This window comes from Heterodontus francisci, chromosome 18 (assembly GCF_036365525.1).
Source record: "Heterodontus francisci isolate sHetFra1 chromosome 18, sHetFra1.hap1, whole genome shotgun sequence".
In the NCBI taxonomy this organism is placed as follows: Eukaryota; Metazoa; Chordata; class Chondrichthyes; order Heterodontiformes; family Heterodontidae; genus Heterodontus; species Heterodontus francisci.
The window spans coordinates 29959821-30203495 of NC_090388.1; the positions used below are offsets into that span (position 1 = coordinate 29959821).

The 243675-nt window shown below is 42.0% G+C and overlaps 4 protein-coding genes across 6 annotated transcripts; 1 reads left to right on the forward strand and 3 right to left on the reverse strand.

Moving 5' to 3' along the window:
• Positions 1–3776: 3776 nt before the first annotated feature.
• On the reverse strand, positions 3777–10988 carry rps16 (ribosomal protein S16). Its single transcript, XM_068050473.1, has 6 exons — positions 10934–10988; positions 10782–10833; positions 7990–8091; positions 5500–5596; positions 4163–4210; positions 3777–4026 (listed from the first exon to the last, which is right to left on the reverse strand). Exons 2-6 carry the CDS (start codon positions 10827–10829, stop codon positions 3881–3883), a joined length of 441 nt encoding a protein of 146 aa, XP_067906574.1. The 5' UTR covers positions 10830–10833; positions 10934–10988; the 3' UTR covers positions 3777–3880.
• A 60-nt stretch (positions 10989–11048) lies between these two features.
• On the forward strand, positions 11049–166247 carry tbc1d30 (TBC1 domain family, member 30). Of its 2 annotated transcripts, XM_068050469.1 has the most exons (15): positions 11054–11139; positions 57660–58504; positions 60819–60983; positions 89910–89971; positions 94114–94179; positions 97985–98110; positions 108738–108923; positions 114525–114693; positions 120177–120345; positions 122766–122871; positions 150866–150978; positions 151583–151719; positions 156416–156625; positions 162130–162201; positions 165148–166247. In XM_068050469.1, the coding sequence occupies exons 2-15, from the start codon at positions 57946–57948 to the stop codon at positions 165909–165911; spliced, it is 2904 nt and encodes a 967-aa protein (XP_067906570.1). In that variant the 5' UTR covers positions 11054–11139; positions 57660–57945; the 3' UTR covers positions 165912–166247. The 2 variants fall into 2 exon arrangements, with proteins under 2 accessions (XP_067906571.1, XP_067906570.1); XM_068050470.1 differs by lacking the exon at positions 57660–58504 and having other exon boundaries at positions 11049–11139.
• On the reverse strand, positions 23363–44585 carry gnsa (glucosamine (N-acetyl)-6-sulfatase a). Its single transcript, XM_068050468.1, has 14 exons — positions 44355–44585; positions 43649–43708; positions 43036–43242; positions 40945–41010; positions 39155–39253; positions 34226–34393; positions 33416–33498; positions 33193–33311; positions 32331–32434; positions 31312–31413; positions 30896–31006; positions 29742–29852; positions 26881–27041; positions 23363–25754 (listed from the first exon to the last, which is right to left on the reverse strand). The coding sequence occupies exons 1-14, from the start codon at positions 44487–44489 to the stop codon at positions 25682–25684; spliced, it is 1599 nt and encodes a 532-aa protein (XP_067906569.1). The 5' UTR covers positions 44490–44585; the 3' UTR covers positions 23363–25681.
• On the reverse strand, positions 165343–179997 carry vhll (von Hippel-Lindau tumor suppressor like). Of its 2 annotated transcripts, XM_068050471.1 has the most exons (4): positions 179682–179997; positions 179199–179234; positions 171079–171213; positions 165343–169570 (listed from the first exon to the last, which is right to left on the reverse strand). In XM_068050471.1, exons 1-4 carry the CDS (start codon positions 179866–179868, stop codon positions 169407–169409), a joined length of 522 nt encoding a protein of 173 aa, XP_067906572.1. In that variant the 5' UTR covers positions 179869–179997; the 3' UTR covers positions 165343–169406. The 2 variants fall into 2 exon arrangements, with proteins under 2 accessions (XP_067906572.1, XP_067906573.1); XM_068050472.1 differs by lacking the exon at positions 179199–179234.
• Positions 179998–243675: the final 63678 nt, after the last annotated feature.

Sequence of the window (243675 nt, forward strand, 5' to 3'; positions counted from 1 at the left end):
CTTCTCATCATAGAACAACGCTCTCATCCCAGCAACCAATCTAGTGAACCTTCACTGTACAACCTCCAATACAAGTATACCCTTCCTTAGGTATGGAGACCAAAACTGCACACAGTACTCCAGGTGTGGTCTCACCAAAGCCCTATACAATTGTAGCAATACTTCCTTATTCCTGTACTCCAATTCCCTTGCAATAAAGACCAACATGCCATTTGCCTTTCTAATTGCTTGTTATGCTAATTTTCTATGTCTTTTGTACAAGTATACCCAAGTCTTTCTGAACATCAACAGTTAGAAGTTTATAGTCGTTTAGTAGTACCGAGCTTGAGTATAGCTGAAAATAGAGACATGTTGTCAAAGCGTTTCGTCTTGCACTCATCAGGACATTCTGCAAGAATAACCAATGTAAGGGAAAAACAGTTTTCCCTTACATTGGTTATTCTTGCAGATTGTCATGATGAGTCAAGATGAAAAGCTTCGACAACATGCCTCTATTTTCAGCTATACTCAAGTTATAAGTTTCATGCCTTTTTAAAAATATTCTGCTTCGCAAACAAAGTGAATAACCTCACACTTCCTCACATTATACTCCATCTGCCATCTTGTTGCCCATTCACTTAACCTGTCTATAGCTCTTTGCAGCCTAGCTGTGTTCTCTTCACAGCTTACATTCCCACCTAACTTTGTATCATCAGTAAATTTAGATACATTACTGTTTCTTTGACCACATCATTAATATAAATTGTAAATAGCTGAGGCCCCAGAACTGATCCTTGCAGCACTACACTAGTCACACCGTCAACTTGAAAATGTCCTGTTTATCACCACAGTCTGCTTCCTGCCTGTTAACCAATCCTCTATCCATGTTAATGTATTATCCCCAACTCCATGCACCCTTATCTTGTGCATTAGCCTTTTTTGTGGCACCTTATCGGATGCCTTTTGGAAATCCAAGTATATTGTATCTACTGGTTCCCCCTTATCTACCCTAATAGTTACATCATCAAAAAACTCTTCATAAATTTGTTCAACGGCATTTCCCTTTTGAAAACCCACGTTGCCTTTGTCTGATCATATTATGATTTTCTTGTTGTATTGTTAATACTTCCTTAATAAGATTCCAGCATTTTTCTGACAACAGATGTCAGGCTAATTGGCATGTGGCTTCCTGTTTTTTCTCTCCCTCCTTTCTTGAATAGCGGTGTTACATTTAATAACTTCCAATCTGCTGGCACCATTCTAGAATTCAGGTAATTTTGGAAAATCATAACCAGTGCATCCACTATCTCTGTAGCTACCTCTTTTAGAACCCTAGGATGTAGGCCATCAGGTCCTGGGGATTTGTTGGCTTTTAATTTCCTTAAGTTTCTTCGATACTTTTTCTCTGCTGATATTATTGCCCCCTTGATTACCCTCTATTCCTGGTATGTAATTTGTGTCTTCGCCTGCCTATGCGAAGACAGATGTAAAATATTTGTTCAACAGCTCTGCCATTTCCTCACTCCCCAAGATAATTTCTCCTGTCTTTGCCTCTAAAGGACATTTATTTTAGCTACTCTCCTTTTTATATACTTCTTACAATGTTTTTTGATTCCTGACTAGTTTGCTGTCATTCTATTTTTCCCTTTTTATCAACTTGTCGATTACCATTTGCTGGTTTCTAAGACAGTCCCAATCCTCAGGCTAATATTCTTTGTAACTGTCACTGAAGTTGGTAGACTGTGAGGTTTGTAGTCACTGTTGTTGTTTGACTGTCACTGTGAGGTTGGTAGATTGTCAGAGGTTGATAAACTACCACTAGTTGGTTTGTAGACCATCACTGTAAGGTTAGTTAACTGGCACTAAGTGGTTGGTAGACTATCACAGGGTTTGGTTGAGGGTAAACAGTCACTGTGAGATTGGTAGGCTCAATGAGTTTGGTAAACTGACACTGAGATTGATAAGACTGTCACCGAGGTCAGTAGATGGTCACTGAGGCTGATGCGACCTATGTCGATGGCCGCATCAGCTCGCACATCTCACCTAATACTAATGAGCCGAACAGGATGTGCCTACTAAGACTCGACCCCATCTCCTTGGCAACATGGTGTCAGACTAACATCCATACTCAAACCCCCAAATGGCAGTTTCTGATTCCTCATGTTTAAGTGTTACTGTCAATTGGTGACAACTTATAGGTAAATTCTGTGCCTTGAATATTGTAATCGTCAGGAATCGGCATTAAATTTAAATTGTCTATGGAGGGGAGGCATGGAGCTACAGGCGCACCCATTGACATCTTCACACAAAGCCCTCGGGAACCAATGCCCAGTTGAGAACCGCTGTAATACATAGCAATATCAGTTACGTTTCTTTTTCTATCTGAAGTCTAGATCACAAACTGGTATGTGCTATATCTAGCAATTTAAAGTAACATGGGTTTCTGTCCAATCCCCAAGGTGTGTGCGTAAATGTTCCATGTTAGTTCAGAGGGCTTGCCTACAGGATTAGCTTTTGATGAACACAAGAGAAATATCTGAGCAAAGCCTAAAGATGCAATAAGAGATAAGGAACAAAACTGGGACAAGACTATCACCTACAAACCAAAAACCCAGCTATGAGACCTCCTGCAGTTGAATGGACTGACAGCACTCATTATGAAGGCACAAGCATAAATAATGGCAATTTGGGAAAGGTACCAGAAAAGGGGAAAAGTTTGCAGAGAATATTGATGACAGAGAGAAACTAAAAAATGTGGGACTCCTCTTATCAATGCAAGTTAAGAGAGGTCAGATGTGGCTATTGAAATAATGGCAAGAGCTGTTGGCTTTACTGTTATGAGTGTAAATTGGACAGATACTTACAGATCTGTACATGCACAAATGTGGAAATCATTGAGCTGCGAGTCAAGTTGCCCTACTCCTTCAAAAGCTGCGTTAAACTGGTATCTCGCTGAATCTCGGCATTGAAATACATGAAATACCTTTAAATTGCTGTACTTGCGTAAGATGCATACTAAACTCGACTGCCCATTTGGGTGGAAATTATTAACGGTGTGGTAAATCTTAATTATTGCCAAACAACCTGGCACTGAAAATTAACTTGTACATGTGTGCAGTCTCATGTCTTCAGATTTTAGGTTCCTTCTATCAATAAGTTTTTTTTCCTTTTAATCACATTTAATCCGATCTTGCTTTCCTCTTTCGTTTTCTGTACTTATTTGATATCACTCTAATGTGCATTTCCTGGTTGAGAAGCATTGCTCATTAACAATTCTTATATTTGATTGGGTAAGGAGATAGTGTTGCTTGTCTTATTCACACAGGTCTCAGCTCCTTATACAGGGCACCAAGCTGTTTCAGCTCTCCAATTTAACAGGTTCCAGTGCAAAATCCCACAGACTTTGAGCAAATGCAAGTGTAATGGCTAGCGGCAGTCATTCACCGCCAAGAGCAAAATCTGGCTTATGGTGTTTACAGTAAAAATCAGGGCAAAGTCTTTTTCATTGGTCAGTGAATCAGTAATTAGAGGACATAAATTCAGGATACCTAAACAACAAAGAGTATAAGAGAATTGTTATGCACATAGAGGACTGTTAGAGGACATGTAAAGCCCTACTAGAAACAGTGGCGGAAGCAGAATCCATAATACCTTTTAGCAAAAGTGAATAAATAATTAGAAAGAAAAGTTAAACAGATTAAGGGAGGAAGTGGAGAGCTAGTCCAGAGACCAGCAGTCAAACAGTATTCTTCTGTGCAGTAAAACTCTAATTCGACAATCACTGGTATATCAATCAATATAGTGAGATGCATCATTTACTAGCTTATCGCAACATTTTTGAAATACAAAACAACCAGTCTGTGACAGTTTCACATTTATTTGCCAAAATCAAATAAAAGATTTAACGGTAAGATTTCTGGTAACGTGCACGGGCACCAGGTCCACCAAATTTCTTGGCCTCACAACGGCGTGGATCAGCAACCAGCAAGGTCCTGTCATACTGTATGAGGATATCCTTGATCTCCTTCTTGGAGGCTTCATCCACATCTGAAAAGAAACATTTGTAATTTTTTTTTTTTAAAGAGATACAGCACTGAAACAGGCCCTTCGGCCCACCGAGTCTGTTTAAGATTGCCCAAGAGAGAACAGCAGAAAATGGACTAAAAAGTCAACATGAACCTACATTTCTGGTAGTATGCCACTAACGCTTTAGAAATGGATTGACGGATAGCTGCAACAGAGAAAAAAAACACATTAAGCACCAACAAAAAAGTTACAAAAGGATTTAGGATCACTTACTCCTCTATGCTGCTGTTCAACATGTAGCTCAGTTTTTGGGGCTGAAAGTTGGGATCGTTATGGAGGAGAGAACTTTAACTCATTCAAACAACATATGAACATGCAATTGACCTGGTCATGTTCATTGCCACCCCGCCCCTCCCCACCAGGTCTCTCAGAAAACAACAATCAGGTCTCGCCGAAAGCAGAAACAGAATCTACGAAACAGGAGGCTGTTCAGCCTATCATGTCTGTGCCAGCCAAAAAAAAAAGCTATCCAGCTTAATCCCCACCTTCCAGCTCTTGGTCCACAACACTGTAGGTTGCAGCATTTCAAATGCATATCCATTGTTTTTTAAAAAATGATGGTTTCCGCATCTACCACCCATTCAGGCAGTGAGTTCCACCAAGTGAGAAAAAATTCTCAACTCCCCTAGAATCCTTCAACCAATTATTTTAAATCAGTTTTTGACCTTTCTGCTGCTGAAATTAGGTTCTTCATATCCACTCTATCTAGGCCTCTCTAAGTTTATACTTAATTAAATCTCCCCTTAGTGTCCTCTGTTCCAAAGAGCCCCAGCTTATCCAATCATTTAGTCGAACTTCTCCATTCCTGGAAAGGGTCTCATAAATCTCCTCTGCACCCTGTCTAGTTGATCACATCCATCCTGTAATGCAGTGAGCAGAACTCTATGCAGTACTCCAGCTGTGGCCTAACTAGTGTTTTATACAGTTCTAGAATAACCACCCTGCTCTATATTCTATGCCTCGGCTAATAAAGGAAAACACCCATATGCATTTTTAACCCCCTTATCTACATGTCCTGCTACCTTCAGGATCTGCGGACATGAACTCCTTCAACTAAACTTCTCAGTATTCGACTGCTTATTGTGTATGCCCTTGCCTTGTTTGCCCTCGCCAAATGGATTACCTCAGACTTCTCTGGATTGAATTCCATTTGCCACTTCTCTGTCAAACTACTCAGTCTGTTTTATAGCTTCCTGAAGGCTACAGCTTTCTTCCTCACGATCAACCACATGACCAACCAAATCATGACACTATATCTAAATCTATAACTCTAGAATGTAATTAGTTAGCATACATTCAAATTTTCCCGTCTTTGGGAGCCAGTAATTGATTGGAGGGAGAAGCAAAGATTTTATATTTGGGTCATATCTTTTTGACTGGAGAGTAAACATAAGAGTCTCAATACACAATTACACACAACACCATGTTACTTACCATAGATTTGAGCTACATGACCACCGCCCTTCACACGCACTCTAATGTCGACTCCAGCAAATCTTTCCTTGCCCAACAGCAGAACTGGTTCCAACAGCTTTAAATAAAGAAAATTACATTTCTTTTAAATGTATTTAGAATTTTTCAGTGTCAGGTACACCAGAAATCACTCCAAAAGAGTGATAAGATATTTTGCTGCCCAGAGAGATCAGATATAATATTTGAGAAACAAATTACCCACCTCACCGCTGACAACTTTTTTACGTAATCAAGGCTAGTAGAGTGAATACATATCCAAAAGCGAAAGTGGGTGGGTGGGGAAAAACATTATTTGTAGTTTATAAATAAAGCCAAACTTTCCCCAATTATGCAACATCCACCTGTCTCAAATCAAATAAATTAGCAAAATTATTCCATAGCTGCCCATTGTAATAGGCAGTTCCTACACTATTGAGAAAAATTTTGTTCAGCAGGAAGAATACAGCAAAGACTAAGAAATCCAGAACATTGTATAATCTAACAGCCTAGGGACCCCCATCAATGCAACTTTTTGTTTTACTAGCTAGAACATACAAGCAGCAGTGGTAAGTTTCTGTTTTGTTCAAAGAAAGTTTAAACACCCACATATTTTTACATTCATAGCAATGACAGCCACACAAATTCAGTGTTAAATAAAGCCAACTACCTCGGTTCCAATGCAGATAATATTCAAAAAAGGAACTGCAATTGCAAATAATGAGAACATAAAAAGGTTCAGGAGACACAAAAGCATGATAAAGGATAATCCTAAAAAAAATCACCTTTTTACTGACAAGAAACAAAGCCACAAAATAAAATTTGATGAACAGACTCAAAAATAACTAATGTAAAATTGCATTCTTTATTGCAGCACCATGTTATGATGAACAGCAAAAGCGAAGGGACCTCTATTAGTGAAAGTAAACTATACAGAATCAAGTTTTTAATGAAATGGCAATTCCAGCAACCTTGGAGCTGGACTGGGTATGTGGCTGCGCACACCCAGTTTTCAAAGTTAAGCATTGTTGCAAAAGCCTTAAAATTTTAAATCACTGTGCTAGATTTCAGATTAGTCCAGAGGCCCATTAGCTGTCCTCACCAAAGGATATAGGGGCAGTGTACCAATGATATATTTCTCAAATGAGAAAGGCAAGTTTTAAAAGTACAAAAAGAATGCACATAGTGTTTCAGTTAAACCCAAATTACATAGAAGGCCAACATATCAAAATATCAGGCAAAATTATATTTCTAGATTTTGCTTGTGCAATTCATCATTCCACCCATAACCAAGATGCAGAAAACAGTATGTGTATCTTTTTCACACATTACGTCGCATAAAGGTTTAACAGAAGAAAGGTTTGCAGTTTATTATTCTGGTTACATAGTAGTATCCCCTTCCCACATTGCAAGGCAAGTCACAGATGTTGCACAGGAAAGGTCACTGGATTTCAGTTCACAGATAACTGGGACAAAAATGTAGACTTCACCCGCCAAAATAGTTCAAAGAGAAAACAGACTCTCATACAAAAAAATGGAATGTGGCACTGCTCTCACCTCCGAGGCAGCTCATGATGCCAAGTCCCACTACAAGACTGGACCATAATAATCTAGACTGAGGAAGTACCATATTGCTTGAGATTATGTTTTTTGGATGAGACATTAAACTGAAGTCTCACCTATTGGTCTCATGGACATAAAAGGTCCTATCTGAAGAGGAAGAGCGTTCTCCCTGTGTCTGACCGACATCTATCCCTAAAGCAACACCATTACTGTTGCTTTTGGGATCTCACAGTACACAAATTGACTGTCATGTTTAGCTACACACAGTGACCACACTTCAAATGTAATTTAACTATAAAACACTTTGAGCCATCCTGAAGATGTGGAAAAAACATGATATAAATGTAAGATCTTTCTTTCAGTGGCTTCCCCATGGGATCAAAGTATTGTTCTCCCACTCTAGTTCAGCAAGTGTCAATTAACTGTCTGGAAGTATGTCAAAGACAGAAATACTACATACTTTGCAACACTAATCCCCGACTTAAAACATGGAATGCTAGCAACTCTTAAGGTGCCACTCTTGTCAATCTTGCACAAAGCAGGAACGTGGGACATTATCAACAATACAGTTCTGAATCTAAAGTCAACAGGAAAAGCCGGGGGTTGACTCTCCAGAAGCTGAGATTTCATTTCAAGGCTCAGGCCCTCAGTTCAAATCAGTAAGGGCAGAACCCAGGATCTTCCTGATTTGTATGACTCATTATTACACCGGAGAAAATGAGATTGCCCTAAATCTCAAACTTCGTCCATTGTACCTAACCCATAAAAAGAAAAGCCTACTTACTGTTGATACATCATCTTGGAAGATCCAAACACATTTCAATAATCTAGTCATATTATGCACGAGCAATATGAAACACAATCCCTGTACAATAAGTGCTCACAGATCATTTCATATGAAACTTTACTTACTTTGTACTGTAAAGTTCTTGGCTCAATCTGTTCCAGAGGCCTTCCATTTACTTTGATAAGGCCATTTCCTCTTTTGCAGTGGGCTACTGCAGTTGCTGTTTTCTGTGAAACAATTAAAACATTTACAGACCAGCTTTTCCATAGGATACTTCTACAAGTGCAACAGTATCATGATGGATGAAAAGAAAATTTTAAACGTTAGTTAAACTAAAGGAAGACAAAGCACATTGGGTTACATCCCAGCATCCCAAGGGAGAAAAATTGCAACGCCCCTAGGAATATTTTACGATTCTATTGCGTATGCCAAAGAACTGGAGAGTGGCCAATGGAATACCCATTTTTTAAAGGGAAAAGAGTTGATCTGGTTAATACAGACTAGTTAGCTTCACATCAGTGGTCAGCAATGTTATTGAGTCTTTAAAGATGGAATTACCAGACATTTAGATAAGGAGAAACTAGAAGTAGTTAGCAAGAATTTCAAAAGGGACAATAATGCTGAACAAACGCAAAGGCGGCGCAGTGGTTAGCACCGCAGCCTCACAGCTCCAGCGACCCGGGTACAAATCTGGGTACTGCCTGTGTGGAGTTTGCAAATTCTCCCTGTGTCTGCGTGGGTTTTCGCCAGTTTCCTCCCACAGTCAAAAGACTTGCAGGTTGATAGGTAAATTGGCCATTATAAATTGCCCCTAGTATAGGTAGGTGGTAGGAGAATTTAGGGACAGGTGGGGATGTGGTAGGAATATGGCATTAGTGTAGGATTAGTATAAATGGGTGGTTGATGGTCGGCACAGACTCGGTGGGCCGAAGGGCCTGTTTCAGTGCTGTATCTCTAAAAAAAAACTTCAGAATTCTTTGAGGTACCACACACGGTAAATGAGGGAAATGCAATGGATATAATGGACTTTAGGAAAGGCTTCGACAAGGTACCACACATATTGCTAGAGAAGCTTAAGGGAGCAGATAGCAAACTAGATAAAAAGTTTGGTTTGAAGAGTGCAAACAGAGAGGAGGAGCTAACAGTAGTTTTTCCAGAGTGGTAGCAAGTGTCTTGCAGTGTCCCTCAGGATTCAGGTCTGGAGCCACTTCTGTTCACTACCTATATTCAGATCATCAATATACAAAGACGGAGTGAGGTCAAGGTTTTATATTGGCTCAAGGAGAAACATTCAGAGTTATGAAGCTGTGAAATTCACTTCCAGGATTAATGGTTGAAGTGAAAACTACATTAACAGTCAAGATTGATAGGTGGATGAAGAAAGGGGATTGAATGGATATAGAAACAGGACCAGTAAATGTGATTAAAACTATTTGCCCGCATGGAGGGAAAACACCATGCATAACAAAGTCAGAAAATAATAAATAGAACAGCAGTGGTCACCACTTCAATATGCTACAATTATATATGAAATAGGTTATAATGGGTATACCTTTACCATAACATTTCTGAGAGTCAAATATAATTCAGTGGATTCATGCTTCAGGAAAAGGGAACTGTACCAAATGGGGGGTTTTAGGTACATGGTTAGGTTGGAGATTGAGGCGAGATTTAATAGAAATGTACAAGATTATGACAGGCTTAGATAAGTCAGACAAAGAAAAACTGTTCCCATTAACTAATGATGCAAGGACTAGGAGACACAGATTGAAGGCTTCGGGCCAGGGATGCATGAGGAATAGGAGGAAGGAACATTTTTTATGCAGCGGGTGGTAATGACCCAGAACCCGCTGTCACAAGAGTGGTGGAAACGAAGACAATCAATGACTTTAAAAAGAAACTGGATAATCACTTGAAGGAAACAGACTTGGTGGACTATGGGGACAAAGCAGGGGTGTGGGACTGACTGAATAGCTCCATGGAGAGCTGGCATGGACTCACTGGGCTGAATGGCCTCCTTCTCTACATAAATGACTCTAAATGGGGCATACTATAAATAAGGTTATAGAGGTTTACAGCCATAGGATAGATATGGGAGCATACAATTAATGCATTTTCAGATACATCTACTGGCGTTAGAAATAGGAAAAACAGTTTAAAATTCACCTGTAAGGTACATCACTTTAGCAGTCCAAGTTTTAATACGATTAGTGAAAAATGTCTAGAATCCTGCCAACTAACCTCAGGAAAAACTAAGTTCTACCATGTCAACATGGTAGAATAAAGATGTGTAGCTTCTTCTAACCAACCAACGTACCCACACTTACAGCAATACAAAGCTAAAAGATTTCGACAAATATCCCCTCATACACGTCCAAACACGAGTCACTCGTTAGCAAGAAATGGTTGAATACAAAATATAAGCATGGTTTAAAAAATGATCCACATGTTGTCGCAGTACACGGTCTGATGTAAATTCGGGTCTCTGTTGGTTGTGGAGATTCCACTAACCAGAGGCGGTCAGTTTGCACAGGAAATGATCAGAAACAGAGGCCGCTGTCTTCATCAGGTCTACTCCGATTGCCCAGACCAGAAGCCCGATGCAGCTTGATGGATCATTATTCCCGGCTCGCCTCCGAACGGTTCATTTAAAGCACAAGGGTTAGAACGGAATCAGCTTTAATGATCTTGGAGGGTAGGCCAGGTCGGGCCGGGGCGCGTGCAGCCCAGGAGAATGGAACGCGGCGATCCGGCTTCAGATTCGAATTTAGAACCCAACCCCGGGATAAAATAAAGCCACGCGGCGTTCTAGAACTGCCCGGAATAGATTCCACAAACCGCTGAGAACCACGAGGCCTAGGCGCGAGAGATGCCGCGGTCACTGCGCTCAGCCCACGCGGAGCGCTTCGTGCCTCACCTTTCGCCCAAAAACCTGGACCGATTGCAAAGGACCTTTAGCGGGCATGTTGCTAAAGAAACACAAAAAGATACAAACACACAATCAGGTCAATAGCAGAATTTTTTCACCAAATCACAACAGTTGCAAGTCCTCCAATGCACCCATTTCACCTGTTTCTGCCAAGCGGAGCAGCAGTAAAAAAGAGCGAACGGGGTTTCCAACCCACCGAATCAAGAGCTGTTTTGCGACACTCCTCCACTTTACGGAGCTATTTTGCGACAGCCGAAGTCGTCAGTGTGAGAACAAGTAATGGCTGTAGAGTTGCTGGCTTTTGGTTTGGATGTTGTAGTGTATTCGCTGGGAGCTGGAGCTAGTGGTCAGTGAGCACCGGCGAGAAAGTCTGGAATATAGGAAATAAGCTTACTTTTGATTTATTTTAAAATTCTTGTCTTTGTTTGCAAATCGCTCCATGGCCTCGCCCCTTCCTGACTCTGTAATCTCCTCCAGCCCCACAACCTTCCAAGATACCTGTGTTCCTCTAATTCTAACTTCTTGTGTATACCTGATTTTAATCAATCCACCATTGCTGGCTGTGCGTTCAGTTGCCTCAGCCCCAAACTCTGGAATACCCTCCCTACACCCTTTCCACCTTGCTTTCTTCCTTTAAGTCACTGCTTAAAACCTATTGCTTTGACCAGGCTTTTGGTTATCTGATCTAATATCTCCTTTTGTGACTTGGTGTCATAATTTGTTTTATAATGCACCTTTAAAGTACCTTGGGATATTTTCTTATGTTAAATCTGCAATATAAATATAAGTTAAGTAAAAGCAAAATACTGCAGATGCTGGAAATCTGAAATAAAAACAAGAAATGCTGGAAATACTTAGCAGGTCTGACAGCATCTGTGGAGAGAGAAGCAGAGTTAACCTTTCAGGTCAGTGACCCATCATCAGAACCCTGCTGAGTATTTCCAGCATTTCTTATATAAATATAAGTTGTTGGCTGTGACTCTGTTATTTATAATTTGGGTTTAAAGTTTCTGCCCCTTAAAAAAATTTGAGTGGCAATTTTTGTTATTTTGATTGCAGACAAATGACAACAGTCATTCTCATTGACAGTGAAAGAGGATAAAGTGTACAAGAGCAGAACTTCCTACATTAGAATAGTGCTTACACTTCAGAAGTACTTCACTGACTATCGAGTATTTATGGTTGTGAAAGCTGCTACATAAATGCAAGCCAATAAACCCACTTCTTTGACAAAGCCTGTTAGTCACTCCTCCTACTACCTGCTCCTTTGGCTTGGTATCTATTTTTGTTTTTATTATGCTTCTGTGAAGTGCCTTGGACATTTTTCTACCTCAAAGGTGCTTTTTAAATGTAAGTTATTGAAACTAAGTTATCTCTGCTCTCCACAGATACTGACTGGCCTGCTGTGTGTTTCCAGCAGTTTCTATTTTGTTTCAGACTTGTAGCATTTGTAGTTTTTTTGCTTTTTATTTACATATGAAGAGAGATTTGGTTGAAACTTATGATTGTGAAAGGACCTGCAACATTTGTTGCAGATTCCTCCAATGTATCGCAGAACTGTTCCACTGCAAACAGTGGAGGGAGGAGTACAGACTCAGAGATCCCAGTGTGATGGCAAATTTAGCAAGGCTGCATTCTGGGAGTGACACCTCACTACACAAGAGAACGAGAGAGAATTGGGATTATAGTATTAAAGACCTAACTGTGACTTGTGCTCCTAAATAAAAGGCCGTTGTGTGAACACAGCCTCCTGAATGTGCTGTCATGGTTTCCCCAGATAGCTTTCAGGCCTGTTTGAAGAAGAGTCTCCTGCTTTTTGCCATGCAGCTGCTCAAGGAGGCTCCCTGTAAATTAATGCGAAAGCAAAATACTGCAGGTGCTGGAAATCTGAAATAAAAACAGAATGTTCTGAAAATACTCAGCAGGTGTGGCAGCACCTGCGAGAGAAAAATAGATTTAAAGTTTCAAGTCAATGACCTTTAAAATGTAATCGACCTGAAACATTGCTGGAATTTAACGGTAGGTAGATGTGAGCCGGCCACCAACTGAAAAGTCCGTGGCGAACCCGCGTCCACCTCACCTGCGGATCCTACCTGTATTTTGCGGGTCCCCAGGCTTCAATTGATGTGAGGCGGGACTTCCACCCGCTTGACGTAGGAAGTCCCACCTAATAGAGCTGCCGGCAGCTCTTAATCCCAGCAGCGCCACTGCAGCCCAACGTGAAGGGAAGATGCCTAGGAGCCAGGAAGACAGGTAGGTTTTGGTTGCCTCCTTGGGGGCAATCGGTCAGGCCCCGGCGAGGCAAGGGTGGTCGATTGAGAGGAAGGGGAGGTGTGTGTTGGGTCTTGGGGGTGGTTGGGTTGGTGGTTGGATTATGAGGCCCACCCCGGGACCCTCTGAAGCCACCTGGTTTTCGGCCGCCCGTCCAGCCACATGTAAAATCGGCATGCAGGCGGGCGAAGGCCACTTAAGGGCCTTGATTGGCCTGGGATGGACAGGCCTTTTCTCACTCCCGCCGCCCTATGTAATGTGGCAACGGAGGCGGGAGCGGGTCAGGAAGGCCTCCCACTCCATTTTACGCCACCCCCCCGCCACCATCCCACTCGTCGGGGTAGTGTAAAATTCAGCCCATTAACACTCTTTTTCTCTCCACAGATGCTGCCAGACATGCTGAGTATTTTGAGTTATAGTCATTACAGTACAGAAGGAGGCCATTTGGCCCAAGTCTGTGTCGGCTCTCTATAGAACAATGAGTCCCATTCTCCCACTCTATCCCCATAGTTCTGCAAGTTTATTTCCCTCAAGTGCCCATCCAACTTCTATTTGAAATCATTCATCATTTCCGTTTCCCTCATATGCAGCAAGCTCCAGGTCATTACCACTCACTGCGTAATAACGTCTTCTTCACATCCCCCTGCATTTCTTGCCCAAAACCTTAAATCTGTGTCCCCTAGTCTTGTACCATCAGCTAATGGGAAAAGCTTTTCTTTGTCTACCTTATCTCAATCTGTCATAATTTTGTACACTGTGGTCAAATCCCCCCTCAATCTCCTTTGCTCCAAGCAGAACAATCCCAGCTTCTCCAACCTAGCCTTGTAGCTAAAATCCCTCATTCCTGGAACCATTCTGGTAAATCTCCTCTGCTGTCTCTCAATGACCCTCACAAAGGTGTGATGACCAGAGACCAATTAAACAAATGTCTTCAACGATTTTATTGCCAACTTGGAGATCCTGTTCAGTTACTCTGTATTGCTCAGACTGGATAAGTCACCTGGTCCGGATGACTTCCATCCCAGGTTGCTAAAGGAAATGGGAGTGGAGATAGCAGAAGGGCTTGCCATAACCTTCCAATCTTCCCTCAATATGGGGGAGGTACCAGAGAATTGGAGAGTGACACAGGATCTCCAAATTGGCAATAAAATCATCAGACATTTGTTTAATTGGTCCCCAGTTTCAACTGTATTTGCATCCTTAAGAATTTTCAATTCATCTTTGATAAGTCTGTTGTACAAGTACTGAAGGCCTACAACTGTTATGTTTGGCTTCTATTTAAACCTTTCACAAATAAAAGCTGTAAATTAGCTCTTTGATGCATAAAATGAATTGCTGTGTTTCTGCTTGTGTTAACATTTTTTATATCTCGGAGAGTTCTGAAGAATATGTACTTTAAAACCGTTTTCTATTGTGAAGTATGTGCTGTCACGCTGACCTCTCTGTCCTCGGCCTCCTACGGTGTTCCAATGAAGCTCAGTGCAAAGCTTGAGGAACAGCACCTCATCTTTCAATTAAACACTTTACAGCCTTCCAGACTCAACACTGACACCAACAATTTCAGACCATAATCTCTGCCCTCATTTTGTTTCCTTTTTCCTTGCAGGTTTTGGTTTTACTCTTGTTTGCTTTCGAATGGCAGCTGTTCATCATTCTGCCATCCATACCTCCTCTAGACACAACTTTTATTCCTTTACTTGTCTCATTCCCACTTTCTTTGGCTCTCCACCACCAACTATTTTGTCATTTAATGTCTCCCGTCTTCCCCCCCATCACAAACCTTCCCTTTTTTTCTTTTCCCAACGTCCCGCATTTCAGCTGCTTAAAACCTAATACATTTCTAACTTTTCCTGGTTTTAATGAAAGGTATTGACCTTAAATGTTAACTCTCTTTCTCTCTCCATAGATGCTACCTGACCTGATGAGTACTTCCAGTGTTTTCTGTATTTATTTCAGATTTCCAGCATCTGCAGTATTTTGCTTTTCTATTTTAAAGCTATTTATTTTCACTTTTCTCATCTGCATTCACTTTGGAATGCAACAATTTGATTAGCTTAAACAACTCAGCAGGAGTTGCTAAGGCAATAGTAGCAGTCTTTTTGCCCTTTAGTTTCTCAATTGACCATGTTGAAAATAATGATTTCGTGTTAATACAGTGGTTTTAGTAAACAATACTGTAAGGATTACAACGAGAGGTAACATTGAAATCTGGTTTGAATCTGGATTCCATCCAACAACTGATTTTTATTTCTTTTATTTTTTTCTTGGAATGAGTAAAATTTAAACACTTCCTGCAACATGGAAACATCGATAGTAATTAAGCTATCACTTTGCAGGGCGAGTCAAGGATCGTGATTCAAAATATCTAATGGACACCAATGCAAATGAGGTTTGGACAGTATATAATTCCAGACAAGTTTTGGTGGGCCACAGGTGCTGACAGCTCCCCATACTTGCACTCACTCTAGGGTCTCAACAACCATGAGCTTTTTTTAAGATTTTGGATTTGAAGCCAAAAATTATCATTTTAAATAAAAACAGAAAATGCTGGAAATACTCAGCTGCTGTGGCAGCATCTGTGGAGAGAGAAACAGAGTTAACAATTCAGGTCGATGACCTTTCATCAGATCTGGAATAAAGTTAGAGATGTAACAGGTTTTAAGCAAATACAGTGGCAGGGAAAGGGAGGAGGGGAGGAATGAACAAAAAGGAAGGTCTGTGATAGGGTGGAAGGCAGGAGAGATTAAATGATAAAAGAGATGATGCTGCAAGGCAACAGGGGGTGTGATAATGGGACAAGTAAAGAAACAAAAGATGTGTCCAGAGGAGGTGTAAATAGGAAATTGCAGAATCATTACCAACAGCTGCCATCTGAAAACAAACCAAAGAAAGGAGCAGAGGTTATGATCTGAAATTATAATTTTAATTCTGTTGAGAACTCTTCTCAGTCCCATGTGTTCAAAGTTTAGTTTACTTACTGGCATAAATTGGACCCTTGGGGCTACGAAACTTGTGCTGGTGTGCACAGTTAATGCATATGTGGTCAGATTATAGTGCTAAACACACTGGGAACTCAATTTCTTCTGAAACTCAAAGTGGCACTGTGCACTCTGGACTATAATATGTAAGTACCTAAATGTCCATTGGTGCTCTGGGTGCTAGAAGAAGCCTGAGCACTGAGTATGTACAGTGAGGGCGATCTAGCCAGCAAGAGTGTGATGCTTTTAGTTGATACACCTCACTTGAGCCAACCGGTTAAGTATAACAGCATAAAATAGACCTTCATGCCTCATAGCTTGTTTAAAAAAAAAATTGCTCCTCTCAATCTAGTTAAATAAAGCTCTTTAATAATTGCTGACGAGGTCCACTCTTTTCCATTGTAAGTAACATAAGGCCATCTAGGAGCATTCTATACAGAGTCAGCTCATAGTCATTAACTCTCTGCACAGAAACTGAAATGCCCTTCAGCTCTGGTTCCCCCTGGAGTTGCAGTAGGGATGATTGCTGTATACTGATCAGCACAGGTTCCTAATAGAGCTAATGAAAAATCAGAAAATGCTGCAAATACTCAGCCGGTCTGGCAGCATCTGTGAAGAGAGAAGCAGAGTTAACATTTCAAGTCAATGACCTTTCATCAGAGAACCGGTTCTGATGTTGTCTCAGGGGAAGTATGCCCTTATCTACTACAACCTTCTCTTCATTAGAAATGGGCAGGTTCCCGTTCTATGTATATCTGATGCTGAATCAGGTACATTCTACTATAACCAAAGACATTTGAATGCAACTTCACTTGGATCTGATTAAGCTCTATCCTTCCAGCAGGAGATCCAAAGATAACTGCTTTATATAGACCTGACAGTCCATTCAGTTTTAAGTGTGTTGTGTCCTCCATCTTCCTGTAAGCAAATGTAAAGTATAATAACTTGAGATAAGCACCACGAGGTAGCTGGAAATATGATTAACTGTAAAACTTGCAAAACACCTGGAAAAGGAGGTTTGGGGATCATATTAGTTTGGCAGCATCAGGATAAATAGTTATGAAGTGGAGAAGTAATGAGCTGCATAGACAAGTCCAGGTGTGATGAAAAAGTCCTGAGACAAGATAAGCTGAGAAGAACAATGCAGAAAACAGAATGTAGCAACCTTGAAGACTGGAACTGTCTGGTGTAGGGTTGAAGGTTTATATAACATTTTCACAGCAAAAACAGGTCATGTGATATACTGCAAAACTGGGCAGAATTGATTTGTCAGATTTAGGCAACAACTTATATTTATTATTATTTTTTTTATTGCTAGAGATACAGCACTGAAAAAGGCCCTTCGGCCCACCGAGTCTGTGCCGACCATCAACCACCCATTTATACTAATCCTACACTAATCCCATATTCCTACCACATCCCCACCTGTCCCTATATTTCCCTACCACCTACCTATACTAGGGGCAATTTATAATGGTCAATTTACCTATCAACCTGCAAGTCTTTGGCATGTGGGAGGAAACCGGAGCACCCGGAGGAAACCCACGCAGACACAGGGAGAACTTGCAAACTCCACACAGGCAGTACCCAGAATTGAACCCGGGTCGCTGGAGCTGTGAGGCTGCGGTGCTAACCACTGCGCCACCCACCTTTAATGTAATAAAACGTCTCAAGATGCTTCACACGAGCATTATAAAGCAAAAGACACTGAGCCACATAAGGCAATATTAGGGCAGATGACCAGCTGGAAGAATTCATCAACTTTGCTTCCAAATTCCACCTTTCCCACACATTCATATGGTTCATCTCCAACTCTTCGCCAACTTCTCTGTCTCCATTTCTGGGGATAGCTATTGACCAACATTTACTATAAGCCCACTGACTCCTACAGCTCCCTTGACTATACTACTTCTCATGCCACTTTTGTAAGGACACTGTTCCATTCTCCCAGTTTCTCCATCTCAGTCGCATCTGTTTCCACGATGCCAGCTTCCATTCCAGTGCTTCTGATATGTTTCCTTTTTCTCCAGCTGTGGTTGACAGAGCCCTCTACTGTGTCTGTTCCAATTCCCATACTTACACTCTCATCCCTTTCCTCCCAAAACCACAATAGGGTTCCCCTTGTCCTTACTTTCCACCCCACCAGCCTCCACAGTTAACAAACCATCCTGCCCTTTGCACCACCTCCAGCATGTTTCCACCACCAAACACATCTTCCCCTCTCCGCCCCCCACCTGACCCCTTTCAGCATTCTGAAGAGACCATTTTCTTTGTGACATCCTGGTCCACTCTTCAGTCACCCCGCTTCCCATGGCACCTTCCCATGCAAGCACAGGAAATGTAACACCTGCCCTTTTACCTCCCACTTTTCAGGGCCCTAAACATTCCATCCAGGTGAAACAGCAATTTACCTGTACTACTTTCAGTTTAGTATTCTGTATTTGCTGCTCATGATATGGTCTCCTCTTCACTGGGAGACCAAATGCAAATTGGGTGACTGCTTTGCAGAACACCTGCATTCAATCCACAAGCATGACCCCAAGCTCCAGTAGCCTGTCATTATAATTCGCTGCCTCACTTTCACTCTGACCTCTCTGTCATAGGCCTTCTACACCGTTCCAGTGAAGCTCAATGCAAGCTTGAGGAACAGCACTGCATTTTTCTGTTCGGCACTTTGTAGCCTTCTGCACTCAACAGAGTTCAACAATTTCAGATCAGAACCATTGCCCCCATTTTTTCAGACAGCAGCTTTTGGTAATGATTTTGCTATTGCCATTTACACCTCCTCTAGATCCATCTTTTGTTTCTTTACTTTTCTCATTACCATCTCCTTTTTCCTTGCACCATCATTCCTTTTATCATTTAATCTCTTCTGCCTTCCACCTTATCACAGACCTTCCCTTTTGTTACCCCCAACAACACCCCCCCCCCCACACAAATACTTGCTTAAAATCTGTTACAACTCTAATTTTTTCCAGTTCTGACAAAAGGTCATCAACCCAAAATGCTAATTGTTTTTCTCTGCACAGATGGTGACACCTGCTGATTATTTCCACAATTTTCTGTTTTTATTACTGTCCATTTCCTCATTTGTTCACCGTGGTTGCTTAACTACACAAGTGGAATCTTTGCCCTTTAAGGGTATGTGCTGGTTCGAGTATCGTCAGAGGGCCCAAAAATTATGGTTGTATTTGGTTTGAGTGCCCTTTTTCAGGAATTCCTGCTCCACTAACTGGTTTACCACAACCATAGCACCAAATTAGATTAGCTCTACTGCTAGGGAACGTGCCATGCAACGTTAGTTCAGAAGAAAAGTACAATCAGAACACTTAATTGCAATGGAAATCCAGATGTAGTTGTTGAAATTGTTTCAAATCAGAGATATGTTGTAAGAGATATCTTGTACAACAAGGAATTGGAAATATTGATGTCACAGGTAGCAATTTTTGTACCTAGTTCAGAGCACACAATTTCAACAATCAGATCACCACCACTTTCCATGGCTCCACTCCCATACTAAAGAGGGAAGGTTTGCAGTTAAAAGGAAATGGCTGCTGATTTCAGAGATAATATGGTCCTGGGGAAAAAAGTGATGACTGGGTTGGAGAGGGAGTCATAGAAACTGAACTGGAAAGGGGAAACAAGACAGAAGTTTCGATAGCCTGACCCAAATAGCATATGCTGGTTTTACAGATTTATTCACTTTATACAGAATATCTCAGTTAAACTTGAAACCTGATTACAGTAGGATTCTGCACAAGGGCAGCTAAGAGACACAGCATGTTGCACCAGACAAAACAGACACAAAATTAATCTATTTGTACATTCTTTAGCACATATAATCTTTCAGTTTAAACAATATGAAAAAGTTCTGAGAGAAGGTTTGAGCGTGTGTGTAAAATTTCATCTCTGGACTCGGGCACGTGCAGGTTATGTGGGCTCCATGTCTGCCAAGTCTAGGCTGAGCCCTTCCTGCACAGCACATCACCACAACTTTTACAACTTTATTGGGGATGTATTGTAAGACACTAGCCATCTCCCGTTTCCCCACAAACCTATCATCAGCCACAGTTTCGGAGGCAAGCCTTGTCCTCCCGGATCCATCTGCCTCCTGGTCCATTCCTGCAGGGGGATAGAATGATGAAGGACAAGTGTGTCATTGGAACTTCCCAGCTGTTCAGAGTTTACATGTAGGATCCTTTGTTTGGCATTGCAGTTAGAAAGTGAAACTCTTCATGTTAAGTGCGTTAGAGTCCTTAAACAGCGCCTTCAATCTCCCAACGTACAATCAGCAGCCCCCTACACACTGGGGAAGAGAGAGTGTATAGTATAAAAACAGGCATTCAGCCCAAATGATCCATGCCATGTTTATGCTCTACACGAGCTTCCTCCCAACATTCTTTCAACGCTCTCACCATAACCTTTTCCTTTCTCACTCATGTGTTTCCCTCAGTTGATGGCCCTGTCTCTTTGCCCAGCAAGGATCAGGTTGCATTTGATGAAGTGTGATACATTGCAGAAGACGACATCCATCACGGCAATTGTAGTCCCTCAGCTCCCTGGCTGATTTTGCAGTGGATGACAGAAAAGAACTGCGGTGTAGTGAGTGAGGGCTGGGGTCACCACTGTTTTGGTTGATAAGGCCCTGTGGGAAGTACACTGGAGCTTCAAAACTTACTGCAGCGTTTCAGAGCTAGCTATTTACTACATGCACACAGCTGCTGGTATCACTTAGAGGCATAGCAATAGATTTGCTTCAGGCTCAGAATATTGGAATGCCCAGTAGAAAGGGCATTGCAATCTTATCATTGTCTAAAGATTTCTCTATTTATAATTGCCTATGTGCATGGTCTGACTAGCATATAGTGTTGCATCATTTCCCCAAAAAATGCCTTCTGAAAATAGTCGAGTAGTCTTTTCTCACCCACTCAGTAACTGAAAACTCTAATAGCCAAAATTTTAACATTTCATAATGAATTATCTATTGACCTTTTTAATGACTTCATTGAAGTTTTAAATTGCTGTAGCTAGTTATAAAATGTACTTTCCACACTACCATTGTTGCTACAATAATATTGTGTCAGCCAGGGAAGCACCAGATGTGTATTTAACTTATTTATTCTTGACTTTAATCCAACCAAAAAAACCCACCTTCCATTCTATTTGTGTGCGTATGATCCTTGTGTGAATGTGTAGCTTTAAAAAAAATTTTCTTCAGATTGGGTTTAGCTTGTTGCGCATAATAAACTTACCTCTCATTTAAACTCAAGAAAACCTGTCTGATTGTGAAAGAACCAATCACATTAAAGGTAAAAGACTCACTGAGGTGGTAAATACAACCACTGTTTAAAAAGGAATAAACTGTGTTGTGGTCAAGTAAGAGGAAAGACAAAAGGGACGACTGTGACCCTCTCCTCACTTGGCCATAATAGCTATTTGAAGATATTACTGATTTTTGTTGAATCTGCAATACAATTTCTTCAAACTTCCCCCAGTACCCAAACAAACTTAAAATATGCAGTAAGATTGGAGGAATCAGGAGTGTGGATTAATCTCTTAAATTGCTGAAGCTTTGGTTCCCTTTACTCAAAACAGAAAGTTTGTATTCTAACTGACAGTAATGCATGTCCATAAGGTCAGGCAATCACCTTTCAATTTCCTCAAAATATTCTCTTTTACAAGTAATTTCAGAATAATTGTGTGTTTGAGCTCCACTCCAGAAGTTGAGCACATAATCTAGGCTGATTCTTTACAGCACTCGTGGTACTGTGGCTTTCTTGCAGGAGCAGGCTTTGAAGACGACAAAGTAAATACCCTTTCTCATTATGCTGGATGTGAAGGATCTCCCAGCAACATTTGAGTATATTTCTTCTGACCAACAGGTATCTTGATCATCACCAAAAGAGATTTCATTTGCTGTCACATTTCACTACAAAAACAGCAATAACTCAACCGTAATACTCTGTAAAACACTTTGGGAAATCTTGGGCACAGGAAAAAAAATGTATCAGTTCTACTGTTGGAATGTATTGCAAGGCCATCAAAACTTTTGCAGAGTAATTTTCATTCCAAAGATTAATAAGCTGGTATGCAGAGTTATTTTCATCTGCTTTTTATAATCATTCCAAAATCCAGAAAATAAAGTATTCAAAGTTTGAGTCCTCTATACTTCTGAATATACTGCAACTACTGTACACAGATTTGAAAGTTTCCCTTAATTTAAAACTCAATGTTCAGACAAGGCTTTTGCCAAACTAAGTTCACACTACATTGAAGATACATTCTAAAAGGAAAGCATAACTATTTTTACAAGGTATAACGTTAGTGTATGTATAATATCCACTTGGAATAGTTAATTGGGCAACCACTTTCTGAAGTGGTTCAGTACTGGCTTTCAGCCTTGGAGTGGTTTTACAGCAGGCAGGTGGGAAAAAAAAAATGGCAACTATATGGCCAATACCTAAAGTGCTTACTTTTTATTTAGAGATACAGCACTGAAACAGGCCCTTTGGCCCACCGAGTCTGTGCCGACCATCAACCACCCATTTATACTAATCCTACACTAATCCCATATTCCTACCACATCCCCACCTTCCCTATATTCCCCTACCACCTACCTATATTCAGGGCAATTTATAATGGCCAATTTACCTACCAACCTGCAAGTCTTTGGCTGTGGGAGGAAACCAGAGCACCCGGCAAAAACCCACGTGGTCACAGGGAGAACTTGCAAACTCCACACAGGCAGTACCCAGAATTGAACCTGGGTCGCTGGAGCTGTGAGGCTGTGGTGCTAACCACTGTGCACCTCCCCCCCCCCCCACTTCCATACAAACGGAGAGAAAAACAGTCTTGCCACTGCTTGCCAGTACACCTATTAGAGAAGGTACATACCAAAATAACCTCCAAATTAATTAAGTTCCATGCATGATTACTTTGTCTGGTGTCAATATTATTTAGTATTGTGGCAGCATCTGTGGAAAGAGAAGCAGAGTTAACGTTTCGGGTCAGTGACCCTTCATCGGAACTGACGATGAAGGGTCACTGACCCGAAACGTTAACTCTGCTTCTCTTTCCACAGATGCTGCCAGACCTGCTGAGTGATTCCAGCATTTCTTGTTTTTATTTCAGATTTCCAGCATCTGCAGTATTTTGCTTTTATTTAGTATTGTGTTGGGAACTAAATGATATACCAGTTTTGTAATGGAGGTGCCCTGAACAAATAGCATTCCCTAACATGATTAGAGTGATAAACATGTCTATTCCCGATAGAAAGATTAAGATCCTGTGATCTATAGGGGGAAGGAAAGAAATCCCAACTTCAAATTGAAAAAGTAGTTTATTAAATAATTGCAAGATTGAATTGAGCCATCATATTCACATATCACAAAAGTACAATCAAGGGCACTTAAATCTTTGGGAAAAAATAAATCTCAATTCAAAAATCAGCAATACAAGTGCCTAGAATCTGAAGCTCTTTAGTAACATCAAGTTTACACAAATTGTTATCCAAGCTACATAATTTGTTGTTTTAAAAAAAAAAATTTTAGTTTAGCACTGAAAATACAAAGATTTATAATTAACACTGCAATTTTGATGTACATGTCTTAAAATCCTTATATTCAGGCTAAACTGAATGCTTGCTCTTAAGTGCATGCTTATTTGTTGTAGGTTTAAAGAGATACACCAGGCAACAAGCAGACCTTAGTCCTCAAGTGTTGCTAGTTAAACCTCTTTACTAATGCTCATTAATAAGACTATAGCCCCGTGCTACCCTAGAGGCATTGTCAACTACACACTCTAAATACACTTATGCCAGTGAAATACAGTTTGTGGTTTTGTTTGCCCTTCAGACAATTTCATTGTTGTTTCAGCATTCCACCCATAATTTTTATTTTACACAACATAAACAAATCCTTACACAATACTGTAAGAAAAATGGTTGACAAGTGTAAACCATTGAATAATTCCATCTTTGAATAAAAGACAAGACATTCTGGTGGATGATTCAACATTGCAGGATACAATATGAAGTGGTTAAGACAGGACAATTGATCAATAAGCCAACAGCTGATAGACAAAAATAGCCTTGGTCATTACAATATATGGTAGATAGCATGGATGTTAGATAATAGCTGCTATATTAGCCATATTTTGCTACCAACCATTAGCCACTTTGACTTCACATCTATCACATACTCAGCTGGGAAGATAAGAGCACAGCTCCAGCAACATAATTTCTCAAAACATCAATTATACAGCTAGGATCTCAAATCCTTCAGTGCAATATCTAAACCCAATACCACTGAAAAAGCGAGCTTCATTTCATAACCAACAAAACATTTAAATTGAAGAAAGCTTTCATCTGGTGAAAATTTTACAATGGTATAACTCAATTATAGAAATGATTTCTAGATCAAACAGAATTATATAAATGTTGATGTGCACCATTCATTGCTGAAGAATGTCAACAAGCTTTAGTAGAAGGTGTTTACTGGCAAGCTATTTCCTCAATTTTACGCTATTGAAGGATGCACATTGGAATTAAACATGATAGCAGGGCAACCCTGTATATTCAAAATCCCTCACCAAGATAGACAAATCAAGCCAATAGATACCAATGTGAATTGGGGCACAGTATGCCCTCAGTTAAAAAAAAAAATCAGGGGGGTGGGGGGAGCGAGAGCGTGACACACACAGCGCGACCTGGCCTTGTAAATAGTGGTATAGCAGCCAAGTTAACAACCTATGGTTGGGGGTGAAAACAAATTAGTTGGAGGCAACAAAAAAAAAATTGATACCCTTGTGTCTACAAGTCATTCCAGGGTCTTAGAGTATTTCAATTTAAAAATAAAGCAGGTAGCATGCACTTATACATTCAGAATCAGATGAGTTTTGCATTGTTCACAAGCCTAATCCAAGAGACTGCATCTAGAAAATTGAAAACCAACCTTCCCTGATGCAATATTTTGCTCTATTTTGAGGCAGAGAATGAAGATTAGTCATAAATCTCAGTTTGAGCCAATAGTTTCATCCCAGTTACCTGCTTCACAAGCCCACATTTGAGCAAAGTCCCCATCACACTGGGCTGGATGGTCACTGAACAAGAAGGGCTCCATTTGTCTTAAATATCCACTTTTTTATGCTGTGCACAAGATTCCTGTAGTATCTTTATAGTGAAGTCTGGTTAGAATTCATAGTTACAGAAATGCGAGACACTACTAGATCATGCTACAACAGCAAGTAGCAAAAGGACTCCACTTGGAAAAGGTCATTCAGTACCCACCAAGTATAGCTTTGATTGCTGGTTGACAGGTAATTCATGCAAGGAAAACAAAAACCTAAATCATTTATTTGTTCAGTGCCATACCTCAGTCAAACAATTATATGCATAGGTTCTTTTGAAATAAAGACAATAGTTCTTGCAAAATAAATACTGCAATTTAGAACTACAATACATAAAACTATATTAAAATGTTTAGAATTACTTTTCAAAAGGCAAGTTTTTTTTAAACAAGAAAACATGTTTTTGCATTGGGTTGAGGGGTGTGGCAGGAAGATAGATATAATTCCTAGTGATTCATGTCAGTCCACACAAAGAACAAAGTTATATCACAGATGACAGTTGATATAAAGGCCTCATAAGGTTCTATGGAATAACTTGGGTGCACCAGGTCCATGATGGAACATTAGTTGAGGGTCAAATCTGTACCTGAAAAAAAAAGTAACCTGTTAATCTGAATAAAGAACAGACAGGTGATACAAATACTAAACCTACACACTCTGGGTGAGCAAATACCAAGGTTCTGCACCTCAGGGCTTAGCCAGGAGGTGGTAGCCAATGAGTCAAGGTGTAGGACATTGCAGGTGTTTGCAGGATAGCTTCACTGCCATTTAGCTCTGCACCTATTTTGGCTCAGGTAGATTTCAATGTTAGATAAGCAGTTGGGAACTGCCAACTGCACTGGCAAATGAAGGAGGCAGAAAAGGAGGTGGAGTGGAGTGTTAAGAAAGCGACCTTCCAGATGTTGCTGTTAAGGCAAGTGGACCAAGGATGGAAATCTCAGGCATGCTTGGGAGCAGAGGGGCCATAATGTCTACAAGTCAGAGCACACAGTACCACAGAGGAGTACTGTGAAGGAGAATGGTTTGGTTCACATTGAAATCAACAAAAAGGGAAAAAAGGTTTGAAAGTAAAGGCAGTCATACAAAACATAGTCAGTGTCTTGGGCAGGCAGAAATCCATTTACTGACAAAGAATTTGTAGCCACTTAGTGAAACTGCATAAGTTAATATCTTTAAGCAGTCTACTGATCCATGATGAAAGCAATTATAGTCTGCAGTATGCTTATTGATAGGGTCAAAAATACAAATATGGTGGGAAAGAATACAATTTATTAGTACGACCTTGCCACTTCAATGACCATAGCTTCACACACACAAAAATTATATCAAGGCCCATTGATCTTCTACAGCATTACTCAAGACAAAAATAAAGTGCCGCTTTCTAGAAAGAGTCTCTACTCATGTTGCACTTAAAAAAAACAAATGTTCTTGCCAAAGCTGTGATGGAAGTGCAAAGAGGAGTCTCTCAACTTCTACTCCTCCTCTGTATCCTCACACTTGTCTGGCTCTCCCAGATACCTGGAGGCAGACTGATGCGTGCATGAGGCAAAACTCATGACTGGCTACATCCCTGCTAACGTACTAGGACTGTTCCTTGCTCTAAGGGAAGCTACTACCAACTCACATTTGTCACAGTATAAGCACCAAGATAGTAATGGACATATGGCATTTACATTGGTGTGCATTAGGGAATGTCCAAAATTTCTTCTTACCTTGGATCATATATCCCCGGCGTATGACATGTTGATCCAGAACAAGACTGCAACATCATGAGACGATGGTTCATCTTCTCAAGAACTTCTTGATCTATAGTCTTGGCTATATTTATGATTTGGTGTGGGTCAGAGGTTAGATTATAGACTTCTACAAACACCTAAATAGGAAAAACCTCAAGATTATGGAAGGGATTAAGTTGGTATACCTCATACCTTTCACTTTCAAAAGGGACCAATAGCAACTGTTACATCACTGCAATGAGATAATAACTGATGTGCATTTATGGCCAAGTAATAATGCATTGCAAATTTATCAATGGCTTTTAGAAGAAAAATCATTTAGGCAACCTCATGATCAACTGAACAATTGGAAGCTTCTCTTTCTAACAAGTAGAATTTGTTTTGCCTGCCAAGATTTCTAACCTGGAGAATGAAGGCACATTAAACCTGATATGCCATTAACAGTAAATTGCAATTTAAGGGTAGATTTATAACTAGAATATTCTAGGGATTCTTTTAGAAATAGGGCCACAAACATTTGGACAATTGTGTACATTTCATATTCATTCAATCTCTTTCTGTACCCTGTCCCATCACCTTGCAATGGTCATGAATAATAGGACTGTTACAAGTAACATGAAACCAACTAATGTTTAGAAGTACATTTCCTCCCTAAGTGTTTGTAATATTGTAGATTTTTTTCAAAAGGTAGTTTTGCCTGAAAGGAGGCCCAATTTAGTATAGAAAACTGGTTCTAACATATTCAGCTTATACTTTGAAGCCAATCACAACTCAAAAAAATAGCATGAACAAGGATGCAGCATTCTTGTTACACAATTGAGTTTAGGCCAAGTATACCATCCACGTTAAAAACATTTATTTTGCATCCCACAGCACCTCCTTTTTCACCTCTACCAGTCTTTCAGCTATGAAGAATTTAACATATAATGTCCCAAGGTGTTTGACAGGATTATAAAGCAAAATGTGCTACCGAGCCACATAAGGAGATATTAGGGCAGATACCAAAAGTTTGGTCAGGCTTTAAAAAGGAGGCAAAAAGGTAGAGTTGGAGAGGTTTAGAGAATTCCAGGGTTTAGGGCCTTAGCAGCTGCTGGCATGACCACCGACAATGAAGCAATTAAAATCAGGCTGCTCAAGGAGCCCAAATTGGAGAAGCGCAGATATTGGAGGGTTGTGGGGCTGGAAGAGATTAAAGAGATGGCAGTGGGGGCAAGAGGGAGGGATTTGAAAACAAGGATGAGAATTTGTTTAAAAAATACCAAGCTGTTACTTAACTGGGAGCCAATGTAGGTCAGTGAACAGATGGGTGATGGGTGAACAGGGCTTTGTGAGTAAGGACACAGAGCAGCTTTCGGTTTACAGAGGGTAGAATGTGGGACTAGAGTGCATTCAAACAATGAGAGTCAAGTTTAGAGGTAACAAAAGCTTGGATGAAGGTTCCAGCAGTAGATAAGCAGAGGCAGAGTTGGACAATGTTACAGAAGGTGGAAATTCTCATGGCATCACTAAGACCGCCTATGTGGTCAAACATGACCCCAGGATTGAGACAGTGTGGTTCAGCCTCAACAGTTGCCAAGGAAGGGGATGGAGTCAGTTTGTCAGTCAGAGGAAGGAAGGGAGGGCAGAGGCAGCTGATTGTCTCTCAGATTAAAACCATCCAAAGGCATCTATGAGCTCTTTGCACTTGTCAGAGGGGAGAATGGAGTCTATGAAGACTGATTTCATTGGAGTCAAGTACAGCAAGTAGATCGCAGAACAAATAGTTGAGACATAATAACTGAACCATGAAGCAAGCTACAACAATGGCTCCTCCATGTTGCAGAATCAAGTCTAATCATACAGACCCAGTGATGCAAAAACTGCATGCTAGCCTTCAGTCAGAAATAAATAGAACATGCAAAACGACAACAGAACCTTAGCCGGAGAAGTAGCTGATCACAACCTCTAGCGGCACATATTGCCTTAGTTACATGCCAGTTCAATGACCAAAGTTCGGGCAGCTATTAGGAGCACTGCTGCAATACAAAAGGTGATGTAATTTTGTTCCAAATTAGTATTTAACTGTCCAGCTGACAACTCGGCTGGAAGACAAAGGGCTGAATTTTAATCAGCCCTCTAGAGACGGGCAGTGAAGCAGAAAGCAGAGGTGGGGGATGGCCATCAAATTGTGTCAGGTCCAGAGAATGGAGAGGACTGCCTTCCCACCCAGAGGGCAACTGAGGCCCTTAAGTAGAATTTTACTCATGGCTGAGGACCAGGGGAAGGGGGTGCAAACCGGCCTCGACCACCCAGTAACACCAGACAGCCTCAATGCCAGCTGGGGTCGGGGGCCCCTCCTCCTGCTTGGGCAATTTGTGGCCCACAGGAGGGCCCCCCGGCAGTAAAGGCTGCCCTGAAGGCAACATTTTCCCCCCCAACCCAGGGCCTGCCTGACTGGCCCCAGTGAACCAGCCCCACTTACCCGTCCTCTGGCTCTCCATGGCTGCTCCTGATCCCAGGCCTACTGCAGTACCAGCAGTGGCCACTGTGCCCAGTTGCTCTGCTGGGCTGCTGGATGCTCTTTGGGGAGGCAGGATCCCTGTCCTTACAGGGAAAGGAACCCCGGTGCTAAGCAGTTAACTGCCCAAGTGCCATAAAATACAGCTGGGGGGTCCCCAAAACGGGCGAGGTGGGGTTCTCGTCTTTCTCGCTTGGTGCTGGGACCCCCCTGCTGCCTGCATAAAATCCAGCCCAAATAGAAAATGGGAGAAAGCTGAGCATCACTTTCAAAACAGGCACAATCCAAGACTTTGGGGTAAGGGAGGGAGTTTAAAAAGACAAAATTTAACTTCACCCACCTCACTATCATCAAATTCACAATACTGCAAGTCAGCTGGAGTTGCAATGGTTCTTACACATGCATAGGTGTTGTTATATGCATCTTCACAAACACAGTCAGGGAAACAATTCTGTAGGAAAAGTTTGGCATAGAGTAAAATCAGGGATTAAACCATAAAAGCCTACATGAATTTCAAATAGTCTTTTCTCACGAGTACCAAGAGATTAGTTATAACTAATTTGGAACTATATAGTCATTAGTTCACTGTCGCTGGGTCAAAATCCTGGAACTCCCTTCCTAACAGCACTGTTGGGGTACTTACACCCAGAAGGACTGCAGCAGTTTAGGAAGGCTGCTCACCACCATCTTCTCAAGGGCAATTAGGGATGGGCAATAAATGCTGGCATAGCCAGCGACGCCCACATCCACCAAACAAATAAAAAAAACTAAGACATTAATCTAAATGGTGTAATGATATACTTTCATGTCATTGACTCAATACCACCTAACCTGTACCTTGCAGATTAAAAGCATGAAATAATCCAAAATGCTGTGTGGAAGTGTTTATAGAATTTCTCTAGATTTAAAATTGGCTATAAAAAAAAAAGCACCTCAATAATGCAACTTCAGGATGGCAGTCCAGCACTAAAGTCTGGGACAATAAAGCTATAACCAAATAGATTGATAAATTTCAGCTACAGGTATCAATGAAACATGAGCTACAGTTAGTAAACGGGTGTTTTGTGACCAACTACACACTGCAAGCATATCTATGATTAAAAAAAAGCCCTGCACACGTGGACAGGCTCACGGACAGCACCAATACCGCAAATTTACAATGCTATGGGAGCATGGGAAATCAGAGCACGGAGTGCCATTTTCTACAGGGCTGTGGTTATACTCCACTAAATACAAACTCAAACCCTTTGGAAGAGTCTCACTTTTAAACTTTAATCATGCAATGGTTTCAATGCACATCCAAAATCACTGCAAAAAAAAAAAAAAAGTAGCAACATATAAAGTTGGAAATCAACTATCCAGATATATGCAGCTGCACCCAAACTTAAAATCAGTTTTATATAATGTTTCTGAATGTGCATTGTATTTAATTTGTATTGCAGTTTTCTGGTAGAAATTTTGTAGCATCCAAAATTGAAAAAATGTAATACTTACTGTGACTCCAGGCCCCAATGAAGGGCAGGTAGGATCACTTCTATTATGTCCCTCTCCTTGATACTCTATAAGGAAGTCAGTCCTCCAAGTCATATTTTGTGGCATACCATTCTGAGGACAGAAGTGAAATTGATTATACAGTAAGAGTTTCAGATATAATGCAAAAATGAGATTAACACAAGACTTAAATTTTTAGTGATTACAAGAGTAGCGTTTTGTCAAGTCTATTAGCACCTTGCATCTTATTTTCACATTGTTGAAAATAATTTGGAGCTAGAATTAAACTTGAGATCTGAAATAAATGAAATCTGATGAAATTACAACAGCCACTTTGAGAATTACTTTTATATGTTCTTACCTATAACACATTATCCATGAACATATAGTTACACATGGTCACAGTCACAAAAACCTACCAGCAGAGGGAAGAGAGACATGCCATCCATTCTAGTCTTGTTAACGTCATAACCAGCAATATCCAGGAATGTGGGAGCCAAGTCAATATTTGCTACAAGCATCTGCAGAAGGAAATTAAATTCATTAGAAAGACTGCCACAAAAGTCTTAATCATTTTATACAAACATTAAAAAACTCTCTCATTTTCCACTAAAGGTTCAGAGATCAATAGCTAGCATAAATCGATCTGAAGCAATGAGTTCAGCTTTTCATTTCAATCCCCACCACCATGCATTGAATATTAATTAAACATGAGTTGCTGCATTTGCTCCATTGAGTGATAGTGTTGTCGGGAGAAGACTGGTGCTGTGTATCTTCGGAGTTAAGAGTGCTGGATAAAACAATTTGCATGAGGATGCAATTATCATCTCATCAGGCTATAGTAACGAAAGAAACCTCAAACAACTACATCACAATGGAATTGGAGTGGCATTAGAAGAACGGGTGGATTTTGAAAGCTGTGAAAAATGTTCAGTATTTAAAAGGATCCTGGGGTTAAAAATAGACAGTGGTGTAGCATTATTATTCAGACAAAACTTAGCTCTTAAGGTGTTTAAAATAGGCTTGCTTGTTTCGCTGAACACAAGTCTTCTTCACAGCATTTCTTCAATGTTAAGAGCTCTGTGCATTACTGAAGGACAAGCTGCTAACAGAAGTGAAACTTTCTACTGAAATCATAATTGATGCACTATAATAAATCACATTAGGAAACAACTCCCAAGACTAGATACTTGATCAGACTATGTACACAGCTCCAGAATATGTTGATAAAGTACATTTCAGGTGGTTATACAGAATTGCTTTTAAATGGAGTTGAATTGCCAAAGAATCTAAATCAACCTTGCTTTCTAGAGCATCTTAGACAGGAATCAGAGTCTCAAATCTTCTGTCTAGACTCAATCTGATCAAAACTGACTATTCCTATAATAGTTATTCCACCCACCATTCAGACAAGAATCAATCAGTCTGGTACAATTACCTTATTACTCATGTTAGATTTGATTCCAGGTCCTCGCACAAGCAATGGCACTTTAATATCAAATTCGTATAGTTGTCGTTTATCAATTGGCAAAGAAAATTGACCTAAAATACATTAAAAAGATGTTACTATAGCAGAAATGCATCTCATTGTGTTTGTGCCATGCATTCTTCACTTCAGATACAACACAATTGTTCTATCAGAAAAAGAAAAAGTTGGTCTCACAATCCTGTATTATTACAGGAAGCAATTTCAGGACATCATGTATTTAGCATATCAATAAAGTAACAAGCATTAGAGTAGAGAATTATGACTGATTCTAAACATCGAAGTTCTTATAACGGCTAGGAGGTTGTACAAACAGATGGCTACTGCAAAAGTTTGCTTGATTGCCTTGGTTTTTGAAAGATGAAGGAATAATGTTGAACCCTACCTGTACTTTGATGAACAGAGAAAGTACATGGCAATTATAAAATTGTATATACTGTACCAATTGTTGCAGAATCAACTACAATCTGGTAATTACATGCACTCAACTTCTATTCAATAATACCTTACTAAAAATCCTGATAAATGCAAACTTTTACTACAATTTAAAAAAAATCAGATAGTAAATGCTGAACAGCATCACATTCTGCCATGCAAGAGGTCTTTATTTAGCCTGTTGTACAACAATTCAACACAAATTAGGTTATTTCTAGAAATTGGTAGCAGAATACTGGTCATTTTAATAGGCTGGGTTTGTAATCCATTCTGACAGCACTAACAAAATGGGTGTCATACACAAAATGTAGAAAAATAATTTAATCAGCTTCAAATAAAACTAATCTGAACAGGAGATAAAGAAAGTATTATTGCTTACCTGTATGATAGCCATTATCAGATGTAAAGAAAATATAGGTGTTTTCTAGCTCTTTGACTGCATCAAGTTTCTTTACAACTTTTTCTACAAGATCATCCACTGATAGCAGTGTTTGCCATCTAAGAAAAATAATCTAGGATTATGAACTAAACATCCACATATTGGTTTTTAAAGAGAGTAAAATGAATGAAAAAGAAATGAAGTCAATGAGAAACAGCCATACCTTTTTCTGAAAGCATTATCCAGAAAATGAATTGAAGAGTTGGTCATGGGAGTCTTTGCTTGTCTGATTAGCCAATGTTTATCCTTTGAAGATTTAAAAAAAAAGTGTAAATTGACAAGCAAATATTAAAAAAAAAAAATCAGCTCATTGATGGAAATTGGAGTCATCTGCATATTCTGCATTTACAGGTGGCTTCAAATATTTTTTAAATTGGAATATTTACATCTTCATTACACTGCTATTTTATGCAGCTGACTAACACAAGCTAACAATGATACATATCCATGGAGTTGGCTAAAGTGTATGCAGTGAAGCTGACAAGGTCTTGTCTTTTGTCCCTCTCCCATGCCATAATGTTGAAAGCATGCTGCATCAGCTCAAGAAAAAAAAATACAGCCCAAGCTTGCAAATCACAACAGACATTACTGTGATTTAACAAGTTGCCTTCAGCTGAGACTACTTGAATTCCATAAGCAAGTAAGGCTTGTAAATACATTGGTCTGAACTGATCAGAGTTTTAAAACATATATTTTACTCAAGATGTGTAATTGCACAGTATGCCAACTAAAAGTAACCAGGAGTAGTTTAATTTAACTTTTTCTATTTTTCAGCAATTGATGAAATTTTACTAGATATTCCTAATGTCACTTTGCTTCACATTCATTAACCCCAAGTGGTTTTGGCCTGTATATATAGTTAATATCATACAAAATATACAGCAAAAATAAGTTAGTCACACCTGGGATTAAACAGGAAGATAACTATTTTAATACATTCAAGCACTACTATCCAAAATTCAGTATATAGTACCTTTCCATGTATATTAAAGTTAGTGTTTCTTGGTGCTTTAACATCCAAAAAGCTCTTTTCATATTGTGGGGCAGGAGTCCAAGGGGAGTGTGGCGCTGGAGTAGAGATCATCATGAAGAACGGAACATATTTGGTTCTGTATTCCAAAAACTCCAATGAAACATTTGACTATCAAGTGAAAGCATAAAGGTTAGAATATGCTGACTGAAGTTACTGGAATTGTAAACTGTCAAACAAAAAGGTCAAGGTGTACAAATACTGGAGAAGACAAATCAAACAGCACCCCAAAAAAAAAAATCAAAAAGGCGACAGCTGCCATACATTTTGCAGACCCAAAACAATGGAAAAGGAAGGGGTAGCTGTCAATGACTCCTCCCCTGAACTAAGAGTAGCAGTGTCAGGCCTAGGCCCCCGACCTGCCAAGAATGAGGCACAATGATTTTAAACTGTTGCTGGAGTTAAGAAAGGACTTGTTAAACAGATCAGCCGTGGTTGGAAAAGACATTTGCAAATTAACGGACAGTGTTTGGAAGGACAAAGCAGCCATTCCCTGACACATACAATCTACAATGGACTTTTGATCACTAGACATTGAAGGTGGGGGGAGCTCGCATTCCAGGTTGACTGCTAAGATGGTCAAATACACAAACTGACATGGCCAAACCAGCTAGTCACACGACTAACCTGCTGGGCAACCTGAATTTTTTGAACTTGTACAGTTTGGGCAGAAAGCGGTTTGCTCCTGCACTAAGATCTCTTTGTCTGCTCCCATCTCTTCCTCACAAGCCTCTGAATCCACTGAAGACACATGAACCCAGAGAGAAAAGTCTCCTACAGCGAACAAAGTTTAAGAAGAATACTGGGCCCCAACGAAAAGCAAGATCTATCTACAATTAAGGACTCTACAGTGAGCTCGAAGAACCGTAACAACTCTTCAGATATTGCCTCAAACCTTTCCAATTTATTTTTCTTCTGCTCTTTTCTGTCTCTATTTGCAGGTGTGTATCCAGGATATATGCTAGCGTGGGCATTAACCAAATTAGAGTTTAAGTTTAATAAATTACAACCTTTCTTCTTTAAACTTAAGAAAGCCTGTTTGTTTTGATTTCTTTGCCTTATAATTGGAACAAGGGATTCACCAAGGGGAAGCTTAAAAACACAGTATGTTTAAAATTAAACCCTGTTACAGTAAGACCAGGTGAAGGCTGAAAGGGAACCCTAGACCTTTTTCTCACCTGGTCGTAAAAAGCAGCATTCGAATAGCTGCAATGTCAGGGCAAGTGCCTCTAATTACTTAAATTTAAATGCTGCATAGATTCTGGTAATTTACTAGTCACGAGAACTCCAGTTGATTACAGCAACTATATCAAATTAGACCTGCACATATCCAGCTGTACTGATTTCTTGAACTGCACTGCTACCAAACTCTTGCCAAGCTGACAGCATATTGCTCCACTTCAGATTTTTCATTTGTTCACATTATGGAAAGACACAAGATGGAAAAGGGGAGGGGAGAGAGTCGGGAGGAAAAGAAAAAGAAAACCAGGATGACGACAAAAGGCCTGGGATACATTTGGACGGATCTGTGACAATCCAAACCCGCGACCTCTACCACCTAGAAGGACAAGGGCAGCAAATGCATGGGAACACCACCACCTGCAAGTTCCCCTCCAAGTCACACACCATACTGACTTGGAACTATATTGCCATTCCTGCCACTGGGTAAAAATCCTGGAACTCCCTTCCTAACAGCACTGTGGACTACCCCACATGGACTGCAGTGGTTCAAGAATTAGGGATGGGCAATAAATGCTGGCCTGGCCAGCGAAGCCCACATCCCATGAATGAATAAAAAAAAAAAGTGATGATTTAAAAAGTATAAAGAATGCATGCTTGAATGGTTAATAACAAGTACTGAGCAAACTGATGAAGCTACAGGCTGACAAGTCCTTGGTTACTGATGGACTTCATCCCAGGATCTTAAAAGAGGTGGCTAATGAGGTAGATGTGTTGGTGTTAATTTTTCAAAATTCACGAGATTCTGGAAAGGTTCCATCAGACCGGAAAGTAGCAAATATAACCCCTCTATTCAAGAAGTTGGGTGGGGGGACGCGGCGGCAGATAACAGGTAACTATGGGGGAAGGTGTTAGAATTGATTAAGGTGGTTATAGCTGGGCACTTAGAAAAAAACTTGTGGTAAATCGGGAATAGTCAGTATGGTTTTATGAAAGGGAAATCATGTTTAACCAATTTATTGGAGTTCTTTGAAGGAGTGACATGTGCTGTGAATAAAGGGGAGCCAGTTGACATACTGTACTTGGATTTCCAGAAGGCATTTAACAAGGTGCCATATAAAAGGTTATTGTGCAAAGTAGGAGCTCATGGTGTAGGGGGTAACATTAGCATGGAAAGATGATTGGCTGGCTGGGAGAAAACAGAGTATGCATAATTGGGTCCTTTTCCGATTGGCAGGATGTGACGAGTGGAGTCCTGCAGGGGTCTGTGACGGGGCCTCAACATTTTACAATTTATATCAATGACTTAGATGGAGAGAAGCAATGTCATGGTGGTTAAATTTGTAGATGACACAAAGATAGGAAAGTATGTTGTGAAGAGGACATAAGGAGGTTGCAGACCGACAGATAGGTTGGGTGAGTGGGCAAAAATCTGGCAGATGGAGTAGAACGTGGGAAAATGTGAAGTTGTTCACTTTGGCAGGAAGAATAAAAAAAGCAGAGTATAACAAACGGAGATGGCAGAATTCAGAGGTGCAGAGGGATCTAGGTGTTCTAGTGCACAAGTCACAGTTAGTAGGCAGGTACAGCAAGTAATAAAGGCGGCAAATGGAACACTACCCTTTATTACGAGGAATTGAAAATAAAAGTAAGGATGTTATGCAGGACATTGGTGAGACATCTCGACTACCGTGTACAGTTTTGGTCTCCTTATTTCAGGAAGATTGTAAATGCGTTGGAGGCAGCTCAGAGGACTTTTACTAGATCGATACCTGGAATGAACAAGTTGTCATACGAGGGAAGGTTGGACAGACTGGGCTTGTTTTCACTGAAGTTTAAAATATCCTGAACAGTCTTGACAAGGTGGATGTGGACAGGGTGTTTTCTCTTGAGGGAGAGTCCAGAACTAGGGGGCACTGTTTTAAAATTAGGGATCACCCTTTTAGGACAGATGAGGAGAAATTTTTTCTGAGGGTTGTGTGACTTGGGAACACTGCCTCAGAAGGTGGTGGAGGCGGGTCATTAAATATATTTAGAGACAGAGGTAGATAGATTCTTGTTCAGCAAGGGAATCAAGATGAGAGTGTGGAATTCGAAATGCAAACAGATCAGTCATGATCTTATTGAATGGTGGAGCCGGCTCAAAAAGGGTCAAGGGGCCTACTTTTGCTCCCAATTCGTATGTTCTTATGGAATTTAAAGTGTGACTTTTAATTTACAGTAGTTGGTCTTAAGTGGTAGATCTGCAAAATAGAAGGTTGTGTATTTAAGTTCTACTCTAGGATTTGGGCACAATCTAGGATGGCACTTCAGTGCAGTACTGAGGAAGTGCTGGCCAATCAAAAGGTTTAATGTCTCGTTTGAAATCTGACACTTACAACCCAGTGAGGAAGGTATCTAGGGTTCCCTTTCAGCCTTTACCTGGTCTTACCATAACAGGGTTTAATTTTAAACACTGTTTTTAGCTCCCCCTTGGTGAATCCTTGTTCACCACTTTCCTATTATAAAAGACAAAGAAACCAGCATAAACAGTCTTTCTTAGGTTTAAAGGTGGTGAAATTTATTAATCTTAAACTCTAACTCAGTTGATACCTATGGATACACGATACACACATGCAAATAGAGACAGAAAAAAGAAAAACAAAGTGGAAAAGTGTGAGGCAATATCTGAAGAGTTTTTGTTATGGTTCTTTGAGCTCACTGTAGAGTCCTTGATTGTAAGTAGATCTCACTTTTTGTTAAACCTTGTTCACTGTATGAGACTTTTCTCTCTTGGGGTTCATGTGTCTTCAGTGGATTCAGAGGCTTGAGAGAAATGGGAGCAGACAGGAGAGATCGTCAGTTCAAAAGCAAACAGACTGAGTTCAAATTGTTCGTACAAATTCAGAAAAACCCAGGTTGCCAAGGTTAGTCATGTGACTAACTGGTCTGACCATGTCTTGGATTGTATCACCTTAGCAGTCTCTGGAATGCTCCTCTTACTCTCAATACTTGGTGATCAAGATCCATGTGGGTTGAGTATCAGGGAATGGCTGCTTTGTCCTTCCAAGCACTTAATATGCAAGTGTCTTTTCCAGCCACAGATGATCTGTTTAACAAGTCCTTTCTTCACTCCAGTAACAGTTTAAAAATCAATGTTTGTGACAAAATTAATGTGCCTCATTCTTGGCAGGTGGGGGCCTAGCATAACACACAAGAAACCCTGCTTATCCTCTTTGGTATATGTCACATAATCAAAGCAGGGGTGTTCACTTGCAGATCCCACCAACATTTATCTCTCAACCCAATTGCTACAACATATTTATTTTGTTGCTATTGCTGAAAGCCCATAGTGTGCAAACTGGCTGCCATGTTTCCTACATTACTATTGTACTTCATTGGCTGTAAAGCATTTTAGCACACCCAGAAAGTTGTGAAAGGCACCGTACAAATGTCTATTTGTTTCTTTCCAAGTATGCTAGACACAGGGAAATAATTATCCAAAACATTTTACAGATAACTTAGGACTGAACTAGAAAGCTAGATCTGGGGAGGTCGGAATTATAATATCCATCACCCAATGGAAGTGCTCCCATAAAAATGTCTGTATGCGCTAGCATGGCAAGAAACTAGAACAGTCTGCTTAAATTTCTGTTCAAATTTATCCATGAGATATCTCTCACTATGAACAAATGAAACGCAGAAATTACTTACTAGAAGATCAGTTAGATAATCTCGGCTATAGTTCTGACCGTGATGCTGTGGTTTTCCATTAACAGAAAGTGTGTAATTGTAGTACTTTGAATTCTTTGCCTAACAAAAAGATAAAAATAGTCAGCAATGCATTATACTGAGTTCCTGCAAGATCCCCCCAACCGCCCTAAACAAATACAATGGATACAAAAGAAACATTTATAATACACAGCAATGCCAGCTACAAGGGGTTTCTTTCTCTTCAGACTACTAGAAAAGATTGGATGCCCACCAAAGCTACTAAGTATCATCACCTCATTCCATGACAATATGAAAGGCACAATTCAGCATGGTGACTCCTCATCAGAGCCCTTTCCTATCCTGAGTGGCGTGAAACAGGGCTGTGTTCTCGCACCCACACTTTTTTGGGATTTTCTTCTCCCTGCTGCTTTCACATGCGTTCAAGTCCTCTGACCAGGGGGCAGGTTGTTCAACCTTGCCCGTCTAAGAGAAAAGTCCAAAGTACAGAAAGTCCTCATCAGGGAACTCCTCTTTGCTGACTATGCTGCTTTAACATCTCACACTGAAGAGTGCCTGCAGAGTCACATTGACAGGTTTGTGGCTGCCTGCAATGAATTTGGCCTAACCATCAGCCTCAAGAAAACAAACATCATGGGACAGGACATCAGAAATGCTCCATCAATATTGGCAACCACGCTCTGGAAATGGTTCAAGAGTTCACCTACCTAGGCTCAATTATCACCAGTAGGCTGTCTCTAGATGCAGAAATCAACAAGCACATGGGAAAGGCTTCCACTGCTATGACCAGACTAGGCAAGAGTGTGGGAAAATGGCGCACTGACACGGAACACAAAAGTCCGAGTGTATCAAGCCTGTGTCCTCAGTACCTTGCTCTATGGCAGCGAGGCCTGAACAATGTATGCCAGCCAAGAGCGACGTCTCAATTCATTCCATCTTCGCTGCCTCCGGAGAATACTTGGCATCAGGTGGCAGGACCGTACCTCCAACGCAGAAGTCCTCGAGGCGGCCAACATCCCCAGCTTATACACACTACTGAGTCAGCAGCGCTTGAGATGGCTTGGCCATGTGAGCCGCATGGAAGATGGCAGGATCCCCAAAGACACATTGTACAGCGAGCTCGCCACTGGTATCAGACCCACCGGCCGTCCATGTCTCCACTTTAAAGACGTCTGCAAACGCGACATGAAATCCTGTGACATTGATCACAAGTCGTGGGAGTCAGTTGCCAACGTCCGCCAAAGCTGGCGGGCAGCCATAAAGGTGGGGCTAAAGTGTGGCGAGTCGAAGAGACTTAGTAGTTGGCAGGAAAAAAGGCAGAGGCGCAAGGGGAGAGCCAACTGTGTAACAGCCCCGACAAACAAATTTCCCTGCAGCACCTGTGGAAGAGCCTGTCACTCTAGAATTGGCCTTTATAGCCACTCCAGGCACTGCTTCACAAACCACTGACCACCTCCAGGCGCTTATCCATTGTCTCTCGAGATAAGGAGGCCAAAGAAGAAGAAGGGCAATTTATTTTAAATTGTACTTTGCATTCATGGTTTTAGGTAGAAAATACATCTGACCCTACATTTAAACAAATGCAAAAAATATTTCATATGGTAATTGCACACTGAAAGCATCAACTCATCAGTACATGGCCGAACATTATTTGAAATGGAAATTCTGCATAATTCCTACTGCATCTATCCAATTTAATCTTCAGAATTATGGTAATTACACATTTTAGCAGCTGTTTGCAGGTCAACTGAGAAATCCTTGTAAACACTTACCAAAGCATACCAGTAATCCCATCCTGGTGGGACATGTTCAATGCCACCTGCAGCCTCAGATCCATACTGTGGAATAAGCAATACACAAAGAGTAACCATGAGATCTTAAACTGTTTACCAGGCAGCAAAATTTTAATTTCCAGTTCAATGAATAGTTTTGCCTGATACTACCTACCACTCTTCGGCTACAAGGGGAGGACTCTGAAAATATTTTGAAATTACATAATAGGAGCATTCATTCATTCATTGGCCTTCATAGCGAGAGGATTCAAGCACAGGAGCAAGGATGTCTTGCTGCAATTATACAAGGCCTTGGTGAGATCACATCTGGAGTAGTCTGCGCAGTTTTGGTCTCCTTATCTGAGGAAGGATGTTCTTGCTATGGAGGGAGTGCAGTGAAGGTTCACCAGACTGATTCCTGGGATAGCAGGACTGACGTATGAGGAGAGTTTGGGTCAATTATGCTTGTATTCGCTAGAGTTTAGATGAATGAGAGGGGATCTCAGAGAAATCTACAAAATTCTATCATGACTGGACAGACTAGATGCAGGAAGGATGTTCCTGATGGCTGGGGAGTCCAGTACTAGGGGTCACAGTCTAAGGATAAAGGGTAAGCCATTTAGGAATGAGATGAGGAGAGATTTCTTCACCCAGAGAATGGTGAACCTGTGGAATTCTCTACCACTGAAAGCAGTTGAGGCCAAATCATTAAATATATTCAAGAAAGAAAGAGTTAGATATAGTTCTTAGGGCTAATGGGATCAAGGGATATGGGGAGAAAGCAGGAACAGGTTACTGAGTTTTGGATGATCAGCCATGATCGCATTGAATGGCAGAGCAGGCTCGAAGGGCTGAATGGCCTACTCCTGCTCCTATTTTTCTATTCTCCATTACCACTCCTCCCCCTCTTATGTGGAGGTATCTAGTCCCATTTGGCAGAAGGGAGAAAGGGAAGGAGGGAGAGCAAGTTTTACATATCACTGTATATATTTTGTTACAATCCCTTTGTAAAAAGGCGATAGTGCCTTACATGATATATATTTTTTAAAATCCAAATACTATCTAGAAAGTTTCAAATAAACCTGGTGTTGTTCAGCAAATCAGTTTCATGAATGTCTTATTTGCTTTAAGAAAGGGCAGCCCCTTTGAAAGTAGGGAGCTACTTTTTAAAAGAATACTCTGTACACTAGTTGTTCACTAACAAGCAGATCACATCAGACTAACTTTGGTGCATCTTCCAGACAGACACTTGATAAAAGCTACATTCATTTTTGACTGCAGTTGCTCTATTTTTGGAGATCCTATCTCATCAAAACAAATGGAGACATGGCAAGGACAGCAAAAAAGCAAGGTCAGCAAAATGGGGGGGGGGGGGGGGGGGGGGGGGAAAAGAGAGAGAAGAGAAAGAGAAATCACATGATTAGGTGTACTTAATAAAATGCAACCAGTTGAACTATCACAGGTAGCTGGGAATCATGACTTCTTTCATTTGAAAGTTAAAATAATTGACTTTTTGCTGTTTCTTGTACTAATCCCAAAGTTTTGTACCTAGTTGCCAATTCAGCAAGTGGAAATAATCTCATTTACATAATTTTGCACCCTCATTAGATCTTGCCTTAAAATACCAGTTTCACCAAATTCAATCTTCTCCCAATATGCAAAAGTCCAACATAACGATACCCTCTCATCCCAGATTATCTTTATTCATACATAAAGAAAGAGAAATACGGCTGCAAATTTGAAATGAAACTATAAATAGATGCTGAATAGCTAGTTGAGTCTTACTTTTACAGATGTTGACTAACTCGACATATATTTCCAGCATTTTGTTCTTACTTCACCTTCCAATTTGTGCCAGTACCAAAGGCCGTGGCATAATAGGCATCGTTAGATTACAGCCAGTTTTTAAAAAAAGCAGTCTTTAAAACCTGACAATGCCACTCAAAATAAAATCGATTAAAAAGCCTCCAACAGAACATTGCATTTCAGATGACAATCATACCTAGAATTTTCCTAAACAGCAGTACAAAGGAGGAATAAGTTTGACTTATCATTAAGTCTAAAGTTCAACACCAATAAAAACAATGTTACCTCATTCAAATATTTCCCTGCAAAAAAAGTCCGATATCCACAATGACGCTGCAGGATAGCTGGGAATGTGTTAGGTTCCTGTGTTTTTTGCCATGCTTTGCTACTGCAGTTTCCTTCTAGTGTATTATTAAATACACGGTGATTGTGTGGATACTTTCCAGTCATGATACTGGCTCTGCTGGGACAGCACAACGGGCTGGCCACATACTGAAAGAAAATATAACATATGTAAAAACACAAAAAACATATTAGAATCATGCATACTGCATTATTTTCAAATGAGTTTTATTAAAGTATAAAACTTATTGCTATAATGAGCATCTAACATGAGTTTTGCTTAATTTAGTTCCGTAACAACCATTTAAAAACTCATAATCTGAGCTTGACAAGTTTTAATTTGGTAAATCAGACAGATCAAGCTGAAACAGGCAAAATTCCAATCAAGAAAGCACTTCGGTATCAACGCAGAAGGAAAGCAAGCTAAATCTGCACCAACAAAACCATATTTGTATAACATCCCAAAAATAAAAACTGAATTCCTCCCAGACAGCAGGTTCCCAGACTACCACGTTCAAATTAAAATTTTATTTCAAGAAAAAAACAGACAGCTCACCACATTATTAAAGGTTATTCCAAGGTCTCCAATAAGTTTTCTGGTTTTCTTCAAGGGTGTCTGCAGAAAACAAAAGGTTCAAGCTTGAATGCATTATAATTCTGATTAGACCACAGTCTACAGCCCTCCCTCCATAGTATACAAGGGGGTTGGAACCCATGCAAATCACCTTAGGCTGTATCAGAAAATGTTTGACATGAAATATATATTGTAACAATAACCTGCAACTGTAAGTTTAGTGAGGCACCTCAAGAGTGCCACACACTGTACTGAACGAAATTGAACTGTGCTGTCAAATTTGAACTGTTAGCTAATGTACTTTTGCAGAATTATGAAAAGTATTTTTCAGAAATAAATAATTGATCTGTTTGGTTTGAGGATTAAGAAAAAGGATCATTATGCCCTTTATTTTCTACACTTAATTGGAGAAAATATACTTTAAGCTGACTGACAAATTTGCATATTAAGTCACAAAAATGCTATCCTCACCCAGCTTTTTTTTTAAACTGTATCCCTAAGCCAGGCCTAGCACTGCCATCAGGCCTGATTTTGCTGATAACTGAACCAGGCCTAATGATATTGACGGCAAGTATCACAAAAAGCAAAAAAGATCTCTGTTACTTTAAAACAAGCCACAGCCACTCCTCTCTTTCGCTCCCCCAGCAAGGCGTCGCATTGCCCCCACCCAACTACCGACTCCTCTCACCATTCCGCCCAGCAGAACATCCTGATCGTCCGTGAGGATCAAAACGATGTTTGGCTTCTTCGAGCTAATCTCTTCAACAGTAGCAAATAAAAACATGAATGTGACTGCACAATACAGCGTAGAAAATAAAGCCATGGCGCTCCGCTTGAGCACTGCACACGGATTTCCGCCCTCTATAAACTCAACTGCGCTCTCTCTCTCTGCTTCTTCTCTATGATTCACCAGTCACATGCGCCTCCAAAACAAGCAAGTAACATCAGCTGATCACAGCACCTGGTGAGACCTTTCAATGGGCAATAGCAATTTTCAAGTCAGAGGAGATTGCTTATTTTTCGTGAATATATTAATTTAAAATACACAATTCTCTGTAATCATTTAACATTATATGTATTTGCTTGTGAATTTTATTTACTTTTTTCAGTGGGCCCCACATAATTGCAAATGATTTCACTCGTGGCAACTTAAAAACCCAGGAGTTTTTCTTGGAAGGAAGAAACGATGTAGACTACAAACTATTTTAACAGTTTTGTACGTATTTTTCTACAGTGAGATACAAAGAAAGGTTACATAGTAGCCCAAATACAACATTGCCATGCACCATAAACACCAATAGTTTATCCCTCGATTGTTTCTGTTAGTGTACAAAGTAACCTTTTTATTGTTGCTGTATGTCTGGTTGAATGGATTATGTAAATGAGGAGGCAGAAGGGAATAAGTATAATGGCCATCACGGAGATATGTACACCTGAGGGAGCCATTAGACCCTGAATGTCCCACTGTGAATCCAGGAATAACTTACCGGAAAAAGATAGGTCCCATTGAGTCCAGAATTTCCAGTTGGCCTTGAAAGGAGCAGTAACCCTGTGCACCCCTTACAAGCCCAGTAATGATAAAGATTTGGAGCTGGGGACCTCACGATGCTGGGTGTCCCTACTTCCATGGCTCAGATGGGACCCAGCATAACATTGGAGGTTGGTATAAAAACAGAAAATGATGGAAACATTCAGCAGGTGAAGCAGAATCTGTGGAGGGAGCACCGGAGTTAACATTGAAGGTCAATGACCTTTCATCAGAACTGCAGGTTGGTATGTTTCTCAGGTACATTAGTATGAGATGCACAGGTGTACGGAACCCACCAGATGGCTTCAGCAAGAGAAGCAACCTAGATCCCTGAAGAATCTTCCCTGGACCACTCTAGACTATCAACTATCTGTCAGTTTCAGAGTTGCATCAATTAGCAGCCCTTAGTGATGCAGGTGAAATGCATTTTGGCAGTTTATTCCAAAAAAATGGGAGACAAGAAAAATACCTTAAAAAAGAGTTTCTATCCTTAGAAAAAATTACTAGAGCTGAATTTGTGTTTTGAATAATGTGTCTGCACACTGTACTGCAATGTATTAAGGAAGGGGTGACTATGTTAGAACCATATTTACAGCACAGAATGAGGCCTGTCACACTCATGAGAAAAGCAGTGTTAAAAAATATAAAAAATAAGCTGATGAGTTATTAAAAAATTAGGACATCTATTTTTAAAATGACCAGTACATTTTTGCCTTCAGCAAGATGGAGGACACAGTCACAGGAGAAATACCATCTCCTGCACTAAAATACACGCTAAGAACCAAAACTCATGAACCCAATCTGCATTGAAATAAGGCAGCTCATCACACATGGATGTGAGCTATCTACAAAATGTCCTCAGTACCTTGCTCTGTGGCAGCGAGGCCTGGACAACGTGTGCCAGCCAAGAGCAACGTCTCAATTCATTCCATCTTCGCTGCCTCCGGAGAATACTTGGCATCAGGTGGCAGGACTGTATCTCCAACACAGAAGTCCTTGAAGCGGCCAACACCCCCAGCTTATACACACTACTGAGTCAGCGGCGCTTGAGATGGCTTGGCCATGTGAGCCGCATGGAAGATGGCAGGATCGCCAAAGACACATTGTACAGCGAGCTCGCCACTGGTATCAGACCCACGGGCCGTCCATGTCTCCGCTATAAAGACGTCTGCAAACGCGACATGAAATCCTGTGACATTGATCACAAGTCGTGGGAGTCAGTTGCCAGCATTCGCCAGAGCTGGCGGGCAGCCATAAAGACAGGGCTAAATTGTGGCGAGTCGAAGAGACTTAGTAGTTGGCAGGAAAAAAGACAGAGGCGCAAGGGGAGAGCCAACTGTGCAACAGCCCCGACAAACAAATTTCTCTGCAGCACCTGTGGAAGAGCCTGTCACTCCAGAATTGGCCTTTATAGCCACTCCAGGCGCTGCTTCACAAACCACTGACCACCTCCAGGCGCGTATCCATTGTCTCTCGAGATAAGGAGGCCCAAAAAGAAAAAAAAAGAAAGACAAAATGAGCTGAAACAAAGACATTCACAGACTCTCCATCTCCAGCTACACTTACTACATTAAAGTGTGAACATCCCTCAGCTTATCAAAATAGGCTGAAATCAGAAGCTATTGTATAGCTCCTCAGGAACCAAAAGCCTAAAGTCACATGGGAAAAACTAACACTTTATGAATTTACCTTTAAAGGTAATCTTTTTGGAGAACAAAGGGAGTCATCAAGTCATCAGAACATCAGGATCATCAGTCTGGGATCTCCAGCCACAGAGAGAACATCGATAGCCATTTTTAATTCCAGCAAAAGGCTGAGGGAGAGAGTGAGAGAGATCAATTCCAGCTAAGACATTTGAACCCTGCTGAGACGAGTTGGCAACCAACTGCCACAGAGAAGTAAGAGAGTGCCTTTTAAACAACTCTTGCACCTGTGAAAATTGAACTAAGATACCAGCACCATCTTTAAACTGAAGTGTTATCTGCCAGGAGACTTCAGCAACCCAGCAAGGGCAAGCTGACCAGCAAACAGGCTTACAACTTTAAAGCTTACTTTCTAAGAGGATCCCACAGATTTTTCCTGAAAATTGCAGACTTTACATCACAAACTCTTAATGCCTCTTACCCATTACCTCTGTCTAGCTTTTCTTGAGTGTGCATGAGAGTGTGAATGCGTGCGTGAGTAGTGTTGCGAACATTTTGGGTGATTATTGTTCAATAAATATTTAATCTTCTGTTTTAATCTCATGAGAAAACCTGTCACTGTCTGTTTATTTGACCAGCAAAACATTACCTGTTGTCAGTTAGGAGGTGATCAGTTTAAACCAGCCATGCCAATTCCCACCTGTCCATAACAGGCCAATTGGCCCATATGTCTGAGCAGGTTCTTTCCTGCAACAATTGAAAACTAATCACACTGCCTTGATGTCTCCCGATGGCCATGGATATTCATCTGCTTTAAATATTTATCCACTTTACCCCTTAAAAGATGCAATAGTGTCTGCTTCAACTTCCCCCTGTGGCAAAGTACTCCTTGGTCCAACAATGCTGTGCATAAATAAAATTATTCTAAACTATCTCCTCACTCTCTTAGTAACAATTTTAAATTAATGATCCCTCATCAGTGACTTCCCAACAAGAGGAAATAATCATTCTGTACTTGCCCTATGAAGCCTGCTAAAAATTAAAAACTGCTAATAGATCTCTTCTTAACCTTCTCTGCTTCAGTGCAAATTATCTCAAGTCTCTCTATATGACTATAGCTTTCCATCTCTGACATTATCCCAGTGAATCTATATTGTAAGTTCTCTATGATTTTAATGCATGTTCCAAAACTTGTACTGAAACTGGTATAATCATTATTTTCTACAAATTTATCATTTCCTCTTTACTATTGTATTCTGTGCCCCTTATTTTAAAACCCAAAATGTTTATGGCCCTTTATATGCCTTTTCCTACCCACACTCATACTTCAGGGAACTATATACTTAAACTACTAAGTCTCTCTGTTCATCCAAACCCTTCAAGGATTTTGCATTGAATGCATATGCATTTCCTTTGTATTTCCTCCTAAAATGTATTACCTCACACTTCTCTGCATTAAACTGCATTGGTCTGCCCGTTCTGCTAATGTGTCTATGTCTTTTGAGGTATTTTTCTGTCCAACTTGCTGTTTGCCAAATCTCATACTTTTGTGTCATTGTTGATTTTGATATATTTCAAAAGCAAAAGTGGACACAAAACTGACCCTTGACCATTTCCAACTCAAACAACACTCATTGGGCTGGATTTTAAGGAGCCCTCAATGTTGTGATCAGTGATGGGAGGGGGAGGTGTCTGAAGATGGCCCCGGATGAGGCCCGCCACGGAGCTCAATGCCGACAGGGCCCAGCCCAATTCTCCCAGTGGCGGCGAGGCATCATGTCTGCCTTCCCGCTGCTGGGTGATGTGATGATAATTTGAATATTTAAATCAATTAAAATAATTAACTAAACTTACGTCGTCTCCTGATGTCCCGCTATGATCTTCAGCCTGGTGGCCGGAATTCCTGCACCTTCAGATCCCTATCCGGGAAAACTAGACGCAACACTTGTGGTGAGCAGGAGGTAAGTTTCTCAGTGCAGGGGAAGGTATGGGGTCAAATTAATATCATGGTTGTAGGGGATGGTAGGAAGGGTTGTAGTTTAAGATTTGTGCAGTTTGTTGTGGGGGGGAAAGTCAGATGGTAAAGGTAAGTGGGGGGGGGGGAAGGGCAAATAATTAATTTAATTGTTATTGGGGTGGGAGAGGGGCAAAAGAGATGTATTTATTTAATTTCATTAAATATTTCTTTAAATATGCCGATAGGGCTAACAGCCTTTTAAAAATCGCATCAGCGCCTGCGCATAAGCAGCTGCCGCCATTGCCAGGGACGGACAGCCCGGCGCTTCTGCGTGATCAATGGGAGGGCGGCCCACCCCGACTATTTAAATGAGCTGCCGCACTTGGTATCGTGGTGGCTCTTTGGCATGCGACCCATTTTTTCGCCTGCCACCGAAATCAGCTGCGGGCTTATAAAATTCAGCCCGTTAAATCTAACCCTTTATTACCTGTCTGTCAATCAACCTTCTATCCACTTTGCTACATTCTTCTCATGCTGTATGTCAGAATTTTTGCAACAAGCTTCCTGTGAAATACCTTAATGAATGCTTTATACAGCCATGGTTGCATGCTAGTCAACTTAAGTCTTGCTAAATTATTTAGAAGCAGTTTGTTTTGCACAATTAAAATAAAAAGCAAATACAGCATATGCTGGAAATCTGAAATTAATGCAGAAAATTCTCGACATATACAGCAAGTCAGTTAAAGGAAAAATACAGATTATGATATTTTTGGTGTGTACCCTTCATCAGTTTGATTTTGTGGAGCAAATAAGTGATATCAGAGAGTCTCAGTACACTAGAGTAAATTTTTTAGCAAGAGTTGCATTTATGGATGACCTCAGTACATCCCAAAGCACTTTGCAGCCTGGGAGGGCAGATGGGGCCACAGTTTAATCTCTCTTTCAAAAAATGGCACTTCCCACAGTGCAGCATTCTCTCAGTACTGTACAGAAATGTCAGCCTTGATTTTCTGCGAGTGGAACTTGAACCCACAACCTTCTAACTAAGGTGAGATTGCAATATGGCTGGCACCAAAATCTATGTTCCCATTGATTTCCATGTATCTCAAAATTGTGACACTAACATATTTAAATATTCTGACTTGGGATCTATCCACTAATGAGGCACTAACTCTAAGGCCAATTCTTCTAAAACCTTTAGGCCCACAAAATTGAATCATGGAAAATAAACACATAAGAAATAATCACCTGGATTTTGAGGATTTGCACATGTGCTATAGTTTGACAGTCCTACCTTAAGATACTGTTTTATTGAAGATAGCAAATCAGTTTCATGTCATCAGTGCATATTCATGAAAATCAATTGAAGTGCATGACATGCCAATTTTGCAAAGTAAGCTATACCATCTGTTAAAAACTGTATCAGACAAACTAACCTGGTCCTACACTAATGTCACTAGGATCATACACAATCCCATTTCTGAACCTTAGGTAAGCTTTAGGTAAAAGATATAGTGTCAGATCAATTTGTGCACAAATAATGTCACCTTTACAAGTCTTTTAGAGAGTGAGCCTCGTCTTTGTCATAGGAACATAGGACTTAGGAGCAGGAATAGGCCATTTGGCCCCTGCTCCACCATTCAGTAAGATCATGACTGATCTGGTCGTGGTCTCAACTCTATCTTCCTGTCTTACCCCATTGTCTACTCCCTTGTCTATCAAAAAATCTATCTAACTCAGCCTTGAATAAATTCAATGACCCAGCCTCCACTGGTTTCTGGGGAAGAGAATGCCACAGACTAATGACCCTCTGAGAGAAAAAAAAATCTCCTCATCACTGTCTTAAAAGCGAGACCTCTTATTTTTAAACAGTGTTCCCTAGTTCTAGTCTCCCCACAAGAAGAAGCATCCTCCCAGTATCCACTCTATCAAGTCCCCTCAGGGTCTTATATGTTTCAGTAAGATTCGCTCTCATTCTTCTAAACTCCAATGGCTATAGGCATTGTCATGAGAGATCATCAACAACTAATATTTAAAGCACCTTTAAGGGACTAAAACCTTCAAAGTATAGTGATAGTGGTAATAATGGAAGTTAGCCTCCATGCCTATTGATGACAAGGAGCATCATGTAAACAGTAATAGGACAAGGTCAATGATGGAAATCAAGAGAACATCTGAAGGGTTCATCAGGGATGGGAGGAAAAATATTGAAAGATGGGGCTAACTGTAGTAAGAAAGATAGGACTGAAACCTAGCAAGGGCAATGCCATGCAAGTGGACCACAAGATGAGCAAAGTGGAGGAGAATGAAAAAGTTGACCATATCAAATACAACGGTCATGGTCACAAAGAATATAGTTCATGAATTAGACCAAGGTAGTTTTGGAGCTGTGGGTAAGGTGAAACAAGAGTAAAAATATTCAAACAGGAAAATAGGAACAGGAGTAGGCCATTCAGCCCATCGAGCCAACTCCACCATTCAATTAGATCATGGCTGATCATCTACCTCAACGCCACTTTCCCGTGCTATCGGCATTTCCCTTGATGTCATTAGTATCCAGCTATCTATTGATTTCAGTCTTGAACATGCTCAATGATTGAGCTTCTCTGGGATAGAGAATTCCAAAGATTCACCACCCTCTGAGTGAAGAAATTCCTCCTCATCTCAGTCTTAAATTGCTTACCCTTTATTTTGAGACTATGTTCCCTGGTTCTCACCAGCTAGGGGAAACATCCTAGCTACCTTGTCACATCCTGTAAGAATTATTTAAGTTTCAATGAGATCACCTCTCATCCTTTGAAACTCCAGAGAATACAGGTACAGTTTCCTCAATCTCTCCTCATAAGACAATCCCGCCATCCCAGGGACTAGTCTGGTGATCCTCTGTTGCACTCCCTCTATGGCAAGTATATACTTCCTTAGATGAGGTAACCAAAACTGTACACAATATTCCAGGTGCGATGAAGGCTCACCAAGGCTCTATACGATTGCAGCACAACTTCTTTCCTCCTGTACTCAAATCCCTGTGCAATGAAGACCAACATATCATTTGTCTTCCTAATTGCTTGCTGCACCTGCATAGTAGCTTTTTTTAAAGTTTTTTTTAGTTTAGTTTAGAGATACAGCACTGAAACAGGCCCTTCGGCCCACCAAGTCTGTGCCGACCATCAACCACCCATTTATACTAATCCTACACTAATTCCATATTCCTACCACATCCCCACCTGTCCCTATATTTCCCTACCACCCACCTATACTAGGGGCAATTGCTAATGGCCAATTTACCTATCAACCAGCAAGTCTTTGGCATGTGGGAGGAAACCGGAGCACCCGGAGGAAACCCACGCAGACACAGGGAGAACTTGCAAACTCCACACAGGCAGTACCCAGAATTGAATCCGGGTCACTGGAGCTGTGAGGCTGCGGTGCTCGCCACTGTGCCACCCTACTGCACCACTGTGCCACCCTACTGCGCCACTGTGCCACCCTACTGCGCCACTGTGCCACCCTACTGCACCAGTGACTCATGAACGAGGACACCCAGGTCTCTTCCCAGCCTCTCACCATTTAAGAAATCGTCCGAATTTCTGTTTTTCTATCAAAGTGGATAACTTCACACTTATTCACATTACATTCCATCTGCCATGTTCTTGCCCATTCACTTAGCCTGTCCAAATCCCCTTGAAGCCGCTTTGCATCCTCCTCTCAACTTACATTCCCACCTTGTTTTGGGTCATCAGCAAATTTGGAAATATGACATTTGATCTCCACATCCAAATCATTCATATAAATTGTGAACAGCTGTGGCCCCAGCAATGATCCTTGTAGTACCCCACTAGTAACAATAGCCTGCTATTCTAAGAATGACCCATTTATTCCTACTCTCTGTTTTCTGTCTGTTAATCAATTCTCAATCCAGACCAGTATATTACGCCCTATTCCATGTGCTCTAATTGTGTTCACTAATCTCCTGCGTGGGACCTTATCAAAAGCCTTGTGAGAATGAATAAGGGGATAGATGAGTGCAGAGCTGAATGGTATCAATATGTTCAAGACCTTAGATTGGAAAGAGAGATTAGAGATGTGGCAATAATTAGAGAGGGCAAATTAAACAAAAATTAGCTTTTTTGAGTAAGGAGATATGATAGACTGACTTGAGGGGTGAGAAAACAATATCTGAAGAGAGGAAGCAATTCATGATCTCAACAGACAATGGGTTAAGGAATGATAATTGCGTAGTCAGTAGTTGTGAGTTTTCAATTAAATCACTAGGTGGCAACAGAGACCAAGTACCCAATCTGTAATAATAAACACTGAGGCAATAGTCTGGTGGTTTTACTTTTTTTAAAAAATAAACAGTGCTACAGTCTTTCATTTGTATACTAATACCAGGAATTGGTCCTTGATTGGTGCTTGATCCCTGACCAGTCACTGGCTGGGTATTCATTTAATGGTTGCAGTCTTGCCTGTTGAATCAGAAGGTTGTGGGTTCAAGTGTCACACCAGAGACTTGAGCACATAATCTTGGCTGACACTTCATTGTGGCACTAAGGAAGAGATGCCATTTTTCAGATGAGATGTTAAACCAAGACCCCATTTGTCTTCTCAGGTGAATGTAAAAGATCCTAAGTCATTATTTGAACCTGAGCAGGGGAGTTCTCCTGGAGTCCGGGCCAATATTTATCTTTCAAATAAAGTTGAGAATGTAACAGATGTATCTCATTGCTGTTTGTGGGACCTTGCTGTGCACAAATTCACTGCCATGTGTCCCTATATTATACCAGTGACTATACTTCAAAAGTACTGCATTGCCCATAAAGTGCTTTGGAACTGAGATCTTGAAAGGTGCTGTAAAAATGTGTTCTTTCTTCCAATGAAATTACCTGCCATGAAGCATCTTTTCAGTATTATGAACTGTTTTCCCATATTTGTTATTGGTTTTCAACAATAACTTGTATTTATATTGCACTTTTAATGTAATAAAGTGTACACAAGGCATTTCAGAGGAGGATTATAATGCAAAATTTGACACCAAGCCACATAAGACAATATTAGGGCAGATGGCCAAAAGCTTGCTCAAAGAGTTAGGTTTTGAGAAGTGTTTTAAAGGAGGAAAGAGAGATAGAGAGGTGGAGAGGTTTACGGAGGGAATTCCAGAGCTTAGGGCCTTGGCAGCAGAAGGCATGGCCACCAATGGCGGAGTGATTAAAATTGAGCATACTGAAGAGGACAGAATTGGATGAACTCAGATATCTCGGTGGGCTGTGCTGTGGGGCTGGAGGAAATTATAGAGATGAGGAATGAGGCCATGCAGGGATTTGATAACAAGGATGAGAATTTTAAAATCAAGTCATTGCTTAACCAGAAGCCAGTGTAGATCAGCGAGCACAGGTGTGATGGGTTAACAGGACTTGGCGTGAGTAAGGACAAGACAGTAAAGTTTCAGATGACATCACGCTTATGCAAGGTAGAATGTGGGAATCATCCAAGAGTATTGGAATAGTTCTACATCAGTATGTTTCTTTCTACATCAGTATGTTTCTAGTCCAATGTGGAAGGAGGTATTGCTGGATCTGGTTCTGGGGAATGAGGTGGGTCAAGTGAAACAAGTGTCAGTAGCTGAACATTTAGGGGACAGTGACCGTAGTATCATAAGGTTTAGGTTAGCTATGGAAAAGGACAGGGAGCAATCCAGAGTAAAGATAATTAATTGGGGGAGGGCCAATTTCAATGGAGTGAGAGTGGATCTGGCCCAAGTAAATTAAAATCCAAGATTGGAAGGCAAAACTGTAACTAAACAATGGGCTGCTTTTAAAGAGGGGATAGTTCGGGTACAGTAAAGGTACATTCCCATGAGGGAGATAGGTGGGGCAAACAGATCCAGAGCTCCCTGAATGTTGAAAGAGATAGAGAATAGGATGAAGCAGAAAAAGGGTGCATTTGACAGATGTGAGGTGGATAATACAATTAAGAAACAGGCTGAATATACAAGGTTGAGAGGAAGTGAAAAAAACAAGTAAGAGAAGCAAAGAGAGAATATGAGAAGAGACTCGTGACTAACATAAAAAGGAATCTAAACATTTTCTATCGGCACATAAATAGTAAAAGGGTGGTAAAAGGAGAAGTGGGGCCGATTAGGGACCTAAAAGGGGATTTATGCATGGAGGCAGAAGGCATGGCTGAGGTATGAAATGAATACTTTGCATTTGTCTTTACCAAATAAGAAGATGCTGCCCAAGTTATGTTGAAAGAGGAAGTAGTTGAGACACTGGATGGGCTAAAAATTGAAAAATGGCCATAATCTTCTGATCCTCCTTAGATACAGGTGTGGTGCCAGAGGCCTGGAGAATTGCAAATGTTACATCCTTGTTCAAAAAAGGCCATAAGGGCAAGCCCAGCAACTACAAGTCAGTTTAACCTCGGTGGTGGGAAAGCTTTTAGAAATGATGATTAGGGACAAATTTAATAGTCACTTGGACAAATGTAAATTAGTTAAGGGAAGCCAGCATGGATTTGTTAAGCAAAAATTGTATTTAACTAACTTGCTTGAGTTTTTTGATGAGGTAACTAAGAGTGTTGATGAGAGTAATGTAGTTGACATGGTGGACATGGACTTCCAAAAGGCAGTTGATACAGTGCCACTAACAGGCTTGTCAGCAAAGTTGAAGCCCATGGGATTAAAGGGACAGTAGCAGCATGGATACAAAATTGGCTGCGTGACCAGAAATACAGAGTAGTTATGAACTGTTATATTTTGGGCTGGAGGAAGGTTTATAGTGGGAGTCCCCAGTAGTCGGTGTTAGGACACTGCTTTTCTTGATATATATATATTAATGACCTAGACTTGGGTGTATAGGGCACAAATTCAAAACTTGCGGATGACACAAAACTTGGAAGTATTGTGAACTGTGAGGAGCATAGTGATAAACTTCAAGAGGACATAGACAGGCTGGTGGAATGGGCTGACAAGTGGCAGATGAAATTCAATGCCAAAAACTGTGAAGTGATTCATTTTGGTAGGAAGAACAAGGAGAGGCAATATAAATTAAAGGGTACAATTCTAAAGGGGTGGGGAGTGGGGGTGCAGGAGCAGAGGGACCTGGGAATATGTGAACAATCATTGAAGGTTGCACAGCAGGTTGAGAAAGTGGTTAATGAAGCATATGGGACCCTGGGCTTTATAAATAGGGGCATAGAGTACAAAAACATGGAAGTTATTATAAACCTGTATAAAACACTGGTTCGGTCCATTTGTGGACATCACACTTTAGGAAGAATGTTAAGACATTGCAGGGAGTGCAGAAAAGATTCACAGGAATGAGGGACTTCAGATACGCGGGTACATTGGAGAAGCTGAGGCTGTTTTCCTTAGAGAAGAGAAAATTAAGAGGAGATTTAATAGAGATGTTCAAAATCATGAGGGGTCTGGATAGAGTAGATAGGGAGAAATTGTTTTCATTGGTGGAAGGATCCAGAACCAGAGGACACTGATTTAAGGTGATTGGCAAAAGAAGCAACAGCGATATGAGGAAAAACATTTTTACACAGTGAGTGGTTAGGATCTGGAATGCACTGCCTGAGAGTGTGGTGGAGGCAGATTCAAACGAGACCTGGATAAGAATCTGAATAAGAGAACTGGATAAGAATCTGAAGAGAAAAACTTTGCAGATATCGGGAAAAGGCAGAGAAGTCGGACTAGGTGATATGCTCTTGCAGATAGCTGGCACAGAAACTTTGGGCTGAATGGCCTCCTTCTGTGCTGCAACCGTTCTATGATAGTCAAGTCTAGAGGTAAGAAAGGCATGAATGAGGGTTTTAACAGCAGAGGAGCTGAGGTAGGGGCAAAGTTGGGTGATGTTATGGAGGTGGAAATAGGCGTTCTAAGCGATGGTGCGGATGTGTGGTCAAAAGCTCATCTCAGCATCAAACATGATACCAAGAATAAGTGGATTTGCTGATCCTTAACATGCAAATAGATAGCTTTTTATGTGTTAGGAAAGAAGCTAACCACTCAGACTTTCTCCTGACAATTATATGTGAGAATTTCAGCCAGGAAGGAACTATCTCCAATCTTAAAACGTCATGTCGACCGATTTCCTGAATAATATCTGAACAAACTTCTAATGTGCAAAAGCAAGGAAGAGATAACATCTTATTGCGTACTTAAGTGCAACACACCCAAACAACAGACCATTTCCCATAAATCATAGGCGGAAAGCTAGTGCAAGGAACTCACAATAGTCGCTCAGCATCAATAAACAGACTGAGTGCTGATTTCATGCACCAGCACAACATCACGTACGATATATTGAGTGGTTTCATTAATATTCTGAAAGCCACTTACTTGGACCAAAGTCAGCTTCTCCCGCTTACAAATTAACACATCGTTTATTTGCCAATTTTAAGTGTAACTAGATAAGATTGGAATCAAACAGCTTGTCTCTTGAAGAGCCTTTGTTTGTAATTGTAATCTTAACTGGGCTGTTCAGAAAACTTCTTTTAAATTATGGATTTCATTTTTAAAAATAACCATACAAATGTCAGCGCGAGATAGTAATGTCGATGCCTTCTGATTTATCTAATATGAATATATAGATATGTATCTACCATTTGAATGGTTTTAATTATGTATTGATCATATATTAATGAATAAAATTACGTTTAATTTTTAGGATTGTTATTCAAATTTACACTTAGAACAAGCTTTCTGAAAAATCGCTCTTGATCGAACACAAAGTATTTTGCTCTTGAATTTATTTAATTACCGCCATGTATTTTTTTATATTATATTCTGGTCTTGGTAAGTTTTATCTGCAGTTGACTGCAAACCATAACACGAAATTTACCTGGAGCAAATTGTAACAGACAGAATGTGCCATGGGTGTCGTGGGGAAGCTGGACGTCCATGATTTCAACAAAGATACCATCAACACAATGTACTTTAAGATATGTTTAAAAAGGCCATATTAAACAAAGTATTCTTGCTGAAATCACAAAAAATATAATGTGAGCCAGGAACAAAAGGCTAAATCGAGGGCGCGCTGAGACTACCTCCCCAGACTGTGCAATGGTGAGGACCCGGAACTAGCTCCCGATCTACCTGGTCAGGAGTTGGGAAGTTTGTAGCAGATCAGCAGCGAGTGGCGTAGGAATGGCTGCTTCTATTCGTATCTCGCAAAATGAACTCTCTGAAGTCGATATCTCTAATGGAAATTGTTCAGAAGAAGAGAATGGCACCTTCGTGAACTCTGTCTGCAGTAGCTCGGACGGGCGGTCCGGCTTGCAGCAGTGGATGCACATTGTCGATTCCCAGAGAATAACCCAAGGCCCCTTTCTGTCGAAGGACAGCGGAAACATTCCACCATCGCCTGTGTCATCCTCAACTTTAATGCCAACGCAGCACTGGTCGAAAGTGGCGATCGGCACGGAAAAAGCGACGGGATCCCACATTGACAATCGGGGCAGAGAACGCCAGTCTGGAATGGAAAGTATCGCTTGTAGGCGAACTTCTTCCATAGTGGACTGTCTGTTGACCGAACTCTATGACTCTTGCACGTACAGCAGTCGAGGCATTGACAGTGTGGATAGTTCAACGGAGACCTCCAGTTCCGATGCTTTTCTGGGAAGGAGTAATTCTGGATCTATGTTCCTGCAGGAATTTCAGGAACAATACACTATAAAACATCAGATGCAGTACCTGGCACAAAAAGGTATTTTTTTAACGAAATTCTTTTTGATCTCTGTAGACATCGTTCCCCGAACAAAACGTGTCCTTAGTTCCGACTGCATTATGCTACCAGTTTGAGTTCGGCAAAGTGCCAATGCAAAGTGGCAATATCAATCTGAAGACGACTGAAACAAATAGCTTTCAGTGGCTTTGAATTTCCAAAGAGTGGAGTGTAGATCCAGCTCATGTTAGGGACCCATTTTCACTGTTAATTCATTAATCCAAAAATAGTACCTGGGGACAAGTTGTTCTAAGTTAAGCAAGTAAGCTGCAAAATATTGTCAGGAAAATTATAGGCGTCAAAGAAAAATGTACATGACAATTGATAGCCAACCTAGCCTTCCAAACCAGTGTGACTGAAATAAAGTGGTCCGGAAGAGGCCATGGGTGCTTTGAGGCGTATGTTAGATTTTGGCCGACTAATATGTTAATGATGTAGACCAGCTCCTGGATCACCGGAGCTCATTGCAGTGGAAAAAATGCAAGTGCAAGCGTTTATATTTAACTTTGTTGCCATAGATAGTAAAGGGGGAAGACTAAACATAAAGGTCATCTTGTCTAGTTTGATGTGTTCTTAAACAGCGGTGTGCATATATGCGAATGATCGAATCCTTCTATGCCATTAATGTCAGGAACTGAACCAAATTGATACAGCACTTGACTAAGCAGCAGTGAGCTCACGGGTAATTTGTGGACCTTGAGGGTAAACTTAATGTCTATTCAGACATATGGGACTTCGGTGGACACGATTGAGAGATAACGTATGACACAGCCGTAAAATGTTACTCTAATGGGTCCACATTAAAACTCAAGATATTGCGCCTTACATCTGATTGTCAAATCTCTGTGTTAAATGACACCACGCGAGTTGAAAAGACAATGGAAATGGGAGCATGACAGATTGAGATTCTGGTCTTGATAGTGAGATAGTCAATTGAGATCAGAACATTTGTCACTAACATTTGAAAGTGTGCTACAGGATTTAGTCCCATCTCGTAAACGTTATGTATCTGTAATAACAATTTCCCTCAATCAAAAGGTCAGAAGTGGGAATGTTTGCTGATGATAGCACAATGTTCAGTACCATTCGCAACTCCTCAGGTACTGAAGCAGTCCATGTCCATTTGCAATGAGACCTGGACAACATTCAGGTTTGGGCTGATATGTGGCAAATAATATTTGTGCCACACAAGTGCCAGGCAATGACCAACTCCAACAAAAGAGAATCTAACCATCTCCCCTTGACATTCAATGGTATTACTATCACTGAATCCCACATTATCAACATCCTGGGGGTTATCATTGACCAGAAACTGAACTGGTCTGCGGCGACAAGAGCAGGTCAGAGATGAAGAATGTTGAAGTGAGTAGCTCACCTCCTGACTCCCCAAAGCCTGTCCAACATCTACAAGGCACAAGTCAGGAGTGTGATGTAATACTCCCAACTTGCCTGAATGAGTGTAGCTCCAACAGCACTCAAGAAGCTTGACACCATCCAGGACATAGCAGTCTGCTTGCTTGGCACCCCATCCACAAACTTAAACATGTACTCCCTCTGCCACCAATGCACAGTGGCAGTAACGTGCACTAGATACAAGATGCAATGCAGCAACTCACCAAGGCTCTTTCAACAGGACCTTCCAAATCCGCAACCTCTACCAGCTCGAAGGACAAGGGCAGCAGTTGCATGGGAACACCACCACCTGCAAATTCCCCTCCAAGCCACACACCATTGCCTTTCCTTCACTGTCACTGGGTCAAAATCCTGGAACTCCCTTCCTAACAGCACTGTGGGAGTACCAGCACCAGATGGACTGCAGCGGTCCAAGAAGGCAGCTCACCATAACCTTCTCAAGGGCAATTAGGGATAGGCAACAAATGCAGCCTTGCCAGCTTTGCCCACATCCCATATAAGAATTAGAATTGAGTACGGTTCTTAGCAATAATTTAAGTTCGTGATTTGACTTGATTCATGTCACGAGATGTCTCTGATTTCACAGTGCACATGTCAAGAAATACATCACCTGGTGTCATCTCTTTATCAAGTACTTCAGTGACAAATACATGAAGGAGGGTCTTCCACACTGAAGAGCGTAACATTTGGCAATTTCAAATAAAATCTGAAACATGAGCTATTTTACTAGATGTAACTAGATAATATTGAAATAAAGAATTCTCAGCAAAATTAGTGGAACACAAAATTCAAGGGATATGGAAACAACTTATTACCAGTAATTATTGCAGTAATTAAAATTATCTTGACATCATCCTTACAAATTTAATTTTCTTGTTAACAGATATAGATGAGCTAAAGCGAATTGAAGAAGAGCTAAAATATAGAATTGCTGTGCAGTCTGCAAAGCTGGTTCGTCAGTTAAGGAGAAAAGACAATCTTTCACATAAACTACAGAAGAACAGCGATATTGTGACAGCATGTTTGCAAGCAGTTTCACAGAAAAGGCGTAAGTATATTTTTAAAATATGGATCACACCATTTCCTCTTGCTGAATGTTATATAATATTTACATTTATATAGCACCTTATCACTCAATATTTTAGAATTGTCACACAATAGATAACTTTTGGAGTGCATTAATTTGCTAGGTAGGCAAATATACGCATGGTTTGATATTTGCATGTCTTTTCATATTACTGTCGGACTTAATGGGATTGGTTTATAACCTCAGTAGTACATGACCTGCCTTTATATAATTTATATACCATCGAGCTACTGGTTGAACAAATCAGTTAGACTACTTACTTTAAATTTACAAAATATACTTAATCATGTTTGCCTTTTGATAATTTAGAATTCTGGGGAAATCTTTACATCAGGTTTCTTTATTTTAAGTATAACCTTTATCAAATGGACCAGTAAATTAAGTAGTGGTGTTTGTATAGGAGTGCTAGACTGATGGTAACAGCTATTAACTGGAAGAGGGGAAAAAATGGCTGAATGAAACTGGATCATGCTCTGGCAGGCAATTTTACTGCAACAAATGGAAATGTCACAAAATGAGAACAGTGGTTTGATAGTTGTACTTTTGAAGAGCAATTTTTATGCTTTGATTTCAGTCAGTTTTAGAGAAATATTGAGATTTATGCTTTCTATGCTTACTTTAATTATATGTCTTTTAATATGCTACTTTCAAAAGGTTTTATTTTGGGTCTTTCCTTATTATGGTTACATTAACACCATAAGAATTTTCCATAACAATTTGTAAACATGTAAACATTATAATTTGTAGCATCTAATAAATGGAAAGCATTACATCTTGCTGTTGAACAAATGTTGAGAATTCTGATAATTCCCTTCAGCAGCAGAATTACTGAAAGGCTTTATTTAAAAAAAATACAATTTTCCAGGTATAAATTGCTGTTCAAGCAGACTGAAGTCATGATTCTAATTACGTTTGTCATGTTAATTGTGGAATTAAGTCAATGCAAAGTGAACATGTTTCTGGTAATTATATGCAATGCACAAATTTGCAAAACTGAAAATGTTTTAGGCTGCCGCATATTGAATATGAGTAACTGTATCTATAGAAACATTAAAATATGGTAATTTTTTTCTTTTTTGAAAGCACTTTCTTTTGTTGCTCTCCTCTCCTCCCCATATTCTCCATTTTCTTACTTCTCTGAAGGTAGTTGCTCAGGTAGAATTCCATTGGTGTCTGAAGCCCTCTGGTTTCTTTCCCATTCAGCCATTTTCATGTATGGGTTGAGTGATTGCTGGTATGCTTCACCTGTGGGCCGCCACAGCCAAGACCAATCTAATCTTCATTTACTCACTTTCCAGCAGAAATTACTGGATACCATTTGCAAGTGGATTCTGGCTGTTCTTTCTGTCCTTGAGCCAAATGATGCTCAGGTCAATTGATGTGCCCTAATTGCCATACAAGCTGAGATTGGTTAACACAGACCAACAATTGAAACTGATAGATTTCTTGTCTGGTAGGATTCAGTAGCACACCAAATTGTATTATTATTATGTCATTGTGATATTTTCCATTACTGATTAAATAAGGAGGAAAATATTGATCGCCCGTTGTGTCAAAAGTTGTTAAAATCAATGTATATGGTCTTTTACATTCAGTATTCTATGGAGAATTGGTTAGGAGCATCCTAACTTCAATACAATACTTGGCTGGATTTTAAGGAGCCCTTGACGTTGGGATCTGTGGTGGGGGTGGGGGTGTGCCTGAAGATGGCCCCGGATGAGAACCGCCACGGACCTCGACACCGGCAGGGCCCGATATTATCGGTGGCGGCAAGACCACTGGACAATGGGACCGCAATATAAATATTTAAATAAATTAAATACCTGAATTAATTACTCTCCTGTCTCCTCTGGATGTCCCTCTGCGATCTTCGGCCAGGTGGCCAGCACTCCCGCGCCTTCAGATCCCCGTCTGGGGAAACGAGACGCAACACTGGAGGGGAGAGGGGAGGAGGTAAGTTTCTCAGTGCGGGGGTTTGGGGGTGGGTGGGGAACAGGGTCAAATTAACATCATGGGTGTAGGGGATGGTGGGAAGGGTTATAGTTTAAAGTTTGTGCATTTTGGGGGGGGGGGGTGGTGGTAAGGTCAGATGGTAAAGGTAAGTGTTTTGGGGGTGAAGGGCAAATAATTAATTTAATTGTTATGGGGGGACTGGGAGAGGAGCAAAAGATATGTATATTTCAATAAATCGTTCTTTAAATATTTAAATATGCTGGTAGGGCTAACAGCCCTTTAAAATGGCGTCAGTGCCTGTGCACAGGCGGCTGGCGCCATTGTCGGGGGTGGACAGCCCACTCCCTCCTAGTGATAGGTGGGGTGGCGGGTGCGGTGGCCCACCCCGGCTATTTAAGTGACCACGCTTGGACTCGCAATGGCTCTTTGGCGTGTGGCTGGCGTGGGTAGGCTGCCATTTTTTTCGTATTTTACTTTATATACTTATAAAATTCAGCCCACTATGTTTATACTGTGACTGATTTGGAAGTCAAATCTCTAGCTTAAATGCTGTGGAATGAAGAAACTTACAATTGATTTTTGAATCAATGTACACAGCTCTCCTTGTTTTACAACTTCTCATTTACAGTTCAATTAGCTATCATCCTGTAGCTAAAACGCTGCATCAAATTTATAAGCATTATAAGCTGATGGTCTGGTCCATAGGAAAGTACATGACACGAAAGCAACAGCCTCATCTTTTACAAACTGGAGCCAGTTGATATAATGTTGAGTTACAGGTTAAACAGATCAGTGATTGGGGTAGCAGGTTCAGTTCTGATATACCTTATTCAGAGGGGATCCAAATGAGGCTTTGAAAATGCAGTTTAAAAAATGGTAGTTCTTTTTTGTTGTTCATTCGTGGGATGTGGGCATCGCTGACAAGGCCAGTATTTATTGCCCATTCCTAATTGCCCTTGAGAAGGTGGTGGTGAGCTGCCTTTTTGAACTGCTGCAGTCCATGTTGAGTAGGTATACCACAGTGCTGTAGGTAGGAAGTTCCAGGATTCAAAATACTTAACAGTTGTATAATGCTGAAGTATAAAGTTTAATATTTATTTGTTATGATCAAAGAACGATCAACCACTTTATTCTGTTCCCAAGATTACATTTAATAGTAATAGTGAGTCAGAATAATGAAAATGCACATCTCATGCTTTTAGTTTGGGGCATATTTCCTCAGTTAATATTTTAATTATCTGTTTTGTTAACATGCAGCCTGGCTATGCTCTGTGCTAAGGTAAATATGATAAACTTTGTATTTTATTCACACTGATAGCATGTAAGTTTGAATTTTAATTTTTTGAGATCAACAATTAATTGATCTTTTTCCGTCTTGGCAACGAACAGGTTTTTAACCAATTTATTTGCGCATGCATTAATGTGATTGTTCATATTTATAAATTTTATGCATCATTGCAGATACACTAAAAGTGTAAGCAAATCAGTATTTAATGGCTGAATTGTGCATACAATATTGTACATTACTACTGAGAAACTCTGATTTAATTACTCTCTTGTAAAACTTGCTTTCTTTCATTTTTCAATACCATTTCCTTCTCATATCTTATATAATGGATTTGAGGCGTTTCATTATTATATCTATCTTCCTTCTGTAACATTGCAATACAAAATCTGCTGTTTGTTCATTCTATAATTGACATTTGTAGGCCTTTTTGAAGATTTTTTCCAAGCTTTGTACGATATTGCACAGCCTATTGCTCTGGCTGATTATAACACAAACTGTAAATGGGTCCTTTCATTCAAAATATTAAGGCTCCTTACAAAGTACATTGTGTAAATAATCATGTTTTGGAGACATAAGGTTGTTTATTAAAAACATTTCTTGTGTTCGGACAAATGCATAGCTTGTGTAATGTAGCATTGGAAGGCTTTGTAATAGGACTTTTTTTCACTGATTCCAGTACCTACTTCAGCACTAAGAGTGTTCAATTTTGTATATATTTAAGATATAGGAAGCCAGCTGGCATTAGAGAGCGCCTGTTTTACTACTGTTTTTGCCAGTAGTCACCAGACTGGAATAGGTGCAGCAACATTTAGGATTATGCAGTGTCACTATCAGTTTAACTGAATGTATACTAAACTTTGTGATACTTACAAACCTCTGACTGGGCAGCAAGAGTATCTAATTCACATTTTCTAATACTAAAAATATTTTCTAACCATCCATCTGATAACTTCGATTACATAGATCCTTTGATCTTTGAGTTAATTTGAGCAGGTTAAATATTTGTAATCTGCAAAGAAACACTCGAAATTGCAGTGGCAGAAACTAACTTGTTTATTGCCAAACCCTCTAGAATATTCCCATCAAGGAATAACAAAAGCAGTACAAGAGAGACCTTGGAATGGAATTGCTACAATGTGCTTACTTTTATCAGGGGACCATCTAGTGTTCAATTAACAATGTGCAAGTCCCATACATGTCAGTATTAGCCAAATATTCAAATTCTCTGCAGAGCAAACAATCATATAAACATTTTGAAAATAAGTTTATGAAAGATTGTTGAAAGGATGGTGCTCAATGAATTCTTCAGTTTGAAACTAGATATTCCAGAATGACTACCAGTCCATGATTCTATAATAATCTTTGGCAGTTCTAGTTCCTGCTCAGTATAATGTTCAATCTAACTGCCCATGCACAGTTACAGATATCATTGGTGATGGTGATAGTAATGTAGTTGATAGTACACATTTAGACTTGAGGATATACTTTTTAAAATCCCTCACAGGAGTTCATGGGATAAAAATGGGAAGGTGAAATGGCCAGACGGTAGGAGGAAAATTGTAAATATTTGACTAATTGTAGTAGTTCCAATTGGGGAATTGCAACAAGTGGAATAAACCCAAAGATTGGCCATGGAACCTTTGCCATTTACAACAATTGTCAATGTATTGTAAATCAAATGTTTACATTTTCAGCTGTGGAGAAAGGAGAGACATAAAGGTTAACTATTTTTCAGTTATTCCCAGCCAGGTCAGTAACAGATGGCAATTGCTATTTAGAAATGTAGTGAATTTTGTTGCTAAAACAGGAAATGATTATTATATAAAATAATGAGTATATAATTAATTAAAGTAGAAAATATTAATCAGATGAAAAATATTCCAATGTAAGCATGAAGCCAAACATTGCATTTATTTGGATCCTGTTACTGTCCTTGAAATATCTCAATGCACTTCACACAGAAGAGGCCATTTTGACTTTTTGCAATAGTGTAAAACAGGTGATCGCAAATTGACAGCCTGATTACATTTCCCAATTTTTATTTCCTTTGACTTTAATGGAAACAAAAATCAAGCGAGGTGTTTAACCAGTGGTCAAGCTGATCATTGTGCAAGGAAAACTATCATTCAAAGTTAAAATTACCCCCAATGATGTTTAGAGTGCATTGACTTCATTGTTCCAGTCAAGTGAGGAGGGGTCGAAGGACTTCCCTCTGTTCCCTCTCCTTGTTTGACCACAACAGGTTTAATTCTTTCTTAAAGTGGATGTACTGGCTAATTCAGTAGGTGTTTGATTACTTACTTGCTATGATCATAACAAAAAACCAATTAGACAGGTTTTCTTGAGTTTAACAAAGAAAGAGGTTAACTTTATTGTACCTAAAACGAACTAATGAAAATAATAAACTATGCGCAACTTTCACTCTCACACACACACAAATAGGTTACAGGGTGGGGAAAAGTAGATTGGTTGAGTTAGAGTCCATAGGAAAAAAAGGGGTATACAGTCTGTGGGGGTTAGTGATTCAGCTGGCTTCTAGCTGAATTTCGTGGTCCTGAGGCTTTTAGTTTGAAGAGGTAGATGATTGGTTTGATGGGTCTCTTGGAGACAGGGATATGGATGATTTCCTCCAACGGTGTTTCTGATTGTAGCCCGAGTATGCAAAGGTGGTCAGTCAACAAGCAGGATTTGAAGCTTGTAAGCTAAAATGGAGAGCAAGAGAGAGGGACCCCCACTTAGGTCTGCATGTGTCAGAGTTCAGAAGTTTCTTCTTTTTGGTTGTAGAGAAACACAAGCTTAAAACCACAGATGGGAAGGGGCTTGTCACATGACAGACACTCAGTGATTCAAACATAGCAGTTAGCAGTATTTCTTCATGCTAAACAAAAAAGAACAAGCAGTTCCCTTACACAAACAAAAAGTTCTGGAAATACTCAGCAGGTCTGGCAGCATCTATGGAGAGAGAAGCAAAGTTGACATTTCAGGGCTGTGAAAGCATTGAAGGTGAACGAGGTAAAAGAGACAAACGAAAATCATGTCGGAGTGAAGAGTAGTACTTCTTCAAGAAGGGAAGTGGCAGTGAATTAAACACTAAAATAAAAGCAGAATACTGCAGATGCTGGAAATGTCTCTTTTACCTTGATCATCTTCATTGCTTTCTATTTCCCTCCTGGTGTTTGATAAAATGTCTACCAAAACTCATTTTCACAGCCACATCTCCGTCCTCAGTGACTGTCTCCAGCTCTGACTTATTCCACGTGGGTTCCAACTGAAGTTTCATCCTTCGTGTTTTAAATTCACCTAGGATTACAGGTATCTCCAAGAAATACAACGTTCCTCGGACTTCTGCTCTCACCGCATCCTGAGATCCACACTCAGTGCTATGCACCGCCACATGTACACACTGGATCTCTCTCTCCAGAAGCACCTTATCTCAAAGCTGTTCTACTCCGCAGTTTTATTTCATCCTTCGTCTTATCTGACGCATTAACAAAAAACTTTTTTTCTTCCTTTCAGGCGTTAAGGAACGCAAGCCCTAGCAGCTGATGAGGACTAGCCCCTCCAGATCCTTCTTCCTCTTCACTTCGTTCTGACCCCATCCCTTCTGATCTACCCCTTGCTGTGTATTCATGATACCCTCTGACCTTCCCCTTTCTGATGCTGAACAATCTGTACTCAGCAAAGGACTCAGTTTTATCCTCTTATGCCCCCACCTGAATGAATTTCGCGCTCGGCATGACGTTGAGCTCTTCTTCTGTCCCCTTCGTCTCCGTGCTCACTTCTTTGACCAGGAGTCCTCCCCCCGACCAGCAGACCCATTGACCCGTCTCCAGCATTCTCCCTCCACCTGGGCTCCTCCCTTTGGCCTCTGACCCACTCTAAATCTTTTCATTGCGAACTGTCGGCGAGTCGTCGGCCATTTCAATTTCTCTGCTCCCCTCACTCACTCTAACCTGTCTCCCTCTGAACTTGCTGCAGTCCGTTCTCTCAGGTCTAACCCCCGACATTGTGATCAAACCTGCAGTCAAGGGTGGTGCTGTTGTTTTCTGGCGTACCGACCTTTACCTTGCAGAGGCTGAGCACCAACTCACAGACACTTCTTCCTACCTCCCTCTGGACCATGACACTACCACCAAATATCAAGCGACTGTCCACAGGACTGTCACTGACCTCATCTCCTCTGGAGATCTTCCCTCTACAGCTTCCAACCTCATAGTCCCGCAACTCCGGACAGCCCGCTTCTACCTCCTTCCTAAAATCCACAAACAGGACTATCCTGGCAGACCCATTGTTTCAGCCTGTTCCTGCCCCACTGAACATATTTCTTCCTATCTTGACTCTGTCTTTTCTCTGCTGTTCCAGTCTCTTCCCACCTACATCTATGACTCTTCTGACACCCTATGTCATTTTGACAATTTCCAGTTTCCTGGCCCTAACAGCCTCCTTTTCACTCTGGACGTCCAATCTCTCTACATCTCCCTCCCTCACCAGGACAGTTTGAGGGCTCTCCGCTTCTTCCTTGAACAGAGGTCCAACCAGTCCCCATCCACCACCACCCTCCTCTGCCTGGCTGAACTTGTTCTCACATTGAACAACTTCTTCAACTCCACGCACTTCCTTCAAGTAAAATGTGTTGCTATGGGTACCCGTATGGGTCCTAGTTATGCCTGTCTTTTTGTGGCATATGTCAAACATTCCTTGTTCCAGTCCTACTCAGGCACTGTCCAACAACTCTTTATCTGGTACATTGATGACTGTACCGGTGCCGTTTCCTGCTCCCACCCCGAACTGGAAAACTTTATCAACTTTGCTTCCAATTTCCACCCTTCTCTTGCCTTTACATGGATCATCTCCGACATTTCCCTTTCCTTCCTCGACTACTCTGACTCCCTGTCCACTAATATTCATTATAAGCACACCAACTCCCACAGCTACCTTGACTACACTTCTTCACACCCTGCCTCCTGTCAGGACTCCATTCCATTCTCCCAGTTTCTCCGTCTCCGACGCATATGCTCTGATGATGCAACCTTCCACAACAGCACCTCTGATATGTCTTCCTTTTTCCTTAACCAAGGATTCCCCCCCACTATGGTTGACAGGGCCTTCAACTGTGTCCGTCCCATTTCCCACACTTCTGCCTTCACGCCTTTTCCTCCCTCCCTGAAACGCGGCAGGGATCCCCCCCTTGTCCTACTTTCCACCGCACCAGCCTCCCCATCCAGAGGATCATCCTCTGCCATTTCCGCCACCTCCAGTGTGATGCCACCACCAAATGCATCTTCCCCTTCAGCATTCCAAAGGGATCGTTCCCTCTGCAACACCCTGGTCCACTCCTCCATTACCCCCGACACCTCGTCCCCTTCCCACAGCACCTTCCCATGCAATTGCAGAAGGTGTAATACCTGCCCTTTTACCTCCTCTCTCCTCACTATCCAAGGCCCCAAGCACTCCTTTCAGGTGAAGCAGCAATTTACTTGTACTTTCAATTCAGTTTACTATATTCGCAGCTCACAATGTGGTCTCCTTTACATTGGGGAGACCAAATGCAGTTTGGGTGACCACTTTGCTGAACGCCTCCATTCAGTCTGAAAGCATGACCCCGAGCTTCTGGTTGCTTGCCATTTCGACACTCCCCCCTGCTCTCATGCCAACATTTCTGTCTTTGGTCCGCTCCAGTGTTCCAATTAACGTCAATGCAAGCTCGAGGAGCAGCACCTGATCTTTCGATTAGGCACTCTACAGCCTTGTGGACTGAACATTGAGTTCAATAACTTCAGAGCATGACTGGCCCTTTTTTAATATTTTATTTTTTAGCCATGTGTCTGCTTTTCATGTAGTCAGAGCTGCTCATTATTCCGCTATTTACGGTCTCTCTGGACAAATGTTTTGTCTTTCACCAAAAGCATTAACACACGCTTTGCCTTTGTCCCAGGACAGCTTTGCTATTTAACCTTGCCCCAGGACAGCTTTGTTATCCTGCCGTATCAAACACCTTCCCCTTTGTTTTCTCCCCCACCCCCCTCCTCTTCACTTGCCTAAAACCTAATTCTTTTCTAACCTTTGCCGGTTCTGATGAAAGGTCACAGACCTGAAACATGAACTTTGCTTCTCTCTCCACAGATGCTGCCAGACCTGCTGAGTATTTCCAGAACTTATTTTTTTCAGATTTCCAGCATCTGCAGTATTTGGCTTTTATTATATAAGCAGTTCCCTTAAACTTCCTGGGTCTTGGTTCTTGCTGGGGAATGAGCAGACATTTCATCTCCCTCCTCACAGGCCTTGCAATGTAGGATACAGTGTTGCAGATTAGATGGCCATCCTAAGCTGTTAGCAAAGTCATCTTCTATCTGTTCTTTTTTTAAATGTCTTTTAAAAAAATATAAATTCAGATCTCCAGTCTGTGGATTAAAGAAAATTATCATTCAACAATTCAAGTTGGTGAGATAACATGGAAGCCATTCTCTCCTAGCAACTTTGAACAAACAGTAATGAGTTGGGTGAATAGTTAATCTGGTGGCATTGATTGTGGGGAAATATTGCTGAGGGCACAGGAAAAACTCCTTGTCCTTTAATTGGAATGCTATGGGATCTTTAACCTCCGCCTCTAAAATACATGTTCGAAGTCATCGGAAGATTGCAGTAACAGAGTATTCTAGAGTCGTGCCAAATGAGGAAAGGTTGGAAGGTACACAGTAATAGTTCACATAAGGGTAGAAACATTAGCAGAAATACACATGAGTTTTAAATGTCACATATGAGGATTTCCTCAAAAAGGATAAGGAGTGCAAAGTAATGTTCTCCTCTGATATACTTAGAATGTTTTGGAAAGGAGGAAAATTCACCAGAATGTAAATGTGACTGGCAACATGCTATTTAAAAAACAGTGCAATCTTAATAACTAATTGGGAATCATTTCAAAATTAACAGGGACTGTTACAGGAGACACCTAAATTAAGTAGAAGTAAAGAGACTTGTGAGGAATATTGAGAAAGCAATCAAGAATAATTTAAATTAGATAGGCGGGGCAGTGACAGTGAGTCTTAAGAAAAAAAACCAAAGTGAACACAAGAGGAAGAAGAAAATGGAAATAAATGAAGGTGATCTGTGAGAGCGAGAAAGCTACAAAATTAACTATTCTAGTTAAACATCTGAAATATGAAAAGATCCAAGCTAACACTAGGGATATGCTACTGACAATCAGATCAGCATAAGAGATAGGAAAGGTATATGAGAACAGGAACATTATTTTTATAGGAAACTTCAATCAACCAAATATAAACTGGGAAAACACAAGTCCTTTGTAGGCAGAGTCGGAAAAGGTAATGCATGATTTCTTCCTGATCCCAGTGCGCCAAGAAAACCATTAGAGGCTCATTTTGATCTGGAGTTTGTTAATAACCTTGATAATATACTGGAAATGGAAAACACAGCACACCTAGAACACAAGTCTAACATGATCAAAAATTCAGATATATCTAAGATCAGGAGGCAAGTATATAACTTTAAATTTGCTAAATTCAAAGAAATAAGGAAACAAATAAAACAAGTATATTTGAGCAGGTTGTTCAACAGCATTTCAACAGAACACAAGTTTGAACGCTTTTAAAGGTGTAAAGCTGAGCATGCAGGATAAATACATCCCTAAAATGAAGAAGCTCAAAGTTAACACATGTGACCTTAAATGGATTAACAAATAAATTTAAAGTGAAATAACAAGGGAAAACAATTTGCGCAAATTCTGCTGAGAGATAGGGAAAGCAGCTCATTAGGATGAATAAAGGAATGTGTAGAGACACATTAAAAGGGTTATTGGAGGGGCAAACAAAAACCTAAAAAAATGAATAAAGCAGGGTCTAAATGTTGCAGTAAAAATTCTTTCAAGACTACAGTAAGATGACAGTTTATAGCACCTTTCTGTGCGTAAATTGGCTGCCACATTTCTCTACATTACAACAGTAACTACACTTCAAAAGTATTTTATTGGCTGTAAAGTACTTTGGGATGTCCTGAAGTTGTGAAAAAAATCATATAAATGCAATTTCTTTTCTTTAGTGCCCTTTTGTTTACTTCAGTGTTGATGGTGGAACAGCATTTGGCATGAAAAACAGTGAAGTAAATGAAGTAAAATTCTATTCAAAAATGCCCAAAGATATACATCAACAACTCTTCTTCATTTTACAGTATAAACCTCAAAGGTTAACACTTCACTGTAATGGGCACCATTTTGTATCACAACTTCTCAAACCTCTGGAGTCCCACTCCCGGACTGGAGCCAAAAGTCAAGGTTGACACTCCACTGGAGTACTAAGGGAGTACTGCCCTGTCCTTTTGATGAGATGTTAATGTGAGATGGTGGCGTAGTGGTAATGTCACTGAACTGGTAATCCAGAGGTCCAGGCTAATGCCCTGGGGACACGGGTTCAGATCCCATGACAGCAGCTGGTGGAATTTAAATTCAATTAATTAATAAAAATCTGGAATTGAAAGTTTCATAGCACCATTACTGAAACTAGCTATTATTGATTGTTATAAAAACCCATCTGGTTCACTAATGTCCTTTAGGGAAGGAAATCTGCTGTCCTTACCTGGTCTGGGCCTACAGGTGACTCCAGACCCACAGCAGTAACTACACTTAACTGCCGTCTGAAATGACCTGGGAAGCCACTCAGTTGTCAAGGTCATTATGGATGGGCAACAAATGCTGGCCTTGTCAGCAATGCCCACATCCCTTGAAAGAATAAAAAAAAATGCCTCTTTGATCCCATGGTACTATTTTGAAGAAGAGCAGGGGAGTTATCGCTGGTGTCCTGGCCAATATTGATCCCTCAACCAATATTACAAAAACAGATTATCTGGTCATTGTCACATTGTTGTTTGTGGGAGTTTGTTGTGCACACATTTTTTGCTGCATTTTCAACATGACAACAGTGACAACACTTCAAAAAGCAATTCATTGGTTGTAAAATGCTTTAAGACGTCTGGTGGTCATTAAAAGTACTATATGGGGAGGTGGTGGCGTCGTGGTATTGTCACTGGACTAGTAACCCAGAGACCCAGGGTATTGCTCTGGGGACATGGGTTTGAATGCCACCACATCAGAAGTGGCATCAGGTCAAATATGGGCAAGGAAACCACCTGCTGATTTCCACCTACCGCCTTCCCTCAGCTGACGAGTCAGTACTCCTCCATGTTGAACACCACTTGGAGGAAGCACTGAGGGTGGCGAGGGAACAGAATGTACTCTGGGTGGGGGACTTCAATGTCCATCACCAAGAATGGCTCGGTAGTACCACTACTGATCGAGCTGACCGAGTCCTAAAGGACATAGCTGCTAGACTGGGTCTGCGGCAGGTGGTGAGGGAACCAAGAGGAGGGAAAAACATACTTGACCTCATCCTCACCAATCTGTCTGCCACAGATGCATCTGTCCATGACAGTATTGGTAGAAGTGATCACTGCACAGTCTTTGTGGAGACTTAAGAACTGCCTCATGTAGAGGATACCCTCGATCATATTGTGTGGTCATATCACCACCGTGCTAAATCAGATAGATTTCGAACAGATCTAGCAATGCAAAACTGGGCATCCATGAGGCGCTGTGGGCCATCAGCAGCAGAAGAATTGTACTCAACCACAATCTGTAACCTCATGACCTGGCATATCCCCCACTCTACCATTACCATCAAACTAGGAGATCAACCCTGGTTCAATGAAGAGTGCAGAAGAGCATGCCAGGAGCAGCACCAGGCATATCTCAAAATGAAGTGTCAACCTGGTGAAGCTACAACACAGGACTACTTGCATGCCAAACTGCGTAAGCAGCATGCGATCGACAGAGCTAACCGATCCCATAACCAACGGATCAGATCAAAGCTCTGCAGTCCTACCACATCCAGCCGTGAATGGTAGTGGACAATTAAACAACTAACCGGAGGAGGTGGCTACACAAATATCCCCTTCTCAATGATGAGGGAGCCCAGCACATCAGTGGGAAAGATAAGGTTGAAGCATTTGCAACAATCTTCATCCAGAAGTGCTGAGTTGATAATCCATCTCGGCCTCCTCCTGAAGTGCCCAGCATTACAGATGCCAGACTTCATTCTTGATATCACGGAGTGAATTGGATTGAAACGACTGAAGGCACTGGATACTGCAAAGGCTATGGGCCCTGACAATATTCCAGCAATAGTACTGAAGACCTGTGCTGCAGAACTTGCTGCGCCCCTACCCAAGCTTTTGCAGTACAGCTACAACACTGGCATCTATCCGGCAATGTGGAAAATTGCCCAGGTATGTCCTGTACACAAAAAGTAGGACAAGTTCAACCCAGCCAATTACCGCCCCATCAGTTTACTCTCAATCATCTGTAAAGTAATGGAAGGTGTCATCAACAGTGCCATCAAACGGCTCTTGCTTAGCAATAACCTGCTCAGTCACGCTCGGTTTGGGTTCTGCCAGGGCCACTCCGCTCCTGACCTCATTACAGCCTTGGTTCAAACATGGACAAAAGAGCTGAACTCAAGAGGTGAGGTGAGAAATATAAGAACTCAACCTAAAGAGTTATAAAAATGAACGTTCTATTAAAAAGTGGACATTGTGCTTCAAAATGGCTGCCAAAGGTCAAAAGATCTGGTCTTTTATATTCAAACTGTCTACTGTCTGGCAAGGACAGAAGGATACATTCCTAAGCTATAGGTTTTAATTACACCCATCCTAAACCCATCAAGAGACATTTTTGAATTGAATGGGTTCTTCTGAAACAAAGAAGGTGTGAAGTAGCCACATCCTGGGCCATTGTCAGTCACCACATGGAGGAAAATCTGTGTCTCCCAACAGAAGCAAAATGTGAGAGACTTTTAGATAGGTAGCTCGCTGGAGAGAGAGGGAGAGAGACCCAGGACAAATCATCACCAAAACCTGCCCACCTGAGAGCTGGGAGAAAATCCAGCAAGCCAAAAGAAAGGCGCCCTGCTATGAGCTCTAGATTTCAACTTGTGGAACAGAGAACTGGAAGTAATCCCCTGCCTTCAAACTGAAATTTCAACCAACAGAAAATCTACAAATACCCCAGGCCTGCGACTAAAGAGGAATTGACCTCTGAGAAGATTCAACAGGTTTACTGTGAGTCCCAAAACCCTACCTCACTTCAAACCACTTGCCCCTTTTCCTCTCAATCTGTCTCTTATATGTGTGTGTATGTGCACGAGTGAATGCTTGATTGGATGCTGTTGCGCCAATTTCAGGATAAGACATATTGCTCAATAAATAATTAATCTTCTGTTTTAAACCTCCAAGAATTCCTGTCGCTATCTGTTTATTTGACAAAAATAAAACACAAAGGGGTTAAAACCCAAACAACAAAAGCACTTGCTGCGGTCAGGTTGGAGTTGAACAGAGGGAACCACCCACACCCCTTACCACGTGGCCGTATCAGTGCTAAGGACAGTTGCTTCAGAGGCTTTGGATAGAATCTTTGTGAGAGCTTTAATGAAAGAAGCAGATATATTCAGATCAGCAATTGAACATGTGCAGTGTAATCCTAGATTTGATATTGGTAACGGTTATCTTTTATTTAATGCTTTAACCTAGTCAGATTTTAATTGAGAGAGAAGGTGATTTTTAAAATATTTATGATGAGATCAGACAACATCCACTCTGCCCAGCTGACCTAACAGCAATTAATATTCATTATATCTTTAGACCAGTTTTTGTGTTTTCAGAGATGTTTCCTCTGTAATTTGCAATTCTAGAAGGAAAAACTTTCCATCAAAAATGCACACTCACTGATTTTAAGTGTAGGTTTTCCAAGAAAGGTGTATGCCAACTAATTTTAGTATATCATTGTTTTTCATTCCAGTTATTAAAACATGTAACATGCTTTGCTCTCCTTATAGCAATGCTCAGATTTATGGCAATTTTGGAATTTGCATGAAATTGTGAATTGAATTGTGGTATTAACATTCAAGTGTGCAAAGTTATAAATATTAAATTTTTTTTAAAGTTCACCTTCTGAAGAGTATTGGTTTAGAGATTTTTTTGTGTTGCATGAACCATTTAAAGATTTAATGCTTGTTCAGAGATAGCCATGCCAATTTTAAAAGCAAACATTGGAACGAGGTGAACAGTAGCTTTATGTATTTGCACTGAAATAGGAGGTTGACTTGTTTGCACAGTGAGCTATTAAGCTTGGGCACATGCTTTTGGGCAGTGAAGGGGAAGGAGGAGGAGTGGGATTGGACAGACACTGTGCTTCTTTACAGAGGCAGAGAGGAAAAATTAGGTGACTCTATTTACCAACAGCTATTGAAGGCACAGAAAACGTAAAATGGGAGTAGATTACCTGCCTTTACAGCCAGGAAAATGTGTTTAAGCTGGGGTTAAACCCAAAAAATTTATATTTGCCACTTTTGTGATTAAAGAGACTCCTGATTCAAATCTTTGCGTTTATAGCCTGGTTACCACAGCAACTGGTTGCTATGGTTTATAGTCAGATTGCCATTCGGGAAGCAGCTGGTTTGAAAAAATATTGTTTTTTTTGTTGTTTTTTTTTTGGCTTCTTGGATAAAATGTTCTCCCAGATGAAGAAGCCACCCAGCAAAAGGAAGAAAGGATTGTTGGTTCTTGTTCCTGATAAGAAAAGTAAGTATTGCTGAAAATAGAGACATGGGACTGGATTTTAAAGCCCCTCCGCCACCGGGAATGTTGGCGGGGCGGCAATGAAGATTGGTGTGGCGGAGGCCTGCTACCGACCCCAATGGCGACAGGCCCCGTGCCAATCTCGCCGGCGGCGGTGAGGCCACGTGGCGGCGACAAGACCCCCATTTAAATATGGAGAGTATATGGACAGTACTTTACATACCTAAATTAATGACGGGCCCGTCGCCTCTTAAATCACCGCACTGATCTTCATTCGGGTGCCTTCAAATGCAGGACAGACCCACCAGAGATGGCGGCACAGTGGTATACAATTGGGAAGGGAGTTGCCCTGGGAGTCCTTAGCATTGACTCCAGACCCAATATAGTCTCTGGCATCATGTCAAACATGGACAAGAATTCCTCCTGCTGATTACGACCTACTGCCCACCCCCACCCCCAGCTGATGAATCAGTGCTTCTCTATGTTGAACACCAATTGGAAGAAGCACCGAGGACAGCAATGGCACAAAATGTACTCTGGGTGGGGGACTTCAATGTCTGTCACCAAGAGTGGCTTGGTAGCACCACTACTGATCGAACTGGCCGAGTCCTAAAGGACATAACTGCTAGATTGGGTCTGCGGCAGGTGCTGAGGGAACCAACAAGAGGGAAAAACCTACTTGACCTCATCCTCACCAATCTACCTGTCGCAGATGCATCTGTCCATGACAGTATTGGTAAGAGTGACCACTGCACAGTCCCTGTGGAGCAAAGTCCCGCCTTCACATTGACGGTGCCCACGATCGGGTTGTGTGGCACTACCACCATGCTAAATGGGATAGATTTCAAACAGATCTAGTAACTCATAACTGGGCATCCATGAGGCGCTGTGGGCCATCAGCAGCAGCAGAATTGTATTTAACCACAATCTGTAACCTCATGGTCCGGCATATCCCCCACTGCATCATTGCCAACAAGCCAGGGGACCAATCCTGGTTCAAAGAAGAGTGCATGAGGGCATGCCAGGAGCAGTACCATACATACCTAAAAATGAGGTGCGAACCTGGTGAAGCTACAACACAGGACTATATGCATGCCAAACAGCAGAAGAAGAATGCAATAGGCAGAGCTAAGTGATCCTACAACCAAAGGATAAGATCTAAGCTCTGCAGTCCTGTCACATCCAGTCGTGATTGGTGATGGACAATTAAACAACTGACAGGAGGAGGAGGCTCCACAAATATCCCCATCCTCAACGATGGGGGAGCCCAGCACATTAGTGCAAAAAACAAGGCTGAAGCATTTGCAACCTTTTTCAGCCAGAAGTGCCGAGTGGATGATCCATCTCGGCCTCCTCCTGAGGTCCCCAGCATTACAGATGCCAGTCTTCAGTCAATCAAATTCACTCCACGTGATATCAAGAAATGGCTGGAAGGGACTGGATACAGAAAAGGCTATGAGCCTTGAAAACATTCTGGCAATAGCACTGAAGATGTGTACTCCAGAACGAGCCACGCCCCTAGTCAAGCTGTTCCAGTTCAGCTACAACACTGGCATCTACCTGGCAATGCGGAAGATTCCCAGGTATGTCCTGTACGCAAAAAGCAGGACAAGCCCCACCCGGCCAATTACCGCTCTATCAGTCTACTGTCAATCATCAGTAAAGTGATGGAAGCTGGTGCCGTCGACTGTGCTATCAAGTGGCGCTAGCTCAGCAATAACCTGCTCACTGATGCTCAGTTTGGGTTCCGCCAGGGCCACTCAGCTCCTGACCTTATTACAGCTTTAGTCCAAACATGAACAAAAGAACTGAGCTCCAGAGGTGAGGTGAGAGTGACTGCCCTTGACATCAAGGCAACATTTGACAGCGTATGGCATCAAGGAGTCCTAGCAAAACTCGAGTCAATGGGAATCAGGGGAAAACTCTCCACTGGTTGGAGTCATACCTAGCAAAACGGTAGATGGTTGTGGTTGTTGGAGGTCAATCACCTCAGTCCCTGGACATCACTGCAGGGGTTCCTCAGCGTAGTGTCCTAGGCCCAACCATTTTCAGCTGCTTCATCAATGACCTTCCCTCTATCATAAAGTCAGAAGTGAGGATATTCACTGATGATTGCACAATGTTCAGCGCCATTCATGACTCCTCAGATATTGAAGGAGCCCATGTCCATATGCAGCAAGACCTGGACAATAGCCAGGCTTGGGCTGATAAGTAGCAAATAACATTGGTGCCACACAAGTGCCAGGCAATGACCATCTCAAACAAAAGGGAATCTAACCATTTCTCCTTGATGTTCAATGGCATTACCATCCCTGAATCCCCTACTATCAGCATCCTAGGGCTACCGTTGACCAGAAACTGAACTGCACCAGTGGTGTACCGCAGGGATTGGTGCTGGGACCCTTACTGTTTGTAGTGTACATTAATGATTTAGACGTGAATATAGGAGGTATGATCAGTACGTTCGCAGACGACAAGAAAATTGGTGGTGTCGTAAATAGTGAGGAGGAAAGCCTTAGACTACAGGACAATATAGAGTGGCTGGTAAGATGGGTGGAGCAGTGGCAAATGGAGTTTAATCCTGAGAAGTGTGAGGTGATGCATTTTGGGTGGTCTAACAACGCAATGGAATATACTATGGACCCTAGGGAGTACAGAGGGTCAGAGGGACCTTGGGGTGCTTGTCCATAGATCACTGAAGGCAGCAGCACAGGTAGATAAGGTGGTTAGGAAGGCATATGGGATACCTGCCTTTATTAGCCGAGGCATAGAATACAAAAGCAGGGAGGTTATGATGGAGCTGTATAAAACGTTGGTTAGGTCACAGCTGTGTACAGTTCTGGTCGCCACACTATAGGAAGGATGTAATTGCAGTGGAGCGGGTGCAGAGGAGATTCACCAGGATGTCGCCTGGGCTGGAGCATTTCAGATATGAAGACAGACTGGATAGGCTGGGGTTGTTTTCCTTGGAGCGGAGAAGGCTGAGGGGGGGGGGGGGGGAACATATTGAGGTATACAAAATTATGAGGGGCATTGATAGGATAGATAGGAGAAACTTTTTCCCTTAGCGGAGAGGTCAATAACTAGGGGGCATAGATTTAAGGTAATGGGCAGGAGGTTTAGAGGAGAGTTGAGGAAGAATTTTTTCACCCAGAGGGTGGTTGGAATCTGGAACACACTGCCTGAAGGGGTGGTAGAGGCAGGAACACTCATGGCATTCAAGAAGTAGTTGGATGAGCACTTGAAACGCCATAACATACAGGCTACGGGCCAAGTGCGGGGAAATGGGATTAGTTAGGATGGGTGCTTGATGGTCGGCGCAGGCGTGTTGGGCCGAAGGGCCTGTTTCTGTGCTGTAAAACAATATGGCCAGCCACATAAATGCTGCGGCTACAAGAGCAGGTCAGAGCTGGGAATTCTGTAGCAAATACAAAGAACAGTACAGAACAGGAACAGGCCATTCGGCCCTCCAAGCCTGCGCCAATCTTGAGGCCTGTCTAAACTAAAACCTTCTGCATTTCCGGGGTCCGTATCCCTCTATTCCCATCCTATTCATGTATTTGTCAAGATGCTTCTTAAACGTCGCTATCATACCTGCTTCCACCACCTCCCCCGGCAGCAAGTTCCAGGCACTCACCACCCTCTGTGTAAAGAACTTGCCTCGCACATCCCCTCTAAACTTTGCCCCTCTCACCTTAAACCTATGTCCCCTAGTAACTGACTCTTCCACCCTGGGAAAAAGCTTCTGACTATCCACTCTGTCCATGCCACTCATAACTTTGTAAACCTCTATCATGTCGCCCCTCCACCTCCGTCGTTCCAGTGAAAACAATCCAAGTTTATCCAGCTCTCCTCATAGCTAATGCCCTCCAGACCAGGCAACATCCTGGTAAACCTCTTCTGTACCCTCTCCAAAGCCTCCACGTCCTTCTGGTAGTGCGGCGACCAGAATTGCACGCAATTTTCCAAGTGTGGCCTAACTAAGGTTCTGTACAGTTGCAGCATGACTTGACAATTTTTATACTCTATGCGCCGACCGATGAAGGCAAGCATGCCGTATGCCTTCTTGACTACCTTATCCACATGTGTTCCCACTTTCAGTGACCTGTGGACGTTTATGCCCAAATCTCTCTGCCTGTCAATACTCCTAAGGGTTTTGCCATTTACTGTATACTTCCCACCTGTATTAGATCTTCCAAAATACATTACCTCACATTTGTCCGGATTAAACTCCATCTGCCATTTCTCCGCCCAAGTTTCCAACCGATCTATATCCTGTTGTATCCTCTGACAATCCTCATCACTATCCGCAACTCCACCAACCTTTGTATCGTCCGCAAACTTACAAATCAGACCAGCTACATTTTCCTCCAAATCATTTATATATACTACAAACAGCAAAGGTCCCAGCACTGATCCCTGCAGAACACCACTAGTCACATTCCTCCATTCAGAAAAACACCCTTCCACTGCTACCCTCTGTCTTCTATGACCGAGCCAGTTCTGTATCCATCTTGCCAGCTCACCTCTGATCCCGTGTGACTTCACCTTTTGTACCAGTCTGCGATGAGGGACCTTGTCAAAGGCTTTACTGAAGTATATATTGACAACATCCACTGCATCAATTATCGTCGTCACTTCCTCAAAAAACTCAATCAAGTTAGTGAGACACGACCTCCCCTTCACAAAACTATGCTGCCTCTCACTAATAAGTTCGTTTGTTTTCAAATGGGAGTAAATCCTGTCCCGAAGAATCCTCACTAATAATTTCCCTACCACTGACGTAACGCTCACCGGCCTATAATTTCCTGGATTATCCTTGCTACCCTTCTTAAACAAAGGAACAACATTGTCTATTCTCCAGTTCTCTAGGACTTCACCTGTAGCCAATGAGGATACAAAGATTTCTGTCAAGGCCCCAGCAATTTCTTTCCTTGCCTCCCTCAGTATTCTGGGGTAGATCCCATCAGGCCCTGGGGACTTATCTGCCTTAATGCTTTGCAAGACGCCCAACACCTCCTCCGTTTTGATAATGACATGACCCAGACTATCTACCCTCCCTTCCCTTGACTCATCATCCACCAAGTCCTTCTCTTTGCTGAATACTGATGCAAAGTACTCATTTAGTACCTCTCCCATTTCCTCTGGCTCCACACATAGATTCCCTCCTCTGTCCTTGAGTGGGCCAACCCTTTCCCTGGTTACCCTCTTGCTCTTTCTATACATATAAAAAGCCTTGGGATTCTCCTTAATCCTGTTTGCCAATGACTTTTCATGACCCCTTTTAGCCCTCCTGACTCCTTCCTTCCTACTTTCTTTATATTCCTCAAGGGCTTCATCCGTTCCCAGCCTTCTAGCCCTTACGAATGCTTCCATTTTCTTTTTGACTAGGCTCACAATATCACTCGTTATCCAAGGTTCCCGAAACTTGCCAAACTTATCCTTCTTCCTCACAGGAACCTGCCGGTCCTGGATTCTAATCAACTGATGTTTGAAAGACTCCCACATGTCAGATGTTGATTTACTCAAACAGCCGCCCCCAATCTAAATTCTTCAGTTCCTGCCTAATATTGTTATCATTAGCCTTCACCCGAGGACTACTCTTATACCTTAAAACTTACGGAATTATGGTCACTGTTCCCGAAATGCTCCCCTACTGAGACTTCGACCACTTGGCCGGGCTCATTCCCCAATACCAGGTCCAGTACGGCCCCTTCCCTAGTTGGACTATCTACATATTGTTTCAAGAAGCCCTCCTGGATGCTCCTTACAAATTCTGCCCCATCCAAGCCCCTAGCACTAAGTGAGTCCCAGTCAATATAGGGGAAGTTAAAATCACCCACCACTACAACCCTGTTACTTTTATATCTTTCCAAAATCTGTCGACATATCTGCTCCTCTACCTCCCACTGGCTGTTGGGAGGCCTGTAGAAACCCCCAACATCGTGACCGCACCCTTCCTATTCCTGAGCTCCACCCATATTGCCTCGCTGCATGACCCCTCCGAGGTGTCCTCCTGCAGTACAGCTGTGATATTCTCCTTAACCAGTAATGTAACACCCCCACCCCTTTTACATCCCCCTCTATCCCGCATGCAGCTTCTAAATCCCGGAACATTTAGCTGCCAATCCTGTCCTTCCCTCAACCAAGTCTCTGTAATAGCAAGAACATTATAGTTCCAAGTACTAATCCAAGCTCTAGGTTCATCTGCCTTACCTGTTATACTTCTCGCATTGAAAGAAATGCACTTCAGACCACCAGTCCCGCTGTGCTCAGCAACATCTCCCTGCCTGCTCTTCCTCTTAGTCTTACTGGCCTTATTTACTAGTTCACCCTCAGTTATTTTACCTGCTGTCCTACTGCTCTGGTTCCCAACCCCCTGCCACACTAGTTTAAACCCTCCAAAGTGACGCTAGCAAACCTTGCAGCCAGGATATTTGTGCCCCTCCAGTTTAGATGCAACCTGTCCTTCTTGTACAGGTCCCACCTGTCCCGGAAGAGATCCCAATGATCCAGATATCTGAAACCCTCCCTCCTACACCAGCTGTTCAGCCACATGTTTAGCTGCACTATTTTCCTATTTCTAGCCTCACTGGCACATGGCACAGGGAGTAATCCCGCGATTACAACCCTAGAGGTCCTGTCTTTTAACTTTCTACCTAACTCCCTGAACTCCCCCTGCAGGTCCTCGTCACTCTTCTTGCCTATGTCGTTAGTACCAATGTGTACCACAACCTCTGGCTGTTCACCCTTCCCCTTCAGAATGCCCCCTGTCCATTCAGAGACATCCTTGAACCTGGCACCAGGGAGGCAACATACCATCCTGGAGTCTCTTTCACGTCCACAGAAGCACCTATTTGTGCCCCTGACTATAGAGTCCCCTATAACTATTGCTCTTCTGCGCTTTGCCCCTCCCTGCTGAACAACAGAACCAGCCCTGGTGCCACTGCTCTGGCTGCTGCTGCTGTTGTTTTCCCCTGATAGGCCATCCCCCCCCAACAGTATCCAAAACAGTATACGTGTTAGAGAGGGGGATAGCCACAGGAGATTCCTCCACTGACTGCCTGCCCCTTCTAGCGGTCACCCATCTATCTGCCTGCACCTTGGGTGTAACCACTTCTCTAAAACTCCTGTCTATGACGTTTTCTGCCACCTGCATGCTCCTAAGTGCATCCAAACAACAAACAAAGAACAAAGAACAGTACAGCACAGGAACAGGCCATTCGGCCCTCCAAGCCTGTGCCGATCTTGATACCTGCCTAAACTAACACCTTCTGCACTTCCGGGGCCCATATCCCTCTATTCCCTTCCTATTCATGTATTTGTCAAGATGTCTCTTAAATGTCGCTATCGTATCTGCTTCCACCACCTCCCCTAGCAGCAAGTTCCAGGCACTCACCACTCTCTGTGTAAAAAACTTGCCTCGCACATCCCCTCTAAATTTTGCCCCTCGCACCTCAAACCTGTGTCCCCTAGTAACTGACTCTTCCACCCTGGGAAAAAGCTTCTGACTATCCACTTTGTCCATGCCGCTCATAACTTTGTAAACCTCTATATTGTCGCCCCTCCACCTCCATCGTTCCAGTGAAAACAATCCGAGTTTTTCCAACCTCTCCTCATAGCTAATGCCCTCCAGACCAGGCAACATCCTGGTAAACCTCCTCTGTACTCTGTCCAAAGCCTCCACGTCCTTCTGGTAGTGTGCCGACCAGATCCAATTGCTGCTCCAACTGATCCATGTGGTCTGTGAGAAGCTGCAACTACACTTCCTGCAGATGTAGTCGTCCGGAACGCTGGAAGCATCACAGACCTCCCACATCTCACAGGTGACGCACTTTACCCCTCTAACTGACATTTCTAGCACTAATTAATATATTAATTTAAAATAAATACTTAAATACTTATTAAATCCTTACTAAATTAAATTACAATTAACTATATGGTCCCTAGTGCTAGATTTCTACTATAAATATTAAATGCTAAATACAGTAATCTCCTCCCTCCAGTTTAGTTGCTCCTCTACTTATTAATTAATTAGTTAATTAGGGTTTTAATCAATTTTAATCAATGTTTTATTTTCAAATTCAGTACAGATTCCCTACCAGCCAATCAGGTCACAGCTTTCCTGTGACATCACTTTTTCATTTTTATTTCACCTGAGGTAACTTACTGGTCCGGAACTCCGCCCTTCGAGTCTTCTCCCTGGATGTAGGCTGCGAATTCCCAAGGTAAGGTTTTTTATACTTACCGGTCTGGAACTCCGCCCTCTGGGCCTTCTCCCTGAATGTAGGCCGCAAATCCCCGAGGTAAGTTTTTTATACTTACCAGTCCGAACTCCGCCCTCCGTGTCTTCTCCCTGGATGTCACCTGGAAGTAACTCACCTCCTGTCTTCCCAAAGCCTGTCCACCATCTACAAAGCACAAGTCAGGAGTGTGATGGAATACACGCCACTTGCCTGGATGGGTGCAGCTCCAGCAACACTCAAGAAGCTTGACAAAACAACCCACTTGCTTGACACCCCATCCATCACCTTCAACATTCACTCCCTCCACCACTGATGCACAGTGTGAGGAAGTGTGTACCATATACAAGATGCACTGCAACAACTCACCAATGCTCCTTCGACAGCATCTTCCAAACCCGTGACCTCTACCAGCTAGAAGGACAAAGGCAGCAGATGCATGGGAATACCACCACCTGCAAGTTCCCCTCCAAGCCACACACCATCCTGACTTGGAACTATATCGCCTTTCCTTCACTGTCACTGGGTGAAAATCCTGGAACTCCCTTCCTAACAGTAATGTTGGCATACCGACATTCCAAGGACTGCAGCAGTTCAAGACGGTAGCTCACTATCACCTTCTCAAGGGCAATTAGGAATGGGCAATAAATGCTGTCCTAACCAGCAATCCCCACATTGGAGGATAACTAAGGAAAGGGTAGGGCCTATCAGAGATGTACAAGGAAACTTATGCGTGGATGCAGAAGATGTGGGCAGGGTTCTTAATGAGTTTTTTGTCTCTGTCTTCACAAAGGAGAGGATTGATGTAGACATTGTAGTTAAAGAGGAGGAGTGTGAAATATTAGATACGATAAGCATAATGAGAGAGGAAGTACTAGAGGGTCTGACATCCTTGAAAGTGGATAAATCGCCAGGGCCAGATGGATTGCATCCCAGGTTGTTAAAGGAAGGCAGGGAGGAAATAGCAGACGCATTGAGGATCATCTTCAAATCCTCACTAGATACAGGAGAGATATCAGACAATTGGAGGTCTGCAAACGTTGTACCATTGTTAAAAGGGTGCGAGGGATAGGCCAAATAATTATAGGCCGATCAGTCTGACCTCAGTGGTGGGTAAGTTGTTAGAATCTATTCTGAAGGACAGGACAAACTGCCACTTAGAAAGGCACAGATTAATCAGGGATAGTCAGCATGGATTTTAAAGGGAAGGTCATGTCTTACTAACTTAATTGAGTTTTTTAAGGAAGTAACAAGGAGGATTGATGAGGGAAGTGCAGTGGCTGTGGTCTACATGGATTTTAGTAAGGCATTTGACAAGATCCCACATGGCAGACTGGTTAGTAAAATGAAAGCCTATGGGATATATGGGATACAGGGGAATGTGGCAGGTTGGATCCAGAATTGGCTCAGGGCCTGGAAACAAAGGGTAGTAGTCGAAGAATGTCTTTGTGAATGGAAAGCTGTTTCCAGTGGCATTCCACAGGGCTCAGTGTTGGGTCCCTTGCTGTTTGTGGTATATATTAATGATTTGGACTTAAATTTGGGAGGCATGATTGGGAAATTTGCTGATGACACAAAAATTGGCCATGTAGCTGATAGTGAAGAGGATAGCCATAGACTCGGAAAGATTTCAAAGGTTTGGTTGAGTGGGTGGAAAAGTGGCAAATGAAATTCAATCCAGATAAGTGTGAGGTAATGCATTTGGAGAGGGCAAATAAAGTGAGGGAATACACAATAAACGGGAGGATATTGAGAGGGGTAGAAGAAGTGAGAGACCTTGGAGTGCATGTCCACAGGTCCCTGAAGATGGCAGGACAGGTAGATAGAGTGGTGAAGAAGGCATATGGAAGGCATATTTCCTTTATTGGCCGAGGTATAGAATTCAAAAGGAGGTATGTAATGCTGGAACTGTATAAAACGCTGGTTAGGCCACAGTTGGAGTATTGCGTACAGTTCTGGTCACCACATTACAGAAAGGACATAATTGCTCTGGAGAGAGTAAAGAGGAGATTTACAAGAATTTTGCCAGGGCTCGAAGGTTGAAGCTATGAGGAAAGATTGGATAGGCTGGGGTTGTTTTCCTTAGAACAGAAGAGGCTGAGGGGTGACTTAATTGAGGTGTACAAAATTATGAGGGGCCTAGGTAGAGTAGACGGGAAGGACCTGTTTCCCCTAGTGGAGAGGTCAATTACCAGGGGGCAACAGATTTAAAGTGATTGGTAGAAGGATTAGAGGGGACATGAGGAAAACCTTTTTCACCCAGAGGGTGGTGGGTGTCTTTTTTTTATTTTTTTTTTTATAAGGTGGCCTTTATACCCCAGGCCCCTTTTAAATTTTTCATGTCGAGGGGGCCTTTATTGGTGGTGGGTGTCTTGAATTCACTGCCAGGAATGGTGGTGGAGGCAGAAACCCTCAGTTCTTTTAAAAGGTACCTGGACATGCACCTGAAGTGCTGTAATGGGCAAGGCTATGGACCAGGTGCTGGAAGGTGGGCAGCTAGTTTTTTCGGCCGGCACGGACAGGCTGAATGACCTCCTGTGCGCCGTAATTTTTTTTATGGTTCACCGTCTGGAGAGACCGGGTGCTTTGATCGGACTTGAGCTTCTGCAGGAACCTTTTGTTCAGGAAACTCAGTTCGGACTATCCCAAAATTATCGAAGGGAGAAAATGTACTGTGATAATTCGCTGCTTGAACTGATGCTGCAGTTGCCTTTTTAATTCCTGGAGCGGTACTTAACTTTTAAAATATGAGACGTTCCCGGTGGACCTTCTATGTGTGCTAATAACAAATATATCCCGACGAGCTGACTTGGTGGCGATTTTTTAATGCTGTATGTCTTACATAAGACACTGATGATATTGATGAAAAGGGTAGCCCTAAAACTACTGAAGATGTTTCTGCCATGTTGGTGGTCTCTGTTTTTGGAGAGGAGACTATTCTAATTTTCCGGGCATATTTTGTTCTTTTCCCGCACTGACAGCAGACAGGAAGGTGCGGCACGTTTGTAAGCATTGATGCCCATGTACTGATGCTGTGTGAAGGTGGGCGGTTCCAGTGACTGCAGTGAGAGGACCGTTCTTACTGCTGCTGCACTGCAGATATCTCTGGACAAGGGCGAACCTTACAGGGGTTAATTCAGAACAACCTTCGTCTAAATATATGTCCGATCGCTGTCTGTGCGAGTTTTAATATGCGTGTAGATGCACAGCCGATTTAATATGTACGTACTCAACAAAAAATACCCCTAAATTACAATTTAATGGGATTCGGCGTCTACCTGTGCAATGCACACAATTCGAAGTTCCGTTTCTAGGGAATAAGATTACGAGGTTGTCGGTTTGAACCAGGATCCGGAATGAAAAAGGGTAAACAGTCCCCGTCCTCAGGAAAACGCGTTGGCAAGTGTCTGAAAAGGCAAAACACGGCGGGCATGAGCAACATCATCAGCAATGTCCTTAAGAAGAGGAGCTGCATTGCCAGGACAGCCCCGCGACTGCTCTGCACACTCGAACCAGGTGAAGCCTGTAAAAGAAAAAAGACAAATAAAGCCGCGACATTCAAGGGGAACATTGGTAATCATGTACATAGACCGTACAACACACTGTTAGGTGTGCCGTGGTTCTGATGTCGAAACTGTACCTAGCCTGCGAGCAATAGCAAAATCTATTGTTCATATAAAAAATCACCCTTAATTAAATTTGGTAAGGGGAATGAATACATTCGAGAAGGGGGTTTGTAGATGCATATGCTGTATTTTATGCACCCCGGGTTGAGATCAAACGATTTACATGAGTTCGTTGGCGAGACGAGGTAATGGGTTTGTGTTCATGTATGAACAATGCAAGGCCGGGGTTTTCAGCGTTTTTTAAAGCCGATTAGGTTTCAGTAGTGAGGTATATGCGGAAACACAGTCGCCCAAAGGAAGCATCACGGACATGTTAGGGAATCGAACAGGAAGAACAGAAGCAGGTATGGCGGGGGTTGTACATGCAATGAGTCGGGAGGGCGGTGTGAGCCGCACTGACGCTGCGGTTCTTACGTTGGGAAGACATGGCCCTGGGGGCAGATGGCTGGTCGGAAAGGGCAGGTTCTAGCTTAAACACACACACGGTCAACAACACTCAACATAACACTTCGATTACAATAGCACCATGAAACCCACAGCTTCCAATAACAGCCGTGAACCGAGGGGGTGCTGGAGAATGTCGTTGTAGAAACACAATTCGTCCTCCTGTGGCCTGCTGTAACGGCGAGTAGCGCATTTAATGCACAAACATCATCCATGCTGAAACAGCGCCGATTCAGCGGTGGTCCCAGAATATTCAGCACCTGTGTTTTTGTGGACAGCACAAATGGGGGACACGGTTTGGGTAATGGCATCAAATCCTAGGAACGATTTTAAAAAAAATCCTCCACCTTCCAGATCCCAGACACAATGTAAAGGTGCAGAGGAGCTGGAGACAATATTGCCTGTATCAAATCAGCCTATCAGTTCTGTGTTGGTGTACACGCTGTGGAAAGAAAGATATTTTGTTACTGTGCCCGGTGCTGTGCTGCATTGCGAGAATATCGAGCCGGTGTTATAATGTGGCAAAAAATGAAGTATTTTGATGTCTTTTAATAATGCATTACTGCAGGGCAAACGGTCCTAATAATTTAAGTAACAAGCTATTGTGGGACAAATTTGCTAATTTTCTTTGCTTTGGGTGTTTGTAAATCTAATCCCCTTTTCATTATTAATATTGTCTTTTGTTCTCATTTAGGGGTTGATACAAAGCTGAAATTTACAATCGAACCATCTGTGAGCAAACACGGGTTTCAGCAGGTAGGTCACCGATTAATTTTGAAATTTCTGGGACAGTTGCAACAAACTATAACAATGGCTGCAATACCTAGCGCAAAGGAAGGTAGTTTTTGGTTGTTGGGGAGTAATAATCTCAATCCCAGGATTTCGCTGCAGGAGGCCTTCAGCGCATCATCCTAGAGCCAATATCTTCAGTTCCTCCATGATAGGGTCAGAAGTGGAGATTTTTGCTGATGATTGAATAGTGTTCAGCTCCATTGGCTATTCTTCAGATGATGAAGCACTTCATGCTGTCATGCAGCAAGACCTGGACGACATCAGGTTGGGTGGATAAGTGACAAGTAACATTTATGGCAAACATATGCTAGGCAGTGACCATCTCCAACAAAGGAGAGACTCCCTTTACAGTCCATTGCATTCACCAGAGACTCAGCTGGAGCAGCCACATAAATGGCACGACCACCATTGTAGGGCATAGGTTGGGTATTCTGTAGCAAATCCTTCACCCCCAACTCCCTAAAGGATGTGCTGCAACAAGTCACAATGGCTTATTTGGGCAGCACCTTCCAAACCTGCAACCTTCATCATCTTAAATGGGCAAGGGCATCAGGTACCTGGGAACAACATCACCTCCAAGTTACTCTTCAAGTCACAAACCACTGTCATCATTGCTGAGTTAAAATCCTGAATCTCCCTAACCAACAGTATTGTGAGAGCACCTTCTCCACACAGACGTCAGTGGTTCTAGAAGGCAGCCCACTGCCACCTGCTCAAAGGGAATTAAGGATGGGCAATAAATGCCAGTAATAGTCAGAACCAGATAATGGTTTGATTTTAAATACATGTATTATCAATTGCATGAAGTCCTATTGTCTGAACTACTTAACTCTTTCAGTCTACACTCATGTTACAGCTACTGACTGACTCCAGTATTTGCCAGTTATATCACAGACTGGCTTTAATTCGGAACTAGATGACTATGTAATCTGTCTTTAGCTTTACTGTTTTAATATAATTCATATTTTAGCTTCTGATGGTAGCACTCTCACCTCTGAGTTGCAAGATTGTGGGTTCAAGCTCAACTCCAGAAATCCAAGGCTGGCAGTCCAATAAAGTACTGAGGGACTGCTGTACTGTTGAAGTGCCATTTTTTGGATGAGACATTAAACTGAGGCTACATCTGCCCTCTCAGGTGGATGTAAAAGATCCTATAGCATTTTCTCAAAGAAGTGCAGTGGGGTTATCCCTGGTATCCTGGCCAATATTTATTCCTCATCACTATCACACAGATTATCTGATGATTATCACATTCTTCTTCTTTCTTCTTTGGCCTCCTTGTCTCGAGAGACAATGGGTAAGCGCCTAGAGGTGGTCAGTGGTGTCAGTCGCTGTGAGGCAACTATGGAGTGACCTCTCCATAGCGCATGCCTGGGCGAATGTATGGAGGTTGAGAGTTGCCCAAGCGTCAAAACCCCCCTCTCGGCCTTTCTGGTGGGGTCCAAAGGAGTGCAGAGCACGACGTTTGGCACCGGTATGGCTGCAGGAACTGCCGGAAACATGCCAAAGGTGACACATGACCGCCTACGGGGTTCCACTCCGGATTTTCTGTTAGGGTTTACTCCCTTAGCCGTGGTCTCTCCCGAGATGCCCACAAGGCAGCTGTTCATTTGACAAATAAAACAAGTTAGGGTTATACCCTCATAACCAAAAAATACTTGCTGCAGTCAGGTGGGAGTTGAACAGTGCAAACCACCCTCACCAGGTGGCCGTAACCAATTGGGGGCTTGTCTGGGATCTGAACTGCCAGACAAACGGGAAATTTGGAAAACGGGAGGGAAAATTGACCTCTAAATTGTGGAAGGGTAAACAAACAGGTTTTCTTGTACTCTTCTGTTTTCCTCTACAGTGCTAGGAACAAAAGAAATGGCCACATTTAATGCTAAGGAGTTTGTGCAGCAGGGAGAGATATCCCATGATACAAACATACGAACACGAATTATGAGAAGTAGGCCATTCGACCCCTCTAGCCTGCTCCGCCTTTCAAGAAGATCATGGCTGATGTGTGTGTGTCTGGAATTCCACACTCCCATCTACCCACGATAACCTTTGATTCCCTTGCCTAACAAGAATCTATCTACCCCCACCTTAAAATTATTCAATGACCCTGCCTCCACCACCTTCTGAGGTAGAGTGCTCCAAAGTCGCACACATTGCTGTTTGTGGAAGCTTATTGTGCGCAAATTGGCTGCTTGTGTTTCCAAAATTACAACAGTGACTACACTTTGAAACTACTTCACTTGTTGTAAAGCACTTTGAGGTGTGTGGTGGCCATGAAATGCGCTATATAAATGCAAATCTTTTTTCTTTTCTTCTGAAGTATCTGAAATAATCCTTACAGTTGAGCAATGAACAAATAAGACTGAGCCAGAATATTTTAATGTTTAGTTCCTTGCACCAGTAGCAAATTCCTAACCATAGTTTGATTTTAATATGGAAAGTCAAACACCTTTTCTGCATTCATAAAATATTATGGGGAGAAATGGCTTGAAATAAGCTTTAGTTCTATTTTTCCATTGTCAACAAAGTCATTTGAAAAATAATTTCAAGGTTTAATAGGAAAGAGATAGGAAGACATTGTTATGACCAGGTGAGAAATGTGTCTAGGGGTCTTTTACTGTCTTCACCTGGTCTTATTGTAACAGGGTTTGATTTTTAAACACAGTGTGTTTTGAGCTTCCCCTTTGGTAAATCCTTGTTCACCACTTTCCAATTATAAGGCAAAGAAATAAGTACACCAGGTTTTCTTAGGTTTAAAGAAGAAAAGTGAAATTTATTAAACTTACTTAAACTCTAATTCAGTTAACGCCTACGGATATACGACGTGCCCACGCTAGCATGCACACGCGATACAAACATGCAAATAGGGACAAAAAAGTGCAGAAGAAAAATAAAGTAGAGAGGTTTGAGGCAGCCTCTGAAGGGGGTTTCTTGTTACTGTTTCTGTGTTTCCAGCTCATCTTAGAGTCTTTGATTGCAGACAGCTCTTACTTTTAGTTGGGGCCCAGTAGTCGTCTTAAACCTTGTTCATGTAGGAGACTTTTCTCCCTTTGAGTTCACATGTCTTCATTGGGTCTTCTGTGACAAAGAGATGGGAGCAGACAGGAGAGAGGTGTTCTCAGTCCAGGAGCAAACAGCTTTCTGAGTTTCTTTCTCTCAGCAAGTTCAAAATTCAAATAGCCAATTAGTCATGTGACTAAACTGGCCTGACCAGGTCTTCTGTGTATTGGAGAAGCAGGGACTGGGTCTTTTGTTCCAACACTGTCTGCTAGCATGTAAATGTCTTTCCAGTCAGAGGCTAGGCAATTCCTTGTGATTGGCCCCCTTTTCTTCCCAGCCACAATTTTAAGTTTTAATGTTTATGTGGCAAAATAATGTGTACCTCAGTCTTGGCAGGTGGGGGCCTGCATGACAACATATATTGCAATTGGTTAAATTCACAGAGTTAATGTTGATGTCTCCAATAGTGCAAAATGGAGTAGAAAACCAAAAGATAAATTACAAAGGCAACCTGTGTAAATTGAGGTATTATATATTCCACAACCTTTAAATTCTACATAGTTATCAAAATAGCAGAACACAATTTCTCCTCCCTACTTTTTCTGAGAAAGCCACCAAACAAATATGAATTATATGGAAATGCTGCTTTTTTGAACTTTACTTCAGTTTTATGGTTGAAAGTTAACTTTCTTAAATAAAATATTGCCAATAGCTTATTGGATACAGTTGCCATCAGTGTCCATGGACTAGGAAAGTAAAAACTAGCCAGAGTCTGAGGACTGTCCATTGATCTCCTGATAGAAAAGTGCACAGGTGAATATTCACTAGGACCAGATTGTTTTTAGCTATGATGCTCACATGGTCAAATAGCCCAATGGCTAGATTCACACATGAAAAATGACTAGCATGCACAGTATTATTTATCAGCATAAATAGCTTCTTTCAGAGACACGGGGTGGGGTGGATGGTGGGGAGATTAGAAAAACAATTTGATTGTACTTCACAAGGAAATTGGTGCCTAATTGTTGTCCAATAGTTACTGTCACTTATAAAACTTTTCTGAAATAGTTTTGCAGAATTAACTCATAGGGTTTCTCTGTTTCTAGTGGTATGATGCTCTGAAAGCCGTTGCTAGGTTACCAACGGGAATTCCAAAAGATTGGAGAAAAAGGGTAAGTGGTTGTCAATTGTAGAGGTTTTAATGTGCCTTTTGCGTCTGCCTTTGTTAATACCAATCTATTTGTACAGGGTCATATTCACCTTCAAAGCTGCCATATTACAAAGTAACTTACATAAACTGTTTAAAGGACTATTAAAACTGTGGTTAGATTACATATATCAGTTACTGTAGATAGAATTATAATGAGCTTTGGGGCTGGAGTTTACGCCAGGCAGACGGGAGCTGGCCACCGATGTAAAAGGCAGTGGTGAACCCGCATCTGCCCAGCCCAGGGATCCGACCTGCATTTTATGGGTCTCTGGGCTTTAACTGTTCAGAGGCAGGACTTCCACCTGCTTGAGGGAGGACGTCCCGCCTCATTGAGCTGCCGGCCAATCATCGGGCTAGCAGCTCTTAGTCCCAGCAGTGCCACTTGGAGCAGTGGCCACTGCTGGGATAGCAGCCCAGCCGAGGACATGGAGTCAGGACTGAAGGGTTGCCTTGCCGTGGGAATCGGTTGCGACCCGGCGAGGCAAGGGTGGTTGTTTGGTGGGGGGGGTGGGGGGGCGGTGGCATCTTGGATCCTGGGGATGGTTGGGAAGCGGGGGTGGCCCTCAACAGGGTACCCTGTGCCCGATTGTCAGGGCTGCCCCCCCCGGTGCGCCGAGAGGCCGCCAGGTATCACTGGGAGACATTTCATGTCTACTGGAACCCCACTTTCCATGGGTAAAAAACCCATAGAGGCAGGCAAAGGCCCTTAAGTGGCTGTTAAGTGGCCACTTAAGGCTTGATTGGCTTGGGGTGGTTGGCCCGTTTACCGCACCCTGCAGCCATGTAAAGTGGGGCAGAGACGGGAGAGGGCCAGGAAGGCCTCCCAGAGCCTCCCGCTCAATTTTAGGCCCCCCCTACCCCCACCACCATCTGGCTCGCTGGGGTAGTGTAAAATTCTGTCCTTCGTCTCTTGCATATAATCTTGAAATTTGGTAGAAAATTCTTTTGTATTTTGTGACTTGCAAAGTTGAATGTACAGCGATGGTATTTAATGAGAAATAAAAACAGAAAATGCTGGAAATACTCAGCAGGTCTGGCAGCATCTATGGAGAGAGAAACAGACAGAGACCTGAAACGTTAACTCTGCTTCTCTCTCACAGGTGTTGCCAGACCTGCTGAGTATTTCCAGCATTTTCTGTTTTTATTTCAGATTTCCAGCATCCGCAATGTTTTGCTTTTATTTTGGTATTTAATGAGGTTCTGTGAGATTTTATTCCAGACTTTATAAATGATAAGTAATGCAATTACAAATGAGTTCTCAGTGCTGAGTGGAATATAAATGATGTCCTGTCGGTTTTCATCTATTCTATTCACACCATGTGCTAGCTAAACAATTAAAATGATAAAAATTTGGCATGTTAATTTTAAATGTGGATGATTTTAATTAAGTCTAACTTATTTTTCTATTGCCAAATACAATGTCATCACCATTAAATATGGTTTATATTTTAAGAAGATTATTTCATCAAAAGTGTGAATATGGCCGGAATTTTACGCCCCCCTCCCCACACCCCCAAAAGAGGGCTGGTGGCGGGGCAGGGGAAGGCGTAAGATGGAGTGGGAGGCTCGGCGGCCCATTCCCGACCCGCTCCCGCCTCTGCTGCCAACTTATGCGGGGGTGGCGGCGGTGGCGGGAAACGGCCCGCCTGCTGCAGGCCAATCAAGGCCCTTAAGTGGCCAATTAACCGCCTTATTTTAAACTGTGTCCCCTAGTTCTAATCTCGCCCACAAGTGGAAACATCCTTCTAGCATCCACCCTGTCAAGATGTCTCAGGATCTTGTATGTTTCAATAAGATCACCTCTCATTCTTCTGAACTCCAATGGGTATAGGCCCAACCTGTTCAACCTTCCCTCATAAGATAACCTCTTCATCCCAGGAATCAGTCGCGTGAACCTTCTCTGAACTGCTTCTAATGCAATTTTATCCTTTCTTAAGGAGCGCAAAATTGTACACAGTATTCCAGATGTGGTCTCACTAAGCCCTGTACAGCTGTAGCAAAACCTCTCTATTTTTATATTCTGTTTGCCTTGCAATAAACGACAAGGTTCCTAATCACTTGCTGTACCTGCATACTAACTTTTTGTGATTCATGTACAAGGGCACCCAGATCCCTCTGTACTGCAAGTTCTGCAGTTTTTCTCCATTCCTATGACAGATGTAAGGCTAACTGGCCTATAGTTTCCTGCTTTTTGTCTCCTTCTTTTCTTGAATAGAGGTATTGCATTAACTATTTTCCAATTCACTGGGACCTTTCCAGAATCTAGGGAGTTTTGGAAGATTATAACTATTGCATCTACTTTCTCTACAGCCACTTTTAAGACCCTAGGATGTAGGCCATCAGGTCCTGGAGACTTGTCAGCCTTTAGCTCTAATAGTTTTCCCAGTACTTTTTCTCTGTTGATTGTGATTGTTTTACATTCTTCCCTCCCTTTTCCCTCTAGTTTTTCAAGTATCTTTGGGATTTTTCTGTGTTTTTTACTGTGAAGACCAACACACAATACCTGTTCAGTGCTTCTGCCAGTTCCTTGTTCCCATTTAGATCTGATGATAACTTTCTCTCCAGCTACTTATATACAAGCACCTCAACGTGATTATTTGACATAACATCCAACATTGTAAATTATTCATTGTTTCACTCATTGTTATTCTTAGCCCGTGATGTGCAAAGAGAATTTAGTGCTCATGTGTAAATTGCATTTTCATTTTCAGCATTTGAAACACTCCGGTATCTGTTGAATCAGCCTAAAACTTGCTGTGTTTATAATAATTTTGCAGAAACATTTATTGTTCAGAACTTACTTGTTAAATACTACCAGGAATAAAAACTTGAGCTGTGTTGCACTGCAGAATGATTAATGCAGTATGCAACTAGTTCTGGTGAGGAACAAGAATTTAAAATCATTGCAATGCACTTTATAAATGTGGAATGTGCTAAAAACCTTGAAATAAGGCAGTTGTATGAAAAGAAACAGTAGTCAGTGAAACGATGTTTGAAATTTATGTGAACTGATTCGAAAGCAGACAATTTACCAAATACAAAGGCTGTCAGTATTTGGGCCATTTCATTTAGCAATGCGGTAGGCAGTCACAAAAGAGGATTTGATGTTAACAATTAAAGATTTAGCAAATGCTGTTTGTGCATACTAGTTAAGTCTTTTGCAAATGTAAGGTGTTTTAATGATAATATGTGGCCCTTTTCTCGTCCAGTCTCTTCTTTTTAGTCAGCCCCTCTGAATATTCTTCGGCTTGGTGTTAATTCCTGATTATGCTTCTTGGAATTGTTTTCTATATTAAATGCATTGTATAAATAAAAGTTTTTGTCACTTATATAAAGGTTAACATCCTTTCATTGTACTGCCAATGGGTAGTACTACATTGATTTAATTAGTACTTACACCTATGAAGCAAAGTATGAAAGGAACATCACATTTACACTTAAATCAATTGTGGCCTATTTACAGGCCATATCAAATTTTATATAACTTACCATTTTTTTAAATGGCGAGGACTATAGTCAACTTCCACAACTGAGAGTGATTATAGAAGAAACAAATTTAAATAACAAATTTACTTAGACTTTGCTGAATATTGCATTTTCATTTTTGTGGAAACTCAAGAAAGCTGAACGTTAGAGTAAGCCAACTCTTTGGCTGAACTTTTTTGTCAATATGAAACAGTTAGATTCTGATATTTCTAGTGCATCTGTTAAAACTTCTTCAGTCTCAACAGACTGTGTAAATTATTGTACTATCTGTTCTCCTTCAGGTCTGGCTGACTCTAGCAGATCAGTACTTGCACAGTATCTCAATCGACTGGGAGAAGACTATGCGTTTTGCTTTTAATGATAGGAGCAACCCTGATGATGATTCCATGGGCATTCAAATAGTGAAGGTAATGCACAGTCTAACTGTTTCTGTTATGGAAACTCATTTGCTTTCCCAACCCCAGTGCTGCAGAACTGTGTGTGCACACATGCATTTGCAGTCGTAATTTGCAAGTGAATATACATCTAGGGGGTCTTTGAAAAGTTTCATTTTTGACAGTTGGTACATTTTCTAGCAGTTAAAGTAGAGCTTATTATTGTTAAATTCCAGAAAGCCTGTTGTGGAAGGATGATGCTGGAGCCTGTCTTTACTCAGTTTCACATTTTTGTGCAGAGGTAAAAGAATTACAAACAAGTAGCTCCACACTCAAAACCTTCACCAGTCTCAGTAAGTGTCTCCTTATAAGTGCTCAAGTAAGACCCCAATTAACATCCTCCACCTGCATATAGTTAAATAATTGATACACAATTAACAATTATATCCTTCATGCAAGATAATAGAATCTGAGTTGAAAAGAGAGCAATTATAAGGGTGGCTTGTGTTACATTATGGTGATTATTTGTATTGTGTCTATTAATTTCTTAACCTTTGTTCAGTAAGGAGCTGGAAACATTGAACTTTTTGGAATGTTTTTGGACGGTTTTGGAATGATTCACTGAACAATTCTTCCTTCCATGCCCCATACATTATATGAAAGAAATTTGATGTACATTGTTCTCTTTTATGAATTAATATTGCTCACTGCCTTCAAAACGGTTTTACTTCAGTCATGAGTGGTCTGCTTCTGGGGCTGGAGGATGAGGGAGAGCAGCAAAGAATACTGGAGAGAGCAGGCGCTTGGAGAAAGGAGGAGGTGGGCACTGCGCAGGAGGTCAAAGCCACAGCGGGTCCTCAGGGAGTATCTCTCTAAGGAGCAACATCTGAGGTACCTACATTTCATAAAGGAGGATGTCATTGAGCTATGTCACCTGCTGCAGCCACACTTTGAATCTTGAATTAGGATATGGAAAGCACTTAACTTTAATGCCACGGGCACCATCCAGGATGTAGCAGATAACATCAGCAACATCTCACTGTTTGCAATCCATTGCTGTATTAGGGAGGTCACTGATGCTCTCTCCACTAGAAGGACCGATGCATCTCTTTGCCATGGATAGAACAAAGCAGAATGAGAGACCACTGGTCTTTGCCAGCATTGCAGGCTTCCCCAGGGTGCAAGATGTCCAAGACTGCACATATATTGCCTTGTTCATGCCAATCACTATCCTGGCATCTTAGTCAATAGAAAGGGATTCGACACCCTCAGTGCCTAGCTTGTTTGCGACCACATGCAGCATGTCATACTGGTCTGTGCCCACCATCCTGGCAGGATTCATTTATTCTGCCCAGCCATCTGTGCTGCCTTTTATTACAACCGGGCCATCTGGTTATTGGGTGGCAAAGGCTATCCCCTTTAGATTTGGCTCATGACTCCTTTCAGGAATCTGGGTACAAATGTAGAGTTGGCCTCCAACAAGAGCAATGTTGTCAGCAAAAATGTAATTGAGCAGACAGTTGATCTGCACTTCAGCTGCCTAGACCATTTGGAAGGAACTTTGCAGTGCACCTCTGGATGAGTACCAAAATTTGTATTCATATGCTGCATGCATCCTTCCCATCTTGAGGGATGGGCCCTTACCACAACCTGGGCAGCAAAATGTGCAGGAGCAGGAGGGTGAGCAGCATGAAGAACAGGAGCAGCATCAACCACCATCTTCAATGAGAGTAGTTCATTGAAGAGCACTTCACCTGAACTATCCCTCACATGCCCAGCATCAGCCATGGCTCAGTTGATCGCACTCTAGCCTCTGAATTACAAGGTTCCAGGTTCAAGACCCACTCCAGAGCTTGAGCACCCAAATCAAGGCTGATAATCCAGTGCAGTACTGAGGGAGTGAAACATTAAACTGAAGCCCCATGTGCCTACTCAGATGGATGTAAAAGATCCCGTGGCACTATTTCGAAGAAGAGGAGGTGAGTTATCTCTGGTGTCCTGGCCAATATTCATCCCTCAATCAACATCACAAGAACAGATTGGGCTGGATTTTGCATCAGGCAGATGGGAGCTGGCCACCTAAGTAAAAGTCAGTGGCGAACCCGCTTCCGCCTAGCCCGGGGATCTATCCCGCATTTTACGGGTCCCCAGGCTTTAATTGTTCCGAGGTGGGACTTCCACCCACTTCAGGGAGGAGGTCCTGCCTCATTGAGCTGCCGGCCAATCATTGGGCCGGCAGCTCTTAGTCCCAGCAGTGCCACCGGGAGTGGTGGCCACTGCTGGGACTGCAGCACAGCTGAGGGCCTGGAGCCAGGAGTGCAGGTAAGTTTGGAAGCAAGGGTGGTTGTTTGGGGGGAAGTGGGGCGCCTTGGGTCCTGTGCCCGATTGTCAGGGCCCCTTCCACCCAGCCCCCGGGGCACTGAGAGGCCGCCAACTTTCATTGGGTGGCTTTTCCCGGCTCCAGGATGCCATGGGTAAAATCCCCGTGGAGGCAGGCAAAGGCCCTTAAGTGGCCATTAATTGGCAACGTAAGAGCCTTGATTGGCCTGGGGCGGGTGGCCCGCTTTTCGACCCCCCCCCCGCCCTAGATAAAGTGGGAAAGTGGGGCGGATGCGAGAGCGGATCAGGAAAGCCTCCTGGAGCCTCCCACTCCATTTTACGCCATCCCCCTGTCCCCCCAAGTTCCAGACTTTCCAGCAGGGGTAACAATCTCTCAGCATCTACCCTATCAAGCCCACTAAGAGTTTATACTTTTCAATGAGATCACCTCTCATCCATCGCTGGTGTGGCGTAAAATTCTGGTCATTATCTATCTGATCATTATCACATTTCTGTGTGTGGGAGTTTGCTGTGTGCAAATTAGCTGCCACATTTCGTACATTACAACAGTGACTACACTTCAAAAGTACTTCATTGACTGTAAAGTGCTTTGAGACATCTGGTGGTTGTGGAAAGTGCTGTACAAATGCTAGTCTTTCTTTTTAATACATCAACAGTCCTGCAATCCTAATCACCATTGTCTTTACTATCAGCAGCCAATTGTCTTGCTTTAGTCTAGCTTTATGGGTTTTGCTCTGCTTTAACTGCAAATATAAGCAGCACCAAATCCAAAATTTAAAAAAAAACAAGTTTATCAAACAGCTCCATTCCATCTGTATTTAATAGTTAATGGAGAATTATCCTTATAAAAGCCCTTAGTGTCTGCAACCTATGTTTGCTTACCTATCCTCGAGCAGCTGTAGGCCTTGAGGGCCTGCATCTCAGCATGGCCCAGTCAGTCTGGCCCAACAGACTGTGTGGCACTAATAAAGAAAGTGATGGAATGGGTAGTGGGGAGCAGGCATGCTGCCATCCTGAGACTGGTGAAGTGAAGTGTGGTGCATTGATATTAGGAAAATAAGAACATAAGAAATAGGAGCAGGAGTAGGCCACATGGTCCCTTGAGCCTGCACCACCTTTCAGTAATAATAATCATGGCTAATCTACCTCAACTCCATCGGTCTGTGCTATCCCCATATCTCTTGATCCCAAAAATTCATTAATCTCAGCCTTAAATTTACTTACCAACTGCATTCATAGCCCTCTGGAGTAGAGAATTACAAACATTCACAACCCTCCGAATGAATAAATTTCTTCTCTTCTCAGTCCTAAATGGCTGATCCCTTATCCTGAAAGTGTGACCCCCCAAATTCCAGACTTTCCAGCAGGGGTAACAATCTCTCTGCATCTACCCTATCAAGCCCTCTAAGAGATTATACTTTTCAATGAGATCCCTCTCATCCATCTAAACTCCAGAGAATATAGACCCATGCAGTCTCTCCTCATAGGTCAACCCTGTCATCCCAGGAATCAATATAGTGAACCTTTGTTACATCCCGTCTAAGGCAAGTATATCCTTCCTTAAGTAAGGAAACGAAAACTGTACACTGTACTCCAGGTGTGGTCTCACCAAAGCCCTTCATAACTTGCTGCAAGACTTCCTTACTCTTATACTCTAACCTACTGGCAATAATGCTTAACATACCATTTATTGTTCTGATGAAAGGTCACAGAGACCTGAAATGTTAACTCTGTTTTTCACTTCACAGATGCTGCCTGACCTGCTAAGTGTTTCCAGCATTTTCTGTTTTTGTTTCAGATTTCGACCATCCGCAGTATTTTGCTTTTATACCATTTACAGTTCCTGCATGTTAACTTTCTGTGATGCATGCAAAAATATCTCTGAATACCAACATTTACCACTCTCTCACTTTCTAAAAAGTATCTGTTTTTTCATTCTTCTTACAAAAGTGCATAATTTCATACCTCCCCACATTATACTCCCTCTGCCACCTTCTTGCCCAATCACTTAACCAGTCTATATCCCTTTGCAGCCTCTTTCCATTCTCCTCACAACTTACTTTGTCATTTAGTTTTGTATCACCAGCAAAATTGGATATATTACATTCGGTCACCTCATCTAAGTCATTGATATGGATTGTAAATAGCTGAGGCCCAAGCAGTGATCTTTGTGGCTGTCCACTAGTTGCACTCCCTCATCCTGAAAATGACCTGTTTATTACTACTTTCTGTTCATTTAAAAAATTCTCAATCCATGCTGATATATTATCCCTGTCCCATGAGCCCTAATTCTATGTAACAACCCCTTGTTTGGTACTTGCACTGGTTCTCCCTTATTTACCCTCCTAGCTATACCCTCAAAAATGCAAATAGATTTGGCAAACATGATTTCCCCTTCATAAATCCATGTCGACTCTGCCTAGTCATGTTGTGATTTTTCAAGTGCCTTATTACCACGTCCTTAATAATAGATTATAGCATTTTCCCTACTACTGATGTTAGGCTTATTGACCTAACGTTCCCTGTTTTCTCTCTTCCCTCTTTCTTGAACAGCAGGGTTACATTTGCTGCCTTCAGATCCATGGGGCCCATTCTAAATTCTGGAAGATCAAATAAATGCGTTCGCTATTTCTGCAACCACCTCTTTTTAAAACCCTAGGATATAAGCTCTCGGGATCAGGGGATTTCATGGCTTTTGGGACCATTACTTTTTCATTGATAATATTAATTACTTTAAGTTCCTAATTTTTATTGGACCCTTGGTTCCCCCCATATTACAGCATGTTCTTTGTCTCTTCTACTGTGAAGACAATTACCAAATATTTGTTTAACGTCCATGCCATTTCCTTATTCCTCATTATAATTTCTCCTGTCTCTAACTCTTAACAGACCCATGTTTCCTTTCACTAATCTCTTCCTCTTACATACTTGTAAAAGCTTTTAAAATCTATTTTTATATTTCTATTTTTCTCCCTCTTTATCAAGTTCTTGATCATCCTTTGCTGATTTTTAAAAGCCCTCCTAATCCTCACGCTTACTACTCTTTTAGACAACATTATAAGCCTCTTTTAATCTAACACAGTCCTTAACTTCTTTAGCTAGCCATCATTGTACCACTTTTTCAATTGAGTTTTTCTTCCTAAAGAAATGTATAATGTTGAGAATTATGAATTATTTATTTAAATGTTTACCATTGCTAGCCTAACATCATATGTTTTAATCTAATTTCCTAATCTACCTCAGCCAACTCTCCCTCATATTTCTGTAATTGGCTTAACCACATCAATCTCAAACTTAATGTGAAATTCATCATATTATGATCACTCTTCCCAAGAAAAGGGTTTACTCTAATATTACTAATTAACCCTCTGTCATTACACAAGAGAGTGAAGAAAAGCAGGAGATGGGAATATTGTGAATTGTGAGGCTGGAGCTGGTGGAGGTATGAGCAAAGAGTAAGAGAACAGTATTTTTACCTTGATAACTCTGTTGTGGTCGTTGAACTGCTTTCAGCATTGTAGCCATGTCCTAGGAGTTAAACTCCTTTAAGTGGTGTCAGAACTGCCTGATTTCTTCCCCATTCCCACTTCCCCCCACCCTGAACAGGCTTGCAGCCAATTAATAGCACAGATAATTCTAGCTGTATGCCTAAATCATTTTAATAAGGTCCCAGCATAAATTTAATTTGCTGTCTGGGAGCACATGAACAGGCATGCTCTGCACGCTCGTTTCCAGACGCAATCAAATCTCTGGGCCATTATCTCGAGCAAAAAAACCTACAGTTAACATGTAATATTTCCAACAGCTGTACATTCTTATGAAGACAAAAGTATTTCATGGCCAATTGTTTATCATGGTATTCAAATTTAACCTTGTTTGCTTATCTTTCAGTGTTGTTATTCAACTGTCAAAATACAATAACTGAAGATTTGTGTTCACTGTAAGCTGTTAACACCTGCTGTAACTCCAGGTTGCATATTTGGAAAGAAAAGCATTTAAAATGTCAGAGTAACCTAACAACAGTGTCCTGTTGTGACGTATGTTGTGATGGCTACTGCTGCAAAATACATACCAGTAACTGCACAATTAATAGCACTGATGGGATCTCTCAGTTGTATTGTTTTGATAATTAGAATTTTTTTTGAATTACATGAAAGCTGAAATGCAGAGCACCTGTGAACATACGTCAGCAGAAAAATGCAAATACAAAACCTTTTTCTTTTTAAATTTGATTCAGGGATGTCAATATAACCATAGGTACTAAATTTACTGTTTTTAAAAATTTGTTCTTGGGATGTGTGATATCAGCAAGGCAGCATTAATTTCCCAACCCTAATTGTTCTGAGGGCATTAAAGGTCAACCACATAGGGGGTAATTTTAACCTCACTTTCCTGGCAAGAAACTGATGAGATTGGATTGTCCGCCTTCTTACACTGGGCCTGATTGTGCTGTCTGTAGGGCTGATTGAATGAAATCTGGAACTATCTATTCAATTGCCAATCAAATTTCCAATAGATTAACAGTGAAGTTATCAAAAGTAGTCAGTATCAAAGAGGGCTTGAGTGATCAAATCACTCAATTTAATTGAAAGGGATTACCTCCAAACAAGCATTCACAGAAAGAAATCTATGCAGCAGCTTTTACAACAGCAGGATGCCCCAAAAACAGCCAATGAATTCCTTTTAGAGTGAAATCACTGTAAAGCCAAATTGCACACAGCAAGGCCCCACAAATAGCAGAAACACTGGCCTGGACTTCAGGGGCACTCAATGTCAGGATCTGTGGTGGGGGGTGCTTGAAGATGGCCCCAAATGAAGCCACCATGGACCTCGACACCAGCAGGACCTGGCCCGATATTAGCAGCGGCAGCAGGGCCTCGTGGTGGCCTCCCTGCCGCTGGGCAACGAGACCAGGATTTAAATATTTAAATAAATTAAAATACCTGTATTAATTACTCTCCTATCGCCTCCTGATGTCCCGCCATGATCTTCACCCCAGTGGCTGGCACTACTGTGCCTTCGGATCTCTGTCCGGGGAAACGAGATGCATTACTGGTGGGGAGGGGGGAGGAGATAAGTTTATCAGTGCGGGGGGTGGGGGTTGGGAGAAATGGGGCCAAATTACAGTCATGGATGTAAGGGATGGTGGGAAGGGTTGTAGGTGACAGTTTGGCGGGAAGGTTAGTTGATAAAGTTAAGTGTTTTGGGGGGAAGGGCAAATAATTTAATTGTTATTGGGGGGTGGGAAAGGGGCAAAAGAGATGTTTTTATCTATTTTAATTCAATTCCCCTTTAAATATTTAAATTTCCCGGTAGATCTGACAGCCCTTTAAAAATAGCGACAGCGCCTGCGCACAGGCAGCTGATGCCATTGCTGGGGACGGACAGCCTGTCCCCTCCACATGATCGGGGGGGGGGAGGGTTGGCGGCCCACCCCAGCTATTTAAATGAGCTGCCGCGCTTGGAATTGCTGTGGCTCTTTGATGCAGGCCGCCATTTTTTCCGCCCACTGCCAATTTCAGCAGCGGGCTCATGAAATTCAGCCCACTGTTTGGTGGTATTCATTTTGCGATATATATTGACCTGGATACTGGGAGGACTCCCTTACTCTTCTTCAAAAGGCAGATGTGACCTTGGGTTCATACTCATACAAAAGACAACAGCTTCAATAACGCTGCAATCCCTCATTACAAACTGAACTATCAGCGTATATTGTGTGCTCAAGTCTTTGACCCCCAACCTTCTAACTTGGAAGCAACAGTGCTGCCATGAGACATCGCCAGTAGCTTCCACACTATACATTAAAGCATGGATAGGGGCAACAGTTCTGTCACAGCTATCCTGACATCTGCTCTCCCACAGATCAGCGCAAGTGCCGAGGCGCAGGCCCATGTGTGTAACAATTGGTACAATGTGAGAGGCTACTGCGGACCTCTCTCAGGATGACAGCTATTTTTTTGTTTATTTGTGGGATGTGTATGTTAATGGTAAGGCCAGCAAGTATTGCCCATCCCTAACTGCCCTTGAGAAGTTGGTGGTTGACCCGCTGCAGTCCATGTGGTGTACACCCACATTGCTGTTCGGGAAGGAGTTCCAGGATTTGGTCCAGCGACAGTAAAGGAATGCAGATATATTTCCAAGTCAGGATGGTGTGTGACTTGGAGGAAACTCGCAGGTGGTGGTATTCCCACACGTCTGCTGCCATTGTTCCTCTTGGTGGTAGAAGCCAAGGGTTTGTAAGATGCTGTCCAAGGAACCTTGGTGAGTGGCTGCAGTACATCTTGTAGATGGTACACACTGCTGCTGCTGCGCGCCGATGGTGGAAGGAGTGAATGTTTATGGTGGTGGATGGGGGGCACTCATCCAGGCAGGTGCAGAGTATTCCATCACACTCTTGACTTGTGCCTTGTAGATGGTGGACGGGCATGAGTGCAGCTCCAACAACACTGAAGAAGCTCGACACAATCCAGGTACAAAGCAGCCTGCTTGATCGGCACCCCATTCACCCCTCTAAACATTCACTTCCTCTACCATCGGTGCACAGTGTGTACCATCTACAAGATGCACTGCAGCAACTCACCAATGCTCCTTCAACAGCACCTTTCAAACCTGCGGCTCTACTACCTAGAAGGACAGGGAAGCAATTTGCATGGAAACACCACCACCTGCAAGTTCCCCTCCAAACAATGGTGCAATGTGTGCTGTAGCACATGACGTAGCTCTGATGTAAATAATAGGGAAAATGTTAGAATCTATTATAAAGGATGTGATAGCTGGACACTTAGGAAATAATATGATTGGGCAGAGTCAACATGGATTTATGAAAGGGAAATCATTTTTATCAAACCTGTTGAAGGTTTTTGAGGATGTTACTTGTAGCATAGATAAAGGAGAACCAGTGGATGTGGTATATTTGGATTTTCAGAAGGCTTTTGATAAGGTCCCACACAGGAGGTTAGTAAACAAAATTTGAGCACATGGTATTTGGGGATAATATACTGGTATGGATTGAGAATTAGTTAACAGACAGAAAACAGAGACAAGGAATCAACGGGTCATTCTCAGGATGGCAGGCTGCTACTAGTGAGGTACTGCAAGGATCAGTGCTTGGACCACAGCTGTTCACAATCTATATAAATAATTTGGATGTGGGGACCGCATGTAATATTTTCAAATTTGCTGATGACACAAAACTAGGTAGGAATGTAAGTTGTGAGGAGGATGCAGGGAGGCTTCGAGGAGACCTGGAAAGGCTAAGTGAATGGGCAAGAACATGATAGATGGAATATAATGGGAATAAATGTGAAATTCTCCACTTTGGTAGAAAGACAAGAGTATTTCTTAAATGGTGAGAGGTTGGGAAGTGTTGATCTCCAAAGGGACCTGGGTATCCTTGGTTCATGAGTCACTAAAAGCTAGCATAGAGGTGCAACAAGCAATTAGGAAGGAAAATGGTATGATGGCCTTCATTGCAAGGGGTTTTGAGTACAGGAGTAAAGAAATCTTGCTGCAATTGTATACAGCCTTGGTGAGACCGCACCTGGAGTATTGTGTACAGTTTTGGTTTCCTCAACTAAGGAAGGATAAATTTGCCATGGAGGGAGTGCAAAGGAGGTACACCAGATTAATCCCTGGGATGGCGGGATTGTCTTATGAGGAGAGGTTGAGGAAACTGGGCCTGTATTCTACAGAGTTTTGAAGAATGAGAGGTGATCTCATTGAAGCTTACAAAATTCTTACAGGGCTTGACAGGGTGGATGTGGATAGGATGTTTCCTCTGGCTGGTGAGTCTCAGAATAAAGGGTAGGCCATTTAAGACTGAGATGAGGAGGAATTTCTTCTTTCAGAGGGTGGATAATCTTTGGAATTCTCTATCCCAGAGGGCTGTGGAAGCTTAATAATTGAGCATGCTTCAGACAGAAATCAATAGATATCTGGATACTAATGATATCAAGGGATATGGGGATAGCACGGGAAAGTGGCGTTGAGGTAGATGATCAACCATGATCTAATTGAATGGTGAATCATCTACTTCTGCTCCTGTGTTCCTATGTTAATGTTAACACATCTGCCCAATCTCATACATGTGTATAATGGTAGAAATTGAAAATTTATAAATGTCAACTCAATATTTTTCACTGTGCATTATTAAAAAAAAATCTACAAACGAGTTTACTAACAAAGCCTTTACAGATTTATTAACACTATTGTACAGAGTCAAATCAACGCTCATAAAATGACCATCGTTTTAAACCCCTGAAGATGAAGGTCTAGAATGTAGATAAAAGATTCACTTCTACTTATAATTGTTTATTTCAAGGATCTTCACAGAACCGGTTGCAGTTCTTACTGTGGGCAGGAGGCTGAGCAGGATCGTGTGGTGCTGAAGCGGGTCCTTCTTGCTTATGCTCGCTGGAACAAATTTGTAGGCTATTGCCAAGGTTTCAATGTACTTGCTGCACTCATATTGGAAGTGATGGAAGGGAATGAAGGAGATGCACTGAAGGTAAGGAGAACATGCTTGCTGGTGCCCAATTTGGGAATGAGGCCAATTAATGTAGTTAACGAGCTCATTGTGAGCTAGTTAAGTGGCAGTTTGGGATTTTGGTGGGGGCACACGGGTTGCATGCTGGATCAGGGACAGGCCAGGAGGAGGCAACACGGCGGGGAGTCAGTCATGGCTGCACCATTGAATCAGGTGGGCCCATAAAAAGGAAGGGCACTCAGCATTGGAACACAGGTGCCGTTGGATATATAGAGGTTGCAAGGAGAGTGATATGTACATGCTTGGGCACTGCAGGGGGTCATCACCCTCCTGGCATTGCGGGGGCATAAGAGGAGGGGGTTAGTCTTCCAGATATTATTGGGAGCGCAGCTGAGTGCAACAAAGGCAGCAGCTGGTAATGGGAGCACCAGTCTCAGATCTTGGGGCTAGTGGCGATGAGGATCAACATCCTCAGCAGCAGAGGCACAGCCCCCAGCATGAGGAGGACAGAGGAGAGGGACAAGGGGCAGGAAGGCAGTGGAGGCCATATCCTTAGCATAGGACCTACTGTTGAAGATGGAACTACTTGGACATGTTGGAGAGCCAGTGCTGCAGCAGACTGCACCTATCCAGGCAGATGGTCACAGAGATTTGTGCCTCGTTGCGGAAGACCTCACACCTCGCAGCACTGCTCGCCATGCCCTGCCAGTAGCTGTCAAAATCACCATGGCCTATAAAGTCTTTGCCTTTGGCTCCTTCTGGAGATCAGTTGTGGACCTTGGGGGCGGCTGCACACCACTGCATCTCACAGGTCACTGATGCCCTATTTGTGAGATATGGGCAGTAAATCCAATTTCAGACAGATAGGGCCTCACAGGCACACTGGACAGTGGCGTGCAACTGGCATCCACTCTAAACATCTCTGTAGCATCAGCACCACTGTGGTCCATGCTACAGAGTGTGGCATGCATTCTGTGCATGTCAACGCACTGATCCTGCATCCACTCCTAGTGCTGCCGCATTTGGCTCTCCATGAGGTTGGCCCTTCTCTCAATGGAGAATCTCATGCATTCAGAGTCCTGAGTCATGGTGGCGCACGAGCTGGATGGATACCTCCACTCTCAACCCATGACCCTGCACAGACTCAGGGAACCTCCTTTCCTGTGACTCCTGAGGCCCTGCATCTGTACCCAGCTGAGCATGGCTATGTCTGTCCTCCATCCTCTGAGGGAGATTGCCTACAGCGGCCTCTGCCTCGCTTACCTCCTCCTGCTCACTCATGACGTGCTCTTCTCCCAGTGCCACTCCATCAGCAGTCAGCAGTGTGTCCGTACACGGACACCAGTATCTGTGGTAAAAATTTTGAGGTCCGTGACTGGTAATTTCAGGGATGAGAAATTTCCCATTGGCTTCTTTTCCCAGACCAGTCTGACTTTAAATAAATTGCAGCCATCAGTTTCACAGCTGACAACTGGGAGCGGGGACAGCAGTTTCTGAACTTCGGAAATGTTTGCAGTTTCCTGGCAGGTTCTAATTTTTTTTTAAAAGCCCGCTGGGAAACCACCAACTTGTCTGATGTTCGGAAGCGCTGTTCCCACTCCCAGCACCTGTCAGTTGTGAAACGGACGGCTGCGATTTTTAAAAACACTGGCCAACCACAAAGCTGAGAGTTCCCACTCTCTGCAACTTTTTTTTATTCTTTCAAGGGATGTGGATGTCACTGGCAAGGCCAGCATTTCTTGCCCATGCCTAATTGCCCTTGAGCAGGTGGTGGTGAGCCACCTACAACTGAGTGGCTTGCTATGCCGTTTCAGAGGGCAGTTAGGAGTCAACCACATTGCTGTGGGTCTGGAGTCACTTGTAGGCCAGACCAGGTAAGAGCGGCAGATTTCCTTCTCTAAAGGACATTGGTAAACCAGCTGGGTTTTTTCAACAATCGATGATGGCTTCGTGGCACCATTACTGACACGAGCTTGCAATTCCAGATTTTTATTAATTAATTGAATTTAAATTCCACCAGCTGCCATGGTGGGACTTGAACCCATGCCCCCAGGGCATTAGCCTGAGTCTCTGGATTACTAGTTCAGTGACATTACCAATACGTCACCGTCTCGCCGCGAAGGGGGGGGAAGCAGAGAGAGCGAGAGAGGGGGGAAAGAGCGAGGGGGGGCGAGAGGGAGAGAAAGGGGGAGAGAGAGCGGGTGACAGAGAGGGGGGGGAGGGGAGAGAGAGAAGGGAGAGAGAGAGGAAGACAGAGGGGGAGCAGGGTGAGAGAGGGAGGATAGAGGGAGAGAGCGGGGGATAGAGAGAGGAGAGAGAAGGACAGAGAAAGAGAGGGGGGAGGAGAGAGAAGAGGGGGAGATGGGAGTGAGAGAGGGGGGAGAGACATGAACACAGGGAGGGGAGAGAAAGAGGGTTGAGAGATGGAGGGAGAAAAGAGGGGGAGATGGAGGGAGAGAGAGGGAGAGATTAAGAGAGGGAGAGAGAGAGGGGCATAGAGATTGACACAAAGATGGGGGGAGAGAAAGAGATCAAGATCACTCCTGGCAGATGGATTCTCCGCATCGCTACATCAAGTTTGTGGGCAGACATTGACTACTTGTGCAAGCAAAAACAATGCCAGGTATCTCACTAAATATGGAGAAATGCATATTAAATCAGACTGTGTTTTGATGGTATTAGGATGGCTATACACTTTATATACAGATTAATTGCCCCCATGTTCGTGGCTGAGTCAATAATTTTGTCAACTGTCCCTGGTGCAACATGTTGGTGCCTATTCCTGCATCCCATGTAATCGCACATGAAGAGACACCGAGGTGAGTGCATCTGCACTGGTGGAAGTTGTGCTTGTAAGATGTGCCGGTTCTTGCTGTGATGTCTCTGTTTCTTGCGAGTGGCCTGGTGCCATTGCAGAACTTTGACTTTCCCCCTTCACCTCAGAATCTGTGGGAGACCCAAGAAGAGAACATGAGAACTAGCCTTTGAGAGCAGAAGCCACTGTAATGTTGAAGCTTTGCAATGCAGCTGAGCCTTTGGCATGCAGTCAGAGTGCACTCCATCCACTTCATCTGCTGATTGCAATATCTTTTCACCCTATCCACCAAGAATTCGCATCTCTCCTTCTGCCTATGACCCACCCTTGTGACCTCCATGGTTTCCTCCTCCATGGCAGTCACAATGTGGACATGGGCCACTCCTCCTCTTGTCAGAGCCCTTAGGCATTGTGAGCCCTTTTCTCCAGCAAGGACAAAAAAGAGAGAGTGAGATGAGGCACTGCTGCTCTCTGTGGCAAATGCCACTGGCTCATTGACATAGGAGGCTGCACGTGTCAGTGCTGGCAGGTCCTCAACTGTGCTATGGCTCTGAGTCTTGTTGAGGGGTCAGCAAGTACCCTGGGCACTCACCCCTCCCATGTTCAGGAGCAGCCTTGTGCCCTCAGCCTCCTCAGCTGGAGTGTCTGCTGGAGGTTGAACACCCAGAGGCCTGTTATCAGGGTCTGGCGTTGCACTCACCTTGCCAGAGTGAATAAGGTCATTGAATCTCTTACAGCATTGGACATAGTTCCTCCATACCACACTTCAGCTGCTGATGGTCTGAGCCACCTGGTATGGGGTGGTGACCTTCTGCCACCTTCCGAAAGAGGATCTCTCTCCTCTCCGTCATTGCCTCCATAAGGACCTCGAGGTCGGCATCGGAGAATTGAGGGGCAGCCTTGCCCTGGATGCCAGCCCTCTGGTGCATCCATTCTTTCTGTGAAACAGCAGCCATTGGTGTGTTTAAATGGGGCCTGTCTTCTTCAGTCCTGCCTCCATTCTCACTCCTGCAGCCGCTAATTGGCTGGAAAGTCGCCCTCCATCCAATTAGTAGACCACCTCTGCCAAAATTGTGGGCTGTGACTATTTCGCAACACCCCCCCCCCCCCACCCCAGAGTGGGATCGGGACCCAAAAACAGTCCCGAGGTCAGTTTCTCGACCCTCGTAGGAAGATTCTGCTGTTAATTTCAAAAAGGAAGCATACATGTCTGTAGTTCAAAAGCAGGTTCAAGAAAGTTCAGCTTTTGAAGTTAAACCGGCCTCAGTAATCTTTGTACCACCATTCCCACTTTAGTCATTGAAAGCTAGGAATAAAATGTGGCAACTCCTCAGCTCTTCTTCAGATTATGTCATCGGATAATTTATACTTACTTGAGAGTGCAGTCAGGGCCTCAGTTTAACATCTCACTTGAAAGATGGCACCTCTGATAGTGCAGCACTCGGTACCACATGAAAGTGTCAGCTTACACTAGTTGCTCAAGACTCTGAATGGGGCTTGAACCTTGACCTTCTGACTTGGAAGCAACAGTGCTACCACTGAGACAAGGCTGATACCTCAGTATCTATTCATTAGAAAAACACCACTGTTGACCAGAGAACAGTGTATCATGAATGTACTTGAGTACATGCACAGAACTGTGCCTTCCTGAACTTCATACAGGGCAAACGGTAAAAACATGAATGTTGTTTGGATTGCTGTGAAAATAGAGCCAACATTGTATCCTTCAGTGTAGCATAAACATGGCACCAACAGATGTTTATCCTTTTCCTGTCTCTCTTTTATCTTATCCTTTTCTTCTCTTCCTTATCTCTTTTCTTTCCTTTTTCTATGACCTTTCTCAGTAAATATTTATCGATATTTCATTAACAATACAGTAAGATAAACTGAATCATGGGCTGAGTTTTACCAGCCCCCCAATGTCGGGGGTCGTGACGGGGTAGCCCGGAAAATACCTCCGGAGATCCGAGGCAGAACACTGCTGGGGAGGGGGAAGGAGTGAAGTTTACAGGGTGGGAGGGGTTAGCAGAGAAAACTCTTCCTATTGGTTGCGGGAATGATGGGAAGGGGTTGAGGTTCAAAGGTAATGAAGTTCAGGGGGAAAAGTTTGAGAACTGAAAAAAGTATTTTTTTGGGGAGAGGGCAATTTACATATTTATTACTCATTGGGGATGTGGGAGAGGGAACTGAGAATGTGAATAAATGTCTATCTTTATTTTTTGGCATTCTGTCACTTTAAAAATTTTAAAGAGTCTGAAGAGCTTGAAGCCCTTTAAAAATGGTGCTACCACCTGCGCAGTGGCGCCAGATGCCATTGCCAATGATGGAGCGTCCGCCCCCTCTACGTCCTCGGGGGCGGACGTTCTGCCCCCTCCATGTAAATAAGCCGCCGAACTAAATATCGCGGCGGCTCAGTGGCGCAGATCTCTTGCGTGCGCCATGCCGTTTTTGAAGATCGGTGGCAAGCGTCAAAAATTCAACACCATGTATATATCTTCTAGGAATTTCAGTTTTTATTGATAATTGTGAGTGTTAATTTTCTCCTTTAATTCATAATGGTGTTATAAGATTCATACTTGGAATTTTACGTATACAACCATATAACATACTAAACTTTACCGCAGCTTTGCAGAAGCATGATGATGTGCTCTTTTATTTAAATTCCAGTCCATTTATTCTCTAATCATGCATTGTGCTGACAATATGTGACAAATTTTATATAAGATGGCAACATTTATATGTGTTATATTGTCTTCATAGATTAATGCATGTCATCCTGCTCTCTTTTGTCTTTCTTTAATATATAGGTAATGATTTACTTGATTGACAAAGTACTCCCTGAGAGTTATTTTGCCAATAATCTACGTGCATTATCAGTGGATATGGCTGTCTTTCGAGATCTTCTGCGGATAAAACTACCTGAGCTCTCTCAGTACCTTGATAATCTCCAAAAAGGTGCCAACAAGGAAAGTGCAGGTAAGTTGCTTTGAGTTTTAATATAAGCAATTTCTCTTTATGGGTGAGTTTTCTCTCTCCACTGTGCTCAAGTCTTGTTTATCGTATCCATATTTTGATGAAATATTTTATGCTGAGAAAGGGATTTATTTTGGGTACTAGCAAATCAGGTTCAGGATATACTGATATATGGAGAATTACATAGAATGTGCAGCACAGAAATAGGCCATTCGGACCAAATTGGCCCATTTTGGTGTTCATGTTCCACCCTTCTATGGGCCACCCACCAAGGCTATGGGCCAAGTGCAGGAATATGGGATTAGAATAGTTGGGTGCTGGATGGCTGGCACAGACACGATGGGCCGAAGGGTGTGTTTCTGTGCTGTATAACTCTATGACTCTCTATGACTCTATCTTGCTTCAGCTAACCCAGTCAAAACATCCTTATATTCCTTTTGTGTTTATCTAGCTTTCCCTTGAATGCATCTATACTATTCACCTCAACTCCCCCTTGTGGTAGCGAGTTCCACATTCTAACCACTTCTGAATTCCCTATTAGATTTATTTTTTTTTAAATTTATGATCCCTATATTTGGTGTCCCCCGCAAGTGGAAAAATCTTCTCTACATCTACCCTATCAAACCCTGTCATAATCTTAAAGACAACTATCAGGTCAGCCCCTCAGCTGTCTCTTCTAGAGAAAAGATAAGAGTAAGACTTCCTCTACTCAGCCCCAATAGCATATCTTGAATCACAACATCGGAAGAACATTATATACGGTGCACCTGTATTCATTTTTCCATTTTCCAGGCTGGCATCCTTATGAAAGATTTGAGCTTACCAATTTTTGCCAAATGTAGGCAGTGCTGTACTTTGGATCTGCATTTATTGGTAACTAGGTCAACATTTCTCAAACTCACTTCACCAAAGATCTTCTAGATTAAAGAAGGAGACTTTCATCCAGCTGCTAGGGATTCAAACTGAAGTTGCAGAGGTGAAAAAAGCAGTGTCCTAATCTACTTTATTACCCCCACTCTGCACTCTTATACTGGACTTGAAGTGTTCATTGATCCTTCTAAATGTCATTTCAAACTCAACAGTGGGAATTTCAGAGCTGATATGCTAAGTTATACATTTGTCAAAAAGATGGGCTGGATTTTAACAAGCCCTTAATGTCGTGTTCCTTGGCGGGGCTGTGACCTGAAGATGGCTCTGGATGAGGCCTGCCACGGACCTCGAAGCCCAATCTGCCTGGTGGAGAGGCTCCATGGCAGCAATCCCCCCCACCCCCCCCCCCCCCACCACCACTGGGTGATGGGACCACATTTTAAATATGCAAATCAATAAAAGTAATACATTTAACTACACTTACCTGAGATCTTGAGGGCCCGCTGCGATCTTCGGCACGGCAGCCGGCATTCCCACGCCTGCAGATCCCCGTTCAGGGAAACAAGGCGCCACACCAGTGGGGATGGGGGAGGAGGTAAGTTTATCAGTGCAGTGGGGGAGGGGTGATAGGGTCAAATACACGTAATGGGTGTAGGGGATGGTGGGAAGGATTGAACCTTAAACTTTGTGCTGTTTTGGGGCGGATGGTCAAATGTTAAAGGTAAGTGTTCTGGGGTGGAAAGGGCAAATAGAGCTGGATTTTATGTCGGGCGTACGGGAGCTGGCCACCGCCCGGCCCGGGGATCCAACCTGCATTTTACAGGACCCCAGGCTTTAATTGTTCCAAGGCGGAACTTCCACCTGCTTGAGGAAGGAAGTCCCACCTCATTGAGCTGCTGGCCAATTATTGGGCCGGCAGCTCTTAGTCCCAGCAGCGCCACAGGGAGCGGTGGCCACTGCTGAGACTGTAGCCTAGAAAAGACCATGGAGCCAAGAGTCCAGGTAAGTTAGGGTTGCCTCACCGGGCTAATCGGTTGCTCCTCGGCAAGGCAATGATGGTCGTTTGGGGGGAAGGGGGGGTGTCTCTGGTCCTGGGGGCGGTTGGGGAAGCGGTGGCGGCCCTCAATCGGGCACCCAGCGCTCATTTGTCTGGGCTACCCCACGGTGCGCTGAGAGGCTGACAGGTTTCACTGGGCAGCCTTTTACGTCCCACGGACGCTTGCTTGCCACGGTAAAATCCCCATGGAGGTGGACGAAGGCCCTTAAGTGACCGTTAAGTGGCCACTTAAGGGCCTTGATTGGCCTTGGGTGGGTGGCCTGTTTCTTGCCCCCCTGGCCCATGTAAAGTGGGGCGGAGGTGGGAGTGGGTCGGGAATGCCTCCTGGAGCCTCCCGCTCAATTTTACGCCACCCCCCTGCCACCATCTGGCTTGCTGGGGTGCCATAAAATTCCGGCCATAGTTACTGTAATTGTTATTGTGGGGGAAGGAGATGGTGGGAAAGGGGGCATAAGAAATTTATTTATTTAGTTTTGCACAGGCAGCTGAAGCCATTGCCAGCCATGGACAGCCCGCCCCCTTCATGGGCCGCCATTTTTTCAGCTTGCCACCCAGCCTGTATTAATTTAGGTGAATAAATCTGCTATATCACTCTTTTTGTTGCATGGCATTGTTGCACTTCCTTTTGATTGAACTGATTGGAATTTCTAGATGATGTTATACTTTTAATTGGGGAATCATTGTTTTAAGCACAAATATTCCACCGTTATTATTTAATTTCAATAAATGGAACTTATGCTTTATTTCAATAACTATGGCTTCATCAAATATGTCATGGTAAGCCCACTGGTATTCAGTTTTAATGCAAAAACTTATGGAATTGAAAAATGCTATCCCTAGAACATGAGTAAAAATCCTGAAATTCTGTGTAAATATATTAGAATTTGATTTATCTGTGGCTCTGAAAACTACACTCCCTACTTCCAGTCAAGGATCCTAAATTAATTTGGACATCTGTTGCTATAATAACAGTATTGATTCTCCATATCCAATACACATGATCCATCTGCTACATAAACATGGATGTTTATCTGAAGCAATCCATTCATACTTAACAGTCAAGATTTGAATGGAATTGTTGGTCCCATTTATATTTAATAAATTAATATCTTAATACTGCCTCTTGCTTCACAATTGCAATATTTTAGTCATTTTGAGAGACAATCCAAACTACATGTTTGATACTTTCCATCTTTTGAGTCTAGGATTATTCAAAGATGATTGTGTTAATATTATATCTGAAACAATTCTTCTCCCTTTAGTGCTGTAGATCTTCTATATTCAGGTACTTTAAGGGTTTAATACCACACTGTATCTAATTAAAACATTATTAACAGCCATTCTTCTCAAATGGCATTCAACTAATTTTGAAAACAGTTATTTTCTGCGATCAAATCCAATTGTATCTATATAGTCCTACTAGTTCACTGACTCAGCAGCAAAAATGGCTTTTTATAGCAATTTTTTAAAATTAAAAATTGGACAAACAAATGTCATCCTAGGGAACAGTGTAAGAGAACATTTATGCCACTTGTACAGCCAATCTTCATAGCTCACTAATAACTGCTGTACAGCAGCAGAAACCTCACCATTCCACTGAGTTCTATTATGCATCCTCCAGTTCTGCAATTAATCAGTGATATGATGTAGGACCTATGCAAAATAGATCATGAAACTGATTCATTGCAATATTGTCTCTCTTTTCTCATGTTTCTTTATATTTTGCTGTTACTTCTCTGCTATTTTCTACAGTCAAACTGTTACAATATTAACCATCGTAAACAACTTTTAACCATTTTCTGGCAAGATCTGAGACTGTATTTTCCTCTATTCACTCGTTTTATTGAAAAGCATAAATTTAAAAGGGAGAGCACTACTTTATACTCACCTCTACCTTCTCATTATAGTTAGTGAATGGAAGACAGTATAGGCACTAGTGTCCTTGTTCTTTTCATTTCAGTGCCCCATTGCAGTCTCAAATTATAATCAAAATGGTATTAAATATCTTTAAATGTACTTAAGCAAATGGCATGGTACAGGTACATTTGATTGACTCAGTATATATTGCACTTTTTCCCTATTATGTAAACTCCTAATTTATTCAATAATTGATCATTCTTAATGATCAAGTTCTTAATTTTCAAATCATTTATTACACAGAATTGTTAACTCTAACATCTCTTTGGTTTATTTCTGGCTTTTTGTTTTCTGTGTGTATGAATCAGGTGGACAGACTTGGCGCAGTTACTAGGCAAACAATGTGAAGAAGCTGAATCACGCTCTGATTAATGGGGGGGGGGGGGTTTCTCCTCATATTCAGCTTTTCAATAACTGTCAGTATGTACTTTAAAAAAAAAAATGGGAACAAAAAATATTCACGTTAATTGTAATTTATAAATAAAATTATTTCAGTTGTTTTTAAGATAAACTTAGATTTCTGAATTTCTTTAAAGTTTTAAAATTAAATGCAGTTTTTATTACCAGAGTAAGTACTTCTGGACTATCATGAAATGTTTACACCATGGGCTGAATTTTCATTCCAGGTTCGGGAACCCGATGCCTGGAACATTTCTGGGTCCCACCATACACCATGTCAGCGTTAGTGGCACAACACAGTTTTCAAAGTGTCAGCCACTAATTGGTCCAGAGCCGAGTTCGCCATCCATTTTGGGGCATCGGGCAGAAGACAGGAACTAAGCACGGAGGGATGATTTAAAAGGCAAACGGCAGACATGACTGCTCTTGGCATTGGCTTTGGAAATGGATGAGCAGGGAGAGCAGAGGGACAGTGGTTGTTGGGGCAGCCATCCCCAGGTAGCCCCATGTTTTTTTGTGGCCTCCCTTGAGGCCCTGATGGAGGCTGTGGCGGTCAGGAGAGCTGTACTCATCCCTCTATCTGGAAGAAGAGCTCCAGCAAGCAGGACCAAGCAGGCATGGCTAGAGGTGGCCAGGGATGCCAGCAGCCTTATGTTACTCTCAAGAGTCCAAATACTCTTTGCTCACAAAGTCAAGCCTCCCAGCTCTAGCGATGGTAGCGCTGTGCCACTGCATGAGCAACTGAGTTTAAATCTCCCCTTTTATACAACATTTTCATACTGCTGTCATGAGCACTAATGGCTCCCCGCTGTCTTCCCAATAGCTATGCTCAAACATGTCCCAAACTCTCTGTGTTCCCCATGTTTGCCATTTGAAAATTGCTAACTGTTGCTCCCCATACTCCTAAGCCTCACGATGAGCTCGACAAGCAATTAATTGGAGGCGTGCGGGTTGGTGTCTCCCACTCCCACACTCCCTTTGAAAATCTAAATGCGTCACTGAGGCATCGGGAACCAGTGACTCCTTCTGAGTGCCCGATTTTCCAGGACCATCCACACCCAATCTTGCCCCCCTGGGCGATTGAAAATTCAGGCCCATACTTCTATCCCTTAAAGTTCAAGCGATATTGCCTTGGCAAATAGATAGTCACCTTTCAATACTTAATGTGTGAATATAAAACTTTGCCTTAACTGTGATTACACATTTGTTTTTCTGTTCAAACTACTCTATTTTCTTTTGACAGGTAGTTACGAGCCTCCCCTGACCAATGTGTTCACCATGCAGTGGTTCCTAACATTATTTGCTACATGCCTTCCTAATCACACAGTGCTACGAATCTGGGACTCTGTGTTCTTTGAAGGATCTGAGGTGATCTTACGAGTAGCCCTGGCAATCTGGGCTAAACTTGGAGAGTAAGTTGTAGGCTATAATCAATTTTGTGCTTTTCATTTGTTCAGTCTGGGTAGAGTGCAAGAAAGATGTACTAAATTTAAGATTTGTGGAAACATAATTTTCCCCCTCTGTCTTCTCTTCCTCTCCTTCCCCGCGTGGAAACGTCCACTTTGCCCCTCTGCCATCTCCCTCCCTTCCTCCCTTGGAAATATTTTTTCCCCGCTGTCTCTCTTCACTCCCAATCAATTTCAAATATCTAATGACTAACAAATTCTGTATTTTATCTCATGTTTATTCATTTTTGATTTCAGTCAAAAATGAAATGCTATACCAGGAAATAAGCCATGGCTGAGAGAATTTAAACCAACATTGAAAGGATGAGTACATTCAACGACAAATATAAATTATGTTGATCTACTTTAATCTGACTTGAAACAGCAACATAAAGGTTATTGTGATCTTTCAACATCCAAGAATAAAAAAAAACACTCCGCCGTCACCAGCTTTCAATTTGTGTTGTTTTTTTTTTGGATGGTGTGGAGAGGTTGGGTTGCTTTTTTAATTGAAACACGATAACATTTGAGAAATCCATTTCATCCTTTTTTTTGGTGTGAGGGTTGACTAAAGTAGCAGCTGTTTAATTTCTAGAGCTTGAACTAAAGGCAAAAGAGCTACAAGGAAACGAGGCAGCCCTACTCATTTCCCATTTTGTTCTGTCAACACTGGAAACATATTTGGCTAGAACTAATGACTTAAGCGACTTTTATTGATTTAATATGAATCAAAGTAAAGCAAAAAAATGTTGAAAATCTCTGTTACCAATGAAGTATTTTGCTTAAAAATCTCATGCAATTATAGGAAATATCATTTATACTGTAAATTAAGGATATCAATAACATCCAAGAAATTAATTCTGCACTGGCTTTCAGTATCAGTAAAAATTTTAATTACCATCTATTTGTAATATTAGTCAGTTACCTAGATTGCTGACAAACCGTTATCCTACAGACTTCATGTTTCTGATGAGGAGAGTATTATACAGGAGAGAGATTACGCAGTGCAGCAGCCCACATTAGCATGACCTAGATTCAAGCTAAATGAAGCTTGCAGAATACAAAAATACACTTTTTATTAAGTTTTTCTCGTTTTTTTTTCTTTCTCTCTTTTTAAGCTGCATTTCCCTACAAATTTCCATTTATGAAAATTATCATTGACCTATTTGAAACATGCAAATACTGCAATAATTTGTCAGAATGTTAGGAGTCATTTTCTCACTGGCTATATGTTTCAATTTCTAACGTGTGATGATGACAATTTGGTAGTTTAGAGTACGAGCAACATTATGGGGAAAAAAATCTTCGAATGAAAATTTGCCAAACCATTAGTAATAGAAGTGTGGTGGAGGGAAAAGAAGAGGTAGAATGCCCTCATGTGGGGAAGGATCCTTAAAATACTTTTGTCCCTTTTAATTTTATTACTAAATTCCAATTACTGTGGAGGAAACATATCTTCTAATTGCCACTGCTAGATGTGGTCATTCTTCTTGGCTTCCCAGCAGTTTAATGGTGGTGGGCCAGAGTACACTGGAAGACCATTGGATTGAATGCTAAGATCCAATTTTCAAATGCAAAAAAGTACTGTTTTTGTTTTGTGATGCACTCATATTATTGGCATCAGCAGTAGCACTCATACATTATTTTTAACAATAACTGGAAATGGTAATTCTCGTCAGTGTACAACCCAAATATAGTGACAACCACCTGGTTTTTGATAACTGAGTGTAACGATCCATTAATAAGTTGCATAGAATCTTACAGCACAGAAGGAGGCCATTCAGCCCTTCATGCCTTTGCCAGCTCTTTGAAAGAGCTGTCTAATTAGTCCCACTCTCCTGCTCTTTTCCCCATAAACCTGAACATTCATATCTTTCCTGTTCTGACTACCCCTGGCCCGTTGGTACAGTAGAAACCTGTTATAGTTTACAACTGAAAAGATTAAATCTCCTTTTCCTAGAGATAATCTAAGGCAGAGTTAAGATAGATTAAAGGATTAATCAAGTTAGGGAATGTTCTCAAACTCCTTGTGATTTTTTCAAAAGTATTTAGTTTTGTAGAATAGCTTTATTAAGCTATCATTATTTGTTAATGTATTATTTTCCTTTCATAGCCCTCAAGCTTGTTCTTTGACTAAGGGCAAGACTGGGTGACTGCATGAATCTCTGTAGATTCTGCAAATCCCAATCTCTGTCTGCTGGTAGGTGCCCTGCTGATTTTCCATCACTAAGGCAGCAAGCATCCACTTGATGCTATTTGTGCCAAGCCAGCTGAGACTGGCAGTGCGTTGTACATGTGGAAACAAAGCAAATATATACCATGGAAATATTATCAAAGAGCTTTTTTACAGTAAATATAATGACAGCCATTTTTTTTTATCTGAACAGAAGAATCGAAAGCTGCCAAAGTGCAGATGAATTCTACAGCACCATGGGAAAACTGACTCAAGAGATGCTGGAGGATAGTCTGATTGACTGCAATGAGCTCATGCAGGTCAGTAATTTGGCTCCTATTTATGGGGGAGAATTCCTCCAGTCACTATTTGTAGCAACATTATATCAAGCTTTCATGAAGATTTCCTGTTTGCAATTTTTACAGCAACTGTAGATACTTTCCAAAGGAACATGTTAACCATTTCATGGCAAGTACCAAACAGAGAATATCATCATGAATATATTTGCATACACTTATCAACCAGAGGAATTCTAAACCCGTGCTATAGTTTCAGATGTTTGTCATAAGGAGATATCAAGTAATGGGTGTCCTTCAGGATGTTCAGAAAGAAATTGCTATTCTACTAGCATCAATTTTTAAATAGTTTGAAGAGGATCTGTCAGAATCATTATCAGATTTATTATCTGATAACTATTAACAGACCAATAAGCCTGACATCAGTCATTGGGAAAATGCTGGAATCTATTATCATGGAAGTCTTAACAATGCACTTAGAAAATCATAGTGTGATCAGATAGAATCAACATGGTTTTATAAAAGGGAAATGGTGTTTGACAAATTTATTAGCATTATAGGCTGCCACTGTTAGGATAGATAAAGGGAAGCCTGTAAATGTAGTATGGAATTCCAAAAAGCATTCGATAAGGTGCCGGACTAAAGGTTAATTATCAAGATAAGGGCTCATGAAGTTGGGGGTAATATATTGACATGGATATAAGATTGGTTAACAGACGGGAAGCAAAGAGTAGGAATAAACAGGGCATTTTCATGTTGGCAGGTTGTAACTAGTGGAGTGCTGCAAGGATCAGTGCTGGGGCCTCAGCTATTTGCGATCTGTATCAGTGACTTAGAAGAAGAAACCAAGAGTAATATATCCAAATTTACTGATGATACAAAGCTAGGTGGGTATGTAAGTTGTGAGGAGGACACAAAGAGGCTGCAAAGAGATATAGACAGGTTAAATGAATGGGCAATAAGATGGCAGATGGAGTATAATGCGGAGAAGTGTGAGGTTATTCAATTTGAAAGTAAGATAGAAAAGCAGATTTTTTTTTAAAGGTATAAAACTTCTAAATGTTGATGGTCAGAGAGACATAGGTGTACTTGTACAAGGAACATAGGAAGTTCGCATGCAGATACAGCAAGCAATTAGGAAGGCAAATGGCTTGTTGGCCTTTATTGCAAGGGGATTAAAATACAAGGTTAAGGAAGTCTTACTATAATTGTGGAGAGCTTTGGTGAGACCACACCAGGAATACTATGTGCAGTTTTTGGCTCCATATTTAAGGAAGGGTATGTTTTTATTCGAGACAGTATAGTAGAGGTTCACTAAATTGGTTGCTGCGATGAGAAGGTTGTTCTATGATGACAGGCTGAGTAAATTGGGCCTATATTCTGTGGGGTTTAGAGGAATGTGAGGTGATCTCATTGAAACATACCAGATTCTGAAGGGGCTTGACAGGTTAGACACCAAGAGGTTATTCCCCCTGGCTGGGGAATCTAGAACATGGGGGCGCAGCCTCAGGATAAGGAGTCAATTATTTAGGACTGAGATAAGGAGAAATTGTTTCACTCAGAGGGTTCTGAATCTTTGGAATTCTCTACCCCAGAGGGTTGTGGATGCTCCATCATTGAATACATTTAAGGCTGAGATAGACAGATTTTTGGTCTCTCAGGGAATCAAGGGATATGGGGAGTGGGTGGGAAAGTGGAGTTGAAGCCCAAAATCAGCCAGGATCATATTGAATGGAGGGGCAGGCTCAATAGGCCATATGGTCTAAACTGCTCCTATTTCTTATGTTCATATAAAGCACTTTGTTATCTACTGATAATATAAACCATAACTTTAAATCACAGAACTGGCTGTACTACCAAAAGAACTGCAGCTGTGGAGTGGACAGGAAAGTGGAGTTGAGACATCGTATTGAATGGAGGAGCAGGCCATATGGTCTACTCCTGCTCCTATTTCTTATGTTCTTATGACCTGGGTTGAATCCAGTCAAGACTAATGGGATAGAAATTCTCCTTTCAGTATTGTCTGAGCCAATCCTGTGTGAAATGGATTTGGACAGTTTCAATCCAGTTTTTAATGAGACTATAACAAAAAAAAATTACCTCTAAATTCACAGTCCCACACAGTTGCCATTAGTATGGTGTTTGTAAGAAATGGAAAATAACATACTGGTGCAGTAGGGAATGCTCTTCTAAGGTGAGAACTTAAGTTACATTGTTGGAGATAAAGTCTGCAATTAACTGCACAATAAGTAACTTGGGATAAAAACAAGAAATGCTGGAAATATTCAGCAGCTCTGACAGCATCTGTGGAGAGAGAAGCAGAGTTAGCATTTCAGGTCAGTGACCCTTCATCAGAACTGGCAAATAACTTGGGATGTTCGATATTGACGCTGGGTGTCTGAATGGGAAAGTGTTCCATTCCCTAGTGCTTACAACCATTTGGTTTAATGAGCACCAAAATATTACTTTGAATAAGAATTTTAAAAACAGTGACTCCTGACAACACAGAGCGATTGCGGACATCATCAGTGCATGCAAACAGTTGCCAGCTGGCCAGCATGAATGCACGCATGCGCAAGCTGACGTCACTATGCAAGGACGTCCTCCCCCTCAATAGCCGCATCGCCGCCTCCATTCCGCCGAACAGTACCCCATTCCCTCCTACCAGCCCTACTTCAGTCGCCAATTCCTCCCCTTGGCTGCTCGCTCCACACTTCCCACCACAAACCCAGGCCACTCGCTCCCGGCCTCGCCACTCCCCCTCCTTGCCCACTCGCTCCTTGCCGCACTGCCCGAAGACGTGGTGGGGCTGAGGGCAGGGAACGAGCCGCTGAGGGGTGATGGGGTGAGACCTGGAGTGAGTGGCCAGGTTTTGGGGGGGAGTAAGCGGGGAGCAAGCGGCCAAACGTCAAAGCACGGAGCAAGTGCCCGAGGGGAGGAAGTGGCAAGGCCTGGAACGAGTGGCTGGGGTGGGGGTAGGGAAGCGGGGAGCGAGCGGCCAAAGTGGCAAGGGGGGAGCGAGTGGCCAAGGGAAGGTAGCAGTGATGGCAGGGAGTGAGCGGTGAGCAGACGGGTGCAGGAAGAAGTATCAAAGAGTAGCATGATGGCAAGAGGGAGCAGGGTACCGTTGGGGGTGGGATGGAGACGGCGATTGCAACCATTGAGGGGGTTTGGGTTTAATTTGTTTTTTGTGATAAATTGAGCAGCACCATCCTTATTACTGGCAGCTGCCTGGGACGTTGCTGATAGTGTCAGTGGATGAGGCTGCATTTGCACATGTGCCAGTACAGCACCACCCAGTGGCTGGGTTGGCAGCAAACGCAGCCTGTTCAAAAAAACTCAGATAAAAATAAGTCATGAATTCCTTCAACAGCTTGGTGAATAAATGCACTCCGTGGTGTAGAAGTGAGTCATCTCTTATTTTTCCTGAGAAGGCTGACCTCAACAGGTCTGTATCCTACATTGAGAGGCAAAAGACCAAGCAGGATTTCTACTGCTGATGAGTGCAGTGACTTCTGCAGAAAGTCTTGTGTGTGAAGGTTGGGTAGGAAAAGACCAGACTTAACTGGGATGGCCACCATTATTGACTAGCCTATCCACAGTTACTGTTTAGGCATACATATTTATAATAAACAATACTGATACTACCATCATCATTGCAGTCATATCCCTAGGTGAGTTATGACTTTCATGAATGGCAGGGCAAGAAAGGTAACAAAGAAGAAAGAATTTTTTTTATAAAACCTGAATTTATCACAGTAAAAGAATGGCCTCAGATCTAAAAGGTTAAGAGCAGCAAAGAGGATAGAACCTTTGTTAAATGATTTTCTTAATAATTATTAGCTTGTGACTTCTGTACTCTGAAGATTGTCCGTAATGATGACAGCTATATCACCAGTCAAGAACAAACAACCCAGTGCCTGAAAGGAAGCACTGCTTCCTGAGTCATCTGTGACAATGTTTTCACAGAAAGCAGATGCCTGCCCTTTAGGCTTTTGAAACCGCTAGCTACTCACCAACTTTTGATTATTCTGGAAAACAACTGGAGAGTAAAAGCTACAATGATGTACCACTGTGTAGATCAGTTTTAAAAAGGTCAGATTTAATTTTTAAATGGAAACAATGATGTGTTGTTTATCTTGACTTCCTGTAAGCTCAATCTGGCTAAACATTGTTGGCACCTTGAGTGAATGGAGCAGTGTGTGATTCATTTTTGACAGTAGGAAATTTATCCATTCGAGCACATTTTTAATATAAATACTGAAAACACACAGGGAGATTTTCAATGGTGTTTAACCTACAGAAGAAAGGGATCATAGTAATGGATTGCAATGAGTCAGTTATAAGTGTCATTACTTTTGAATTTGTTTGACAAACTTGCATTAGCAAATGACTGTAGCTCAGAATTAATTTTGTTGCTGTTTGCTCACTAATCTGACAGAGTCATGTTAAGTTAGTGAATTGTTTAGGAACTGTCATAATTGTTCTTTTCTCAAGAGTACAAAGGGGAGAGGGATGAAGTGGAGAGTTCGTATTCTATTTAGAGTTTTGATACGTGAATCTGTAAATGGAACATTAACTCTTCTATATTACTTCTAGACCAAATTTTGAGATTAAAAAGGCAGTAAGCAGTAGATTTATATTTGTGCTTCTATTAAGGCTATTCTTATCAAGGCTACTCATTTTGGTGAAAAAAATCGATCGAATCATGGCGTGTAAACCCCAAACTACTAAAAGTTCCAGCATCCAATATAATGAAATTTGACTCATTCCCATAAACTAGTGACCTTGATCCTTGGGAAAAGCAATCCTTTACAAATCATATGTAAGAGTAATCATTCATTTGTCAGAGGAAAACAGACAGAATCGTGAAATTTGAACTGCGAAACGCCAGTCAAAATCTTGGAATCCTATACAATAAAAACATTATTTGAATTATTCAGTCACCATCTGTTATAGAACATTAAGCAGAATTCAGATGTTGCTTGGGAATAGTTATTAAATGATCCATTCACTATTTCCATTTTAATGTGCCCTAAGGAACCTCTTATCTTTTAGTTTTAAGCTCAATCTATATAGAGTCATAGAGTCGTACAGCATAGAAATAGGCCCTTCGGCCCACCGCGTCCATGCCGACCATATTGCCTATCTATACTAATCCCACCTGCCTGCATAAATTCCATATCCCTCTGTGCCTTGCTCATTCAAGTACCTGTCCAGATGCCTCTTAAATGTCGCTACTGTTCCTGCCTCCACCACCTCCTCAGACAGCTCATTCCAGAGACCCACTATTCTTTGTGTGAAAAATTTACCCCTTTGATCCCCTTTAAACCTCCTCCCTCTCACCTTAAATCTATGCCCTCTAGTTTTAGTCACCCCTACCATGGGAAACCGACTCTGGCTATCTACCCTATCTATGCCTCTCATAATTTTATATACCTCTATCATGTCCCCTCTCAGCCTCCTTCGTTCCAGGGAAAACAGACCCAGCCTATCCAATCTCTCTTTATAACTCAAGCCCTCCAAACCAGGCAACATCCTTGTGAATCTTTTCTGCACCCTCTCTAGCTTAATCACATCTTTCCTGTGGTGCAGCGACCAGAACTGCACACAGTATTCCAAATGCGGCCTAACCAACATTATGTACAACTGTAACATGACATCCTAACTCTTGTACTCAATGCCTCGGCCGATGAAGGCAAGCATGCCATACGCCTTCTTCACCACCCTGTCTACCTGTGTTGCCACTTTCAGGGAATTATGTACTTGCACCCCAAGGTCTCTCTGCTCAAGAACACTCCCAGGGCCCTGCCATTCACTGTATAATTATATTGTACATAATTTTTTAAATAGTTGGGTTGTGATGCACAAAGCTAAATGAAGCATTTACAGGGAATATTTCCGTGAAATTGTAAGCATTACACTTCATACAGTGGGCAGTACAAAAGATCGTTATGCTTCACAGATGGAAAAGTGCTCTTTCTCAGGTTCCCCCACTCCTACCTTATATAGGAGACTCCATATGAAACGAGTTAAAGGATAGGACATATAAAGTACTAGTGACAAGTATATTGTCACTCTGGAAGAAAATATTCAGTGGAGTCCTGCAGCAGGTCAGGCTTGGAGTTCAAATGTTCCTCATTTTACACAAGTGACCTGGATATTGAAACAAAATGCAAAGATTTGCAGATGACACTAAAGTAGAGAGCACATTAGAAATGAAGGATGTAGCTAAAAACTTGCAGAAGGGATTTCGATTATTATGTCACTCGGCAAACTGTGAATGAAAATTAAATTTAATACAGACAACTGCAAAGTATTACACATTGGGTGAAATGATGGATGATAGGAAGGAATAATGGACTCGTCTAAGTGAATACTGAGCCAATTTAATAAGCAATTTAAAAAGTTATCAAGATGCTAGGATATATAAGGGCATATAAGTTAATTGCAGTTATTCTAAGACTGTGCAATGTACTGGTCAGACAACACGTGGAGTACTGTGTGCAGTTCTGATTCCCATGGTACAAAGGAATGTGTGAGTTGCAGAAAAATAGCAATAAGAATGATTCAAAGTGTTAAGGAGATGAGCTCTGTAGGAAGGTTAAAAAAGATCAATCTCCTACAGACAAGACTGTTTAATGGTAGTGCCGGCACTACAGAAGGCTCAAAGTAAGAAACTGGCATGTGACGTGCTTCCGGCTGCTTCCACCTTGGCCCACGTGGCACCCCATGCTGGGAAGGGCGCAAGTCCAGCATGCACCAAAAACGTCAGGAGTAGTCGGACCATGACGTCAATCAGCTTTTCCAGCCGACTAGACTCACATTTTTAAAACTTGGACCATGCATATGCTAATCACTCTCTGTTCAGCTGCATGAAGGACCCTTCCACTCGCACTACTTAAAGGGACAGGCATCCACCTTTCAGGTGAGATACTTTTGACTTATATCTGCTTTGAAAAAGTTTGTGTAAGTACTGTGGCTTGTTTTTGGTGAGTTGGTGCACCCATTCATGGAGGGCAGAGGATTTGGTCCACACCAATTCTGCAAGAGATATGAAGGCAGTAGTTGCAGTGCCTCTGGGCCTGCAACATGACATGAGCAACAACTAGAGCAGGGGTTGAAAAGAGGGGGAAGCTCTGCGAAGAGGGAGGAGTAGGGCTCTCCACAGAAGGCCAAACTCACTATGAGTTTTCAGAGAGCACTTCTTAAACATGCAACTCACCCAGGAGCAATGTCTGAGGCAACTCAGATTCTACAAAGAGGTGTTAACTGAACTGTGCCACCTCCTTCAAGAGGACCTGAGGCTTCACACCGGGGTGAGGACTGCACTGCCAGTGGCTGTAAAGTTCACAGTTGCACTAAACTTCTACGCAACTGGATTATTCCAGGCGGCTGCGGGTGACAGTGAACATCTCCCAGTACACCATCCATTAATGCATCAGAGAGGTGACGGAGGCAATTTCATTGTCTTCTAACAAAGCATAGGGAAGCAGGATGATTGGCCACGTGGATTTGCCTGGATAGCAGAATTCACAATAGTGCAGGGAGCCATCAAATGCATGCATGGTGCTTTATGGGCTCACCATGAAAATGAGGAGAGTTACAGGAACCACAAGGGCTACCATTCCATCAATGTACAGTTGATGTGCGACCAACCACAGGCTGTTGTGTCAATGAATGGCTGCTATCCTGGAAGCAGCCACAATGTCTTCATCCTCGCACAGTCTGCTGTTCCAACCATCTTCCGGCCTCCAAGAAGAACCAGAGGCTGGCTGCTTGGAGACAAGGGATACCTGCACTATACCTGGATGATGAACCCCTTCTGCCATCCAAAAACACAAGGATACACAAGGATAACAGGCATATATTGAAAGCCATACTTCCACCAGAAACATCATGGAACAGACAATTGTCATTCTCAAGCAACAGTTCCACGGCCTGCACTGTTTGGGGGGTGGGGGGGGGTGCGGTGGTGGTGGAGAGGGGGAGCGGGGACATGAGTCTTACAATACTCACCGGAGCATAGCTCCAAGCTCATGGTGGTCTGCTGCATCCTTCACAACTTCATCATCATGAGGGTGCATCATGAGCCATCCAGAGTCCACCTTTGGGAGGGAGAGGCAGGGAGGAGGAGGAGGCAGGGAGGAGGAGGAGACGGGGAGGATGCAACCTGGACACTTTTTCTATGGACGGGCTGACAGGGAGTACCTTCTTAGACTCCACTTCCCTTGGTGCTACATCCCTTTACCACCATGGCACCACCATTCTCCATCTTATCATCTAAATGGGACACCCCATCACAGCATCTCCTGGCTAAGATCTTTCAAATAAAAAAAGCTGCCAACAATAACCTTTCCATAACCTTGTTGTCCAAAAACACATCCAATCATACAAACAAAAATGAACTGTTCACCCGTGGGCATTCCCTTAGTCCTTGTCTTGCGGGTGCCCTTGCCCATCCTAGTGCTCCTATGCACTGCTACCCCAGTGGCTGCAGTATGGCTGGTGGAAGGCTGCTGACTTTTACTGGGGAAGACTGCAGATGGCCTTGCAGGACATGCTCGAGTAGCTCTGGGCCTTATGTGCCTGGCTTTGGACTGCACCATCTCAGCATGGGCAGCAGCCATCCGTTGGCTGGCTGAGATGCACCAGCAAGGCTACTGGTGGTGTGGCAGTGGAGGGAGCATGAATGCTGACATCCTAAGAAAGGGAAGCAGGTTCATGCTTGACAATGCCACTACCAATCCCATGGGGCAGCACCTCTGCAATCCTAGTAACCTGTTGGAGCACAGATTGCTGGACTGCCACAGGAGCCTACATGCATCTTTGAGCACTGAGATCTGCAGCCATGATGGCAGCAATCTGAGCTTGAACGGCAGCAAGCATGGATCTCATGGCCTCAATCTGAGCTTCCACTGCAGCACTGAGACAGTGGGTGACTTCCACCTGTGCTGCAATGGAAGCTGAGAAAGTGGCCACCAGATGCTGCATCACGACTGGGTCTGCAGGTGCTGTCGTAGAGCTGGTCACCACTTCCTCACTGAACCGGATGGGCTCCAAGCTCTGCTGAGGTGCTTTATTTGCTTTGTTTCCAATTGATGTACTGGCAGTCAGCCACAGCTTCCTGTCAGTCAGTGCAGCTCCCCATTAAGAGGGACAGCTGCCTTTAAGAGCTGGAGGCTAGCTGGAACACATGCCAGCCTCACACTCTGTTAGGCCCTCTGCTGAACTTGCAGCCAACCAGCAGTGCAGGTCGCGCTTGGCTGAACATTACAATCATGCAAATGAGGAGGCAGCATGAAGTTTGTATGCTGCCTGCCTCAACAGGGCCCGGCACGGGCAGATCACAAATTGTGACCCCCCCCCACACCCGAAAAAGGATGTAGATGAATTTTTAGCCCTAAATGCAGGGTAAATCTAGAATATTACTTTAATAAGAGTTCAGGTGAGACAAAATAGAACAAAAAGCAGAGGGTTATGGAGAGAAGATTGGAAGAAGAAAAAAGATAAGTTGTAATTTTGCCAAATGATAAACACTACAAAATGTATATTGCAAAAGATGTCAAAAATGCTTCAAGTATTCTATCTAAAAGTACTTCTGTGTTTCATGATCTGTTTATAGTTTTCAACAAATTTATTACAACTTCAGTTTCCCTATAAAGTTTTTACTGGCCTGTTATAAAGAGTCAATTTTGTCTACGTCCAAACAGCACCCGTAAGCAAAGAAACGGCACTTCTTGATGCTGTTGAAATAAGGTCAACACACTTTACAATATCCTATTCATGAGAAAGAGTGTAGTGTTGGCAAAGAAACTTAATTTATACAATCACGAGGACTAGGGCTAGTTACTAATGCCAAATTATGTTGCAATGTTTGTGTTGGGTGAAAAAACTGCCCTCTGCACCAATCTAATGAAAGTATGCAGTGTGTTGAGCTGGCATTGCAGTGACGTTAGAGTTCATATTACAAGAGGAAGTCCTGCAGCATGTGATGAACATCAGAAACTCTATTATTATAGCCAGTCTATAGCAGCAGGGTTGATAAAATTTGGGGGGAGAAAAACATAGGTAGCTCACTACACCAACTTCTTCATTTCAATTTGCTGGGAAAAATATCTAATGTAATTTGTTCCATTCACTGACCTCCTGAATGTTAATCAGTTTTTAACGTTAAGAGAGAATCAGTCGTTGGTTTTCTGCTGAAATAAAATGTTAAAAAAAAGTTCAGAATGTTTCAGTCGGTAACACTACAGCTAGTGTGAAACAGTGGTAGTTTACCTGCCTCTACTCTCACAGCCTCCAAATACTCAATGAAAATCACTGTTAGTTCATTAACTTCATACCTGAATTATACCTCACACTTTGGGTGGATGCAAAGCTGAAGCTGCCTCACATTAGTACAAAATAAGTAGTGTAGTGGGTCTATGCAATAAAAATTTGAATGAGGACTAAAAAGCTTTAAATATTGTTAGCAATACATGATGGTTCATTTAAGGGACATGCATATCCTGTTTGGCCACCACATACAATGCAGGGTTGGTATTGTATAAATATAAGTTAAATAAACATAATAAATGATTTATATTAGCAGCTCACTTTCCAATTACAGTGCAAGTTAAAACAGAGTAATGTACTAACTTCAAATAATTGTTGCATTGACCATTCTATTTTTGGAATTTTGAAAGTTTCCTATTAGTGTACTATGTGGTGTAAGTTTTTTTTTAAAGACACAGTTTCTTGGGTAGCTTTTTCTGGATGTTTGGATCAGTCCCTGAAGTACAGCAAGGTTGCACTGTGGAAATTACCCATGATGTGACTTAAGCATGTCCAACAAGCTGCCCCTGAGCCCTGATGTGTGGGAAATGCGCAGCTCACACCATGTTAGGCCACACCTCATTCTTAATGCTGCTCGCTATGGTAGAGTATGGCTACCCGACCCAAACCCGACGACGTGTGTCGGGTTCGGGTCGGGTTGCTCTTCTGGGTCCGGCATTCAGGCTCGGGTCGGGCCGGGTCAGACACAATGACAGCCAGGATGTCAAGGCGGGATACACTCCGCACTAGTCTGCAGTGAGCGATTCCAACCAAGGTAGAGACCTCTTCAATAAAATCAATTTTATTCCGGTGGTCAGGTCGGGTCGGGCGTGAGAAAAAATGAAAGCACTCAGGCCGGGTCGGGCTTGGGTTGGATGTGGTTCTGTCGGGCTCGGCTCGGGTTTCATTTGCAGACCCGAGCAGGCCTTTACACTATGATGCCTTCAATGTACAGCACCAAGAGTGACACGGGAGCACCACTACTGGCCAAGTTCTGAAGGACATAGCTGCCAGACTGGGCAAGTAGTAAAAGAACCAACATGAGGGAAAAACCTACTTGATCCCATCCCCACCACAGTCTTCCTGCTACAGATGCATCTGCCCATGACAGTATTGGTAGGACTGACCACCAGACAGTCCTTGTGGAAATAAAGTCCAGTCTTCATACTGAGGACACCATTGTGTGGCACAACCACCGTGCTAAATGGGATAGATTTGGAGCAGATCTAGCAGCTTAAACTGGACAACCATGAGGCACTGTGGGCCATCAGCAGCAGCAGAATTGTGTTCACCACAATCTGTAACTTCATGGCCAGGCATATCCCCCACTCTGCCATTACCATCGAGCCAAGGAACCAACACTGGTTCAATGAGGAGTGCAGAAGAGCATGCCAGGAGAAGTATGTTTAAAATGGGGTATGAACTTGGTGAATCTACAACACAGGACTATATACATGCTAAACAGCAGAAGCAGTATGTTCTAGACAGAGCTAAGCGATCCCACAACCAATAGATCAAATGAAAGCTTTGCACTCTGTCACATCCAGTCATGAATGGTGGTGGACAATTAAACAACTAACGAGAGGAGGAAGCTCATGAACATCCCCAACCTCAATAACGGTGGAGCCCAGCACTTGAATGCAAAAGACAAGGTTGAAGATTTTGCAACCATTTTCAGCCAGAAATGCCAAGTGGATGGTCCAACTCGGCCTGTTACTGAGGACCCACCATCGAAGAATCCAGTCTTCAGTCTATTTGATTCATTCCATGTGATATCAAGAAACATCTGAGTGCACTGGGTACAGCTGAGGCTATGGGCTCTGATTGATAACACCCCAACTGTAGTGCTGAAGGCTTGTGCTGCAGAACTGGTCGTACTCTTAACCAAGCTATTCCAGTACAGCTACAACACTGACATCTACTGACAATGTGGAAAATTGCCCAGGTATACCCTGTCCACAAAAAGCAGGCCAAATACAATCCAGCCCATTACTGCTCCATCAGCTTATTCTCAATCATCTGCAAAGTGATGGAAGGCATCAGCGACAGTGCTATCTAGCAGCACTTACTCAGCAATAACCTGCTCACTGATGCTCAGTTTGGCTTCTGCCAGGGCCACTTTTCTCCAGACCTCGTTACAGCCTTGGTGTAAACATGGACAAATGAGCTGAATGCCAGAAGCGAAGTGAGAGTGACTGCCCTTGACATCAAGCCAGCATTTGACTGAGTGTAGCATCAAGGAGCCCTGGTAAAATTGAAGCCAATGGGAATCGGAGAGGGGTGGGGAAAGCTCTCCCCTGGCTGGTGTCACACCTATCACAAAGGAAGATGGGTTGTGGTTTTTAGAGGCCAATCAGCTCAACCCCATGACATTGCTGCAGGAGTTTCTCAGGGTAGAGTCCAAGGCTGAAACTAGGTGGTTGTGATCCCATGTGTCTGCTGCCTTTGTCTTTCTAGGCAGTAGAGGTCGTGGGTTTGGGAGGTCCTTTTGAAGAAACCTTGGTGAGTTGCTGCAGTGCATCCTTGTAGGTGGTACGCACTGCATCCATGCTGTACCAGTGGTGGAGGAGTAAATGTTTAAGGTGGTGGATGGGGTTCCAATCAAGCAGGCTTTGCTCTAGTGCTCACATTGATGTGGCACTTAAGAGGCTAAATTTCTCCTTCTGCACCTTCTATCAAGTCTGTCTTCAAGCCTGGTGTCTCTTCTCCTTTGCTGATTCTAGTTCCATCCACGTGAACTTCAAAAAGCATTTCCACACCCAGAAAATTCCACTCAAAATTGTGACTTCAAAAAATGCTGCCAGCATGCTAAGAATATTTTCTCAGCACAATCAACACCAGCATAACTCCAGCAAGCCTCAACTCCCAATGTGGCAGCTGTCAACTTTTCAGGTTCCACCATTTCAGTACCTATGAATACTGATCTCTGCCCATGGTACTGTCCCGAGACCGATGTCTGTATTGCTGTTCACGTCTAGATAGCTTGAAGTTAATTTAGCTCCCCTTAGCAATAGCCCATGGTATATGAGTGCTTAACTTGGGAATTAGGTAAGTGTGGGAATTCAGTGCAATGAGGGAGGAGGTGCTGTTCTGGTCTTTTACAGAACAAGCAGTGATCCGAGAGAGGGAGCCAGAGACAGTGAGACCTGAGAGCTGAAGCCCAGAAGCATTAATTAGGTGAGCAGGTAGGTGATTGGGTGGTGAGCTTTAAGGCTTTTTATCTTTCTAAACTGCGGCAGTAGTTTAAACTAGTACTGAGGAGATATAAGTATTGTATTAAATTTATAGCTTAACATACATACAAACATACAAAATAGAAGCAGGAGTATGCCATTTAGTCCCTCGAGCCTGCTCCGCCATTCAATAAGATCATGGCTGATCTGATTGTAATCTCGATTTCACATTTCCGCCTACCCCCAATAATCTTTCATACCTTTGCTTATCAAGAATCTATCGACCTCTGCCTTAAAAATATTCAAAGACTCTGCTTCCACTGCCTTTTGAGGAAGAGAGTTCCAAAGACTCACGATCCTCTGAGAGAATAAATTTCTCCTCATCTCTGTCTTAAATGGGCGACCCCTTATTTTTAAACAGTGACCCCTAGTTCTAGATTCTCCCACAAGAGGAAACATCCTTTCCACATACACCCTGTCAAGACCCCTCAGGATCTTATATGTTTCAATCAAGTCGCCTCTTACTCTCCTAAACTCCAGCAGATACAACATACCGAACATACGAACATAGGAATTAGGAGCAGGAGTAGGCCACTTGACCCCTCGAGCCTGCTCTGCCATTCAATAAGGTCATGGCTGAACTGATTACTCCACATTTCCACCTACCCCTGTTGACCTTCCACCCCATTGCTTATCAAGAATCTATCGTCCTCTGCCTTAAAAATATTCAAAGACTCTGCTTCCACTGCCTTTTGAGGAAGAGAGTTCCAAAGATTCACGACCCTCGAGAGAAAAAATTTCTCCTCATCTCTGTCTTAAATGGGCGACCCCTTATTTTTAAACAGTGACCCCTAGTTCTAGATTCTCCCACAAGGGGAAACATCCTTTCCACATCCACCCTGTCAAAACCCTCAGGATCTTATTTGTTTCAATCAAGTCGCCTCTTACTCTTCTAAATTCCAGCAGATACAAGCCTAGCCTGTCCAATCTTTCCTCGTAAGACAGCCCGCCTATTCCAGGTATTAGTCTAGTAAATCTTCTCCGTACTGCCTCCAACGCATTTACATCCTTCCTTAAATAAGCAGACCAGTACTGTACACAGTACACAAGATGTGGTCTCACCAATGCCCTGTATAGCTGAAGCATAACCTCCCTACTTTTGTATTCAATTCCCCTCGCGATAAACGATAACATTCTATTAGCTTTCCTAATGACATGCTGAACCTGCATACTAAATTTTGTGATTCATGCACTAGGACACCCAGATCCCTCTGCATCTCAGAGCTCTGCAATCTCTCACCATTTATATAATGTGCTTCTTTTTTATTCTTCCTGCAAAAATTGACAATTTCGCATTTTCCCACATTATATTCCATTTGCCAGGTCTTTTCCCACTCAATTAACTTATCTATATCCCTTTGTAGTCTCCTAGGTCCTTTTCACAACTTACGTTCCTACCTATCTTTGTGTCATCAGCAAATTTAGCAACCATACCTTTGGTCCCTTCACCCAAATCATTTATACACATTGTAAAAATTTGAGGCCCCATCACTGATCCCTGTGGCACACCACGTGTTACATCTTGCAAACCAGAAAAAAAACATTTATGCCTATTCTCTGTTTCCTGTTAGCTAGCCAATCTTCTATCCATGCCAATATGTTACCCCCTACATCATGAGCTTTTATTTTCTGCAATAATCTTTGATGTGGCACATTATCAAATGTCTTATGGAAATCTAAGTACAGTATATCCACCAGTTCCCCTTTATCCACAGTACATGTTACTTCTTCAAAGAACTAGTTAAACTACTTAATATAACTACAAATTATCAGTCAGTAATCTTTCTAAACCCAAAACCTAATTAGTTAAATAAAACACAATAGAGATGGCAGGGCAGGTGATGTCTTGCAGCTGTAGCATGTGGGAGCTGGTGGACACCAGTGTGATCCACAGCAACCACATTTATAGTAAGTGTCTGCAGTTCAAGGAACTTCAGCTCAAAGATGATGAGCTGGAGTCCAAGATTCAGACACTGCAATGCATCAGGAAGGGGGAAAGTTACCTGCACACTTTGTTCCAGGAGGCAATCACACCCCTTAGTTTGGATACTTCAAATTTTGTCTCTTAGGGACAGGAGGATGTGACTATGAGTGATGCAGGTATGGGGATCCAGAAGGTACCAATGGAGGAGGCTCAGTCCTTGTACTTGTCCAACAGGTTTGAGGTTCTTGTAGCTTGTGTGGACAAGAGCAGGGACTGCAGGGAGGATGAGCAAACTGACCTCAACACTGTGCTGCAGGGGCCCATTCAAGTGCGGGGAGTAAAAAGGAATATAGTAGTAGTAGGGGACAGTATAGTTAGGAGGATAGATACTGTTCTCTGCGGCCAAGAGCATGTGTCTGGAAGGCTGTGTTTCCTGGCTGGAATCTCCTCGAGGCTGGAGGAGAACTTGAAAGGATCCAGTTGTCATGGTCCATGTAGGTACCAATGATATAGGTAAGTCTAAGAAAGAGGTTCTGCTGAGGGAGTATGAGCAGCTAGAGACTAAATTTAAAAAGTAGAACCACAAAGGTAATAATCTGTGGATTACCACCTGAGCCACTAGCAAATTGGCATAGGGTAAGTAAGATCAGAGAGTTGAATGTGTGGCGCAAAAATTGGTGTGGGAGAAATGGGTGTCGATTCATGGGGCACTGGCACCAATACTGGGGAAAGAGGCAGTTGTACTGTTGGGATGGCCTTCACCTGAAACGGACTGGGAACAGTGTTCTGTTGGAATTGTATAACTTGGGCTGTAGAGAGGGCTTTAAACTAAATAGTGGGAGGAGGGTTAGGGTGAGGGGAAATTTAGAAAGTTAACAAGAAAGGACAAGGCTATAGTGCAGGGTAGTGATATGGGTAATTGTAACCAGAGAATGACAGGAAAGGACAGAGCATATGAACAAAAGAGTGCACCAGCAAATAGGGTCAGAGTAGGGAACAATGTTAAAAAGACAGAATTAAAGGCTCTTTATCTGAATGCATGCAGCATTCATAACACAACAGCACAATAGAAATAAATGAGTATGCTATGATAGCCATTACAGAGACAAGGTTGAAAGGTGACCAAGGCTGGGAACTGAATATTCAGGGTATTTGACATTTTGGAAGGATAAGAAGAAAGGAAATGGAGGTGCATAGTTTTGTTAATAAAGAATGTGATCGCAATAGTAGTGAGAAATGATCTTGATTTGGAGATCAAGATATAGAATTAGTTTGGGTGGAGATAAGAAATAGCAAACAAAAGAAGTCACTGATAGGGAAATGCTGTATCAGAACAATGAGTTAACTTTGAGGAAGAGATGCTTCAGGTACAGGCTAGGTACATTCCAACAAGGGCAGAAGGTAGGGGAATCAAAAACAGGGCTCCTTGGATGATGAGGGAGATAGAGATTATGATGAAAAAGAGGGTGTATGATGCATGTCAGGTGAATTCTTCAAGTGAGAACCAGGCTAAATACAATAAGTTGAGAGGGGAAGTGAAGAGGAAAATAAAACCGGCAAAGAGAGAACATGAGAAGAGAATGGCAGTCAACATAAAAGGGAACTCAAAAATCTTCTATCGGCATGTAAATAGTGAAGAGGAGGAGTGGAGCCTATTAGGGACAAAGAGGATAATGTATGCTTAGTGGTACAGTGCAAGGCTGAAATACTTAGGTACATAGGAACATAGGACTTAGGAGCAGGAGTAGGCTATTCAGCCCTTCGAGCCTGCTGTGCCATTTGATAAGATCATGGTTAATCTGGTTGTGGTCTCAACTTCACTTTCCTGTCCCCCATTACCCTTAACTCCCTTAATGAGTACTTTGTATCAGTGTTTACTAAGGAAGAGGAATCTGACAAAATATCGGTAGAAGCAGAGAAAGTAGAGACAATGGATAAGGTAAAATCTGAAAGTGGGGAGGTGCTGAAAAGGCTGGCTAGGGTAGACAAGTCACTTGGTCTGGATGATTTTCATCCCAGGTTGTTAAAGGAAGTAGAGGTGGAGATAGCGTAAGTGCTTGCCAGAATTTTCCCACTTCCCTGGATATGGTGGGGGGGGGGGGGTGCCAGAGGATTGGAGAGTGGCAAGTGTGACACCTTATTCAAGAAAGGGTTTAAGGACAGTCCTAGCAACTAAGGGCCAGTTAGTTTAACATCAGTGGTGGGTAAGGTTTTAGAAAAAATCACGGATAAAAATCAGCAGACTCTTGGAGAGGTTTGAGTTAATTTAGGAGAGCCAGCACATCTTTATAAAAGGGAGATCTTGCTTGATAAATCTATCTGAATATTTTTTATGAAGTAACAGAGAAGGCTGATGAAGGGAGTGCAGTGGATGGTGTTTATATGGATTTTAAGAAAGCGTTTGATAAAGTACCACATAAAAGGCTGGATAACAAAATTAAGGCTCATGGAATAGGAGGGTCAATGTCCAACTGGATAAAAAAAATTGGCTTAAGGACACAAAACAGTGAGTCATGGTAAATGGTTGTTTTTCAAACTGGAGGATGGTAGACAGTGGTGTTCCCCAAGGGTTAGTGCTGGGACCATTGCTTCTTTTGCTACGTATAAATGAATTGGATCTTGGAATACAGAATAGAATTTCAAAATTTGCTGATGACACCAAACTTGGAGCTGTGGCAAAAGGTAAGGATGATATGAACCATCTGCAACAGAACATAGATAGGCTAGCAGAATGGGCAGACAGGTGGCAGGTGGATTTTAATACTGACAAGTGTGAGGTGATGCATTTTGGTAGGAGGAATACGGAGAGGCAATATATACTTAATGGCACAGTTCTAAAGAGTGTGCAATAATAGAGGGACCTAGGGGTGCATGTGCATTAATCTTTGAAGGTGGCAGGACATAATGAGAGAGTGGTTAGCATAGCATATGGGATTTTGGGCTTCATAAGCAGAAGCATAGAGTACAAAAGCAGGGAAGTTATGCTAAACCTTTACAAAGCTCTGATTAGGCCACAGCTGGAGTATTGTGTCCAGTTCTGGTCACCACACTTTAGGAAAGGTGTGAGGGTCCTTGAGAGGATGCAGAGGAGATTTGCCAGAATGATTCCAGGGATGGTGGAGTTTAGTTACAAAGTTAGATTGGAAAAGCTAGGGTTGTTCTTCTTGGAACAAAGGAAATTGAGGGGAGATTTAATAGAGGTGTACAAGATTGTGACAGGCATAGATAAGTTAGACAAGGAAAAACTGTTCCCATTAATTAATGGTGCATGGACTATGAGACACAGATTGAAGGTTTTGGGCAAAAGATGCAGGGGGAATGTGAGGAAGAACTTTTTTACGCAGTGGTACTGATTAGGAGCTTGCAACCCACAAGGGTGGTAATGATCTGGAGCTCATTGCCCACAAGGATGGTGGAAGCAGAGACAATGATTTCAAAAGGAAATTGGATGGCACTTGAAGGAAGTAAACTTGCAGGGCTACCAGGATTGAGCAGGGGAGCGGGACTGACTGGATTGCTCTGTGCAAGTCCAGCATGGACTTGATGGGCCGAATGGCCTCCCTCTGTGCCGTAACTGACTCTGTGATGTTTATCGGCCCCTAACAGTGGTTACACTGTAGGATGGAGTATAATCAAGAAATAATGGAGGCTTGTAGGAAAGGTACTACAATAATCATGGGCGATTTTAATTTTCATTTAGATTGGACTAATCAAACTGGCAAAGGTAGCTTGGATGATGAGTTCATAGAGTCTGTTAGGGGCAGTTTCTTGGAACAATACATTCTGGAACCAACCTGGGAGCAGGCGATTTTAGACCTGGTAGTGTGAAAGCCGATAGGATTAATTAATGACCTCATAGTAAAGGATTCTCTAGGTAATAGTGATCACAACATGATAGAACTTCATTCAATTTGAGGGTGAGAAGTTTGGGTCTGAAACTAGTGTCGTAATCTTAAACAAAGACAATTACAATGGTATCAAGGCAGTTGACTCAAGTGGACAGGGAAAATAAGTTAAAATGTTAGACAGTAGAGAAGCAGTGGTAGACATTTAAGGAGATATTTCATAACTCTCAACAAAGATATATTCCATTGAGAAAGAAAGACTCTTTGAGAAGGAGCCACCATCTGTGGCTAACTAAGGAAGTGAAGAATGGTGCCAAATTGAAAGAAAAGGCATACAATGCTGCGAAGAATAGTGGTAGGTCAGAAGATTGGCAACATTTTAGAAATCAGCAGAGGATGACTACAAAGATAATAAAGAGGGAGAAATTAGAGTATGAGAGTAAACTAGCAAGTAATATAAAAACAGCCAACAAAACCTTGCACAGTGGCGCAGTGGTTAGCACCACAGCCTCACAGCTCCAGCAACCCGGGTTCAATTCTGGGTACTGTCTGTGCAGAGTTTGCAAGTTCTCCCTGTGACTGCGTGGGTTTCCTCCCACAGCCAAAGACTTGCAGGTTGATAGGTAAATTGGCCATTGTAAATTGCCCCTAGTGTAGGTCGGTGGTAGGAGAATTGTGGGGATGTGGTAGGGAATATGGGATTAATGTAGGATTAGTATAAATGGGTGGTTGATAGTCAGCACAAACTCGGTGGGCCGAAGGGCCTCTTTCAGTGCTGTATCTCTCTATGACTCTAAAAAGGAAGAGTGTAGCTAAAGTAAGCATTGGTCCCTTAGAGGATGAGACTCGGGAATTAATATTGGGAAACAAGGAAGTGGCAGAGACTTTGAACAAGTATTTTCTTCACAGTAGAGGACAGAAAAAGCATCCCAAGAATAGCATAAAATCAAGAGGCAAAAGGGAGGGAGGAACTTAAACAATCACTATCACTAGAGGAAAAAGTGCTCGGAAACTAATGGTACTAAAGGCTGACAGGTCCCCTGGACCAGATGGTCTGTATCCTAGAGCCTTAAAAGAAATGGGTGCAGAGATAGTGGATGCACTGGTTGTAATCTTCCAAAATTCCCTTGTTTGTGGAAAGGTTCCAGCAGATTGGAAAGCTGCAAGTGTAACACCTCTATTGCTAGAGTCCATTATTAAGGAAATAGTAGCAGGACATTTAGAAAATCATAATATAATCAGGCAGAGTCAGCATGGTGTTAGGAAAGGGAAATCATGTTTGACAAATTTATTAAGAGGATATAACAAGCAGGGTGGATAATGGGTAACCAGTAGATGTAGTGTATTTAGATTTCCAAAAGGCATTTGATAACATACTATATAAAAGGTTACTACAGAAGATAAGAGCTTATGGTGTTGTGGGTAATATATTAGCATGGAAAGAGGATTAGCTAGCTAACGGGAAACAGAGAGTCGGGGAAATGAGACATTTCAGGTTGGCAAACTACAACTAGTGGAGTACCACTGGGATCAGTGCTGGGGTGTCAACTATTTATGATCCCCATTAATGACTTGGATGAAGGGACCAAGCAGATTGTAGTCAAATTTGTGGACAATACAAAGACAGGTAGGAAAGGAAGTTGTGAGAAGGACACCAAGGGCTGGATTTTAAAATCGTGGTGAGCTCAAAGAATGCGGGCCGCACTCCAAAGAGCCGTGGCAATCTCAAGCGCAGTGGCTCATTTAAATAGCCAGGGTGGCCCACCCCCAATCTCGTGGAGGGAGCAGGCGGTCCGTTCCCGGCAATGGCGTCAGCTGCCTGTGCGTAAGTGCTGGCACCATTTTTAAAGGGCGGCCAGCCCTGCCACCCAATTTAAATTTTTAAAGTCCTACCACCAAAAGTAAAATAAATAAATTCTAATGCCCCTTTCCCACTGCCCCATAACAATTACAACAACTATTTTCCCTTGCCACCCCCCACCCCCCCGCAAAACACATCTTTTACATCTGACCTTTCTCTCCCCACAAACTGCACAAAGTTTAAGGTTCAACCCTTCCCACCATCCCCTACACCCATTACATAGATGTGATCCCGTTACCCCCTCTCCCGCACTGATAAACCCCCTTCCCACCAGTGTGGCGCCTCGTTTCCCTGGACGGGGATCTGAAGGCGTGGGAGTGCAGGCCACCGCGCCAAAGATTGCGGCGGGCCCTCAAGATCGCAGGTAAGTCCATGTAAATTTATTACTGATATTCAATGGAATATTTAAATTGTGGTCCCATCACCCAGCGGCGGGGGCGGGGGGGGGGCCCGCCGGGAGGATCGGGCCGGGCCATCCCGGCGTCGAGGTCTGTGGCGGGCCTCATCCGGAGCCATCGCCAGGCCCCCTGCCACGGAACGCGACACCTGGGGACGAAGAAAATCCAGCCCCAACTGTTTGCAAACAGATATAGATAAAGTGAGTGGGAACAAGTCTGGCAGATGGAGTATAATATGGGGACAATATGAGGTTGTCTGCTTTGGCAGGAAGAATAAAAAGCAGAATATTATTTAAATAGAGAAAAACTGCAGAATGCTGCAGTACAGAGGGATCTGGGTGTCCTTGTACATGAATCACAAAAGGTTAGCATGCAGATACAGCAAGTATTTAGGAAGGCAAATGGAATGTTGCCATTTATTGCGAGGGGAATAGAATATAAAAGTAGGGAAGTCTTGCTACAGCTGTACATGGCATTGGTGAGACTGCACCAAGAGTACTGCGTATAGTTTTGGTCTCCTTATTTAAGGAGGGATATACTTGCATTGGAAACAGTTCAGCGAAGGTTCACTAGGCTAATTCCTGGGATGAAGGGATTGCCTTATGAGGAAAGGTTGAGGAATTTGGGCCATTACTCATTGGAGTTTAGAAGAATGAAAGATGATCTTATTGAAACATAAAAGATTCTGAGGGGATTTGACAGGGTAGATGCTGAGAGGATGTTTCCCTCGTGGGGGATGTAGAACTAGGGGGCACAGTTTCAAAATATGATGCTATTCAAAATAAGGGGTCTCCCTTTTAAGATGGAGGGTCGCTTAAATACTAAATAGGTCAACCTATATTTTTCTGTAACTGCAATTTATTGGCGTCTGCTATTTGTTGGACTTGCCCTTGCATGTTTAGGTTTTTAAATTCTTTGCATGGCAAGTTGCTGAAAGTGCAAGTTTATAATGTTGCCTGAGTGAGCAGGGTAAGCAACTATGGGCTGAATTTTATCAGCGGGCTGCAAATTGCAGCGGCCCGCTCTCATCTCGGCTGTCTGTTCACACGGATGCGCCATTGCTGAGCCCCCGCGATATTTCCCGCGGGGGCTCATTTAACGGGACGGGGCGGAGCAGCCGCCCCCGATGACGTAGAGGCGTCTGGCGCCACCACGCATGCATCAATGCCATTTTTAAAGGGCTGCAAGCCCTTACTGGCAATTTTAATTTTTAAAGGGACATGGAGGGCAAACTAAAATTTTAAACTATATTAACCGATCAAAGTCCCTCTCCCACCCACCCCCACCCCCATGACCATCAAATGTATTTAAAACTTTTCTTCCCATCACGAAATTTGCCCCCGAACTTTGCTACCTTTGCCCTTCACCCCATTCCCAACATCCCCTCAGCCAATACAAAATGTTTTCCCTGCTTCCCCATGCTCCGCCCTGATAATTTTGCTCCTCCCCCCTCCCCACAGTGTTACGCCTCGGAACTCCAAACGGAGCTCCGAAGGTGCGTGGGTTCCAGCCAGCTTGGTGGCGCGGCGGCCACACCGAGGCCTCACCACCGCTGGAAAAATGCAGCAGGGCCTTCCCGGCATCGGAGGTCGTGGCGGGCTTCTTCTGGAAGAATTTTCCAGGCCGCCCCCCGCTCCCCCATCGCCATGACCCCTGATGCTGGAGGGCTCGTAAAATTCAGCCCTATGTATTTCCTTACTAATCAGATTGACGGATTATGAAATAAACAATGAAAGGACTGAGAAGGAAGTGCTAATCAGAGTGGGAGAACTCAATGCCAAATGAGGTACAGAAAGAGCAATAAAGTGAAGGAAAGAAAGATTGGATTAAAAGGGAGGAAAAAGAAACAGGAAGCAAAAGTTTTTCAAAACTGTTAAATTTAAAATTTTATGTTTTCTAAATCTCCAATGACAATGAATACCTGAATGACTGAGACTCCACACTTGATATAGTGGTCTTTCAGTGCCCGATAGGTTTACTGTTAGCAATAATACAATACATTGTTAAAAGGTGTTACAAAATCCTTCCATTATTTTAAATATTTTTATTTTTTTGAAGACTTGCGTTAAAACTGAAAATATTCTATGGATGTGTTTTTTTTTACCAAGTTCACTGACAGGACAAGATGTTGTTTGAAAGCCATCTGTGCTGGAGATCACCTGTGATTTGGGCTCATGAAACAGCAACAGCCTTGGTGACTTGGGAAAAAAATGGTTACAGAGAAGCCACATGTCAAGGTTTATGGAGGTTAGGAGGCCGACTCACTGTTTGGGGTTTGCATATTGTTTTCAGTTTTAGTTGTGGTGGGAACTGTTTGGAGACAGTTGGTGTTTTCCTGCCAAGGATAAAAAAACACCCGGCTCACCTCCTTCTCTACCTTTTTGAAGAAATCCTACCAAGATCCAGTGTGGGGAAAAATATCCCTGGTACCGTATAGCTCCTGAGGAGTTGAAAAAACATCCTGCGATTCAAGTGTGTGCTGGTGGAAAAGCCTTGATGCCTCATTTCTTCTAGAAAGTCTACTAGAATAATTCTCGACATCTCCAGAACGGATGGCTTCTGAAACGATCCTAGTGTCCCGTCTCCGTATACCTGGATGCCAGACCAAAAAAGGGACAACTGACTTCCTTCCATATCTTCTTTTTTCATCAAGAATTATCAAGTATTTGGCCAAATTAGATTTTGTTGTCCTTTTTTCTGTAACAGACTTCTGCAGAGTGAATTTCCAGTGTGTGTGTGAGTGTCGTCTTCTTCTTCTTCTTCGGCCTCCATATCTCGAGAGACAATGGGTAAGCGCCTGGAGGTGGTCAGTGGTGTGTGGAGCAGCACCTGGAGTGGCTATAAAGGCCAATTCTAGAGTGACAGGCTCTTCCACAGGTGCTGCAGAAAAATGTGTTTGTCGGGGCTGTTACACAGTTGGCTCTCCCCTTGAGCTTCTGTCAATTTTTCCTGCCAACTGCTAAGTCTCTTCGACTCGCCACACTTTAGCCCTGTCTTTATGGCTGCCCGCCAGCTCTGGCGAACGCTGGCAACTGACTCCCACGACTTGTGATCAATGTCACAGGACTTCATGTCGCGTTTGCAGACGTCTTTAAAGCGGCGACATGGACGGCCAGTGGGTCTGATACCAGTGGCGAGCTCGCTGTACAATGTGTCTTTGGGGATCCTGCCATCTTCTATGCGGCTCACATGGCCAAGCCATCTCAAGCGCCGCTGACTCAGTAGTGTGTATAAGCTGGGGATGTTGGCCGCCTCGAGGACTTCTGTGTTGGAGATACGGTTCTGCCACCTGATGCCAAATATTCTCTGGAGGCAGCGAAGGTGGAATGAATTGAGACGTCGCTCTTGGCTGACATACGTTGTCCAGGCCTCGCTGCCATAGAGCAAGGTACTGAGGACACAGGCTTGATACACTCGGACTTTTGTGTTCCGTGTCAGTGCGCCATTTTCCAGTGTGAGTGTAGTTGGGGAATTTTTATAAAGGGTCCTTTCATATTTTATTTGGGGTGTTAAGGCTTTGCTTCATTACTGGTTAAGTTTGTTTTATAATCAACTGATAATGTTGTTGTTTATTAAAGAAACCTGGTTGAAGTATTTTATTCCGAGATAAAAAATAGAGTATATGATTGGCTGTATCGGGAACGGGGTAAACATATAAATAGATGTGGTGACCTGTGGAGAAGTGGAACTAGAAAAGACAGTGCACTCCTCCTGTCTAAGTCGTAACAAAGGATACTGAGATGTGAAGTAGCAGGACTGAACTTTCTGTGGCAAATTTAGTTTGTGTAAACAGTGCAAATAAAGCAACTTCACACCATTCAATGCATTTCCATGGTGAGGCAGACAGCGAGATGCCGTGTTCATGAAGCTAATGATGAAGCAGTGCAACACGGACAGCATCTTTTCAATATTGCCATTTAAATGCGCATCTGCTTCTCGTCTGAAATTGTTGTACCATTAGCGTATTAATAATGGCCTCAGCGCTATTTTGACAGCAAAATCGGGCCCAGTAGTTCCAGAGGTCCCTGAACAAGGGATTGTGCTTTTAGCTATTTGTTCAAAGCTCGCAATGATGCAAGTTCAGTCATACTGGGATTCTTTACACTGCCATTCCAATTACCGCAATACGGGAGTTATGACATTGGGCTGAATTTTATCAGCCCCCCAATGTCAGGGGTTGTGGCAGGGGGGCCTGGAAAATACGTCTGGGAGAGGCCTGCCACAAGCCTTGACACTGGGTAGGCCCTGCCCCATATTACCGGCAGTAGCGAGGGCTCATGGCGGTCCCGCACCCTGGCCGCTAGGCGACGGGAACCTAATTAGAATATTTAAATAAATGTTAATTAATGAATAATTACTTACTTCGTTGCAACGGCCATCCCACTCCAATATTCCGGCTGGTTGCCAGAACTCCCGTGCCTTCAGATTTCAGATCGTAGATCCAAGTCGGAACACTGGTAGGGAGGGGGTGGGGGGTGTGGTGGCAAAAACTAACGCGATTGGTGGCGGGGACGGTGGGAAGGGATTGAAGGTTAAAGGTTCTGAACTTTGTGGGGGGAAGGTCGGGATTGCAAGATTAGTTTTTTTGGGGGGAGAGGGCACTTAATAAATTGATTAGTCACTGGGGGAGTTGGAGAGGGTATTGGAACTTTGAAAAAATTTTTAACTTTAATTTTTAAAATACTGTACCTTTAAATGTTTAAATGCTTCAGAAGGGCCTGAAGCCCTTTAAAAATGGCAGTAGCGCCAGACGCCATTGCCAGGGACGGAGCATCTGCCCCCTCTGTCATCGGGGGTGGGCGTTCCGTCCCCTCCATGTAAATGAGCCGCCAAGCTAAATATCACGGTGGCTCAGTGGCGCATATCTCGTGGGCAGCGCCATTTTTGAAGCTGGAAAAGTTCAGCCCATCATGTGTAAGCAAGCTCCAGTAGCACATAAAGTAGACTATGTAGTGACCATCACTGCTATGTAGCTTTGCTCCAAGTACCATTGAAGACTGATTTCCAGAGTTCAAAGTAATCATTTCTCCCAGCAGAGCTTTGGACTGAAAGACTCTAGAAGAAAATATCCTCTGCCCCTGCAATCTGCCAACAACTTCTAACAGTAACTCCATTATCATTTCCACACCCAGGACACAACCAGGGTGGCCGGGGGATGTTGGGGATGGGGAGGTGGGGGGTGTGGTGGTTTGCGTGCACTTAGCTCTTTTTGCAACCACATAGAGGGACATCATCTGAGTTCAGGAGACCAGCAGCTAAGGTTATGTGTGCACCTCCATTCAGCCCATTCCCCAGCTCCAGCGGGTTAGTCTGGTCTGATTTTGATGAAGATCCATGGCTGAAACTCATTAAGACAGATATTCTTCTATCATCCAGTGCCATCATGGGGCAAAAGCTAAGAAGGGGCAGTTTATATTTGTTTCACTTCATGAAAACTTTCCAAGAAAATTGGATCTTAGGGTATTGGCCAGATTTCTCTTCAAGGAACGATTCATGTGTGCCCAATCTCTTAGGAACACTGCCTGAGTAAATTGCATAGTGGCATCGTCTGGCTGCAATATAACTTTTCTTAGAAACATTGGAATGGGTGTAGGCCATTCAGCCCCTCCAGCCTGTTCCACCATACAATTAAATCATGGCTGATCTGTATCTTAACTCCATTAATTGCTTTGGATTCCGTAACTCTCAATATCCTTGCCTAACAAAAATCTCTCATAGATTCATCGAATTGTACAGCTTGACCCAGCCTCAACAGCTTTTTGGAGTAGGGAGTTTCACTTTCACTACCCCTCATCTGAAAAAGTGTTTCTTGACATCACCCCTGAACAGCCTAGCTCTAATTTTAAGATTGTCTCTTTGTCCTAGACTCTCCCACCAAAGGAATTAGTTTCTATCCACTCAATCAAATTCTTTAATCATCTTAAACACCTCAGTTAAATCACCCCTTAATCTTCCATTTGCAAGGGAATATAAGCCTAGTCTAAGTAAGCTGTTCTCATAATTTAACTTCATTTTTGTGCTCATTACACCTCAACGGTGTATGTGGCGAGAACTAAGGTCCTCAAAGTCAAAGCTAATTTTCATATCCCATAATCCTAAATCATTGGTCAAGTCAGTTACCAGATTAAGTTTTGCTTGTTGATGGAATCATCCTTTATTTCTACCACCATAAAAGGCAAGAATTCACCAGGACCAGGACATGAGCGAGTGATGAATCATTCCAGCAGTGTGGAGGATGCTGTCTTAGAAGAAAGACACCCCTGGGGGAAGGGAATCTCTTTAACTTTCCCAAACATAAATATCAAGCAATTAAAGAATGTACAAATATTTGTGCCTAAAGAGAGAGGAATGTCTAATCTGGTGCAACTAACATGTTAAATTGCATATTGCATGGGTTTAAAGTCAACCTGAGGCATTATGTTTCATTTTTTCTGTTACAGACTCTTTATTCAATGGCACCATTCCCCTTTCCACAACTGGCTGAACTGAGAGAAAAATACACTTACAATATCAATCCATTCCCAGCTCCTGTGAAGTCATCTGAATCACAACGGTATGGGAAATTTTCATTATCTAAATAATGATAGTGACATTTGTCTGCAATACATATAGATAATGTTCAATCTAACAGCCACCTCACAGTTGGTGATACAAATTGATTATTGGCTAATGTAAACATTTAAAAGGTAAAAAGATTGTTTTGTGATCTTTGATAATCCTAATACACCATTAAATTCTTGAGATTTACTGAATATGTTTCTTCTACCATACCACCACCTTATTTAAAACACATGCACTATATGGCTTCCAGCTTGTCTCTTGTATGAGAGAAGTTAAATTTACTTCAGATGTGATATATTTGAGGTAAATTTAATGTTCTGAGCCTTTGCACAGTTTCACTGCCCTAACCCATGAAACTTTGAACAACCACAAACTATAGTCTTAAGTTAAAGTCAGTCAGAATTGAAAGTGATCTTGAAATGTAGCATCACTGCTGCACTCGGAGATTTTCATTCAACATAATGGGTGATGTGTTTTAAAGTTTTTTTTCTTAAATATTCTGATCTGCCCATTTTTGTACCATTTGAGATTGCCCATTTTTGAATAACGCTTGTTTTTAAATAGAATTTTCCTTCCCATCCCAACATTTATTATAGAAATCACAGTAAAACAAAAGACAGTGATGAAGAGATTGATCTGGATGATGAAGACGTAATAGCTTCTGCAGTTGGCTGTCTGGGACCATTCAGCCTTCTTGTACCAGAATTGCAGAAGTATCAGAAACAAGTCAAAGGTAATCTTTAATATAACTTTTACTTCACATTTTAAAAACTGAAAGCATTGAAAGGTTACTAGCAACAAGAGCTGTTGGTTTGGAAAATACGAGCTAGTTAACAGTGCAGGGATATCACCTTTAAATGATAAAAGCAAAGCCAAAACCTAAATGCCTTAAATTGAACCAAATTAGATTAATCTAAGTACAGAGGGTCAGAGGGACCTTGGTGTACTTGTCCGTAGATCACTGAAGACAGCAGCACACTGAAGACAGCAGCACAGGTAGATAAGGTGGTTAGGAAGGCATATGGGATATGGCCTTTATTAGCCGAGGCATAGAATATTCGAGCAGGAAGGTTATGATGGAGCTGTATAAAACGCTAGTTAGGCCACAGCTGGAGTACTGTGTACAGTTCGGGGCACCACACTGTAGGAAGGATGTGATTGCACTGGAGAGGGTGCAGAGGAGATTCACCAGGATGTTGCCTAGGCTGGAGCATTTCAGCTATGAAGAGAGACTGGATAGGCTAGGGATGTTTTCCTGGGAGCAGAGAAAGCTGAGGGGGGACATGATTGAGGTATACAAAATTATGAGGGACATTGATAGGTTAGATAGGAAGAAACATTTTCCCTTAGCGGAGGGGTCAATAACCAGGGGGCATAGATTTAAGGTAAGGGGCAGAAGGTTTAGAGAGGATTTGAGGAAAAGAATTTCACTCCGAGGGTGGTTGGAATCTGGAACGCACTGCCTGAAGAGATGGTAGAGGCAGGAACCCTAACAACATTTAAGAAGTATTCAGATGAGCACTTGAAATGCCACAGCATACAAGGCTACGGGCCAAGTGCTGGAAAAGGGGATTAGAGTAGTCAGGTGCTTGATGGCCGGAACACACACAATGGACTGAAGGGCCTGTTTCTGTGCTGTATAACACTATGACTCTATGGTCCAGTTTTGAAGATTTTGGTATTAGGTACACCTATCTCTTAAACATATTCATACAGAGAAGTACAATAAACACCTGTGTGCACACATGGGGCTGGATTTTGTTGTCTTGCCACTCGGAACGGCAGCGGGTGCAGAAAATGGCGGCCTCCCCGCACGGGAGCCACGCAGCAGGGGGCCACTTAACAAATTGACAGCGACCAAAGCCACTCATGTAGCGGGGCGACATTGGCAACGCCATTCACAGTGTCAGCTGATGCTGGAGCAGGTGTTGGTGCCATTTTTAAAAGGCTGCCAGCCCTGCAAACAGTTCAAAGTAATGCAGAGTTGACCCCTTCCCCCACCCTATACACTAAATAATGCAGAATTGACCCTTTACCTCCATACACTAAATAATAGAGTTGACCCTTCTCACCCCTATACACTAAGTAAAGCAAAGTTGACGCCTTCCCCACCTCGGTGGCACCAGTTCTCCTGGACGGGAAAGTGAAGGCGCGCAGGTGCCGCACGACCTGCTCAAGATTGGGAACTGAAGGTAAGATGGCAGAAGATGAAATTTGAATTCAACTAATAAATCTGGAATTAAAAAGGTCTTCTAATGATGGCCATGAAACCATTGTCGATTGTTGTAAAAACCCATCTGGTTCACTAATGTCCTTTAGGGAGGGAAATCTGCTGTCCTCCAGATCCACAGCAATGTGGCTGACTCTTAATGCCCTCTGAGATGGCCTAGCAAGTTGTATCAAACCTCCACAAAGTCAATAAGGAATGAAACTGGACGGACCACCTGGCATCGACCGAGGTACCGGAAACAACAACAGCAAACCCAGCCCTGTCATCCCTGCAAAGTCCTCCTTACTAACATCTAGGGCTTGTGCCAAAGTTGAGAGAGCTGTCCCACAGACTAGTCAAGCAATAGCCTGACATAGTCATACTCACGGAATCATATCTTGGAGGCAATGTCCCAGATACCGCCATCACTATCCACGGGCATGTCCTGTCCCACCGGTATGACAGACCCAGCAGTGGTATACAGTTGAGAGGGAATTGTCCTGGGAGTCCTCAACATTGACTCCGGACCCCATGAAGTCTCATGGCATCAGGTCAAACATGGTCAAGTACTACCTGCTGCTGATCTCACCTACCACCCCCTCCACTCCCCGCCCCCCTCCCGCCCCACCCCACCCCCCCCCCCCCCCCCTCAGCTGAGGAATCATGTTGAAAACCATTTGGAGGAAGCACTGAGGGTGGCAAGGGCACAGAATGTACTGTGGGTGGGGGGCTTCAATGTCCAACACCAAGAGTGGCTCAGTAGCACCATTACTGACCAAGCTGGCTGGGTCCTAAAGGACATAGCTGCTGCACTGGGACTGCAGCAGGTAGTGCAGGAACCAATAAGAGGGAAAAACATACTTGTCCTTGTGCTTACCAATCTGCCTGTCGCAGATGCATCTGTCCATGACTGTATTGGTAGGAGTGACCACCGCACAGTCCTTGTGGAGACTAAGTCCCGTCTTCATATTGAGGATACACTACCACCATGCTAAATGGGATAGACTTCGAACAGATCTAGTAACTCAAAGCTGGGTATCCATGAGGCGGTGAGCCATCAGCAGCAGCAGAATTGTCATTAACCACAATCTGTAATCTCATAGCCCGGCATATTCCCCATTCTGCCATTACCATCAAGGTGGGGAATCAACCCTGGTTCAATGAAGAGTGCAGGAGGGCATGCCAGAAGCAGCACCAGACACACCTCAAAATGGGGTATCAGCCTGGTCAAGCTACAACCCAGGACTACTTGTGTGACACACAGCGTAAGCAGCATGCAATAAACAGAGCGAAGCGATTCCTCAACCAATGGATCAGATTTAAGCTCTGCAGTCCTGCCACATCCAGTCGTGAATGGTGGTCGACCATTAAACAACTAACAGGAGGAGGTGGCTGCACGAAAATGGGATTAGAATAGATGTGTGCTTGATGGCCGGCACAGAAACGATGGGCCAAAGGGCCTGTTTCTGTGCTGTATAACTCTATGACTCTATGAGATCACAGGGAATTATATTTAAATTTATGCAGAGAGATATTTTAAATATGTAAAGTAGGGTCCCGTCGCAGAGCAGCAGAGGTGCCGCCACAGAGCCTCGCCACCACCAGGAAGAACAGGCCCGGCAATCCCGACGTGGGATCCATAGTGGCCACTGCCACTCCGATTCTCCTCCCTCGCCACGAAACTTGCCATCGGGCTGGGAATAAAATCCAGCTCCTGGTTTCTTTTTTACATTCCACTGCACATTTCCTTGGTACCTGAAACAGCTTTACATTAATTTTTGTGAAATATATAACTGGGATGATCAAACAAGAACCCTCTTTCAGGAAATTTAAATTCTATTTCCATTTTTATGTCACTGGATGTTTGGACAGCTTGTACTCAGCACTGTTGTCTCATTAGTAGATAAAGCCCAAATCAAAACACCAAACTGTGTTATTAATTTACATATAATTCAAACTAATGTAAGAACATAATGTTAAACTTTACAAATGGGTCATGAAGCTTCTTGATGTGCATCTAAGTGGTCTACAAAGACACTTCTGGAACACCTAACCTTGTGGGGGTTAATGACCAAATGATCTCTGGAACTGTTGTTGGAAGTGATATTTGAAGGGATGGGAAAATTAAAGGGGAATGAGACAACAGAATGACAAAAGTTTTGAAAGTCTTTGGAAAAGTCCAAATGGCATCTCAAGCCATTAACAGCCTTTGCCAAGGCTAAAGAAAATAGTGACTTAAAACTAACAAGAGTAAATGAAGGAAAAAGAGACCTAAGCTGCAGGCAAGTGACAAAACAGACCAGCACCTGACCCTTTCATTGGAGTCTGAAGTGGAAGTGGTGTTACATGAGATATTTGTGAGGGGGTAACCCTTCTCACTTATCATTCTCATCCCTACAGGTGAGCATTACAGTATACCTACAAGGTAGTGGACCCATGTTTAAGCCTGCAGCTGGCTGTTACATTAGATGCATCAGCCCTATGATGTATGGTCACTGAAGGTGTTCTTGCAGCAAATAACATCAGTTTGCATTAATTGCCAGGGATTTCCTCAGAGTGGATCACACTCTGTTGCCATAACTTCACCTGAAGTTGGGTAGAAACCCCATTAAAACGTGTAAACAGGGTTTCCATTGTACTTCCATTAGTGGAATGGAAACAGCTCTGAGGAAATTCCTGACCCAAGTCTCTGCTGACCCAAATCCTGTAACAATAGTTCCCAACACTCATTGTCAGGTAGGTATGCCAGGGTTTGTGTAAATGGGGTTTCTGCCAAAGCTGCTGCAATACAGCAGGAGAAGCCCCGAGGCAATTCCCATGCATGTGTTCTATTGTTTTTAACCACCAACTATAAAAAGAAAATCTTATGTCATTATTGCAGGGTCAATACACTGTACAGAGCGTGAAGTTTCAAAAAAACTGGGACTTTTGTAAAAGTTGAAGTGTTTTAACTGCTATTTCATGCAGATGATTTGCTTTTTCTGCTCATGTGAAATAGTGTATGTTTGTTAATCAAGCCTTGTCACCCAGTACCAGCTTGTGTAAATGTGACATTTGTACAGCAGCTTTTACAGTACATTTATTTAGCTGCAGTAATATTGCATTTTCAATCACACTAATCTTACCTTCTATCTCTATGGAGTATTGCCAGGTGTGAAATAATATGATACATAATGTAGAAATTTAAACTTCCCCATTTTTCTGGTTGTGATTTCTCTAGATCAGCAGGATGAACAAATCCTGAAATCAAGCAATATAGCAGAGCTCAGTCCCGGGGCTATCGATGCAAGCCGCAGTGAGCACCATTCTGTTTTTAACAGCATGATGATGGAACGTATGACAACTGACATTAATGCACTGAAGCGACAGTATATTAGGATAAAGAAGAGGCAGCAGCAACAACAGGCCCATCTCATCTTCATCAAAGCAGGTAACGTATCATTCAGAACTGCAGCTGCATTTCCAGAATCATTTACAGGATATTGACAGATATTTACTTTATAAAGACACACTCATCTACCTGGATTTTATATTGGTAAATTTACACACTTTTCATTGGTGAAAGGGAAATTATCAAAAAAAATTTCACATTATTGTGAAGCTTGTGTTTCAAATGCAGAAGTTGCATTTGTGTCTGCCACTTTGCACATTAGGAAGATTTTAAGCTATGAAATTCACTGGTATATCAATCTAAACATTGGCCTATGGGGTGTTATAAGGAATTGAGACTAGATTTGTGATATGCTAAAGGTCTACTGTTTTCTACAGGTTACAGTTACAGCTAATAATTACATTCTGGCTGCATTCCTCTTGTTTCCAATTCTTATTTCTTAATGACCACTTTGCAAAGCCATCTACTGTTGATATTTGTTGTAATAACTTTGGAGTTGAACCAGAGAATGATGGCTAAGTTAGATGACTAACTGTTTATTACCAGATTTTGGCCGCAACATAACTCAAATGACAATAGTAAAGTGCCATGCTGAGCCTGTATAGATGCCAGGTTATAACGTCTATTAATCGCCAATGATGTCACCAGAAGAAAACTGAACTTGAAGCTTCAATATAGTTCCAGTCCCAGTTGCACCTTTCGTGCATTGGTTTAAATTATGACATTGGCATATTTAAGCAACAAAATAGCACTGATTGGATTTCTAATTATTCAGGAGTAGCAAGGAAGGATGAAGTAACATTCACGCCACACAAGTGCCAGGCAATGACCATCTCCAACAAGAGAGAATCTAACCATGTCCCCTTGACATTCAACAGCATTACCATCGCTGAATCCCCCACTATCAACATCCTAGGGGCTACCATTGACCAGAAACTGAACTGGAGTAACCATATAAATACCGTGGTTACATGAGCAGGTTAGAGGCTAGGAATCCTGAGGCGAGTAACTCGCCTCCTGACTCCCCAAAGCCTGTCCACCATCTACAAGGCACAAGTCAGGAGTGTGTTGGAGTACTCTCCACTTGCCTAGATGGGTGCAGCTCCAATAACACTCAAGAAGATCGACACCATCCAGGACAAAGCAGCCCGCTTGATTGGCACCCCATCTACAAACATTCACTCACTCCACCACCAACGCACAGTGGCAGCAGTGTGTACCATCTACAAGATGCACTGCAGCAATGCACCAAGGCTCCTCAGACAGCACCTTCCAAACCCGTGACCTCTACCACCTAGAAGGACAAAGGCAGCAAATACATGGGAACACCACCACCTGCAAGTTCCCCTCCAAGTCACACACCATCCTGACTTGGAATTATATCGCCGTTCCCTCACTGTCGCTGGGTCAAAATCCTGGAACTCGCTTCCTAACAGCACTTGGGTGTACCTACCCCAAATGGACTGCAGCGGTTCAAGAAGGCAGCTCACCACCACCTTCTCAAGGGCAATTAGGGATGGGCAATAAATGCTAGCCTGGCCAGCGTCGCCCACATCCCATGAATGAATAAAAAAAAAATATAGCAGCATATCTATGAAATGAGTAAAAGCACAGAATCATGAGGGACTTCAACTACCCCCAAATAAACTGGCAAGGAGAGGGAGGAAAAGGGAAGAAGGGGTGGAAGATTTATAAGAGCCATGGTTAGATCACACTTGGAGTAACTGTGTGCACTTCTGGTCTCCATACTGCAAAAATAATATTGAAGCACTGGAGAAAGTGCAAAAAAGTCTTTCAGTTCTGCTCACATCCTTGTGAAGATGCAACTATCAGGAAAGATGCTGGGCTTCTTTCTCTGGAAAAGAGAAAACCATGATGAGACCTGATAGGTTTGCAGTGGTGAAAACGCTTCCACTTGTGGGTGAGTCCAGAATGGTTGTGGGTGGAGGGGGTGGCAGGGCAGAAACCACTGATCAAACAAAGAATTCAGGAGAAATTAATTTACACCAAGGGTGGTGATAGTGTGGAACTCACTGCTGCATAAGGTGATTGAAGCAGATATCATTGACACATTTAAGAGGACATTTGACACATACATGAAGGAGAAGGGAATAAAGGGATTTGGGGGCAGGTTAGGAAAAAGTAATTAGAATGGTAGGCGATTCACAGGGAGAATAAACATTGGCATAGATCGGTTGGGCCAAAAATCCTGTTTCTGCACTGTAGATTCTGTGTACCCTTAAGGGCTGTAAACCCTGTTGGTGACTGATAGCAATGGCTATACACACAGTGTAGTCCACATGTGCTAACCATAGGTGTTGCACACTGACATTTAGCATTTTGGGAACCAGTGTGCCAGCATTTTCTGATTTAAATAAACAGTTCAGCAGGAATCCTTTCCTCAAAATGCCACTTTTCCCAAGTTCAGTGGCTAGTGCACTGAACAGGTCCCTGTCTTCTCTCCATGCCACTCGCTGTGCTAATGGCCAAGATTTCAGTCTCTGCATATCATAGGTGGAAACTCTAACAAGAACAGGAAGGGTGATGGAATGGGGAAATGGATAACAATGAATGTGGGAAAATGGATTGCAATAGAGGGAAGGGGGAATGGATGGTAATGAGAGGGAAAGGGACAGATCCTGAAAGCAGTACTTTTCGGATAAGTGGAGAGAAACTGGGAATGAATGCAAAATTAAATTGACAGGGAAAAGGGAGAACTGTTCCAGTATGAACTAGGGCTTGAATACATCGTTGAATACATTTAAGGATGGGATAGACAGATCTTTGATCCCTCAGGTAAGCAAGGGGTATGGCGAGTGGGCGGGAAAATGGAGTTGAATCCTAAGATCAGCCATGATCATATTGAATGGCAGAGCAGGCTCGATGGGCCATATAAGAACAAAGAGAACAAAGAACAAAGAAAATTACAGCACAGGAACAGGCCCTTCGGCCCTCCAAGCCTACGCCGATCCAAATACTCTATCTAAACCTGTCGCCTATTTTCTAAGAAAGAATATAGTCTACTGCTGCTCCTATTTCTTGTGTTCTTGTGTTCTTGAAGGAGAAAAAAGTGTCTTTGTGAAATGGTGGGTAGTTGACTGGGGTATACTGTCTCTATAAACTGGGCCTGGAGGAAGTGCTTCTATGAACAGGGACAGTTGGATACAGAAGCAAAATACTGCAGATGCTAGAAATCTGAAACAAAAACAGAAAATGCTGGAAATACTCAGCAGGTTCAGAAGCATCTGTAGAGAGAGAAACAGAGTTAACGTTTCAGTTCTGTGTAAAAGGTCATACAGAACTGAAATGTTAACTCTGTTTTTCCCGCCATAGGGACAGTAGGAGGTTGGGTTTCAAAAGATGACCCCAAGATAAGTGATAGTGATGGTTTTTCCTTTCTTTAATTTAAAAATCTGTTTATTTCGAAGTTTAAAAATACTTAAAATGAACCAAGATGCTGCATTTGTACTGTAAAAATACTAAAAGTTTTGCCTTCAATGTCTCAATTTCACATAAACCATTGCTTACATTTAAAATCCCATGTCATTATTTGTTTTAACATCAGGGCTATTTGTGAGTTGTCTACTTCTTGACAATGGTGTCAGCTTTTACGAGGTTTGGTCAGCTTTGCTAGTTTTCTAGGTTGACATGTATGGCAGTGGCAGTAACTGTTCATAGCACTGTACTTGTAGAACACAAGAGAACTTGTGGACGATAACAACATTGTTTCAAACTATTAGCTTTCCACCTGCTTCTGTTGCAGTTAATTTCACAGTCTAAGACCTCCTATCCTAGACAAAGGTTTCATATATTAATGCTGCTGTCTAACTAATTTAATTAGGTCATTTCAGCAACTGATAACTTCGGTTGGGAATTAATATAAGCGACTGAAGACAACGATGTTAAAATGTACAGTGAAACTCCCCCAGTGGCCTTCTGGATAAAAGCACCACATAAATTATATAGACCAGAAGGCCATAGGTTCAATACACTGTCTGTGATAGGTTAGTTCATCTCCACCAGTGGTCAGTGAAATGTTGCAATTGGTCACGGCACCAATTAAATACAAGAGATATAATAAACAACAGTTCCACCTTCTAATTGCTATTCAGTGACTCTGCTTGTTAGAAAATGCATATATGTGGGCATTAGGTGGGAAAAGGATTTATCTTGATTATAATGCCTTCCATTACCTACTGGTTGCTGACACTCGCTGCCTGGCTCGTAAATGAAGACTGTTCATTTGGATTAGATACTGGACTGTGCAACCTACTCCATCGGGGGATGAATGACTTTCATGGAAGAGAAAGGGTGAAAATTGGCAAAATTAAAAAGTCTGAGTCCAAAGCCCATACACAAAATACCAGTTTAAAAAGACAGGGAGGCAATTAGAACAAAATATTTCAGAACAATACCACCATTATTAATGAATGGAGGATTTCTGGTTAACTTACCTGCAATATAAATACCGTTCAGATTGTCGGGGGCCACTCGACTCCTGACCCCATTATAGCCGTGATCCAAATACGGACTAAAGAGCTGAACTCAAGAGGGGAGGTGAGAGTGACTGTGCTTGCCATCAAGGGGTCATGGCAAAATTGAAGTCAATTGAAATCATGGAGAAAATTTTCCACTGGTTAGAGTCATACTTAGCACAAAGGAAGATGGTTGTGGTTGTTGGAAGCCAATCATCTCAGCTCCAGGACATCACTGCAGGTGTTCCACAGGGTAGTGTCCTAGGCCCAACCATCTTCAGCTGCTTCATCAATGATCTTCCCTCCATCATAAAGTCAGAATTGGGGATGTTCGCTGTTGATTGCACAATGTTCAGTACCATTCACAACTCCTCAGATACTGAGGCATCCCATGTCCATATGCAGCAAGACCTGGACAACATTCTGGCTTGGGCTGATAAGTGGCAAGTAACATTCGCGCCACACAAGTGCCAGGCAATGACCATCTCCAACAAGAGAGAATCTAACCATCTCCCCTTGACATTCAGTGGCATTATCATCGCTGAATCCCGCACTATCAACATCCTGGGAGTTACCATTGACCAGAAACTGAACTAGACCAGCCATATAAATACTGTGGCTACAAGAGCAGGTCAGAGACTGGGAATTCTGAGGGAAGTAACTCACCTCCTGACTCCCCAGTGCCTGTCCACCATCTACAAGGCACAAGTCAGGAGTGTGATGGCATACTCTCCGCTTGCCTGGATGAGTGCAGCTCCAACAACACTCAAGAAGCTCGACACCATCCAGGACAAAGCGGTCAGCTTGGATATCACCCCATCCACCAACTTGAACATTCTCTCCCTCCACGCTGGGTCAAAACCAGGAACTCCTTTCCTACCAGCACTGTGGGTGTAACTACACCAGATGGACTACAGAGATTCAAGAAGGCAGCTCGCCACCATCTTCTCAAGGACTATTAGGGATGGGCAACATATGCTGGCTTTGTCAGCAATGCCCACATCACATGAAAGAATTTTTTTTAAACTAATTTTGTCCAATTTTTACATTTTCTGTTTCTTTTATTAGGATTAGAAGATGAAATTAATCCTGGGATCATCCCAGCTCCCAGGGACAAGCTGAATAATGGAATTGGAAGAAGTTAGTATTTTATTTTTATTTATTTATTTCTTCATATCACAGTAACATATTGAGGTACTAAACGTACTAACACCTTGGTGTAAATTAACTTTTTCTTTCCCTGTGGGGCACATGTCTACTGTCTCCCTCTCCCTGCCTCTATCAGCAAAACATCTTGTTTTCCTTATATAGCAATTTATTTTTTGAAGCAACTGAACAGCTTAATAAACCTTCAAGCCTACTGACCTCACAATATTCGTGCTTAAAATAAGTTCAACTACCTAATCTTATTTTTAAAGCACTTTTTGTGTATATTTTGTGGTTATTAATGTGAGAAATGGTGAGAAAAAGGCCATATTTTCATATTTTGCAGTCTCGTGTTAGCACAAAGATCTCAGGGTGGCAGGGGTTAGCGATCTTGGTTGGACTATGTGAAATACCAAAACACACTTTCTTCCTCCACAGTGGTGATAGAAAGGTCAAGGCAGCAAACTAATGCAGGGCATGCCTATATCTCCTGACAGCCAGTTGCAAAGCAGCATTGAGAGAGTCCTGGAGAAGCCCACTCTTCTCTGGCATTGGCCACTTTGTACAAACTAATACAATGAACACATAAATATTTTTTTTCCAAATGTCTGGATGTGTTTCTGAACTGATACTTTGTAAACGTCTCCTCATATTTTCCAATTGGGATTGAACTCATCTGGAAGCAGGGTAGTGCATGATCTGACCCCACCCTAGTTTCCAGGATCAGCTTCATTAATATGTTATGGGTGAGCTCCAGGCATAAGAAACACTTCTGAAGAGGATCTCAATTTTTGGCAGAGTCACACAGAGACCTCCAAGGACAGATAATCGGTGAGGTGCAAACACGTTCCCTCATCTGTTATTACCAACTCCATTGTTCCACACATATAAGAGTATAGGGAAAAGTTTAATGACTGCACAAGGTTAGGTCAAGAGAACACAGTGAATATTCCTTTAATAAACTGTACAAAGCATGCCACTTAGCATTTACCTCTTACACTTTAATACTTTAAATGCTTACCTTGAATGCTCATGAGACAATAGGGTGCCCTTACACTTCATCTTCATCTGGAATTGTTTCTTCACTCACATCCTTAATTTATTTAGTGCATAAGTAGTCTCCTGTATAAATAGTCATTTTGTAGTAAAGTACTTGAGTATTGCTGAAAACAGAGACATTTTGTCGAAGCTTTTCATCTTGCACTCATCAGGGCAATTCACAAGAATACCAATGTAAGGGAAAGCAACAAATTTATACTGTATGAGAAGAGAGTGCTGATTGGTTGGCAAGTGAACTCTGGTATTTGCATTGCCATGGAGAATGTACCAGTTTATGGTGAATGACAGTTAACTGCCAAGCTGCCTGGTTTAAATTTCAAACAAAGCTTGGCAGTTAACTGTCAGTCACCATAAACTGGTGCATTTGGTCTCATACAGTATAAATTTATTGCTTTCCCTTACATTGGTATTCTTGCGATTGTCCTGATGAGTGCAAGATGAAAAGCATCGACAAAATGTCTCTGTTTTCAGCAATACTCAAGTCTCCCATATAATGCAACTGCTTGTTGCATGCATGTGTTATTGCCCATTTTGACTGACATTGGAGGTTACTGCATGGCATGGTAACCATACCTACTTCTCACATTTTTGTATTCTTTCTGTTGGAGAAGACAGCTCATAAGAAGACTGCTAACATGAATCTTTGTTCACCTTCTTCCTGTTCCCACAGAAAGTTGGGCCTTAGTATCTGACCCTTCCACCTCTTCACGGGTTGTCCAGAAGAGCTGTTAATCAAACCTGCTGCCATGTTTCTTCCCTTTGAAAGTAGCCTCATGTGTAGATCAACAGGAAGGAACATGTGAAGGTTGTCGGTAGCCGCCCAGATGGATGACAGTCCTATTGTTCCCTGTCTTTCTGATTAACAATATGGCTTTAATATTCATTCAGCTAATGTAATTGTCCTTTTTGTAAATCTGTGCCAATGTACTTTGATTTAAAACTCAACAATTAAGTATATTTGAAATAATCAAAAAATCCTGAAACATGACAAATTATACAAAACACCAATTTATTAACCCAATCCTAATATTTGGAGGATTTCTGGCCAGCTTACCTACAGTACAAACATTATTCAGACTAATTGTGTCTGTTCCCAGTCCCAATAATACTAATAGAAGAAGTTAGTGTTTTATGATTTTTATTTTATTTCATCCTAACACCTTGGAATAATATAACTTTGTTTCCCTGTGGTGTACTTAACCATCTTTTTTGCTCTCTTCCATTGGTAAAATATTTTTGTAATTACATAAGGATTTATTTGTTTGTTGGAGCAGTCTATGATAACTTGGAATAATTGACATTCAAAGTTAATTGCCTCCTAATATTTAAATGCATATTTATTCATCAGTTTATCTGTGATACCTATTTTCAAATGCTTTTTTGGTCAGTTTTGCCAAGTTGATAGTTGCCAATGTTGGAAAATCTGTTTTATTTTTCGCTTTTCTATCTTTTGTTAGCATTCGGAACACCCAGTTATATTTGGAATAAAGCTCTCTCAACTCTGCCCCGACCTCAAAAGAGCACCATGATAATGTGAAATTTCTTTGTAAGACTGGTGTACTTGAGTACGACTGTCAACTTGTGCTGAATTGCAGGCAGCTATGTGCTCTGGACTTGTGCCCACCAGGATTTGAGTTAAATCTGCTGTTACCTTTAAACAATATGTATTCTAAGTTCATCCAAAGCTAATTAAGTTACAACATAATAGTATAGTAAATAAGTGATTTATGTTTTAACTTGAAGGTTCAAAATGAACTTTGTGTTCCAGCTGTGATTTATTCCCAAAATTTCAGGAGAAATGTCGAGGTGGAGCTCTGTGGTCAGAGCTTGTGACTGTCCCTGCCATTTATTGGATTGTTTTCTTTATTGTGCATTTCATAGGTGAAGGACCTGCCACCACAATACTGCCTCCACAGATCAATCAAACCCCAATGATGAATCACTTGCTTCTAGGGAAGAAACTGAGAACTACTAACAGGATCACCAGGAATGCTGTTATTCATGTCCCTGGGTCAAAAGCCCCACAAGATGATATAAAGTCAAAGCTCAACTCGCCATGGCGCACTCACATTCGAGTTCACCGAAAAAACCTAGCAAGGACCAAGAACCAGCTGAGCTACGGTGATACCATCGGGCTAATGGAGGAACAGAGTGACATCACTAAAGAAAGAAATAATAAACCAGTGGAAGAATCATCTCCTAGCTGTACAGAAAGCACAGAAACTGACAGCAAAAAGATTGAGGATCGAATATTGGCACAAGCAGATGGACAATCTTCTGAACCAGTTTACAGGGATGCTAATGACAACGTGAATGTTATTCAGAACCAGCTAAAAACACTAGATTTAAGCCAAACTGATACAACTGCAGCTGAGCCACCCAGTCCATCACCAAGCCAAAGGCCCTCATCTGATTCTTCGGACTCTGAAAAAGAAATTTCGGATCTAGCACACAGAACTAGCACTGCAAAGATTCAGACATTCAGCCCTTTTCCTAGTGTTAAACCTCCTAGAAAATCAGCAGCAGCAAGAAATTTAGGATTGTATGGGCCCACTGAGAGGACCCCAACAGTCCATTTTCCCCACATGAGCAAAAGTGTTAACAGCACTGGAAACAGCAAACCAAAGGGGACCAGGAAAAAGTGAATAAGTCATAGCAATTCAGTGATGATCATTTTGTTGTAATTTATTCTTAAATTAAGATGCTTAAAAACATTTTATATCATGTGCAATGTTGTAAAATCTACCATGTGTAAATAACATTTTTTAAAAAGTGGGTTAACTACCTGTGGTCAAATTCTAAAGTATTGCTGTATTAAAGGCATCTTGCAGAGATTGAAGACCAATATGAAATGCACAATAGTACAATATTTGTGGACAATTGAAAGAAAACAAAAAAGCACTAAAGGCGATGTAATAAAAAAAAAATTAAAACTCTTCATAATTGCTGTCTTATCTATTGTTATTGTATAATGTGACAATAAAAACTACTGTTTACAATTTCAATTTGAGATTTTTCACATTTCTCATATTTTAATCTTCAGATTATTTTTTATTCATGTGATGCGAGTGTCGCTGGCAAGGCCAACATTTATTGCCCATCCCTAATTGCCCTTGAGAAGGTCATGGTGAGCCAGCTTCTTGAACCACTGCAGTCCATGTGTCTTAGGCCCAACCATCTTCAGCCGCTTCATCAATGACCTTCCCTCCATCACAAGGTCAGAAGTGGGGATGCTTGCTGATGATTGCACAATGTTCAGTACCATTTGCGGCTCCTCAAATACTTAAGCAGCCCATTTACAGATGCAGAAAAACCTGGACAACATCCAGGCTTGGGCTGATAAGTGGCAAGTAACATTCGCGCGACGCAAGGGCCAGGCAATGACCATCTCAAGCAAGAGAGAATTTAACCATCTCCCCTTGATGTTCAATGGCATCACCATCGCTGAATCCCCCACTATCAACATCCTAGGGTTACCATTGACCAGAAACTGAACTGGACCAGCCACATAAATGCTGTGGCTGCAAGAGCGGGTCAGAGTCTGGGAATTCTGCAGCGAGTAACTCACCTCCTGAGTGCCCGATGCCTGTCCACCATCTACAAGTCACAAGTCAGGAGTGTGATGGAATACTCTCCACTTACCTGGTTTTCCCCCTGTTGTTATTACCCTCACCACCTGCCGCAGGCCCAGTATAGCAGATACGCCCTTCAGGACTTGGCCAGCTTGATTAGTAGTGGTGCTACCAACCCACACTTGGAGATGTACATTGAAGACCGCACTCAGCATACATTCTGCACCCTTACTACTCTCAGTGCATCTTCCAATAGGTGTTCAAAAAATGAAGGTGACATATTTATAGTATCACACCTACTTCCTGTGAAGAACTAACTCAAAGGGCTCAATTTTAACCCATTCAGAACCCACTCACTTGCAGAGTTAAAATCGGGCCCAATATGTGAGTCAAGAAGGACCAAAAAATTAAGATTGCTTTGTTCAGCCACTGTCTCATAAGTTGAGGATGGACAATTATTCTAGGATTAATATTTATTCCCAAAACTAAGGCCTGATATTGCTCCCCCCGTAGTGTCCAGGAAATCCTTATATCATAGGTGTTATGGAGAGAAAAAGGAAGTGTGCGCATGTTATATCAGGTATCTACTTCTTTTGCATTGTTTGATTTCTGGATCACCTGGGCCTGTTCTGAGAACTGTCATGGACTTGAAATTATTTTTCTCTTCAGATTAAAAATAGTGTGTGTCTGCCTTTTAAGACTTTATTAAAAACAGTGTACCTTTAAGGGAGAGAATGTTCTGGAGACACAGTGTGCCACAGCTGCATTTTTTGTTACCCTGGGCAACAGCTAGCGACAGAGAAGTCACATGGTAATGTTTCCACTTGGCTGTGTGGGGAACTCGTTAGTTCTGAGAGACTTTCAAGTGAGGCGGACTGAAGAGAAAGAAAGCTATTTATTTCCTCTCAGCAAAAATTCTACAAGGAGCTACAAGCCAAGTTAATTCCCTAAGTAAAGAAGAAAAGTCTTTTTCAAGAAACCATTTGTATGGCTGTGCTCATGGTTCAAAGAACTGTTTAATGCTTGCTGTAGCCGAAGAGTTGAATGCCTATCTACTGAAGGACTATTTTCATCAAATCCATGTGAAGACCTCGAGTGACCTTTGATTATTTTGCACATTTGAAGACCTGATCCATCAGAATGTAACATATAAAAACTCACTTATTTTATTTATTCTTAAGAGACAGCTAATTTTTTTAAAACTCCAATTTTAAAACTAGTTAATTATTAGTTTTTTTGAGTGTATGTATGTGAATGTGGCGTTAGGTTAAAATAAGAAGCTATAAGGTCTTTAGACATAGGTTTATCTTAATACTGTTTAAGATTTAATTTTTTTAATAAATAGTTAATTTGTTGTTGTCTAAAGCTACCTGGTTTGGTCTGTTTTATTCCGTGGGTTACTCGAGTGTTTAATTTGGCTGTTTTCGGATTGGGTGTGAAAGCTTAATAACATGCTGCAACCTGTGGAGTGACGGGACTGAATTGACAGTGCGTTGCTCCCGCCGCAGTCGTAGCAGAACAGATACAGGGCAAGGGGAGCCATGGAAATGAGGTGAGCATTCCTGGGCTTCTCATATCTCAGAGGAGTGCCTATTTTCAGTGGTGTCCAAAGAAACTGGCATTGTGCCTTACATGCGAGATCCCCTCAAATCAGACAGTCTGAGGAAGACATGAACAAAGCATGTGAGGCTGCAAAGCAAGTGCTCCCATTCTCATGCAGCCTCCCAAGAGGCCCTGAGGCTGGCAGCTCTGTTGCTTATGTAATTGGGCCATGCTAGTGACATGGTCCACCAAATTTTGGTTGCATTTTGTTGCCCAATATTGTGGCTTATGATTCTCAGGAGACTGCTAGTTCTATTTTAGAAGATGAATATTATTTGGTTCTGCTTGCCAGCATATTGATTTTTTTAATGCATGCATGTTGTCATCAATTAATAATCTATTGATAATGATGCTGTGAAGGGAAGCACAGCATCATGATTATTCCGACAGTTTTATTTTTACAGTTATTCAATTCCAGTGGAAATCACTACTGATGGAAGAGGCAGTGGCTCTGGTTTGAAGGATTATGCAATTATATGCAGCAATTTACATTAGCTATTTCTATGCTATCAATATATTACACCTTTTATGGATTTAATAGGGACATAGAATACAATTCTCCTCTCCTCCACTAATAAATCCCTTACTGTAAATCTGTATCTTAGAAAGTACTCCTTCCTTTTTGCTAGAGTCTTTGTAAAAAAGAACCCTTTTGACCATCCCATTAGATATTAAATCATTCAGCAAACTGCTTGAAATTTAGAAACTCCAGCAAAAAGAAATTACTCATTTGCAGGTGGTACATTAACAAAGGAGTAATGGTGCAAATAAACATAGGTTTACCTTAATTATCTTCCTACATTACACCAGTGACTACAGTTCAAAAGTAAAGCACTTAGAGATGTCGGTGAAAAGCGTTATCTTAATGCAAGTCTTTTTTAAAATGCTAAGACAAGATGGAGAAGGCAGAATGAAATATTGGCATCTATTCCGAATAGAAATGGTGTACTACTAAATTTTAAACTATTAACTATTTCTGTAGTGCATTCTCAGGTTTTCAATCTCCCTTAGCAGAGGTGGAGAATTCTTGAGATCAGCGTGCAATGACATCGGTAGTTCCAACTTTGTGTAGTCTTCCAACTTTACTTGTTTACGAATACATTGTAAACAGCAATCTTTCAGTGAATATACTGCAAAGAAAAGGGAACAAGGGTAATTGATTTGAAATGTTTGAAAAATTCAGGTTTGTCAAGCTATTTATCATCAATTAGTGGTGCAAACGAAGGAATTGGGTCCTGAAAAAATTCTAGAACCCAATAACTAAGCTAAATACACCCAAATAACTACTGTATTGCTGGACTATAAACATAACATAGCATACTGGACATTCATAATAAGCATCTTAAAGAATATGCTAATGTTTTAGGTCCAAATTCAATCATAGTTTGCAATGACTTGGGTCATCTCAGACAAAGAACAGAGAGTTGCTATACTTGGCCTCAATGTCCTGGACAAAAGATGGAATAAATCAACCTGCTTTTACATTAATAAAAGTTTTGCTCTTGGCTATTTGTTGGTCGCTAGACTCCAGTAATTAACAAAGATTATTTTTTCAGAAATTTATTAGTTGAGTGAAAGGAAGCTACTGCCAGTGATATGTGATAGGGTTTTCCCACATCCTACAATTTATGCTGTTTCTCCCGGGATTCTGTCAGTCTTCCACTGAAGTAACAGCAAAGAAATGAGGAGCAACTCCATGGATATTCTACCTCCAACTTAATATATTTGTGTGAAAGAAAATTGACTGTGACATGGAGATTGTTATGTGTGTGGGTCTGCAATCAAGACTTTATTATGTATCAGTGATGTTAGTTGTTCTTGTCAGTGGTCTGCATGTTTCACCTTTATGGGGGTTGACTCATACTGTCCTAAATCTGCCTTTGGTAGTGAAATCCAAGGGAATAACAAATACAATCACCTTATGATTTGGACTAGATATCGTTTGGATGATTCTGCAGCTGAAAGCAAGAGGAGTAAATCTGGAATGGTAACACTTTTCTGTTGGTAGTGAGCCTAAGATGCAGAACCAGATTTAAAATGTTTTTTTTAGCCTGCAGTGGGACCTGAGGAATTGGATGAACCAGGAATACTTGTAAATTATTTTTTATTCTGATCTTGGAAGCATGGCTAGAAAATTTTCAGTAATTAGATTTTTTTTTAACCACTTAATACTCATCTGAAGCAATTATTGGATAGTGATGGTGTCGAAACTTTGGCTGATTTTCCTCTTCCGAGCTCAGAACTTCAAGGGCATTAGAAGTACCCCGACTGCCACTCATCTGAGACCAGCTAATGCTTTAGAGGCTGGGATTTAGCGGTCTTTATGGTGAAATTACACAATTGATTTACCAACTGAATTATCATGGAACAGTGAGGGGAGATTTTTAACACGGTGAGAAATATTGCATTGTAATCTCTGGAACAAAGTTAATGAATATCCCTACAGATGGTTAATGAGTTTAAAAGCCCTATTTGCAGCTGAGACATTCGGGAATTACAAGGTTTTGACTAGATATTCAGATAATGCAGACGCTTCGGTAGCTGAGAGTGGGGCTAAGATATAATTGCAGATCTACTGCCAGTGATATGTGATAGATGTAAGTTCAGCTAAACCTGAAGTTGTGTGTGCTGTATTTACCTGGAACTGTGATGTAAACAGGAATGTAAATAGGATCATCTTCATCATATTGTGCAGATGTTGGAAAATATACCTCATCCTTATTTATAAGCAATTTGTCGCCAGTGTCAGCATCCCGAAAAACCCAAGGATGAGCTGGAAAAAAAAAAGAGCTTGGCATCAAGTGACGGACTGTTTCATTAGCAGCTGAAACCTCGTATGAGACCTGTTGTCATTATCATGTACATCAATTATAAAGTCATTCTGTTCCAGAAGTGATTCTAAAAGGTTGTCCAAAGCTCTTGGTGTTGAGCATTTCACCTCCTTTATACTCCAACACAACAGAAAAACTGCTACAAGACTGAATTTGGCCACTGAACCTTCTGTAATGATAGCGTAGGTCTGTACTGACAAGCCAGCAAAAAAAATGAATTCATATCAGTGGTGTGGACAGTCACGCGTGCTCAGATAAATTGCTGGATTCTGCATCCAACAGTAATGTTTATAAAACTGAAGACATTAGAGTACTAAAACTGCTGCAAAGATTAGTGGTGGACCAGAAGCTAGGGAAAAGTTTAGAAACCAACAAAGGATGGCTAAAAAGCAGAAGTTACAGAATGAGAGTAAACAAGCAAGAAATATAAAAACAGACCGTAAGAGATTCTACAACTATATAAAAAGGAAAAGAGTAACTAAGGTAAGCATTGGTCCCTTAGAGGATGAGACTGGGGAATTAATAATGGGAAAAATGGAAATGCAGAGACTTCGAACAAGTATTTTGTATCTGTCTTCACAGTGGAAGACACAAAAACACCCCAAAAATAGTAGAAAATCAAGAGGCAAAAGGGAAGGAGGAACTTAAAACAATCACTGTCACTAGAGAAAAAGTACTAGGAAAACTAATTGGACTAAAGTCCCTGGACCTGATGGTCTGCATTCTAGAGTCTTAAAAGAAGTGGCTGCAGAGATGGTGGATGCATTGATCATAATCTTCCAAAATTCCCTAGATTCTGGAAAGGTCCTAGCCGACTGGAAACCCACGAATGTAATAACTCTATTCAAGAAAGTAGGGAGGCAGAAAGCAGGAAACCATGGCCAGAGTTTTGCACCCCCCACAGCAGCAGGCTGGAGGTGGAGGAGGCGTAAAATTGAGTGGGACGTGGGGGGTGCTGTTCCCGTGGCCTTCTCGCCCCTGCTGCAATTTTACAAGCGGCAAGGGAGGTAACAAACGGCCCGCCCGCCCCAGGCCAATTATGGCCCTTAAGTGGCCAATTAATTGCGCCTTAAGGGCCTCCTCTAGCCACCACTGGTATATTACCAGTGGTGGATGGGTGGATCAGCACCTCAGCAGGCCGTCCTGTAAAACCTGGTGGCCTTCTTGCGGGCTGGAGGGGGTGTCCCTCCTGATCGGGCACCCTGTGTCCCACAGAGGGCCCCCCACGTCATAGCCGCCCCGGTGGAGCACCTCCCCCCCACCAACCCCAGCACCCCGACCTCACTTGATCGACCCCGCCATCCTCCCCCACTCCCCCCAACTCATGGGGCCCAGCCAATTGTGTGGGGCCTTGCCAGGGACATTGACTTCCATCGATGCAGTCCCAGCAGTGGCCACTGCTCACAGTTGGGCTGCTGGGACGGAAGAGCTGCCAGCCCACTGATTGGCCAGCAGCTCTTGGAGGGGGTACTTTCTGCCTCAAAGGGCGGAAGTCCCAACCGAGGGTCAATTAAGGGCTTGAGCCACAAAATCACGGTGTGGCTTCCAGGCCTGATGGAGGTGGACTTGCCCCTGACTTTTGTCCAGTGGGTGAGGCCTCCGCCCACACCGTAAAATTCCAGCCTCTAAGTCAGTTAGCCTAACATCTGTATATAATAAAAGCAAAATACTGCGGATGCTGGAAATCTGAAACAAAAACAAGAAATGCTGGAATCACTTAGCAGGTCTGGTAGCATCTGTGGAAAGAGAAGCAGAGTTAACGTTTCGGGTCAGTGACCCTTCTTCAGAACCTAACATCTGTCATTGGGAAAATGCTGGAATCCGTTATGAAGGAAATAGTAGCAAGACATTTAGAAATCATAATGTAATCAGGCAGAGACAATATGTTTTTTTGAAAGGGAAATTGTGTTTGACAAATTTATTAGAGTTCTTGGAAGATATAACAAGCAGGGTGGATAAAGGGGAACCAGTAGATGTAGTGTATTTGGATTTCCAAAAGACATTAAATAAGGTGCCACATAATAGGTTACTACACAAGATAAGAGAAAATGGTGGTGGGGGTAATATGGATAGAGGATTGGCTAACTAACAGGAAACAGAGAGTCAGAATAAATGGAGCATTTTCAGATTAGCGAACTGTAACAAGTGGAGTACCACAAGTGTCAGTGCTGGGGCTTCACCTATTTACAATCTATATTAATGACTTGGGGAACTGGTCTTTCACTTCAGGTGGGGAGCAGAGTGCTGGAGCATAGATGCTGAGTAGGTGTACTGGACCAGAGGCGGTGAGCAGTCGGATGGACAATATGCGTTCCGAGCCATTTGAAGGTGGCTCTATCATGCTGAGCAAAGAGTTTCTGATGGCGAAGCCCACTCGATGCTGTCTTGGTTCTTCAGGATCCCTACCCTGCCAGAAGAAGGTGTACTCTTGCTCTCTTGGAGGTCCGCTCACAGGGAGGCGTGTCTTCTGAAGTGCTGCAATGTCCACATTCAGTCTACTGAGCCCTTTGTTAATGATGGCGGTCTTCCGAGAGTCGTTGATTTGTGTAAGGTCTTCCGACAGGCCAGGACACAGTTCCGACGTTCCAGCTTGCAAAACGAAGGGCTGGTTCCTTTCCTTTTTTTGTCATGCTATTTGGTACGGTGTACAGTCCACTTGTCAGGCCATGACCCTGAGCTCCAAGCACCCATTGAAGCAGGTGGACTGTGGCGGGACAGAACCTTTCTGACCGGGGGCTGCCCGGTTTGAGGCGGGCGGTAGCTGTCCAGTGAGATGCAATGACCTCTCCCACCGACAAAGGCAACCCGTGGCTCCCAATCTCTATGCCAATTGAGCTGGACTTATAAACCATTACTGCTGCCTTCCGTGTTGTTTTGGTCACTGTGAGGCGACTATGGAGTGACCTCTCCATGGCGCATGGCTGGCGGAATGTATGGAGGTTGTGAGTTGCCCAAGCATCAAAACCCCTCTCTTGGCCTTCCTAGTGGGGTCCAAAGGAGTGCAGAGCACGACGTTTGGCACCAGTATAGCTGCAGGAACTGCCAGAAACATGCCAAAGCTGACACATGACCGACTTAGGGGTTCCGCTCCAGAATTTCTGTTAGGGTTTACTCCCTTAACCTTGGTCTCTCCCGAGATGCCCACAAACCAGTGGGGTTGTTAGCTCCTATCCCTGAGCAGGGGCCCTAACAAGTAAACTGTACGATTTCATGGAGGGAGAGCGAAGGGGGGAGGGGTACAGGGGAGTGGGGGGTGCGAGGGGGAGCGGGGGGGTGCGAGGGGGGTGGGCGAAAGGGGGTGCGAGGGGGGCAAAAGTGGTGCGAGGCGGGAAGGGGAAAGGGGTGGGAAGGGGAAAGGGGTGGGGGGGGGGGTGGTGGTCAGTGATATGGCCAGCAGCGATGTGGAGCTTCTTCTGCCGGGATCCGATCAAGGATTTTCCGTATGAGACCAGCGGGGCGGGCCGAGGCCTCGCTGGGCCTTCGGCATGCATTCATCGTCACCCCAGTCTGGGCACGGTGGCTCCGGCTCCGACGCGACCCCGTAGCAGCTCCGGCATAAAACGAGCATCAAATACACGTACAAATTCATCTGCCATTCAGGATGTGCTTCTGCAGAAAACTCTGGAACTCCTCTGTCTCCTCTGGAGAGCTTTTGGGCCAACCATCAAGATGATCGTTCCCCCCTCAAGTCTAAATCCGGGGAAACGATCACTGACCAACACAAGCAAATGAACCGCTGGTTGGAGCAATACCTAGAACTGTACTCCAGGGAGAATGTTGTCACTGATACCGCCCTCAATGCAGCCCAGTCTCTGCCAGTCATGGATGAGCTGGACGAACAGCCAACAAAATCGGAACTCAGTGATGCCATTTATTCTCTCGCCAGTGGAAAAGCCCCTGGAAAGGACGGCATTACCCCTGAAATAATCAAGAGTGCCAAGCCTGCTATACTTTCAGCACTCCATGAACTGCTTTGCCTGTGCCGGGATGAGGGAGCAGTACCACAGGACATGCGCGATGCCAATATCATCACCCTCTATAAGAACAAGGGTGACCGCGGTGACTGCAACAACTACCGTGGAACCTCCCTGCTCAGCATAGTGGGGAAAGTCTTCGCTCGAGTCGTTTTAAACAGACTCCAGAAGCTGGCTGAGCGTGTCTACCCTGAGGCACAGTGTGGCTTTCGAGCAGAGAGATCCACCATTGACATGCTGTTCTCCCTTTGCCAGCTATAGGAGAAATGCCACAAACAACTGATGCCCCTCTACATTGCTTTCATAGATCTCATCAAAGCCTTTGACCTCGTCAGCAGACATGGTCTCTTCAGACTACTAGCAAAGATCAGATGTCCACCAAAGCTACTAAGTATCAACACTTCATTCCATGACAATATGAAAGGCACAAATTAGCATAGCAGCACCTCATCAGACCCCTTTCCTATCCTGAGCGGCGTGAAACAGGGCTGTGTTCTCGCACCTACACTGTTTGGGATCTTCTTCTCATTGCTGCTCTCACATGTGATCAAGTCTTCAGAAGAAGGAATTTTCCTCCACACAAGATCAACCTTGCCCGTGAGCGAAGACCAAAGTATGGAAAGTCCTCATCAGGGAACTCCTCTTTGCCGGCGATGCTGCATTAACATCCCACACAGAAGAGTGCCTGCAGAGACTCATCGACAGAACTGCGGCTGCCTGCAATGAATTTGGCCTAACCATCAGCCTCAAGAAAATGAACATCATGGGACAGGACGTCAGAAATGCTCCATCCATCAATATCGGCGACCATGCTCTGGAAGTGGTTCAAGAGTTCACCTACCTAGGCTCAACTATCACCAGTAACCTGTCTCTCGATGCAGAAATCAACAAGCGCATGGGAAAGGCGTCCGCTGATATGTCCAGACTGGCCAATAGGATGCAGGAAAATGGCGCACTGACACAGAACACAAAAGTCCGAGTGTTTCAAGCCTGTGTCCTCAGTACCTTGCTCTACGGCAGCAAGGCCTGGACAACGTATGTCAGCCAAGAGTGATGTCTCAACTCATTTGTTGCCTCCGGAGAATCCTTGGCATCAGGTGGTAGGACCATATCTCCAATGCAGAAGTCCTCAAGGCGGCCAACATCCCCAACATACACACCCTACTGAGCCAACGGCACTTGAGATGGCTTAGCCATGTGAGCCGCATGGAAGATGGCAGGATCCCCAAGGACGCATTATACAGAGAGCTCGTCACCAGTCTTCCATGTCTCTGCTTTAAAGATGTCTGCAAACCGACATGAAGTCCTGTGACGTTGACCACAAGTCATGGGAGTCAGTTGCCAGTGATCGCTAGAGCTGGCGGACAGCCATTAAGGCAGGGCTAAAGAGTGGCAAGTCGAAGAGACTTAGCAGTTGGCAGGAAAAAAAGAGAAGCGCAAGGAGAGAGCCAACTGTGTAACAGCCCCAACAACCAATTTTATCTGCAGCGCCTGTAGAAGAGTCTGTCACTCTAGAATTGGCCTTTATAGCCACTCCAGGCGCTGCTCCACAAACCACTGACCACCTCTAGGCACTTACCCCATGTCTCTCGAGACAAGGAGGCCAAAGAAGAAGAAGGATGAAGGGACCAAGTGAATTGTAGCCAAATTTGCAGATGATACAAAGACAGGTAGGAAAGCAAGTTATGAGGAGAACACAAAGTTTCTGCAAAGAGATACAGATAGGTTAAGTCAGTGGGCAAAAATCTGGCAGATGGAGTATAATGTGGAAAAATGTGAGGTTGTCCACTTTGGCAGGAACAATAGAAAAGCAGAATATTATTTAAGTGCAGAGAGATTGAAGAATGCTGCAGTACAGAGGGGCCTGGGTGTCCTTGTACATGAATCACAAAAAGTCAGCATGGAGGTACAGCAAGTAATTAGGAAGGCAAATGGAACATTGGCATTTATTGCAAGGGGGATGGAGTATAAAAAGTAGGGAAGTTTGCTACAACTGTACATAGCATTGGTGAGATCACACCGAGAGTACTGCATACAGTTTTGGACTCCTTATTTAAGGAGGAATATACTTGTATTGGACGCAGTTTAGAGAAGGTTCACGAGGCTGATTCCTGGGATGAAGAGGCTGTTTTATAAGGAAAGGTTGAGCAGGTTGGGCCTATAATCATTGGAGTTTAGAAGAATGAGAGGTGATCTTATTGAAACATATAAGTTTCTTAGGGGGCTTGATAGGGTGGATGCTGAGAGGATGTTTCCCCTCATGGGGGAAATCTAGAACTATAGGGCACAGTTTCAAAATAAGAGATCCCCCTTTAAGATGGAAATAAGGAGGAATTTCTTCTCTCAGAGGGTCGTTAATCTTTGGAATTCTCTTCCCCAGAAAGCAGTGGAGGCTGGGTCATTGAATATATTCAAGGCTGAGCTGGACAGATTTTTGATGTACAAGGGAATCAAGGGTTATGGGGGGGGAGGCAGGAAAGTGGAGTTAAGGCCACAATCAAATCAGCCATGATCTTATTGAATGGCAAAGCAGGCTCGAGGGGCTGAATGGCCTATTCCTGCTACCATTTCTTATGTTCTAAATAGTTGAAGAACTTTACTGTATCAGATTGGTGCAAAATAATGCTACTTTCTGGCTGAAACTTGACCACATCAAAGGCTATCGTCATTTTCAGCAGTCTTGTTATTCATTATTTTTCACAGGACCAGATCTCAAATTAGTGCTGTTCGTCTTTCAATTCAAATCAGCTGTAAAAATGTTTATGCTTCCATTCAATGTAGTAGACAATACACCTGTTACCACTTCATTTTGCAATGTATTCAACTAGCCTTTGCCAGAGTAGAGTTCCAACATCAACACAATGACACCCCACTACTCCATTGTTACATAAGTAGCCCGGCTGGCATTCAATAACTCACTCAAATAGTCATTCTTTATGTGTGTACCTGGACGGTGATCATCAGTGAGCTAATTTCACGGAGATATCTGAGCCAAATTGAAGTTTACTGTCACCAACATTCACATGCATGCACTTTCTAGCAAGTCACTTGACAGCAGATGTAATCATTGTGCATTTACCAATTAAATATCAATACAGATTGAAGTTAGGAGGGAAGGGGATAGTCTCTTTGGCCACTTGATTTATGTGCCATTTTTATTACAATGCCATTTCTGGAGGCAATGCTGTGTTATAAATAAGGCAGTTCTAGTCTTTGGAGGCCATGAAACCCCCTCAGATGAGTTTCCAAGGGCCCTCCTATGGTGCAGCACAACCCGAGGCAAACATGCCTCTGAAAGTTTTGGGCAAAAGATGCAGGGGGAATATGAGGAAGCACTTTTTTTACGCAGGGGGTGGTAATGACCTGGAACTCACTGCCCATATGGGTGGTGGAAGCAGAGACGATCAATGACTTCAAAAAGTGTGATGGCCACCTGAGCGAAATAGACTTGCAGGACTATGGGGATCAAGCCAGGGAGTGGGACTGACTGCATAGCTCTGTGGAGAGCCGGCATGGACTCGATGGGCTGAACAGCCTCCTTCTGTGCCGTAAATGACTATATGACTCTATGATGGTGCTGGACAACGTTTTCACAATTCTGGTCAGCCTGGCAGTGCAGGCCACAGTCAGAAATTTTTGGTTACTACTTTAAAACAGCAACATGCACAATCTTGAGCATCTCATGTGGCTTTAGTATCAATGCCAAAGCTATAAATTCACCCTGTATTATAAAAGAAAAATTCACAGTAATCACAGCATCGCCACATTATATAACCTTTTCCGACAAATTATATGCATGCTATTGGATTATTTATCAACTTTCAAGTTCTGTCATCAAACTTACACATTCAGCCAAAACGGGCCAATACAAGACCTTTACCATTGCTGTTATCAAGACTGTTCCACAGTTAATCAACAGAATTTCTGAGAATGGAGCTGGTTCTACCATTTACCTTGTAAAATGGAGTATCTACTCGACAGTGTGAAATCTAGCAATCCAGTAAAGAAAGAAAAATTCGCCCAATTAGGTGGGTTTGAATGATAGATGAGGATTTAAATATTTTACAGTTAATACTGGAGCAACTATTAAAATAAGCATTTTACCCATTACTGGATTACTTCAAAGATATACTTTGAAAATCAGACTTTTTCAGATCACTTACTCAAAACATTAAATTAAATATTTTTAACCCCAGATAATGCTCATCTGTGCACAAATATACCCAAATACAATCCAACCTATGACTGCAGTACCCCTTGAAACTAAGCACTATAAATTAAGCAGTTTCAGGTCTACAGGAAACTGTATGCGGCTTCTCCAATTTCCTCTCCATACAGCTACTGAAACGTCACTCAGCTTCAAATGAGGCTGTTTATTAGTGCGAACTATTTCTTAAGGCTATTCTGTTCCTGCACGGTTCATGCCAGCTACTTACTCCGATACGTGCGCATATCCAGGGTTTCTCTTGGAGGGATATCATCATAGTTCTGCGGAAGTCCATTAAAATTGATCCACCAAGGCCTTGCAGTCCGCGGGGTCCGATTAACAAATGTAACAAAAGTAGCTTCATCTGAATTCAGGGACCTAAGCTCACCCATCGGCTGCTTGCCTGTATGAGCCATGACATGCCGGCGTTGAAACCACCGCAGTACCGTCGCCCTTTTGATCTCTTTCACTTTGATTTTGAACCCAGTGCAACCAACCAGGAACTGTCTAAATCAAAGGCAGACGCCAATTATCCCTAAAGAATCGGTGGTAAAACCGAGGAGGGAGTGGCATGTGAAAATGGGAACAGAGCCAGGGAGAGACTCAGTTTAAAGTCAACAGTCGAGGCGTGAAAAAAAGGTTAAAATTAGTAGCAGTAAAGACTGTAAAATTATGCAATCAACTAACAAACAGACAGTGTGTGCTCAAACCAAAAGACCCAAGAATCTATAGAAGTAGGTCTTGGGTCTTCATCTGATTAATTGGGGCGAGCTCTGGGGATCAGGAGCACCACCACAAATGATGACCCTCAGGTAACTTCCAGGGGTGGGGGTTGGAGTGGCCAAATGGGAACTTCTTGCTCCTCCTAGCTCCACAGAAAAGTTTTATTTTAAATTAAAACTTACCTTTAATTGGCCCCACGTGAACAAATAATAAACTGCTTAGTAAAGATAAGTCATGTCGAACTCACTTAGTCAATTTTTTTGAGGAGGCTACTCAAGTGGTATATAAGGCTGTGTCTATTGGTGCCATGCATATGGACTTACAGAAGGCATTTGATCAGATTCCACATAGGAGATGGTGAGCAAAAATGAAAGTGCATGGAATTGGAGGCTAGCCATCAACGTGGGTAGAGAATTAGTTAGGAGATAGGAGACTGAGACCAGAGATGATGGGTATGTTCTCTAATTGACAGGATGTGACTAGTGGTTTCTTCCAGGGATCTGTACTAGGCTTGTCATTACATTTATCATTGACTTAGATGAAGGAATAGAGAACGGTAAATCTAAAATAAAAACAAGAAATGCTGGAAATACACAGCAGGTCTGGCAGCATCTGTGGAGAGAGAAGCAGAGTTAACGTTTCAGGTCAGTGATCCTTCTTCAGAATCTAAGTTTGCTAACAACACTAATTTAAGTGTTAGTAAGTCGTGTAGGTGGGAGCTGAAGGTTGTGTAGGGACATTGATAGATTAAGTGAATGGCCAAAACTATGGCAGATGGAACTATGAGATCCTACACTTTGAACCTAAGAAAGAGAGATCAGAGTATTTTCTAAATGGTGAGGAGCTATGAACTGTTGAGGAGCAGAGAGATTTAGGGGTCCGTTTACTAAAATCACTAAAAGTTAGTGGACAGGTACAAAAATAATGGAAAAGGCTAATGGAATCATAGCGTTTATCTCAAAGGGACTGGAATACAAATGGGTGTAAGTTATATTACAGTTATTAAGGCTCTGGTTGGACAGCATCTGGAGTACTGCATTCAGTTCTGGTCACTGTAGCTCAGGAAGTATATAAGCCTTGGAGGGGTGCGGTGCAGATTCACCAGAATTATACTGGGGCTAAATGGGTTAATTTATGAGGACAAGTTTCATAAACTGGTCTTGTATTCCATTGAGTAAAGAAGGCTTAGGGGCAATCTACTTGAGGGGTTTAATATAGGATTTGATCAGGTAGATAGAGAGAAACTATTTCTTCTGGTGTGGGAAGCTAGAACAAGTGGACATATCCTTGAAATTAGAGCTAGGCCATTCAGGGGTGATGTTAGAAAATGCTTCTTCATACAGAGGGTATTAGAAATCTGGAACTCTGTCCCTGAAAAGCTGTTGAGGCTCGTCAATTAAAAATTTCAAAATCAAAATTGCTAGATTCTTGTAAGGTAAGGGTATTAGGGATATGGCACCAAGTCAGGTAAATGGAGTTGAGATACAGATCAGCATGATCTATTTGAATGATAGTACAAGCCTGAATAGCTGAATGGCCGACTCCTGTTCTTACATACAACATCACCAGACAAAAACTATGGACTTAGGGTCACCTCCCCAGTGGTGTCTAAATTCCTTCAAGGCAGAACTACATGGAGGAGAACATCAAGATGACCATCATTCAGAAGGATTCCTCAGTGACAGCTGCAAGAGACATCAGAACATATTTCATTACAGAAGTCTTCTATGTAACACAGTCTATCTTAGTGCCTCACCTTCTTGTCCTCCACTTTCAAATAAAAGAACATTCCCTCAATCCAATACTAAAGGAATACACTTTGTCACATGCAAGTCAGCTGGTTACATCACATTTATCTTTAAAGAGGTCAGGGAGAGCAGAATTCCCAAGTAAAAAGTGTCCTGGCAACTTCAAGCAAATCTGGCATTGTTATACAGAATTCCAGTCACATACGACCTATACATTCATTAAATGGAAGACTTTTGATTCCTAAAGCTTAGGAGTTGTACATGAGGAGATTGCAGTACTATGTTGATGCAATCTTTTATGCCCTGCACTTTGAGGATTGCAGCAACATGATTAAATTGTACAGCCCTACCATGCTGCTGCCTGGCCATCGTGCAAAAATTTATTGAACCCACCCGCTGCTCTCAAATGGCTTTCAGTGTCTGTGCCGGCCATCAAGCACCTACCTATTCTAATCCCATCTTCCAGCACTTGGCCCGTAGCCTTATATGCTATGACATTTCAAGTGCTCATCTAAATACTTCTTAAATGCTGTGATGGTTCCTGCCTCTACCACCCCTTCAGGCAGTGTGTTCCAGATTCCAACCACTCTCTGAGTGAAAACATTTTTCTTCAAATCCCCTCTAAACCTCCTGCCCCTTACCTTAAATCTATGCCCCCGGTTATTGACCCCTCCGCTAAGGGAAAAGGTTTCTTCCTATCTAGTCTATCAATGCCCCTCATAATTTTGTATGCCTCAATCATGTCCCCCCTCAGCCTTCTCTGCTCTAAGGAAAACAACCCTAGCCTTTTCAGTCTCTCTTCATTGCTGAAACGGACCAGCCTAGGCAACATCCTGGTGAATCTCCTCTGCACCCTCTCCAGTGCAATCACATCCTTCCTATAGTGTGGTGCCCAGAACTATACACAGTACTCCAGCTGTGGCCTAACTAGTGTTTTAAACAGTGCCATCAATAAGTACGAATGCATTCTAATTCCAAAAATTGTTGGAAAAAATTGAACAAATTCAGGGCCCTGATGTTTATAAACATGCATGCAATTTCCTGTTGATTATCTTCATGAATTCACTGCGCTTATGTGTAGGTTCATTCTGGACTAACAGGAAATGAGCATTTAAAGGGTAGCTATTTTTGAGGAAGAATATTTGAAAGAGCAATTTATCTTTAGTGTCAGGTGTTATTTAATGTGTTATTTTGCATCCTGCTTTTTTTTTAAAGAGTTCCTTTACTTAAGTGTTCAGGCTGGTATAATGTTTAATTGCCACCAATTTTGGAAATGGGGATTTAAATGGAAATTTTTGTGTTGTTTGTAGAATGTGGAAGAAAACGAAAGGAGGAATGCAAGGGCAAATCAGATTTTGCCATACTTGGACTCCCTTTACCTGCTTAGCTACAGGTAGAGACACACCTTCGAGGAGTGTCAGAGGAAAACTGCTTTCAGAGGTCCTGCTTCATTATGGAAGCAGTGACAGAGTTGCACTGTGTCCTAGCACCTGATCTCCAACCAACCCTCACTATCAGGCTGGTTTTGTCACTTGTGGTCAAGATCACAAAAACCTTAAGTTTGAAGTCTCAGTCTCATTGCAACCTGCCAAAAAAAAGACATCAGCAACATTAGTCTATCTCCAGTTCACAGATATATCAAACAGGAAATTGGTGTGCTACTTGCCAAGGCAAACACCAATTTCCCCATAGGCAGCTCAAGCAGAATACTTAAGAGCAAAAATAGACAAGAGTGCTTACAGAGAGGTTTGCATGCTGTAAAGAGAGTATTTGGAAGAGTTTCAGTGTGACAGAGGCAGAGCTTTGAATGCAGAGAAGCCTGGTCTTTTACAAAGAACAGCCCAATAGCAGAGAACAGAAAAATAGAAACCTCGTAAGAATGAGCAAATCAACCAGAAAAGTCAGTCACAAATTGTCCGGTTTGAAGAAAACATCAGAACCTTGCCCAGAAACCATGTCATCAAACAGACTGTGTGCTTAAGACCTGTGTAAAGGGGGGCTAGTTCAAACCTGGAACTGTGGTGCTAGAAAAATACTATGTCTAACTTTGCAAATGTAGGAATGTACAGTACACTTTAAAATGTCACATCACTGCAATATATCTAAGAGTGATCCTTTGTAATGTGAACATTTACAAAAATCAGTGCTCCTGACTGTCACTCAGCACCATTCCTTGAATCAATTCATCATGTATAGAATCACTGGTCTTGCCAGGCTGGAAATTCTGTTCCTAATAGAAACTGAAAAAGATTGTGTTTTTTTGTGCCAATTGAGGTTTGATGCAAATCTGAGAAGGAGTTAATGTGGTATGAGTGCTGGATGTGTTCTAAAGCGTTCTGTAAACTAAAACTTCTGCGATTGTCTCAGAATTTACAATTGTCCAAGAATTTGCTGGTTCTTTTATAAATCTCTTGATATTTTCCATTGGGTTACATTTATGCAGATTATGCCCCATCTACGGAAGGATTAATATGATTAGTGTGAAGAATCCAACAGGTGGGGAAGAAAGTTCAGCTTCAGGTGCTGTATTGGATTTTATAATGTAGGAAATGAAAGTGACAGGCTTCCTGAACCCGATTAAAAATGACATTAAAAGCAAATGATCACATTTATTGCCCCTCAACGTGACCACACAGATAATGTACTACAGCTAAGATTGGATTGAAGTTATGGATAATAATGATTTGTAACTGCATGTCAGCATTTCTTTATACTCTTCCTTGTCTGATAACATTTTTAAAAATTAATTATGATTCTATCTTCACTAAATTCAAATTTGAAGCTTTCATTTGCTTTTGTCTGTTTACCTCTTCTTCCCTTTCCTTTTCCATTTTATATGACAGTACAAGATGTCATCTCTAAACTTTGCTGCTTTTTCATTTTTGTTTAAGAAGCAGAGTTAACGTTTCAAGTCAGTGATCTTTCATCAGAACTGGTGGGAAGGGGCGTTGAAGGGAAAGTCAGATTTAAAAGATAAGTGTTTGGAGGGGGGAAGGGCAAATAGTTAATGTCATTGTTATTGGGGGGGGGAGGGAAAGGGGTGTTAGAAATTTATTTAACAAATTTTTGGGGGGGAATACTGCTTTAAAAATTCAAATTGACTGGCAGGGCTGGCTGCCCTTAAAAAATGGCACCAGCACCTGCACACAGGCAGCTGACACCATTGCCGGGGACGGACAGCCCGCCCCCTCCACATAATTGGGGAGATGGGCCACCCCGACTATTTAAATGAGCTGCCATGTGGGAGATTGTGGCGGCTCTTTGGCGTGCTGCCTGCACGGGTGGACCGCCATTTTTTGAGCTCGCCACCGCTCTTAAAATCTAGCCCAATAAGTTTAAATTTATGGAGATGTGTATTTCTGTGTTATTTGTGTTTTCACAATAAAATCTCTTCATCTTTACTCAAACTTTATTCTCAGAGTGTTATGTTGGGACAAATGGAGAATTCAAATTCTGCTAGATTTTATAGATCATGCCCACACTACGCTGAATGAACACATGATAATGTACACTGATTGCTGTACACTGAAAGAACATAATGGATAACGGTATTCACAAAGTGGGTGAATTAAACTTGTTTTTCAGCCTGTATCAACTGGAGCCATTTGCCCTGGACTCCGAAACTGGACTAGAAGTGGGCATGGAACCAGTTCAACTGGTAACCAGTTCAGCTGGAACTAGTTCAACGAGTTATATCACCAGTTCAAATGGTGCTTCCGACTGGGATACTCAGCTGGTCTGCTGGGACCAGCCTACCTGGTAAATACCACCAGCTCAAGTAGTGAAATGGACTTCATTTCCCACTTGATAATTGGTGAGAACTGGTGACAATTCACTTGGAAACTGCAGCTGGGGTGGATGTAAAAGAGCTCATGGGACTATTTTGAAGAAGAGCAGGGGAGTTATCCCTGGTGTCCTGATCAATATTTATCCCTCAATCAACATCAATGAAAAAAGATTATCTGGTCATTTTCACATTGGTGTGTACAAATTGGCTGCTGCGTTTCTTTGGGAAAAAAAAGGAGTTCCGAAGAAGGGTCACTGACCCGAAACGTTAATTCTGCTTCTCTTTCCACAGATGCTGCCAGACCTGCTGAGTGGTTCCAGCATTTCTTGTTTTTACTTCAAAAGTACTTCTCTTTTTGATTCTTTCATTAGATGTGGGCATCGCTGACAAGGCCAGCATTTGTTTCCCATTCCTAATTGGCCTTGAACTCAATGGCTTGCTAGCCCATTTCAGAGGGCATTTAAGAGATAACTACATTTCTGTGGGTCTGCAGTCACATGTAGGCCAGACCAGGTAAGGATGGCAGATTTCCTTCCTTAAAGGATGTTAGTGAACCAGATGGGTTTTTACAACACTCAATGATAGTTTCATGGCACCACTACGGAGACTAGCTTTTAATTCCAATTTTTGTCTGGGCATTAGCCTGGGCCTCTGGATTACTAGTTCAGTGGCATTACCACCTCGATACCATCGCCGCTGGGATGTCCTGATGTCTTGAAAGGCACTTTATAAATGCAAGTTTTTCTTTCTTAATTAGTGAAGCAAAGGTGGAGAATGCCAGAGTGAGGGGGGAAGCAATAGAATGACTTTGCTATACTAGCGATGGAATGTTGGATGTCCCTGCTGTTTAAGTCCTGACAATTCCTTGCACCACTACATCTTCAGGCTGTTTTTGAGTTTGCCATTGAAGCTATTGATCAGAGTTTGCTGGTTTTCTATGTTGATGTTTATGATGGCAGCAAAGTGTCAGATATGGCCGTTCGATGGCCAAAATTGAAAAGTATCCAAACATCAGCATTGCCATCCGTCACTTTACTGGAGGAAAAGGATCTAGATGGAGAACATTAGGCTTCTTGATTCACAGTGAGTTTTACAAGTTTTCAGCTAAACTTAGTAAAAAAAAACTAAATCCATAGAATGATAGAATAAAAATGTGCTTATCTGACTGTTCCAGATGAAGATAGGGAAATGGAAAAAAAAGACTGTTAATCATGTTACCAGGAATGGTTTAAAAAAATAACTGTAGGCAATTGTTTTTCACAATGTTGTTTTTAGCTTTGGGTTTGGCTTCTTCAGGATGGGTCGAAGTTTGTTTAGTCCATTGGCTTCCTATTGAATTAAATCCCACCTCCTTTGGTCATTGTCATAGTGCAGCTGAGAATTTACAATTGTCAAAGACCATGATTTTTTGTATATCTTTTGCTATATTCCATTGGCCTACACTTATGCAGATTATGGCCCTGAGAATAACAGTTAAGTGGGAAGACAGGGACTTTTAAAGCAGCCAGGAAACTGGGAAATATAAATTTAGTGGCAGGACTGGACTTAAAAAGAATTCTCCATTTCCGGTAAAGACTGTGTCTGTTGGGCGTGTAGGTCTGTGGCTCCAAGCCTTAGCTGGGAATCTGACATCAACTGGGGAAGGATATGGAGGGATGGGAGTGGTAGGGAGGACAGATCGTCGGGGAGAGGTTTACAGGTAAGTTAGTTGGATCAGAGGGAAACACTCCTGCTCCAGCTGGCCCACAAGCAGTGCTATAAAAGCATTTATTTATGAATCAGGCCTTTCACCCCTCCCTTCAGCTGAAGAGTTTCCCGACTCCTGGAAAACCCAGCCTGCAGGTGTTAAAATAAAAGCTAATTTAAAATGGAGACATGCGACCTCCTTAAGCTAAGGACTGACCCACCTCTGTTAAAACCGTAAGTGGCCTGGTTGCCCATTTAAAAAATAAATTTAACTCCCCCACCTGTCCTGGAGTATTGAAATGATCCTCGATGTACCATATTGAAATTCGGTTTCCTCTGAAGCACAGGACTTGTACTATAGCACCACCTGCAGGCTGATATCCCCTGTACTCACTTTATCAGCCTCTGAGCTTTTTGCCTATTGCACCAATTTTCTCCTTAGTTCTATCCATGTTTTCTCTCTCCTCTCTCAATGATGACTTAATCTTGGATATGTTTTCACAAATATTTCCAGTTCTTTGGTACTTCACCAATGTAACTATTATTCACATGTACGGATGCAAGTCTTTTTTTCCTTATGTGCCTGCACCCTGAATATCAGCATATTGAACATAGAGGGATCAAAGGTGAGCCCTTTGCTGTTTAAGCCTGTCACCCACACACTTTCCAATAAGATCCTAGGATACCGATTAGGAGCAAACCCTGATAGATTTTTTTCCCTTTCTTACCTGCAGACACTTAGGCCAATCATATTTTCCAGTTTAATTTCAAATGGGTCTATGGAATGATAGGGATGGGAACAAATGCAAGGATGTAGGTTTGCACTCGTTTTCAGAGACAGACTTTTGCACTAAAGTAGCATTACACTCCTAAGCTCCATAATGTCTGATGCCCAAATGTTCTATGATGACAGTGGAAGGAGGCCTACATAACAAAAGTGATGTAACACAGTATTATAGTACTGTACACATTACTTGGATGGCTCATTGAACTTGTCCATTGAATAGCTGAGGCATACCGATCACAATCTCTTAGCAGAGAAGTGAAATACTGTGGACGCTGGAAATCTGAAATAAAAACAAAAAATGCTGGAAATACTCAACAGGTCAGGCAGCATCAGAACTGGGAAAGTTAGAAATGTAATGCGTTTTAAGCAAGTGAAAAGGGAGAGGGTGGGAAAAAGAACAAAAGGGAATGTCTGTGATTGGGTGGAAGACAGGAGAGATTAAATGACAAAACAGTTGGTGGTGCAAGAGCAAAGGCAGTGGTAATGGGACAAGTAAACAAAAGATGGGTCTAGAAGAGCTGTAAATGGGAATAGCAGAAACAGTATCAACGTTTGCTGTTCAGAAAAATGGGGACAGGACTTACTATCTGAAATTGGTGAACTCAATGTTGAGTTTGGAAGGCCATAAAGTGCCTAATTGAAAGATGAGGTGCTGTTTCTCAAGCTTACGTTGAGCCTCATTAGAACAGTGTAGGAGGCCAAGGACAGGGAGGTCAGAGAGGGAGTGGGACAGAGAATTAAAAAGACAGGCAACCAGAAGCTTAAGGCCATGCTTGTGGGCTGAATAGAGGTGTTATAAAAAGCAATTGGCCAATATGCATTTGGTCTCCCCAGTGTAGAGGAGATCACATTGTGAGAATTGTATACTGTTTTCTAAATGGAAAGAAGAACAAGTAAGTCACTGTTTCACCCAGGAGTGTCTGGAACCCTGGTCAGTGGGTAGGCAGGAGGTAAAAGGACAGGACCACCATCCCCCTTGTCATTTAATCTCTCCTACCTTCCACCCTATCACAGTCCTTCCCATTGGTTCATTCCTCCCCACCCCCTCCCCCCTTTCCCTGCCTCTATACTTGCTTAAAACCTGTTACACCTCTATCGAAAAATCATGTGTTTCCAATATTAGAACAAGTTTACAAAAACTATATGGTGCTTACTAATGCAGCAACATTGAAATATTGAGCAGGATCTGTGCAATGTCGTTGATGTGGCTGGATTAGTTCTTTAATAATTTGTACCTGTAGATGGTGCTGTTTTAGCTATACATTGAGTGTAGATTCCACAGTTGACAGGATAATCCATAACCCTGCAGTAAAAGACTATGGGCCAGAATTTGCTGGCAAAATAAAAGCCTGTTTAATGGTGCTCGCCATTATTAGTGTGTAAATCATTCAGCAATTTGTAGTAAGGAAGAGAGACACTGTGAATTAAGAATTACAGTGCTTGGCAAAGCAAATGCATTGCCATGGCAGTGACACACAGTGCCTTAGCGAAACCTGGGCCTGTTTGTGCCTTTGGAAAATACAGTTACCAGGGTTTTGTGTTCTACATCCTTGAAGCTATCATCCAATTAAGCTGCAGTGCTCTTAAGATGCCTTCTAATGCAATTTTATAAATATTTTCAATATTATAAAACTAAGGAAAGTACAAGCAGCACATACTGTGGTAACCTCTTCATGCCAGCACATTTCTTTCTCACCTGCTCCCACATTCAATGCATCGGTAGAACAACATTGGCTCTTTGAGCCATTTCAACACAGGCTGTTCCAGCACTGCTTTTTGATGGGGGTGGTGTGAAGGGAGTGCCACTAAGTTCCAAGAAAGTCCACCGCTATTTTAACAACCTCCTCGGGCTGCATCTTCAAAATAGTTTAAAAGTCATTTCTCCCCCTCTGCAGGAGCAGGACAGTTTTACAGGTGAGCAGCAGCTCTTTAAAAGTTGTTGCAACTAGATGAGTGAACCTTGAATCTTGGAGCACTCCTGGCACATCATGCACAAGAATACTCCAATTTCACATAAATGAACAGAATTTGCATTATAGTACATGAACAACTCTCCCAACTACAGGCATGTGCTGCAACCAAAGAGCAACCACTATACCAGACCCACATTGCTAAGCCTCATATTTTAAACCTATGGGTCTTTTGTACTCTTCTGCAGCATACAATTTTTTTTTGGCACTTAATCTTTGGAAGGTTGGCTGCCCTTAGCATAGTGACTGGAAGTGCACAATACAAGCTGAATCACAGAAAATTACATGATGTCATTAACAGTCAGAGGCCTAGAAATTCAATGGCGCCACATTTGTTTTTCTGGTGCAAATTGAGTACCTAAGCAGCCAATGTGACAAACTCATTATGTGCCAGAAGTGCATCACCCCCACATATTACTGAAGGAAAAAGAAGGGGAGACGGTAGCGTAGAGGTATTGTCAATGGACTAGTAATCCAGAGATCCAGGCTAATACTCATGGAGATGCGGAGTCAATTTAAATTCAATTCATTAATAAATTCAATTAATTAATTGACAATCTAGTCAGCAATGTTGACCATGAAACTACCATCTATTATCGTAACAACCCAACTGGATCACTAATGCCCTTTAGAAAAGGAAATCTGCTGTCTTTACTTGGTGTGGCCTACATGTGAATCTAGACCCACAGCGATGTGGTTGACTCTTAACTGCCCTCTGAAATGGCCTAGTAAGCCATTCAGTTGTATCAAACCGCTACACAAAAGTTGAAAAGGAATAAAACTGGACAGAACAACTGGCATCGATTTAGACACCGGTAACGATAAGGGCAAACCCAGTTCTGTCGACCTTGCAAAGTCCCCCTTATGAATATCTGGGAGCTTGTGCCAAAATTGGGAGAGCAGTCCCACAGGCTAGTCATGCTACAGCCTGACATTGTCATAGTCAAGGAAATCAACCTTACATCCAATGTCCCAGACACCATCATTATTCTTCCTGGGTGTTTCTTGTCCCATTGGCAGGACAGACCCACCAGAGGTGGTGGCACAGTAATATACAGTCTTGAGGGAATTGCCCTGGGAGTCCTCAACATTGACCTTGACCCCATGAAGTCTCATGGCATCAGGTTAAACGTGGGCAAGGAAACCTCCTGCTGATTACCACCTACCGCCCTCCCTCAGTTAATGAGTCAGTGCTCCTCCATGTTCCTCCACTTGGATGCAGCACTGAGGGTGGCAAGGGCACAGAATGTACTCTGGGTGGTGGGCTTCAATGTCCATCACCAGGAATGGCTCTGTAGCACCACTAATGGCCGAGTGGGACAAGTCCTGAAGGACATATCTGCTTGACTGGGCCGGTTGCAGGTGGTGAGTAAACCGATTGGACCTTATCCTCACCAATCTACCTGTCGCAGATGCATCTGTCCACGACAGTAACGGTAGGAGTGACCACTGCACAATCCTTGTGAAAAAGAAGTCTCATCTTCACAATCAGGATTCCCTCCATCGTGTTGTGTGATACAATCACCGTGCTAAATGAGATAGATTCAGAACTGATCTGGCAGCTCAAAACTGGGCATCCATGAGGTGCTGTGGACCAACAGTAACAGCAGAATTGTATTCAAACAGAACACGTAACATCATGGCCCGGCATATCGCTCACTTTACTATCAAGCCGGGGGACCAACCCTGGTTCAATGAAGGGTGCAGGAGAGCATGCTGGAAGCAGCAACAGGTATATCTAAAAATGAGGTGTCAACCTGGAGAAGCTACGACAGAGGACTACTTGCATGCCAAACAGCAGAAGCAGCATACGATAGACAGAGCTAAGCAATCCCACAACCAACGGATCAGATCAAAGCTCTGCAGTCCTGCCACATCCAGTCATGAATGGTGGTGAATAATTAAACAACTAACAGGAGGAGGAGTCTCCACAAATATCCCCATCGTCAATAATGGGGGAGCCCAGCACATCAGTGCAAAAGGCAAGGCTGAAGCATTTTCATCTATCTTCAGCCAGAAGTGCCAAGTGGATAATCCATCTCAGCCTCTGCCTGAGGTCCCAGCATCACAGGTCAGTCTTCAGCCAATCCGATTCACTCCATGCAATATCAAAAAACGACTGAAGGCACCTAATACTGCAAAGGCTATGGGCCCTGACAATATCCCAGCAATAGTACTGAAGACTAGTGCTCCAGAATGCACCGTGCCCGTAACCAAGCTGTTCCAGTACAGCTACAACACTGGCATCTACCCGACAATGTGGAAAATTGCCCAGGTATGTCCTATCTACAAAAAGGACAAATCCAATCCGGCCAATTACCACCCCATCAGCCTACTCTCGATCATCAGTAAAATGATGGAAGGTGTTGTCGACAGTGCTTTCAAGCGCCACTTAAACAGCAACAATCTGCTCACTGATGTGCAGTTTGGGTTCTGCCAGGGCCACTCAGTTCCTGACCTCATTACAGCCTTGGTCCAAACAGGGACAAAAGAGCTGAACTCAAGAGGTGAAGTGAAAGTGATTTCTCTGGCTATCAAGGCAGCACTTGGAGCCATAGCAAAGCTGAAGTCAATGGGAATCAAGGGGAAAACTCTCTGCTGGTTGGAGTCATACCTAGCAAAACGGTAGATGGTTGTGGCCGTTGGAGGCCAATCATCTCAGCCCTAGGACATCACTGCAGGTGTTCCTCAGGGTAGTGTCCTAGGCCCAACCATCTTGAACTGCTTTATCAATGACCTTCCCTTCATCATAAGTCAGAACTGGAGCTGTTCTCTGATGATTGTATGATGTTCAGTACCATTTGCAACATCTCAGATACTGACGCAGTCCGTGTCCTTATGCAGCAAGACCTAGACAACATTCAGGTTTGGGCTGATAAGTGACAAGTAACATTCGCACCACACAAGTGTCAGGCAATGACCATCTCCAATAAAAGAGAATCTAACATCTCCTCTTGACATTCCCACTCAATCCACATGCTTGCCTGTTGAACCATCCAAAACAATTTGGTGCAGTGGAAAATGTTGAAAGGACAACATTTCTGTCCATCGCCGTATTGGGAAGATCACTGAGGCTCTCTACGCCAAGAGGAACATCTTTTCCCATAGACAGACCAAAGTAGGATGAGATAGCACTAGGCTTTTTCCGAATTACAGGCTCCCCCAGGGTGCAAATTGTCATTAATAGTACCTTCATTGCTTCGTGTGCTTCCCATCACCAGCCTGGGATCTTTTTGAATAGGGAGGATGTAATGGATAAACCCATAAATGGATAGCACTGTCGACAAATCCTTCCTACCTTTTAGTGCCATGATTTGCTGGGTGGGTTTATCACATGTGGCAGTCCAATATCCCAAAAAAGGTCCTATGTTAAGCAAATTTTAATATTTTAATCGGTGATTTTAAGAAGTTCTGGCATGCGTCCTGGATGCTTACTGAGCAGCCCAATCCAATATGTCAGGCTTTGCACTTTTGACATGTGTTGAGGACCCATGTTCCTATTACCATACTGATGCTTAGGCTCCCGTTTACACCGGAAAAACAACTGCGATGTCATTGAATTTTGAGGATATTATCTTCAAAGGAAAATTGCTGCACTGGAATGAGTTCAAAGAACAGAGAAAAACCTCATTATGAGGATAGGCTGACATAATCGGAGTTGCTTTCGTAGGATTAAGTGAGATCGAGACAGGACATGATCCAGGCCTTTTAAATGTTGAAAGGAATAGATAATCTGGATGTAAGTGGGCGATTTTCCTTATCTTATTTTATCTTGAACTATGATCACAGAATATGATTAAAAAATTGGCAAGGCTCAAGGGAGTCTGACACTAGAGGATTTTGTTTCCCCACGCAGTAAATATGTGGAATAAACACCGTATGTCAATTAACCCTTTTAAAAAGGAGCTGGATGATGTCTTTATAGAACAGATACATATAGACATAGATGGTCAAACTGCTTGTGGAACAATGAGATCCAGTTTCAGTGGGACTGCCATATGGAATGGGTCTGATCAGGGTTGAATGAGTTTTTACTGATATCCTTGAGGTTAGTAATGGCCCATAACTGAACAAACTGCACATGGTCTATTGTAAGGTGCATTCAGAAAGACCGCCTTGGGCGCCTCTTTTTTTCTTATTCTTTCATGGGATGTGGGCGTCGCTGGCAAGGCCAGCATTTCTTGCCCATCCCGAATTGCCCTTGAAAAGGTGATGGTGAGCTGTTGCCTTGAACCACTTCAGTGCAACTAGTGCGGGTACACTCCAGGGCTTGAGTACAAAAATTAAGGCTGACACTCCAGTGCAGTACTGAGGGAGTGCTGCACCTTTAGAGGTGCAGCAGTACTGAGGGAGTGCTGCACCTTTAGAGGTGCCGTCTTTCAGATGAGACGTTAGACCAAGGCCCAAAATACCTGTTTGGGTGGATATAAAAGATCCCATGGCGCTATTTTGGAAAAGAGAAGGGGAGTTATCCCAGGTGATCATTATCACATTGCTGTTTGTGGGAGTTTGCTGTTTGCAAATTGGCTGCTGTGTTTCCTACATTGCAACAGTGACTACACTTCAAAAGTACTTAATTGGCTGTAAAGTGCTTTGAGATGTCCAGTGGTCATGAAAAGTATGATATAAATGCAAGTCTTTCTTTCCTTTTTTATTTGAAATTTAACATTGGCCGGCCAAGCTTCCCAGTTAAACCGAGGTGAGGGACTTTTGGATCAGGAGGTAAGTGCCTTTCCACTTATATGTCGGATCCTGCGTACCTGACTAAACAACCCACCAAGATTGGACCTCACCCTGCCATGACACTTCTGATCTGTCTCCAGGCTTCCAATACCCCTCCAGAGGCCTCCGACCTTCCGACTCCCCAATTGAGCCCTTTGACCTCTCCCAACCCACCCTCTCTCCCCCCTCCCAGCCTCTGGCCGCCCCTGTCCCTCCACCTTTGAAAAGGCAGGGGACTGGCTGACACTCAGAGGGTGGTGAATCTTTGGAATTCTCTGCCCTAGAAGGCAGTGGAGGCTCAGTTGTTAAGTATATTCAAGACTGAGGTTGATAGATTTCTACATATTAAAAACATCAAGGGTTATGGGAATAGTGCAGGAAAATGGTGTTGAAGTCGATCAGCCATGATCACATTGAACGGCAGAGCAGGCTGAAAGGGCTGAATGGCCTACTCCTGCTCCTATTTCTGATGTTCTAATGTCCTTGTGTTCAAAAGCACATAAATCAAATCAACAAAAATCTGAATTTGGATCTGTGAATACTATCCAATCAACAGAACAACATAACCTTCAGATACATTTAATTCTAAATTGCAGCAACATTAAATAACCACAGCAGAGGTTCACTGCCAAATGATGTGACAGAAAGCATTAGGCTGGGATTTTATCCAAGCAACTGGTGTCTCGACCACCTGCTAAAACATCGGCGAGAGCCCCGCATCGCCTCCTCTGGGGAACACCCAAAGTGCCAATTAAGCAGTTAAGTGGACACTGGTGGGCCTTCCCTGGAATCAAGAACCCTGGCGGCAGAATGCCCACCTGCTGCGAGATATCAGCCAATCAGAGGCTAGCTGCTCTTTAACTGAGCAGCGCCACTGCAGAGGTGGTGGCTGCTGCTGGTAGAACACTCACCTGAGGCCCTGGGGCCAGACCACAGGTAAGCCTCAGCAGGAGGGGTTTCATGGGTTGGGAGTCGCAGAGCAGGGGGGTGTAGGGGTGTCGTCAGCAAGGGCAGGTCTCAGCCCCCCACTCTTCCCAGTGCCAGAACCCTCATTCAGGCACTGTGCCTTTTAACGAGGGACACCCTCCGCCCCACCCCCGGAGGCGGCAAGCAGCCTGCATGGGTTTGCTGGTCATGCTTCCCGTGCGCGACAGTCCTGCCCGCCACTGGGCTAATTCCGGCAGCAATGAGATGAGGCCCTTTTCTTTTGGGCCTCCTTATCTCGAGAGACAATGGATACGCGCCTGGAGGTGGTCAGTGGTTTGTGAAGCAGCGCCTGGAGTGGCTATAAAGGCCAATTCTGGAGTAACAGGCTCTTCCACAGGTGCTGCAGAGAAATTTGTTTGTTGGGGCTGTTGCACAGTTGGCTCTCCCCTTGCGCCGCTGTCTTTTTTCCTGCCAACTACTAAGTCTCTTCGACTCGCCACAATTTAGCCCTGTCTTTATGGCTGCCCGCCAGCTCTGGCGAATGCTGGCAACTGACTCCCACGACTTGTGATCAATGTCACACGATTTCATGTCGCGTTTGCAGACGTCTTTATAACGGAGACATGGACGGCCGGTGGGTCTGATACCAGTGGCGAGCTCGCTGTACAATGTGTCTTTGGGGATCCTGCCATCTTCCATGCGGCTCACATGGCCAAGTTGGGCATTAATTGGCCACTTAAGGGCCTCAGTTGGCAGCGGGGTGGGATGGTCATTCACAGGCTTTCCTGCCTGACTTAATTTGGGTAGAGGCGGAAGGTGGTAGGGTCTTCCCCCGCCATCATGCCGCCCGATTATATGCCCTCCCCATCTCCAAACCCGACGCAGGGGAGAGAATAAAATTCCCACCTTGGTGCGAACTCTTCTTCTTCTTCTTCTTTGGCCACCTTGTCTCGAGAGACAATGGGTAAGCGCCTGGAGGTGGTCAGTGAGTGGCCTTTAAAAAGAAGTGCTTTAATTCGGAGAATACATTATGATCCAGCAGGGGGCATACTGGTCCTCTATTCCATGTTAAGAAATCCAAGGCCTAGAAATTGGATCTTGCCCGAATCTGGATGCAATCTCACTACAGCCTATTCTGAAAGTGCCTAATGCGGCAGGCAGCACATCAGACCCACGGCAGTTTAGTCCACCAGCCCAGTTACAGCCCCAGAAACAACTTGCCGGTTGCTGAGGAGCTTAGATGTTTGCCGAGGCCCTCAACAAATTTGGGAGGGGGAGGAGGGCAGCAGAGGGCTGCGGATTCAATGTGGAGCCCAGAGGAGACTCCGGCTCCACAACAAGGTCCTATAAATAAGTTAAAACCTACATTTCTGGTGACAGCCTCCAACGGTGCCTTTAAGGATCAATAGTTTGCCCGTCAAATTCTGAAAAGATTGATCACAGCATGCATGCTGCAGGTAGTTGCAAAACAATTTTGAATGGGGACCTCAAACAAGTGGTTATGCCCCCAATTTGTATGTACAAAGGACCAAATCCTTTTTCAGATGCACTGTGGGTCTACCCACACTAGATGGACTGCAGCGGTTCAAGAAGGCAGCTCGCCACCTTCTCAAGGGTAGTTAGGGATGGGCAACAAATGATGCCCACATCCCATGAAATGAATTTAAAAAACCCTGGAAGGTTATGAAGGAGCCTTTACCAATACGGCAGGTAGCCACTTTTGCTGCAGAATGAGCACGCACATGCTGCCCTTCATATTGGACCCTTAGGCACCTGTTTTATGCCAGTAAAGATTCTACAATCATTTAGACTACATTTACATTACAACTATAGCATTGGTGCAAAGCATGTGATGTTGTGTAAATAAGGAGTCAGATCAGACACTGCAGATTTAGACGACAACACGTGGTGTCAGTATGAAGCAAAATATTTTTATACCACAACCGCAGTGTCAGTGCAAGTGTAGCCTTGTGAAAGAACTTGCTTGTGCAAAACCTGATTTATTTTTTGCAATTTCTTTGTTATGCATATTTGTGAGGAAGTACAAGTTCCAACTTTACTTAGAAGAGCAGGTAGCTCTCAAGGGTCCATTCTTCATAGCTTTTGAGGCAGTTTTCCAAATTAAATGCCTCATCCTCCCAGAGCACATATTGGAAATTTGGAATGGGATTTCAACCATTATTTGAAATGGTCAGAATATTGTGGACAGTGCACAGCAGAATGTCGGATATATGCTTTCAGCAGGTGAGGCTTCCTGCCAGAGTCAAAATTGGCAAATAATTCCTTAAATGTCAGCAATCTATCCAATCATGAAGGCCACCACAGGTGAGATCAAAAGCATTTTCATCTGAAATGAACACATTTTCAACAGTACAAGAGTGGAGCAGAGCACAAGAAAAGGGTGAGGCCAAGAATGGAGCTGAGTACAAGAAAAGAGGCGAGGCAGGGGTGGGGGGAGCACGAAAAAGGGCTGTGAGTCCTTGACTGGCACAGCAGGAAAGTCATCAGGTGACATTGCAACACAATGGGTTCCGGAGTAAATTACAGGTAAATACCAATTTAACGTTTCTATAATTAAAACTAGATCAAGTAATTAGTTAAAAGAATAAAAAAATAAGCTAAGTTGATTAATTAAAGTTTATTTATTGAAATGAATAAAACAAGCTTTTATAGAGATGACAACACAGGTGGTGTGACACAGCTACAAAATGTGAGAGTTTATGGAGAGCAATGTGATCTCAGACAACCACATCTGCAGTAAATGTCTGCATCTCAAGGAACATCAGCTCAAATTTGTTGAGCTGGCATCCGGAGTGCGGACATTGTGGGACATTAGGGAGGGGGAAGATTTACCTGGACACATTGATCCAAGACGTAGTCACACCCTTTAGGTTAGGACGTGGTACAGGAGGTTGAGACTGCAAGTCAGGCAGGTATGGGAACCCAGGTGCAGTGCTGGAGGAGCCTTGGCCTTTCCTCTTATCCAACAGACAGCAGGTTCTTGCTGCCTGTGCAGATGAGGGCAAAGTCTACAGGATGGATGAGGAAACTGACCATGGCACTGTGGTGTAGGTCATTCAAGTGGGGGCGGGGGAATAAAAAGAAATGTGGTAGTGATAGGGGACAGTATAGTCAGGGGATAGATACTGTTTTCTGCTACCACAACCAGGAGCTCCAAAGGTTGTGTTGCCTACCCAATGCCAGGGTTAAGGACATCTCCTCACAGCTGGAAAATAACTTGGAATTGGGAGGTGGAGCATTTGGTTGTTGTGGTCTATGTAGGAAGATAGGTAGAACGAGGAATGAGGGTCTGCAAAGAGAGTTTGAGGAGCTAGGTTTGAAATTAAAACGTAGAACCTCACAGATAATAATTTCTGGATTGTCACCTGAGCCATGCACAAGTTAGTATAAAGACGAACAGATTAGAAAGTTAAATGCATGGCTAAAGGAGTAGTGTGAGGGACAGGTGTTTTGCTTCATGGGGCACTGGCCCCAGAATTAGGGCAAGAGACAGCTGTTCTATCAGAACAGCTATCTCTCCACTTATACCGTTCTGGGAGCAGTATCCTGCTGAATTAAATTACTAAAGTTGTAGATAAGGCTTTAAATTAATGAAGGGCGAGGAGCAGGATTGAAAAATGAATAAATTCATAAGCAGTTAGAGAAATGTCAAGGCTGTAGAGCACAGGTGCAATCTGGCAAACAAAAAGCAGTGATGATCAGGAAGGAACAGATCACTGAACATAGGTAATAGGGTATTAGGAACTAAGGTGACAATAGGGAAAAATAGAAAAAATTTAAAACTAAATGCACTATATCTGAATGTGTGAAGGCATTTGCAACAAAATAGATGAATTAATAGCACTGATAGAAATAAATAGATTTGATCCTACATTCATTACACAGATGTGGTTGTAGAGGAGCCAAGATTGGGAACTAAACATTCCAGGATACTTGACTTTTTGGAAAAGATAAGCCAAATGGGAAAGGAAAGGTAGCCCTGAAAATAAAGGATGGGATATAGACAGTAAAGAGATCTCAGCTCAGAAAATCAAGATGTAGAATAATTTTGGGTGGCATTAAGAAACAAGGGGCGACAACGTAAGCCCCCCCTATCAATAATTGCAATGTCAGGCAGAATATAAATTAGGAAGTTAGAGGTGCATTTAAGAAGGGTATTAGAGTAATCATGGGGAAATTTAATTTTCATATAGACTGAGGAAACCTCACTTGCAGTAATAGTGTGGAGAATGGATTCATGGAATGCATTAAAGATAGTTTTCTAGATCAATAAATCAAGGAACCAACTAGGGAACAGGCTATTTTAGATTTAGTATAGGGCAATGTGACAGGATTAATTAATTACTTTTAGCAAAGGGGCCTCTGAAGAAAAGTGATCATAATATGATGAATTTTATATTGAGTTTGTGGGTGATTTAGGTAAGTCCAAAACTAGGGTCTTAAATCTGAACAAAGCAAATTCTGTAGGTATGAGTGGCAAATAGGGCGGATTGTGAAGCTCGATTAAAAGATATGATGGTGGATAAGCAATGGCAAACATTTAAAGAATTAATTCATAATTTCCAATGAATATACATTCCCTTAAAGAATAAAAAACCCACAAGAAAAGCAGTCTAACCATAGCTATCAAGAGATGTTAAAGGTAGTATTAGATTAAGAGGGTTGTACTGTTGCCAAAAACAGCAGTAGGCTGAAGGATTTTATAATTCAGCAAAGGATGACCAAGAAATTGATAAAGACAGAGAAAATAGAATAGGAGAGTAAACTAGCTAGAGACATAAAAACAGATTGGAAAAGTTTCTATGAGTATGTAAAAAGGTAGAGATTAGTGAAAGCAAATGTGGGTCCCGTAATGCAGAGACAAGATAAATTATAATGGGAAATAAGGAAATGTAATAGACATTAAATAAATACTTTGTACTGTCTTTGCAGTAGAATTACCAAAATAATTCTAGAAATAATGGGGAACAAAGGGTCTCATGAGAATGAGGAACTTAAAGAAATTAGTATTAGTTAAAAAAACAAGTACAGAGAATTTAATGCGACTTAAAGCCAACAAATTCCCTGGACCTGATGGCCTACAAGAGGTGGTTACAGCCATAGTGGATGCAGTGGTTTTAATCATTTAGAATTCCCTAGATCCTAGGACAGTCCCCATAGATTGGAAGGTAATAAATATAACTCTGCTATTCAAGAAAGGCAGGAGAGAGAAAATAGAGAACTATAGGCCAGTTAGCCTGACATCAGTAGTAGGGAAAATACTAGAATCTATTATTAGGAGTGTGATATCAGCAGACTTAGAAAATCATATGATTGGGCTGAGTCAAAGTCAACACAGATTTTTGAAAGGAAAAGAGTATTTGACAAATCTGTTAGAGTTCTTTGAGGTTGTAAATGAGGTTGTAACAAGTGGGGTGGATAAGGGGGAACCCAGTGGATGCAATGTGTTTGATAAGATGCCACACAAGAGGTTATTATATAAAATTATGTCCCATGGGTTTGGGGGTAATTCATTAACTTGGATTGAGGATTAATTAACAGACAGTAAACAAAGTAGGAATAAACAGATCATTTTTGGTTGGCAGGCTGTAACTAGTGATTTACCACAAGGATCAGTGCTTAGACCTCAGCTATTTACTCTCCCAATGACTTAGATCAGGGGACTGATTGCAACATGTCCAAGATTACCGATGATACAAAGTTAAGTGAAAAAGTATGTTGTGAGGAGGCTGCAACAGGATTTAGACAGGTTAAGTGATTGGGCAAGAATATGACAGATGGAATATAATGCAGAGAAGTGTGAAGTTATCCACTTTGGCAGGAAAACAAGGAAATCAGAATGTTTTTTAAATGGTGAGGAACTGAGAAATGTTGGTGTTCAAAGGGACCTGGGTGTCTTTGTACAAAAATCACAGAAGGTTGCCATGCAGGTACAGCAAGTAATCAGGAAAGCAAAAGATACGTTAGCCTTTATTACAAAGGGATTAGGGAATAGGAGTGAAGAAGTCTTACTGCAGTTATAGAGAGCCTTGGTGAGACCACACCTGGAGAGCTGTGCACAGTTTTGGTTTCCATACACATTGAAGGATATGCTTGCCTTAGAGAGAGTGCAATGTAGATTTACTAGACTGATTCCTGGAATGAGGAAATTGTCCTATGAGGAGACACCTAGTAGACTAGGTCTATATTCTCTGGAGTTTAGAAGAGTGAAGCATTAAACTTCTTAATGGTTTTACAGGGTAAATGCTGGGAGGATGTTTTCCCTGACTGGGGAGTCTAGAACTAGGGGTCAGTCTCAGGATAAAGGGTCATCCATTTAGGACTGAGATGAGGAGAAATTTCTTCACTCAAACAATTGTGAATCTTTGGAATTCTCTACTTGAGAGAGCTGTGGATGCTCAGTCATTGGGCGTATTCAAGACAGAGATCGATAGATCTTTGGATACTAAGCAAATTAAGGGATATGGAGATAGTGTGAGATGGTGGAGTTGAGGTAGCATGATCTTATTGAATGGGAGAGCAAGCTTGAAGGGCCAAATGGCCTTGTGCTACTCGTATTTCTTATGTAACAGTGATCATTGGATAGCTTTAACAGCAAAAAACTGCCAATTCTTTATTCCTTCATTTGTCCAAGGAACAGATGTAATTATTCTGCCCCAGTTTCTCTCCTTACTGAGATCAGCTATTTTAGCGCAATCCAGGCTTAATCCTGGGATCTTCCTGGTCTGTATGGCTTTGTGCTAAACTGAACATTGCCTTTACCCACCAAGCCTTTGAGGGTACCAGCTGAACATCTTTAACACTATAGGGTAGAAATTCTGTAATGTGCACTCCTGGGATGGTAATGGTGCACCATGAGACATGGTGTGCAAGGTATTCGAAATAGATCTTCCAACATGGCTCCAATTAATTTTGAATGCCAAGCAGAGGAATCATCAAGGCTGACAGTGACTTGCCCCTGTGATCATTGCTGCAACAAGTTAAAGGGTTGCAGCAGCAAAGTTTCAAATGATTTCTGCTCCTCCGCCCCAAAGTGTATGGATTTGGATATAAAAATGGACTAGTGACTGCTGGCACTCAGTTTAGCAAAGAGAGTACAACCAAAAAAATAAGTATACAGTTTTAGCCACCCTATAAAGTGACAAATCACGGGGGTTGTGAATGCAATGAACAAGACATTTTGCATTGCAATGATGCTGAGTGATTCGCATCTTTCAATTTCTGCAACCAATTAGAAGGTCTAGCCACAGCCTTTCCAGTGTGCTAGTGACGGCAAAAATGTTAATGATATTTTTGGCAAGGTTTTAATCAGTTTTTTTTTAAAGCATAAAATGCATGGAATGAGAAAACTACATTGAACTGATCAAGAGGAACTTCTAACAGGCCATATGCACAGCCATGGATTCTTATTCCTCATTCATTTAAAACTATTTTGGGAAGTGAGGAAAAACAGATAAAATTCCCAAAACAAAACACCGTGAAATTTCTCTCTAACTCTTGAAGCTAATCAAGGGCTTACGTCCCAGGATATCAACTTAACATTTTCATTATTCAACCCTGAGCAATTGCCTGCCAGTACTGATGATTCCTGTAACAAAAACAAGAAATGCTGGAAATACTCAGCAGGTCTGGCAGCATCTGTGGAGAGAGAAGCAGAGTTAACGTTTCAGGTCAGTGACCCTTCTTCAGATGATTCCTGTGCTGAGACCATGGAAGTATCATTTTCAATAAGCTGAACTGTTTGATTATTACTGGCTATATTTGTCCTGTAGATTACAGCCTTGTTCCTACCACATTATTTTTCCATTTAATTTAATTGCCACACTATTAACTGTTTTTGTTTAGAATCTGTAGGGAAATGTTCCACTCTGTAGCATTACTGAAGGCTTGCCAGTGTACTCCTGTCTTCCAGCATACACTTCAAAAACATGCAAGCAAGATGAGTGCAAGCATGCTAATCAGCTCTGTTACACAACATACAGCTGGAAACAAAGCAACAAAGAGGATAAAAATGTCCAGATGCTGATTTTTCAGACTGAATGGAAATGCTTGGTTTTGAACATAAAAGGTAACTGGGGCCCACGTTCATAATACACACGCAAATTGGAACTCAGATGCATTTTAAAGATTCAGATACATAAGTACATATTATCCACCATAACTTCTGGAGGAAAACATGTTTCATTCACAAATAATCTACTTTGTTTGACTGCAAAATATCACATGAACTGATAACAAAAGAAGTAAAAATGTAACCACTGGGCATGATATGAATCTCTCTTGTCATGGCAAGGTAGAAATTGCCTTTGTAACAGAAATCATTGGGGAGAAATTTGGCTAAATGGCAAAACCGCAAACCTTGTTGGAAACACAAATTTTAGAGCTATTGGTCAGTCCAGAACAAATTGCTTCAGCATAGCTGAGTGCTGCCCAATTATATTCTCTATACTAACTAGACAAATAATATGCTTTACTGGAATGGGCACATGAACCAGCATTACAGAAGTTAGGTCAACATTGCAATATTTTAATGGGATTGGAGTCCACACTGAGTTGGAAGTTTGACGTAACTCCGTATAAGGAATACAACCAATTTAAATATACTAACGCAGACAATTAGTAGTGATAACACTAGTTAGTGTTTTTCCTCTGTAGCCCAGGCCATTGAGGCAAACTGTTGCACTGGCTAAGAACAGCTAATGTTAGAGGGACTACATTGGAAACCCCCAAAATTAAGATCTGGTTGGTGTTGGTTAGACTTTTGAGAAACATGGAGAAAAATTAAAAGAAACAACATTTTTATTGCCCTTGAAAACCCATGGAGAAAATTGAGATCCTGTGATTCAAATATTGCAATGCAAGAAAAATGCTGATTGTATGTCTTGACAGCATGTAATCTTAAGGAACTCAGTGAAATCATCAGTAAAGGTGTAGATAGGGTTGTATCATGAATAGAGATCAACGATACAGAGAGGAAGGAGCTTTAGCGACCCCTGTTGGAACATGTGAGGTGAATAAGCCAAGCTACATTAGGTAATTCTTTAGTATTCACCAGATGGTTTAATAAAGGGTTAACAGAATCACAGAAGTAAACTATGAGTAAGTTAAAAGATGGATGCTAGACACAGGCAAGAACATGGGATGGAGCAGAGTTAATTATGTATAGGTAGCAAAGTTAGGCCCCTGGAATGGAATGTAGTAAACACACTAGGTTGTTATCTCCTGGGAGACAGGATAACAGGCACCTCTCAGGGGCTAGGAATGTTATGTTTTCTTAGTAGGGAAACATGTTTTATAGTTTAGACATAGCTGCCATGATAGGGGAGACCAAATGGATAAAAACAAATGGTGTGAGGTGTCATATGCGGTACCTTTATGATTGGATTATGGGATTTTGGTTGTAAGTCAGTGATTGGTTAATAGGTTTGATAGTTTCTGATCCACAGTAAAGGTATAAGAATAGGTGATTTTGAAACTGCCTAACCTCTGTGCACACAGAGTATATGTTGGGTAGCTCTGTACTCTGAAAAAAATAAAGACTTTCTTTTGAAAAGAAAAGTAGCCTGTATGTAAGTACTTCAACATATTTTCCCTGGCACCTGAGGGGGTTATTTACGGACATTACACCCCTGGTTTGATATATAAATGCAAGTTATCATCATGAATGTTGATAACACCTTTAGTGTAGGAAAAAGCCCCAGGGAACATAATCAGACACTGAGCCAAAGAAGGAGATATTAGGATAATTGATTAAAAGTTTTGCCGAAGAGGTAGGTTTTTGTCATATACTTTAAGGCAATTGAAGATGGGCGGCACAGTGGCGCAGTGGTTAGCACCGCAGCCTCACAGTTCCAGGGACCCGGGTTCAATTCTGGGTACTGCCTGTGCGAAGTTTGCAAGTTCTCCCTGTGTCTGCGTGGGTTTTCGCCGGGTGCTCCAGTTACCTCCCACATCCAAAGACTTACAGGTGATAGGTAAACTGGCAGTTGTAAATTGCCCCTCGTGTAGCGAGGTGATAGGGAATATGGGATTACTGTAGGGTTAGTATAAATGGGTAGTTGTTGGTCGGCACAGACTCGGTGGGCTGAAGGGCCTGTTTCAGTGCTGTATCTCTAAATAAAAAATTTATTCTCTCCATCACAATCCTTGAGCCATAGATGGAGAAGTAATGATATCCATAGGCAATGTCGCCTCTTCCCTAGGTTTTCTGTGTGATATAGTGGTGACCTATCAAATATCATAAGGGTAATGATGGAATCTTAGGTTATTGTTGATATCAAATCAGGGGTGTAGTGTCTGTAAATAACCCTCTCAGATGCCAGGGCAAATAGGTTGAAGTACTTACGTACAGATTACTTCTCTTTTCAAAAGAAAGTAGCACCAGGCATACCTCAAAATGAGGTGTCAACCTGGTGAAGCTACAACACAGGACTACTTGTGTGCCAAACTGCATAAGCAGCATGCTAAGCGATCCCTTAACCAACGGATCATATCTAAGCTCTGCAGTTCTGCCACATCCAGCCGTGAATAATGGTGGACAATTAAACAACTAACTGGGGAATATGGCTCCACAATTATCCCCATCCTCAATGATGGGGAGCCCAGCACATCATTGCGAAAGATAAGACTGAAGCATTTGCAACAATCTTCAGCCAGAAGTGCCGAGTTGATGATCCATCTCGGCCTCCTCCTGAAGTCCCCAGCATCACAGATGCCAGTCTTCAGCCAATTCGATTCACTCCATGTGATATCAGGAAACAACTGAAGGCACTGGATACTACAAAGGCTATGGGCCCTGACAATATTCCGGCAATAGAACTGAAGACCTGTGCTCCAGAACTTGCCGCGCCCCTAGCCAAGCTGTTCCAGTACAGCTACAACACTGGCATCTACTCTGCAATGTGGAAAATTGCCCAGGTATGTCCTGTACACGAAAAGTAGGACAAGTACAACCTAGCCAATTACCGCCCCATCAGTCTACTCTCAATCATCAGGAAAGTGATGGATGGTGTTATCAACAGTGCCATCAAGCAGCACTTGCTTAGCAACAACCTGCTCAGTGACTCTCAGTTTGGGTTCCGCCAGGGCCAATCAGCTCCTGACCTCATTACAGCCTTGGTTCAAACATGGACAAAAGAGCTGAACTCAAGAGGTGAGGTGAGAGTGACTGCCCTTGACATCAAAGCAGCATTTGACCGAGTATGGCATCAAGGAGCCCTAGCAAAACTGATGTCAATGGGAATCGGGGGAAAACCCGCCGCTGGTTGGAGTCATACCTAATACAAAGGAAGATGGTTGTGGTTGTTGGAGGTCAATCATCTGAGCTCCAGGACATCACTGCAGGAGTTCCTCAGGGTAGTGTCCTAGGCCCAACCATCTTCAGCTGCTTCATCAATGACCTTCCTTCAATCATAAGGTCAGAAGTGGGGATGGTAGCTAATGATAGCACAATGTTCAGCACCATTCATGACTCCTCAGATACTGAAGCATTCCATGTAGAAATGCAGCAAGACCTGGACAATATCCAGGCTTGGGCTGATAAGTGGCAAGTAACATTCGCAAGTACCAGGCAATGACCATCTACAAGAAGAGAGAATTTAACCATCTCCCCTTGACATTCATAGAAACATAGAAAATAGGAGCTGGAGTAGGCCATTCGAGCCTGCTCTGCCATTCATTATGATCATGGCTGATCATCCAACTCAGTAACCTGTTCCCGCCTTCCCTCCATATCCTTTGATTCCTTTCACCCCAAGAGCTATATCTAACTCCTTCTTGAAAACATACAATGTTTTGGCCTCAACTGCTTTCTGTGGTAGCAAATTCCACAGGCTCACCACTCTCTGGGTGAAGAAATTTCTCCTCATCTCAGTTCTGAAAGGTTTACCCCATATCCTTAGACTATGACCCCTGGTTCTGAACTCCCCCACCATCGGGAACATCCTTCCTGCATCTACCGTGTCAATGGCATTACCATCGCTGAATCCCCTGTTATCAACATCCTAGGGGCTACCATTGACCAGAAACTGAACTGGAGTAGTCATATAAATACCATGGCCAGAAAAGCAGGTCAGAGGCTAGGAATCCTGCGATGAGTAACTCACCTCCTGACTCCCCAAAGCCTGTCCACCATCTACAAGGCATAAGTCAGGAGTGTGATGGAATACTCTCCACTTGCCTGGATGGGTGCAGCTCCAACAATATTCAAGAAGCTCGACACCATCCAGGACAAAGCAGCCCACTTGATTGGCACCCCATCCACAAACATTCACTCCCTCCACCACCGACGCGCAGTGGCAGCAGTGTGTACCATCTATAAGATGCACTGCACTGTACCAAGGCTCCTTAGACAGCACCTTCCAAACCCACGACCTCTACCAACTAGAAGGACAAGGGCAGCAAATGCATGGGAACACCACCGCCTGCCAGTTCCCCTCCAAGTCACACACCATGTTGATTTGGAACTATATCGCCATTCCATCAGTGTCAAAATCCTGGAACTCCCTTCCTAACAGTACTGCGGGTGTACCTACCTCACATGGACTGCAGCTGTTCAAGAAGGCAACTCACTACCACCTTCTCAAGGGCATTTAGGGATGGGCAATAAATGCTGGCCTAGCCAATGATGCCCACATCCCATGAATGAATAAAAAAAAACCTTGGATGCCAGGGAAAATATGTTGAAGTACTCACATACAGATTACTTTTCTTTTCAAAAGAAAGTCTTTATTTTTTTTCAGAGTGCAGAGCTACCCAACATACACACTGTGTGCACAGAGGTTAGGCAGTTTCAAAATTACCTATTCTTATACCTTTACTGTGGATCAGAAACTATCAAAACCCATTAACCAATCGCTGACTTACAACCAAAATGACATTGTTTAGGCACCCAACTGTAGTCACCTGGACTAGAAATTGTACATTACTTTCGAGAGAGGTAAAAAGGGGAGAACATCGAACAAGTTATTGCAGTTTGAGCAATAGGCAAAGTCGCATCTGGTGGAGTTCTGCAAGTCAGGACACTTTTCATTGCTATAATGTTTATTTGTGACTCCACTGATACATCATACTAGTGGATGGGAATCCTTTCATAACATTGTTTTTCATTTTTCTACAATCACTGTCCCCTTCTCCATTTTGAAGGTTATTTTTCCAACTCATTAGTTTTCTCCTGCAACATATGGCAAGAGAAGGGGAGGATAGGAGTGTGAGTGACCTACACCAGAGTGACTCAGTGCAACTCCTGAAGCTGATTTAAGAACATGAGTTTTGTGGGTCGAATATTTCTCCCATTTTCTATTATATCCCCTGAAGCAGCATTTCCTTTCAACTCAGAGTGCTCTTATATCTCGCCAGCTGTCTTCTGACAGCATATTTTCCTCCTACATTGTACGTCTGATTTGTTTTGTGTATTTTCCTGTATGACACATGTCAAAACAGGAAGTATTGAGATAATGAAACTTTTTTCATACTTTCCTGTATACAGGAAAATTACTGATCAAAGTTTATGACAGGGCACATTCGGATTTTTGATTAGGTGAATTATCTTTGCAACAGTTCCGTTTCTTTAAGACTTGCTTTACTTGTCTTTTTTTTTGTTTATGCTTCTTGCTTCCCTCTTTTCACAATTCCGGTTCTTACTCCTGTTACTCTTTTTCCTTTTGATTTCTTTTAACTCTGTGTTTGTCGATTTCCATGGTGTTTGTTTCCCTCCATGCCGACCAAAGATCTCTTCCCCATTCCCACACCAAAGTTTCTATCTACAATGTTTAGCTCACTCTCTCTTTGATGTCCCTCTTGTTCATTTGCCAAGTACTGGATCTGCTTTGCACGTGATGCACCCACTCATATGGAGGGGCTACATTTAATCCATTCCACACCCTTGGTCATCCTGACTCCAATCTGGAGCAACTGAATGCTGCTACCACTGTGCATTACTCCCTGTTACTCAGAATGTACGTTTGAAGAGTTTCTGTGGTGGGCATTTCAGGAAATATGGGAATACACATTATAAATGGAAGCGCAGCATTCAGCACCTCCCCTGCTGCGATCATTTCCCTCCTGCTGTGTATGAAACGGAAGTATTTTCTTGATCAAATTGCCATGTGTTTGTCTTAATAAATTGCTGGATTTCTGCTACAAAGAGTTCCTGTAACTACAGCTCAGGGAGAGAGGGCTGTGGTAAGCATGAGAACCAAGTGTGTGAGAAAGACTTTCCATGTAGCAGAAAACTGCCGGTAAAATTGCTTTCTTGCCTTGTAACCTGATTTTCTTCTGTACAGTTTTTTTCCCACACATATATACCAATTCCTCACCATAATATTTGACGTTTTTGATGTCCAGCATAAAGCTTTATGTTGACCTACAGTACAGAAACTGAATATTTTTATATAGTTTTGGTGCAATTTTTAAGAAAACGAATATTATAAAAATGTTTTCAGGCAGTGGCAGATGTTGCTGTAGATCACATTGTGGATGTCAATAAGACTTGCATATGACAGATTAGTACTAATGGCAGCCAAAATATTGTTTTACACTTTTATGTGTAATCATCAGGACCCTATTTTCATGATAGCACACAGACAAACAACCCCTTGCTGGTGTAATAATATTGTGAAACCTGTGTGGTTTTTATTTTAGTACAATTGATCAATATAAAAATTATTGAGAGGGATCAACATTTTTTTTTGGTGGGGGGAGTGCAATTGACATAAGGTGCAAACATTTGAAATATATATTTTTTGTTTTCTTGATTTGCAGAGGTATGTTGCACAAAAAAAAACTGGGGAGTATTCTCTTTAGTTACTGGCCTTATATTAATGTGTTTGAAGTTCTGCTTCTGAATGATAAACTCACACTCAACAAATGTACCAACTGTGAGTAAAAAGCTCGACCAGAACCTATCTCAGCTTGAAGAGAAGAGACCTAAAATTCCAACAGAGTTTTATAAATCTTTGCCAGCTTTGAGGAATTCCAGATGGATTATCCCTAGCTTTGATCTTTGTGAAATTCTCCCCTCAGATCTTCTTACTTGTTTATACAGTAGATGGAGGCAAGGGCAGGTGGCTTTAGTCACCTGCTCTGTGGCAGCTTGTGATAGCAGAAATGCCTCTTAACATATTGCAAAGATTTGTCACTGACTGGAAAAGTCTGACAACATCCTGTGTCTTTTTGTTTTTTTTTTAAAAAGTCACTTTTTTTTTATTGTTGCTTTGGACAGTGTCAGGCCAGTTTAAATTCTATGGTCTCCACAGGAAATGACCATTACCTGCTGATTGAAACCTCTCCAAAGTCACTCGAGCTTTTCTGAGAGTGCTTGTAAACACATTCCTTCCATCAAATGAATGGATGAACAGTTTTGTCTTCTTGACACTGAGAGCAACAGATGGAGGAGCTGAAACAAGAAAGTACATCAAAAAGCTACCCTGAACAATGAGACAAATACTCCAAACAACCTTTCAACATCTCTGGCTGCTTTTCTCCTCATTTTATATTGCTCACCAACATTCATACTTATGCACAAGATAAAGCATTAAAGTCTGCCAAAATATAAATCACTTTGCTTGAAGTATAAAATATATAAAATGGAGACCAGCAACCAGATGTGTTATTTGAAATACTTAAATACTTTGCAGAAGCCCTTCATGTCATATTAGAAGAATCCATTTAACCCTGTTTTACTTTAAACAAAATGTCCAAAATCTGTGTCTCTGCAATGCTTAAACAATAATAAGTAAATTTGATAATAAAGAGCAGACATATTGTAATTTTTGTTTTAAATACTAAAAGGTACAGAGCAGATGCTTGTCACAATTTATAAATATTTTTACATTTCTGAAGTATATTTAAACAAGATGCACATATGATGATCATACTTAAGGCAGTGGCTTTAGTGATCATGTTTCATATTTCCCTTCCTCACTCAACTTTCTCCCCTCCTGTCCTGAAAGCTTGCTGGGGTACAGTCACATAGATGATAACGGTAAGTCACCCAATGGGACATTCTGCATGGCTGAGCCTGAACAATGAGCATTAGCAAGTTATACCATTGTGACCATAAGTGCTATTACAGCTGAGCCCAGAGCCTCCACATACAGAGGAAGTGAGAACACAGGTTGATTTATTTTTTTTAATCCCTTCCCTAGCCCAGGGAAACTGTGGCCAATTGTAGCACTCCTGCTGTTATCCCAGCTGAAATCAGTTAACTCAGTCCAGGGCAAAATTGGACCCAAGATGTTCCTGGTCTGAATTGCTCATGACCACATCAGGCAGTGTATTTATCAACTGAGCTATCAAAGAGAACTCTTTGATCATTTTACAATAAAAACATGATAATGAAATTAGGTTTTGCTGGTGATTTAAATGTTTTGTTGCTGTGGAGAATCTATAGGACAATGTACCAATACAGGGTGAAGGAAAATGATATCCTCTTACTATACAGTTATACAATAGATGTTGTAATGCTGCAGGAAACAACAGTAAAAGAGCTCCGGTATGACTGCAGTCAACCCAGTATTAGGTTGATATTTTCCACTGATCATGAAATCACCTGAAATCAAAAAGGATTTTAATCAGTGCTAGTTAATGGAATGAATGTTTTCTCTGTTTACTGGCTGTAACAGTCCTGCTTGAAATCATTCTGGACAATCTCAATTCCCGAGTGGAAATAACTCCTCAGCACAAAATATGCTTAATTTGGCATGAAATTGGCACTAATTGGCAACCCACTCAGACAGGCCACAGACAAACTGCTGTGGAAAATGGAGCAATGTCATACTGGTAGGCAGTAGGTTGGGACAGAATAGAAAGAATCTTCTTTAGTATGTAAACCTGGTATGTCTGACCTGGGGGGGTTTGATGTTCAAGTGGGTACTTGAATGGAAGCTATATTATTTCACAGCAGCAACATCTGTAATTTTAATAAGCATAAAGATTAACAAAACAAAAAGAAAACAAGCCCAGGATTTACTGGGCTGCTCTACGTTTCGAAAGACAGAAAACATTGACCATCTTGTTTGCTATTTGACATTAGGGATTTCATTAATCAGACGCTAGTAGGCTAAGCTCTACATGCATTATCAACCATAGCGCAGTCAGTAGTGCTCTTGCCTCTAAGGAAGAAGGTTGTGGGTTCAAGCCCACTTCAGCAACTTAAGCATGAAAATCTAGGTTAACACTACAGTGCAGTACTGCGAGGATACTGTCATGTCTTTCAGATGAGATGTTAAACCAAGATCCTGTCTGCTTTCTCAGGTGGATGTGAAACATCCCATGACACTATTTCGAAGAATAGCTGGAGAGTTATATTTGGGGTCCTGGCCAATAGTTATCCTTCAATCAACATCACTAGAACAGATTATTTGGTCATTATCACATTGCTATTTGTGGGAGCTTGCTGTGTACAAATTGCTGTGTTTCCTACATTACAATATTAACGACACTTCAAAAATACTTCATACGTAAAGTACTTTGGGATACCCTGAGGTTGTGAAAATTGCTACAAAAATGCAAGTCTTCCTTTTATACATCTGAATTAAAAAGGACAGTGCAGTTTCAGCTTTTTTTTAAACACCTGCTTTAAAGTAATCTGCTCAATGTTTCACGAGAAGACTGCTCAACCCAAATTCAACTTCGATTATGCAGTTATTAACTAATCATATCAGCTCAGACCATGGTGCATAATTAACTTTACAAGCTGTAGTTCTTGTGGAATAGATAAAACACATATATAAAATGATACGTGCATTCAAGAGGTTGGTATCCTACTGAACACACCCCATTTTCCTGAATTCTGTACATACAAACAACAAAGGATGCTATACATTCAACTTCTTTCTGGTTCTCACAAAATATTTCTGTAGCATGGTAATTGGAAACGCCACCTTATATTTTATTTTATGAATGAACAGACCATTCTACAATCAGGTGTAATATTATTGTTGCTGTAAATTGTTGCTGTACACTTCCCATGAATATAAGGAGTTCTGGAGGCCATTCCTTGGTATTAATCCTGATAAAAAGTCTCTGAGGCATTGCAGGTATAGGACACATCCCAACATGAAAAAGTGGATAAATCTCTTGATAGCTGATACACAAGAGTGGAAAAAATAGCCTTAAGGTTTTACGGCATACCTGCTTTGTAATTAAACTAAATTGCTACGGATATGAGAAGTAGTGAAAAAAGGTAACATGGTGGTAAGTGATGCTAAACAAAGAATTGAGAGGAAGAGTGAAGCAAAGACCTATGTAAATAGTTAGTTCAACAAATGTCACAGTGAATGAGGAAGATGTGAAAGGGACATGATAAAGAGAATACAGATCATATGTTGTGATCTGATAATGTACAATTCTCAGAATTCCCTGGGGTATTATAAAATGTTGTACATGTGCCTAAGTGTGCGTCGCATTTGCAGGGACTGCCTGACACCCATTGTACACCAATAATTACTGGCCCAGGTTTGAATGGAAGTGCCGCTGCAACTTGATGCCTGATCAAACAGCCACTGCTTAGTTCACAATTTTCTTGCAAAATTATTTAAACTTACATACGAACATAAGAATTAGGAGCAGGAATAGGCGACTCGGCCCCTCGCGTCTGCTCCGCCGTTCAACAAGGTCATGGCTGATCTGATTGTAACCTCAACTCCACGTTCCCGCCTACCCCGATAACCTTTAAACCCCTTGCTTGTCAAAAATCTATCGACCACTGCCTTAAAAATATTCAAAGATTCTGTTTCCACTGCCTTTTGAGAAAGAGAGTTGCAAAGACTCACAACCCTCTGAGAGAAAAAATTCTCTTCATCTCTGTCTTAAATGGGTGACCCCTTATTGCTTAACAGTGACCCCTGGTTCTAGATTCTCCCACAAGAGGAAACATTCTTTCCACATCCACCCTGTCAAGAACGGTTGGGATCTTATATGTTTCAATCAAGTCACCTTTTACTGTTCTAAATTCCAGCGGATGCAAGCCAAGCCTGTCCAATCTTTCCTCATAAGAAAACTGTGGCGGCACAGTGGCGCAGTGGTTAGCACCGCAGCCTCACAGCTCCAGGGACCCGGGTTCGATTCCGGGTACTGCCTGTGTGGAGTTTGCAAGTTCTCCCTGTGTCTGCGTGGGTTTTCTCCGGGTGCTCCGGTTTCCTCCCACAAGCCAAATGACTTGCAGGTTGATAGGTAAATTGGCCATTATAAATTGTCACTAGTATAGGTAGGTGGTAGGGAAATATAGGGACAGGTGGGGATGTTTGGTAGGAATATGGGATTCGTGTAGGATTAGTATAAATGGGTGGTTGATGTTCGGCACAGACTCGGTGGGCCGAAGGGCCTGTTTCAGTGCTGTATCTCTAATCTAAAAAAAAAAAACCCGCCCATTCCAGGTATTACTCTAGTAAACCTTCTCTGAACTGCTTCCTTCACATTTACATCCTTAAATAAGGAGACCAATATTCTACACAGTACTCCCGATGTGGTCTCATCAATGCCCTGTATAACTGAAGCATAACCTCCCTACTTTTGTATTCAACCTCCCTCGTGATAAACGATAACATTCTATTAGCTTTCCTAATTACTTGCTGTATCTGCACACCAACCTTTTGCGATTCATGCACTAGGACACCCGGATCCCTCTGCATTTCAGAGCTCTCCAGTCTCTTATCATTTAGATAATATGCTTCTTTTTTATTCTTCCTGCCAAAATGGACAATTTCACATTTTCCCACATTATACTCCATTTGCCAGGTCTTTGCCCACTCAATTAACCTATCTATATCACTTTGTAGTCTCCTTAGGTCCTCTTCACAAGTTACTTTCCTACCTATCTTTGTGTCGTCAGCAAATTTAGCAACCATACCTTTGGTCCCTTCATCCAAGTCATTTATATAAATTGTAAAAAGTTGAAGCCCCAGCACAGATCCCGGTGGCACACCACTCGTTACATCTTGCCAACCAGAAAATGGCCCATTTATGCCTAGTCTCTTTTTTCTGGTAGCTAGCCAATCTTCTATCCATGCCAATATGTTACCCCATACACCATGAGCTTTTATTTTCTGTAATAACATTTGATGTGGCACCTTATCAAATGCCTTTAGGAAATCTAAGTACAGTACATCCACCGGTTCCCCTTTATCCACAGCACATGTTACTTCTGCAAAGAACTCCAATAAATTGGTTAGACATGATTTCAAAATCATGTTGTCTCTGCCTGATTACCTTGAATTTTTCTAAGTTCTCTGCTATAACGTCTTTAATAATAGCTTCTAACATTTTCCCTATGACAGATGATAAGCTAACTGGCCTGTAGTTTCATGTTTTCTGTCTCCCTTTCTGAATAAGGGAACCTTCGCTATTTTCCAATCTAATGGAAACTTCCCCAAATCTAGGGAATTTTGGAAAATTAAAACCAACACACCAACTATCTCACTAGTCACTTCTTTTAACATCCTAGGATGAAGTCTATCAGGACCCGGTGACTTGTCAGCCCGCAGCTCCAACAATTTGCTCAGTACCACTTCCCTGGTAATTGTAATTTTCTTGAGATCCTCCCTCACTTCCATTTCCTGATTTACAGCTATTTCTGGGATGTTATTTGTATCCTCTATAGTGAAGACCAATGCAAGATACCTGTTCAATTCATCTGCCATCTCCTTATTTTCCATTATTAATTCTCCAGACTCACTTTCTAATGCACCAATGCTCACTTTATTAACTCTTTTCTTTTTAAAATATCTATAGAAACTCTTGCTATCTGTTTTTATATTTCTAGCTAGCATTCTCTCATACTTTAATTGTTCCCTTCGTATTAATCTTTTATTCATTCTTTGTTGTTTTTTTATACTCTGTCTAATCTTCTGACCGTCACCCATCTTTGCACAATGAAATGCCTTTTCTTTAAGTTTGATACTTTTTAAAAACATTTTTAGTTAACCACGGATGGTGGGTCCTCCCCACCACTTCATGGGATTTGTTGCTGTTCTTCCTTAGAATGTGTGTTTTTTTAACTTCTGGGCTGTTTATTTTTATGCAACAGGAGAAACATGTTTTCAGTGATGCTCAACGTGACAATCAGCATATGAGAAAGGTAATATATAAGCATACGTTCTTCACTGAAGATTACTTTAAATTAGTCCTTTCCCTGCTTGATTCCAAATGATCATTTAATATGCAGGCAATTCCTACTGAGACGACATGCCAGAGTGATTACAAGGCAGCAATATAGTTCAGGGGTTCAGATGACCTCAGAAACCAAGGTCATTTGAATCTCAAATTTAGATTACAATTTTGAAATCATTCTCTGGTAATTACTGTTTGTAATGTATACTGAAGGCTTTAGAAAGGGAGCAGAAAAGATTCACGAGAATGGTTGCAGGAATGAGGGACTTCAGTTATGTGGATAGATTGGAGAAGTTGGGGTTGTTCTCCATACAGGAGGAAAGGTTGAGAGGAGATTTGATAGAGGTATTTAAATCATAACGGGGCTAGACAGAGTAGATAGGGAGAAACTGTACCCAATGGTGGAAGGGTCAAGAACTTGAGCACAGCGATTTGTGATTGGCAAAAGAACTAATGGTGACATGAGGAAAAACTGTTTTTCACAGCAACTGGTTAGGATCTAAAATGCACTGTCTGAGAGTATGGTGGAGGCAGATTCAATTGTGACTTGCAAAAGGGAATTGGATAAAGACCCAAAGAGGAACGATTTGTAAGGTCGACAGGGAAAAAGTGGGGCGTGGGACGAGCTGATATGCTGTTGCAGAGAGCCAGCATGTACACAATGGGCCAAATGGCCTCATTTGCTACTGTAACCATCCTATAATTTATTAACTCTCCCTGCTTGGCAAGAAGCTAAACTTGAGCAGCTTCATTTCCCACCATTTCCCACCCATCTCCGATATTAATGCCACTGATTTTGGTGGATTCAGGCAGGAGTCTAACGCATAAATGTTAATCAGGTTCCAATGATGTCAATTGGATCCCAGTGGTATTTTTAACTGGGGCTCAAGTGGGGGAACTCACTGCAGTTTCCCTGCTCGACTGAAACAGGTTGGAAATGAGTTGGAAGGATAAAGAGGCACTCTAGATAAGTGAAACAAATTTTTTTGAGAGACCAGGAGGAGCAAGAACCCGATAAGGAAATTTGTGACCTCTCCTGCCCTGGACTCCCTTCCCATTTCTTTCTGCATTCCCTGACAAACCTTCATTCCAAGTGGAAAGTAGACAGGCAGCATTTAAATACAATACAAGGATTAAAATAGCCCAGGGCTGAAACTTCCACTTGTAAAACCCACAAGATTAATGAATCTCCACAAGTTTATTGGGAAATAATCTACTGTTTATTATTTAAAAATATATTCATTAATATCCTTTTTGGAACCTATCATTGTATGTTTGAAAGGCATCACTTTAAATTAAACAACCAGTTTTTCCCGTGTTGGTATCATTGCATTTACTGTAAAGGCTAATGTGTGTGACCAAGAATGTACTCCAGAACTATTTTCTTTCATTTTGTTAATTTAAGAGTGCTATCACTTTAATTAAAAATGTGGTATGCTGCTAACAAGCAGACGTTCAACTTTAATTAGTGCCTACCTATCATTGGCTGTACATTATTATTTCCCAATTAAAAGTTAAATTTACACACTTCATTGTAATTAGTCTAAATGTGATTCAGGTGATGTAGCCACACAGCAAGAGATAATACATGTTACTGGTGACTGAAGGATTCTCAAAATACTTCAGTATATCTCCCTTGCTGTAAGATCACCTTCTGTGCCGCACCTTTCAAATTAGATTGTTGGGGATGAAATTCATCTTGGGGAATGATGCATTGACAGCTGGTTTACTGCACTAGGCAAATTTCACCCCATTGTATCTAGGGCTGCAGACACATTCACCTGATTACTGCATTTTAGAAGTGCCAAACGGTTAATCTTAGACTCTGTGGACTCAAATGCTCGTGACATCAATTTGTGCTTTGACCCTTAATGTTTTTGGGCTTGTACATATTAATTTAATATTAAATGAAATATGTTTTCAGTCTTGGTTGTAAATATCAAGTGGAAAGCTCACTTATTTGCCAGTTACCAAGTAGAGACCAAACAAACATTAGAGAGGGTGGGGAAGGGCAAGCAAAATCAGATTGCAGGTCACTGTGGGTGCCTCTTGTGCCTGCAATGTGTCAAGAATAGGATTCCTTATCTACAGGAGGCCTGAGAGGAAACAACATTTTTTAAATGGGAGACATTCAAAGAAGAAATTGGTAAATTTGCTATAAAAATGCAAGTAAAAATTTTGTCTATTTTGTGCATTTACTAAAAAAGTGGATTGAGACATATGCCTAATTTGGTATTGCTGTAAAGTGAAATTATTTGTGGAAAACAGGCTTTTTGATAAATAAGTGAAAGTGCTTCAACCCTTTTCTTTTGTTTGACCAAATGTTGGTGGATTTTCAAGTTTGTTAATGGATTTCTCGATCATGCATTTCTCATGTTTCATACTCGTTTCACTTTTTTGCACTACAGTCAACCTTTTAGATCCATTTTGAGGAAGCAATGATAGTGATGCATTGTTAATATGACAGAGCTGCCCAACTGCCAACAAAAGAATTCCAAATACTTTTCTTTCCCCATTTGCAGACTTTTGATCAGTGAAGCTTAGATAGTAAGATAGTTGAACTAGTGGCACACATGGAGGTAAATGGTTTAGATCTAATCGACAGTACAGAGACATAGTTACAAGATGACCAACGTTGGGAAATAAATATTCTAGGGTACACAATATTTCAAAAAGACAAGCAGAATGGAGAAGGAGGAGGGGTAGCCCTGATAATAAAGGATGGCAAAAGAACATTAGTGAGAAAGGATCTTGGCTCAGAAAGTAGAATCAGTGTGGGTGGTGATTAAGAATAGCAAGGGTCAGAAAATGCTGGTGGGTGTTGTTTATAGGCCCCCTAACAGTGGTTATACTGGTTGACAGAGCATTAAACAAGAAATTATTGGAGCTTGTAAGCAAAGGCAATGTAATAGTTATGGGGGACTTTAACCTTCATATAGACTGGACAATCAAATTGGCAAAGGTGGTCTGAAAGAGTTTGTAGAATGCTTTTGTAACAGTTTCCTGGAGCAATATGTTTTGGAACCAACTAGGGATAAAGTTATTTTAGATCTGGTATTGTGCAATGAGGCAGGATTAATTAGTAATATCATAGTAAAAGATTCACTGGCAAATAGTGATCATAATACAATTGAATTCCACATTAAGTTTGAAAACAACATACGCCAATCATAAACAAGAATCTTAAACTTAAATAAAGCCAATTACATAGGTATGAGGGGAAAGCTGGCTAGGATTGATTGGGTAAATAGACAACAAGGTATCGTGGTAAATAAACAGTGGGAAACATTTAAAGAAACAATTCAAAATGTTCAACAAAAATACATTTCATTGAAAAACAAAAACTCAGCGAGAAAGATCCAACAGTGGCTTTCTAAGAAGGTTAAGGATAGTATTAGATTAAAAGAAGAGGCTTATAATGTTATGAAGGATAATGGTAAGTCTGAGCATTGCGAGTGTTTTAGAAACCAGCAAAAGGCCACCAACAAGTTGATAAAAAGGGAAAAAATAGAATATGAGCGTAAACTAGCCAGGAATATAAAAACAGATTGTAAGAGCTTTTACAAGTATATAAAAAGGACGACAGTATCTAAAGTAAATGTTGGTCACTTAGAAGCAGAGACAGGAGAAGTAATCATGGGTAATGAGGAAATGGCAGAGACATTGAACAAATTATTTGTGTCTGTCTTCTCAATACATAGACAAGTTACATACCAGAAATAGAGGGTAACCTAGGGGCTAATAAGAGTGAGAAAATTGAGGTACTTAATATCAGAAGAGAAAACTCAAGAGATTAAAATCTGACAAATCCCCAGGACCTGATGGACTACATCCTAGGGTTCTAAAAGAGATAGCTGCAGATATAGTGGATGTGCTTTTCCAAAATTCCCTAGATTCTAGAATGGTCCCAGCAAATTGGAAGTTAGCAAATGTAACACCGCTATTCAAAAAAGGGGAGAAAGAGAGAAAATAGGGAATCACAGACCAGTTAGTCTGATATCAGTTGTCAGGAAAGTGCTGGAATCTATTATCAAGGAAGTAGTAACAATACACTTACAAAAGCATTGTATGATTAGAACAAGTCAACATGGTTTTACGAAAGGGAAATCCTGTTTGGCAAATTTATTAGAGTTTTTTGAGGATGTAGCTAGGAAGGTAGATAAAGGGGAACCAGTAGATATAACATACTTGGATTTCCAAAGGTATTCGATAAGGTGCTAGACAAAAGGTTAATAGACAAGTGCTCACGGAGTTGGGGTGATATATTGGCATGGATAGAGGATTGGTTAATGACAGGAAGCAAAGAGTAGGGATAAATGGGGCATTTTCAAATTGGCAGGCTATAACTAGTGGAGTGCTGCAAAGATCAGTGCTGGGGCCTCAGCTATTTACAATCTATATTAGTGACTTAGATGAAGAGACAAAGTAATGTGTCTAAGTTTGCTGGCGATACAAAGCTAGGTAGGAATCCAAGCTGTTAGGGGACACAAAGAGGCTGCAAAGAGATATAGACAGGTCAAGTGAGTGGGCAACAAGGTGACAGATGGAGTATAATGTGGGGAAGTGTGAGGTTATTCACTTTGGTCATAAGAACAGAAAAGCAGAATTTTTTTTTAAGGCGTTAAACTTATAAATGTTGATGTTCAGAGCGACTTTGGTGTACCCGTAAAGGAACACAAACAGTTAGCATGCAGGTACAGCAAGCAATTAGGAAAGCAAATGACATGCTGGCCTTTATTGCAAGGGGATTAGAGCACATGAATAAAGAGGTCTTGCTAAAATTGTACAGGCTTTTTATGAGATCACACCAGGAATACTGTGTGCAATTTTGGTCTCCCTATTTAAGGAAGGATATACTTACCTTGGAGACAGTACAGTGAAGGTTCACTAAATTGGTCCCTGGGATGAGAGGATTGTCTTCTGATGAGAGGCTGAGTAAATTGGGTCCATATTCTCTGGAGTTTAGAAGAATGAGAGGTGATCTCATTGAAACATTCAAGATTATCAAGGGGCTTGACAGGGTAGATACTGAGACATTGTTTCCCCTGGCTGGGGAATCTAGAATAAGGAGGCACAGTTTCAGGATAAGGGGCTGATCATTTAGGACTGAGATGAGGAAAAATTTCTTTATTCAAAGGGTTATGAATCTTTGGAATTCTCTACCCCAGAAGATTGTGGAGTGCCATCATTGAATATATTTAAGGCTGAGATAGACAGATTTTTGGTCTCTCAGGGAATCAGATATGGGGAGCGGGCAGGAAAGTGGATTTGAAGCCCAAGCTCAGCCATAATCATATTGAATGGCAGAGCAGGCTCAACTGGCCGAATGATATACTCCTACTTCTTGTGTTCTTATGAAGCACTTTGTAATTTACTGTTAGATAGACCATAGCTTTAAATCACAGAACTGGCTGTACTACCTAAAAGAATTGCAGCTGTGGAAAGCAATCACCAAATCTCACACTACTGCGTGAATCATCATGTTTGATTTATTTTACCATTCTTTAGTGTATACAAGAAAGAATTGCAGTAAAAAATAAGGTAAGACTAGCTCCATAAGTTACTTTACCACAGAGCATTACTGCCATCACCCAACTAAAATAAGCAACCCAACATCACACCTCCATAATGCAGACAAATCCCACATCACGCTGTCTGTTACAAATTTGGAGGTCTGTTGCAGATACCTTCCCAGGTTCAGTGGTGGCAATCATTCCTGCAAGCAGATCCCACATCCCTTGCATTCTGGAGAGGACATACAACCCAATATCTTCTTGTATGCAAGTATAATCAAGGAAATAGAGCAACGCATCTCACTTGAAGTATAACATATCTTTTGCACTTGTTTCTTCATTCTTTTAGAAGGCAGAATGAGAAAACATCTGGAGAACTGAGTGCAGGTACAAATTGTTAAGCTTTTTTATTTCACATACAGCAAATGAACAGGGAGGGGAGAGGGAGAAATCTTAATTTTGGCAATAAGTGCAAAAGAGGTGATATCAGATCAGTCAGTCATTATATATTTTTCCCAAATTTAATTTCTATTGACTTCAGACTCGTGATCTAGTAAACCTATTCCAGTTTGTTAATTTTCTCACAAATCTAATATGTAGATTCCACAAAATACCAGCTTCTGAACATTTTGTTTGAGACATATTCTAACATAGATGTACAAGAATGAATGCATCATTTTAAAGAGCAATATGAAATCTATTCCAAATTAGTTTGTTCTGTGTACACCATAGCAGACTGCCTCAAAGAATTTGTGGTCTACTTTCATCCCTCCCATCAAGAGGAATAAAATTCAAATAGAGGCAGACTATTTTGAAGGTTCATAAGCCAAAAATATATGAGCTACTTTGGCATCTACTTCTGGAGTGAAGTTGACTGCTTAGAAGTGGGGCTTACTAACCCATTTCCACCAGAGAGCATGTGAGCATTGCCCACCCATATGTTTCAACTCAACAGCTGCAGGGCTTAATCTCTTGTGGCTGTTTCATTGGATTAGTTGGAATTGCCACCTGCTCCTAATTTCCCACATTTCATTTTGGAGTAGTTTTGGGGCCAATTAGTGAACAATCCTTTGACTTTAAAAGCCCTTTGCAAATGGACTTGATTCCATCTTAGCATTTCTCAATGATGAGGGATAGTACTTGCTTTTGAAAAATAAATCTTCCATCTGAATCTACCCACCTTGAGCTTGACATCTGCGACGACCTTCACCCAGTCAGGAAGCCTGAATTGTAGCGAACAATCCTTTATTCTAACTAATTGTTCATTTAAATATAAAAATTAACCAGCTAGCAAAGAATAATCTGGTTTGAGTCCTATACTTAACGGGATAACTTCGCTGTGCTTTTGCATATGCCATGCATGATATTTCCCACACCAACCATCCTGGTCTCTCAAAATAATGGGTACTGAAGCTCTTTCTATTTCAGGTAACCAATATCAACAACAAGCTTTTCAAGTCAATTAAGGAATACATTGATTGTGAAGCACTCTGGGACATCCTGAGATTATGAAAGACGCTATGAAAACTCAAATGTCCTGTTTACTTATCTTTCCAGCTAATTGCAGAACAAAGCTCTGTCCACTCTGCCCCAACAACAAAATCTAGGTCCAACCTTTCAGGGGAGGAACCTTGTCGCTACTATGCAATCTAGTTCAAATATGACTCTAGTCCCACCCTAAGGGGTTGATTTTAATTCTGTAGTGAATTGGTTTTGAGTGAGTTAAAATCTTGCCTGTGCACATATTTGACTCTTAATGGTCCATAATCTCAAGAAATCCTACCATCACCATCTCTGGGCAATGTTGCCTTGCCAATATTGCGCACACGTTGAGTACAATGATTTAAAAAATATGAATATTTTTGCCTGGTCAATAGACCCTACTAAGAAAGGAGGGGAGAAAACTGGTGAAAGTATCCTTTTTTTTAAAAAAAGCACATCAGAGAGTTGCATATCACAGAATCACAGAATCTGATTTGATGTACATCAGAAATAACCAACATATTCATAATGTAGTGCCAGAGAAACCAGGAAGGTCCATGGTACAATCCCCATTCTATGTTAAGCCAGTTGATCGTAGCTAGGCAGCAACAGCATTATATTTGGCCATACTGTCTCAAGATAAGAAGGGAAAAATATTAACCAGGGTTCCGAATCCTGATTTCTTATAAAAGCTGCCTGCTGTAAAGCATCTGTATATGGACTTAATTGTATCTGTATATTGGCTTACTGTGTGCCACTGAGGTCAATGGAATTTGGAATTCAGAATCTCACTTTTTTTTATTTAAAGCCATATCTATCTAACAAAGAAATATTTAATTAAATCTGGAAATGCTGTACAAACCCCTGCTCTTTTTCTTTGAAGCCATGCCTATTCCAAAAATAAAGCATTAATCATGTGCAGGATTCGTTCTTTCAGAATTGTTTGATTAGCTGAATAACAAAAACATTCATACAGAAAAGTGAAGCCCAATTTAGAGCCAAGCCAACAAAAGATGTCATTAATATAGCACTCTTTTTAGTGCTCTGGTGATGAGGACCTAATTTTTTTACTTAGTCTTTAACAATCACAATGATATTTGTGAAGGTTGAGTGAATTGAGAACCTGTTATTTTAAACTTTGTATGTCATCTTAACATACATCCTAAAATGGCCTCTGTGTCCCTCACAGCTAAGATCTTTCAACAAAGTTCTTTAATCTCTCATTGTTTGAAGTAGTTCCAGCACCTTCATTCAAGCAATTCAAACTCCCTAATGTTTAAAAGGAAATAGTTGAGAGTCAGATAAAGTTATCATCTTGTAATCAATTATCACAACAAAGGTTTTTGAATAAATAAATTAGTGCATTCATATTTGAAGATGCTGGTTAGGCTGAAGCACCAGTATACCTTTCACAGTTAAACAGCAATGAGGTGTCCATTTCTATTGCAAGACAGAGCGAGATTAATACAGCTAAACTATCTTCAGTAGCAATCAAGAAATGTTTTTATATTTCACTTAACACGGGCTTTTGGCATGCAGGGATTTCACATTTGGTGGCAAAACTAAAGTAAACTTACTATATTTGCTAAAGCAGACAGCCAGGAATGCATGGAAAAGATGTCATCCTAGTCACTATCCATAGTGACCAAGGTAAATTAGCTTTGGTGTTGCTGCCAGATGGATATTGGGGGCTGAGAACACTGGCAATTGAGGAACACAAATGCAGCTAATGTTTTATAAAGCTATTAGATTTTCAATACCAATTTCCATTCTCTTCTGATGGTGTGTACTCCTGCTGGGGTAAAGTAAACTTCTAGTAGCCTGTTTAAAGCTAGTTCTTAAGTGCTATTAATCTATTTGGTCATGAAGGAAACATCACAGCTAAACTTGTTCTCTCCTCACCTATGCACTTTTAAGCAGAGGTCACTGGCTAGTGATCAGGAGCAGGAACTATGGCTGGTTTTTATCTGCCACTTAGTCCCGGGTCATTGAAGCCATTTTTAATGATGTCACTGCTGACCTGATTCAGACTAACAAACTGATTAAACCTAGGGCCTTCCTGGACAGGTGGTCTATTCACCAGAGGAGCTGTTTGTAATGTTTTGTATTCGTTAACACAGTACTAGAGTATGACTAATTTCATAATTATTTTATCATGCAGAGCTCAAGTACACAAAATCCATATTTTTAAAATAAAAAATATGCAGGTTATAATACTTAAATAATATTTATCTAATGCAAATTTACTAGGGTAAACATTGGTTCCATCAGGTCAAAAACCTAGCACAGAGCTAGATCAGCATTCAGCAACCACATCTTTCTGATACTGTTTTGTTTCTTTTCCCCAAACCTGACTGGGAAGAATGATGGAAACCACTAGCCCTCTCAAATTCTCTGTAATCTTGCCAAAATGTTTCAAACACTGGCTATCCTTGCCTCAATCTTTTTCAGATGGTTTGGACTGTGCAATGAAGAGTTCACAAACTCCAACTCTGACAGGCATACGATTGTGTTTTAACTTTGGGTATGCTAACCCACAATATTTGCTTTCCTCACTTCTAAGGCTAAAGTTAAGCAATTTGCTAATAATATGCTTTTCATCTCCAATGCTATGATAATAAACAGAGTACGCTTGATGATTTCACTGAATGAAGAGAGCACTTGTGTGGAGGAGTTTAATTAAATGGCATGCGTTTTCAGTGTACTGCAAGATTACTATCCACATCCTGATTGTGATTATTTGTCTTTACATTCTTTAATTAACAGAAAGCCAGGTCATACTTGCAATAGCAATAGGTTCACAGCCAGTACTGCTTAGGCAAACACTGTAATGAAGCCTGATGTTATTGGTTCACTTGCTCAAATGCCCTGTTTTTCATCGTTCTTGTATTTGTCACATTTGTCTAATATACGCTAGGCTTAGAATACACATTTCTTTAGCACTTACTAAAAATGTCCTCTTCTAATATTATTAAAAACTCTTCTAATATAACTATCAAAGTATGTTATTCACTTAAAATCATAGTTTGGAATGCTTTATTTTGAAAGACAGATTAATGGTGTTTTTGGAATTCATGGTCTTGGAGAAAGGAGAAGTCCAGTAGGGATATATTTTAATTAAAATATATTTAAAACTTCTAACTACTAACAGATTTTAGATCCTGAGGATCTTGTTTGGTTTACACTTTTAAGTTTTTTTTTTACATGCCTTTGCACCGCATATTCTTGGCCAAGGATGCAGGCAAGCAATGCTTTGCCAAGGCTTCTACCAGTTACTTTTAAAACAATCTCTAGCAGCTACACAGGACTGACAATGAATGACTTGTCTTCTGATTTTACCTTTGGGTCTTCACTTGGTACCTTCCTTGGTGTTATAACCAAGATTGTGAATTTATTAGGAAGATTTGTTCTGGTTTCTATCTGTAGTCACTCTGAAAATGCACTCAAGAAAGAAGGAAATTTTTGTCCAGCACCTGGGTGATAATCTGGCCAAGCAGATTGCCCACCTGCAGTTGACCTTGCCTGATTTTCATTCCATTCTAGAATGGATGGAAAATCTACTCTGGCAGATTACCACCTAGGAAGTAAAATTGAATTTATGATGCAATCTTTCCCCCAGTGTAAGGTATCACAGATCTAATGACAGGTTGTGACAATTATTAGCTGGAGCATCATCAAACTGCAACCAGAGGTCAGCAACCTGTCCATACATGGACACCAGTGTCCGTGGTAAAAAATTTTGAGGTCAATGACGGATAATTTCAGGATATGAAATTTCCCATTAGCTTCTTCTCTCCGCTGGAAAACCACGAAGCCCTCCCAAGTTTGGAAATCACTGTTCCCACTCTCAGCAACAGTTACAGAGAGTGGGGGGGGGGGGGGGGGGGGGGGGGAAGAGAAAGGGGGGACAGAGAGAGGGAAGGGTTAGAGGGGGACACAGAGGGGGGAATGTCACACAGAGGGGACAACAACATGGGGGATGACACGGAGAGGGAGAGTGGCAGACACAGAGACAGAGAGGAGGGAAAGAGAGCAATCAGATCACTTGTAACAGATGAACATCTAACCAGAATACTCCGCATCGCTACATCGCGGGTAGACATTGACTACTTGTGCAAGCAAAAAACTGTCAGGTATCTCACTAAATCAGTGTCCAACATAGTGAAGAAAAAGTAAGTCAATAAATTAGTCTTCTCATTTAAAGCTTTTTCACAAAAATGCACATTTGTTGATGTTTTGATAAATAGTAAAATAAATTTTTAATGCCTTTAGCTTTCCGAAATTGTCTCACCGGCCCCCTATTACAAAAATTGTAATGTGGCCCTCATGTGAAAAAAGTTGGAGACCATGGCTCCAAGCCTAGCAGCTAGGTTATTTTAAAACACAAGTTTTAAGGCTTATGTTATTTATTTTAGTTATTTAGAGATACAGCGCTGAAACCCTTCAGCCCACCAAGTCTGTGTCGACCATCAACCACCCATTTATACTAATCCTACATTAATTCCATATTCCTACCCCATCCCTACCTTTCCTCAATTTCCCTACCACCTACCTAAACTAGGAGCAATTTATAATGGCCAATTTACCTATCAACCTGCAAGTCTTTAGCTGTGGGAGGAAACGGGGGGAACCCGGCGAAAACCCACACAGTCACAGGGAGAACTTGCAAACTCCACACAGGCAGTGCCCAGAATCGAACCCGGGTCACTGGAGCTGTGAGGCTGCGGTGCTAACCACTGCACCACTGTGCCGCCCATTTTAAAATGGCAAAAGTCACTTAAGGAATGTCTCGATTTCTATGCTCTGCGCATGCATCCCTTTCACTTGGGACACAAGCTCAGTGACATGTTGAAAGTTGCTGAGTTTTACTTCTATGTAAATGTCGTCTGTTATCCATTTGGAATCACATTGTTCCAGAACTTGTATCGAGGGAAAAACAGGCAAGAAAATCCAAGGAATCTACAGAAATCAGCACTATAAGTTCCTCATGAATACAAGAGTACAGTGTATTAGGGCAGAATGAAATTGGCAAAAACAGGATGCTGCTGACCCATATACAATAGTTAGTAAATACAATATAATGGATAGCTTTAATAAACCTTAATCTGTGATGAACTGTCTATGATATCTTAACAAGATCCATGCTGCATTTGCAGTTTTAAAATCTGTCATGGAAGACATACTAAAAACTTATGATGTTTCAATTACCTTGTTAGAAACAGTCATTAACTGATTTTTGTGCTGCAAATTGGATTAAAGGGCAAGTTTTACAAGTATGTCAAATATCAGTAATTGCAATGTGCATAATTTACTATCCAGTTTGAGGGCAGATAATCCGAGTGGCCAATGTCATTTGAAAGTTGTCTGTATCGTATAATTACATTATGTTAAAAGTCATCTTTGACACCAGATAAGAGATTTGCCTTGGACATAAATTGGTTAGTCTGGAGTACAATCTGACAGATAGTGACTAACCATTTTGTAACTGAATAATACATGCAGTAACAACTGTTCAACTTTTTGCAGAAAAGCTTTTTGTTAATAATTATCTTGTCAGAGCTGAATCGGAATCAACAGTGATAGACTGAGATATAGACATAAGTGAATTTAAGAGAATCGCTTTATTGGAGGAACTGAAGGGCGTTCTTTATTTGTAATCATGTTTATCTAATTTTGTCACTAGCTTTGGTGAGTAAATGACATTTTGTCTATGAGAGATGCTGTTGATTCTGTATTTTAGAATCCAGAACCTCATTTAACAACCTGCCAAGATGAATGAACAAGTCTTGGCCACATACCATTAATCTCTCTGTCCCTTCCTGTCCCATTCTGCTTTTCTGTTTTACATGACTCTTCTGAAGTACTATTTTCTTCATCCTATAAAATTCTCCTGATTTGGAGATCACTGTCCTTTTGTTGGCTGCCCTGTCTTCAGACACATATTACAAGCGGGTGGAGAAGTTGCACAAAGATTGTCCAATATGGGTTAAATTGTCTTGTGACAATAGCAGTGTGAGAAATGGTCTGTCTTCCTATTGCTGATTTTTCTATTGCCTCACCTCAATAACCACAATAACAATCCTCTCCTTGAGTTTCATAGTTTATTGGATGAATTTGCACTCCTGATACAGTGTGAATCCACAGAGGTCATCCGATAAGGTCCATCTACCACCCTGTGACATGATGTAGCTAGCTCTATTCTGTCAACAAAGTAACTTGCATTGGCATTGCATAGTATTTTGCTTGCTAGCTAGCTAATACAGTTGTGCTGCTCTCCATTGATGTTTGTATGCTTAGCTACTTTATTTATAGGGAGAAATGTGTTTTGATGGCATTAGATTGGCAATACATTTTATATACAGATTAATTGCCCCCATGCTCGTGGCCGAGTCAATAATTTTGTCAAATATCCACGGTGCAACATGTCTGTGCCTATCCCTGACTGCAACACCACATCATCCTAGGTATAAGGTAAACATAAATCATAGAGTTTTTTGTAATTGGTAGTAAGTATTACGTGTTTCATCTCATTTTAATTTTGTCTAAATTAGTATAAAGAAAGCATAAGTGGCGCAGTGGTTAGCACCGCAGCCTCACAGCTCCAGGGACCCGGGTTCGATTCTGGGTACTGCCTGTGTGGAGTTTGCAAGTTCTCCCTGTGTCTGCGTGGGTTTTCTCCGGGTGCTCCGGTTTCCTCCCACAAGCCAAAAGACTTGTAGGTTGATAGGTAAATTGGCCATTATAAATTGTCACTAGTATAGGTAGGTGGTAGGGAAATATAGAGACAGGTGGGGATGTTTGGTAGGAATATGGGATTAGTGTAGGATTAGTATAAATGGGTGGTTGATGGTCGGCACAGACTCGGTGGGCCGAAGGGCCTGTTTCAGTGCTGTATCTCTAATCTAAAAAAATAAGTAACTGCCAAATAAAAACCAATACAGTTGATGTTTTGATGTATGTAGTGTATTGTATTTGAATTAGTAAGAAAAGTAATATTCCACAAATAATTAAGTGAGTAATGGATCAATGTCCCCAGGGGAAGGTTAGGCCAGTAGCATGTGCAGCAACGTGAGTAAAATCTTATGTGGTGTTACAGTGACGATATTAAAAATTGGATCAATGAATCTCCGGAGGTTTTCATCAAGAAGTCTATATATGCACAGTGTTAGAGTCAAGATTGTTCAACAAAACAGTAACCCAGCCTCCCTGAAACACATCTTAAGAATACTGGTGACATTTTGAAAACAACCCCTGAAAATACACAAGAACCCCTTAGCCATTACTTCATTCTGAAGAATTGACATTTTGTCAGTTGTAATGTATTTTAAAATTCAGTTGAGTCCATGCACTGAAAGCATGATTAAGATTAAGAACTGCCTAGATAATACTGCTTGAAGAATGTAAAGAGGAAATAGCATCAAAAAATCCAAAAGCTGAGGAATAAACTCATGCACAGAGTTTTACATATTTTGTTTTGTTCTGATCATGGTTGGATCATGTGACTCTGCAAATTATAGCAAATTAAAATGATCAACTTGCAACATTTCTAATCTTCCATTTCCATTTATTTATTGCAGATATTCCCAGCTGCGTGTGTCTCTTCTCTTTATTTCATTGATATGTTCATAGACAGCAATCAAAAAGGGACATCAGTTCATTCTCAGAGTTCATTACGCTTGGCAATAACAATCTTGACTATGTGGATGGCAGAACCCAAAAGCAAGGTGCCAAAAAAATAGTGGGATGAAAGCTCCATCTCCCACTCAGCTGAATTCTTAACCTTGGCCATTGCTGCAGGGAGTTGTCAAGCAGAGGCCAGCAAGCAGCCAATGACTGGGTTCATTGAGGGAAGGAGTGGGAAATAAAATGGGAAACGTTTGTTAGACTGCTCTCGCTTGTTTCCTGGCACCAAACTAAGAATGGGATGGGAGTGATGTGTGTGCAGACCACACGAGCTACTCATTAAACTGCAGGAAGTGCGTTGCCTGGGGAAGAAAAAACTGGGTGAAATAAAAAAGGCAGTAAAATTCTTTACTTCCAGTCATATGAAGAAATGAGATTTAAAGTTTAGGTGAACAACTATGGGTCACAGATTTAACTTTTTGAGGTGCACAGCTGTACTTCATTCAAACCATGCAATGTACCAGATGTTTTTTTTTTTGAAGAATCTGCATGCTTGTTGCAAGGTGTACTTCATATGTTTTTCTTTTGATGCTGTGCAATTATTTACAACATAGAAACCGTCTGGTTCTAAAATAAAACTGAACCAAAAGGATCTCAATCTATGAAAGTATATACATTTTACAGACATGTAGCAGAATAAAAAAAACAGCTGATTGCCATGAGATTGCTCAATGGATAAAATGATATCTCTTCATCTTCTCTTTATATCATTGCTGCCTGTTTTTCTCATTTTATCTGCTTCCATTTTTGTTTCTAAGTATCTTTTATTGTCTTTTCATGATTTAACTAGCAGGCACCCGCAAAACAATTGTGGTCAAATTTAGTATCTTTCTTGCAACAGTGCTTCTTTTAAATACAGGATTTCTAGTTATTCTTTCATCAAAGACTTTAACAGCATCAAAACTTCTCACTCTAGAAAAAGTGACATAAAGCTGTCCATGTGTAAAAACAGACCTAGCAATATAAATACAAATTTTGTCAAGAGTCTTGCCTTGTGACTTTTTTTTATAGTCATAGAATATGAAAGTCTAAATGGGAACTGTTTTCTCCTCAGTTGAAAGAAAGGTTTACATCTGAAGGGCTCAATATTATTCAAGAAATAAATATTCTATTTCCATGATAGCTGCCTGTTGTAATTTTTGCACCTATCATCAAAGAAAACAGTTTCCAAACTACCAATCTTGTTTCATGACAAAATCCTTCTGTAGGATTCAAATTTCATAGTAACATTCTAACTGCTCTTTCCTTGACTCTAAGTTTGTGCAGTGGTATGCCCATTGAAGTTAGACTGTGTAGAAACTCTGGAGGTCATAGACTGTTACCATCATCTTTGTCTATAGAATCAATATTGATATATTATTTTAATACACCTGACAGCTTTTCTAAAACTTTTTCATTCAAATCTTGTACATCTTCATTTTTAGCACAAAGAATAACTTTGGAATAATAAGTTGTATCAAACAATTGTCCCTGTCATTTGCCACACTTAACGAATTCCATTATCTCATCCACCCCCCCACCCCATGCCACCCCTCCCATGTCATCCCCAACCCATGCCATTCCATCCTTTCCATGCCATCCCTTCTGTGTCATCCCCAACTGTCCCATCAAACCCATCCCATCCCTCAATGAAACAACTTCTCCAGCCAGCGTAACTTCGTGATTGGTCTCCCCTTCCCTTACGCTGTTTTTGTTCTCCACCAACCCACGCACCACATGCCGCCACCGTCACCAACCGTTGGCAGCCGCACATGTCACGCGCTCCAGTTCTCCGTGTACTACATGTGCCTATGTGTGTGCCAGGCACTGCCCACCAACAGATGCGCCCCTTAAACTGACCAATCAAAACAGTCTGGACAGAAAAAACTGAGTATTATTATAGAAGATGGTGAATGATTTAATTATTTTTGTTTTGTTATGTTATAAATGGTATTTCCTACATGTCTGGTTGGATCAGTTGGCTGCAGGACCATTTGATAAAATAAATTGAGTGATGTGATTAGCTGAATAAATAAACTGTTCACTATTCCAGGATCATCCTGGAATACAAAGATAACCCACAACTTCTCCACTACAGTTTGTCTTTTTAAACCCCTCTCCCTTGCCTCCTTGTCACTAAGAGAGGAACATTGGAATAACAGTAGGACAATTTGTTTCTTGAGCCTGCTCTGCCATTCAATAAGATCATGGTTAATCTGTGACATAACTCCATACAGAATCATAGAAGTTTAAGGCATAGAAAGAGGCCACTTGGCCCATCGTGTCTGCGCCGGCCAAAAAACAATCCACCTATTCTAATCCCACCTTCCAGCATTTGGTCCATAGCCCTGCAGGTTACAGCACTTGAGGTGCATATCCAGACTCCTTTTGAATGAGTTGAGGGTTTCTGCCTCAACTACCCTTTCAGGCAGTGAGTTCCAGACCCCCACCTCCCTCTGGGTGAAAATGTTTTTCCTCATCTCCCCTCTAATTTTTCTACCAATCACTTTAAATCTATGACCTTCGTCACTGACCTCTCTGCTAAGTTAAATAGACCCTTCACCTCCACTCTATTCAGGCCCCTCAAAATTTTGTACATTTCAAGCAGATCTCCCCTCAGCCTTCTCTGTTCCAAGGAGAATAACCCTAGCCTATCCAATCTTTCCTCATAGCTGCATTTTTCCAGTCCTGGCAACATCCTCGTAAATCACCGCTGTACCCTCTCTAATGCAATTACATCCTTTCTGGAATGAGGTGACCAGAACTGCACACAGTACACAAGTTGTGGCCTAATCAAATGAGTTATACAGTTCCAGCATAATATCCCTGCTTTTATATTCCATACCTCAGCTAATAAAGGAAAGGATTCCATATGCCTTCTTAACCACCTTATCGACCTACCCTGCTACCTTCAGGGATCTGTGGACATGCACTCCAAGGTCCCTCACTTCCTCTACACTTCTCAGTATTTTCCCATTTATCCCATATTCCTTTGCCTTGTTTGACCTCCCCAAATGCATCACCTCACACTTCTCCAGCTTGAATTTCATTTGCCGCTTTTCTGCCCATCTGACCAGACTATCAATTTCTTCCTACAGCAATCCTCCTCGCTATCCACCACACTGCCAATCTTATGTTGTCTGCAAACTTCTTGATCATGTCCCCTACATTTACATCCCAATCGTTAATATATACCACAAAAAGCAGCGGACCCCAGTATTGAGCCCTGCGGAACACCACTGGAAACAGCCCTCCAGTCGCTAAAACACCCGTCAACAATTACCCTTTGTTTCCTGCCACTGAGCCAATTTTGTATCCAACTTGCTGCGTTTTCCTGGATCCCATTTTTTTAACCAGTCTGCCATGTGGGACCTTGTCAAAAGCCTTGCTAAAATTCATGTAGACCCATTGCACTACCCTCATCTATCTTCCTTGTTACTTCTTCATAAAATTCGATCAAGTTGGTCAAACAAGATTTTCCCTTAAAAAATCCATGCTGACTATCCTTGATTAATCTATGCCTTTCTATGTAACAGTTTATACTGTCTCTCAGAACAGATTCCAATAATTTGCCCACTACTGAGGTTAGACTGACTGGCCTGTAATTATTTGGCCTATCCCTCTCTCCCTTTTTATACAGAGGTACAATATTAGCAGTTCTCCAGTCCTCCAGCACCAAACCTGTATCCAGGAAAATGATGGTCAGACCCTCTGCTATTTCCTCTCTTGCTTCTTTTAACAGCCTAGGGTACATTTCATCTGGGCCTGGTGATTTATCAACTTTCAAGGATGTTAATCCTATTAATACTTCTTTTCTCCCTATGTTTATCACATCCAATACTTCACACTCCTCCTCCTTAACTACAATATCTGCATCGTTCCCCTCTTTTGTGAAGACAGATGCAAAGTATTCATTAAGAACCATATCAATATCTTCTGCTCGTACACATAGGTTACCTTTTTGGACTTTTATGGGCCCTACTTTCTCCTTAGTTATCCTCTTACTCTTTATTTACTGATAAAACATCTTTGGGTTCACCTGGATTTTGCTTGCCAATATTCTTTCATGCCGTCTCTTTGCTTTTCTGATTTCCTTTTTGATTTCACCCCTCCACTTCCTATACTCCTCTCGGCTTTCTGTAGTATTGAGTTCTTGGTGTCGGACATAAGCTTTCCTTTTCAACTTATCTTGCCCTGTAAGCTCCTTGACATCCATGGGGCTCTAGATTTGGCCATCTCACCCTTTTTCTTTGTGGGAACATGTTTATTTTGAATGCCTTGAATCTCCCCTTTGAATGCCTCCCACTGCTCTGACACTGATTTACCTTCAAGTAGCTGTTTCCAGTCCACTTTCGCTAAATCACTTCTCCGTTTAGTAAAGTTGGCCTTGCCCCAAATGAGAACTCTAACTCCTGTTCTATCTCTGTCCTTTTCCATAATTATGTTAAAACTGACTGAATTATGATCACTACCACCAAAATGCTCTCCCACTGCCACTCCTTCCACCCGCCCATCTTCATTTCCTAAAACTAAGTCTAAAACTGTGCCCTCTCTTGTTGGACTTGCTACATACTGGCCAAAAAAGGTCTCCTGAATGTACCTCAAGATTTCTTCTCCCTCAATTCCTTTCACACTAAAACTATCCCAGTTAATATTGGGGTTGTTAAAATCCCCTAATATTACTGCCCTATAGTTCTTGCACTTGTCAGAGATTTGCTTACATATACCCAATTATGTCCCATATCCTTTCATACCTTTGTTTAACAGAAATCTATCAATCACAGATTTAAATTAACAATTGACCCAGTATCAACTGTCACTTGCAGAAGAGAGTTCCTAACCTAAACTACCCTTAGGGTAGAAGTGTTTCCCAACTTCATTCCTGAAAGGCCTGGCTCTAATTTTTAGGCTGTGTCCCCTAATCCTAGATTCCCAAACCAGCGAAACTAGTTTTTCTCTATCTACCCTATTAGTTACCCTTAATATCTTGAAAACTTCGATCAATCAACACTTAGGCCTGGAATTTACATTGCCGCCGCACATGCGGACCGCTCTTCGTGGAGCCGCCCCGATAATAAATGCGGCAGCTCATTTAAATGGCCAGGGCGGACCGCCCACACCCTGATGATGGGGAGGGGGCGGATGATCTATCCCTGGTAACGGCGTCAGGTGCCACTGTGCAGGCCCTGACACCATTTTTAAAGGGTTTCAAGCCCCATCTTTACTTTTTAAAGTTTTAAAGCGATGGTCCATTAAAATTTATTTTTAAAAATTAAATACATATTTCAAGCCCCTCTCTCACCCCCCCCCCCCCAATAACCTTACACTCATTTCTTACCCTCTTTCTCCCTCCCCCAAAAAATACTTACCTTGTGTATCTGACCTCCATTCCCCCCAAAGTTCGTAAACTTTTAACTTCAACCCCCTCCCACCATCCCCTCCTCCAATCATATTAGATTGACCCCAGTCCCCTGCCTCCCACCACCTCCCCCACCCCCCCCCAGCCCTTTCACTGAAATACTTACCTGCTTCCCCCTCCCCAGCAGTGTCCCGCATCAGATCTCCAAAGGGAGATCTGAAGGCGCAGGAGTGCCGGCCACCACCACCAAAATGTCACCAGAATGGACAGCGAGAGTGGGCAAGTATTTAATTCATTAATTTAACTCAATTTAAATATTTAAATTTTGGTTCCATCGCCAAGTGGCCGGTGGGGGGGTGGGGGGAGTGACGCCACGGGGCCTCGCCACCGCAGGCAATATCGGGCCGGGCCTTCCCAGCGTCGAGGCCCATGGCAGGCCTCATGCAGAGGCATTTTCTGGCCACCCACGCCCCCCCACCACCACCCCCCCCACCCCCCACCATGACTCCCAATGTCGGGAGGGGCTGTAAAATTCAGCCCTTAATCTTCTAAATTACAAGGATTACAACCCGAGTTTGTGTAATCTTTCCTTGTAACCTGACTCTTGGAGTCCAGGTATCATTCTGGTAAATCTATGCTGCACTCCCTCCAAGACCAATGTATCCAGGTATGATAACAAGAACAGCTCATAATACTCCAGGTGTGGTCTAACCAGGGCATTGTATACCTGTAGCATGACTTCTAACTCCTTGTATTTTATTCCTGTAGATATAAAGGCCAGCATTCTATTATCCTTTTTGATTATTTATGTACCTGTTCATGGCATTTTAATTATATATGTACAGGAACCCCTTAAGTCTCTTTGGACCTCCCCGCTTCTCACTTTTCATCATTTAGAAAGTACTCCGATTGATCCTTGTTCGGTCCAAAGTGGATGACCTCACACTAGCCTAAATTAAAATCCATTTGCTCCAGATTTGCCCATTCACTTAATCTATTAATATCTCTATAATGTTGTGCTTCTATCTACACTGCTCCCAATGCCACCTATCTTTGTGTCAATGGTATATTTGGATATGTTCCTTTCTGTCCCATCATCTAAGTTGTTAATAAATATGGCAATAGTTGAGGCCCTAACATATGGAACACCACTTGTCATGTCCTGCTAATTAGAGTACCTGCCCATTATCCCTACTCTCTGTCTCCTGCCACTCCATCAATCTCCTAACTAGGTCAATAATTTTCCTTCAATTCCATGAGATTCAGCGTTAGCTAACAATCTCTTATGAGGGACTTTATCGAATACCTCTGTAAGTTCATATAAATAACATCAATTGGCATTTCCTTGTCCACTACTTCAGGCACTTTTTCAAAAATTTCTGTCAGTTTCGTCAGGCATAACCTACTCTTTACAAATCCATGCTGACATTCTCCAATCAGCTGAAAATGTTCAAGGTGTTCAGTCTCTCCATCCTTAATTTTAGACTCTAGCAATTTCCTGACAACAATGTTGGGCTAACTGATCTATAATTCCCAGGTTTCCATCTCTTACCTTTCTTAAATAGAGAGAAATTTGGAAGATCATAGTTAGGGCATTTGCAATGTTTTCACCTACTTCCTTTAAAACCCTGGGATAAAAATCATCTGCTCCTCAGGATTTGTCACTCTTCAATGCTATTATTTTCTTAATTACTGTCAATTTTCATACTGTTCCAAGTGCTTCCTTTTTTTTGTTAAATTATGAGGATTTGTGTGTTAAAACTGAAAAAGATTCCATCGATGCTGGAACTTTGTGTGTTTTTTTTCAAAAAGAGGTAATCAGAAGGTCTTTTGTACTGAGCTTGTAGCCAACAGTTACAGAAAGAATCAAGGAGTGCTAAAAACAAGCCCTTACTGGAAGGCACCTGTCTTCACATATTACCCAGCTGGGTTTTTTTGACTTGGGAAAGATGTTTACAAAGAAGTGACAGGTGAAGATTTATAGGGGTCAGGAGACTTGACTCTTGTGACATTGTATTTGGTTTCACTTTAGACAGTGAGTTGGTGATATGGACAGTGTTTGAAAAAAAGACGGTTGGAGAAAACTTTCCAAGGGAGCAAACCCCACCTCATCTTGTTCCAGCTGTTTGAAAAGCCTGCCTGTTTTCCATCTCTTTGAGAAGCTCTGAGAAGCATGTGTAAGAAACAAACTGAAACTGTTGCTGCATTTTTCCTGGAAAACCTGCCCAAATTGATCTTCAATGTCGCCTGATAAGAACTTTTCTAGGAAGATCCCAGTGACAACCATCTATATGTATTTGGGACACCTAACCAAACAAAGGACATCTGACATCTTCCCATATCTTCCTCTTTTTTCGTCAAGAATTAGCAAGTATTTGGCCAAAGTATTCTTTTTGTCTTTTTTTTGTAATAGAGCTCTAAAGAGTAAATCACTTTATTTTTTTGGTTAACCTGTGTATGTGTGTGTGTGTGTGTGTGTGTATGAGGGGCTAAGGTAAAAAGTGAACTTTTATATTTCAATCCGTGTTTATGTTTTGCATCATTACTGATTAAGACTTGTTTTGTAATAAACTGATAATTTTGTTGTTTATTAAAGAAACCTGGTTGGTGTATTTTATTCTGGGATAAAAATAGAGTCTATGATTGACCATATCGATAACTGGGGAAAAATATTAAATATCTGTTGTGACCTATGGAGAAGTGGAACTAGAAAAACAGTGCATTCCTCCTGCCTCAGCCGTACCATTTCTTGAATTTTGGTGAGTTCTCATCCCTAATTCAATATCAGTTTCCTTGGGATATCCAAAAAGCTATCCTCTTCCTCTACTGTAAATACTGATACAAAGTAATTATTTAACATGCCTGCCATTCCTATTTTAATTTATACCATCACCATTATCAGTTTTTAAGGGGGACACATTGCTCTTAACCACCTTCTTTTTCCTAATATAAAAGTTTTTTCATGTTGATGTTTATATCCCTTGCAAGTTTCTTTTCATACTCCCTGTTTATAGCTCTTACTATCTGTTTTGTCACCCTTTTCATCTGTTCTTTGTATCTTTCCCATTCACCAGGATCTCTTGTATTCTTGTATGCTTTGTCTTTCTCTTACCTCTTTAGTTATCCATCACTTATTTTTGGCATGTAGTACTTTTGTTCGTTAGGGAGATAAACTGGTTCTGTATCACGTTAAATTTTCCTTGACCACCTCCCACTGATCTATTATTTTACATATTACCAGATTTGCCCAGTTTACTGTGGACAGTCTGTCTCATCTCATTGAAGTCAGCCTTACCTAAATCTAGAATTTTAGTAGCTATTTCATATTTCTCCCTTTCAAACACGACATTATGGTCAATATTAGATAAATATTCATGCACCATTAGGTTGTTAATTAAATCTGGCTCATTACTCATTATTAAATCTAATATTGCCTGCTTCCTTGTTGGTGCTAAGACATATTGTTGCAAAAAACTATCCTAAATACACAAGAAATTTGTTACCTTTCTAACATGAGCTAATTTGCTTATCCCAATATATATGCAAGTTAAAATCCCCCATTAAAACCACCCTGCCTTTACTACATGCTTGTCTAATTTCTGCATTAATACATTCTGCTACTTCACAGCTGCTACTAAGGGTAGCAGAGGGTCTGGACACAACTCCCACTGCAGTCTTAAATCCTTTTCTATTTTTTAATTATACGCATAAGGTCTCCACTGTATGCTTATCTCTCATTATATCATCTTTTATCATAGAAGTAATTTCATCCTTAATCACAAATGTTACTTCTCTCTACCAGATTCTCTATCCTTTCTGTAGACCTTATAAACTGGTATATTCAGTTCCCAGTCTTGACCGTCTTGGAGCAATGCCTCGGTAATGACTGCCATGTCCTACCCACTAAGTTGAAATTACACCAGCAATTCATTTGATTTGCTCTTTTTACTCCGTGCGTTTGCATAAAGAATTGCCCTAATTATAATTGTAGGATAAGGGGTAGCAGATTTAAAACAGAGATGAGGAGCAATTACTTCTCTCAAAGAGTCATGAGTCTGTGGAATTCACTACCCCAGAGTGCGGTGGATGCTGGGGCATTGAGTAAATTTAAGGAGGAGATAGACAGATTTTTAACTAGTAATGGATTGAAGGGTTATGGAGAATGGGCAGGAAAGTGGAGTTAAGGCTGAGATGAAATCAGCCATGATCGTATTGAATGGCAGAGCAGGCTCAAGGGGCTGAATTGCCTACTCCTGCTCCTAGTTCTTAAGTTCTTAAACTTTCCGCAGGGACCTTGGTCCCAGCCCAGTTCAGAGGGAGCCCGTCCCAATGGAACCGTTCCTTCCTGTCCCAGTACTGGTGCCAGTGTCCCATAAAATGGAACCTCTCTTTCGCACACTGGTCTGTCACGCATGTGTTCACCTCCCTAATCTGCTTATTCCTATGTTAATTTGCATATGGTTTGGCTAATAACTCAGAGATTATAACCCTTAAGGTCCTTTTATTAAAAATTTCGCTCCTAGCTTCTGGTACTTTCTGAACAGGACTTCTTTCTTATGTTGTTGGACCTGACATAGAACACAACGACTGGATCTTCCCCCTCCCTCTCCAATATCATTTCAATCTGCTTCGAGATGTCCTTCACCCATGCACCAGGTAGGCAACATATAATGTTGCTTACAAAGGATACTATCCATCCCTCTAACTACTGAATCCCCATACGACTCCAAAATTACGCTTCCCCTCCTCCCTTTGGACAGCTTCCTACTCCAAAGTGCCATGGTCAGCATTCTGGTTGTCCATCCAACAGTCACCTCTCAACCTCCAAATTCAAGGAAATACAAGCAAAATTTATGCAACTTGTCCTCATAATTTCACCTTTAAGCCCTGATATAATTCTGGTAAATCTGCATAGTACTGCCTCCAAGACCAATATATCTTGTGCCTTGTAGCTGCGTTGGAGAGGCTTTGAGGAGGTAAGTCAGACACTGCGGAATATCCAGCCTTTGGCTTGCTTTTGTAATGGACGTAAATAATCCCAATTTAACATCGTATAAAGTGATATAAGAATCATAAAGGGATAAAGAAAGCCCAAAGCAAAGGTTTCAGAAACACCATGGTAGCAGAAATCGAGAACGGCATTTATATAGAGATCAAATAAACTGAAAGGCTTTCTTCCTTTATAAATTTCAGTTACTGAGAGAAAAATGGTGTATCAAAGATATTCAGATGAAGGTTAACAAATTCACTCTGGTTGCCAAAGTCTTCCATTAAATGCCGGCTCAAACCAAAGCTGGAAATTTCCTCACAGTTGCTTTGCACTGCCATCACTTTGGCACAAGTGCAAAAGATACCACACTTCCAGAGTCATGGCAATGGAGCAGGAGCAGACCTGAGGAAATTCTGAAATTTAATAGGAAATTGCACAAAGTTACAGGGATTGTGTTACAAGAAAAACACATTGAAACATTAAGTGTTATGAATGGGAAACCCAATTATAGGATCATCTAGGCAGAGACAATTAACATTAGAAAGTCTGCAGCAAGTGTTTAGAGATGATAGGAAATATTGATTGCAATATATAGATAAGCACGCATTTCTCCAGCCTGACAAAATAATGACAATGGCAACTGCATACAAATGCAAGATTTTTACTACGTTATAGTAGCTCTCCCATAGTATTGCTCATCTCGATCTTGTCTGACTCTCATTCATCGTTTTCTTCTATCTCTATAAACAACCAAATTTCTCTTTTGTTCTCTTCTTTCATGTGTAACTGTATCTCTAAATGAGCTTTCTCACTCCCCTCCTAAGCTCTTCCCATCAAAGATCTTTGTGTCCTACTGGATCTATGTCCATGTACCTGATCTCTATCTCTTTCTTCCACAAGTATTCTGTCTGTAAACTGATTTTCTGTCTTATTAATTGCTTCCTGTTTATTTCTAGATTCTACACCTGCCTTGAGATCACTCGCTCCCTGTTTGATCCACCTATCTCGCGCAGATATCTCCCCAATGTCTCGTTACCATCGTCGTCTAATCTCTCCCCCTCTCTATTCTGTTTCCCTAGAACTCATCTCCCCAAGTCTCCACCTCTCCATCTTCCTGCCACTTTTCTCTGTGCAATGAGCACTGAAAAGAAATTGCCAGGTCCCAGCTTTGGGGACCTTGACAGTAAAAACTTTAAAATGGCAGAACTAGGACAAGGAGCAGTGCCAGGTAAGGTCTGAGTGGTAAGCCTGCAAAGAAAGATAAGGTTGGCTTAGGTCGGCATCAGGGAAAAAGAGCAGAAATGTTACAATAGCACCTACTGTTGGGAGGCTGCATTACAACAGAAGTAATTATGAATATCTAGGCACTTTTGTAAAGCACCTAGGGAATTACCCAGTCATGAGAAAATAGTCACACCAAACGTAACTAAATCATGACAGGAAGTAAATGTGACAAGCAAAAGGTGGAGACACAAATTTTTGTATATTATATATTTAGTGTGTGTGTGTGGGTGTGTATATTTATAGATATGCTAACATTTCAAATGAGAATGCTAGGGCTGAAATTTTGCCATGGGGGCAGAAACAGGAGCCGTGTTTGTTGTTATGGTCCTGCAGTTTTTTTTTTCTCCGGGGAATATGCGGTTTGCCTTTAAGTCTTGCAAAGGATCAGTACTGCTTTAAGAACCAGCAAGCCTCAGGAGTTAGAGAAAATGCATTTTCGGTTGCCGTTGGATAC

Excerpts from the sequence above, each read along its gene's own strand:
- rps16 (XM_068050473.1), bottom strand. The coding sequence starts at position 10,829 with ATGCCCGCTAAAGGTCCTTTGCAATCGGTCCAGGTTTTTGGGCGAAAG. Across the intron at positions 8,092-10,781 it reads TCCAGGTTTTTGGGCGAAAG|AAAACAGCAACTGCAGTAGC; the intron begins GTGAGGCACGAA and ends ATTGTTTCACAG. Across the intron at positions 4,211-5,499 it reads TCATGTAGCTCAAATCTATG|CTATCCGTCAATCCATTTCT; the intron begins GTAAGTAACATG and ends TCTCTGTTGCAG.
- gnsa (XM_068050468.1), bottom strand. The coding sequence starts at position 44,489 with ATGGCTTTATTTTCTACGCTGTATTGTGCAGTCACATTCATGTTTTTA. Across the intron at positions 33,499-34,225 it reads ACTTTAATATACATGGAAAG|GATAAACATTGGCTAATCAG; the intron begins GTACTATATACT and ends AAATCTTCAAAG. Across the intron at positions 33,312-33,415 it reads GATAATGCTTTCAGAAAAAG|ATGGCAAACACTGCTATCAG; the intron begins GTATGGCTGTTT and ends TATTTTTCTTAG.
- tbc1d30 (XM_068050469.1), top strand. The coding sequence starts at position 57,946 with ATGGCTGCTTCTATTCGTATCTCGCAAAATGAACTCTCTGAAGTCGAT. Across the intron at positions 58,505-60,818 it reads GCAGTACCTGGCACAAAAAG|ATATAGATGAGCTAAAGCGA; the intron begins GTATTTTTTTAA and ends TCTTGTTAACAG. Across the intron at positions 151,720-156,415 it reads GTATCAGAAACAAGTCAAAG|ATCAGCAGGATGAACAAATC; the intron begins GTAATCTTTAAT and ends TGATTTCTCTAG.
- vhll (XM_068050471.1), bottom strand. The coding sequence starts at position 179,868 with ATGGCTCATACAGGCAAGCAGCCGATGGGTGAGCTTAGGTCCCTGAAT. Across the intron at positions 179,235-179,681 it reads GGATATGCGCACGTATCGGA|ATTTCACACTGTCGAGTAGA; the intron begins GTAAGTAGCTGG and ends CTGGATTGCTAG. Across the intron at positions 169,571-171,078 it reads TGTTTACATCACAGTTCCAG|TATATTCACTGAAAGATTGC; the intron begins GTAAATACAGCA and ends TTTTCTTTGCAG.